Raw genomic sequence first — 288,358 nt, forward strand, 5'->3', positions numbered from 1 at the left:
GCCTAGCACATAGCAGGTGCTTACTAAATACTTGTTTTCTTCCTTCGATTGTGCCCTCCTCCTCCTCAGCCTGTTGCTATCTTCCCTATCCATCCTTCAGGGCCTAGCTTATTCATCCGCAGACTAGTTGTTTAAAATGCATTAGTTGGGGCAGCTAGGTGGCACAGTGGATAGAGTACTGGCCCTGGATTCAGAAGGACCTGAGTTCAAATCCAGCCTCAGACACTTAACACTTACTAGCTGTGTGACCCTGGGCAAGTCACTTAACCCCAATTGCCTCACCAAAAAATAAAAAAAAATAAAATGCATTAGTGATGTCCTTTTTATGCCCCCCAAGGGCTGCCCAATAGCCTCCACAGCCTTCTCTTATTGCAAAAAGCAAAAATAAAACAAAACCAGGGGCAGCTAGGTTGCACAGTGGTTACAGCGCTGGCCCTGGAGTCAAGAGTACCTGAGTTCAAATCTGGCCTCAGACACTTAACACTTACTAGCTGTGTGACCCTGGGCAAGTCACTTAACCCTAATTGCCTTACTAAAAACAAAACAAAACAAACAAACAAAAAAACCAAAACCAGCAATATGGGGACTGCATCTGAAGGGTGTCCCCTCTCTCTGTGACCAAGAAGATTGTCTTGTTACTTACAGTGTGCACCCAGCATACAATCTGATTCCTCTGTCTCTGAGCATGATTCTCCTTTACATTATTAAGTCATGCGATTGTGGTTCTCTCCACTACAGCCTCATCTAAGAGGCAAAGCCTCTCATTAGGATCTTCCAGAGAGCTGATAGGGAGAGGGACAGGCTTCCACCTACCTGCAGGCCCCATGGTATTTATCAGCTGGTTAAAACAGGAGCATCACAGGGTCTTTTGGAGGAGCCCGTGGGAGAGTCCCAAGGGAGCTTGGGGTGAAAGAAGCCTGCTTCCTCTGCTCTCTTCCTGCCTCCTCTACCCTAAGTGAGCTGAGCAGATCATAGGGGGTGGCAGCTGTCCCATGATGGTCTTGGCTGAATTTTCTCTCTGCTCTGTCCCCACTTCCCCATTCTGTCTCCTACCCAACCCACTCTGTCCCCCCACAATGTTTTCCTCCCTGATGTTTGCCCCCTCCTCTAGTTCCTCTAATGAGGTTACCCAGGGAAGCCTTTTTTGACAGCTCCAAGGCAACATGGGAGTTGTCCTTGACTCATCCAACTCTGTAACTCTCCAGTATCTAAAACAGCTGCTAAGCCTTTTGGATGCTACTTGCACAGGGCAGCTCCAGTCTGACCCTTCTTTCAATTCACAGGGTCACCATTCTCATTCCCTCCCTCATAGCCTTTCACCTGAAAGATTTTGACTCTCATCTTTCCAGACTCTCATTTATTCAATCTGTCCTCCATACAGCTGCCGAACTGATATTCCTAAAGCACAGGCCTGACCATGATACTCCCCAGCCCAAGATGCTTCTGAGGCTTCCTATCATCACTAGGATAAAATATAAACTCATAGGGGGCAGCTAGGTGGCGCAGTGGATAAAGTACTGGCCCTGGATTCAGGAGGACCTGAATTCAAATCCAACCTCAGACACTTGACACTTACTAGCTGTGTGACCCTGGGCAAGTCACTTAATCCCCATTGCCCCACCAAAAAAACAACAAAAAAAATATAAACTCATTAGTTTGGCACTTGAAGCCCTCCATCATCTGGCTCCAGCCTACCTTTCCAGGCTTCCTCTATACCTCTTTCCTACACATACATATGTTCCAGCCAAACCTTCCTACTTACTGTTTCATGAACTCATCCCTCCACCTCATTCTCCAGGCCTTTAACATCATCTGCCACAACTGAACAACATGCCCTTCTCACCTTTGACTCTGAGAATCTCTAATGTCCTGCAATGCTCAGCTAAGAGAGGTGAGGAGTTTGGTGTTTCAATCTTTAGAAACCTTGGCTCTTGTTCGGAGCACCCTTACTCCATTTTGGTCGGTGGAAGAGTTTAAACAGTAGAAGGTTGAAGTCAGGGCTGTTTTCCTGTAACCTCTATGTGGAACTTCCAATTTAATCAGCAAGGCACTGGAGATGATTCTGAATATATCACACCTTTCTGATTATGGTGGGGTTTGTGGTGATTTTTCAATAGCCTTATGGCAAATGATTTTGTTGAGCAGCCTTAGTTTTTAATCTTCCAGCATCCTCAGGCCTCTTTTGCTTTTTGCATTATTGAAGTGATGCAGGGATAAAGATTTGGTTAATTAGTAATCCATCCTTGCATGTTCTTACAAACATAATGGATCTGGATGGACAAAAGACTTCCAGAGCCCAAAGACATAAGACATGTAGGAAGAAGGAAGTGGAGTGGGTGATTGGGGTTTCTGCTCTGATTAAGTATTGATTCTTGGAGAGACCAAATCTGGAAATTAATCTGCCTCCAGTTTGATGGGGGCTGTGGTCTCTGACCTTAGTGCACATCCTACCCTGATGAAACTGACACATCCTATCCCGGGGAAGCTGACCCTCAAGCTGGAAGAAGGACCACAGAATTTAGAGTGTCAAGGAATCTTTGAGGTCACCTAGGCCAAACATTTCATTTTACAGAGGGTCGGAACTAAGGCTTATAAAGAAAAAGTGACTAACCCAAGGTGACATAGGTAATAAGTAATAGGGACAGGATTTAAACCCAGGCACTCTCACTTCACATCCAACGCTCCTGAATGACTTAGGCCTAAAGCTTCAGTGCCCCAGGATATTGGAGTTTTTTGCTTTAATTATGGAATTCTGGCCTTACAGGAAATTGTATTGAGACAGTGAGGTGGTACTGTTGATAGGGCACTGGACCTAGAGACAGAATGAGCTAGTTCAAATCTGGTCCCGTGCCCTTGTGTGACCTTGGGCATCATTTAATCTTTGCAGAAATTTCCTTGGATATAAAATGGGGGGTTCATAATGATATCTACCTCCCAGGCTTGTTGTGAGGATTAAAGAGATGGTATTTGTAAAGCACTTGGCACAGAGTAGGCACTATAAAATGCTATTATTGTTGCTGTAGAAAGATCACTGGGTTTGCAGAAAGATCACTGGGTTTTGTGTGATTGGGGGTGGGGCAGGATGGAATAAACATTGGACTATTCAAGATCTTCATTCAAATCCTGACTCTGCCATTTACTAGGTGTACAACCTTAGGCAAATCCCTTTAGTTTCCTCCTCTGTAAAATGAGGGCTTTGGACTAGGGGATTTCCTTCTTTCTTTCTTTTTTTTTTTTTGGTGGGGCAATGAGGGTTAAATGACTTGCCCAAGGTCACATAGCTAGTAAGTGTCAAGTGTCTGAGGCTGGATTTGAACTCAGGTCCTCCTGAATCCAGGACCAGTGCTTTATCTACTGTGCCACCTAGCTGACCCCTGGACTAGGGAATTTCTAAGGGTATTTCTAGCTCACTCTGTGTGTGTGTGTGTGTTCGTGTGTGTTAAATTTAATTCTCCATCTATTTTGTCCTTTTACAAAACACAACATACTATGTGTTTGTGTGTGCATGGATCTCCTTGAGCACTGAATTTTAAGACAAAAGACTGGTTTGAATCCTGGCTCTGCCATTTATTATCTGTGTGATACTGGGAAAAATCACTTAGCTTCTCTGACCCTCAGTATCCTCTTCTGTAAAACAAGGGGCTTGACCCAGATAACCTCTGAGGTACCCTCCCATTCAAAATTGATGATCCTGCAACTCTAAATGTCCTCTATTTACCAGAGAAAAACATGATAACTACAAATGAAAATACAAGTTAGAAATATAAATGAAAAGTAGGATAAATATAAAGAAATATGAATAAAAGCTCTTTGAAAACAATGAAGTACTAGAAAAGTGAATGGTGTAATTATTTTCTTTGGCCTTCGGACCATGGATTTCAAGTGTTGGGATGAGACTCCAAAATTTTAAGATTATAGAATGTCAAAACTCTAAGTAGTTTAGAACACTAAATTTCATAACTGGATAGGACTTCATATCATTGTCTTCCTCCTTTGAGGTCTACTTGACAGTCTACATCCCTGAGCTGTAATGTACATTCTCTTGGGATCATAGACCCAGGGCTGGAAGGGACCCCAGAAGCTGTCCCAATTCCTTTCATTATATAGATTAGGAAACTGAGACCCTAATCGCTAGCACAATTAATTATGATCTGATTGTGATTGCCATTGGCCCATCCTGTCCTGGGTTCCTGTTTGGAGAGAGTTCTCAACATCTAGTGCATACCTAGACCTAGAATGTTGCCCTTCCACCATCTTCAAGTGATACCATCCCAAGTATACCTTTCTCCCAATTCCTCATCTCCCCTTCTACTTCTAGATCTAGGAATTGTAATTAAATCAACATTAGTATTCCTGGGAAGGACATATCAACTGGTTGTCTCCACTAACCATCCCAGGGACTTCCTGGAGCAAATCACCCCTGTTCCAGCTATCACTCCTCTGTATGTATAGTATTCTTTCAGAATGTAAACTCCCTGAGGGACTGTACTTGCATTCCCAATGATTAGCACAGAGTCTAGGTCATATTGAGTATTTTTTAAAATGGTTTTTCATTAATTTATTCACTTGCCCCTCCCCCCAAATGGAGGTGAACAAAATCCACAACTAGTTATGATTTACTGTGTACAGGGCCTTGGGCTAAATGCCCTAAGCTCTTTGGGCTAAATGTATTAATTGTACATTAATAATGTGGAATAGATGACATTAAATATAATAAATGCATTGTGTAATAAGTAAGAAAAAGAATTAATTAGCATGGCTTAAAAAAACGGATGAGCAGGAATGGGTAGTGAGTTCCCCATCATTGGGTATCTACAAGCAGAGGATGGGTGAGTACTCTTCAAAGACTTTGCAGAGGAAATTCCTGCTGAAGTTGGGGAGTAGATGAAGGCTGAGGTCCTCTCTAGCTCTGAGATTATGTGATTCAATTCAATTTGGAAAATTCATGTATTCCCTGAGGAAGACTCTGAAATTCATTTTGCCAGAAAAAAAGCAATCCAGCCCAGCACTAATTTGGGGGTCAGGAGAGGCTGAGTGGGCTGCTTTCCTCTGCCAGCTGGGGCTCATGGTGTGCTTCCCCATCAACACTCCCAGGCCGTGTGAGCCACCCCCACACTCCAGCCCAGCCTCCGCCAAAGGAACCAGCAAAGTCAGACTTTTCTATCAAGGGCGTGAGCTCATTCAGGCTTGTCTGGCAGTTTGATGGATTGTGGTGCAGCTGCCGAGATATTGCCTCCCTAGACTGGGGAGTTAATGATGTGATCAGTGGAGGGGCACACGACACTGGTGGGGTAGGAGGGACGCCCCTCTCAATGGGCCCAGTGAGAGGACATTAGGAAGGGACCTTGGCAGCAGATACTGGCAGTGGCAAATACATGGGATTTGGGAGTCAGAGGACCTGGATTCAAATTCCAGATTTTTACCCACTAAATGTGTGACCTTGGACAAGTCAACTTCCCCTTGCCCCACCTGTTTTCCTGTCTGCAAAATGAAGGGGTTGGATGGGATAATCTTGAAGGTTCCTTCAACCTTTAAATCCTGTGATCTAGGCAAGGCCATCCAATCTTGTAAGGCTGCATCTGAGCTAGGCTAGCTGGGAGCTTGACACTCCTGGCTACCATTCTCATTGCAATTTGGGAGATAAAGTGAGAAAGGTTGTAATATTTAAGTAGGACTAGTATTTAAGTAGGACTAAAAGAAACTGGGCCCGGCAATAATATGCAGGTTCAGTAGATTAAGGTCTAGCCGGACATAGTCAATCAACCATTCAGTCAACAAGTATTTATTAAACCTGTCCAATGGGCCAGGCCCTGGTCTAGGTGCTAGAGATACAAAGAAAGGCATAAGACAGTTCCTGCCCTCAGATAGCACCTACCTCCCAGGGTTGTTGTGTTATGGTGCTATATAAATGCTAGCTACTATTATTATTGCCTTCTTCCCCAAACCTTTCCTGATCCCTGCTCCAGTTATTTGCACACTGTCCCTCTTGAAATTACTTTGTGTTAATTTGGTTTTTCTTTACATTGTACATATTGTACACTCCCAGAGGAACATAAGCTTCTTGAGGACAGGGGCTGTTTTTGTCATCCTCAGATTCTATGTGGGAGATGCTTAATCAGCTTTTATTGAACTGAGCTTGTGCCAACAAGCTGACCTGCTTCTGGAGAAGAGACACAGAATCTGGAGCTGAGAATAGAAAAGACAAGTCAAATAAAATCAGTCAAGAAAACTGAACAAGGGACCTCACCAGGGATGTAAAAATGGGGACACTTTTTATAGCTGAGGGTAGTGAGACTGTAACAGAGACCAATGGTGATGTGTAAGAGGGGCTGGCTTTGAATACCAGCTCTACCATTTACTATCTGGGTGACCTTGGGGAAGTCCCTTCCCTTCTCTGGGCCTGTTTCCTCACCTGAAAAATGAGGGAAGGAGGAGTTAGACTAGATGGCCTCTGAGGTCCCTTCCAATTCTAGAACTATGATCCTAAGAAGCAGGTGGAACTGGGGTGGGGGTGGGGTCTGGGATGGAGAAGGGAAATAACAAAGAAGGGTAAAGAAAGAAGACTTACTTCCTAAGCCTGGATAGGCCCCAAGGAAGCAGGGGGATCAACTGAGGATGCTATGATTGGGGAAAGTCTAGACTATGCATGGATCTAGGTCTACTTGGGTACAGCTGGATCTGGGCCTTAGCCTGAGGTAACCAGGGTTAACTATGGAAGGATCTGTTAATGAGAGCCTGCTATCTGCCTGAGCAGAATTGGAAGGGCAGCTTGTCTTGAAAAGAGCCCTGGATTTGAGACAAAAACCAGAATCTTGGAGACCACTATGGCCAACTGTTTCATTTTACAGGAGAGGAAACTGAGGCCCAGAGAGGTTAAAGTGATTTATTTGTCTACAAGACCCTACAGAACCATAAAAAATTGGAGTTGGGGGACATACCTGGGGTCATGCACTGGTTGACTGTCTTGTGTCTGAGGCCGGGTTTTGGCTGGGATCCCCCTGGGTCCAGAGTGGATGCTTTATCCACTGTGTCACCTAGCTGCCCCATGATGACATCTTTAGGGTTAAATTGAGGGGTTAGGGGAATGCACTGGGGGAGGGGGAAGGACAGAGGTAATATGGGGTGAAATTCCACATGAAAGAAACAGGAAAGGGCTTATGGAATGGGGGAAGAGATGAGGGAGGAGCAGGGCAGTAAATGAATTTTACACTCATCAAAATAGGCTCAAAGACCTCAATCTCATCAGAGTTGGCTCAAGGAGAGATTAACACACACACACACCCAATTGGGTGGAGTAATCTATTTAATCTGGGCAGTAAATGAACCTAACACTCATCAGAATTGGCTCAAGGAGAGAATAACATACACATTCAATTGGGTGGAGTAATCTATCTAACCCTGCAGGAAAATAGATGGGGAAGGGGATAAAGAGAGGGGCAAAAGAAAGGAGGGCAGATTGGGGGAGGGGACAGACAGAAGCAAATCCCTTTTGAAGAGGGATAGGGTGAAAGAAGATAGATAATAAAGTAAATATCATGGAGAAGGGAATAGGATGGAGGGAAACAGTTAACAATAGTAACCATGAAAAAGAGAAAAGGAGGAAAAATTGTACAAAAAATATTTATAGCAACTCTTTGTGGTGGCTAAGAATTGTGAATCAAGGGAATGTCCATCAATTGAGGAATGACTGAAGAAGCTATGGTATATGATTGTAGTGGAATGGCATTGTGCTATAGGAAATGACAAACAGGATGATACCAGAAAAACCTGGAAAGACTCATATGAACTGATGTATAGTGAAGTGAGCAGAACTGGGAGGACATTGTGCATAGTGACAGCAGTATTGTTCTATGAGCAATTATGAATGACTTAACTACTCTCAGCAATACAATGATCCAAGACAATCCCAAGGGGCTAACGATGAAGCATACTATCCACCCCCATAGAAAGAACTGATAAAAAGAGCACTTGTGGATTGTACATATATAAGTTGGTTGATGCCTTGTGAAGGGGGGAGGAAAGGGAGGGAGGGAGAAAAATTTGGAACTCTAAATCTTATGAAAATGAACGTTGAAACCTGCTGGAAAAAATAAAATAAATATTTGTTGCAAAGAAAAAATAAATTTTTTAAAAAAGTGATTTATTTGTCCAAGGTTATGAAGGTAGGGAAGAGGTGAGCCAGGAATCAAAAGCAAGTTTCCTGACTCTGAATCCAGTCCTTGGGTGAGACTGGTTCTGAGTTTTTAGGGCCTTTGAGAAGCAAAGGTGTCTTTCTTTCCCAGCAGAGTAGCCACTGCTGAGAGTGGGTTTTTGGAATTGTGAGAGCTAGGCTGTGAATCAACACTTCCCCACCTGACTTGAAATTCTAGAGGGCAAGGCTTGGGTCTGATTTCATCTTTGGATCCCCAGTGCCTGCTTAATAAAGGTTTGCTGAATTGAATTGAATTGAATGGCTCGAATGAAACCGTGCCTGGGATCCCAGATGACAGATGCTCACCTGGACCGGCAGCAAAGCTGGAGCCAAATGCCAAGTTCACAATAGGCTGTCTCAGAAAAGTCATTAGCTTCTGTTTTTGCTTCTTTGTCATTAAAAAAAGATGTTGGCAAATGGGAAGGCATGGAATGTGCTCTCTGTCTTTTCTGTCGCAGTTATGCTTTGTGGGAGAAATGCCACCAGGTTTTTCAAATCGTGTTTTCAACTGTACACTCAATCAATAAGAATTTATTGAGCACCTACTATGTGCCGGGACTTGTGCTGAACAATACAGACACAAAGACAAAATGAAACAGTCTCTGCTATCAGAGAGTTTGCATTCAACTGGGGAAAGACATATATACATATGAGTAATTTGGTAATTTGGCAGAGGTAATTTGGCAGAAGGGAGGCACTAGCTGCAAACTCAGTAATTCAGTTAGTAAACATTTATTAAACACCAACTATCGTGATGGAGATACAGTGATGGAGATACAAAGACCACAAAAAACAGTCCCTGCCCTCTACGAGCTCACAATCTGATGGGAGAGCCAACATATGAACACCTATGGACAAACAACCTATATATGGGATAAATGGGAAGAATTTCAACAGAAGAATTGGGAAAGGCTTCCTATATAAGGTGGAATTTCAGTTGGGATGTAAAGGAAGCCAGGAAAGGCAGGAGGCTGGGATGAAGAGAGAGAGAGAGCATTCCAGGCATGGGGAACAGCCAGGGAAAACAATTGGAACTGAGAGATGAGGTGTCGGGTTCGAGGAGGTCCAAAGGAGACCAGTGTCAATGGTCAAAGATTATGTGGTGGTAGGTGTGGCATAAAATATAAGAAGACAGAAAAGGGCGGGGGCAGGGAGGGGAGGGGAGAGACAGGTTAAGAAGGGCTTTGGATGCCAAACAGAGGATTTTATCTCAAAGTGGATAAGGAACCACTGGAGTGTATCAAGTAGGGGGCAGATTTAACATGGTCCGAGCTGTCCTTTAGGAAGATCCATTTGATAGCTGAATGGAGGATGGACTGGGGTGAGGAAAGGCTTGTGGCCAGGAGATCAGCCAGCAGGCCACGGCAATATCCCAAGCATGAGATGATGAGGGCCAGTACCCAGGGGGTGGCAGTAAGGAGAGAAGAGGATGCATATGAGACTTCAGGATGCAAAATCAAGAGGTCTTGGCAACATACTGGATACAGAGGTGGGAAAAAGAGTGAAGAGTCAAGGATGACACCTAGGAGATGAGTTACTTTGTCTCACAAAAGATGGATGCTTGAACTGAGTGCTGGAGGGCGCCAAGAATTCTATGAGGTGCAGTTGAGGACAGAGTGCATTGTAAGGCATGAGGGACACAGCCTGTGTGTTACAAAGATGGGAAACGTGTGTGAGGAACATAAAGAAAGCCAGTTTGGTTGGATCAAAAAGTATGTGAACGGGGTGGCTAGGTGGCGCAGTGGATAGAGCACGGGCCCTGGAGTCAGGAGTACCTGAGTTCAAATCTGGCCTCAGACACTTGACACTTAACTAGCTGTGTGACCCTGGGCAAGTCACTTAACCCCCATTGCCCCGCAAAAAAAAAAAAGATTACAGCCAGTCCAGACTTCTCCTCATATACCATTCTCAATTGCGTCCTCCCCAAAGTTTGCCACAGGGGAGCCACCTATTTGCTGGGAGCTCCCCTCCCATCATCTTGACATTGAAGATGCCGAGGGAGCATTTGTTCATGGGCGACTGATGAACCGATGGAATCGTTATTATGATTCATTTCAAGATAGGGAAACTCAAGAGGCTCAGTTTCATCATCTTCAAGCTGGAGACAATATATACACTGCCAACCTCATGGAGCTGTTTTGCATAAAGCTCTTTATAAACTGCATTTGCCTCAAGAAATGTGAGCTGTTTGTTATTCTCTATGGTCTCAATAGTACTCATATTATCTTAGGTGGAATAGAGAAGAGCACTGGGTTCATGGTGCAGTGGGAAGCATGAGTCAGAAGACCTGGGTTCAAATTCTGTCTTGGTCATTTACTCCCTGTGTGATCATTTAACATCTCTAGTTCTCAGTTTCCTCGTCTGTAAAATGAGGGGGTAGGAACAGATGACTTGTAAGGTCCTTTCCAACTCTACATTTATGAACCTATGATCCTTAATCTTGTCTCTGCTCCTTACTGCCTATGGGACCTAGGGCAAGTCACTCCTATTTCTAGGATTCAGTTTCCTCTCCTGTAAACTAAGAATAAAAATCAATCAATCAAGAAACATTTATTAAGCACCTACTGTGTGCTAGGCACTCAGGATACAAATATAAAAGTTGGCTGTCCTTGTCCTCAGGGAGTTTACATTCTACTGTGTGGTGGTAAGGGGATTATTTTTGACCATTCACAAGTTCACATATGAGTTAATATGACATATGCAAAATAATTACAAGGTTACTGGGGGTACTAACAACTGGGAGAAATCAGAAAAGGCCTTTTAAAGGAGGTAACACTTGAGTTTGGTATTGAAAGGTGCTAAGGTTTACAAGAGGCTAATACAGGGTGTCCTAGGTGGCCCAGAACATCAGGCCTGGAGGCAGGAAGACTTGAGTTAAAATCCAGCCTCAGATACTTTCTAGCTGTGTCACCCAGGGCAAGTCACTTAACCCCATGGCAAACCACTCCAGTATCTTTGCCAAGAAAACCTCAAATAGGGTCACAAAGAGTTGACATGATTGAAATGATTGAACAACAACAATCAAAGTGTTAGTATAGTTTTAAGCTGAGATTTTAGATCCTCTTCATGGCCTTATCTACCTCCCCAGAGTTGCTGCCAGGGAAGACCTCTCTGGCTATAAACATACATTTTAATTATTGCCTCTGCTACTACTTCTACTACGAATAATAATGATAGATTGGCAAATGGAGTCCATTCATGGATTTGCTAACTGTTCTTCCCTGTTAGGGCATGGCTAATTTGATACAAGCCTCAAGCATCCCTGCTCTCATTAACACACATGCTCGTCAGACAGCAATTAGAAAACCAGAAATCAGCAGCCTTGAATTCCCTCCATCCCCCTCCCACACACAAGCAAAATTTCAGCCTTGTTCTTCTCCCCTCGAGATTATCACCCACTTCCCTTTCTGTTCCACTGGGTCCTGAACCCCAGTGCCCGCGGAGGCTTTTGCTGGACAATTACAGTACTGTATTTGCATGGAATCTTGGCCTGGTGAGAGTTGGGTGGCCCCTCCTCCCCCCCCACGCACAATTCTATGTTTGGAGCGCCATCTACAGGAGCCCTGAGGAGATGAGGCCCAGACCCAGCAGGGACACAGAGATAGATAGCTAGGGGTAGGTTTTGCTGTCTCCAGGATCTGTCCTAGCGAGGTGGATGTCCGTGCACATGTGTGCCAATGCAGCTTAGTTAAAGCATCACCCCAGGAGAGTTTCCTCACAATGCAAGACCTGATACAGGGAAATGGGGTGGGGAGCAAGGGGGTGGGGGGGGTGGGGAATGTGAAGATGTTACATAAAGTTGACTTGAGCTTCAGTTTCCTCTTCTGTAAAATGAGGGGGTTGGAATAAAGAGTTTTCAATAGCCCTTCCAAATGCTACGTTCCTAGGCCCTTTTCTACTCAAGAAATTCTTTATAGGATCAAAGATTTAGAGCCAGAAGTGACTTTTTGTTGTGGTTGTTCAGTCATTTTTCTGTCATGTCTGACTCTTTGTGACCCCATTTGGGGTTTTCTTTGCAGAGATACTAAAGTGGTTTGCCATGTCGTTCTCCATCTCATTTTACAGATGAGGAACTGAGGAAAACAGGGTTAAGTGACTTGCCCAGGGTCACACAGCTAGCTAGATTTGAATTCAGGAAGATGTCTTCCTGACTTTAGGCCTGTGCCCCCTAGCTGCCCTAATAGTAATAATAGCTAACATTTATATAGCACTTATTGTGACACGCATTGTGTTAAGCACTTGACAATTACTATTTTATTTGATCGTCACAATCCTCTCATTTTACAGATAAGAAACTGAGACCCAAAGATTAAGTTACACTGCCCAAAGTCACATCAAATGGTGGGAACTGAACCCAGGTCCTTTGACTCTACAACCAGTGATGCTCTTCCCATGGGTCTACACTGCTGCCCTTCTGCCTCTCTTATCTGCCTGGAATTCGAGCCCCCGTCTCCTCACCTATCCAAATCCTATTCATCTTTCTAGGCTAGCCTCCACTACACCTTCGAGAACCCTTCCCTGACTATTCTTAGCCCTGATTACTTTCTTTTCTAAACTTTTACGGTATTCATTATATACCACACAAATTTAGCCCTTGATATATGGCAAATGGTGTTTTGTTGTGTCCTATATTTATGTGTTGCTGTAAGTTCCTTTAGGGGCCACTAGGTGGTGCAGTAAATAGAGCACTGGGCCAAGAATCAGGAAGACCCAAGTTCAAATGTAGCCTCAGGCACTTAGAATCTATTATTATTTCTTCACTTTCTGCTTGTCTGCAATCCTCTGAATTTCTCCATCATTCCCCGTCACTGGGACCTTCTTCCCTCCCACCTGTTTGTCTTTTCCCATTAGACTATGAATTTCTTGAGAGCAGAGACATTGTTTGTGTTTAACCTTTTTATCTTCAGTGCTTAGCACAGTGCTTGACACATGGTAAGTGCTTCATAAATGTATATTGATAGACTGACTTTTAGCCAAAGTTTGCCCAAGTAGCATGATCGGGATCTGAACCCTGGCATTCCAGTTCCAATTTCAGTGTTCCGCTAGGCTTAGTTGGGAAACATGTAGTCAGTCTTCAGTCTTATCAGCTTGATTCTCCACTAGTCTCTTTCTCCTACTCTGAGATTCAGCCAAACTGCATAAATCCCCCTGCCCCGCCCCTCCCCCCCCATCTAACTATCTAACTCTATCTCTCTGCATTTCTCTTTTTTCATACCCTGAGGCAGAATTAAAACCCAGGCCCCTAGCTAAATCCTAGTCCAGAGCCCTATCCATCACACCAGGTTCACTCCTCTCCAAATCTATCAAAATACTTCCTTTCTTTTGATATCCAACTCAGATGTTGCCTCCTGCCTCCTCCAGGAAGTCTTCCTGTAAGTTCTAAGTTGGAAGTGAGACCTTCCTTTTCGAGTCTTTCCTTCTTTTCGATTGACCCTTTCTATGTGCTAATATTTTGCTTTATATTAGTTATGTGTATCCATAACTCATTCTCACCTCCACCCACCCACCCCCAATTAGATTATAAGGCCCCTCCCAGGGAGAGCATCATTTTTCATCTTTCATCAGCGCTAAGTACATATTTAAATGTTTGTTGAATCAGAGAATGGATTTTGGGGGGTGAGCGATGAGAGGAAGTGATGCTCTCTTCAAAGGGAAGATGTTTTACATCCAATTCTTCTTAGGTCCCTCTTCCTTCTCAGGGTAAACAGGCCTGCGTTTTGGAGCCGAGGGCCCTCCCTGGCTGACACTCAGGCTGGGAAGGAAGGAGTCCTGTGTTTATACTGTAGCATCCTCTCTGGCTGAAGCTTAAAGCTTGGCTGAGCTGTGACATGGTTACAAGCTGTTACAGCCGGATCAGGCAGCACACACAGGCTCGAGTGGGAATGAGGGGGCGGATTTTGCTCACTCTTTCTTCGCCAAATGCTGCCTAGTAGGAACAAGGCTGCTCTGTGAAAACCACTTGGGCTGAATGACAGGCCCTGTGAACAATGGGATTGCAGGAAGAGGCTCTGCTTGGGAAAGCCTGGGAGGGTGAGGTTTTTGCCCTGTCAGTCTTAAGCCCTGCACTCCAGATGTGAATCATTCTCTTTGGGCTCTCTCAAATCACAGTCCTCCTCCCCTCAGAGGCGCTGTTTCTGAGTAGGCAGCTTAGCAGCACTGGGCACCAGGGGTCCCCAAACCCACAACTCTGACATAGAAGTAGACTGTACATTAAGAAGGGTCATTCCTGAGATTGTGGGACTTAGAACCAGAAAGGATTGTAGAGACCATTTATCAAGTCTAATTTCCTTCTTCAACAGATGAGGCAACTCAGGCCAAGACAGATGAAAGAGAAGTCTGGGGTCCCAGAAAGAGTGAAGAGCAGAACTAGATTTTGAACCCAGGGCCCTGATCTGGATATGGCTGGTCACGGATCCCAAACAACAGATAAGAGGTCTTATGGGAATTTAGGGGAATGTAGCCAGAAGCTACTGCCCTGGAAATGTCAGGAACTCATGTGAAAGATTTCTCTGGCTCTCCCAGCTGGCTTAGGATCAGACCCCCTAATGGCTCTAGCCTTGGAGAACATGATGGCCCCTTTAACCGAGCAGGAGTTTCCTTAGCAGTAGAAGGGGAAGGCAGGTGGGGGTGGGGAAAGGAAATAAGCATTTATAAGCACCTACTATGTGCCAGGCACCGTGCTAAGCATTTTACAAAAATTGTCAAACTTGATAAAACAACTCTGAGCTAGGTGCTATTATCCCTTTTTTATAGTTGAAGAAACTGAGGCAGACAGTGGCTAAATGACTTGCCCAGGGTCACACAGCTAATAAATATGTATCTGAGGTCACATTTGAACTCAGGTCTTCCTGACTCCAGGCCCCAGTGTTCTCTCCACTGTACCGCCTAGCTGCCTCAGTAGAACTTTGAATGCAGGGGACCAAGTGGAGTGGACCCAGTGACCAGTAAGGTCAGGGACTTGAACCAGCCTTCAGAGACAAGTGAGGGTTGGCAAACAGTGAGAGTCCAAAGGAGCAGTGTTCCCCAAGTATATTTTGACAAGTGAGCTGACTCCTCATGAGTCGCAGGATCATATAGATGGGAGGAACCTTAGAGATCATTGTTTGCTCCCCCTCCCCAAATTTTGTAGATGAGATAACCGAGGCCCGCATGCCTCATGTTGGACATAGATGGGCCCTTCCAGCTCTAAGTCTTAGCCTGTGATTGTTAACAGTAAGGAGAGATGTGTCCTTTACCTTTGACAGCACCAACACTGTCATACTTGAGCAGAGGTTGGTTGCCTCTCTGTGTGGTCCCAGGCCATAGTTCTTCCGGATGGAATTCTCCTCTAAACATGCAGAAGTGAAAGCAGGCAGCAGTCTGTGAGTTTGGTCAGTGTTGGCACCCTCTGCACCACATTCCATATATGTACTAAGACAGAGAGCACCCATTCTGACCAGCCACATTTATTCTACCTGTCATTTAATTGATCAATGAGTGGGGCAGCTAGGTAGCACAGTGGTTAAAGCACTGGCCCTGTATTCAGGAGGACCTGAGTTCAAATCCGACCTCAGACACTTGACACTTACTAGCTGTGTGACCCTGGGCAAGTCACTTAACCCCTATTGCCCCACAAAATAAATAAATAAATAAAATTTTAAAAAACTTGATCAATGAGCATTTATCAAGTGCCTGTTATGTGCTGGGCTCCGTACGAGGCACTGGAGTTACAATACAATGAATGAAACAGTTCCTGCCCTCTCGGAGATTACATTCTAATGCAGGAGAAAGCAAAAAGTAGTTTAGGAGGAAAGGGGCTAGCAGTTGGGCTTCATGGAGATGTTTGATCTATGGATGGAAGCAAGAGAGCTGCAGGTGAAAAGGAGGCATGGAGGATGGCCAGTCTGAAGGTAGGGGATGCAGCATCAGGTGTGAGGAAGACTAGACCAATTTGACTGGATTTCAGGGTGTGGGAAGGGAAGAAATGTACGACGAGGCTAAGACTATAGACTGAGGCCAAATGGTGAAAGGCTTTAAAAGCTAAGCAAGCAAGGAAGGTACATTGAGTCCTAGAGGCAATAGGGAGCCACTAGAGATATTGTGGAGGAGAGTGACATGGTCAGATCTGCACTTGAGGAAAGTCACTTTGGCAGCCATGTCAAAGAGACTACAATGAGAAGAGACAAGGTAGGGAGACCACTCTGGAAGCAGTTGCAGGAATCTTGGTGAGACGTGATGAAGGTCCAGAGGTAAATAGATGTATGAGGAGTGAGTCAGATGCAGGAGATGTTGGTAAGAGGTAGAAACAGCAAAATTTGGCAAATTATGTGGAGGGAGGAAGAGTGAGGAGTCCAAGATTACACACCTGAGATACTAGGATAAGTGTAGCACCTTTAACAGAAATAGGGTTTGGGAGAACAGTAGGCTTGGGGCAGCTAGGTGGTAGAGTGGATAGAGTGCTGGGCCTAGAGTCAGAAAAACCTGAATTCAAATCCAGCCTCAGACATTTACTAGCTGTGTGACTGTAGGCAAGTCACTTAACCCTGTTTGTTTCAGTTCCTCATTTGTAAAATGAGATGGAGAAGAAAATGGCAAACCACTCCAATAACCCCAATGGAGTCATGAAGAGTTGAACATGGCTGAACAACTACAACAGGTTTGGGAGGTGAAAGATACTAAGTTTTGTATTAAATACGTTGAGTTTAAGATAAGACACACAGCTGGAAATATCCAATAGGCAAATGGTAATGGGGGACTGGAGCCCAGGGTAGAGACTAGAACCAAAGATCTGAGTTATCCATGTCGAGATGATAGTTAAACCCATAGAAGTGGATGGGGTCACCAAATGATAGAATATAGAAAGGGAAGAAAACCTAGGAAAGAGACTCAGGGAACAACCACAATTAAGGGGGAATCAGTGAATGGTGATGAATTAGTGAAGGACATTGAGAAGTAGTCAGAAAGGTAGGAAGCAAACCAGGAGGGAGCATCTAGGTAGGAAAGGGTGGTCCACAATATCAAATGAAGCAGAGTAGAAGGCTGAGGACTGAAAGACCATCAGATTTGCCAGTTAAGAGATCATCAGTAATTTTGGAAAGGGTGGTTTCAGTTGAGTGATGAGGTGCAAAGTCAGAATGCAACATATTGAGGACTGAGTGACCGAAGATGTGGAGGCAAGTAATTTTTCCCCCTCTAGGCACTTGAAGAATTTGAGGATGGGAGGAGAGAATTAGGATAATAGCTTGAGGGTTTGGCAAACTCTAGTGCAGATTCTTTAAGGATGAGAAAGACTTGAACATGTTTGAGAGATGTAGGGAAAGAACCAGAAGATAGGAAGAGGTTGAAGATTAAAGAGAAAGCAGGGATGATTAAGGGGGCAATCTACCAGATAAGATGGAAGGGAGTGAGATCAGGGGCATAAGCAGAAGGGCTGTAAGACTTGGCAAAGAAGACAATCTTGTTGTCAGAGACTGGGAGAAAGGATTAGAGTGTGAGAGAGGCAATGTGGCATAGTAGATAGAATGCTGGACTTGGAAATCAGAAAGACCTGGGTTCAAATGTTGGCTCTGATGGATAGGGAGTAGCTGCAACAAGCAAATGAGCCTTCATTTTTATTATCTGTAAAATGAGGAGGTTAGACTAGATGGTCTCTGAGGTCCCTTCTAACGCTAAGTCTGTCGTTCTGTGATGTCAAGGAGTTTTGAGATGAAGAGAGGGAGCTCACAAAGCATAGCCTTAATTTTCTTAGTAAAGTTATTGTTATTCATCTTTTGTTTTCAAAGACATCATGGGGCATGTCTTGACTTTCTTGTGAATTGGATATGTGAAGCAGAGCTGCTCAAAGTCATAAGCTTCACCTCTCTCCTCTAGTTGGCAGAGACCAGTGGCAAGACAAAAGTCAAGATGACTGGTGATGGTCAATCAGAGTCACAGGTGAGAGCTGGCTGAAAGATGCTATGGTTAACTGCTCTCAATCAACAAACATTAAGTGCATGTTATGTACCCATCACAGTGATAGATGTTAGAAACAAAGAAAAAAACCCCTTTCCTATGGCTTCTATATTACCAAGAGAGATAATGTATATTTGTACTTATAAGTTAATACAAAATATATATGAAATAAATATACTAATTTGGGCCAGCGAGATCAAGAAAGGCCTCTGGTGGCAAGGAGTCACTGAACAAAATAGTATCTTCTCCTGCTTGTAATTGGTTTCTTGGCACATACAGACACTCCAGGAATCCTATCTTTGTCTGTTCGGTGGAGCTCAGGATGCTGCTTCTTCCTCAGAAGGTCCAAATTTACCATGCTTGGGAAGGATCTTATATCTGCTGAGTAATTTCAGTGATTCAGAATTTCTTTCCTTTTCTGTTCCCCTTCATATGGTGATATTCTGCTCCCCAATGTTTCTTATTGTCCATTTGATCCACCGCTGCCTTCTTGGAAATTTTGACTTCCAGTCTTCCCTCTTGGATCATTTCTTATACATGTCAATCAATCTTTTGACCAACCAGCATTTATTAAGCACTTACTGTGTGTCAACTGAAGTCATATTGACTAACAATTTGATGATGATGATGGGGCATTGAGGTGGTGCAGTGGATAAAGGTGTTATTGAGTCATTTCAGTCATGTCTGATTTTTTTGTGACCCCATTTGGGGTTTTCTTGGCAAAGATACTGGAGTAGTTTGCCATTTCCTTTTCCAGCTCATTTGACAGATGAGGAAACTGAGGCAAACAAGGGTAAATGACTTGCTTGGGGTCACACAACTAGTGTCTGCAGCCAGATTTGAACTCAGGAAGATGAGTCTTCCTGATTCAAAGCCTGGTGCTCTATCTATTGTGCCATCTGCCTTCTGTGGATAGAGTGCTGAGCCTGAAGTCAGGAAGAATCATCTTCTGAGTTCACATTTAGAGCCTCAGACATTTACTAGCTGTATGACTTAACCTTCTCTGCCTTAGTTCCTCATCTGTAAAATGAAGGAAATGACAAACCACACCAGTATCTTTGCCAAGAAAACCCCAAATGGGTTTAATAGAGTCAGACAAAACTGAAACAACTGAACAAAACCAACAACAAAATAATTATTAAACACCTACTGTGTGCAGAACACTGTGCTAGGCTCGGGGAAGATACAAATTTTAGGTAAAATATAATCCCTGTCCTCATGAAACTTACAGTCTAAAAGGGGACATAAGAAACCAACAGACAGAACTATAATACAAGGTAACACATGATGAGCGTGTGCATTAAAAAGGTTGCAGATGGTGTGCTTTGGGAGTTCTAAGGTTCTTATCAGCTGCAGGGATCAGGGAAAGTTTCATGGATCTTTCCCTATTATAGGTAGTCTTTCTCCTCCCCAGTAAGTCAGAATATGGAGAAGCTTCCCCAAATCCTCTCTGATTCTCCAGTAGGAGATCATTTTGCATTCCATACACACAGAGTTGGCAGCTACCTCTGGCAGGAAGACAGCGGTCACCAGGAGGCTTCCTTTGGTTTCCACACTTTCCTATATCGAAAGGGTTGAGGATCCAGTCCTCAGTGGCTTCTGCCAAGTACTGCCACCATGCTGTCTGCAATGCCTGCTCTCCTTGCTTCTGTTTTCCTCCAATGGATCACCTGCTGTTTCCTGTTCACTGGCTTTTGGCATCATCTCGATTGACCTTGGCTAAGTGACCCAGGAGTGGGTGATAAATAATCAGAGGTCTGCTGCTGGATTCTCTTATTGCCCTGGAGGAGAATGAGAGTGCTTTCTTGGAATTCTCAGCTATTGAGCCTGTAAAGAAAGTGAGAGCAGGATCACGGGATCTTTGACTTGTCAGGGATCTTCTCCCCCTCACCCCCTTACTGAACAGAAGAGGAAACTGAGGCAGTGTGGTGCCCAGGGAAGATTTTTAGGGTTCTATTTACATAAGAAGGGCTTTCAGGTCAGCCACTGCTTCATTTCCTACCTGGTTGAACTCCTTCATGCTCCCAGGAACTTCATCATCAGGAAACTCATCGTCTTGTGAGATTGCATCAGCCTTGGTATTCCCACTTCATCAGTACACTCAGTACTGCCCCTCTGACTGGGGGGCTGAGCAAAGAACTCCCCACACCTCTTTTTTTTTTTTTTTTTGGTGAGGCAGTTGGGGTTAAGTGACTTGCCCAGGGTCACACAGCTAGTAAGTGTTAAGTGTCTGAGGCTGGATTTGAATTCAGGTCCTCCTGAATCCAGGGCCAGTGCTCTATCCACTGCGCCATCTAGCTGCCCCTCCCAAACCTCTTTTTAACAAGGGTCCAGCCATTTCTTCATTCCCCACTTAGCTGCCCTCCTTTGCACTGGACTCCATCATGCCCCTGTGGGACTGGATACCTTCCCCCTCCCCTCCCCCATGCTTTTCAGCTTCTTTTTGGGCCATCTTCCCTCATTCACTTATAAGTACCTCCAGGACAGGGAATCTCTCTCTCTCTCTGTCTCTTTGTCTCTCTCTCTCTCCCTCCTTCCCCCTCTCTCTGTGTCTGTCTCCCTCTCTATGTCTCTCTCTCTATGTCTGTCTCTCTCCCTCTCTCGATCTCTCTCTGTCTCTTTGTGTCTCTGTCTCTGATATTTGTAATCCTAGCACTTAGCACAGTGCCTGTGTGAGATTTAAAATAGGATATATGAGCATTAAACTCCCCCTTTTAACTTTTCCCTTATATACCTCCCAGACCACTAAGAAAAAGAAGCCTATGAGCTTTAATCAGTGAGGGATTAGTTTTTATTGTTTGGGAATTAATTAGACAACAAAAGGTGATACCAATTAGGGAAATAGGAAAGTAGAAATACAAATGAATAATCTTAGATCTAAGCTTAGTCTATATTCCTTTATAAAACTCACCGAATCCCAAACTGCCTGCCAGGCCGAGAACCAGCACTGAACACCAAACACATGCGTTGCCACGGCTAAGCTGAAAAGCCAAAAAGACCGAACTTCCGTTCCACCTTCAGTTTTAAACTGGCTGCGGGAAGTTCAGAAGTTCGTTGTGGACTCCACCCCAAAAGGGAGGTCCTTCAAAAGCCACTTCAGTAGCATGCGCTCAACTCTCAAATGGTTCGGCTAAAACTTCCGGTTTTTTACCACACCTGGCACATAGTAGGTGCTTAATAAATGTTTATTGTTTGACTGACCTTCACTTGGAGGTTGCTGGTTAGCATCTGGGCTCTGCCACCTATTGTCTGCATGACCTTGAACAATCATTCCCCCTCTCTGGGCCTCTGCTTCTTCATCTATTAAAGGAAACAATTGGATTAGCTAGATGCAAATGTCCCCAGAGGTTGAATGATACACCCAGGGTCACATAGTGAGCAGACAGGACTAAAATAATAGATTATTAGCTTTAGAGCTGGCAGGGACCTTAGTGGCTATCTAGTCCACCCTCTTAATTTTTTTTTTTAAGTGAGGCAATTGGGATTAAGTGACTTGTCCAGGGTCACACAGCTAGTAAGTGTCAAGTGTCTGAGGCCGGATTTGAACTCAGGTCCTCCTGAATCCAGGGCCGGTGCTCTATCCACTGTGTCACCTAGCTGCCCCCACCCCCTTAATTTTACAGATGAGGAAACTGAGGACCAGATGGACTAGAGACTTGCCCAGGTAGGTTTTGAACACAGGTCTTTCTGACATGTCTCTTGATGACTAATCCAGGCTTCTTTTCATTATGCCAGACTCCTCGCTGAGTGTAAGGGGCAAGAGGGTGAAGAAAATGACATAGGAAGCAGAGCAGCTGCTGAAGTCAGTCCCTTCTTACACTGCTCTCACAAGAAGCAAATGTGTATTTCCTGCAATTCCTTTCTCTCCTTCCCCTCTATAAGACCCTTCAGAAGTGGTTTAGACACTTAAGACTAGGATTTTAGAGCTAGGAGGGAAGTCCGAGGTCACATAGTGTACCCCACTCATTTTACTGGTGAAGAAACCGAGGCCCAGAGAGAGGAAATAACTTATCTAAGGTCACACATGTAATAAGTAGCAGAGTCAGGATTCAAGGCCTGCACACATGGGAGGGAACTGGAAGATACGAGATTTCAGATTGAAAGAAGCAGGTTGGGGCCCATGAGCTGTTGTACACAAAGAAAGCAAATTGTGTGTGTGTGTGTGTGTGTGTGTAGGGGATGGAGGGGTAGGGGGTTGGGGGTAGTGGTGGTGGGGGGGGGGAATGGAGGGGGAGAGACTATCCCTCCTGAAGCTCATGAAAGGACAGAGTCCATCAGTGACTCCTTGACCCCCCTCCTGCTGAAGAATCAGCAAGCTACAGACATGATGGTATTGTGGCGGAAGGAGGCATTTTTTTTTTCATAAATGGTTTATGCTGAAAGCCTTGATGGAAGCAAGGCACTGTTCTTTCTATGAGTCTGCTTTGTACTCTAGGTAAAACTGTCGGAAAAGGTAGAACAGCTCCTAATCTACGAGATGATTCCTGTGGGAAATCAAGCAGCTTTTCAGGCGTAATTTGAAAAGTCACTGCCTCCACGCTCTCCAAACTTCTGCAGTGGGGGTGAGGGAACGGGGGCGTTGTGGGGAGAGGGAGAGAAAGAAGCCATTTATAAAGCAATCAGCCCTTTGACTGATTCCACTATCGTTCAGAATTATTAACTGAAATTTGGCCTTTATTCTGCCCTCCTGAGGGAAGGCAATGCTGGCACTTTGCTTCCAATCAAGCCCAGCACAGAGGACAGGAGGGACACGTGGCATTCAAGAATGGACCCTGCATTGTTTGGCGTAGGCGAGGACCTCAGCAGGAATTGTGGGCATCGGTCTTAAAGCCTCTCGGTTCTCAGCAACGATCCAAAGAAAGGATCATGAGTACCTTTAGCTTGATGTAATGGAAAGGATGATGGACTTAGTGTCACAAGAGACCTGGGTTTGAAGATTAGCCCTTATTCTTACTACCTGTATGTGATCTTGGGCAAGCTGCTTAATTTCTCTGAACCTCAGTCTCTTTATCTGCAAAATTGGGATAATCATATTCATGCCACCTGCTTCAGTGTTGTAAAGAAAGCAGTTTATAAAAAGAAAAGGTAATAGAAATGAGCTATTAAAAATTCTCTTTAACAAGCACGGGGTTTTGCCACTTATTCTAGCTATGTGAGGTCTGCATTGATCTGTATTAAGCACCTACTATGCGCAAGCCCCTCTATTAGCTGCTGGGAATATGAAACCAAAACCAAAACAATCCTTACCCTCCAAAAATTTAACAACATCCTGGGCGGGGAGGAACTGTGTGTACAAAGTCGATATAAAATAGTCATTTTGGGGCTGGGATGGTGGGGAGATCAGGAGAGGTCTCTTGTAAGAGGTAGCCTTTGAGCTGAGTCTTGAAGGAAGCTTGGGATTCCTCAAGGTGAAGGGAAGAGGGGGATCATTCCAGGCACGGGGGACAGGCCATTTTGATTGTTAATTTCAAAGGGTACATTTTGATGCCTCATGAAATATATACTGTGGGGTAACCAAGTTTGGCATGACAAAAAATAGGTCTTTTCTCATTTTGGATCTCTGGGAAATAGTTTCATTGGTGGTCTTCAAGATCAAAGGATCTTGGAACCCCAGAGTCCCTGAGGTCATCTGTGTCTGAAAATGTGAATCCCCTCTATGACACACCCACCAACCTCCAATAACAAAGACCTCCCGAGGCAGCCCATTCTATTCTGGACAATTCTAGATGTTAAGAAGTTTTTTTCCTTATTATCAAACTGGAATCTGATTATATTTGATTCTAGTTTCTATCTATTCCTCTTAGGTAGCTAGGCGATGCAGTGGGTAGTCCTCTGGACTTGGGTTCAAAAAGACAAATTCAAATCTAGCTTCAGACACTTAGAGCTGTATAAGCCTGGGCAAGTCACTTAATTGCTACTTGCCTCAGTTTCCTCATCTGTAAAATGGGGATAATAGCACCTACCTCCCAGGATTGTTGTGAGGATAAAATATGTTTGTAAAGCACTTTACAAACCTTCGAATCCCATATAAATTCTCTTTACTGCATTATTATTATCTTCTATCTGTCTTATGTAGTCAAGAAGAAAAAAAGTCAAATTTCTCTCCCACCAAGCAGTTCTTCAGATATTTGAAGACACTATAACATCTACTAAATCTTCATCAGATAAAGGATCTCGAGGAGTCCGAACGTTCACCTGGTTGAACATTCCAAATCCCTTCCACCGACTGCATTGCAGCTCCTCTCATCATCTTGGTGTCAAGTGTCTGAGGCTGGATTTGAACTCAGGTCCTCCTGAATTGAAGGCCAGTGCTTTATCCACTGCGCCACCTAGCTGCCCCCCCCACAAAGCACTTTTTTTTTTTAAAGTGAGGCAATTGGGGTTAAGTGACTTGCCCAGGGTCACACAGCTAGTAAGTGTTAAGTGTCTAAGGCCGGGTTTGAACTCAGGTACTCCTGACTCCAGGGCCAGTGCTCTATCCACTGCGCCACCTAGCTGCCCCAGCAAAGCACTTTTTAAACCTTAAAGCTCTATGTAATTTCTAATCATTATTTTTATTGTTATTATTCTTTGATTCTCCCAGATCAAAGTGATCTCTTCTCAACTCTTCCCTCCATCCATTAGACTATAAGCCCTCTGGGAACAGTCTCTGCCATGTCATGCTTTTTAAAAGTTTGTTTGTTGTTGTTGTTTTTTTTAACGGGGCTTGGCACAGTGCCTTACACATGGAGAATTCTTAGCAAGGATTTGTTGAATTGAGGTTATAAATGCCATAAAGGCATGCTGACCCTCAAAAGTGTGCACCTCTGCCCATCACTCCCACCCTGATGCAGAGAACATGGCTGTGCATCTCTAAGTACCTAGAACACAACTGAATGAATGGCTAGGGCTTCTGGTACATTTTAAAGTATTGCTGAAACTTGTATCAGAGGAATACTTCAAATCTGCACCAGAGGAAATGATGGATTTGTGAAGCCTCAATTTACAAGAACAGATGAGTTAACTGGACAGGTTCAAAATTAAACCTGCATGAAAACAATAATCAGAGAAGCATTCTGATTAGATTAAAAAAAAATCAACTGCAACAATTTGCTCCAGGGAATCACAGAGCAACTCAGGTTATTTTAACTCTTTAACACCAGGACTGGTTTTTGGTATTAATTATACGTCCAACTAGTTCTTCATTAGGCATGTGGGGCAGGTTGTTCATTTGGGAGTTTACCCAGTGTGAATGTGTGCTGGTTTCCCTTGCTTCCCAGGGAATATCTGGCTCCATTCCCATACCCAGGTACTCTGGGAATGAAAACAAATTTGAACCTCTGGCAATGAAAAAAAAGAGGAATGTCAACCTTTCTCTTCTCTACTCGCCTGTGCCCTTCCCTCTCGCACCCCACTTCCCCAATCAGCACAGAATATTAGAGCTAGAATTCACTTTAAATAATGTCTAGGAGTCCAAGGTCATATAGCTAGTGAGCAGCAGAACTGGGACACAGTCTAAACCCTTAGTTTCTTAGAATCATAATATGGCATTTTCGAGCTAGAAGCCTCTTGAAAGATCTCTCACTTAACCAAGGCAACAATGAAGGCCCTGAGAAAAGTGATTTGAGCAAAGTCACACCCTGGGGGGCACAGCTGGGATGAGAACTAGGTCTACAGTTGCTCAGTCCAGTGCTTCTCCTATTGACACTTCAGAGATAGAGAAGCTAGATCCCTCTTTGCCAGGGGCTGTGGATCTCTGGATATGCTCCCATGGGTGGCCAAGGTGCCGTCATAGAAACCATAGGAAACCTTTCCAGGATCAGAGACTTTGCAGGGCATTCTTGGGGTGACTATATTCTTAGGGTGGGGATTCCTGTGGCCTTGAGAAAGAATGATGCTCAAGTTTTGGGTGGGAGACAAGGGACGCCAAGAGAAAGGAGGAAGAGAATGAGGGAGGTTCTGCCAGGATGACTGAGCAGTTGTGACAGTGAGCTATGAAGTCAACAGCTCCTCTCCCCATTTTCCCCAAACTACAGTGCTGGGAACATTCGCACCCAGAATTTAAATCTCAGTTCCTTTCTTCAGCAGCATCTCTTAGACAAGCTAGAATAGGAGAGGTCACCCTAGCTTCAAATTCTATTACAGCCATCTATATCTTGTTTGAATGTTTATCCTTGTTCCTATGTGACCGGATACTGCTCATAAATTACATGTCCATTAACAGTGATTTTTAAAAGTTTATCATTTTGAGGGTCAAGGTTAAAAGAAGGGAAGCTAGAACATAGGAAATCTCCCCAGTTTTACTCTGGCAAGGGAGGAAGTGGATCAGAGAAGGAATTAACTGAGAGGAATCAGCATCGGAAAGGGATGGGATAACATGTTGTGGTGGTCTTCTAGTGCCTCTGAGAAACGCTGCTCATACATCCTGTCTCCTACTCCCATATCCCACACTTCAAAACCAGACAGGCAGGAGCTGAGGAAAGCAGGACAAAGAGATGGATATACGAGGATGATAATGCAAATGAAAGACAACAAGGCAGCTGGACTCATTTTAATCACAATGGCTGATCCAGATTTAAAGGGACAGATGAAGGATACCTCCCTTTTCTCAGGAGAGGTAGACTATGGGTGCAGGATGTTATATATATTGTCAGACATGGGTGCTTTGCCAGTTTTGCTTAACAATTTTTGTTCAGGGGCAGCTAGATGGTGCAGTGGATAGAGCACCAGCCCTGGAGTCAAGAGGACCTGAGTTCAAATCCGGCCTGACACTTAACACTTACTGGCTGTATGACCCTGGGCAAGTCATTTAACCCCAATTGCCTCACCCCCCCCCAAAAAAAAATTTAGATTAACAATTTTTCTTCATTATAGGGAGGGCTCAATGAATGGAAAAAAACCCAAAACATTTATTAAGTGCTTACTTGTGCCAAGCAGTATGTTAAACACGTGGGCAACTACAAGCAACAAAGATAGTCTTTGCCCTCGAGTTTACATTCTAATATGGAAAGACAACAACTATTGGGGGGGGGGGGGAGAGAGGTAGTGGCCAGAGAGGGAATGTTTTAGTAGTACTAGTTTGATTACTGCTTTCTGAGCTAGGGTTGGAAGTAGGAATGGTGAGAAGGGTACATGTGCATTGACAAGACATGGAGAAAGCTGTGGATCTGGCTCCAGATGTGAATGCTTGCCAATCAGAAGCCTGGGTTTTTAGGGCAGGAGCTTGGCGGGGTCAGAAGGGGGCTAGGACACAGGGCTTATGGCTGCTGCTATTGCTGCAGCTGGGTGGGTAGGGTATGCTGGGAAATGAATGTGCTGTTTTATTTTATTTATTTTTTACTAAAGAGGCAGCAATAAAATATTTTAAAATGTTTCAATCCCAAACCCTCCCGATTTTTTTTTTATGTTTTTCATTGTTAGGGAATTATTTTTTCCTTTGTACCACCTTTCCACCTTGGCAAACTATGTTCAGTCTTCTTCAACCCACTTAACAAGGTGAAAAAGCATTATTTCCAGTCCTCCTAAAACATACCTAAATGTCTGTACTGTGGGGTTTTTTGAGTCACTTGGTTAAAAAGCAGGCTTCAAAGTGTGAATGATTATAACATCTTTATTGTGGATCCAAAGTGCTGAAAAACAAAACCAACAGGTTCAGTGTCACTATTTAGGTGGAAAGAAAAGGAGATGTTTTCCACATCTATGTAATGGAAAGTCAGTATCCTCTGTCACTTTCATGGATTCAATACTTGAACAAAGCATTCAAGAACACAAAAATGCAGGAAGGAGAAAGCAGGTCGTTTTGTCCTTGCCAGATGTTAAACGAACAAACCAAGCCCTCTGAAGTGGGGCAGTCCAGTCTGTGGCGTGCTCCTGGAATGTGGCTCAGCCCAATGACTGAGGTGTATCAAGGAGTTAAATTGTTGAGAGATGCTTGACAATGTCATTTGAAAACACAAGGTGTAAAATATAAATAACAGTCAGCTATTTTGCTTCAATCCAATTTCTGAGCAGTTGTGTGATCGATCAATTTATAAATCGATGGGCCATCTCATCCCCCCCATCTCCCCCCACTTCATGTTCTTCTCTCTGAAGGCTGCCTCTGGGCTGCCACTCTCAGGGTCCAATGGCTCAGGGGCAGAAGAGATGGCTAGCACTGGGAGAGCATGTAGCCTTTCATGCCCCCAAGGGTGCTGGGGAAAGGCAGTCAGTCAGCAGCTGGCACTGATGTGTCATTCGGGAAGCAGGAAGCTTGGCCTCCCAGAGGGAGCCCCTCAGCCCTGCAGCTCAGCCAGCAGGAGGAGCACATTGTCAGTGTATTCTGTCCTGGGCTTGGCCATCCCGCTCAAGCTCACTGGGTGGAGGCTGGGGTGTGGGGGCTCATACAGAAGAGGGCAGTGAAGTTCGTTCAGAATGAACCATGTCGTGTCTGGATCTACCTTCATCAAATGGAGGAAGACGCTGTGGAGACATGCACAATGGAGTGAGGGGGAGAGAAGAATGAAGGGGAAAGGGAGGAGGGGACGTTTGCTTTTTGCCCAAGAGAATATTTACTGGGCTACTCCAAAGGACTCTGATAACAATGTCAAATTGCTTCTGACAGCATAACAAATACACTGAAGTTCATTAAGCGGGGCCATTAAGATGGTTCCTAAGCCCAATGGAGATTCAGCTAAACAGTTTCATGTCTATTGGCAAAGAGGAAAAAAAGTCATTAGTCTAAGCAGAACAATATTGACATCAAACAAGCTCCTGGCAAATAATTGGTCTAGTCCTAGGGTGTAAAGGAGATTTCAAAAAGAAGAAAAATGACAAGGCACACACTTTATTATGGGCAGAGAAAAGGTAGCTGAACAGGGAACCCTTAAGAATAGGCCCAGTCAGCGACAATAAAGGCTTAAAAATAATGTGTGATACAATGCCTCCGATTCTATCAGGGAGAAGGCTGGAATGGCATTAACTCTTTCGGCTCCCTGAGGGCCAGTTAGTAAATATTTCTTCTTAGCTGTTACAGTTTCCTATTTGTCTAGAATGTAGGTTCCCCTCTCCCCAGCTGAAGAATCCCTTCTCTAGGACATCAGACCCACAGCATCCCCCAATCCTTCTCAGGGTCATAAAGGGCTTCTTGATAACCACTGGGTGGGATTATTGGGGCTACTGCTGCAGTGTGCTCAGCTCTGGTTGGAGACATACCACCCCCAGGATCTTCTCAGTCTGGACAGGGACAAGACACCAAGGTCACTTTGATAAGACAACTGCCTGCTTCTAGAAGTCCTTCACACTTCAAAACTACATCAGGTCTTAGGGTTCTTTCTGGACTGCAGACTGTGGGTCAATGCCCCTTTCCCCTCTCTGCTCTGTCTCTTATTTCATGCTACTTACCTCTACATCTAGTCAAAGAGGATGACTTGATGCTCCCCGATCTTGTCTTGTCCTCATCCACCTTTGTTCAATTGTGGCCCCCTCCCCCCATGCTTGGGGAAAATTCTTTCCACTAGCTTTAGCTCAAAATACTTTAAGACTAGGTTCAGGGGGGCAGCTAGGTGGTGCAGTGGATAAAGCACTGGCTCTTGATTCAGGAGGAGGACCTGAGTTCAAATACAGCCTCAGACACTTGACACTTACTAGCTGTGTGACCCTGGGCAAGTCACTTAACCCCAATTGCCCAGCACACACACACAAAAAAACACAAAACAAAAACCCCCCAAACAAACAAACAAAGACTAGGTTCAGGTGCCTTCTCCTCCTTGAGGACTTCCTTGATTTCCCCAACTAGAAATTATTCCTTCCTCTTTGAACTTTTCTACTTGTCATCTCATATGCATTTAAGAATATTCTAGTATATTATTTGTGTATGTGCATATTACCCAGATTACACCATACATGCACAGCCCACTAACCCTGCACACTTGTACATACATTTAGGACAGGTCCAGCAGATGGTCACTGAGCTGGGCCCAGAACTGAATAAGGGACAGAGAGTGAACTAGATTGCATTTGGGAAACTGCATATTCATTTTAATGATTCTAAGTTGCTCCACACTACAAAAGCCCTTTTTGTAACACCAGTCTTTTGCAAGTGGCATTATAGGGCTACAAATCCCAGTCCATTCTGATCTCCGAAAAATCAAACTTACAAGTCACCCAGAGGGTAATGGAGAGATATATGGCAAATGTAAATAAGGTGCAGCAAGTTACCAGTGCTGATGTATGTATGAGAAAGGGCATAAAAGCTACCATCAAGGAAGTGTCCGACAGGAAAAGGAGGTGGAGCAGTCATGCACTGAGAATGAGGAATAACCGACTGACAGCTTGAATGATGCACTAATATCTAGGAAATATTAAAAGGATCAGAGAATGTCTCCAGTGTGGTGGGTAGCTCCTTTATGGAGGCTTTTTCCAAAGACATGGACAAGAAGTGCACAAGAGGAGAAGGCATGGATGACTTGAGATCTGATACATCATGGATTCAATGAAGTACTGAATGAAGTGTACATGCTTCATTTGTAACCTCCTTGAGGGTAAGGACTATGTCATTTTTTCATTCTTCTATCCTCAATGCTTTGTACATAGTTAAGTACTCTGTTCAATAAACATTTATTAAGTATCTACTGTGTTCGGAGCCCTCTCTTCAGTGCTGCACAAAGTTTAGATCAGACATGGCCCCTGACTTTCTAGATTTCAATACACGTCCACTGAATGAACCAATGTTCTCTACCTTATTTGGGAATCACCAGCCATGCCACAGACAAACAAATAGTGGAAAAACTCTGAGGATCCAGGCATTAACTATATAGAAGTGGGCAACCACAGGCAAAGGTGTAGTTGTAGAGTTCGGCTTTGTCCACTAATCACTCAACCAACAAACATTTATTAAATACCTACTATATACCAAGTATTGTGTCAGGTGCTAAAGATACAAATACAAGAACTGAAACAATTCCTACACTCAAGGAGCTTATATACTAGAGGAATAAGAAGTCACTCCTGATGTTAGACAGAAGTCTTAGAGATGGGATTCTCTGCTCAGTTAACTAGGCTCAACCCTAAGCCTCCTAGACCCATTCTGCTGGGCTTCCCAAGAAGTCTGCCCTCTACTTAATTATGCTTTGTTTCTACCCCCCCCCCAGGCTGAAACACTGGTGGGCACAGTTGTCTTAGCTCACCAAGCTGTCAGAGAGGCAAGTCACTGTTGTTTGGGTCTCCAGGATTGGCCTGACCCCCGAGGGCTTCATTCTCTCAGGCCTCTAAGCCCCGGATTTAATAGCTATCGCCAGCCATTTCTTGTAACCTCTCTTAGCCACTCATCTTCAGACTCTTTTACTCTCCTGTTCTCTAGGGCTCCTGCTCTCTCATTCCCCCTCTCAGGTTGTTCATTGTTCTTTACTCCTTTTCCATATACTCTCACCCTCCAAGGCTTGGGGGGGGGGGAAGGGGGAGAGGAGAACAACCAGGTCTGTTTAATCAACCTGCTAAGAAAGAGCTAAGCAATCTTCTAGCTTAAAGGTTTCCCTATCATGAAAGAACATTTACAGCACTTTCATTTACATAAACCAAGGATCAAGTAGAAGTCTTATCTGTGGCATATCCAGGAAGAATAGACCCAATGAAGGCTTTTTATCTTATTGCTCTTTATCCAAAAAGAAAAAGGCCACTTCCTCTATAAAGATTTCACTGATCCCTAAGATGAGTAAACACTGTCCCTTTGGAGGCCACATAGTATTGATTGATAATAACCTGTCCTATACCCCTCTGGGGCAGGTATCTAATAGGACATTATAGTTACCTGGGACTGTGGCCTCCCCCAGTAGACAGTAAGCTCCTTGTGGACAGAGACTAATTCTATCTCCCCATGGCTAGTGCATGTATCTTGAACTGAATATTAGATCAAACTTCTATTAGGCAAGGGTCTATTAACGGAAATAGCATACCATGTTTTAATATAAGTATGCCTTGCTCTACAGGAAAAGAATGCCTATTCCTGAAAAGTTTCACGCACTGTTTAAAAAAACAGAGCTAGCTATTTAAAGAAACCCTGCTGTGGATCTTTTTGCAATGCAAATAGCCTCTCTCTGAATTTAACAGTTTTGTCACTTCAGATGGTCATATCCTAGGCTTTCTACCACAAATGAAGATTCAGAAACCCAAAATTTGGATCCTGGCTTTGCTATTAACTGTGTGACCTTAAGTGAGGCCTTCTACCTTTCTGAGGTAACCATCAAATGAAACAGTTATACTAAGATTCTTTTTAAGGAGACTTCAGTGGATAGAGCACTGGGCCTGGAGTCAGGAAGACTCCTGTTCTTGAGTTCAAATCTGGCCTCAGATACTTACTGGCTATGTGACCCTGGGCAAGTCACTTAACTGCCTCAGTCTTCTCATCTGTAAAGTGAGCTGGAGAAGGAAATGGCAAACCACTCCAGTAACTTTGCCAAGAAAACCCCAAATGGGGCCATGAAGAGTTGGATACAACTGAAAAATGATTCAACAGCAACTCCTCCCCTTCCACCCCATTATTCTGAGGTGACTCAAATCTTGTTCTTAAAAATTTTCTGCAAAGATGTAATTCCTTGCCAAAATTCTTCTATTCTTTATGGTGTTCTTGAGTAACAAACACAATACCTGCATTATAAGGAAAGAAGTCTATCCCCTTATCACTGAGCACATTGGGGCCCTTCATGATTACCTTCTTGAACAAAACCCTTTTAATTTAATGGTTTCTGTGTGTGTGTGTGTTTAGGGTAATGAGGGTTAAGTGACTTGCCCAGGGTCACACAGCTAATAAGTGTCAAGTGTCTGAGGCCAGATTTGAACTCAGGTTCTACTGAATCCAGGGATGGTGCTTCATCCACTGTGCCACCTAGCTGCTCCCTAATTTAATGGTTTCTAAATGAAAATCTTTCTGAAGCATATCCTATACCCTTGGGATTCTTGAACATGGTTTAGCACCTCCTTCCCTTTTCTTTGAGAGGGGAGAGAGGCTAGACCTGTGATCTCACTGGCATAAGCTCTGTGGTGAGCAAATTCTCTCTACTAATGTAGACTGGCAACTTCTAGTCGTAAGAGTTTCCTGTGGCTTTGAGAAGTTAAGCAACTTGCTGAGGATCACAGCCAGTGGGAGTCAGAGGGGGACCCTAAGGCAGGTCATCCTGAATGCAAGGCTGGCTTTCTAACCCATTTCTGTGAACTGCAAAGACAGGGCCAGGGAGCACTACAACCCTCAGGTTCTAATGCTGGTTGTGGGGCTGTGGCACCAGGCATCTAGGATTCCAGTTTCTGGATCTGATTTCTATCCTTCATTTTCAGGCCATCTGTCAGCTGCCACTCTTTGCTGCTCACTGCTACCTCCTTTTTTTCTATTCTGCTGCTTCTAATTTGTCAGCTTAAAAATGAGATAATATGCTCAGAGAACTGTTTGCAAAATGAAAACAGCCTTTGACAAAATTGCAGGGGGCAAGTCTTGCTGCCCCTGCACTCAATTTCCTATTTATTGATTACCTATGTCTATTTAACTCCTTTTGATGGCCCTACTTTTTCTAAAACACGGTGTTCTTATCCTGGCATTTAACATTTATAAATAACACTGTAAGGTTCCCAAAGTACTGTATAAATATTATCTTATTTTCTCCTCACAGCAATCCTGGAAAATAGGTGCTATTATTATCTCCATTTTATAGGTGAGCAAACGGAGGCAGATGGAGGTGAAGTGACTTGCCTAAGGTCACAAAGCTAGTGTCTGAGGTCAGGACTGAATTGAGGTCTCCCTGACTGCAGGTCCAGTATGCTGTCCTCCTGTCAGGGAAGGGCATGCTCTCACAAGTCCTGCATATGATATTCACAGTAACTTGGAGCTAGTGGGGACCTTGCAGATCATTTACTCCAGGCTCCTCTTGCTACAAATAGAAAAATGGAAACTCGAAGAGGGAAACAGGCTTGTCCACGGTCACAGAATCCATTAGAGGTGGAGTCAGGTAGGCTAAAGTAGGCCTGACTCCTAACCCATGCACTAGGTCCACTAGTCGTCTCAGAAATATCTATATTTCAAGAGGACCACAGGGAGAGGGCATTAATTAGCACCAAGGAATGAATCATACATAAAGTGTTGTATACCACAGCATCCTAAGATTTAGGCTGGAAGGGCCCTTAGAGATCCTCTTAGAGAAGCTTCTCATTTTACAGTTAAGAAAACTGAGACCCAGAAAAGAGAAATGACTCGCTCAAATTACTTGCTAGTGAAGTAGCAGAATCAGAGGCAAACACAGGTCTTTTGATTACACATCCCATGTTCTTTTCACAACATCAAATGGGGGATATTTAGGGGACAGAGAGGAGAAGGCCTTCTCAGAAGACTTTAGACTGTATTTTATGCGGGCAACTGTCTAAAAAGCTAATCCTCAAGGCCCACCTGCTTAGAACGCTCTCTTCCACCTTCTTTAAATGCTGTATTTTTCTCAAAGCCCAGTTTAAGAACCATCTGTTCTATGAAGCCTTCTCTAACTAATCCCACCTCACATATGCTACCTCCCCCTTCTCTGAATTCTACAGCATTTATACGCTGTACCAAGCCATAGTGTCTCACAACATTGTTTAATGTGTCAAGTATGTTCACCATTTTCTTCCACAAAGAGAGAATTAAGCTGGGGGGCAGACCATTGTTTACACTTCTTTCTATTGAACTTTAAAGCCCAGGGACAATTTCAGCAGGCACCAATGGGTAGTGAGGGAAGATGGCATTCTAGGAACAGAGAGGCTGTAAACAAGAGCAAAACGATACAGATGATGACAATCGATCCAGTCTGGGTAAAATGTAGGCCATGTGGAAAGGAGGACTGCAAGAAGGGGATGAAGAAGTGGGATGAGGCAGGATTGGGAATGGCCTTGAAAGTCAGACAGAGGACTCAAATGTAGGTAGCAGGAAACCATGAGATGTCTACCAAATGAAGCCAACACAAAGGCAGTGTAAACAGCACTTGGGCACCAGGAGAGTGGGCTTCAGTTGTACAACATACTACATGGTCTGAGGCAAATCACTTCACTTTCTTTACCTTCAGTTTCCTTCTCCATAAAATGGAGGAAAGGGTTTTAGACTTGGTTTCTAAAGTCCTTTCCAACTCAGTCTGTATTCTAAGGTCATTCACAGCTCTGGTATTTTGTATTGTATGTCCCCTCCAGCTCTGACAATCTGTATTCCAAAGTCCTCCCCAGTTCTGATGGTCTTCACTTTAAGGCTCCTTCTAACTTGGACATTCTGTAGTGTGCATATGCCAATGTAGCAGTGGAAAGAGATGGGGCTTCTTTGAGGAAGTCTTGGCCTGTTTTGTGCTTAAACGATTTAAGCTTTCTTTGCTTGGGATAATCCCATGTTTATAACCTTGGCAGTGGTTGCTGGAGAAGTGATTAGGATATTCTAATTCATCGTTTCCACTTCATCGCAGAAAGAAGGCGGCCCGCGTGGGAGACAATTTTTGTTTAAAAACAAAAATATCTTTGATAATTAGAGTGGCAAGGGAAATGAGGAAACACGCACCCAAAATGGGAAACAGATTTCTATTTACACGTGATGCGCTTGACTGTTTTCCCTAGTGCCAAAGACTCTGAGAATGCAAATGGTTTCATCTGATTCTGTTTCCTTAAAGAAGTGGCACAATTTCTCAGGCTGGAGCACAGAGTACTCCCAGCTGCAATGAACATTTTTATTTGGCCAACAGTGACTTGTGCTTGCACCGGATGAAAGCCAATCTGGTCTTGGTCCCAGTTTAGTCAAAGTTTTTTCCTGCATGAAGCTGATCAAATCTAATCCAATCCAACAAGCATTTATTAAGCTTCGACTATGTGCAAAGCAAGGTGCTAGGGATACAAAGACCAAACAGAAATAGTCCCTGCCTTCAAGGAGAGGGGACAAAATATGTACAGAGAAGATGACAGTGTGAGGAAGGAGCACTCCGTCCCTCCATGGGGACCAGGAAAGGCTTTCTGGAGGTGGCATAGAACTGAGTCTTGAAGCTAGGAATTCCTACCCGCCCAAAACAAAAACAACCCCCCCCCCCAATCCAACACCCCCTCAAATCCCAAACAACCTGTACCATCCTATTTTTTTTAAAACTAAGAAAAGTCTGTTTTTTCTTCTTCCCCTCCCCCATCAACAAACCAAACAAAACCCTGGCAACAAATGCATAGTCAAGCAAAACCAATTCCCCCTCTGGCCACATCTCTGTCAATAGGTAAGCAGAATGGGCAACTAGGGATTCCCAGAGGCGTGAGTGAGGTAGGAGGCATTCTGGTTTGGAGGTGGAGATGACATCTTGAACTCAAAGCAAGGCAAAGAGGCTGGTTTGTCTGAAGCACGTGTGAAGAAGGACAGTGATGAGCGATAAGCCTGAATGGTTAGGCTGCAATCAGACTATGAAAGCCTTTAAATGACGTGATGAGAAGTTTGTATTTTAGCCCTTGGGTAAAACAGGGAGCCACCGAAGGCCCTTGAAGAGGGGAGTGGTCCAGTTAGACTTGTGCACTGTGCCCACAGCTGTGGAGGATGGATCAGAGGAGAAAATACCTGGAAGTCAGGTGGCTGTTATGATGAGGGAGGGGGAAGTAAGGAGGGACTGGACTGGGGCAATGACTCTGTGAGCAGAAAGAAAGGGACAAATCGGTATCTTGTGCAGGTGGAACTACCGCTTCTTTAAAATGTCTGCTCCTTGAGTCCCTTCTACCATACTTGATGGGGTACTGCTCCCCAGCTAGAGAGGTAATGATCTTCTGCTCTGACCTCACCTACAGCTTTGATCTTCACCTAGATAATGCATTTAACTTTGATGATCTGTCTGTGGGTTATATTCCCCCATGAGGCTTCAAGCTGCCCAAGAACAAGGAGCGCATCTTATTCGGACTGTTCTTCCATAGGATCTTGAATAGTATTCTGCACCCTGTAGCTGAATCTAGAAATGGCTGCTAGATAACCAAGTGAAAAAGCAACAGAGATCCACATGTGCTCTGCCCTGTAAACCCCCTGCACCTCAAGTCAAAAGTTAGCACAGGGAGAATAAAGTGTTAGTGAAAGGTAACTCTGGCCTGGTGAGCAAAAGCAATGCCGGCGGGCAATACAATTGCCAAGTGCTAGATAAAAATGACTTTTAAATATGTCATCTTTCACAATTAGTAGCAGCATGAAAGTGTTCCAAGCAAGGAAAACGGTGACCTAGATTCTAATTCACTCTGGTCACCAGCTGTGTGGCCTTGGTCATACCACTTAATTTGGCCAAGAGTCCCTCTCCTCCTGTTTCAGAAGTAATAATCCCTGTCCTGTCTGCTTCACAGGGTGGTCAGGAGCATGGTGCTTTACACACAGCAGGAACTTACAATCAAAGCCTGTTGTGTTGTATCTTGTGATAATGTAGGTAAAAGGGATTGGGTTTGTGATTTCATTAGTCTAGGGATCACACACATAAGGAAACTCCTTCTACCAATGCAGACTGGCACTGTCGGCAAGTTGGGAATCTCAGAGAGCTGCCAACAGCGCCAAGAGATTAAATGACTTGCCCACTGTCACAAAACCAATGTATATGTCAGAAGCAGGACTTCATCCTGGGTGTCCCTAACTTCAAGGCCAGTTCCCTAGCCATAGGCTACAATGCCTCTCAAAACATGAGAGGCATTCTGTAAAATATAAAGCACTGTCCTTTTTCTGCTTAAAAAAAAAAAGAGAGAGAGAAAAGAAAGAAATAAGGAATGATTATTACCATCACCCAACATTGGTACTAGTTTACCACAGAAAACTCTTAACTATACAGAAGAGAGCAAACATCTGTCTTCTGTTTTACTTGCAATTTCCATTGTATTGACTTGACCAGAGTACCAATACATGGCCAATGGATATATAATTTCATCTATTGGTAATAAACATATCTACACACACACACACACACACACACTCGTATGTGTATATGTATGTATGTATGTATGTATGTATGTATGTATGTATGTATGTATGTATGTATGTGTATATATACTTGCATCTTCATGGAAATGGAAGCTATTTGTGTGTGTACACATACATATATGCCATGGAGCCCATACATACACACATATGGGCTCCATGACATCTCATTTCTTTTGCTTTTCAGGCATATGGAGGAAAAGGTGGGGCTGGGACAAGGAATATTCAATATTCCCCTCTAGCTCCACATGTCTGAAAGTTTGAGATGGGATGGATCTTGTTTACCATGACAAGTCAGAACATCTGAATGTAAAATACTGTCAAAGTAAACACATATATAGGTGATCCCCAAAAGTCCAAGGGGCAGTATTAAGCATCAATAGTTATAATACAAGGAATATCTTGTATCGTCTCCACACTGACTATAATGTTAAAAATATGGGCTACATTTTTCCCTACCAAAAGCTGGGTTGTATAAACTCTGAGGTCAGCTTTATAATTATTTTTTTCAGTGTCTAGTTACAAATACATTTTGCTTTAAAAGTGATTTCATTTTTTGGTGTGTAGTCTATATTCAGAATAATATGGTGTCCACAAGAGCCATATTTATACTTGGCTATGACTGGCTCCAAACTCAAAGGTTCGGTCTTTGTGAAAAAATGTCCCTGGGCAAAGAGGAGACCAGATCCCCAAACTGAAGTTCTTTTCTTCTTACAACTAGGTTTTGGTTGATCCTTTGACCCAGAAACATTTGATCCCTTTGTTCCTCTTCCTATCTACTCCCTGTCTCTGGGCCTCTGTCTCAAGTACATTAAGGAAAAGAAAAGGGTTGTCCCCACAAAGGGGAGGTGGACTGATGGTAGCAATAGAAAGCTAGAGAGGGCCAGTAAGCCGCTACTTACAGAGGTGCGGCCAGGAAAGCCTGAATAAAGGAGGTACAAGAGTAAGAGAAGGAAGAGCCCTAGGTGGGGCTGGATCAGGGGCAGGGCTGGGACAGTTGGCTCCCCTTTTGTCCGAGTTTGTTCCCTCACAGTCCTACTGGTCTTCCTCACTCTCCCCAACTTTAACCAGGAAGAGTGATTCCCAGTAATGAGACACCATAATGCTCTGCTGAGGCCTGCTTCATCATCAAATGCCTGTTGGTATATCCTGGGTGAGGAGAAGCCCATTCTACATAACTGTAAGCCAGAAGACAAAGAAGAAAAACCTGCTTTGAAGTAATCAGGTTAACGGCCTGGAAAATGTTCCAAATACATCTCTAGAAACAGAGCAGAAATGGCTTGTTGAACATTCCAAATGGCCAGTCCCACCTTTTTTCCAGCACAAAAAGAAACACTTTCAGAAATATATATATACTATTTAACTCCTAAACAAAATTTTTTCTCCTTTCCCCCAAGCCCAAATGGGTGGCTTGAGGGAGCACAGTTATCAAGAGATTATCTGGTCCCTGGAGTATCAGGAAGCACTCAGCTGTGTCTTGTGCTGCGTCATGTCCTGAGGCCAGTGATTATCTCTCAATAACCTGTAGGGCCATGTAGCTTAAATGATAACTTGACTTTAAAAAATTTAGAACTCGTTGTTAGGCAGTTTCTAAGCAACCTCTGTTTCCATGGCAAAGAATCCTGGTGTTTATACTGATTTTTCACTTAAAATGTGGTTTTATTGAATTTCACTTCATGCAGGCGGCCATTTCAGCACCCTTCAGCCCGGCCTGGCAATTGACAGGCATCTGTAAGTGCCCAATAAACTCCAATGGTCAAAGCAACTGGAGCAGCTGATTCCTTTGTAATCAAGCCTGACACTCCCCAAAAGACCAAGTCTCTCTTGTGCATTTGAAGTGAACAAACAAGTTTTTCTTTGCATGGAAGAGAGGGTGTTCCTTTTATCTGTGGGTCCCTTCTCGTGTCTTGGTGAAGCAAACCCAATGAGGGTTTGCCTCATGAATGAGTAAGAGAAAAATTCCCATGAGTTTTGAGTCCTCTGTCTAGACAACATCTGCTCAAAGAGGGCTCTAGAAAAATGTCAGCCAACTGTAGCTTGGCAAAGCTAAATCAACAGTAACTGAAACGCTCAGCTTCCAGTCTTTTGGGGTGACAGGCTACTCTCTCTATAGCAGTTATTTGCTTCAGAGAATCAACACACCCCATCTTTTTCTGGAATTATAAAATGCTCTTCTGAGCTGTCTAGGTGACACCAACAGATAAATGCATGCCACTGTGGTATTCGAGTCATAAGACTGTGAGAGGTGGAAGGGATCTTTAAGATCACCTAGTCCGAAGATTGCAGGCCAAACCCCTCATTTTACAGAGAGAGGAAGGGTCCAAGGTCACAGAGTAGATATCATCGATTGGGAGAATTTCTAGAGCTGGATTAGAGACGTTAGAGGTCTAAATCCAAAAGCTACCTGCCCACTTTCACTTACCCCAGTGGCAGCAGATTGAGGGCTCTAGCCCAAACAATTCCAAGAGCTGCCTACAGTGCTTTATTTTATGTAAACTAGACAGAGAAATTAAAGCCTCCTAGTCACTCGTACTCCAAAGGAACCACCTTACTGTTCTCCTTTTCTCTCTATATGCACAGAAGGTACAAATGAGGCAATGTGCTTCCTTCCAAACAAATGGATGCTTGAAGTGTCAGTGTGTCCTATGCAGCAAGCAGTGGCGTGCTTATACTCAGTTTCTATACCCAGTAATTTACTTTAATGAGCTGCGCTTCACTGGTTAACCAGTATTTAAAGCCTGTCCTCACTCACTATTCAATTGAGCTATCTTCCCCTGCATGAGGACATTTTTTCTTGGTTTCTAAAAATGTTGAAAACGGAGGATGATGAGATGAAGCAAGGATTCATCCTTCAAATATACTACCAATTACTTTCCTATCTATGCTTACTTGTTTAAAAAATATATGAGATGAGAAAAATCTCTTCCCCTTCTTTTGCTGCTCCAAAGACTACAGCTTCCACTATTGCATACTGGGTACTACACTAAGCTGGGATCATCAAATTCATTTCAACCTCCCAGGTTTTCAACAGAGACAAACCACAGACCCCGCAAAAGTGATTAAATTGCTACCCTGTGGCATGCCAGAGCTTTTGATGGATAACTGGAACCTCACTTTGTGCAGTCAGCAGAGCCACTAGGCTCAATCTACCACCACCTCTACCACCACCCTTCCTTCCTCCCTCCCTCTCCCCAATACACACCAACTTGGCTTCTCTATTGGCTAATGAAACATTCGATCCTGACAGGTCATCAATCACATGATGTAGCAGAGAATGCTAGTGAAAGGACTGGTAGCAACAGATTTGGGAAGCCTGTAGTCATTGCTTTCAGATTTTAAACCTGGCTCCCCACTTTTTTTTTTATTATTATTATCGGCACAGCAGATGTCTCTTATCTTTGACATTGAGACCATGCCCAAATTTGCCACAGGGAACAGTTCAGATCTGAGTATGTTTTCAGAACAATTGGCCTTGAAAAAAAAGCAAAAGAGTAATGCCTACTGAATGACAGCTAAAAGGAAAGCTAACTCTTTAGGTTTGGAGTTATTAACTATTAATCAAATGTCAAAGGGGCTGATGTTGGGGGCACTGGGGGAGAGGAGAGAAAGCTCTTATTTCCATGCAGGCTATAATCCCAGGTAGAAAATGGGTACAAATGACAAGTACAGTAAAACTGACCAACCCTGTCATGCTGGTTTCCAGTTTGAAAGCGTGAACTGCTTAATTTCAAGCTCAATTAAATGATTAACTCCCTCCATGACTCCTACTGTCTTTGGACATAACAGAACTCTGTGTGTATGTATAACAGGGCAAAGTTATGACTACAGGTATAAAATGAACACTCTTCAAGGGAGGCAGCTGGGCTAAATGTGTGGTCTTTAGGTGTTTGAAGGCACCTGCCTGGTGTTTGATGGATTATGATGTTACTTTGGTGTCCTACTGCTAGAAGGAAGGAGATCAGGGAGAAAAGTCAGCACACTACAGAACCTAGATCTAGGCTCCCAACACAATAGGAAGAGTAGTGATAGAAATGAATGAGACAGAGATGCACTATGGAGCTGAAACCTACTGTTCAGATTACAATAGAAGGAAGGAAGCTCACAACAAGAATCACAGATAAGCAAGTAAATCCTTAAGCTGTGTGACCACAAGTTAAAGAGGGCTTTTTAAAAGAGGCTAAGAGGGGGCTCATCTGGGATCTATACATTCTGCAGTCATTCTCAGCTCTTGCTTGGGGTTCCTCAGACATATCTTTTAAAGCACTGGTTCTCAGCCTTCAACTGTGATTCACATCAGAGTTGTGAAGAGCCTACAGAAGGGACAAGGTTTGCACTTGACTGTCCCAGACCAACATGGGCAGGAATCAGAGAGGCTTTTCCTGCAGTCACAGCCAGACTGACAAGAGTGGTGGTGGCACTGTAGCCTCAGACACAGCAGTCTATCACCAGCAGCCCCATACAATGGGTTGCTCCCATCAGCTTTGCTTTCTGCCTCCTTTTCTCCAAGGAACTGCTGGACAGGAGGGAAAAAAAAAAAGGGCTGGGATGCCTGGCACTCAAGTCCTACAAGTTAAAGGGCTACTTCTGAATTGTGCTAATCATTGTTACATTTGAATTTCTTGTTCACAAACAGATGCTACCTATTTTATTTCCCTTTTTAGGGTCAGAATGCTTCACTGGTGTCTAATTTATGGTCAGGATGAGAAAAGGTTGGGGGCTACTGTTTTAAAGCATGCTAATGGCTCAGTTTAAAAAATGTTATTTTAACCCAGTTCACTTCCCTGTCTTCATCTGCATACTGGCCTAAAGGTACAGTTTGGAATTAAAAGAAAATTTAGGACTTGCTTTTTTTCTGCCCAATTCCTCTCACCCTCTACCTCTCATGTGCCCTGTAGGAAAAGCTTGTCTGCCAGAAAGGCAAAGAACTGTGGAGGCACGTTGCATGCTGGGAGATGTCTCAAAGGCTTGGAAAGCCGCATGGGGATTCAAATCAGATAAGTTTGGCTCTATAATCTGCGGCAGTGGGCTTGGATGCTATGACCTGTTATTTTCAATCTAATGCTTACCCTGGGGATGCCAGCTTATTTATGGACCCATAGCATGCCAAGCCCTTACTCCCCACCCCCCAAATCATTTTCTTATTTGCTTATAGTTGAAATGATTTAGCTAGATAAACTTTTATGAGCTTCAATTGTCTTTTCTCTCCAGCTAACAGTGACACCTGGTGGCAAAACAAGGCATTACAATTCATTCTTCTCCCACTCCTGGATACCACTCCCAGCCCCTAGCACCAAGATTTATATCTAATCCTTCCCTGGCACATTCAGTAGATAAAAACACTAAACTGGAATGGCAGCCTCATTCTCACCATTTACAATTTCACTTATATCAACGAAGCCTTGATCAATTTCCATTTTCTGAGTTTACAGCTGGGTGTAAAAGATTGCCATGGAGGTTGTGTTTAATACAACAAATTAAAAAAAGGAAAAAAAAAAGCAAACAGTGGCCTGGCCATTCTGTAGAGTTCTAAAAGCAAAACACTAGAAAAGAAAAACACCAGAGGATGTAACTGCAGGCTGCCTAGGCCTTGAAGGCTTCCCTTGACCTTCAGCAGTTCCCTACTGCCTTGAGATGGGGTCAGAAAACTATGGCACACTGGGAACGTTATTTTAAAATTTTTAAAAATATTCTTAGCTTGACGGCCCTGGGCCTTACAAAAAATAGGCAGCTGGGGGCTAGATCTAGCCCTTGCTGTAGTCCCCCATCACAGAGGAAAGAAAAGAAATTTTTAAGCTTGATAGTTAAGGTTATCCACAATCTGATTCTACTTTTACAGTCTTATTTCATATTACTCCCCTCTACATCCTCTGTGTTCCAGGCAAATGAAATTAGCTTCTTCCTTCACATCTCTCCATCTCCCAGTTCCAGGCAGTCACAAACAACACCCTCTGTTCCTGGAAAGCACTCTTCCTAAGTTCTGCCTGTTAACATCTTTCACTTCTTTGAAGACCAAGCTAAAGGGTCACTTTCTTCACAAAACCCCTTCTGACCAGTCCAGACTAAGACATCCTCACCCACAGGCCTTCACATGGACTGTTCTTTGCTCCTATCACATTCTACTCTCCTTGTGTACCTGTTCCTCCTACACCTTTGCTCCCCCAGGAGTCTCTAAGCTCACAAAAGGCAGGAGAGGTGACATCTTGGCATCTCCAGTTCCCAGAACAGTATCTTGAACACAGTGCAAGGTTTTACTAAATGTCTGCCGAGTTGAAATCTGACAGAATTAGGAAGCACACAGCACCCAGAATGCTGTGTCTTACCATTCCATGCCAATATCAAACAGCAGGGTATATCCAGTGATTGGTCTTTGTTCATCTGCCAACCCAACACAGGTGGAGACAGTAACAAGCACCCTGCCAGAGGCTGTTCCTGACTGTTTCAGGCCCCTTTCCCAATTTCAGGTGATTCACTAATTTCCAAATCAACATGGTGGTCCCAGCTTCTGATACAGCGCAACACTACAATTTTTCTGAATTCAAAATTAGTTCACATCATCAGAAGTCTGAATGAAAAGCAATCAACCTTGTGCTCCCAACTACTTCCTAGTACCTCAAAAGCAGGTTCATCTGACTCTACTCTAAATGGAATCCTTGCTGATTAAACAAGGACCAGAATAACAATGCCAGGTGACATTTTTTACAGCACTGGGGGTGGGGGTGGGGTGGGTGGAGAAGAGAAGGCAAAGCAGGACTGTGATCTCCATTTTACAAATGAGGAAACAAGTTCAGGGAATTTCACTCACTTGTGGAAGGTCATGCAGCTCTAAGTGGTAAGAACCAAGGCCAGATCCTGGGCTCTGCTCAGTCCTTGCCAGCCCAAAGCCAAGTGGTTGGAATACATTTTTATACTTGTTTCATTCTTGTTTTCAACATGCCTTGAATACTAACTCATGAATGTAGGAAACTAAAGTCAGAGTTTAATTGCTTTTCAGTGTCAAAAAAGGAAATTGGAAATGAAATAACAAAATGTAAAAATCAACTTCTCTGATGGGTCTAAATGTGTGTTTTGGGGGGTGAAGGGGAAGGAGAATGTGTCTACGCATGCTGGGGAGCATATGTATGGGCTATAACTCTTTCATGTAAAAAGTAGGCAAAATAACATACCAGAGTAATTTATTAAGATCTTAACTTGTGCTTCTAATTAAAGCACAATAGGCTTTAGGGTCTCTTTCTATGGGAGGTTTTCTTTCATTCCTAGGGAAATTCCTACCAAATGAGGATGTCTGAAGAGAATTGAGTTTTCTAGAGAGTTCTCATTCTTGAGAAGCCAAGATTGATTCTAGGCCTAGGGGATGTGACAGGAAAAGGGACCGGGGAAAAAAAAATCTGGGAATACAAGAGAAAAATCACCAAGTGGAATAAACAAATTAAAAAAGATACTTCTTCCAGCTGGTACCTGATCACCCCCAATCGGAACCTAGCTCCTGGTTCCTCTGGGTACCTGGCTGGCTCTTGCCTTTGCTAGGATGTATGTTGCCCAAGAAGCAGCAATCAGGAGCTTTTCTCGCTGCTTTTCACTGCCCTTCGCACTGTGTTCTTGCCCTGTCAGGCTGGAGCTGAAATGCAGGGTCAGATATGCCCCACAGAGGCAGAGACCAGGCAGACCTGGATTTCCCAAGGCCCTAGTAGCCTGCCAAGTGAAGGCAGTTCTGGGGCAAAGGCTACCACTGGCTTTGAAAACAAAACAAAACAAACAAAATAAACCTGTAAAAGGGGGACCCAAGTGCATTTCAGGTAGGCTGTGAGTCCAGATAATTGCTCTGACCATAATTTTACCTCATGAAAAAAACCTGAAGACTGGAGTAACAAGACATTTCTTCATCCTAAGCCCAGTCAGGATGGAAAAAATACATCCGATGAGCATGACTCAAATTCGTGGAAATTGGAACCACAGATGAATTTCTGATATAGGTGGCATCTGAACCAGATAATCTGCAAAGCCAAGCCTCTCCCTGCCAATTCTGAGAGTCTCTGGTTCGATGAATGGAAACACTGGAAATGACCTGAGAACTGATAAACCTCAACACTTTGGGTAGAATGTGAGCTCTCAGATAGCTGGGATTGTTTCTTTGTATTTGTATCCCTAGCACTTAGTGTGGTGCCTGACACATAGTAGGTGCTTAACAAATGCACCTAGAAATTTCTTTTATAGAGAAGGCCAATGAAGTCCAGGAGTGACTCGTCTAGGCCACATCTAGTTATTGGCAAAGACAGCAAAGCCCTGGTCTTTCAACTTTTAAATGCAGTGCTCTTTCTTTGCCTTGCTTTTAGCTGGTTTCTCAGAATTGTCAGTTATTGGAATGAGTAGGCAGGATAGCTTAGTGTCGGACTTGGACTCAGAAAATGGGAGTTTGAACCCTGACTTCCCCATTCCCCAACTGTGGTGCTTTGGGTAAGCCTCCTACCTAAGTTTCCTCAGCTATAAAATGGAGAGGCTGGGCTGGATGGCTTATAATGCCCCTTACAGCTCTAAAATCTCTTGACTCCTTTGAAAAGGTTACCCACAGAGAGAAATATCACTAGGAAAAAAACCTCAACCCTACAAATGGCAGTTAAACAAATATGCCTTAACTTGGCAAGAAGGGAAAGAAGGGAGAAATTATTTTAACCCTGCTTGTCATTACTGAGACATCAATTATTTAGCACAAATAGAAAGATATGTATGTGTAGGCATATGTTGGAGCGGTGTTACCTCCTGGCAGCCTCTTGTAATTTCATGGGCTGTTTAGCACTCAGGTAAATCAAGCAGGCATCTGCCACTTTATTCAGGTCACCCCCACCTGCCGAGAGAAAACAAAGCAGGCATTGGCCTTCAGGATTCATTCGGGACAAGTAGTAACCAAGTGCTGTCTGATGCAATAGGAACAGTGAGAAAAGATGCCCTCTATTCCTTCCTCTTTCCCCAGAGTAATTGAAAAATGAGGCCAAAGCAAGCAATTGAAGGTTAGTCAAATGAAGGGAGATGGTAAAGAGATGAGATGAGCTACACGGAGCAGGGCAGGATCTAAGTGAGAGCGCTGGGATGGGTTGAGGTGGTGTCAATTTTTTTTTTTTATGAGTGGACTAGTTAATTGGGTGGGTACATACCCAGGTCCAGCTCGTGGCAAAGTGAACCCAGACCCTGCAACACAGCCAACTGCAATTTGAAGGCAAGGGTATGGGAGTAGACAGGTCCAGCTCTGGCACTGACAGGAGCCTGGGTGACCAAGGAGCCAGCCAGCTTCGGCAAGATGTCTTTGGAAAACCGGTTCCGAAGGAAATCACCACATTTGTTTCCCAAGGTGCATAACAGCTGTAAAAAAAGACCTCCTTCACTTAAAAAAAAAAAAAAGACCCCCTCCCCAAGTCCTGTCCAAACTCTAGTGTTTACTGAAGTATATGTTCAATATTGTGTTCAGAAATGTTTCCTAAGAAGATAACCAAAGGGTACTTAGTCATTCACTTTGATCTATCTCTTTGCCTCATGAAATAGAACTACTCTTCATTCCCGGCCCATGTTCTGTACTTCTAAAGGCTATGAATCTAGAGGGCTCTGCTCCCAGGGTATGGCTGTTTATATCTGTAAATATACATTACATGGATAATGATTCAAAGAACCAGTTGATTAATCCCTTGCTTTGCGTACAACTTACTACTTTTGTCTAATAATTTGGGTCTGGATTTGTGATTCCATTGATGAAGGGAACTTCCAGTATGGAAAATCCTTCTAGCAGCATAGATTAGAAACTGTTCTTCAAATCACATTCTGAGAGAACCGCTTGGGTTACTCACTGAGAGTTAAAAAACTTGTACTGCCAGCAAGTGTCAGAGGTGAGTTTTGAAGCCAGATCTGCTGACTCTGAAGCCAGCTCTTTATCCACCACGCCACACTGCCTCTCAGATATAATGATGATGTTGATGACATCAACAACTCAACTGTACAGAGGAGGAAACAAAAGGTCAGAGAGCTTAAATTACTTGTCGAGTCACATGGGTAGTAATTACAAAAGTTGGGACTTGAACCCAGATTCCTCTGTCATCATGTCCATAGTTCTTTTCAACATACCACACACTGCCCCCATTAAGAATGAAAGAAACCAGGGCAGCTAGGTGGCACAGTGGATAGAGCACCGGCCCTGGGTTCCAATCTGGCCTCAGACACTCGACACTTACTAGCTGTGTGACCCTGGGCAAGTCCTTTAACCCTCATTGCCCTGAAAAAACAAAAGAAAACAAAAGAAAAAAGAAAGAAACCTTGAGGCAATTTAAATGTATTGGTTCTCCATGATTCCTTGGGGAGGATGGGGGATGAGACAGCCTTTTCTCTATTTCTAGAAATAAGGATTAAAACACTGAGGTGTAGTGAGGTGGGTCATTTGCCCAAAATTAATTAGCTACATCAAGGACAGAGCAAAAGCTGGTCACAATCCACTTTTCTAATGCTCAATTCACTGTTTATTCTCTTCAAATACCTTGACAAAGGAACTCCGGGGGTGGGGAGAAAAGAAGAGGCAGAGAGACAGAGAAGAGAGGGACGGACTGGGAGTCAGAATGCTTGGGTTTGAGCCCAGCATGATGCACCAATGTGAGGTTTAATCATTAGTATTACTCTCCCCTTCATAACATGCAGTTTCTTTGCATGTCGCCTTTTAACCTCTTTAGCAAAACACACAGACACAGACATATAGACGTGAGTGTGTGCAGTGCTCTAGTAAAGGGTTAAATACAAATGAAATTATAAACTTCCTTTTAGTTCTCCTGATTAATAACGAGCACATAGGATGGCAACTTGGGACAGATCTAGGCATATACATGAGGTACCTCAACAGGGAAGCACGAAATGTCTCAGGTCTAGTAGTGTCATTCACATATTTGGGGGAAGGAAGATGAAGCAGTATCAGATACGGAACACAAACTCCCATGTTCCTCTGTTTTCCTGAGAGGCAGTGCTGAGTAGTGGTTAGAGCACTGGTCTTAGAGTCACACGGATGGATGCACACTGGCTCTAAGACCTTGAGTAAGTCACTTAATCTCACCGTGTTCTGGGCAGCTCTCTAACACTATTGAAGAGAAGGTGCCAACTTGCTCTGAGGATGGAGTTTTCTCCTCCAGGAGTTCCCTAAACCAGTGAAATCATAGATCCAGACCTCTACTGCCTATCTTATCCCCTTTTTCTATCCTGTCCTCCATGATTACTCTTGAAAATATGGATACTTTTCATAAAGGAAAAATCATCTGTGAACAACCACCACTCAGCAATACTGCATATATTTCATTCTGAAGTTCTGGCGTTTAGAATAATAGTAATTAAAAAAAAGAATCACATTTGTATTTTGGCTTAGATACTGCAGACCCATAAAAACACTGTTAAAATGCTTCTGCTAGGCAGCTGCTAGCTGGTGGGTAGAGCGTTGGGCCTGGAGTCAGGAGACTGGGAGTTCAAATATGACCTAAGACACTTACTGCTGTGTGACCCTGGGCAAGTTATTTAACAGCTGTCTGCCTCAGTTTTCCCAACTACAAAACAAAGATAATAACAGTATAATTGTAAATTGCTTAGTACAGTGCCTGGCACATAGCAGGCACCTAATATATGCTTGTTGCTTTCCTTCCTTTTGTTTCAACAAAGAGCAAAGAAATCCAGGAAGTTCCCCCAAAGAAATAATAATAATGCCACGTTATACTTCCCTATATAGTTAACTTCTGAAGGTGCTTTCACACCATTTGTTTACTTGTTAACTCATTTGTTCCAATAATCACTCTGTGAGACAGTGACATCAGGAAGTATTATCCTCACTTGACAACTGAGGAAACAGAAACCTAGGCAGGGCAAGTGACTTGCTACAGTTCCCGTGGTGAGCGAATGGCAGAGAAGGCCTTTTCCTTTCCAGGCTGATGCTCTTTCCACTGGACCAGAAGTGTCAAATAGGAGGGAGGACCTCTGACTGCACGTGGCACACAACATTCCCCGGGGTGGTCCGAACCAGATGAAATGTAATTGGGAAAGAGTCAACAAAATAAAAAAATACAACAGAACATAGACAATGTCAACCTGTAGTTTTCTAAGTCAACTTGAAGCTGTTAGGAATCCCCTTGTATGGCTTGGTGGCCCCTGTTTCCATCTGAGGTTGACAACAGTGCAGGAGACCATGCTGCTCTAGATACCAAAGGCTTAATTAACTCTCTATCACTCAAGTAATACTTCAAAGCTAGTGTTGGGAAGGAGGTCAATGCCATACCTTAAAGGCTCTGAGAACAGCCAGTGGGTCATCATTAGTAAGTCGGTGCACAAGTGGCAGCCAGGCCCTGTGTACCATGGGAAGTAGCTGGTTCTCACAGGACTGAAGAACAGTCACACACAGTTCCAACACATCCAGAACCTGAGTAAACAAGAGGAGAATGAATTAATGAACTCTAAAGATGGAAACTGAAGGACAACAAAATTTGATCTTGATGTTGAAAGGGCTTGGGGGAGGGGAAGGTAGAGGTCTCAGAAGGTGGTCATTGTGGCAGTTGGACCTAGGATTCTTCTCTTTTTTCAGTGCATGAGAAAGCACATTGTACTACTTTTCAGCCCAAGTCCAGATTTAAGATAAATTTAGTGTTGTGGCCAATGGCCACCAAAGACATTTTCACTCATATCTAGTCAGTTCTGTCACAGTATCTGCTGCATAGGGAGTTGCTGTGCACTGGCAAAAGGAAACTGAGAGACATGCCAGAATAATGGGTACAATGGCAGAGGGTGTGTGTGTGTGTGGGGGGGAAGGTGCAGCTATTGTAAGTATGCTCATCTTAAGCCTTCGCTATGGAGGCTGTTGAGTGTGCGGGGGGTGGAGAAAGAGCACAGTAACTTTTGGAATCTCTCAAAGGAAGGAAAAGGAAAAGAGAGATTAAGTAGGCACTGTTGGCAGACATGAAAGAAGCCCACTTTTAAAAACTTGAGAATACAAGCAGAACCAAAGCTCGCATCTTGCACTAAAAGGCATTCAGAAAAATAAATGTTTTTTGAAGTCTATTACTTTCTCCTATGGATTCTTTGAACTCCATGCAACTTGGTTGCTTCTTGATTCAGAGGGGATCCGTTCTCTTCTGATAATGAAGCTGGCATGAACAGACCATCAGCTCACAGATAAATTCCTCTAGGGCCTTCTTTTGGCCACCACACCTGGAGCCGAAGATAAGGGGAGGCTGCTCTCTCATCAGCACAGTCCTTCCCAACAAGGCCAACCCTCTTAACATCTTGCCGCCTGTAGATACAGAGCAGACAAGGCACACTGACCTTCAGGCGTGTCTTCAGATCCTTATCAGACAGCAAGTGAATGCATCTCTCCATCACATCCTTGGCTATCTGGGTCTGCACTGGCAGGGAAGCTTCCACATCTGGACAGACATCATTCCTCTCTGCCTCCAGAGGCAGTGGCTGCTCCTCTGGAAAAGAGGGCACAATTGGCAGCTGTGGAAAGACTTGTATGACCAGGCAGGGGAGGAGCTCTCAGAAACCAAATTCAAGACCACTTCTCAAGGTAGTGAGTGGTCTTTTCCCTACTGCCAGCCCCCAAATGACCATTATTTAAATGGTGAAGTTCAAAACTGATCAAACTATCTCTTCAACATTTCTGTACGTTTCCTCTGTTAAAATGAGTGAGCCTAGACATGTCCCTTGTGATGGCTATGACAAACTGGAGACTAGAAACCGAATGATGACGATGATATCTGACATTTATATAATACTTTAAAATGTGCAAAGTGCTTTATATACATTATTTCAGTTGAGGCTCAGGAAAACTTTGTATTCTATTTTATAGATGAAGAAATTGAAATTTTGAGAGATTAAGTGATTTTTCCATAGAAGCACATGGAATAAATGTCAGAGACAGGATTTGAACTGAAGTTTTTCTGACTCCAAGTTTAGCACCCTATAGCTGCATAGTTTATATTCCATCAAACCCTTTCAAATGGTAGTGTTCTGCATATATGGTTTTATTTGATCTTGTAGGATTTAAGATGTCGAGAAGAAGAAACATTAGAAAATATCTAGTCTAAACCTCTTATTTTACAGATCAGTTAACTGAAGGTTTCCTGAGAGGTTCAACAATTGCTCAAGGTAACCTAAGTAGTCTGAGGCAGAGCTAGGATTTGAATCCAGGTCCTCTGACTTCCAAATCAGCTTCAAAACAGCAGTGTGAGGCAAGTAGTATAGAAATCATTTCTATCTGACAAATGAGAAAATGGAGCCCCAGAGAATTTAGGTGACTTGCCCAGAATCCCATAGCTAGTGAGAAGCAGAACCCACACAATAAGCTGGGTCTGACTCTTAATCTGGTGCTCTGCCAATTATACCAGAGATGGCAAATGCGTCTATATACAATTTAGATTTCTCACAGAAAGATACTTTAAATACTACATAGGAATGTGGTATGAACAAAACCCCACCTCTGGTTGGATACACATAATCAACATTTTGTACAATGAATGCCAATGTGTGTGATGAATGAGAACTGGGAGGAAGGCAAGCTTTTTCCAAGAAGGATTTGCTGTTTAAATTCACCTATCAAAACAGTTTGATGGAGGGCTCTTGGTTTTTCTTCCTGGAAGGCTTTATTTATATGGCCTGTTCCTATCCCACATCTTTTCATTTCAATTGATCTACATCAATTGATTCATAACAATGGATTGCCTAAAAAGGTAGCTATTTCAGCAAGGTTGGGCAAATCATGACTATGAGATATCAAGCCATCTTTCTCATTGAAAATGTTGCCAGTGGGGGTGGGAGGTATTCAGGAAAAGGACAAGGAGGATGGAGGCTAGGCCAAGTAACAAATCTGAGAAGAAACAACCCAATAGATTTCCAATAAGGAAGCTTTGCCTTTGGAGGAAACCACAACTGAACTCTGAATAAATCACTCTTTGGGTCCCTAATACTATTTGCAATGCTTTCCTGCTATTCAGGAAAAAAAAAATGTAGTTAGCTTTAATGAGCTACTATTTCCTGTTATCCCTGAATTACAGGATTTGATTCACCCAGAGTTCCAGTATAGAGACTGCCAGAATGTATTTTGCCCAGTTCCCACAGAACAAACTAATCTGAGACTCAGTTTCACTTTAAATGATGCTGAGACCATCACGCCCATCATCATCATGGCATTTTAAACTTGAAGAAGTTCTTCTAATTTATTAACCCTTTAGTGTCTGAAGATATGGACTGAGGTCATGGGGAAGGGAGATCAGTGATAACAGTAAAAAAAAAAAGTCAGCGTCAAGCCACCCTGAATTCCCTTTCCCTTTTTGTTTTGGAAGATCTCTTTTTTAATAATTACCTTCATTATCAGAATCAGAGACATTTCCATCTGCAACATCCTTATTTCTGAGGTAATCCAACAAAAATCGTTCTATTTCTTCAGCAGGGGTGGTAAATGCAAATCCTTTCCCATGAGTTGCTGAGCCTTGGTGTAAATCATATTTCTCTTTCCTGAAATTCTGCTTCTGGAGCTGTTTGTCATCCTTGGCCTCTGGGAACCACCGAGCTAGAGAGAAAGTATCATTGTGATATTTAGCAGCAACATCTACCAAAAAGAGTGCTACATAAGAGACATACCCAGGCCCTCAACACAGTACACCTGATTCATTACTGAAGAGGTAGTGGGAAGGATAGAGTTCTAGAGATCCCCAGGAATAACCAAATACTCAAGGATTTATTTTGATCAAATGCTTCGCCCCCCCCCCCCTTTCAGACAGCTTACATTTCAATAGAATATAAGTTTCTTAAGGGAAGAGGCTATTTTGTTTTTGTCTTTCTATTTCCAGGGACTAGCACATTGCCTGGACATAGCAAGTGCTTAATAAATGCTTGAATTGAATTGTGCTATACTTTTCTGAGATTCTCCCCCTTTTTAATACTTTCTCTCTCTTTTTCCATTTTTTTTTTTTTTTTGCAGGGCAATGAGGGTTAAGTGACCTGCCCAGGGTCACACAGCTAGTAAGTGTTGTGTCTGAGGCCAGATTTGAACTCAGGTCCTCCTGAATCCGGGGCCAGTGCTCTATCCACTGCGCTACCTAGCTGCCCCCCTTTCTCTCTCTTTTAAGGACTATGTATCTTCCTTTTTAATAAGGAGGGAGGGAGCATACACTGGGACCGAGTCAGATCAGGCACAATAATAATTCCAATCTGTCCCTAAATGCACACGTGTCTACAGAGGTCAGACAGACAATGAAGAATTAGTTCACTCTAACCAAACTCACAAGAGACTGACTTCTGAATGAGAATATCCTTTGTTTGTTTACACTGGTAGGTCTATCTGGCAAGAGAATTGGTCATCTGTATGGGGCATTCCCTTCTAGTTGCTAAATGCATTCAGGAAAAGAACTTATTCAATAACCAAAAAGCTTCTTGGTGAACACAGGGAGCTGCATAGTCTCTCTCTCTCTCTCTTTTTTTTTTTTAAAGTGAGGCAATTGGGGTTAAGTGACTTGCCCAGGGTCATACAACTAGAAAGTGTCAAGTACCCGAGGTTGGATTTGAACTCAGGTACTCTTGACTCCAGGGACAGTGCTCTATCTACTGCGCCACCTAGCTGCCCCAACACTGTTGATATTTTAAGAGGTCCTTTCTGTTACCCTATGAACACAACTGCTATTTCCTCTTTGTATTTATGCACATGCACCCTCTACCTAGCAGACTGGGAGCTCTACGGAGGCTGGGATTGTATTGCATTTAGTCTCTGTAAAGATGGATGACATCATATAGCACTTCAAGGTTTTACAAAGTGCCTCCTTTGCACATGATCTCATTTGATCCTCACAACAGCTCTGGGAGAGTGTATTATTATGCCCAGCTGATGAAAATGAAGCCCAGAAATGTTAAATGACTTTCCCAGAGTCACCCAGCTACCAACTGGCATCCCTGGGCTTCCAACGTGGGTCCTTTGATTCCACATACTGCTGTTTCCACTACAGCAGGGCACCCCTGTGCACAGTGGTCTGCATTATTATTAATAGTTAATATTAATGATCTTTAATACATTTCTGTTGAAGTCAAAACAATCATAAAACATGTTACATCCATTCTGCTGACTGACTGATCTTGACAGACTTTATCAGCAGCACCTCATTATACTTCTTATTCAAATCAGTTGTGGTCTGAGCAGCTTAAGAACTTTAACTTGGGATCTTGCTGCTCCCTCTCCCTACCCCAACATATTTGCTTTTTTGAGGTTGTTTCAGCATCATATTTCTTACTTTGTTAGAAAACCTCAGGGCTTTTATTTTTACTAGGAGAAAGGAAAAAAAAACCCAAATTAGTCTTCCTATTTCAGAAGCACAACCAAAGATTCAGTTTAAAACCAGAGGTCTAATTCCAGTTCTGCCATCAACAAACTCAGATTTGGAAAAAGTCACTTAACCATCAATGAGCCTCAGCAAAATGAGAGGGTTGGAATATATTAGCTCTAAGGTTGTGTCAGAGACACACGACTGGAATAGACACCATGGCAACAGACACTGAGACTGAACCAACAACATAGGGCTGGAAATCTGATTTGGGTCTGGCTTCTGACCTTAGTGTTATTGAGGGAAGATCTTTTGTTGGTGGAATCTCATGCAAGGGTTAGGTCTCAGGGAGGAATGGTGGGGACAGCAGAAAGTACTTTGGAGACCAGGGCTTGCATACTGGCATACTAGCCAGTTATTTAACTGTGGCCAAGTTACTTCAGGGCAGCTAGGCAGTGCCTTAGTGTCCAGAGCGCTGGGCCTGGAGTCAGGAAGACATCTTCCTGAGTTCAAATCTGGCCTCTGACACTTATTAGCTGTGTGACCCTGGGCAAGTCACTTACCCCTGTTTGCCTCAGTTTCCTTTCCTGTAAAATGAGCTGGAGAAGAAAATGGCAAATTACTCCAGTATCATTGCCAAGAAATACCCAAGTGGAGTCCTAAAGAGTTGGACGTGACACAACAACAACACTTCCTCACTGTGGGCTTGGTTTCCTTCTTTGCAAAATGAGAGGGTTGGACTACAGAACCTCTAGGGTCCTTTTTATCTCTAAGAGCACATGAACTTGCAGTCCCCTGGAGACATCATTTCTTATTACTTCAGGTGAGAGACTGAGTCTTCCCTGCCTGCCAGTTTGGTCTCATCAAAGTTCCATGTGAGTGTGTATGAGATCAGATTCTTTACAGATCTTACTTGTCTACTGGAAGTGAGAAGAAACAAAGGATATGGAATGAGTCGTTCATACTGCTCAAGGAGCTGATGAACAATGGTCCCAGATGATGCTCTTTAAGCTTATATCTGACGTACCTCTCTGGGATGGTGTACAGGGAACTAGCACTGCACTGAGTCAGGACTTTGCTTCAAACCTTAGCTCTCCTGCCAAATAAACTGCAGGTCTTTTGTCAAATTACTGAATTTCTCTGGGCCTCAGTTTATCTGTAAAATGGATGATCCCTAAAATTTCTTTCAACTCCAAATCTAGGACCTGTGATGAAACTTGCCTTGTCACCAATGCCCAAAATACCTATTCCCAGGAATAGGCCTCACAGGTCCCTTCTGGTTCTCACATTCTCAGGTCTTTGTTTCTTTTTTGGGGGGGAAGGGGAGGAGGTGAGGTGAGGCAATTGGGGTTAAGTGACTTGCCCAGGGTCACACAGCTAGTAAGTGTTAAGGGTCTGAGGCCGGATTTGAACTCAGGTCCTCCTGAATCCAGGGCTGGTGCTCTATCCATCGTGCCACCTAGCTGCCCCTTCCGGTCTTTGTTTCTAATGGTTAAAATGAGATTTCTGAATTATCCATGATACGGCATTCAATTATCATGCTATTCCTATTACACCATTAGCACTGACATAGTCAATTCTCCATTACCATTAAATAAAACAGCTAGTGTTTACATAGCACTTTTAAGGTTTGCAAAGCACATTTTACACATGTTAATGGATTTGATCATTAGAAATTCAAAATAACACAACATAAATATGAGTTAATGCCCTCTATTATTTTATAAAGTTTGATATATTTCTATCCAAATGATGTCCCTTAAATCATAACTACAAACAGTAAAAGCCTGATAAAATGTAGTTAGGCTACCATAGAGATATAGGATTAGTTTCCCAAATTATGTTCCAGAAAAGGTTTCCACTCTACCTAAGGCTGCCAACACTGTGTGTAGAACACTGAGGAATGAAGCAGCTCTCTCATCATGAAGCTGGTCTAGGCTGAACAGTACATCTTGAATCACGTCTTCCACCAAAGGAAGCAAGCTAGCATCTGAGTTCTGGAACATACTTTCCAAGACCACTGGGGTATGAGGGCACAATGCCATCTGATGCAGATTTAAGGAAATTTCATTCACTAAATAGTCAGCATTATGATTGATCAGGTCCCGGGGAGAGTCATAGGCACAGGCTTGACAAATGTCAATCATGGTGCCAGTAGCCACCTGACTAATAAGTAGAGTTTTGTCTCCAGCTTTTTCTAGCACTGGGTAGAGAGCTGACATTAAAAGCAAGCGGAATTCTATTCCTAGTGCATGTGCAAAGCAGCCAATCCCTTCTAACTGGATGCATATTTGCCAGATGTTGCTATTCATAGAACAGACAGTGGGACTAAGCTCTGAAGATGATGGAAGTGGTGTGAGATGGCAGGTGTGAACACCAGATGTGATGGCCTGGAGGTCTGAATGCTTCATAGTTAAATCCTCTCTGTTTCCCTCAGCTTCATTGGAGGTGACCAAATACCAGTTTTTCTGGCTTGTGTATTCCTCAAGGATGGACATTATGATCTCCTTCAGTTCTTCTGGGCTTGCTCTGCTTTTAGTTTCATGAAGAGCCTCCACGTCTATCCCAGCAGCCCCTGCAATGAGCTCATTAAGGATCATGGCAGCTTGCTTTCTGTACATGACAGACTCATTGTACAGCTCTGTGAAGTGATCCACAAGGAGATAGAGATCCCCATAATAGCCAAGCATCCGACATATCTGCCTCAATAACAGGAAAATACGCTCATCTGTGAAGAACCTAAAGTATCTTCTCTGGCTTTTGCTATTGTATAAGGGTGGTTCTGACAATGAACTTGAGGATTCAGCCAATCCATCGGGGCCCCAGCGTCTCTCTTCCACAATTTTCACATCGGCCACATCTAGTTCTAGAACTTGTATGAGTGCTTTGGTCAGGCGATGAAGGTGGGCCACAGAGTGGAGAACAAAGTTAATTTTGGGGCCTAAGAGTTTCAGGTAACCAAGTAACAAGATGAGAGTAGAATATTTGCCCTGATCGTCCTGTGAGCTCATCAGGCGGGGAAGGGCCGTAGCAAGAGAGTGCAGATTTTCTGACAGTATATCAGTAAGTGCCCTGTTCTCAACAACTATCCTTTGATCTGCAAAACTCTTCAGAACGTGATTGCATTTGCTTTGGACATCAGGATTCTCATCATTTACCAAACCCACCAAAACCTTCAAAAGGTGGCTGACAGATTTCAACAAGGACTGTTTACAATTCAAAAGAAGATCCTGGACAAGTTCTACCAGTTCTATCCTTGTCTTCCAGTGTGGGTGAACTGAAACAAATTCAACTATTTTTTCAATAAGGGCAGTCAACTTGTCTCCAGTATTTTTAATCCAATTTGCATCTCTATGGACTATAAGTTCTGCTACCCTGGGTTCAATGGAAGGCTTCTCTTTGTCTTTTGGAATTCTTGCTAACTGTTCATCAGCCATAATGAAGCTAACTGTCTTGTAAAAGACCCTTAAGGCAGATATGATGATCATGTGACCTTGTTTAAAGTCTCCAGTGATAATCCTTGTCAACGTGGTTGAGATCCCAGGTAAAAAAGAAGCAAACAAATCCCCAAGTTGTTTTGTCTCAATGTCATCTAACTTGGGATGGTCTGGGCAGTCACACTGTAGGAGAAGAACTTGTAAACACTTTAAGGCAGAAGCTTTAATTTGCTTTGATTTCTCCTGTTCCACTAGAGTTAACAATAAAGATATAGCAAATCCTAAGTGGGGAAGAGTGCAAGGTTGATACAAGCTGAGGATTATGTCCCCATATGCTGAATGCATTAATGTATGGAGTCCTTGGACCACAGCCAATTTTAATTCTTCTGAAACAGGTGCTGGTTGCTGGGAATTGGGAGAAGACAGGCAAAGGCAGAGCTCTGAAAAAAGTTCTTGAAGGAGGTCCTGTTTCTTTATACATGTTGTAGAAAGGACAAATGTGATGCATTCTACCACACGCTGAACTAGGCTCTCTTTTTTAGTACCTGGAGTCTTAAGGGTGAACCTCAAGGGAAAGAGGACGTATTCTTGAAGGTCTTGAAGAGCAGAATCACTTACAACGTGCAGTTTTGACTGAAGGTGTTCCACATTTTCTGCTGTCTGTGTCTTTGTGAGCTGAACGCAAACTGGGCGTAAAATGCCAAATGCTTCCTGGGGAGAGTCAAAAACCGCCATGTTCAGAAGTCCTCTTCTTGGGAAAGCTTCCTGTAGTCCAAAACAAGGAAACTCTTCTCAGTGAAACAAACCCAAATTACCTTGTCTATGGATAAAGGAGGTGTGGCTATGAAGTGATGAAACTGTTTTTTAAATGGAAATACGCTAGAACTTAAAGAATTACAGTGTTGGAAGGTATCTCCTCAGGAGTCATCTAGTTCAACCCCAAATGCAAAGCATGAATATGTCTACAATATTCCTGACAAGGAATCCAGCTTTCACTGAAGACCTCCAATGATAAGAAACACCTTATCTCCTGAGCCATTTATGGACAAGTCTTGCTGTGAAGAAGTTGTTCCCTATATTGAACTGAAAGCTGTTTCCCTGTAACTTCTTATGTCTTCCTGTGCTCAAGCAGAACAAGCCTAATGTGTCTTCCATATGACAGCCCTTTTGATACTTGAAGAGAGTCATCACATCACCCCAATGCCAACCCCCACCCTCAACATTCCCTAGATTCATATAAGGGTCCGTTTGAACTTAACAAGCAAGAGCTAAGTACCTATGTAAGCCACACTGGAAACATAAAGATAAGAGACAACATAATCCTTGGTTTCAAGAAGCTTAGGATCCAATGTAGGGGTCCCAGAAGGGGGAGTAAAACACAAATAAGTTCTACATAAGGTTTTTTTTTTCTTTTTTTCTTTTTTGGTTAGGCAATTGGGGTTAAGTGACTTGCCCAGGGTCACACAGCTAGTAAGTGTTAAGTGTCTGAGGCCGGATTTGAACTCAGGTCCTCCTGAATCCAGGGCCGGTGCTCTATCCACTGTGCCACCTAGCTGCCCCTCTACATAAGGTTTTAAAAAGTACAAAGAAGAGACCAATACAAAGTGCTTTGAGAAACACGAGGAATTTGAGATCACTTTTAGATGGAAGAAATGGGAAAAGAAGGGGGAGACGTCTTCAAGAAAGAGAAGAATTTCAACTGATGGAGAAATGGAAAATTTCAAGCACAGAGTGACATACACAGGCATGCCTGTGCAAATGGACAGAGTTGGGAGAGAGTAGGATTGGGTCAGGGAAAAATTAGTAGTCCAGCTGGATGGGAATATAGAATGCATGAAGGGGAGTAGTATGAAATTAGGACAGAAAGGCAGGATGGAACCAGACTATGAAGGACCCTAAATGCTAAGTTAAGGGAAGCTCTACCTCTGTGAGATATCCTCCTGCTTTTCTATCCAATATAATCTTTCTAAGATACACATATGTTCACATCAATCTCCTACTCAAAAAGTTTCTATGGCTTCTTATTCCCTACAGCATCAATCTATCAATCAACAATCTCATATGTGCTAGACATTGACAATACAAAGACAAAAACCAAAGAAAGGTGTTCTAGAAGTAGTATAAATACAACAAATATACAAAGCAAATACAAGAAACTACCTGTTGGTATTGGGAGGGATGAATTAGAGAGGAAAGGTTAAAAGCAGGGAGAGCAGTTAGAGGTTGTTATGGTATTGGAGATAAGGTGTAATTAGAACCAACTTCAATTCAATTCAACAAGCACTGATTAAGCATCTTCTTTGTGTTTGACCCAGTGCTGGGCACTAGAGTTGCAAAGACAAAAATACTTCCTGACCTCAAGGAGCTTTATATCAGAGGGAAACAAATATACACAGAGAACTCAATAGAAAACATATGTAAGTTAACTTCAAAGTAATTTTTGAGGGGGAGCTCTAAGCACTAGGGGGAAATCAGTAAAAGTGGGCCTGGTGCGACCCTTGAGTTGGGCCTTGAAGGGAGCCAGGAATTTGGAGAGGTATCAGAGAAGAAGTAGTGCATTCCAGGCATGAGGGACTCTTCCCTCTCCCTTCCATTCCTTGTATTCATGCAGTTGCTATTTTATTTTTGCCTTCACCTTTCTTTCATCAATTTCTTCACTCATGTAGGCACCACCCAGTTCAGGCTCTTAGCACCTCTCACCTATACTATGTCTATAGCCTCTTCCTCAGAGGCTTTCCTTCAATCCCCACCCCACTCCCACCCCACTCCAATCCATCTTATACACAAATCTGACCTTTGAGGATGACTTCAGGGTTCTGAACTTGGGTGACTGGGATGGTGGTACAGAAATAGGGAAATTAGAAAGAAAGATGGATTTTGGACATGATGAGTTTCATATTCCGAATATCCATATGGTGTTATCTAGCAGGCAGCTGGCAATGTGGGACTGGTTCTGAGGAACGGTGAGGATAGATAGATCTGGGAAACATCTGTAAAGAGATGAACTAATGGGAACTTATGAGATCACTGAGAGATTGTAGAGAAGGGGGCAAAGAACAGAGCTCTGGGATATATAGCCTTGGTAGGATATTAAGAATGATTAAGGAGGGGGCAGCTAGTTGGCGCAGTGGATACCTGAGGTCAAATCTGGCCTCAGACACTTGACACTTACTAGCTGTGTGACCCTGGGCAAGTCACTTAACCCCAATTGCCTCACTAAAAAAAAAAAAAGAATGATTAAGGAGACTGAAAAGGAATGGTCAGACAGGTAAGAGGAGGATCAGCAGAGAGCTGTGTCAAGAAAATTCAAGGAGGAATTCAGGAAGAGAGGAGTGGTCAAGGGTGTCGGTATAGGTAGAAAGGAGGAGATGGATGCTAGAGCTGTTGTCTCCAAAGCATTCAACTTAGGGAGGATATACACATATTCCAATGTTGTTGCCATTGCTCAAAACATTTCTGGGCCTCCTTTTCTGGAAGTGCCTTTCAGAAACAGAAGAAAAGCAGTTTTTATAGTGACTAGAATCATAACTTTCATTTGACCACAAATGGAATTCAATGGATCAAAAAGTGATACACAAACATTTGTTAAGTGACTACTGTGGGTAGAGCACTGTGTGAGAGGCAGGGAATATACTGTCAAGTAAGATAACACCACAGATATAATAATGCACAACATCACATGGCAAGTACATCAGAGTTATAAAACCATGGGATGTTATGTGAGGTTCAAGGAGGAAGGTTACCAGGCAGATCGTGGAAAGCTTTCTGGAGTTTAAAGGACAGATAAGATTTCAGCAGAGGAGGTGAAGCAGGGCAGGGCAGGGCAGGGAAGACACTTCAGGTATACTGGAATAGTACTCTAAACCAGAGGGGTCAAACTTGTGGCCCAAAGGACTGCATGGGCCTGCAAAACACCCAGTGAGGCTGAACTAGATTAAAATGTAATTGGGAGGGGCAGCTAGGTGGTGCAGTGGATAAAGCACTGGCCTTGGATTCAGGAGGACCCGAGTTCAAATCCAGCCTCAGATACTTGTCACTTACTAGCTGTGTGACCTTGGGCAAGTCACTTAACCCTCATTGCCCCACAAAAAATTAAAAAAAAAAATGTAATTGCGAACCATTTAACAAAATAAAGATACAACACAACAATGTGAATTTGTGGTTTCTAAGTCAATACGCAGCCCACAGGGATCCAATTATCTCTTAGTTTGACACTACTGCTCTAAATAAAGGAACATTCATTTGCCATACATGGGTTTAAATTATTTTTGGTTATTTTCATAAGGCAAATCCAACTTTAAAAAAGAAAGTTTTTCTCCCTTGTCATCAAGGAGATAAAAAAAAACTGCTTCAGTCTTGTGTGATTAATTCCATTCTGAGAAATGTAAACAAAAGTAACAGGAAGAATAGATTTACAGAGCCCCACTTAGCACCTGCAAGTAACATTTACATTGCTGGTGTATCACTTGTGCTAACCACAATTATTTGGTGATTAGGAGGCTATAATCTGGGGTTCTTGGATTTCTTACTGATTTGGCTCCAAATATTCACTGGAACTGGGATAACAACCATAAAGGTGACCTGAGAAGGCTGATGTTTATGAGAATGGCTACTGACAGCCCCATAGGAGGTGAATGTTCTGGGTTGGGGTTCTGGTCTCAGCAGCAGGGTGAAGGCCAGGCAGTCTCCCAGCTGTGACAGGTCCCTCTGTCAGGGTCACAACAATAAACTCAAGGTCTGCATTCAAAGGAACAAAACAATTCTTGACTAAAAACATCTGCTGAAAGTTAACCCAATGCACCCTGGTCATAAGCTCTCCAGGAAGCTAAAAAAGGCAGGAAGGATTCTGGCTGAGACTGTAATGAGAGATCATGGTCAGAGAATACACTTTTCTATTTCATTATCATCTCTTTCCTCTTCCCCATAGCATGGCACAGACAGGGTGGGGTCCTGGACCCTGATTTACAACACCCTCAAAGGCATATTTTATAATATGTATAGCTGCAAAAAGTTTCATCAAATGCTGCAGCTGGGAGTTCATAGAATCTGATAGGATTTAGAAGGGGCCTTGAATATTTTACACAGAAGAATGAGGCCCAGAGAGAAAGTGAACCGATCTAGGTTACACAGTGATTTAGTGGCAAAGCAAGGACCTGAATACAGGATTCTTATCTAGTACTTTAGTCCCCTTGAACTACAGAATATTGCTTATACCTTAAGAATCTGAGTACTTTTTCTTTTCTTTTTTTTTCCTGAGTACTTTTTCTACACTTGATCTTTTTTTTTTTTTTTTTTGGTGAGGCAATTGGGGTTAAGTGACTTGCCTAGGGTCCCACAGCTAGTAAGTGTAACGTGTCTGGGGCCATATTTGAACTCAGGTCCCCCTGAATCCAGGGCTGGTGCTCTATCCACCGCGCCACCTAGCTGCCCTACACTTTACCTTGTATAACATTTTTTACCCCTTAAGAGGTTTCATTTTAGGGATCTATTCTAATCCATTATCACATTAACTTAGTCTCCAAATGACTGTGGCAAAATGTGGAACTTTATTACATAGTCTTGGTTGTTTCATTTTCATCTCCTGATAATTCTGTCATCAGTGGGGTCTGTGTGGGGCTGAACAGAATTTTTGGACAAACATTTAAATTTTGTAAATTGTGAATGTAAGCTACTTAAAAACTTTTGTAACTAGCTTCCTCCCAACTAGTCTGAATTAGTTGGCATTTATTTATGTTGCAAGAGTACATACTTAGTTCTACGTGCATTCTCTTTCATTTATGTAGTTAATTAGTCAAGAGAGAATCAAAAGGGAACTATCCCAAAGGGAGGGAGCCTCAGGAGACAGCAGACTACCAATCACTGTAGGCTTTCCAGTAGAAGCTGGATGGTCACTTTTCAGGGATTTTTGTTCACATACAAGTTTGACTACATGACCTCCATCAGAGATCCCTTCCAACTTGGAGATTCTTTAAGGAAATGTAATTTGGATTAATCTGATGATTGGGAAAGCCGTGGAGTCAGGAGAGGTAGATTCTAATATCCATCTGCCACAGAAATCACAGCATTTTTAGAGGAGTAAAACACTTTAGTCATGTAGTGTTTGCTAAGTCCCTTAATTTGCCCGACTTTCACTCTTCGCATTTATAAAACAGAGTTGGGCAGGGCTTGATAAATGTTTGTTTAAAGATACATTTTACATAAGCTCCATTCCGAAGAAGCTACCTAATTGGGGGGGATAAGGTCTAGTACATAAAACAATTAATTAACAAGACTTTATGTAACAAAGTGATTCAAGATACTATCCAGACAAGACTGTACCGTTTTGGTATAAATACAGGTTATGCCATATAAATGAGATCCCCTTGAGAAAAAAAAATACTCACTGAAAAATGACTACATAAAATTATTGTATTGAAGACACAATGTAAAAGGTTTTAAAAATGCTTCATTTCAAAAAGATGTCATTGTTTTTCATAATTGTTGTTTTCTTTACCTTTGTCATTTTGTTGTTCTTTTCCTGATGTTTCCATAATATCTTATCTTTCCCACTATTTACTACCACTAATAGTGTAGTTATAGGTCATAAAGAATATTGCTCTGGGGGAGCCAAGATGTCGGAGGAAAGGCAGTGAGCTCTCAAACTCATGACATGATTGCTCCAAAAAACATCCAAATAACGCCATAGGAAAATGCCCAGAGCAGCAAAACTCACAGAAGAATGTGCTGAAATCATCTTCTAACCAAAAACGGCTTGGAAGGTCACCCTGACACAGATTTAGTCCCAGGAAGGCCTTACCAGAGGAGACCCCCAGAGTCTCTGAATCAGCTGAAGCACCAGTGTTGTCTGGAACTAAGCTCACAGTCTGGTGCGAGGGCTGAGCCCTGGGCAGGGGGGAGACTACAGGGGTCTATGCTGGTGCTGAGGCAGAACTTGGATTTTTCACTCCTGCTGAGAACTAGGAGGTAGGCTTGAGTAGCAGTGGTCCAGGTGGGGGAGGAGCACAGGCTCATCAGAGCTGACAACCACAACACACAAAGCTGGTTGATTGGCAGGTTGGCCTGGGGTCATCTACGGACCAGGGAACAGGCCAGGCAAGTGAAGAAACTGATCCTCCTTAAATTATACCACCTGGTAAGCTTGGGATACTGCAGCCTGGAAACAGTGCCCCACTTTAAGGAGCTAAAAGTCTAGTAAAAGAAAGGCAAGATGAACAGACAGAGAAAAGTGAGGACCATAGAAAGTTTCTTCAGTAACAAGGAAGACTGAGGTGCACCCTCAGAGGAAGATGTTAACATCAGGGCCCCTATATCTAAAGCTTCCAAGAAAAATATGAATTGGTCTCAGGACATAGAGGTGCTCAAAAAGGACTTTGAAGATAAAGTTAGAGAGGTAGAGGAAAAAATGGAAAGAGAAATGAGGGTGATGCAGGAAAGACATGAGAAAAAAGTCAACAGTTTGAAAGTCAAATTGGCCAAATGGAAAAGGAGGTACAAAAGCTCTCTGATGAAAATAATTGCCTCAGAATTAGGATTGAACAAATGGAAGCCAGTGACTTTATGAGAAACCAAGACACAATAAAGCAAATCTAAATAAATAAAAAAAATAGAGGGCAATGTGAAATATCTTCTGGGAAAAACTGCTGACCTAGAAAATAGGTCCAGGAGAGATAATTTGAAAATTATTGGTTTACCTGAAAACCATGATCAAGGAAAGACCTTAGACATCATCTTCCAAGATATTCTCAGGGAAAATTGCCCTGAAATTCTAGAAGAAGCAGCTAAAATAGAAACTGAAAGAATCCACCAATCGCCTCCAGAAAGAGATCCCAAAAGGAAAACTCCTAGGAATATTATAGTCAAATTCCAGAGCTCTCAGGTCAAGGAGAAAATATTGTAAGCTGCCAAAAAGAAAGAATTCAAGTACTGTGGAGCCCCAGTCAGGATAGCACAAGATCTAGCAGCTTCTACATTAAAGGACCAGAGGGCATGGAATATGATATTCCAGAGGGCAAAGAAAATGGGATTACAACCAAGAATCACTTACCCATCAAAACTCAGCATAATCTTTCAGCAGAAAAAATGGGATTTTAATGAAAAAGAAGACTTTCAGATATTTGTGATGAAAAGAGCTGAACTGAATGGCAAATTTGACTTTCAAATACAAGATTCTAGAGAACCATAAAAAATTGGAGCTGGGGGACATACCTGGGGTCGTACAGTGGGGGACTGTCTTGTGTCTGAGGCCAGGTTTTGGCTGGAATCCCCCTGGGTCCAGGGGTGATGCTTTGTCCACTGAGTCACTTAGCTAGGTGATGACATCTTTAGGGTTAAATTGAGGGGTGAAGGGAATGCACTGGGGGAGGGGGAAGGGCAGAGGTGAAATCCTACATGAAAGAAACAGGAAAAGGCTTATGGAGTGGGGGAAGAGATGGGAGAGGAGCAAGGCAGTAAATGAATTTTACACTCATCAAAAAGGCTCAAAGACCTTAAACCCATCAGAGTTGCCTCAAGGAGGGACACACACACACACACACACACACACACTCACTCTCTCTCTCTCTCTCTCTCTCTCACACACACACACACACACACACACACACACACACACACACACACACACACAAAACTGGGTGGAGTAATCTATTTAATCTGGGCAGTAAATGAGCCTAACACGCATCAGAATTGGCTCAAAGACCTCAATCTCATCAGAATTGGCTCAAGGAGGGAATAATGTACACACTCAACTGGGTGGAGTAATCTCTCTAACGCTGTAGGAAAATAGGAGGGGAAGGGGATAAAGAGAAAATGGCAAAAGAAGGAAGGGCAGAGTGGAGGAGGGGACAGACAGAAGCAAATCCCTTTTGAAGAGTGATAATTTAAAAAAGAAAGAAGAGGGATAATAGAATAAATATCATGGGGAAGGGAATAGTATGGAAGGGAAACAGTTAACAATAGTAATCATGAATAAGAGAAAAGGGGGAAAAATTGTACAAAAAAAGAATATTGCTCTGGGACTTAAGCCTCACTGAATCTGTTCCAGGACACTGGTACTTCCATTTAGAATCAATTCAGGGGGCATATTGGCTTAGAACCTTTCTATTTCATTATCTTCTCAATCAGGCTGGATCCCCAGTCTTTGGACTAGGTACTGGGATGTATGTATGTATGTATGTATGTATGTATGTATGTGTATTTAGGTTTGTATACATACATACACATATACACATATAAATCTAAATTGTGTGGTCGCCTTAAATTAGAAGCTTTAGCACCAGTCTTTGAATATTAAGCATTTATTAAAGCATACCAGGTATTCACATGGAGTTCAGAAAGTTAAGAAAAGGCCTATCCAGCCTAGAGTTCCAGCCTGGTTGGGTTCTTCCTCAAGTCCTCTGCCATGAGCCTGCTTCAATCACCAAACTCCCTCCAAACTGAGTATGGAAGCTTTTTATAGGTCCAGAGCATAGTCGGTCTTTACACACTGCTTCAAGATGATTGGTAGGCATCATCCAAACCCACTGTTCACTGGACTTTAAGGTGGTCTCGAGTTGAGTTCAAAGTCCTTAGCTTCTGAGAAAAATACCTTCTTAAGGGCCAGCCAGGTGTGGTTACAATCTAGTTAACTTGAAGTAGGCTCATCAGCAGTCAATCACTCTCACTTAATTCAATCAGTTTAGATTAATCTCCAGGTGGGCCTTTGAGTATCTGCTAAATCCCATTATTTTATCACAATACATATGTATTAATATTTATATTTTAGGATCTGTGAAGTTGGATGGGGAAAAAAATTACATTTTTATCTAACTGGTTTCTATTGTAACCTTATTATGTATTTTACTCTAATGCCTTTACAAATGCCTTAGGTTTCATTAGAATACCCATCACTTGTCCCTAACACAAAAATGTTTAAGAAGCCCTGGTCTTAACCTTCAAATGAACTTCTAACACAAGGCTCTGAGCCTCCATCTTCCCTGACTCTGGAGTTCAAAATTCAGCCGCAGTCAAACTGTGATTACCTGTTCCCATTCTTCCTCCCACCATCACCTCTCTCTTTCTTGGTGCTGGTTTCTAACACCTGCTTCCTTTCCCCCTTCTACTTCATTTCTACAAACTCCAGAGTGTGAAAATGTGGTTTCCTGGAGTTATTTATCATGGCAAAGAGAATGCACAAATGAAAAAATAATACACCAGGGTAAGGTAATTAATTAGAAGGAACCATAAAACTCCCTAGACCCAGACTAGTACTTAAGTTCTCCACTATTCTGTTTAGTTGCCATTTCCCAAGCCTGACTTAATTAATTCAGCCACACTCCCTCTGGGAGGATGTATCTATCTAGGGCCTCTCAGAGTAGTTCTCAAGGAGCTTCCATTCTATTAGGAATATATAATAGCTACTATGAAAATGGCATCTTCCTTTCCAGAGCACCTCCAGGGCAAATTTAGGACTTATTTCAAAGAGCTCATTTCCCCTCAGGAAGCCCATTAGTAGGTTTTGGTGTACAAGAATACTCATCTTGGATTAAGAAGACCTGTGCTTCAACACTTAGAATCATACATTTAGAGCTGAAAGGGACCTTAGAAGACACTGAATTTAGATCTCTTATTTTAAAGATGAGAGAACTAAGGCACAGAAAGGTCTCACAGCTAATAAATGTCCAGGTCAGGATTTGATCCCAAGTCTTTTTGAATCCAAGCCTGGTGGTCTATCAGTTATACCATGCTGTCTCTCATAAGCTCTGTGATCTTAAGTAAATCATTTAAGCACTCAGTGTCCCTATTTTCTTATCAATAAAGTGGAAATAATATTTGCAAAGCCTACTTTATAAGGATTTTGTAAAATTTAAAGTGCTACAGAAATGGAGGTTTTAATTGATACTGCTGCTTAATGCACTGCCAGTAATGCTACCCATCACTTGTCTGCCAATTTTTTCCTTCTCTCAACCAAGGGAGTGGGGTACTTAAATCTGGAAATACCATGTTCATCTCATTTCAAAAATCAGAATTCAACTTGTCCCATAGGTCACCGCCAAATTCACAAGACAAACCCTTCCCACACTCAGGTTTCAGAGACCAGGTTTGGGAAGAGGTACAACCTATGCTTCCAGATCAAGGAAGCAAATATTAAGGTGCTGACCCTATAGTTTTTACCAAACTCTGGCCCTCTCCTCAGCACTGTAGCACTCTACCTGCTATCACAGTCATGTCTCCCATTGCCTTTGGTTAAAGCTATAGCCTAGCATTTGTGGCTCTGTACAATCTGGCCCCACCTCCCTTTCCAGATCCAGCAAAGTAGGGCTACCAGCTGTTTCCCAAACTCAGTGCCCAACTCCCACCTGGTGCAGCATTCATGCAAGCCATCCCTTAGGTGTGGAAGGATCTCTTTCTGAATTTTTCTCAGTGTATTTACTCTTCTTCAAGTCTCAGCTCAGAATGGTCACTGCTTCTGGGAAGCCTTTCTAAACTCTATTAGCTGTTACTGCTCTTTGACTCTACAATTTTCCTAGTATTATTCTTATTTATTTCCTCCCAAAGGTATGGAACTTCCTTGAAGGCAGGGGCTTTCCCCTCCCCCACTTCACCCTAGTGCCTATTTTTAGTAGGTACTTAATAGATGTTTCTTGAATTGAACTGCCCAAGTATTAGCATTATCATCATTACTATAATTACCACCTTCAATTCACTGGTAAACCTGAGGGTAGAGATTGTGACTCCTTTCCACTTTCATCACTCCACCCCTTGGCTTAAGGTCTTACTTATATTATATATTAAGTATCTTTCCCAGAGATCTCAGTACCTACCATCTTCCTCTTTACCCTACAATCCTCAGCCCTCATTGTTGAAAACTTTGATATACACACTGATGTTGGTCCCCCCCAACCCCCAATTCATTAATTATCTTAATTCCTAGGACCTACAACTTTGCTCAGGAATCCATGTCTTAGATCTCACTGCCACCTCCATGATCTTAAATTCCCCTCTTATCATAATCTCCATCCTTTTTCTCTCCCTCGGCTTCACTCCTTCCAACCCATTCTTTCACACAATGTTTCCCTTTTACTATTATGAAACTTGAGGAAAACACCAACACTTATGAATATTTCCTTACACAAAGAACAATAAAAAAGGATTGCATATGGAATTATGACTATCCACTATGTAGCTTTTCAGGAGTACATTTTAAATTTAGCATGTAGTCTCAGTACTGCCCTGCTTGTCTGTGTCTCACTTTTGGACTTTCTGCTCTCTTCTGTTTACTTGTTTAGTTTTTAAGGATACATGGATGTTTTTCCCCCTCCATCTCTTACTATCACTATCTACTCCTCCCCCCAACTTATTTTTTCATCTTCAACATGATAATTAGTCCCTCCACAATGCATCTGTTCTTCTGATCAATTACACCTACTCTGGACTCACTTTCTTTTCTCATGACTATACTTGGTACATAGTGGGTGCTTAATAAATGCTTGTTGACTGATGGTCTCGATCAAACCCTTAACTGTCTATGCTCCACCATGGAAATTCTTGATCTTCTGTCTGTAATCTGACCCTGCCAAGGTCTCTGCAGGGATCAAAAACACTTCACCTGACCCTGCCATCCAAGCCCCTCAAGCTATCATTTCTCCTTCCTTTTACCACCAAGTTCCTAGAAGCTGCTAACTATTCACATTGCCTTTACTTTCTTATTCCCCACTCAACCACCTGAATTGGACTTCTGACCCAACCAATCAAATGAAGCTGCTCTTCTCATGGTTACCAATAATCTCAAGTGTTAAATCTAATGTCCTTTTCTCAGTGTTCATTCTTCTTGACCTCTCTCTAGCTTCTGACACTGTTGAATACCCCTTTCCTCCTGAATACTCTCTTCTCTCCTGGCTCCCAGGGCACTATCTAAACTGGGCAAGTCTTTTAACCCTCATTGCCCCACCAAAAAAAAAAAAAAGAGAGAGAGAGAGAGAGAGAGAGAGAATTCTCTCTGGGTTGGACTACAGATGTGCAGTTAGCTATGGAATACTGAAATTCAGGAGGAAGATTAGGATTGGCTACATAGATTTGGGGGCAATCTACAGAAAGGTGTTGGTAAGATCACCAAGGGTGAAAGTATATAGAGAGAAGAGAGTTGGGCCCAGCACAGAGTCCTTGAAGGGATGTCCTTGCTTAGGGGGAGGGAGAAGGATGAAGGATACTGAAAAATAGTCAGGACAGGAGGAGAAGCTGGAAAAAGTAGTGCCCTGGGAGCCAGGGTCACACAGCTAGTAAGTGTCAAGTGTCTGAGGCCGGATTTGAACTCAGGTCCTCCTGAATCCAGGGCCGGTGCGTTATCCACTGAGCTACCTAGCTGCCCTGCTAAATGGATATCTCTAACTTAATGTCCCATTTTAAATGCAACAAGTCCAAAACAGAACTCATCATCTTTGCCCACTAAACTTTTCTCTCTTCCAAATCTCCCAATTTCTATTGAGGGCATTTCCATTGAGTTACATACTTTGGAGTCATCCTCTCACGTTTTCTATGCATTCAGTTGGAAAGTCTTATTGAATACATCTTCACAACATCTCTTGCCTTTACTCCAGTCTTTCTTTCTCCAGTCAACATGATTTTTACCCTAGTTTAGGCCTTCCTTACATGTGGCCTAGACTATTATAGTAATTGGTATCCCCACTTCCAGTCTCCTTCCACTTCATTCCATCTTTCACACAGCTATCAACACAATCATATGAAGCACATTTAGACCATGTCTAGCTATTCTGCTCTCAGGATAATGTACAAATTCGTCAGCCTAGCTCCAGTGTACCTCTTCAGTCTTATTCATGCTACCCTCCTTCACACCCAGCCACATTGAATCTGACATTCCCAGTCCTGTCTCAGTATCCTGGCATAAATTGTCTACACTGAATGTGCCATCTTCCCAATTCAACCTTGTAGAGTTGTAATTTTATGTCAGTGCCACCACCTACTTGAGGCCTTCCCTGATGCAAGCAAGCTCTTTCTTGCTCTCTCCTCAAATTAGCTTATATTTACACCTGTATGTTATAATTTTATGCCCCAATCCTTGAGGTCACATGCTCTTTTTTATTCTTTTCTTTTTATCCCCTTCACCTTGTGCATAATGGGCACTTAATGAATGCTTGTGGATTTTGTCCAATCAACAAGCATTTAAGTGCTCCCTATGAAGATGACTTCTGAGCAGACTTAAATTGAGCAGAGACACATTCATGGCCCAAATTATGTACAAGAAACAAGGCCATGTAAACAATAATATATGTTTGCTGAGCTGAAATGGTTCACAAAAGTCTTTGGCACCAGAGGTAAGACTAATTTGGTAAGCATCCTTTCAGTACCAGGGAAAGAGAGCAAATAATAGTTCTTTCATCTGTATAACAAAATAGTGCCATAGATTTAAAAGGAGAACAGCTATGGAGAAATAGATAAGTTTGATCTGAAAAGTAAAGCACTCTGGTGGGATGGTGGAGTTGGAAGAAGATTCATATCACTCTATGTCAGAGCCACAGGAGAAAGCTTCATGGAAAAGGTAAGTTTGAGATGAACCCCAAAGTCCAGATAATTAGAAAGGAATTAGCTAGTCGAAGGTCACAAGATTTAGAGCTAGAAATGCCCTTAGAAATCATTCAGTGCCAAGTTCTTAATTTTATAGATGAGGAAAAAAAAGACCAGATTAAATGAAAAGGTTAATATAAGCGACTGGGCAGCTAGGTGGCACATGGATAGAGTGCCAGGTCTAGAATAAGGAAGACTCATCTTCCTGAGTTCAAATCTGGCCTCAGATGCTTATTAGCTGTGTCACCCTGGGCAAGCCACTTCATCTCTTTGCCTCAGTTTCCTCATCTGTAAAATGAGCTGGAGAAGAGAATGGCAAAGCACTCCATGATCTTTCCCAAAAAGGGCCATGAAGAGTTGGACAAGACTGGAAAAAGACTAAACAATGTTAAGTGGTAAAGCTGGGATTCAAAACCACAATCCTCTAAATGTTAATCCACTACTCTCTTCACTTGTATAACACCTTCTGTCAAAAGAGTCCCTAGACCTGCAGAGCTGCTGTGGGCGTGTTACCATATGAACAAACGTGCAGAAATGGGAATGATCTTGTTCTATGTGGGGAGACCAGCTTGGGAGAATATAGATAAGGGTTAGGGAAGGCTGAAGTGGTTAGTGCTGAGTGGGATAGAATGCAAACAAGTGTATTACCTGGGAAAGAAGGCTGTATTTGGGGTAAAACAAATGGACTCCTGGGCTCTTCATCTTATTAGCTCTGTGACACTTTCTTTGATGTCCCTGTTTTCCTATCTGTAAATGGGGGGAAATAATACCTGCACAACCTTCCTAACAGGAATGTTGGGAGGATCAAATGAAAAAATAAAGCTGCTGTGAGTAAAGTGTTTTCTAAACTATGAATTGGTATGTAATTCTTAGTTATGATAGGGAAAAGGCTATTGCGGGAAGATTACTTGGGACCGCAAAGATGGTATAGGAATGAGGCTAATACATTTCAATTATGGCATTTGGGGTAGCTTAGAGTTTTGGAGATGGAAAGACCTGAGTTCAAATCCAACTTCCCGACACTAACGAGGTGACATTGGGCACATCACTTAACTCTCTGCCTCGAGTTTCCTCACCTGAAAATGGGGATGATAAAAGTACCTACCTCCCAGGCGTGTGGAGAGGAACAAATGAGATACTTGTAAAGTGCTTTGCAAACCCATTATTACTAAGACTTACTTTCCTTGTAGAAGCACAGTGCAAGTGTTATTACTTCCCATTTCAAATATCTTACTTGTAAGTTGTAGCTTTTTCTTAGATGTAATCTCCTGGAGGATAGGAAGCTTTTGTCTTTTGCCTTCTTTGGTAGCCTCAGTACTTACTTAGCACAGTACAGGGCACACAGCAGGCGCTAAGTACAGGTTTACTTTGTGGTCTTCTGCTCCTAGAGCACGCTTCCTAAACTGTAGGCCTCTGAATGTGAGGTTATGAAAAATCTGTCAACAGTAAAAGGTTATGTATGTATACCTATTTTATATACCTAGGGTCGCATAAAAATTTCTCGGGCGAAAAGGGGTCTCGAGGGGAAAAAGTTTAAGAAGCCTTGTCCTAGAGCAGCATCCTGAGATGAGAACTAGCCCCGACGCAGGGGAGCCAAATCAGTAGTTCAACTAAATCAATCAATAGCTAGGTTCACACTCTATCACCCAATTAAAGGTTCCAGACAAAGGATCGCCTACCCTCAGGTTAGTCAGTGATTAGGGGGCAGGCCAGATTCTCAGTCCTTTACACAAGGAAACTGAGGCTTTAAAAGCAAGTGTTGGGGCTGGAATCCAGGTCTCCGAACTCCCAGAGCAGAGAGAGACGGCCAGGAGAAAAAGCACCTCTAGCCTAGGTCCTCACCTCGCGTTCCCTTTAACCTTTTTTCTCCAGTTAGCCGAACCCTCCTTTTTCCTACCCGGCGAAACTCCTTCCCCCAGCTCCGATCACTTTCCCTTACCTGTTTCTCTTCTAGCTTTTCCTACCACTCGCTCTCCTTCCCGGAAGTGACGTTTAGTCCGGTGCGACGAAGCACGAGAAAGGTCCCAGGACGCCGGGAAAAAGGGACCACCTTAGACGCTGTGAGCTCGCGCGCCAGGAGAGCGGTACCCGCCCCTTCCGGGAACTCCGCAGGGGGGCTCGGCCTCCCCTCCCGCTCCCCCTCCTCCCTCTCTATCTCATCCTTTGGGCTGCTTTCTAGGAGGGTACGTGAAAGTCCACCAAAGGTAAGGCTCAGCAGCCGTTCACCTCCTCCCGCCCCGCTTCCCTCCTGTTTCTGTGCCGGCCCTTGCCCTTTGCCCTCTCTCGCGGCGGGGTGAGAGGTCAGGTGGCCATCTTGTGGCGGCGGCGGAGGCGGCTGTTACTGAGGAGACTCGGCCTCCCCCTCAGGCCTCGGCCCCTCAGGCTCTCGGCCTGGCCTGACAAGTTAGTCGCAGGTCGGTCTCGGACTGGATCTCGCCCTGGGCCTCGAGTCCATCGGCTGCCGCCTCCCGCTCCGCCCCGCCTGGAAGCCCGCCGGTCCTCCCTCCCTCCCGCCACCATGTCCTCTTTCTCGGAGTCCGCGCTTGAGAAGAAACTCTCCGAGCTGAGTAACTCCCAGCAGAGCGTCCAGACGTTGTCTCTGTGGCTGATCCACCACCGCAAGCACGCGGGGCCCATCGTCTCAGTGTGGCATCGCGAGCTCCGCAAAGGTACGTATCCCGCCGGGGCTCCCCGGCCCCCGCCTCCCGGTCTGTATGCCCAGCTCCCCAATGCCCCGTGCCTCGGTGTGTTGCTGTCCCGCCCCCTGCCTCCCCTGCCTCTGCCCGAATCCATTTAGTAAGCACCTACTATGTGTCGGGCACTGTGCTACCTCCCCACCTCAGCCCTCCAGGAACCCCCCAATCCTGCCCAGCTCCTCAATCCTCCACGCATCCTTCTCCATGTGCTTCTTTTCTCCAGCCTTCCTCTACCTCCTTTGGCGCTTGAAGCGGGCGTTTATTAAACGCCTACTATGTGTCAGACATTTTGCTAAGAGGGGTGGGGCAATCTTTCAGGCCCTTCCCCACTTCTCTCCGTCCAGTTCCCCATTGTGCCCCCCCTCCGTGTGCTTCTGTCTGGTCCCTGACTTCCCCTAGCTCTGCCTGACTTGACAGTCGGACATTTATTGATCCACAGCTCTGCCTGCCTCTGGGGACTCCCAGAATGACAAAGGACAGTCCTTATGATCGAGGAGCTCACAGCCCCTCAGTCCCACCTGCCTTCCACCTCCTCTGTCTGGACAGTCAGTAAGCATTTAGTGAACCCCTTTTTTGTGCCAGATACTGTATAGTAAGTTCCCTTCATCCTCCGTGGATGCCTTTCCACCAATGGCCATCCAACTCCCCAATCTGCCATGCATCCTTCTCTGTGAGTGTCAGACCTCCAGCTCACCACCACCTGTCTGTTCTCTGTCCCCACACACTTTCCACTTCCAGCCCTCCATGAACCCCTCCTTGTCTGTCTGAGAAGCCCCAAACCACCAGGTGCCCCTCTTCATCTCTCTCCAGGTGTCCACTACCTCTACCTGTCCCTCCCAACCTACCAGGGCCTTTCTGACTAGTGCCCAACTCTCCATGCACACCCGTTATGACTTTCTAGCTTCCAGCTCTCCATCACTGCCTCTGTCATTTACCATTCCACACACCCCTCCCCATCTGAATCTCCATCCCTTCACATGGGCACTCCTCCCCACAACTTCTTCCATACCCTTTTTGCTTTCAAGTATCTGAACTCCTTGTACCTTTTCCTGCATCTTTTTCCTTTGGGCAGATCTCAGAGTACCCACTCCTTTGTGATTGTTGACTACTCCCAAATGCTTTGTTTGGGAGGGAGGAACCTCATTCTGACACATCTGCCTGTTTACTTTTTTCTCTTTGAATATCCAGCATCTTTTTGTGGGTTGATGAAGGAGCCTGCATGCTGTGTCCTCATTGAGGTACTCAGTGAGGTAGCTAAAGTTAGGTATAAAGTAAGGTGCCAGAGACTTTTTTTGGTTGTAGTTGAGCTAGTTCACATCAGCAAAAATATTAAATGTAAGGTACTGTGCCTTCCCCGAAACTTGAACTGTCATTAGGGGTTCTGTGATAGGTTTTGATGCTGCTTCTCTGTGTTCTTCCCCACCCTTTATCATTGAAAAGTGCATATTTCAGAGGTTTCCAAATTCAATATTTTAAATACCTCTGAAGTCCTTAAAATTACTTTGCCAAAATTATTGCTTTTTCATTACCAGAAATATTTCTGTTTATCTAGTGCATACTCCTGTGTTTCTTTTTCAGCCTTTTTAAAAAATTTAGTGTGAAGTCATTTCTGTACTCTAGTTTAAAATGCTCTTGAAGAAGGAACTTCTTTAAAAAGAAAATATCATGTTGCTTATAAAGTGGATAACTTTAAAGCTGTTCTCAGGACCTCAAAAGAAAGTCAGCAAGTTTTTGTCGCTGTCCAACAATGAAATAAACTGATTGGGAGAGTGGGGTTGAAGGGTGGAAGAGAAGGGAAGGGGAAGGAAGACGGAGAGCTTAAATAATCAATTTTTGCCTTTTGAACAGAGCCTTACTTTTTAACGTCACAAAAGATTAGAGTTTTGTAGTGTGTTTTCCATGTATCTGGGGCTTTAAAAAAAATGACTGTTTCAATAATTCTCAAGGTCCATATTTTCCTCTGACCTGACTTTTCTTTAACACACGTGATTCCTCTCTAGGGATATAGACTGTTGCCTAAGGTAGGCAGGAGTGTTTCATTCTAAGCACATCATAATAGTTTGGCTGGAAGGACGATGAAAATAATTGTCATTGTAGCCAGTGAAACAATTTTATTTCTTGTCCTTAGGCCTCATATGTAACTCATAATTTCAGGTGCTGGAAAAATTTCAGTTCATAGTCATAGGTAAGAAGTTGAAGGGAACTCAGTGTTTACCTGCTTATGACACCCTAATTTTTCAGAGGAGGTTCAGAGAGGTTAAATGACTTTTCCAGTATTGCAAAGGCAGTAAGTAGTAGAGCTGAGATTTGAACCCAGATCTTACTCCAAATACAACACCCTTTCCACTTTATTATGGTGTTGTTCTATGGAGTCCAAATTGTTTTCTTGTTATTTGGATTCTGGATTTTTTAACATAAGGCATGTGAAATATGTAAACCTTTAAGGAGAATTGGCTATCTTTATATTTTATTTTTTAATTCACTGTTGATTAATATCAATGTAGACTTGGTATTTATGGATTTCTCTCAGCTTCCCAAAACAGGTGTACAAAAAAGAAACAACCTTCTATGGTACTCATACCTTTGTCACAGTAATGGGACACTGGAGTAATTATTGAATCCACTTTTGTTTCTAAGTAATTATTAAAACTGTTAAAGTACTTTTAGATGATTAAATTTCTTATATTTTGATTTAACTTGTTACTATATGGTTATTGGAATTGAGAGCAGATATATTTCTGTGAGCATTTTGGGGAAAAGTATAAAACTATTGTGTTTTTTAGAAACCCCAAATTTAAACTTGAGTTATTCTTAATAGCTACATTTGAAAATGTATCGTATAACTGTTGAGTGACACATGCAGTGTGCCTTTCAAAAGAGGAAGAAAAATGGAGCAAAGACTAGTGTATAAGGTCTGTAAAGGTTAAAATATAATACATTTTAGTTCAAGTACTTTAGCATTGAAGAAAACTTAATGTGTTCAGATATCTGATTACACTTTTATTTATTCATTTTAAAAGAAAAACTTCCCCCACAACTGTGGTGATGCAACTTTATGGTTGAGAAGTTATGTGCATGGAAGCCAGGAAATTCAGTAATGTTCCCCAAAGCAACTGTAACTCAGACATACTGCATGAAGTTTTTATGGTTTAATATATGATACCATATAGAGTAATAGGAAATACTGCATCTACTATGTATAAAAAAAAAGAATTATGGTTTTTGTGGGAGCCATGATTTTTATTTTCCTGACTTCATGTGTGTAAATTTTAAGTAATAATGTAGTAATATAACATTAATATATATTTTTAAACATTAATTTATTTTTGCTTATGAAATAAAGAATACATCTCTTAGAGGTTTCATTGTTGGATTACAGAATCAGCTACCCTGGACTGGTAACTAAAAATGTTTAGGAAAATAATTTAGCTGTTGGTTCATGGATAACAAAGAGTGATTTTGAAATAAGAACAGGTTCTGATTTAGTTTCTTTCTTCCAGGGACATATAGTAATTAACAACAACAGTTAGAAATGTTCATCCTTGCAGTATATTCACAGAATTTAAAGTTTTGTTTTGTCATATGCTATCAGATTTTGAATTCTCAACTTTTTAGTCCTTTTCTTAAGATAGCATTTTTAACTTGATGCGTTCAATACAGAGACTAATTTATTGCACAAAGAAATTAAGTCAGTTCTTTCCTTTTAAACTAGTGTTAGGCCAGCTTTAGTAAAAATATTAAGGTCTTAAGTGCATTTGCTGCTATATTCTATGAAGTTTGCTAAATACACAGTCCATGACCTCTAACAAAGATATGTTTGTATTCTGTTATATAGTAAGTAGACTTTGGCAAGAAATTGACCATGAAATGAGAAATAGCATAGTTAGAATGTACGTTAAAGTATTTTCTTTTCTTCTTTCAGCCAAATCAAATAGAAAGCTTACGTTTTTATACTTAGCAAATGATGTCATCCAAAACAGTAAGAGGAAGGGGCCTGAATTCACTAGGGAATTTGAATCTGTCCTCGTGGATGCTTTTTCCCATGTTGCCAGGTATGTTGTCTGCTTTTTCTTTCTGTAATTCTTTTCTTACTTTGTATGAAACCCTTTACCACTTGAGAATGAAGTATTTTTCTTAGGACATTTATAGTTGTAGAAGCCAAATTAATGGTCTTCCCTCAAGCTAAATCCTTAAGAGCTAACTATGCAAACATTTGGCACATTATGAGAATTCAATTAATAACATAAGGGATACTATTACTAAGTATACTCTTTCTCCCAATGATGCAACAACTTATCCTAATAATTTTCTCAGTCATATTTTACTTGGGTTTTATTGAGTGGTTTTTTTAGCTTGTGATCAGTAATATGGTAAATAGCATATTTAGTTTAAATTTCCTTAAAGTACCCTAAGTGATAGTCCTTGACTTTATACCTTTATATTAAGGGGAGTTTTGAGTAATGGTGCCCTAATAAAAAGAAATGTTGTATCTCCATTTTTTCATACTTGGCTTTGTTTCCAAGAAACAAAGTTTAGTGTCTGTTTTTCTTTCAACTAAAGATGTTATTTGTTTCCATAACAGCAAAAGCAATAATTATTAATGCATAAAATAGATATTGGATCTAGTGTTGCCCTGCTTTCCTATTTGTTTTTGCTGAAGAGCCACCATAGCATATTCAATGTAGTGATGTAAATGACAGACTTAATGATTTTAAATGTGTTAAAAAAATTTTTTTGTTACAAGAAACTGACAGGTATTTATTAAGTTCTTGCTATATACCAGGCATTTTGCCAAGCATGGAGTTAAAAAGAAAGGAAAAATAATTCCTGCCCTTTGGGAGCTTATATTCTAATGGGTAAACAATATGTTAAAAAATACTTAGGTGTAAGATAAATATAGAATATATGAAAGGTAAGCTTACAGAGAGAAGGTTCCAGCAGCTGGGCGGTGGGGGGGAATGAGACAGAACTCCTACAGATAGGATTTTTTGAGCTGTTTTATGAAGAAAGCCTGGGAGTCATAAGAGGCAGAGGAAGAGCGTTCTGGGTAGGAAATGGGAAATAGAGTATCATGTAGGAAAAGCAAGTAGGCTGTTATCTCTGGACCTCAGAGTACACAGAAGATAGGAAAATAAAAAGACTAGAAAAACACAGGATCCAGGCTGTGAAGAGCTTTAAATGTTAACAAAGGACTTTATTTGATTCTGAAGATAAAAATACACAGGATACTTTGAATCTCAAAATAATTTCATTGAACTTATAAATGCTAGTCTGTCTTTGTAGAATGTACCTGGAATAATGGAGCCAAGAAATTTGGAACTGAATGAAGGGAATTTGCATAATGAGAAATTGTCACATATATTAAGCATTTTGATGCATACTTTCATATCTAATATTTTAGAATGAAAAACATTGTTTATGTCAATATTTTCTTGTGGCGTGGAACATGTTTAGGAAACATCAATATATATCTTTTTTTTTTTTTTTTTTGGTGGAGCAATGAGGGTTGAGTGACTTGCCCAGGGTCACACGGCTAGTAAGTGTCAAGTGTCTGAGGCCAGATTTGAACTCAGGTACTCCTGACTCCAGGGCCGGGACTCTATCCACTGTGCCATCTAGCTGCCCTTAATATATATCTTTTAGTTAAGTTTCAACTATGTATTGTTTTACATAGAGAAAAACAGGAGAAGAGAGAATCGGGTCATTCTTCAGTGAAATCATTACTTGATATTAACCACCCCCCAAAAAAATACCAAACCACCCCCACTCCCAATTCCCTCCCCTTTGCCAGAAGAATAAAACCAGAAAAAAGTGAGATAAAATTTTTAAAAAACAAAAAAGGAAATAGAAAAATATTTGAGTATATTGTAAAATAACATGTTTTTCCTGCTTTTCCATAGGAAAGCTAAGTTCTGAACTGATAACATTAAAAAAAATGGGGCTTTTATAGGATTAAAAACTGGGTCTTTACAATACAAATTAATTTTTTAACAGACTGCTGTAATATAATACTTGGAATGGTATAGAAGGCCATAAAATAGGGAAAATTGCTTTAGAAGTTGAATGTGCCCCATCTTCAAACATAGAGAATATACTTTAGAAGGTAGTGTGGCATTAGCTAGAGCATTTGCCTATAAGAACTCATTAGAAAAAAGGGAACTAATAAGGATGACCATAATTGGAAAATGTAAAGTAACTCTTTTAGAGAAAAATGTTGGGAATTAAAATTTGATCTATTTAATTCTTATGACTGGAAATTTCATTAAAAAATACAAACATTTAGCACCTACTATGGGCTAGATACTATGCTAGATGTTGGAGATACAAAGACAAAAACTCCCAGCCTTAAATTATAAAAGGGGCAAATATAACACATAAACAGATAAATGACTGCAAGATCATTTGAAGAGGGAAAGAGCATTAACAATGGGTAAGATGGGGAAAGTGAAGAAAGTGCCCTAGAACATATTAGAAAATAAATTTACATTTATCAGAAGGGCCGTGGTTTTAAAATTTTCCAAAAGCTTTGTGGGAAAGTGAATCCCCTAAGTATTTTTTACTCCCCCTTTCTGTCTGCCTTTTTTCAAGGGCTGCCTTTGTATTTAGTACTGTTATTAGTTTCCTTATTCTATTTTTCCATTGTTATTAAAAATTTGAAGATATACAGCTTCTTTTCTGACTTAATAGTTGATTGGGACATACCCATAATCAAGTTTCGATTGTGATTAAAAGGCCACCTTTTTAGAAGACTTGCACCTCTTCAATTGTATGGGTAGCCATACCTCTTTTCTTTTTATAGTTTTACAGTTTTACAGTGATGGCTTTTTATTGAACAAAGAGAATTGATTCTTTAATTCACTTGATATTCCACATTTGATTATCCTTAAAAAAAATACCAGCAATGACAATCACCAAACCAGAATCAGTGTTAGTGATTTGTGAATTGGCATTGTTTAAAAATGTAATTAAGTTCCTATGTCTGAAAGAGTAAAAGACATATTTGTTTTGTACAATATACCTTATTAGATTTTTACATAACTGTAGTATGTATTATTTTTCATTTAGAGTTAGATATAGTTTTTATTTTTAATCAGTATTTATTGTTACTTAGTTCCCTTCTCTGTAAAGTAAGAAAATTTTTTGGATAATCTCTAAATTCCCTTCTTTATTGAACATGCAAGATTCTGGGAATACAAAGAGCCATAAAGAATGGTCCCTGTATTCAAGTAGTTGTAGGGGGTGGGAGGTGGAGAATGTGAAGGAGAAGATGGAGAACAAACCATATATGTAAAGAGATAAATAGAATAATAGAATGTCAGAGGTGGAAGAACATTTAGTCCATTTCCCTCATTTTACAGATGAGGAAACTGACACCCAGATGGGAAGTGGCTTATCCGAGTTTACAAAGATAGGACTCCAGCCCAGGTATTCTTTAAGATTTAGTTCAAGTGCTGCTTCCCGTAAAAGACTTTTTCCAAGTTCCTCAATTTTTAGTGCCTCCCCTTACCCCCCAGTCATTGTGTATTTATTTTGTGTATCTCCTATATTATCTGTGAGCATGTTGTTTTCCCCTTTTAGGATTTAAACTCATTGGATGAGAGGCAACTCACTTTTTTATCACCAGTGTCTACATAGTCACTGGCTCAATAGGCATTTGATAAATACATATTGGTTGCTAGTTGAAGTCTAGTACTTTTGTCCTGTACCTCTTGCCCACTTTACCACTTGTCCATAAAAAAAATAATACCGGGTAGCATATACTAAGTAGTCTAGATAATAAGTACTTTAGGAAGTCAGAGGAGAGAGAACTGGACTGACATGTGTAGGAAAATCTTCAGGTCCATGTCCTCAGTTTTCAATTTATTTATTTATTCATTCATTCATTCATTCATTTATTTTGTGGGGCAGTGAGGGTTAAGTGACTTGCCCAGGGTCACACAGCTAGTAAGTGTCAAATGTCTGAGGCTGTATTTGAACTTAGGTCCTACTGAATCCAGGGCTGGTGCTTTATCCACTGCACTACCTAGCTGCCCCTGCAATTTATTTTTAATGTATTTTTCACATTCACATTTTTACATTGTTTTTTGTATCTATGTTAGGATTCTTTGTAGGGGATTTTGACTATTTATTAGTGTTGAAACCACAACTGAAATAATTATGAAATCATAGTGTACTTAAATGATTTTCATTATTTTGTTGTGCTATGTGAGGACAGCTACCATTTAAAAAACCTAGCAAATTCTTAATTGTTTTAATTTACTAAAACAACAAGCGGGAACAACAAGAGGGAAGGAAGGAAGGAAACAAGCATTTATAAAGCATCTATTATGTGCCAGGCACTGTGCTAGGCGCTTTTCCAAATATCTCATTTGATCCTCACAGCAGCCCTTTGAGGTAAGTGTTATATCATCATTTTATAGTTGAGGGAACTGAGGCAGACAGTTTAAGTGATTTGCCCAGGGTTATATAGCTACTAGATATGTCTGAGGTCAGAATCGAATTCAGGTCTTTCTGACTCCAACCCAACACCCTCTCTCCTTCACTACCTAGCTGCCAATTAGGATTGCATATAAGATGCCAGAGAGGCAACTTGGGGTAGAGTCTTGAAGTCAGGAAGACCTGATTTCAAGATCAGTGTCTGGCACATACTAGCTGTGCAACCATGGACAAGTAAGTCACTTCACTTCTCAGCAATGCAGGCAAGTCTAAGATTTTAAGCTATAGATGAATTGTTTTATTGGTAGTGTTATTTTCCATTTCAAATTTTTCCTAACCCATGAAATCACAGGGTTGTGTGAATATCAAGGAAAAAAATCATTTTGGGTGTTTTTACAAAATTATGGAGTTTTCAGATGTCTTTAAAATACCATCTAACTTTTAAAAAATGAATGTGTGCTTTGTCTTCAAAACAAAACAAAAAAAGGATTAGAGTATATTGGCCAGATCAAATTAGAAGCATATAATATTGGATAATGCAAATATCACATTTTTACCCATTGTTTTATTCAGAGTGGTGAAAAAATTTCACTACTTTAAAAAATTTTTTTACATTTTATAATTAATTAGTTCAGCTTGCAAAGGAAGTTATTGCTGTTCAAAGTTACTTCAGTATATTCTCTAAGTCCAGCTGCTTAAGGATCTTTACCAGCAAATACATTTTTTGAATGTTTCCCCATAACCCTGAAATTTATGACTGAAAACCCAACAATATGATCCAAGTATATGATATCTGAGGCAAAGTATTTTTTAAATCATTTAGGAAATTGAATATTGTAGAGTCATAGGGAAATAAATTGTCTTGAGGTAAATGGACCATTCTGGTTCATTACATTCTCTAGTCAGCTAAGAGTTACAAACTAAAACTCTTCTGGGTTTTTTTGTAGTCTTAAAGTACCATGATGAATTAGAACATGGTAAACACAATAAACATTGTGTAGTGGAAAGAGCATTGTGCTAGAAATCAGGAGGAACTGTGTTTCTGTGCCAGGTTTATTAGAAATTTGAAGAGTGACTATACAAGTCATTTCTTCATTTTGGGCCTTAGTTTCCTCCCTTGTAAAAAGAAAATGAACGGGAGAAATCTTTAAGACCCATTCCAACCTTATGATACCATCTTCCTATAAATTACTTAAAATCTTGCACTGCCTTAGAAACAATATTTTGAATATCAGGCCCCACTGTCAATCAATCAACAAACATTAAGTACCTCTGTGTTCAGGCACTGTTAGGCACTGGGGATACAGATACAAAAAGTGAAACAATCTCTATTCAAAAGAAACTTATGTTCTAATAAGTAAATCAAGTACTTACACATTTTGTGTGTACATACAGAATAAAAATAAAACTAAATATAAGGTAGTTTGGGAGGAAGGGAATGAGCAGTTGATGTAGAAGGTCATGCTTAAGCTAGATCTTTACAGAAGAAAGACTCTTATGAGGTAGAAGTGAAGAGGGAGCATATTCCAGGCATGGTAGATGGCCAGTGCAAAGACATAACATTGATATCGATCCCAGAGTGTGGGAGGAGAGTGGGCTTGGAAAGATGGATTGGAACCAGGTTGAAAAGGGTTTTAAAAGCCAGAGACATTTATATTTATATCCTGGATGCAATAGGGAGCCAGTGGGGTTTATTGATTAGGGGAGTAACATGGTCAGATCTGAGCTTAAGAAAAATCACTTTGGTAGCTCTATCAAGGATGGATTGGAATGGGGAGAGGTTTGTGATCAGAATACCAATTAGGAGACTGTTGCAATAATATTGGGATTGATGAGGGCTTGAACTAAGGTGATAATGATGTGATTAGAGAGAAGGGATGGGATATGAGAATTGTTGTAGAGGTAGAAATAGAAAGGTTTGGAAACTTAATGCATGTGCAGGTTCAGTCAGTAAGCATTAAGTGTCTCCTATATGCTAGGCACTGTGCTAAGTGCTAGGGATACAAAAAAAGACAAAGGAATAGAAGAATGATGGTGCTTTTTTTTGAAGTATTTTTTTGTTTGTTTCTTTTTTTGGTGGGGCAACGAGGGTTAAGTGACTTGTCCAAGGTCACACAGCTAGTATCATGTCTGAGGCTGGATTTGAACTCAGGTCCTCCTGAATCCAGAGCTAGTGCTTTATCCACTGCACCACCTAGCTGCCCCGAATGGTGGTGCTTTTGATAGAAATAGAGAAGCATGGAAGAGGGGAGAGTTTGGGGAGTAAAAAAAAAAATTAGTTCAATTTTGGACCTCGAGAATTTGAGATGCCTATAGGATTATTAGTGACATAGGATTGAAGCTCAGTGGAAAGATTGGAACTGTGAGTCATAGGCATAGAGACCATAATTAAACCTTTGGAAGCTAACATGGTTACCAAGGTAGTATAGATAGAGAAGGGTAAAAGACTCAGAATGGAATCTTGGGAACATCCACATTTAGGGAGACTAGGTGGTCAGATAGGAGAGAGAAAAAACCAAGAGAGGGTTTTTGACATAAAAACAAAGGAAATAATAGTCAGAAGAGGTAGTCAGCAATGTCAAATTCAGGAGGAAGGTCAAGAAGGATGAGGACTGAAGAAAGACCATCAGATTTGACCATTAAAAGATTGTTGGGGGGCAGCTAGGTGGTGCAGTGGATAAAGTACTGGCCTTGGATTCAGGAGGACCTGAGTTCAAATTCAGCCTCAGCCACTTGACACTTAACTGGCTGTGTGACTCTGGGCAAGTCACTTAACCCTCATTGCCCTGAAAAAAAAAAAAAGATTGTTGGTAATCTTGGAGAGAACAGTTCCAGTTAAGTAATGAGATCAGAAGACAAACTGCACCAGATTGTAAAGAGGAAGTGAAGAAACAAATGTGGACACCTTTTTCTTAGGAATTTGACAGAGGAAAGAGAAGTGAACAAGTATTTATTAAGTACTTAGTGTGTTCCAGGCACTGTGCTTTTTTTTTTTCCCTGTATCTCTCATCTAGGTGATACAGTGGATAGAGAAGAGGGCCTGGAGTCAAGAAGACTCATCTTCCTGAATTCAAATCTGGCCTCAGACATTTACTAGTTGTGTAACCACAGGCAAGTCACTTAACCCTGTTGGTCTCACACAAGTAAAACAAATGAATAACAACAAAGATCCGGGGACAGAGGGGAAGAAGAAGTGCATTCCAGAGACAGAAGATGAAATGCCAAGTTTAAGTAACAGGGAATAGACTAGCTTGGTTAGGATATAGAATGTGTGATGGGGGGATAATATGAAATAAATTTGGAAATAAAGGGTAGAGCCCAATTGTGGAGAGCTTTAAATGTTTGACTAGGGAATTTGTGTTTAATCCAAGATGCATTAACTAGCCACTGAAGAATTTTGGACAGGAGAGGAATATGGTCAGACACAGGAAGAAAATCAGGAGGAAGCTGTTTTATAGGAGTGAAGGGAGGAGAGTATCTAGGAGGCAAGTAATTAGTAGTGTCAAAACTTCATAGAAGCTGATGAGGATGAGGACTGAGAAAAGTCTTTAGCAATTAAGAAATCACTGGTAACCCTAGAGAGAGCAGTTCCAGCCTAATGGTGAGATCTGAAGCCAGGTGCAAGGAATTGAGTTAGAAGATGAAAAACTGGAGGCAACATGTATAGGTGCCATTAAAAAAAAAAAAAAGTTTGCCTGGGAAAGAAGATATGTAGAATGATAGTTTGAGGGGATGGTAGGGTTATATGAAGGTTTATTGTTATTTTTTTGTTTGTTTTAAGGCTAAAGGAGATACCTTGACGTTCTTTCTTATAAAGAACAGAGAAAGACTACTGTTTAAGAACAGACTTCAGATAAAACACACACTGCTAGAGACAAAGTCATTTTGGAAGCTATGCAGAGTATATAGGTGTTGAATGAGAAAGAGGAGTTGTAGATGACACCAAGATTGGGAAAATGAGAATTAGAAGTGGATTGATTGAAGGAGAAGGGTATAGGATCAAAGGTACAAGTAGTGAGATTGATTTTGCAAGGTGAAAAACCATGGCTTTCTTAGAAAGGAGAACAAAAGGTGATGTCAGGGATTTTGAGGTGTGAAGAAAGGGAAAAGGAATGAGTTCATTGCAGATTGCCTGTGTTCTCTCAATAAGGTTGAAGTTGTGAACATCACGCTAAGAGGAGAAAATCAGGATGAAGGAGGCATTGAGGGCTTGAGGAAATTAAAGAAAGTTTAGGACAGCCACTTTGCAGGGAATGTGATAATGAGGGAAAACCTCAAGAATTACTATGTAGCAATAAAGGCCAAGGGTAGTTAGGTGTCCCGGTGGATAGAATACTAGGCCTAGAGTCAGGGAGACTTATCTTGGTGAGTTTGAATATAGTCTCACACATTTCCTAGCTGTGTGACCTCAGGAAAGTCCCTTAGCCCTGTTTACCTCAGTTTCCTCATCTGTAAAATTAGCTGGAGAAAGAAATGGCAGACTACTCCAGTATTTACCAAGAAAACCCCAAATGGGGTCATGAAGAGTCAGACAGGACTGAAACAACAACAAGGGCCAAATCACCATTAGGTAGTGTATTTTGTAGTGGACCCAGGCAGCCTGGTACTTCTTCCAGTGCCATTCAGCAACACTTGAATAGGAGGGAAGCAGGGAATGAAGTTAATAACCCAGAGCTGGCCTTTGGCAAGGCATGAATGATTTAAAAAACAAACAAACAAACAAAAACAAAAACAAATTAGCAAGGAATTCAGGGGATTCAGAGGTAGAGAATAATCTGTGGTTGGACTAATCAGCCACAGTGTCCTGACTTTGAGGTAGAGGGGTAAAGAGGCTAGCTCAAGGGTGATGAACTGGGAGAAGGGTATGGGTTGAGAGACAAAAGGTTGTAATGAGAATGAATATTCTAGGAGGAGTTTGGCTAAGGGAGAGGAGGGAAGATGAGAGATTGTCATTAGAGGAATTTCATAATTCAGCAGCATGTAAGTAACAGTGTTTTATGATAGGATGTGTGGGATGGTCATCCTTGTGGGTGACTGAGGTGGAGTGAAGCTATAGGGCCTGGGAGTTAAGATTGAAGAATAGGGAAATCAGGTGTTGAGGATATATATATATATTATATATATATATATATATATATATATATATTTTTTTTTTTTTTCCCGTGTGAGGCAATTGGGGTTAAGTGACGTGCCTAGGGTCACACAGCTAGTAAGTGTCAAGTGTCTGAGGCTAGAATTGAACTCAGGACCTTCTGAATCCAGGGCCGGTCCTCTATGCACTGCGCCACCTAGCTGCCCCTAGATAGATATATTTTATTGTCTGTATTGAAGTCCTCTATGATTGCAGGGATAAATTTCAAGAGAAAAAGTATGAATTAGATATTGGAAGAAAGAGAATGGTCTATAAGCCAATATATGCAGAGGCATAGGATAAAATGATATAAAGTTATCCCTTCCACATGGTGACTTTCCCCATCATGGTTTCCATATATTGTGGGTCAGCATATGAAATTAAATGGGAATTTTGGGGGAGTTTTACAGAAGCCACAGACAACAAGGGAAGACCAGCAGATGACACAGAAAAAGTTTAGGAACTTAGAATGCATAAAATATATGTATAGTATTGTATAATATTGACATAGTTTTCTAGATGACAGGGGTGTCACACTCCTAACCTTCATAATGTGGAAGGGATAACTGAAGACTGGTGTGAATCTAGAAAGAAGAGCAAATTACTGTACTCATGGCAGTGAAACAGTCTTAGAGTAAGTAGTGAAGAATGAGAAATATACTTAATTCTCCTCTTCTCACGATGTAGTAGGTATAAATATATTATAAGAAATATAGGAAGTTTTTACAGGGATTGAGAAAAGGAGTACCTAGTACTGTAGATAGTGATTGCAGATACAGTGGCTTTCAGAGGAAGTCCAGGTGTCTCTGAGTGTAAGAAAATGGAAAGAATGTGAAAGAAAATTATTTAGGATGAAGAGAAAGAGGAGGAAGGAAGGGAACAAGCATTTGGTGACTCCTGTGTGTCAGGGACTGTGCTAAGTGCTTTATAGATATTATCTCATTTGATCTTTAAAACAACCCTTTGAGGTAGATTCTATTATTATCCCCATTTTGCAGTTGGGAAAACTGAGGCAGAGGTTAAAGTGACTTACCTAGGGTCAAGCCACTAGTAAGTGTCCTAGGTCAGGTTTGAACTTAGGTCTTCCTTAACTCAAGGTCTGGCTCTATCCACTGTGCCATTTAGCTGCCTCAGTTAGCGTATATTAGTAAGCTAATAATTAGAAGTATCATGGCATACTGGAATGCAGACTGGTCTTAGGATCATGAAAATTTGGTTTTTAAGTCCTGCTTCTGGCATATAGGCACTGGGCTTGGAAACAAGAAGACTATAGTTCAAATCCAGCCTCAGACACTAGCTGTGTAACCCTGGGCATGTCCCTTAATCCTGTTTGCCTCAGTTTCCTAATCTACAAAATGAGCCGGAGGACATGACAAACTATTTTAGTATCTTTGCCAAAAAAAAACCCAAAACCCAAATGGGATCATGAATAGTCAGACATGACTGAAATGACTGAACAACAACAAATCTGGCGTATAATTACTCTGTTACCATGGACAAAGCATTTAGCTCCTTGGTGGCCCATGAGACAATAATATAGAAGGGTTGGCCATCTGCATTGGTGAGGAGAGTTTCCATACTGGGAGTTCCTCATGAAATCCTGGGTCTGGATCATCCTACTTGACCTTTGGAGAATTTGACACTGTTGACAATTCCTCTCCTCAATCCTTTCCTGGATACTTGATTCATAATGTTGGTCTCTCCTGGTTGTCCTACCTTTTTGGTCACTTCTCATCTCCTTTTTTAGATCATAATCCGAGTCCTGATTGGTATTTCTGTGGATTCAGTTATCATCTTTATGCAAATGATTTTCATACCTACTTTTCTAATCCTCACCTCTTTCTTTGAGTTATGCTCCTACATTACCAACTTCATGGAGGGTATCTGAAACTTAAATCTGAAACAGAACTTATCTCCATTTTCCTACCCAAAAGCATTCTGTATCGTATTTACTTAGCTGTCTTCATTTTTTTTTTCTCCCAATAGCGTGTAAGGCCCTTGAAGGCAGAAATTGTTTTAATTTCTGTTTTTGCATTCCTGGGCCTAGCCCAGTCCCTAGTAGATAGTATATATACTTTTTTTTTGGTGAGGCAATTGGGGTTGTGACCTGCCCAGGGTCACACAGCCAGTAAGTGTCTGAGGCCGGATTTGAACTCAGGTCCTCCTGACTCCAGGGCCGGTGCTCTATCCACTGTGCCACCTAGCTGTCATCTCCCCCCCCCCCCCATATTATATATACTTTACAAACATTTGTAAAATGAATGAATTAATGGGGGAGGAGGCAGGTAATAGTGTGTTAAATGTTAAGAAATTTTATTTTGTGGTCTCCTAATCTGGAACTGTTTCCCTATCTCATTAAATCTTTTGATATGGTGGCAATTTTGGTTTTTGTAGTTGTGAACACAGCTTAACACATTACTAGGCATAAGCACTATAACATTAATCAGAATTCTAGTAAGAGATTTGTCATATTTTTAGCTGTTTCACACTTATTTAAAATCAATAGGTGAAAAAATCAATAGTTGTTATGTGTCAATTCATAGATAAGAAATGTTCCTTCAAAATTCACTGAATTGATTTGACATATCATTTAGACTGTCTCTTAGGCAGCAGCAAAATTCACGTGAAGGAAGAGGGGATAACATTTTTCATTCAGATGTTTCCTCATCTGTAAAATTAAGAGGCTGAACTTGTCTTCTTAGGACTTTTCCAGCTCTAACTCTATGATCCTATGATCTTTGCAGCATAATCATTTTGAAGGGACAAAACAAAGACCCCTACCCTTACTTAACATTTTTTGGATGAAGGAGAATAACTGTATCATACTTGTTAGCAAGTCATTTTACTGGAAAGTACTCTCTTTCAGAGGCTTAAGGAAAGAAGTCCCAAATCCGCTCTTTAGATGTGCAATTACAAAGGACTGTGTTTTTTGCCATGTGCTTTCAGTCTCTCTAGATTCTTTGAACAAGAAAAACAAACTTGAACATTTCAGAAACAGTTTGAAAATTTTTAAAATTTTTAAAATTTTTAAAAAATACATTTTTATCTCTTTAAAGACTTGGGAGATTCTTTTAAAAATAATTGAGAAAGCTTGGTCTTGGATAGGCGAATACACACACACACACACACACACACACACGGGAGTGGAGATGGTGGGTGTGTGTGTGTGTGTGTGTGTGTGTGTGTGTGTGGTGTGTGTTGCATTTGTAGATTTTATTGAATGATGAGTTTTGGCAAATTTTCTCACTTTTAAATGTGTTTATTGTTTTCTTTTACATTTCCAAGCTGAGTTTCCTTTAGAATGTTGAAAACACAAATGATTTTAATTGGTCATATTTTGTTAGAAAATAGTCACAGCACTGAGCACCTGAAATTGTGATATCTCTTTTATAATCCTGAGCTCTTTCTTTACCTCTCCTAGGAGGTAGAGTTCTAATTGCTTGGCTTACATTTATTTCCTAAAGGGAGAAAAAGAAAGAAAAAATAGTCCTTTAGATTGACTTTTGATTCTTTTTTGTTGTCCATTCCTTATAATAAATGATAATCTTTCCTGGATTTAGTTGCTGAGGTATTATGGTAATACACATCTTATTATTTTGTTTTTAAGGTTTTGCTTTTTTTTTTAAATGGGCTTAATATGATTTGAAATGAAAAGTAACATTTTGATGTTTTCTCCTTATCTTTTCTGGATAGAGAGGCAGATGAAGGCTGTAAAAAGCCTTTAGAAAGATTGCTGAACATCTGGCAAGAAAGAAGTGTTTATGGTGGTGAGTTCATTCAGCAGCTGAAGTTATCTATGGAAGACTCCAACAGCCCTCCACCCAAAGGTAGAAGTATGTTTTATTGATTGTCTTTACCTGTGTTAAAAATAGGAGGTGGAAAAAGTACAGTGGGAGTTTCTATGAATAGTCATTAAAGGATGTATCAAAGAGATAATAGTTGGTAATTATAATAGGAACTTATTTATATAAACCTGTAAGGTTTGTGATGCATGACATCCAACAGCCATGTATGGTAGGTAGTATGAGTATAATCTTTATTTTGAAAGATGAAAAAACTTAGATTTTGAGAGTTTAAATGACTTGCCAGTGGTCACATAGCTAGTAATGAGCTGAAGCAACTCTCTATGACTTTAAATTAAAGGTTAGTTGCTGATCTGCACTGATAGGTGTTTCCTCATTGGGACTTCCCTGTAGCAATGAAATGACAGGCACTGTGCTGGTCCAAAAAGAAAAAGAAGAACAATTCCTGACTTAAAGAACTTTATGTTTTACTGGGGAAATCAACTTTACACAGAAAAGAAAGTACAAGATAATTTAATGAGAGAGTACTAATAACCGCCCCCTAGTTGATCAGGAAAGGCTTTTGCAAGAGATGACACTTGAACTGAGCCTTCAAGGAAGTTATGGACTCTAAGTTTGAGATGAACAGGAAATATATTCCAGGAATGGGTGTTAACTTCTGCAAAGGGACCAAATGGGAGATGGAATGCTAAGTGAAGGAAACAATAAGTAAGCAGGAATGTAGAGTATAAAGGAATAATGGGAAATGTCTGGAAAGGTAGTTTGGAACTAGGCTGTAGAGGGCATTTGGTGCCAAAATGAAGAGTTTGTATTTTATCCAAAGATAATAGAGGGCCATTGATGATTCTTGAGCAGAGAGTCACATAGTTAGATCTGTACTTTAGGGACTTGATTGCAGTAGATATGTAGAGGACATATCGAAAACAGGAAGAACTTTTAGGAGGCTTTTGCAGTAGTCAAGGCATAGAAGCAGTGAGAGCTTGGACTAGAGTGCTAGCTGTTTGAGAGGAGAAAATGGGAAGAAAGAGGTGGTGTGGAGGAAGAATTGACAAGATTTATTAACTGATCAGATATGGAGGGAACACTTGAGGATGACTTCATGGTTACCAACTTCTAGTATATTAGGGTTAAGAATGGTGGTACCTTTAACAGAAATAGGGAAGTTTGGAGGAAGGGTGAACTGTCTTGCAGGTAGTTGGTGGTGTGGGATGGGAGTTCAGGAAAGTAATTGGTTTGGGTGTGTACATCTGTGTAGAAATGACAGTCAAATCCATAGAAGATACTGAGATCAATCACTAAAAAGGGTGTAGAGCGAAGGGGATCCAGCAGGGCAGAATGATTGGACTCATGTCTTTCTAGTCTTGAACTCTATGCCACTTCTTAATGCAGCCTTGAATAAGTAGTGGTTTTGGTTACCATATCATACTGTTGACTTGTATTGAGTATGTAGGCCATTAAACCCACGATAGACCCATTTTTAGATTGTTGGCTAGCCATTCTTCCTCATCTTATCTTTGTAGAATTGACTTAGTGAACCCAAATGTAAGACTTTACATTTGTCCCTATTAAATTTTGTCATATTAAGCATAGCTTAATGTTATAGCCTATTAAGATCTTTTTGGATCTTCACCGTTGTCTAGTGTGTTAGCTATCCTTCATAGCTTTGAGCCATCTGCATATTTGATAAGCAGACCTACTATGCCTTTAACCAAGGCCAAACAAAGATCTCTGGCATATTCCATTAGAGGTTTCCTTCCAGGTCTACATTGAACCACAGCTAAGTCTCAATTAATGCAGGCTTAAATAATGTGAAATTTCACTAAGTGTGAATTCTAAAATACCAGGTCACATTTAATGCCAGCCAGAATTCGTTTAATGTGCTGCAAAAGAGGAAGGTAAGGGTTTTTAACATGCTGCTACATAGTCAATCTGTGCTTGATTGTCCTTCTGTGTGGATGTGATATTACCAACAGTTCTGTTAAATTTTCTTTAGAACTTAACAAAATGGATGAAAGGAAGAACTTCAGTTGGAAACACTGCCACTGCAAAGTAAATAAATAAAGAGGCGTGTTACTACATTAGAACAAAAATGTGCTGTAATTGAATAGCATGAAGGTGATTATAGTAACTTTAAAAAAGGATGAGATGTTGTAATGCTTGAATCTATGGAATGGAATATTCTAAAACATTTAGGTAAAATAAAAAGATAAAGTTGCATCAGCTTTGGGTGATTTACATATAACTATTTGGAAAAGAAGTGTTAGATATAGAGCCTCTTTCTGTTTTATGTATTGAAGATTACAATTAAAAACTCATTCCTCTTAGCAGAGCAGCCATTAAGACAAAAGCTTCTAGTTTAAGGCAGTAGAAGGAAAGAGAAATGAAGTGAATAGTTAACAAAGTTTTACTGCAAGCTTTGGCTTGATTGCTCTAAAAATTGAGTTCAACTTCATAATGTTAAAATAACCAGAGAGGTGGCTAGAGCAGATGAAAATAGAACAGCTAAAATATCATGGTGTTTTGAAGGAAATAATTGAAAAGAGTAGATGATATTCTAGTGAATAAATTTTTAATATGGATGAAACAGGCTTATTCTGGAAATGGTGACTTCAAGAACGTGTATTTCTAAGAAAGAAAAAGCTTGACCTGGATTTAAAGTGTCCAAGGATCACCTGATATTTTTATTTGGAGATAATGTATGAAAAGGACTTTAAATTAAAATGATTGTTTTGTTCCTCAGTCTCAAAATTCTTGTGCTCTAAAAGGTTACAACCATCTATCACTTCCAGTTCTTTAGTGTTTAAAGCTAAAGCATGGATGACTAACGCTATTTTTGAAGACTGGTTTTCAAATTATTTTAGCTCAGCTGTCAAAAAATATTCTAAGGACAACAGAATTGTACTTAAAGCATTACTGATTTTAGATAAGGCCCTGGGTCATTGTGTGAAAATGTGAACATGCAAATTTACTGAGATGTGTATAAAGCTCTTAGCATCTGCCAACATATTATGACAGTTTAAAGAAAGAAACTGTGGTTCAGTTCACACTGCCAAAATATTTTAAATAATACTGATGTTTTAGTCTTATCATCAGTGTAGGCTTATCTTTAGGTGTGATATTCAGTCATTTTTTAAAATTTTGCTTTCTATAACTCTCTAATAAACTTGTATTAAAAATACATTTTTATCCTTTGTTATATATGTTAACAGACAGATACAAAAATTAATTTAAAGAATTCCATTACGTATTTCCAATGGACTGGAACCAAATTACCATATCTTACATATAATTATAACTCATAATAATGCATATTCTAATAATGTGACCTGTAATGGGATTTATTCTTTGCACTAATTGAGACAGGAATTAAAAAAAATTTTTTTTCAATGTAAATTTTTGATTTTTTTTTTTGAGACATGGCTGTTTAAATTCCAGATCATTTAATATCACTAATTAATGGTTCTTCTTTGAGTCTAGCTGTTCAACCAATTCCAAAAATACCTAACTACTATTCTCTCACCTATACTTTTATGTCTTGTCCATGAGAATAGCAAGAGAAATTTTGTCAAATGCTTAATTAAAATCTTGATACCCTGGATTCAGGAGCACCTGAGTTCAAATATGACCTCAGACACTTGACACTTACTAGCTGTGTAACCCTCATTGCCCCGCCAAAAAAAAAAAAAAATCTAGATAAATCACGCCTGTAGTGTTTGACTTACCAGTCTGATTGGTTAGTCATCAAGCTTTAAGTGCTTACTAGGTGCCTGGCTTTGTGTTAAGTGCTGAAGATAAAACGAAAAGCAAAACCATAGTCCCTGTCCTTAGGGAGCTCTCATTTTAATGGATGAGACATAAAGACACATATACATACATAGACACACATGCACATGTGTTCGTGTGTGAGAAGAAGCAATCTCAGAAGGGACAGGACCAGGTAGGATCTTCTTCAGAAAATAGGATTTGAATTGATTTTGAAGGAAGCCAGGAGAGGTGAAGAGGACAAAGAACATTCTAGTTATGGGGTAGACAGCCAGGGCATATGCGCTGATGGAATATCATGTGGGAAGAACAGCAAGTAGGTCACAATAGCTAGATTATGGAAAGGAAAGGAGTAAAGTATATAAGAAGATTTGAAAGGCAAGAAGGGGCCAGGTTGCGAAGAGATTTAAATGCTAAACAGGAGGTCCTGGAGGTAATAGAAAAGTACTGGAATTTATTGGGGTGACATGGCCACACCTGCACTTTGGGAAAAGTTTGGACAAAAGATTGGATATGTGGAATGAGTGCTAATGATGAGTCCAAGATTAACAGCTGGGTGACTGGGAAGATAGTGGTGCCTTCAGCTGTGATAGTTAAGTTGAAAAAGAAAGGAGGATTTTGGGGGAAAGATTCTTGTTTTGGGGATGTTGAGTTTGAGGTGCCTATGGGACATCTAATTTGAGGTGTCCAAAAGGTAGTTAATGATGTAGGACTGGAATTCAAGGGAGACATTAGGGCCAGATAAATGGTTCTGGGAAGCAGTTGAACTCATGGAAGCTCATAATATCACTAAGCAAGATAATATACAAGGAAAATAGCATAGGGTCAGCAGCAGAGTCTTGGGGGGCACTCACCCGTAATTAGTGGGCTTGACCTGCATGAAGTCCAACAAAAGAGACTGAGAAGGTATGTTTAGGTAGGTGAAGAACCAGGAGAGAACAATGTTGCAAAAACTTAGTGAGTAGGGAATATCTAGGAGGAGTCACATTGGCTCACAATCTGGGTTGTGACTTCCTTTGATTCTTTGTCTCACTCTTCCAAAGCCAATTAGTTGGTAAGTCCTGCCGCCTTCTAAACATCTGACCATGTCACTCCTGACATAAACTCTAGTGGCTCCCTAATATCTCTAGGATCAAGTATAAAATCATCTGTCTTTTAACCCTTTCCTGTCTTCTTTTGCCTTCTTTTCACATACTCTGATCCAGTGACATTGGTCTTCTTTCTGTTCCTTGAATACTACTTTCTATCTCTCTACTCCATGCATTTTCACTAGCTGTCTTCCATGTCTTTTCTCTTCCTCTTCACCTCCCAATTCCTGACTTTCTTCAAGTCCCACTTAAGATCCCACCTTCTACCAGTAGCTTTTTCCTATTTCCCTTCATGCTAGTGATTATCTCCTATTTATCCTTCCTGTATCTCTTTTGTAGTTGTTTACATGTTTCTGCCATTAAATTGTGAGCTCCTTAAGAGCAGAAAGGTTTTTTTTTTTTTTGGTCTTTTGACATCCCCAGCACTTAGCCCAGTACGTGCTAAATAAATGCTTGTTGACTTGAGGAGATGACAGTGTCAGAGGCTTCATGGAGGTCAAAAGGGATGAGGTTTGAGAAAACACCATTCGATTTGGCACTTAAGAGACCATTGGTAACTTTGAACAGATTGGTTACATTGAATGAATAGGTTGGAAACTAGATGCAAAGGGTTTCAAAGTGAGTTAAAGAAATTTTGTCAGAAAAGGAAATAAAATTAGTCTGCCATAACCAGCTCTTGATAAATCTGTGCTGGCTCTTTGTGATCACTGCTTCTTTTTTCAGGTATTCACTAACCATTTCTTTAGTATATTTTAGGATTTTGCCAGTAATTGAAGTTAAGCTCACTGCCTTATTACTTGTATCCTCTGCTTTTTAAAATTTTTTTTGAAAATTAAATGACAGTAGCCTTTTGCCTCTCCTACAATCTATTTTTTAAAGATCACTGACAGCAATAGCTGAGTCTGAATGTGGAGAGCGTTTTCCACCATTTCTTTTCGCATTGTCTTTGGATCATTGCATTGCTGAGAAGAGTTAAGTTTATCACAGTTGATTATCACACAGTGTTGTTGATACTGTGTACAATGTTCTTTTGGTTCTGCTCATTTCAGTTAGCATCAATTCATGTAAGTCTTTCAGGTTTTTCTGAAATCCATCTGCTTATCATTTCTTACAGCACAATAATATTCCGATATATTCTTTTTTCCCCCCCTTCAGGGCAGTGAGGGTTAAGTAGCTTGCCCAGGGTCAAACAGCTAGTAAGTGTCAAGTGTCTGAGGCTGTTTTTGAACTCAGGTACTCCTGAATCCAGGGCCGATGCTCTATGCACTGTGCCACCTAGCTGCCCCCGATTGCAAAGGTTTTAAGCAAAAGAATATGTAGGATCTCATAAGGTTCTACTGAGGAAAAGTCAGCCCAGGAGAGATGGAAAGCTCTCAAGAATAAAATTTCTGAAGATAGAAACAGTTTCTATGAGGAAGAAAGGATAAGTTGTCTAAAGAAACCAATGTATTTCACAGGAAACTGATAATCTGTTTCCTCCTCTCTTGATTTTTACCTAAATGCTCTCTACCATGCTTCTTCCTTCTGCTTCCTAGATTTCCTCACATAAGTATGTCTTGTTACTATATACTAAATCTCTTCCCCTTTTTGAATAATGTTTACCCTTCCAAAACCATATTCCAGCTGTAGGGTTTTTTTTTTTTAAACCAAATCTCAGTAGTGATATTTATGAAGTCCAATTTTCCATCTTGTTACCTCTACTTTATACATTTGTTATTGATATGTGAAACCATGGGTTTTATTGCTAATTCCTTTTTGGATTTTCTTTCCTTTGAATTTCTGGCTATCTTTGTTTGTATTCTTCCAGTATTTTAACTACTTTCAATGTATCTAGCTTTGACTTATTTAGGAATATTTCTCATTCCTCTTTCCTTTTCTTTTTAAAGTCCTTTTGATTAGATATTCAAGACTCTCAGCATATATATTTTCACTACCCCCTGTTGACTATACTCCTTGCCTGGCCAAGATCCAGGAGTTTGAATATTTTTAAGCCATGGTCCAGAAATTAAGAAACTAATTCCTGTCTCTCCCTATCCCCTGCGTCCCCCCCCCCCCCCCCGTTTATTCTGGTTTGTTGTTTTCTGAGTTCCTCTATATTCATTATAACAAATATTTTTGTTTTCTTTTTACATAACTGTCATTTCTAAATATCCCCCATCCTCTGTAACAAAAAACAAAATGAAGGGAAAAATTAAGTAGCTTAACCAAACTATCGAGCATATTAAACCACTCTTTGATTTTCTTGTCCCCATCCATACAGTGGTTTATTGGTATTGACAATTTTGGAAGTAAAGTAGTTATGTTGATTTTCAGCCAGGTTCTCAAGTAGTAGATCAGAACAAAATCTGGTATCAAGAGGTCTTTGCCTTCAACAACATAGTCTAGCTGGAGAGACAAAATCTAGATCCATAAAATGCTATTAATATTGTTTATATCCATATCTAACCTAAGGCAGTGAAGTGATACAGAGGATCTCTTGCACAGGGCCTGGAGTCAGGAAGACCTAAGTTCAAATTTGGCCTCAGACACTTTCTAGTCTTGTGACCCTGGGCAAGTCACTTGACTTTTGTCTGCCTCAGTTTCTCCAACTCTAAAGTGGGTGTATTATTAGCACCTACTTCACAGGATTGTTGTATCAAAGTACCTGGCACATGGGTGCTTCATAAGTGCTTGTGCCCTTTCTCACTCTCCCTGTGTTTCATAGAATGGAAACTCTAAAAATTCTGCAATAAAGTGACTTATTTTTAAACTTACAAAAATCAGCTTTTTAGTTTTAACTGTACTCCAACCATAAAGTCAACTCAGTTTCTTTTCCAGGGCCATTCTTCAGGCCATTTTTTCTGTATAGAATACCATTTGCTTTCCTCTCTATTCAAATATGTCTCTTCAGTGCTTGTCCTTCAAGGCCTGCCTCCAAATAGTACTTTCTTCATGAAGCTTTACCTGACAGATCTAGTCTACTAGGCTACAGTGGTTCCTTTCCTCCTCTGAACTCTTGTGGCACACATTTGTGCTGTACCACCCATTTTGTGCTTATACTGCCTTGTGGCATCTCTTTCTCTTTAAACAATATTAATTTTATTATTAATTAACAATATTATTAAATTTATTAGTAACTAAAATTGATATTAAATTTATTTTCATTTCTTCTCCCTTCAACATTTTTTTTTCAGTTGAGGACACTGGAGGAGGATACTGTCCATTTAAAAGTGACACCTATGAGAACAGATTCATTTATAAATGATAAGAATTATTAGACAAGAATATTCTTTGCTTGGTTATTGACTAGGGTATAAAAGACCTGGCTTAGGAGAAATGGGGAGAAAATGGATAATGGGTTTCCCAGGAAGTTGGTTAACAGCAGAGAGTAACCAGTAGACTCCCTTATATTGAAAAAAAAAATTCCTGAAAATGGGTGTATCTTATCAACTGAGCCCTCTTCACTTGTCAGGGTGTGCTGGAACAAACTCTGACTGGTTCATATCGTTAAGTTTTCAATATGAACATCAGGATTTGGTTTGTTGTTTTGTTGACTTAAACGTGTAAATGATGTAGATTGAATTTAAAAGTGTGTTACTGGGTATGGTTCTCTTTTCTGGAAAATTGGTTGTTAAACATTTCATTTACTAGCACAACACTCCTCCCTGCTTTTATTCCAGTTCTGACACATAGTGATCCCATCTTAATTTCCATACTTTAGCAGTACTTCAGAGTCCTTATATAATATTTCCTATTTTTTTTTTTAAGACTAGAATTCCCTTTCTACCCTAGCTTGGAGTGCAGAAGGCACTCATGGGCCAATCTCAGTACTTATTGGCACAGAAGCTTAACCAGCTGTGTTTGTCTAATTTGGGCCAGTTCACCTTCTTAGGCACCCCCTTTGGGAGGGAGAGCCACCATTTTGGTGCCAGATTTAGTACAGATTTCTATTCATTTAGAATAGAATTCCCAAGCTCAGGTGATCAACTTCAGCCTCTCTGGTAGCCATGATTTTAAGGATTATTGCAATGTGCTCTCATGTCCTGCATAATAGCTGCTTTTAAAAAAGTTTTATGTATGGACACAGACATTGGGCTGTTTTGCTGTTTGTATATTTATCATTCATAAGCATATAACGAAGGGGTCTATTGAACAAAAAAAGTTTTATTTAAATCTTTTACATAAATATCTGTCATTTCCTATTTGAAAATCTCTCCTTTCCCATTGAAACCCTCTTCTGTAATATCTAGTTACTATCTACATTCTCAGGATGCTGGGAGTAGTACTAGGATAAAAGCTTGGAGACCTGGGTTTTATTACCATCTCTTCTCCCGACTAATTGTTTGACTTATGGTAAGCTACTCTCCCTCTTTAAACCTCAGCCTCCTTATGTATAAAATGAAGGAATTGTGCTGGATGATTTCTGAAGTCTTTTTTAACTATAACATTCGGTGACTTTTAAAGATGTTAATGTTTATCCAGTGGAATTAAATTTTTCCAGGCTTCTTCTTAAAGCTTTTATCCCTTTTGCAAAATAAGAAGTTATTTGGCTTAATAGTTTGAAGCCTTTCTCTCTTGGACAAGATTTCACAGAACTTGCCCTGCTTTGAATTCTGTGTGATGTTGAAAATAATTACTATAGACACAAGTTTTGGGTAAGCATATTACTAATTTATCAATATTATACCAGTAAAGGATTGACCACATGTCTCCCTAACTTCTCATGGTGCCAGGTGGAGGCAGAGAGTTTCAGCGTGCCATTTAGCTCCAGTAGGAGAACACCCCCCTCCCCCAAGAAGATGACCCTGTGTGGCATCATCCAAAGGTTTTTATCCTTTTTTGATAGAGGCGGGTCATTGTACGTTGATCTAAGCTAATTGGTTAGCATTATTCAAATCTATTGGTTGACATGACTTAGGTGGGCTATATTATAATGAACACTAGAGATGACATAAGGGAAAGGAATGCAAAACCCTTCACTCAAGTTGATCAGAGCAAAGTCCATTATCTAGGTATAGTTTATTTAATCCCAACAGTCCTTCCACAATCTAGACAAAAGAATCTTGTCTCCATTCCTTTTGTTCCCTTGGGTTTGTCCCAGATGAGATTTGATGAAATCTCTCAAGGAGAACTCGACTTTCTGGAGTGGGGGGAGAAAGAACTGATCCCTGGGTCCCCCCAAGAAATCGATTATTAATAACTTTTTCTTACATCCCTAAAAATTCAGGATCACTGCCATGGTATAATTAGGCTTTGGAAAAGGACTTTAGTGTTAAAAAGTGGTGGCATCTTTAAGCATTTTTGAAAAGCTTGATGCAGAGGAAATGTGACTTTAAGTGGTAGTGGGATATAGTGAAAAGAATACTGTATTTGATATCGCAGGGACCTGGGTCACAGGGTTTGGATCCCAGATTTATTCCTTATTACCCATGTGACCTTGGACAGGTCACTTAACCTTTCTGGCTCTTGTTTCTTTAAACAAAAAATAAGAGGACCAGACTTGATAATCTTACTTTTAGCTCTTAATCCTGTGATGTCATTTGCAACCATGTTAGACTTGAAAGGGCAATATTGTGTTTGAGACTGAACCAAAGTATCAATATAGGAAATGTCCCTCTTTGTTCAAATGAACTTTTGGGGGGGGGTATAGAAAGTACTTTGATCCTGTTTCCTTTTCAAAAATCTACCCAAATGATAGGGACTTGGTATTTATTGATTGTGTATGTTGATTGTCTAAGGCATAAGAAAAATGTAATGCCTTTTCTATTTTAATATTGAAGATGACAAGCCAGTGGTTATATAGCTTCTTTTCTAAATTTATGAATGTTTCTAAACTGTACTCCACTTGGGCTCTGTTTATCAGAATTCTGAAAAATTTTCTCTTGACTCATTGCTCCCTTAAGGATGTCAACTTGACATAATGCTTTAAATGTTGACAACCTGGTTTTTATCCAGGGTGATGGAAAACAGGATTCATCAAACATGGAGACGGGAGAATCATTTCCTTGCCTGCTTCTTCCTCAGCACTAATTTTCCTGAATCAATAGTGTGGGTAGTAGTTGGGCTTCAAGGTTTTGGAGGGAGTGAAAGAAAAAAATATGCACAATTTTAAGCTAATGTTTTTCTTCCCTCTCCCTTTCTCCCACTAAATAGCCTTAGATTTGAGAGATTAAGGAGATTGCCCTAAAGTAGTTAGCTTGTGTCATGTTAAATATTCTTGTGGTTCATTGGTCATAATTTTCTGGTTAAGGACTTGGTTATAATTTTGAAGTAGTATTTTTCCTGTAAAAAGTTAAGTTATTCAAATCCCATCTGTGACACTTAGTAGCTATCTGACCTCGGGATAAGTCACTTAACCTTACAGAAAATGGCACAGTCTCATAGTTGAAGGGATCCAGTCTGCACAGGAATCTATATTGTAGCAGCCCCAACAAGTTGTCATTCAACCTTCATTTGCAGATCTTCAGTTATAAGGAATCTGCTACTTTCTGTGGCAGCCCATTCCATTTTTGTACTTGTCCATTTATTAGGCAGTTTTCCTTTTATGCAGCCCTAAATCTTGCCTCTCTTGCAACTTTGTTTCTATTTCTCCTAGTTCTGCTCTCCTGTCAAGCACAACAAATGAATTCCTGTTCCACATGACACTCCTTCAAGTACTTGAAGACAACTATTAGAGTTTTCATGACATGGTCCTATTCTTATCCATCCTAAATATCAGCCTAACTTTGCATGTTATTTTTGGTTCCCATCACTATCCTGGTCGCCTTCCTTTGAATGCCGCACAGTTTCAGTGCCCTGGGTTTGAATCCTTGTTTTGGCATTTATCTGCTGATTGAGCATGATCAAGTCATTTTGCCCCCTGAGCCTCAGTTACCTCCTGTGTAAAATGGGAATATTAATAACTGCATTCCCTGCTTCACAGGGTTGGCAGGACAGTATCAGTTAAACAAACTGGGGATGTTGAGCTTTGAGAAAAGACAACTAGAGGGGACATGAGAGCAAATATTTGAGTCTGTCTTGTTTAAGAGAGATTATAAGATAGAACAAAACTTGGAGGAAGGTACAGAAAAGAGAATTTCAGCTTAACATAGGAGAAATCTTCCCAACCACTAGAGCTGTCCACAAGAGGAATGGGTTGCCTCTGAAGAGAGTTAGGTTCTCCTTCATTCGTGGCATCGCAGACTTTAAAGCTCTAAGGGACCTGAGAAGCTATCTGGTCTGGCCCCTTCATTTTTATAGATGAAAGATCTGAGACTTAGAGAGGTTCAGTGCCTTGCCAGAGGTCACACATGTATTCAGTGGCAAAGGCAGATTTAAACCTAGACCCTTTGATTCTAAATCTGTTATTCTTTTCAGTGTACTTTACTGACTCCTCAAATATAAACTGTATGACCATTTTAGGGCACAGCTGTAGAAGAGCTTCTTGGTCAGTTATGAGTTGAACAGGATGACCTTTGTGCTCCCTTCTCACTCTTAAATTTCTGATTAAATCTAATCTTTTTTCTGAGTAAGAGTGGTGTATCAGTTGGTCAGGAAACATTTATTAAATATCTACCATATTCCAGGCACTGTGCTAATTGCCAGAGATATAAAGAAAAAAAAAAATTTCCCTCCTCTGAAGGAGCTTACATTCTGCCAAAGGAAACATGTTGATATAGGAGAGGCTTCATGCAGAAGCAATACTTGAACCTGAGACTTAAAGGAAGTAAGGGTTTTATTTCATGAACTGGAAGTGAAGAGCCAGAGTGCTCCTGGTGTGCAGGGATTAGATTGTAAGCTGTTTAGTGGAAAGAGCTCTGGACCTACAACTAAGAGACCTATGTTTGAATCCCAACTTGACACTTATTAGCTTGGTGTCATTAGGCAAGTCATTTCACCTCCCTGAGCCTCAGTTTCCTCATCTGTAAAATGGGGATACTACTTGCTTCTTGGGGTTGTTGTGATGAAAGAACTCTTTACACTTTAAAGTACTTTATAAATGTGAATTATTATAATATTCCAATAAGATACCCAGGAGCAGGTATTATTGCCATCTTGTGGTTTAAAGAAATTAATGGTTTAACATTGCTTCCAACATTGATAAACACCGGGTATTGGAACCACGTGCTGAGATTATGTAGTTAACAGATTTCCATAGTTTGGATTGATTAGGAATGTCTGTCTTTTGCCATTTTTGTTATTTTAACCTTATTACAAATATGGGTATGCCCCCACTTTAAAAAAATCTGTATATGAAAATGAAAGTGCTGGGGCAGGATGGGTAATAGTTATAATTTTAGAGCTGGAAAAGACCTTGGAGAGCTAATCCACTCTTCTCCATCCACCCCTGTACCCCAACACATTATATGTAGACAGGGAAAATATGAAGCCTGAAGAAATAAAGTTATTTGCTATACAACCAGAACTACAACACAAGTGTCTTGCCTTCTGGTCCATTGTGCTTTCTGGAATCTGGTTATTTGTCCTATCAGAAAAGCAGACTTTTTTGGGAGGAGGGGTGTCAGATTTATGATTTAAATGATATGAGAAATTCCTAATCAGTAGACTTCCTCAACCTGCTTTTGCAACTTAGACTTAGTGAGTTGCTTTAAAAAATATTACTTGTTCTATAAAAGGATTCTGGATAGAGTTCCCCTAGGTGACTGCTTTAGTACTTGTGAGATATTCCATTGCAAAACTTTGGTATATACTCAGCTCTTTAGACATATGTTTATGGTGTAAAGCGAGGTACATCTGCAAATATGTTCTATAAAACAATGGTGTTATTATATCTAGTCTTGATAGAAAGGTTTAAATTGAATGAAGCAGATCTTGACTTTGGGGGGTGTGCAGTGGGGGTTGTGACTTGCTCAGGGTCACACAGCTAGTAAGTGTCACATGTCTGAGGCCAGATTTGAACTCAGGTCCTTCTGAATCCAGGGCCAGTGCTTTATCCACTTCGTCACCTAGCTGCTCCATATTTCTTTAATACTTCAAAAGATTCTTGATTTCATTTGTGTGGGTCCTCCTACCACTGGCATAGATTACAACTCCTTCCAAAAAATCCTTAATCACTTGGTAATGCCTCTGATACTGAGAACTGAGTTGGTCTACAGCTATTATTAGGCCTATACTTGAAACTTTTCCATCTTGGTAGGATTTGGCAGAGCTGGCATTCTGCTGGCTTAGCTTCTAATAGCCCAGGGTGATCACTATGCTGTGTTGAAGCACGGAGGAAATAAGTATAGAGTACTGTCATTGTATTATAGACTTTTAAAAGTTACAGGGATTTTTCAGCTTTAAAAATTTTTTAATGTGACCACTTTTACACCATTGTTAAGTTTCTACACTTACCACAATTTACTTGACTATATTATATACCCAGTTGTTCCAGTTAAGGATGTTTCAGATTATTGTGTAGGTATTTTTTTAATATATATTTTTAAATTAGCCTTCAAACCTCATATAAAGAACAGTCAGTGTCTGAGATAGAAGAATCATGTAGTCCAAGAACACAATGGCTATAATTGGTGTGAGGTTTGTCAAATTGAAGTACTGTAGTGATGATGAGATTTATATACTCATCGTTTATCAGGACTGATAGCTTTGTCCTTTTTTGCATCTTTCTTGGTGTTCCCAGTAACATAAGCTTATAGGTGAACTTGAAAAACCTTTCATTTTAAAAATGAGGAAACTGATACTTATGGAGGATAAGTGACCTATCAAAGATTTTGAACCCGAGTCCTTTGACTTCATATTCGACTTATCTTTCTACTTTACCACACTGCCTCCAAGGTAACAGTTGTGGACAATTTTTTTTTTGTTTTTGTTATATGCTTATGGAGAATCTTCCAAATAAGGAGTCCTATAGGTTTGATAATTTGTGTTTATGACATGTTCAGTATGCTCATGTGAAAGAAGTTTTGTTGCACAGATGTATAAGTGCGATTATTCACAATGGTCCTATTGTCTCCAACTTAACCCTTAGTTGCTCTTTCCTGTAGTAGTTAATAACAACAACTAATTACATTTCTATAAAACTTTTAAGTTTCACAAAACACTTTACCAACCATAAAGCTGTATGGTAGGGAGTATAAGTATCCTCATTTTACACTTGGAAATTGAGGTCTAGAGAAAGATTTGGTGACTTTCCTGAGGTCACATCACAAGTGAGCAGCAGGGTTAAGGCTTTAACCCAGATTCCTTTACTCAGTCAAATTCAGTTCTTTTTTTTTTTTTACACTATATCAAAGAAAAAGAATTTAGTTCTTTAGGTTTATTTTCCATGGCTTTTTTTTTTCTTCTCAAATTTTACATTATTACCCTTCAAGTAGCACATCTTTAGGGTCATAGAAAAAACAAATTGTATCTTCATTCTGTGAATTTGCATCACAGTGTATTTGTTTCTATGTAATAGTTCTGGCTTTTCTGACCAACATAATGTGAAAATAATTATTTGAAAAATAATTGGTGCATCTCTTAAAAACCTAGAACATGTGGAAAAATTAAAATTTTTAATTGTCAACAAAATGGGTTTAATTTCAAATGACTCTTGGGCAATTTATTTCATTTCTGAACCCTTTAGTTTCATTTGCATTTCTCAGTAATTTTTTTTTATTTTAAAGTGAAATTGGACTTATTTTATAAAGACCTAGTAAGAAAGTATATATTTGAAAAAGGCTTATTAACTTGTTGATCATGCATTTTTATATATTGTCTTTAGTAATTTTTAAGAGCCATAGCAATTAAAACCTTTTTTATGTATAAAGAATAATGGTCTCAACTCAGAAGGATTTATGATGAAAAATGCTATCCATCCTCAAAGAAAGAACTCATGGTGTCTGAATACAGATTGAAACATCCTTTTTTTTTTCCCTTTCCTTTATTTTTGAGTGTTTTTTCTCTGTTTGATTCACAACATGACTAATATGGAAATGTATTGCATGAGTACTTCTATATACATGTATATATAGAGATATACACACACATCTGTCTATCTATCTGTCTGTCTGTCTGTCTGTCTATCCAGCCTATATCAAATTGCTTGCCTTCTCATTGGGGAGGGGAAAAAGGAAGGGAGAGAATTTGGAACTCAAGAGTTTTAAAAGCAACTGTTAATTGTTTTTTACATATAATTGGGAAAAATAAAATTTAAAAAATTTCTAGGAAAGAGTAATAGTCTCTCTGAAATCTCAGTTATATTGGATTATTTAAATAAATTGGATTATAAGATTATTGATTTAGAGTTGGGAGAGCCTTAAAAATAATCTAGACCAGTGTCTTCTTTTTATACATGAGGAAACTGAGGCCTAGTGAGATAAAGTACTTAAGTGGTAAAGCCAGGATTTTTAGTTAGGCCCACTTTGCTTGATGTTTCTTGTTTCACTTTTCTGTCTTTTTTTTTTTTTAAATGATGAAGCTTTAGAATTAAATAGGTAACTTTTAGAAAAGTTTCACTTTTTCACTATTGCAGATATTTCTTCACCTTAGTTTAAACTGGCATAGACCAACACTACCTGGTCATGCTGGTTGGTCATGCTTAGTGCTGTGTACCACTGAGACCAGGTGAAAAACCCATGGCATTATTTGTTAAAGTGTTAAACTTTTTCTTTTTCAGAATTTGTAAAGATTCTGCCCTGAGTTTGCATATGAGAAATAATGTAAGGGCAGCTAGGTGGCGCAGTGGATAAAGCACCTGCCCTGGATTCAGGAGGACCTGAGTTCAAAGCCGGCCTCAGACACTTACTAGCTGTGTGACCTTGGTCAAGTCACTTAACCCTCATTGCCCCGAAAATAAATAAATAGTGATAAATAGTGATTATTTAAGGCTATGTGATTCAGCTTGCTTTTTTTTTGTTCGTTGTTTGTTTTTGTCCTGTAGCCACAGAAGAGAAGAAATCTCTCAAGCGAACTTTTCAGCAGATACAAGAAGATGAAGACGATGATTACCCTGGAAGCTATTCTCCCCAAGATCCTACCGCAGGCCCTCTCTTGGTATGTCCATTGAATGGGGGTAAGCTACTTAAGATTTGTCCCTTAGGGAAATTCTTAACCAGTAGAAGCTGTTAAAACAGTTAAAACAGATAATTTTGATTACATGAATCGAAAGCTTTTGTGCAACAAAATTAATGCATTCTTTAAGGAGGGATACAGTCATATGGGGAAAAAACTTTTATATCAAATATCTCTAAGGGTTTGTTATGCAAGATATATGGCTAACAATCCAAAACCAAAAACCTTTTCTTAGTAGATGAGTGGTCCAAAGAATGCGAACAAACAATTCTCAAATTTTATGAAAGAATGCTCCAAATCACTGATGGTAAGAGAAATCCAAATCAAAGTAACCATGAGGTTTCACCTCACACCCAACAAACTGTCAAAAATGACAAAAGATTTCTAGTTGAATAGTGTTGTGTTGGAATTGTATTGGAAAGGTTATGGAAAGGCAGGCAAACCAATGCATGTTGGTGGAGCTTCGAGTCTGTATACCTGTTCTGGAGAGCAAGTTGGAATTGTACAAATAAAGTGACTAAAATGTCACTCAGACACAGAGATTTCATTGTTAGGCATATAACCCAAGGAGACTCCATACACACCAAAATATTTATAATGGCATTTTTTTGTCATAGCAAAGGACTAGAAACAAAGTAAGTGCCTATCAAATGGGATGTGGCTAAACTAATGACAGTACATGAATGTAAAAAGTATTACCTTACTGGAAGAAACAACACATATGGTCAATCCAGAGAAGTGGGGAAAGATTTATATGAATTGCTTCAAAGTGAAATAACTAGAACCAGAAAACAATAAATGCAGTGACTACAACAATGTAAATGGAAAGAACAACTACCACAAAACAGTTGAAAATGTTATGTACTTCCAGGTTTTTTGACAATCAAGATAGGGAACTAGACTTTTTTCCCCTGATTCTCACAACCTATCAACCTTTCTGAAACAAATTAAGCACCAGAAATAAAAATTATTTTAATTATCTTCATTATATAGGACACCAAGAACACACAAAAACCTTAACTTAGCTCATTCAATATCCCTCTTCCACCACTTACCATTCTTCTAACAGCAAGACTGTAATAGCCTGCTGGAACTATGGGCTTGCAAAACAATGTATCCTTCCCCACTTCTTTCCAGTGCCTGAAGATCTAAACTCCAAACTGCTGATATTTGCTGAGGCTGTAATAGCCAGTGATTCTCCTTGGTCTAGTTTATTCCATTGATCTACCTCTATTTTGTAATCAGTACCACATGGTTTTGAGGATGGCTTCTTTATAATATACCTTGAGGTCTGGAAGTGTTGTTTCCCTGATATCCTGACTTCTTTATTTTATCAAGCTCTGTAAAGGATCACCTTGGTGATTTGATTGATATAACATTGAAACTACAGACTTTCAAAGTATTGTCATTTTTATTATACTAATACTGCCCAGCCATGAGCACTGAATATTCCTCCAGCTATTTGTCCTTTATTTCTTTAAGAGCACTTTGTAATTGAATCTTTACAAGTTTTTTTGTGTTTTAGTATTCCTCTGATACCTTATGCATTTTGCAGTTATTTGGAATAGGATTTCCCTTTCTATTATTTTCCTTGGGTTTTTTTGTTATAGAAATGTGGTTGATTTTTGAGAGTTTATTTTTTTTAGTCTGTAACTTTTCTGAAACTATTGTCTTGATTAGTATCTTTGCTAATCCATTTAGGATTTTCCAAGTTTATCATCATATTCTTGCCTGGTTTAGCTATTAGGACTACAATATGTGTCAAAATGATTCTGAGAAGGAATTTGCTTTCTCAGTTTTTGAGACTAATTTGTATAGTGTGGGAATTAATTATTGCAGACAACTTAGGTGGTACAGTATATAGAATGCTGGCCCTAGAGTCAGGAAGACTAATCTTCCTGAGTTCAAATTCAGCCTCGTATACTTACTAGCTGTATGTCCCTGGGCAAATCACTTAACCCTGTTTGCCCCAGTTTCCTCAGATGTAAAATGATTTTGAAAAGGAAATGGCAAACCATTCCAGTATCTTTGCTAAGAAAACCCTAAATGGGATCAAGAAGAGTCAGACACAACTGAAAAATGATTAAACAACAAAATTAATTATTCTTTTAAAATTGGACAGAATTTTCTTGTGAATCCATAAAGAAGAGGAGTCTTGTTTTTTAAGGGGTTTATGATATTCTTTTCTAGGCAGTTCTGTTCCATTTCAGAGATTGGATTATTTATGATTTTTCTGATATGTCAGTTTGGGTATCATATTTCTGAAGGTATTGCACTATTTCTTTTGTGTTCTCAGTTTTATTAGCATATAACTGTGCATAAGAGGTTTTGATTATCCTTTTTAATTTGTTATGATTTAATCATGCTCATTTGATATTTTACTGATTTTCTTTCCTCTTTTTAATCAGATTAGCTGAAAGTCTAACAATTTTATTAGTTTTCTTAAAACACTAGCTTTTAATTTTGCTTATTTCTATGTTTTTTTTGGGGGGGAGGTCCAGTTTAAGTATTGCTCCTGATTTTTTTAATATATAAAGATCAAGCAAGACAGGAAAAAAAAAGGTATGAGAGTACATTCCTAATTTGCCCTGTCTTGGAAGGGGGCGGGGATCTTCAGGTATTTCCTGTTGCACATGTTTTTGGACTTTTAAAGTGTATTGAATATTTGTGCTGATTTTTTTCCCTTTGTTTTTTGTCTTTTAAAAACACTTTGTTATGGGATGAGATGTACTCTCAGGTAGGGAAGAGGATATTGAGAAAAACTATTAAGATTAAAAAAAATACATAAAAGGAAAATTAATTTTGCCAAACTATATAGAAGTTTGGCTCCAAAGAAGAGGTGTAGGAAGAAAGCTCCACCTGTTCCTTTGCAGGGGTGGGAGTCCATGGGTGTGGAACATTGCACATAGTCACATTTTTTTTTTTTTTTTAGGGTATTGATTGGTTTTGATCAATTTTTTTCTCTTAAAAAATTCCTCTTATAAGGATGGCTCTTTGGGAAGAGGGAAAATTAGGATGGAGTGAAAAATGTAAGCAATGTAAAACCAAAAGATATCCATAAAGATAAAAAAAAAAAATTGCAAACCCCCCCCAGTTGAAAATATGACCACAAGGTGGTGCTAATAACCAATTTAAAAAAAAAAATTGAAACTGGTTGCTCCTGTTGAACTTCTCTTGCATTATTGTCATGTCAAATAACTAGATTGGCTTTTCTTCAATACCTTATTTAAAGCAGTGGCTAAGATTTTTTTTTTTCATTTGTATGTGGTTCTTCAGGAATTAGTAGCTAAAAATATTTTTTTGGTAATGGTTTATATTCCACTGTTGTACTCAAGGGTCATCATAATAATCCAGAGTTGGCTATATAATGTATATATGTAGGCCAGATTGCAAGTTTTCTAAGTCATAACCAATTTATTAAAATGCATTAGGAACTTTTATATCCTTATGCCAATATAGTATCTTGCACATTTTATTTAGATGCTTAGTAAATTTTGTTGATGATACTATATATTAATTAAAATGATCCTTAACTTTATCATTGTGAATTCCTTCCACTAATATAGATTTCAAACTGCTTCCCATGCCTCCAAGAGTGTGTGCATATATGGTATCCCTGATTTGTTAGATTCGTTACTGTGGCCCAAAAGTTCATTTAGTGACCAACATTCAGATAACAAGTCTCTTTCAACCTGAGCTGGTTCTAGACTAACAACAGGCATATTAGTCTAGTCCTGTACCCAGATTTATATTGGGACCTGTCAGAGATGAAGGAGGACTTTAGTGGAGTTGTATATGCCTGTTTTTCTAAATAGAAATTTGTATAAAAGTTTCTCTCTGGTGCTTGTCTATTTCTTAAGTGTGTTGGGGGTGAGTTGTTAAATGATTGCATCAGATTTAAATTTTATGTTTATGAATTATAAAGAATTAGAGAATTATCCATTTTGTTTTATTTGACTAATAGCTAAAAGGTCATCTGCTCCTCTGAAGTTATTTTTTTGTGAATCTATCAAAACATTTTGGATTTTTGAAATGATTTTTTTGACTTGTACTTTATATACATAGTCTCATACAGATTTCAAACTTAGGCGTCATCTTCAATTCTTGACTCTTCCATCCTCCACACTTCACCTGCTCTTCTCCCCATGTCCAGGCAGTTGCCAAGGCTTATTGACTCTATTTTCTCTCACATTAGACCCTTTGCTTTATTTTCACAGTTACCACTCTTGTTCAGGTCTTTATTATTTCACTTAGATTATTACCCTTGGCCCTTAATCCATCTCTCTGCCTTGAATCTCTTCCCTCTTCATTAATCTATCTTCCACATAGTTGCCCAATTAATATCTCAAAGCACAGGACTGACCACATCACTTCCCTGCTTGGGAAGCCTCATGGGCTCCCTTGTGATCCCCTAGTTTTGTATTTTAAAAAACTTCACAATTTGGTTGCATTCTGTCTTCCCAGACTAATTTTACATTACTCCCCCTCATGCATTTTATGTTCCAGCCAAACTAACCTACTTGCTGTTCCATGATATTCTGTCTCCTACCACTACATCTTTGCACAAGGCATTCCCCATGCTTGGAATTTTTTGGTTTTTTGTCACCTCTAGTATTCTTGAAAGTATAGCTCTAATGCTACCTACCTTTGACAAAAAGCCTTGGCTCTAATTCTGCTCCCCTCCCACCTCCATTATGCTCCCTTTATCCTGAAATTATTTTGTACTTAATTTGTATAAACTTGTTTCTGTGAGCATGCCCCTCCCCTTTTTCCTACCCCCCAATAGAATGTAAGTTCCTTAAGATGAGGGAATGTTTCTTTTTTCCTTTGCATTACCAGCCCCCTGTACACATAGTAATTTAACAAATAATTTCAAATGATATGGAAATGATATATGTGGGGCCTTAATTTTTTGCAACTAATGAGCTTGGTATACCTTAAAAATGGTGACTCCTTGGCAACTTTCCTAGAAAATGGGAATTCCTGTATTTTGGGGGGCAAACTTATGAAATAATTTGGAACATGCACTGTGCATTTTGTTTCCCATTCAGTAAATATTTGTGTATCTCAACAAATGTGTGCACATTTTTTGTGGCAGCAAAGAACTGGAAACAAAAGAAAATACCCATCAACTGGGGAATGGCGAAACATTTTGTGGTACATTAATTTAATGGCATATTACAGTGCTGTAAAAAATGATAACTGAGGAATACAGAAAGACATGGAAAGACTTACATGAACTGATACAAAATGAAGCAGACCAAGAAAATGTGTAATGATTGCAATAATGTAAATTGGAAAGAACTACCACAAAACAGGAAAAAAGATTACAAAAAATAAGCATATTTTCAAATAAAATATATGAGAAGATACTTCTACTCTTTCAGAGGTGTTTCATGGGTATGGAAAATGGTATATAACATTTTAAAAAACTGTATTAATTAGTTTTACTGTGTTTTTTTCTTCCTTAATTTTTTTTTTTAATGAGAGAGTTTTATGGGTAGAGAAGGAAGAGGGGTATAGAGGACAATTTAGGCAAGGTAAAAGCAGAAAAGCTATCAATAAAAACTTATTTTAAAATATGTACTTTTAGGCACTGTATACAACAGAACAAAATATTACCTTAGGTTCTTTTTGCCACGAATATATTTGGAACGTGATCTTTAAAGTATATTGTAGAATTTTATCTTTGTCTTGCCATTATTAAATTTCAAAAATTAATTTTGTATATTCTCTTACATTATACTGTTGTTAAATGGGAAACTAGCTTGAGTGTAAATTCTCAGGATAGAATCTATAAACTTATCTGGAGTAGCTATTTTTTAAAACTTATCTCCACCTCATTTAACTTAAGCTGATTTCTAAGAAAGATAAAATTCTGTATGTACTAATGGCTTTCATTGGCTTTCTGTCTGATAGACTGAGGAACTGATCAAAGCCCTGCAGGATTTAGAAAATGCTGCATCAGGTGATGCAACTGTGAGGCAGAAAATTGCCTCACTACCACAAGAAGTGCAAGATGTTTCACTTCTAGAGAAGATTACAGGTGAGACCTTTGGGTCTGAGGTAAAAGAAGGGCGGGGGGGGGGGGCGCGGGGAATATCTGCTATGCACTAAATTATATGATCTGCTTGTTGCTGAAGGTTTAAGCTTATGTACTATGTTGGACAGAGGGCACACTTGCTTCTTGTCAGTCATGCAAACATAGCTCATGTAATGAAATCTGAATATTTGTTTGGGTAGTACCAAAATATGGATTGAATTCCTATAATTATACCGCCTTGAGGCATTCTAAAAAATCATCTGTTGAAATCTAAAGTACATGATGACTCCTTTTGGTTTTTAATAATATTGCTTCCTTGCATGTATGTAGTTCTAATGGGAGACAGTGTGGTATGGTGGATAGAAAGCCTTCCTCTAGTCAAGAAAATCTGGATTTAAATCCTGCCTTTGATGCAAACTGTTTGTGACCCAGGGCATCTGAGGTACCCAGACCTCTCTCTAAGACTAGAAATTGCAAAACAGTTGCTAATCTGCCTTAATAGAGGTAATTTCCTCACCAGAAATTTCCTACATCAGACTATTGGGGAGAGATCCTTTGACCATTCCTATCCTCCTTCCATTTGCCCTCTCTCCCAAATCGTGTGTGTGTGTGTGTGTGTGTGTGTGTGTGTGTGTGTGTGTGTGTGTGAGAGAGAGAGAGAGAGAGAGAGAGAGAGAGAGAGAGAGAGAGAGAGAGAGAGAGAGATTTGCACGTTGTCTCAGGTTTTTTTCTGGTTTTCTTTTTTTTTTTTTTTTGGTCACATTTGTGCTTAGACAAAGAGGCAGCTGAACGTCTTTCAAAGACAGTGGATGAAGCATGTTTGTTACTAGCAGAATATAATGGGCGACTGGCAGCAGAACTGGAAGACAGACGCCAGCTGGCACGCATGTTGGTGGAATATACCCAGAACCAGAAAGATGTTTTGACAGAGAAGGAGAAAAAACTAGAAGTAAGTACTATCCAAAGTGAGCAGTATCCCTCAATTCCCCTTCCTGTAGCTCACATCACTCAGTGGGTATGATCCTTGAAACAACCTTTTTCATTTAAAAAAATAAAAATATGAGAACGGAAAATTCTGTTGGGACCTTCTTGTAAATTTTGGTTATATTTCCTTATAGCCAGGAAAGAACAAAAGGCCTTAGATTTCAGGAAAGAAACTTAATGAACTCCCAGTATTGGGATTTTAGAGCCTTATTTTTAACATACTAGTTTCAACTCAGGTAAAATATTTGTTGCGTGTATCTCAGGCAATGAGAATGGAACTAAAGTAGAAGAATGTAATCAGACAGAAGTTGGAGAGTGCTCACAAGTTTCTTTAGTCATTTCCAAAGTTAGTTCTGAGTGTTATATACAGGCTAAAACCAGTAAGCAGTGTACCTCCAAGGACCTGTGTGTTCTTAATTTAAAAATTCCGTAGTTATTATTTTATGAAATTTAACCCTCAGTCTTATATCCCTGGTAGGTTTTCATCAATAGGGAGAGAGATTAAGTATTGTTACCTTCTGACACTTAGGAAGTGCCACATTACATGTAGTCTTTTTACAGAGAAGGACTGGGAGCACTTGTCCTTGGATAGCCTCCGACACAGATAACCTGCTGTTACCTCCACTTCAGCAGTGCACTTGATTGTAAAAAGATAGTCTTTCAACAAATATTTAAGTACCAATGTACTGGGCTATGTGTTAGGCCATAGGAAAGCAAGGTTTTTTTTTGGGGTTTTGTTTTTAATCATATCCATGAATTTGTCTGAAACTTTATAGTTTTGTAAATGTAACCCAAAGAGAAAATAATATAAAGAGAACAGAGGAAACTTCCCTCTGCCTCAACTCAGAAAACATAAATTCTTTGGCATAGAAGGGAAAGAAATTAAGTCTTCATGCTTTCAAAAGTGAGATGATTAAGATTGTGAGTTTGTGTTTCAACACTGTCATCTGACTATGGGGTAGGAAACGAATAATGTGCATGTTGTACATTATCTTTACCTGCAGTGATGATGGGAGTAATTATGAATAGTGGTGGTAAGAACTTCATGCTCATAGCCAGCTTGAACCTGGAAGATGGGAAATGGCTGTAAAAATAGCATCCTTTTGACTAGAAATCAGCAATGACCAGAAGTCCTAGAGGGAGTTGCATAGGCAATACCAGACGGTCATTTATCTGAAATGTTCATCTTTCACTGAGGAAGCATTTTCAGCACTGTGCCCCGGGACTAATAAGGGAATGTAATTAATGATTCTGGTTGTAAGTCACTATGCCATCTGTTGAACTGCCCCATGGCGACACATTAAGGGCTTTCTCTGAACTGTCAGACATTGATTATCATGAGCAGCTGTTGTTGGATGAAATGTGGCAAGCTAGCATAGAGGACAGCATCTTTGAGAAGAGATTGGGTTGGTGGAGCAGGTTAACTCTTTGTTATGTTTTCTCTTTCACCTTGCTACCCACTTACATTTTTCAGGTGATCATTCCATTTTCTGGAGAGTAGTGGCTTGAAAAATACCATCTCTCTGGAGAACTTTTAGGTCCCATTCCAGCACTGACCTTGGGATTAGGATGAAATTGAACAAATAAAGAATACAAAAGGATTCTGTTTAAAATTCCACAAGCTGTCAGCCTCAGGAATCTTGATTCCCCCCAAAATATCCTCTAGCAGCCACTTAATGTTAAACATTTTTCTAGGTTTGTTATAGTACAAACAAATTATTAGCTCTATTAAAAAGTGAAAGGGTAGCTTTTAATCAGATTTATCCTTGTAAAGCACTCTCGTCTCTACAATCTGAGGTTTTAGTTCTACCATAGGACTTTAGGATCTGTTGCATTTATATGGAGATTGTTAGGATTGTAAGGTATGTGTCAGGTTCTCTCATTCTTAGGACATCTCTCTCTTCCAGAAAAAGAAAACCGTCTTTGCCATTAAGTAGGGAAAGAAAAATTATCACACTGAGTGCTTTCCCCTGAGTAGTTTGTACTGTCTAATCTTTGTTACTATCAGAGGTTAGCTGAGCAAAACCCAATGGGGGTCAGCTAGGTGGTGCATCGGATAAAACACCGGCCCTGGATTCAGGAGGACCTGAGTTCAAATGTGACCTCAGACACTTGACACCTACTAGCTGTGTGACCCTGGGCAAGTCATTTAACCCTCATTGCCCCGTCATTCTCCTCCCCCCCCCCCCCCCAAAAAAAAAAGCCCAAAACCTCCTGGCTTTCCTTGTTGCACTAAAGGAGCATCCCTAGATCAGAGATGACTTCTTGTCCATGGTCTGATCCATATTAGAACTTTAGAAATTTTTAATCAAAATGCTGGTTGAAATATATATATATATATATATATATATATATGGGGAGAATCATTTTCTCTCTAAGGAGTTTATTTCTGCTTTCCCAAAGTACCAAAAGAAGAGTTTGAATTTTACAATTTAAAGTTAAGTATTTAATTCTGAATAACACTCCTTTTGCCTCTTGGTGAGTATCTGTGCTATTGACTCAGAAATCACAAATTAACATTATCTCTTTTGTTTTTATTTATTTTGCTAAACATTTTCCATTTCTATTTTAATCTGAAATTTGAAGAGTGTGGGGTAGAAGTGGACACTAGTTTCTTTTTTTAAGGTTAAAGGAAGAAAAATAGAGACTCCAAAGAACAGATGAAACTAATTGATTCTAGAAATGATCAATTCACGTCTAGGAAAAAAAACTTCTATCATCTACAAACAGTGAACTTTTTATTTAGTTAGTCCATATATGTATTCACTTATTGGCTTCCTTTGGCAAATGCTCAAACTAGCCATATTTACTTCAGGTGAATAAATATTTACTTTATAGTTGTAACTCAGCATATATTGAAATAATACTTTTTTCAGAGCACTGAAAGTTTCTATGAATGGCCATATAAAAATGGTTGTTGGAATCATAAAGATGAGAAAAATTAGGATCACAAGCCAGAAATTAGTATTCATGTGCTTAATATTTATCTCTATATCATTAGGAAGATCTGGGAATAATAGAAGGGTATTGCAAACGGAAATCTGTAGTAATAGTGAATGCATTATGTCCTCATTAAATAATTTTTGGGTGACCATAGGAGTCAAAGAATTGCATGCTGTATAAGTAGGGACCATGTTTCCTCAACCAAAGAATAAGAGCCATGGACAAAGAACATTCCTTTTGGAAAACTTCAGTCAAAGTGTACTTTCTTTTTTTGAAATCCAGGACTTGTGTTCTCTTTTAATCATCTGTACCCTGCAGGGAATCAGAGGACATCATTCAGTCCCATCTCTACTACTGTCTTGGTCTGTGGCTTTGGGCAAATTACTTCCTCTCTTAGGTCCTCAGTTTCCCCATCTATAAAATGGGTGTTGGAGGTGGGGAGACCAAATATCTCAGGTCTCTTTCAGGCTATAACATTTTATGAGTTTATTAGTAATCAGATCTACTGGTTGGAGATACTTCCGTGAAGAGTAAGAATTAAGAGATTGTAGAGAAAAATAGATTTCTGTTCTTATGGAACTTGTAGCCTGATTTTAAGCAATTGAGAATAAAGCTAAAGATTACATGATTATACTTGTCACAGAGTGAGCTTAGATAAATTACTTGGATTGTAGTTTTATGTAGAAGACTATGGTACATGAGCTAGACCGAGAATCATAGACTTTTGGAAATCATCTCAATTCCCCCCTTTTTTTCTAAACAGAGGGACAAGCTAAAGTCTACTGAAGAATAACATTCCCAAGCTCATACAAAGAGTTAGGGGCAGAGGTAGGGCTAGAATTAAGGTTCTCCTAATTCTCTCTTTATTGTGGCACATTTTCACATAGGAAGACAAAAGTACACAGAATTATATCCAAAGCTGAAATCACTTAAATAGTCTAAAGAATCTTGTTGTAGAAAAACTATGGCTTATTTAGATGAGTGCATTGGTTAAAGGTGGAAACATGCCAACAGACTGACTTTTCTATTCTCTTTGGTGTGAATCTTACTGTGTTCTCTTGTGCTGTTGGGAGGTGAGAAATTGCTTCATTGAAACTTGAAGCTGTTTCCTTTTCTCCCCAGCATGGCACTCCCCATGACTGTAATGACTATCTAGGGGCATAGCCTTTTGATTCACAAAACACAGCAGGGAAAGGGAAAATGACTTAGAATCTAGCCTTTCTGTGTGACTTTCTGTTTTTAGTTTTGTTATAATAACTTGAGAAATTCTTTGGCCACAGATGAGGGGCACTAAAGTATAGTGATAGCATTCTGTTGTTTTTGGCAGCCTTTTCTGCTTCTCTGCGGGGTGCAGATGGCTAGAAGCTTTCATTAGAATAACTGTACTTAGAGTAGATGAGAGTATAGAGTTCTTTTTTGTTAATTTGGGAGTAGACTATCCCCTTAACAAGAGTAAGCAACCTTCAGACTGAATACAGCCAGTAGGGCTAAGCTGGTGACTGCATAGGCAGGAAAGGCAAAAAGGGGGAGAGGAACAGAAAGATTGAAGTAAAGAATTTAGAAGGGGAGTGAAGAAAGAAAAAAGTACATAACAGTAATATTGCATTCATATGTAGCCTTATACATTTCAGAGTATTTTACATACATTATCTCATTTGATCTCTAAAACAGCAGTAGTATGAGTTAGGCTGGGTAAGTTGTATTGCCAAGGAGGCTGAGATGTAAGTTAGCTGAGGGTCACTATTTGTTTTTTTGTTTGTTTGTTTGGTTTTTGGTTTTGGTGAGGCAATTGGGGTTAAGTGACTTGCCCAGGGCCATACAGCTAGTAAGTGTCAAGGGTCTGAGGCTGTATTTGAACTCAGGTCCTCCTGAATCCAGGGCCTGTGCTCTATTCCACTGCGCCACCTAGCTGCCCCTTGAGGGTCACTATTGAAGTTGAAATTGTTGTCCAGTTGTTTCAGTTGTGTCTGACTTTTTCTGACCCTGTTTAGGGTTTTCTTTGCAAAGATAATGGAGTGATTTGCCATTTCCTTCTCCAGCTCATTTTATAGATGAAGAAACTGAGGCATACAGGGTTACATGACTTGCCCAGGGTCACACATCTAGTAAGTGTCTGAGGTTAGATTTGATTTCAGGAAGGTGAGTCTTCCTGACTTAAGGCCCAGCACTCTATCCACTGTGCCACCTGCCTGCCCTAAACTGGGATTAGAACCCAAATTTTCTTACTCCTAGTCTGCTGCTCTTTCTTGACTAAGACCCACTTCCATACCTTGGGGAGCTTTGGAACATATTAATAAAGATTGCTTGATATGGCTTGAGGGTAAGCAAAAATACATTCTCCCTTTTCATTATGATCTTATCCAAAATGCTGTGCCTGTATCCTCTTTTTAGAAATAAAGAAATATATTGCTGTGATATGGAGAATAAAGAGATACCTGAATTACAAATCTGTAGAAAAAAGTGTTGAACCAGATCATCATCACGGTTAGGTCAGTCTGTTACTACAGCCTAATGATAAGTTAAATGTATTTCTTGAAACCTTTAGCTCTTCATTATATATTCAGCATTGTCATCTCTGTTCTGAGATGGGAACTTTTTTTTAATATAATCTCTTAATCTGCAATCCTTTTTTGATGAAATAATGCAGGGTTCCCTTACATTTCTATTATGGAAACTTATTCTTTTGAAATAATGTGGAGATTTGTGGGAAATCCAAAACTTGTAACAGATTTAGAAGCACCTTGTCTTGCTATTTGAATTTCTTCCATTCCTTTGTGCTATTGACACTCTGAACCTATATGATTTAAATGCTTTGCAGAAATGACTTGATTAGGAATCTTATCTTTGATGTTAGTCTGACAACTGAGCATGCTACTATCACCATATCAAGGTGTTTTGCAAATGAGTAAGGCCATAATTAGACTAATGCTGGGGGTAGAGGTGGGGGTGGGGAAACTCGGGGGCAAAGATTTCTTCATACATTTAGAAATTTTTTTAAGCTTTCTTTTTTAAAGAAAGATGCTACATTTTAATACAGCTATGTTGACCATGATATTTCAAAGGCAAACTGATAGTTTTCATTAGATAAAATTGGCAAAATCTTGAGAGTTCTTTCATATTATGATGCTGAACTTGTAAAAGTAGGTACAGCTCTAAATTGTCCCAATTATAGCCTGACTTCTCCGTCTTTTTGGAATAGCTTTACTGATTCAGTTTTCAGCCAATGTGTGTGTAACATCAGTTGATCATTATTCATAAATACATCTACATGTTAAGACAAGAAACTCAGATACTGCTTTGTGTAAAGTTTGCCTACTTCAATATTTAATCATAGTCATCAGCATCCTTGTGACACAGGAAAGCACTGTAGGTTCCCCACAGCATGCCTCTTTAATTATCAAGGTCTTATAAAGAATCTCTGTCCTTTTTTGTAAGTCACCTTAAGCCATCTAGGAATTCACTGAGCAAACGTGTAAACTATGTAAGTTCCTAAAAGAACTTGTTTCATAAATGGGTAAAAAATGAACAATAATTAGAATTAGACAAATAGGCTTCTTTTCTAGGTTTTAAATGATCTTTGAAAATAACAAATATATCATTAGTATGGCTAGGTGATATGGTGGATAGAGTGCCAGGTCTGGAGTCAGGAAGACCTGATTTCATATCTAGCCTCCAACACTATCTGTGTCCCTGGGCAGGTCACTTAACCCTGTTTGCTCTAATTTACTCATCTATAAAATGAGCTGGAGAAAGAAATGGCCAACCACTCCAGTATCTTTGCTAAGAAAACCCCAAATGGGGTCATGAAGAGTCAGACACAGCTAAAACAGTTCAACAACAACAAAAATATCATAGTACTTAATCAGTTATGACTTAATCATGACTTTCCAAATAGGATTCACTTTGCAGAAACCCAAATGCTTGGCTTAATAGGTTAGGTATTAATTTGAGCAGTAGTATATTTTTAGTTTATGAGAGGCTATATGGTATAGTGGATGGATTTACTAACCCTGAAGTCAGGAAGACCTGGGCTCAAGTTCTGCCTCTGATGCATACTAGCTCTGTGATCATGGGCAAGTAATTTAATTTATTGATGTCTTTAGGCATCTTGCCAAGACTATATGTTATAGGTAAGTTGCAGATCTGAATTGGGAGGACTAGTTTATATATAGACTAGGAATTCCTATATCAAGGAAACCACCTCTCTTCCCATGAATGTATATTATTTTTTCTTAGATTAATATCACTTTGAAGGAACAGAGTTGTTTGTTTTTTTTTTCTTGGAGATAAAAGCTGCTGTGTTGTTTTGCCTCCTTTGAGGTCAGAGCTTGAAATGTAAGCAGTTTAAATTAGATTACAGGACTAGGGTAGATTCTTTAAAATTTTTGGTTGGTACTGAGGGCTAGATTGACACCTTGGAAATGAATTGATAGGTACATTGATACCATACTGTCCTTTATGCAGAAGTGTTTTGAATAAACTATAGCATCTTGTCATAGCCTTAGTATTACTTATTCAGGGTTAGGTGCTTCTTCTGTATGTTATACTATTTTAAGTAAAAGAATAGCTAAATCTTTGGGCATATGAGTTTTTAGAAGAATTCTTGAAAATTCCAAGAGACAGAGCCATTTTAGATGTATTATATTGAGGACTTTTAAGAAGAATGTATAAATGTGGCTTGGCCTGGTTCCTCTTCTTTGTGGCTTCCTTTGCATCATACATACAGTTTTCTTTATGCTTTCATTTTATGCATGTTGTCTCTCCTGGTAGACATATGCCAAGAATCACTCTAGAATGCATTTTTTTTCCATGCAAATGGTTTCCTAATCACATTTCACTTTATGTGTAGTTTTCTCTCTACAGGCCCATTGAAATTGTGTGAGTGGTGTTTTGAGGGTGGAAAGAGAAGAGGGCTATATGGTATAACTTTTTCCTTTTTTGAAAATAACTTCCCAACATTAGCTATCTCTAACATTGACTTTTGATCCCAATAAACTTCAACATCACCATGCCATTTGGGGAAGGGATAATTTATCAATAAATATTAAGTGCCTACTCTATACCGTGCACTGTGGTAAGCTCTAGGGATATAAAAAGAGGTAAAAGACAGTCCCACCCCTCAAGATGCTGATAGTCTAATGGAGGAGACAACATGCAAACAAATATATACAAAGCAGGCTATAAGCATTTATTAAATGTCCACAATGTGCCTTAAGGCACTGTGCTAGATACTTTACAAACATTATTTCATTAGAGAAAATTAGGTTGCAGATAGAATCCTGCTAGCCCTCATCTTAGCCTCAATGATAGTCGTTAGGGTTAGTTTGATTTTTTTTAGTGTTTTTTTCTTTGTTTGGGGGAAGGGAATTGATTGTAGAAAGAACACATACTTGAGAGTTAGGATACTTGAGTTTTAGTGTAATTTAACATAAATCTTTGTAACTTCAGAGGAAAAATTACAACCAGAATGTAGCTGTTAACAGGGAAGAAAGTTAGCAGTGTAATGAAGAAACTACCTAATGGTATCTAGAATTCGGTAGTGCAATAGAGTGTATCTTTAGGTAGTAAGCTTCTAATTCCTAAAGGTCTTCAATTAAAGGCTGGAGGTTCAGTTTTATGAGATGTGTGATCAAGGAGTTTTCTTTACACATGAATATTTATTGAATGTAAGCTTCTTGAGCTCAGAGGTGATTTCACTAATGTTTGTAGTTATGGGCTACTAATATAATGCTTGTAACATAGTAGGATCTTAATAAATCCTTATTAATTTCTTGATCACATGGAGATGTATCTTAGAATCATTAAGCTATAACCTTACATTTCTTATTTCTAAAAACAGTTTTCTTTCTTTACTTGATAAGTTTTAATTCCCAGTAACAAATACAAGCATTCAAATATATGAAAAAGAACCAAAGAACAGTACAGTTAAGAAAACAACAAACCAAAATAAACTTTCAAACAAAGCCAATCAGAGGAAAATCTGAAGATTAACAAAATAAAATCCTCCCAGGCTCCACAAAATCCCCCAAAGATTAAAGCATTATGAATGATTGTACATGCAGCTGTAGTCATCACTTACTGATAAAGGAAATAAAGACCACATTAACAATTTTATCTTCTTTCACATGTATATTGTTCTTTTGGGTCTCTATCACTTCATATACTCTTTCTCATATTTCTTTTTTGGCTTTATATTTTAAGAGGCAGCTAGGTAGTGTAGTAGTTAGAGTGCTGAGCTTGGAGTCAGGAAGACCCAAGTTCAAATATAGCCTCAAATACTTCCTAGCTGTGTGACCCTGAGCCAGTCACTAAAATCTGTTTGCCTCAGTTTCCTCAACTATAAAATGGAGATAATAACACCACCTGCCTCCCAGGATTGTTGTAAGGTTGAAAGAGATAATAGAAAGTGCTTAGCATAGTGCCTGGTATATACATAGTAGGCTCCGGGTAAATATTTATTCCCTTCTCTTCTCCCACTTCTCTTCATATTTGTCATCATCCATTATGATACATCTCAGAACGTATTCTTTTATATTCATATGTCAGAATTTATTTAGCCCTTAATCCCATTATAGGGCACATAGTTTTGAGTTTCTGCTTTTAAAAATAGTACTTCTATGAATTTTCTATGGACCTTGTCTTCTTGTTACTGATGTCCTAGAATATAAACCTAAAAGTGGGGTAAAAAAACAAACAAGTATTTCTTGTTACTTTTGTAGTATAATTCTTTATTATTTCACAGCTCCACCAGCTGAATTAAATTAGTGTGTCTGTTTTCTCTGATCCCTGCTGATATTGAATTTTGACATTTTATACCGTATTTGCTAATTTGGAGTTCAGGTGTGATGTCTCAGAGTTGTTTTAATTTGCATTTATCTTAAAATAAGTGATTTTTGAACATTTTTTTCAAGTGATTGTTGACAGCTTATATTTCTTCTTTTGAGAATTGCTTCTTTATAGCCTTTGATCCCTTGCCCTTTGGAAAATGGATTTTATCCTTATGAATACCTGTCAATTCCTCATAGATTTTAGATGTTAGATTTTTATTTGATGTTTGCAAGCATTTCTCAGAGTCTTCTATATGCAAAGGCACTGTGCTAAATGCTAGGAGTAAAAAGAAAGCTCCCTTAAGGAATTTATATTCTATTGGGGGGAAACAACATATACACATGAGTAAATAAGGGATTTTTTTTTCAGGGCACTAATACCTAGGTGTATCCAGAAAAGCCTCATGTAGGTGTGTGCTTGAACCAAATTTTGAAGGAAGCTAGGGACTATGTTGGGGGAAAAGATGAATAGGTAGCATAGTCTAGATATAAGAGCCAGTGAAAAGGTATGAGGATAGGAGATATGGATTGCCATATGTTATCCATTTTGGCTGAAACATAGTGTAATAAGACTAGAGAGGTTGGATTAAAGACTTAGAGCTAGAAGGGACCTTAGAAGCCATTGAGTCAAACCCCTCCTCATTTTACTGAAGGGGAAACCAAGGCACAGATTAAATGACCTACCCAAGGTCACAGAGCTACTAATTGTCTGTAGGTAGCAGGATTCAAACTCAGATCTTCCAAAATCCCAAATCCAGTGCTCTATTCATTACACTCCACATAGCCACTTTGAGACTAGAGCCATAATGTGGAGAGTTTTAAATGCCAAACAGAAGCTTGCATTTGATCCTAAAGACAGTATGGAGCTATAGGAACTTTTTGAGCCAGAGGAGTGGCATGGTCAGTCCTATGTTTTAGGAATATCACTTTGGCATCTCTGTGAAAGGTGGGTTAGAGAAAGGAGAGAACAAAGGCAGGGAACAGTAAAGAACCTCTTGCCATAGTTCAGTCAAGAGATTGATAGGGACCTGAATTATGCTGATGTCTATGAGAGTGGAAAGACAACAAATTGGATGGTGGGGATTAAAGAAATATTGAAAACCTGAGTGACTAGAAGGAAGACAGAAATGGGGAAGTTAGGAAAATGGGTGGGTTTGGGAGAAAAGGTAATGAATCATATTTTGAACATATTCTGTTTTAGAGATATCTTTGGAATATCTGTGGGAAAAGGTTTATAGGTACTTGGCGATGTGAGTCTGGAGCTCAGGCAAAAGACTAGAACTGTGTAATTTAAGATTCTAAATGTGGATTCTAATCTGTTCCCCCAGTTTTGGGGGAAACTGACTAAAATCACTGATAAAACGAGTTTAGGTTTTTAAGGGTTTATTGGAAAATAGAAAGAAAAAGATTGAGAACAGAATTCCAACAGCCTGGCATTCCTATCTTTCCTTAAATTTCCTGTGAAGTCCTCTGCCGCCACCACCATCAAGTCAGGAACCCAAAAAGCCCAAGAGCTCTCCGCGCGGCTCCCTTTCTTCCTTCCTGTCTCCTCCCAGAAAATAGGAGGCTCCTCAAGTTGCTTGGCTGGTAGCCTTGATAGACAGCACCCATGAGCAAAGGTCATTTCCTGACGCCAAGGAAAAGCCACAATGTCTCTGAGGCATTTTCCTCATGGTGGAGCTTTCCCACAGCAAGTCTCCAGTAGGTGGCATCATTCCAATCATTACAGGGCCAAATAAAAAGATCAGGGAGTCATCTGTGGACCACTGGGAGCTGATAAGATGGTAGAGAGCAAAAAGGGTCCAGGACGGGATATTATGATATGCTCACAATTCGAGAGATGGGCTGTGAATGATGATGATGATGATGATGGTGCAGCCAAAGGAGATTAAGAAGGAGCTGCCAGACAGGTTGGAGGAAAATTAAGAGAACAGTGTTATAAAAACTCAGAAAATTATCAAAGGAGGGAGAGGATAGTTAATATCATCAAATGCAGCAGATTGAGCAATTACTACTTTATCCTGTATGTATTCTGTTTGTACATAGCTGTTTGCATATTGTTTCCCCCTTTAGACTGTGAACTTCTTGAGATCAGGAACTGTCTTTTACCTTCCCCGCTCCCCCCCCCCCCAGCTTAGCATAGTGCCTGACACTTCGAAAGGGCTTTATGAGTGTTTATTGACTGACTAACTGATCTTGGGGTGTCACTTTTAGTTGAATGAAAAGATTAGAACCAGACTTAAAGCATTTAATAAATAAGAGAGGAAAAGGAAGTAGAATAAGCGAAGAGAGCTTTTCTTAATCATAATTAGCATTTGTGTAGCATAACTAGCATTAAGGTGTACAAAGTACTTTACATATATTATGTCGTTTAGTCTTCACAGTATCCCTGTGAAGTAGGTGCCGTTATTATCCCCATCTTACAGATGAGTAAGCTGAGGCTCAGGTTAAGTGGCTTGCTCAGGGTTACACACATAGTGTCTGAGGCAAGATTTTAACTCATTTCGTCTAGCACTCTATCCACTATGCCATCTAGTTGTTCAGGAGTTTGGCTCTAGAAGGAGATGGGGGGATGGTGATGTCAAGTGACTTGGGGATGTTGGTGGATAGTAGGAAAGGATTGAGGGAGATAAGGAGGATAAAGATCAAGGAGATCAGAGTAGATTTTTAAAAAAAAAATTTACATCACAATTATTTCTGAATATTCTCTTTTCGTTCTCCCCCCTCACCCTTTCCTTTATAACAAGATTAATGGAAGAGGGAAAAAAATTAGCAAAACCAACCAATGTATTGACCCCCACATCTGACAATATGTGAAATGTTCTGTACCTGTAGTCCCCCAGCTCTGTAATGGAAGGAAAAAACCACATTTTCTCTAGGGCTAAGCTTAGTCATATAATTACATAGTATTCAGTTTCTTTTTGTTTTTTTTTCTCTTTGTTATTGAAGTCATTGCATATAGTATATCATTAATTCATGTGTCTTCCCATGTTTTTATGGCTAGTAATAGTCTGTTGCATTAATATTTCTCTTCTCTTTTCATTACTACTTTCTTCCATTATATCTTTTAAGATTTCAGACCTTTTCTTTTTCCTAAACGAATTTTGTTATTATTTTTCTTGACTATAAAGTAACCTGTTGGTAATTTGACTTATATACCATTAAATCTGCAAATTAATTTTTTTATTATACTGATATGCCTTAACCATGAAAAAGAGAGTATCTTCAATTATTATTTATTTATTTAGAAAGTATTTTGTGACATTGAAGTTTGGGGGAGAGGGAATATTTGCTGGGTTAATTATCTGGAGAAGATATGGGTATAAGTAGAAGGGTTGGCTTTGTTGAGAAAAAGGGCAGAAATGATCAGAAACTGCAGTAAAGGAGGTCTGAATGTGGGATGAAATCAAGGATTTTGAGATGTAGAAAAAGGGAGAAAAGGAAGTTCACAGCAAATGGCCTTTATTTTCTCAGTAAAGAAAGAAGCAATGTTCTCTGCTGAGAGAGAGAGAGAGAGAGAGGGAGAGAGAGAGAGAGAGAGAGAGAGAGAGAGAGAGAGAGAGAGAGAGAGAGATGATGTGGGAGAACAGTGTTTGAAACAATCTTTGTAGAGAGAGTGATAGGGAAGAATGTAGCAGAATAATGGACTTGGAATTATACATGCAGTCAAAGTCTTGTCACAGACATGTAATTAATTGAGATACCAGTTATGATACAAGTCACTTAACCTCTCACAGGATTGTTGTAAGTCAAATGAATTAATTTCTATAAAGTACTTTATTTAAAGTACTATGTAATTGTTACTTGTTATTATTATTACTTCTATTTTATATCATTTAATGCAACAATTTTTCCCAAGACATTTTTTCTCTTTTTCTGGATACATTGCTTTTATTTGTATGGAACAAAGTTTCTTAAACTGGGTCACAAACCCATATGCGTTGTGTAACTGAATGGGGGGGGGATCGTGAAAAATTTGGCAGTAAATGTTTGATTTGTATACCTATATACCTGGGGTTGTATAAAAATTTCTTGGGCAAAAAGGGGTCATGAGTGGAAAAAGTTTAAAAAGCCTTGGTATAGAAAGTTTTTTTTTAATAATGGAAATTATAAACATTGCCTTTTATAATTGCCTCTATATCATCACCTGATTAAGAATTTTTCTTTTGTAACTTTTTTTTGTTTGTTTTTTTGCGGGGCAGTGGGGGTTAAGTGACTTGCCCAGGGTCACACAGCTAGTAAGTGTCAAGTGTCTGAGGCCAGATTTGAACCCTGGTCCTCCTGAATCCAGGGCCAATGCTTTATCCACTGTGCCACCTAGCCGCCCCCATAACTTTTTTTTTTTTTTAGTGAGGCAATTGGGGCTAAGTGACTTGCCCAGGGTCACACAGCTAGTAAGTGTTAAGTGTCTGAGGCCAGACTTGAATTCAGGTCCTCCTGACTCCAAGGCTGGTCCTCTATCCACTGCATCACCTAGCTGCCCCGCCCCCATAACTTTTTAAAAATATGGCTTTTATATTTGAACTATTGGTTCATTTGGACTTTTGTGGCATATGATATAAGGAGTTGGTCTAATTTTGTTTTCCACCAACTACTTGTTCCTTTTTCATAGTTTTTGTTACAGAATGAATTCCTTCCTCAACAATTTGTGTTACTGGGTTCATCAAACACTAGGCTACCTTATGTATTTGGTTCTAAATCTTGCTTATGTAAACTGTTCCACCAAATACCATCTCTGTTTTTATATAGTACCCAAATTTGGATAATTCATTTTTAATTCCACAAAAAGTTTTGACATTCCTACCTTGTGCCGATGCACATGAATAGACACAAAAACCAAAATAGTCCCTCAGTCCTTTCCCTTAAAGAGCTTCCTTTTTACTGGGCGAGTGGCATGGAACATGAACACAGACAAGTAAATGCAAGACAGTTTCAAGGAAGAAGGGGAATATTAACTACCTTTTTTTTTTTTGCGGGGCAATGAGGGTTAAGTGACTTGCCCAGGGTCACACACCTAGTAAGTGTCAAGTGTCAGGTCCTCCTGAATCCAGAGCCAATGCTTTATCCACTGCAGGGGAGTATTAACTACTATTGAAGAAATGCTCTGTATGGGAGGTTGTATCATTGAAAGAAGCCTGGAATTCTACGAGGCAGAGGTGAGGATGGAGTATATTCCAGATATTGGGAACCATTTGGCAAAGACATGGAGACAGGAGGTGGAATATCTTGTTAGGGATAATTACTGCTTTCAATACATATGCTAGGTCGTATACCCCTTTCTTTCTACCTTGATATTCTTTTAGTTCTTCTGTATGAATTTTAAAATTTTCTCTAATGCTGTCTAATTCTTTAAAATATCTAATTGATATTTCAACTGATAGAGTATTAACTTAATTTTGATATTTTAGTAGATTATTTCTGAAATGTTTAATAAATTCTGTTATTTCAAATGGTATTTATCCATATCCTCTTTTTGATTGTTAGTGAAACAGACTTTCTAACACTTCATTTTACTGTCGTATGCCTGGTTGTCAGAATTGTTTTGTACAGGAACTGTTTTCTTATGGTTTAGTTTTTATTTCTCTGCTTCCTTTTCCTTTCCCACAAATATTGCCTGTTTTCATCATTTTGATTGAAAGCAGAAAGAATTTCAAAAATGGATTATAACTCAGAGCATCACTCTAATATTCCATGCTTGATACAAAGGACCAGACCAACCCAAAATTGATATGAAGGGCACAGATCTTAAAATCATTCAGTATAATGTGTAAGGAACAAACATTTGACTGTTAGAACTTTTAAAAAAATCATTCATTTTCATATTGGAATCAAACATTTTAATTTGCTTGGCACTGTAAAAGATGAGACATTGCAACAATATTAGTACTTTTAAAATATCCCTGTGCTTTTCGGATAAATATTTTTAAAGAATATTTTACCAGACCATCTGAGACAACTTTATGCTTTATGTCAACATTTGGTTTTAGAATCACATTTATATTACTTCAACTTTTTAGTTTGTAGTTTCAATCAAATTTTTTTTTTGTAAACTTACATTGAAACGTACATACTCGTTGAACCTTTATCACCTTTTCTATTGGTTTCCTTCTGTTAAAATATACTGGTTCACCCTTAAGACTGTACTAGTATCGAAAGTAAGATCTTTAATTCAAAATCCCCAGGCTGGTTTCATTAGCAGAAAGATGCTCCATTGATAAGAAAGCCCTGTTAAGGTGCTTTGTTGGCCCCATCCTCAGATCATGACTTCTGTTCCAGTTTTATTCTTCTGGTGGAACAGTTGGCTTGTTTCTAAAGTCTTATTTAGCCAGATGTCAAACATTTCATTTTGATTCTTGTAAAATACCCTATGTAATTTAATTTATTATGATTCTTAGTAATGGAGCAAAGAAACAACAAAAATAGGAACTAGAGAGAACACTTTCTTTTCCTTGTATCTTCCCCAGCGTCTTGCTCAGCAGCTCCAGCTCTGCTGTGACACCCCAGAATGTATCATTTTGAAATGTCGCAGCTGCCACTAGGTCATGTGGGAGAGAGGAGCTGGCTGGTAGAGAAAGACGCAGGTTAGTGATGGTTTTTCATTTTGGCATGAAATTTTGAAAAGTGGCATTCTTATTTTACATCTAAACAGGTTATAAATTTTTTCTAGTGTTTTTTTTTTCTTTTTAGAACACAGAGGGTTAAAAGTTAGTCTGTGCTTTCTGGGCTTAGGTTGTCTCGGATTGCCATAAATTAACTGGTCTGGTGGCACAGTCATAGTATGGGTGTTTGAGGAACATGTTTTGGGGAAGGTGAAGTGATATAGAGGGAATTCCTGTTCAGGAACAAATTGGACTAAATGACCTGGAGAAAGCAGTTTTTCTTTTGGGATATTTAGTAATAGAATGATTTGTTTTTACAAACAAACTTTTGCAGGTTACCTTTAAAGCAAAGTCTTCTTCCCATGATCTGCTTTGTGTATAATCCTTTTTTAATGACTCTTAATTGGGGATATTGGAGCAGTGGGTGATTTTTATATGCCACATGTGCTACATCACAACTGACTGAGATGAAAGGCTTAACTCTGCATAGTGTGTCTTTCGTCAAACTTAACCCCCTGCCTTTCAATGTTCGTTTTTTCTAATATCGTTTGTGTAGATGTTTTCCTGAGAGAAAGAAAACAAGTTTTGCAGTATATGAATCTTGATTATTCTTTCTTTCCACAAGTTTTTTTTTTAAATAGTTTAAATTTTTTTTATTTGGAAATGAAAATCCTTTAGAAAGGATCATTGTAATGGCATACCTTGTCTTTTTTAGGTGTCTTATGCCAAAGCCCATGCACGTACACAAGCTGTCCAGTCAAGCTTATTGTTTTAACCTAAAAAGGCAAGGTGTTCATAAGCACTATTCTCTCCAATAAATATCTTTTGTGCCGTGTGGGTTGGATAGTCAGTATTCACACATAGTATATACCAGACTGCCAGAAAGCAGAAGGATGGTAGGTGGAGGATCATATCTTTCCTTGTAGTTTAAGGGAGTTTTTGAGGTGAAGTTTCAAAGAACTACTAGGAATATAAATTGTAAATATTATCACAAAAATAAGCTGTTGGGCCAAACTCTCCTGCGTTTTAAAAATATCTTGCCCGTAGAATTACCAAGGCAGTTTATCATGACTCCTCTAGAGTCAAGATGAAAGGTGGCAGCAGCAACCACTGATACAACTCTTATCTATTTCATTGCTCCCTGTGGTCACTGGGAAAGCTTGGTGTAAGATAGCAGGTCTGATGTCAGAGTGTGCAAAGTGGAAGCCTGAAGAAAAAGGTTTATGGTTCCCCTCCCTTTCTGTAAAATGTCTTGTATAAGTCACAAGAAAACAGGAGAGAAAAACTAGTGAGGATCACTCTACTTTGACTTGTCTGTTCATTCTTACATTAGGAGATAGACACAAGAAGAAAAGGAAAAGGAAAGAAACCTAAAAAAGCAATATTAACTGCCAAGAGATGCATAAACTGTTAGAGAGATGTGAAAGGAAATTTGTAAGAGAGTTGTAGTGGCTTCATGGTAGTACATAGGAACCTTATATGTATTGAATTTCTGGAGTAGTGAGTATGGCAATGAATATTAACTAAATGTAGAATTGGTTTGCTCTGACATGGATGAGGTAATGTCATTGTGTAAAGCACTTGACTGGGCACTTGATATATATGATGGCATGTGGAAAATCTCCTTTTTTCCCCTCCACCTTCCAAAGAAAAGACTAAAGCTAAGGGGCATCATTGTACAGTGGAAAGAGTTCTGATCTTGGAATCAAAAGATCTGACTTTAAGTGTCAGTTTAGATGCTCACTAGATCTGATCCAAACTCAACCAGCATTTAAATACATTCTGTATGTCCAAGGTGTTATGTTAGTTGGTAGGGATAGAAAGAGAAATTGAAAAACAGTCTTTGCCCTCAAGAAGCTTATTTTCTACTGTGAACACATGTAAATATAAGAGATACATGACAGTTTGAGGAAGGAGAGAACACTAAAGGATCACAGAAGGTAAAACAGCTGATCAAAACCCTTATCAAATCACATCTTTGTGTCTTAATTTCTTCATCTATAAAATGAGTATAATACACAGCCTTCACAGGATTGTTGAGGAAAACACCTTGTAAAGTATATAGAGCTATAGAAACGGAGGGAGCATTCTTATGATTAGAAGTGGTCTTCATGGTGTCAGTTTTTCTTAGTCCAGAAAGAGCACAGGAATAAGTTTTTTGAACCCTGTAGAACAGTGGAGTGTTTTGCACCTCTGTGCAAAGTAAGGTTAAGACTGGATTTTATGCTTTAATTGGTCTCCATTTCTCTTCAGTCTTGCCTTTTAAAAACTGTGTAGAAAGTGATTCTCTCAAGGCAGCCAGGCAAGACCTTCCCATGGTTTAACTGAGAATCAGAACAGGGACTACAGAGAGAGAGTCAAGAACTAGATTTTTATTTGGTTTGCATTTTTGGTTATATTCATTAGGCAGTGTGTGGTATAGAGGAAGGAGAACTGGCTTCTTGCCTTGATTCTACCACTTAAAACCATTTGACCTTGATCAAGTTCATATAAACTTTCTAGGCTTTATTTCCTCCCTTCTAAAACAGACATCATGATAATTGCCACTTTCCTTAAGGGCTGTTGAAAATAATGAATGCCAAAGTGTTTTGTCAATTCCAAAGTGCTATGCACATGATTAGTTCTGTCATTATTTTGCCTTTAATTGTTCAGTGATTTGTTAATAGCATTCTTCTTAAGAAGAAACATATATCTACATTCTTGTGTTCAAGATCAGTAGAAGTCCTGCAGCAAACTACTCTTGAATTTGTTGGGGGAGGGAGGGCGATTATGTCATCATAACATCAATTTGATTTCATGTGTCATTTATTTCTCTTCCCATTTAAGTTCTATCACAAATATGTGCATGCTTTCTAAAGGAAATCTATATTTGCATCTGACTATTAAAATGCAAACCTAATTATTCTCAAAGATCACTATTGTTTTTTATGTAGTTTTTCTAAACTCATGCAGTTTTTAATAGTATAGTTCACAATGACTATTGTTACTTTTCCTCTTTTGCCCATCTAGTAAGTTCATGTTGCCCTTGAAATGAATAAATATTTAACAAGGATGGAAGGGAAAGTGGGGAATTCATCAAGTCTTAGAAATGATCTTATTTGGGAGGATCGCTATTTCCCTAATTTGAATTAGTTATATGACTTTGGGTAAGTCATTAGGTTGCCCTTGTCTCATTTTCCCCATATGTAAAAATAAGTGGGTCAGGCTAATAACTAGAGCTGTCCAAAAGTGGAATAGGCTGCCTCACTTGAGGTAATGGGGTCCCTGTTTCTGTACTATGTCTTTAAGCAAAGACTAGATGGCTACTTCTCAGGGAATGTTGTAAAAGGGCATCTGAGTTCAAGTAGGAGTTAGACTAAAAGAGCTTTTAGGTTTCTTCCAAGTCAGATTTTTGTGACTGTGACAAATTATAAAATGTCTTCCAGCTCCAATACTCAATACAATACATTAATCTTTCTCCCTTTGGTCCTGTCATTTTGCTACTTCATAGGGTTATGTATTTATATCTGAAAAGACCTTAGAGATCAATTAATGCAGCCCTGTTATTTTACAGATGAGAAAATTGATGCCTAGAGAGGTTGAGTAACTTGTGTAAGGGCATACAAGTACTAAGTGGTGAATCTAGACTTTGTGACTCCAAATCTCACTTTCTACTGTGCTGCATTCCAGAGAGCAAAAGGCATTTGAGTTGAGGTAAATGCAGAGAAGTAGCTTTGATGAGTGTTTTGGTGGTGAAAACAAATTATTAAAAGGAGGGTTTAAAATTTTGCCAAAAGATCAGATCTGGCTACGAGGTCCAGGAACAGGAAGTTTGATTTACTGGTTTATACGGTAGATGGAAAATACACAAGTGATTGTCTGTTCTCCATTCAGAGACTTTAGGTGGTAGCATCTCCCTTACCTCCTGAGGATGCTCATTCCATTATTTATAGCTCCTATTCTTAGGAATCTCCTTTTTCTGTTGAGCCTAAATCTATGTGTATTATCCATCCCCCTCCCCCCCCCCCCCCCCCGTTGTTTCCAACACATTAGTCTTAGATGTACCTTTTGGATTAAGGCAAAACCAGTCTATTTCTAATCTCTTGTTCTACATAATAGTCTTCTAAATATTTGAAATTGAGAATTCAGGTTTCCTGACTCCCTAGTCTTGTGGTCTTTCTATTGCATCATATTGAGCCCACCACCCCAATCACACTCCTCAAATCCTTTCCTTATCCATCTCTTTTCCCATCCTTTCCCTTTCCTATTTGTAGTTACCTTGTGGAGAAGAATCTAAGAACAAGTGGGCACATGATATGGGTCCCCAGCTGGGGAGAGGGGGCCTAAGAATTATAGCAGGCTCCATTGCTCTGGTCTTTGCTCACTCAAACAATCAGTAAATATTTGGGCCCCTGTTATGTAGATACAGATATAGATATAGATATAATATTACTTAATCTATCTATCTATCTACACCCAGTGCTGTGCAAAATATAAGTGAAAGGTCCTGTCCCTCAAGAAACTTATCTGGTTGGACAGAGGAGACTAACACATATAAACAGCAGTAACTAGTAGCATATGATCAAGCACTCAGTGGTTCAGTACATAAGTATAGTAGAATTCAAGAAAGGAAAAGATCCTTAGGAATTCAAGTAATTGGAGAATCTTTCTGGAGCAGGTAAGTCTTAATTAGGTTCAGCAACAGCACAGAGTGGGAAGTAATATGACCTGGCAGGGGGAGATGGGAGATGGAAGAACAACCTGATGGGAGCAGAGAGTAGATGCTAAACAGGAGTAAACAATGTAATTGGATTCAAAAGTTAAAACTACTGCTTAGACCCTTGGAATGTAGGCAGATGAATATGGGCTTCTACTTGGCAAACTGTTATAGGTTGTTAAGCCTAAGAATGACAGAATGAAAGAAATACTGAAGATTAGTTTTCTAATTCAGGCTAGATTAAGGAGAGGAAAAAGGAAGAAAAGAAAGACCATCAGGGAAGCTTTGGTAATAATGCAGACATGATAATCCTGAGGGTAGGGACGAGGGTGGTGAAATAAATCAAGGTTCTGCAGTTTGGTTTTATGTGTGTTCGAACATTAAGATTTCTCTGTACTTGACTCTTGAGTGTAGGTGGACAATTGAGAGATGGTGGGGCTTGAGAGTAGGAGAATCATGTATATGGGAATGAATTTTTGAGTGAATTATCAAGCAATCAATCTTGGGATCTATATTAACAGGATTAATCCTTTTTTTCCCCTTAGGAGTATAAGCAGAAGCTTGCTCGGGTAACCCAAGTGCGCAAGGAGCTGAAGTCACACATACAGAGCCTTCCAGACCTGTCGCTGCTTCCTAATGTTACAGGTGGCTTGGCCCCCCTGCCCTCTGCTGGTGACCTGTTTTCAACTGACTAGGACACATGGCCTGCTCTCAGATTCCCATTTGTGCCAGCAGAAGAGGACTCTAGCAGGGACTGGAAATTGTCTTCCAGTGATTGGTTATTTTCCTCCTAGACCACTCCCTCTATTTAGGAAGGAACTATAGACTCCCAAGAGCTCTGTTCACTCTTACTGCTTGTACAGTTTCTCATGTTGAGGGGAAGAGTGAGAGTGTGCATTAAGCAGGAGTGGGCATGGAGGCCAAATTTGATTATAAAATATATAGACATTTTGAAAAAAAAACTTTTTTCTCACATTTTCATGCTCAAATTGTTTTTTCAGTTCTTAGCTCTTGTTTGCCCCAAGAAGTCATGAAAATCATGTACACATCTGGAAGGCTTTTTTAAAAAATTTAAATTCATCACTACATCATATTCTTAGGAAAGTAGCCTTTTGTTTCTGAAATGGTTTTATCCAGGTTAGCTGAAGGTTTTTCACATACTTAAAGAGTAGCTTTATCAGGGCATCATCCCTTCCTGAAGGAAAAACTAGGGATCTGCGGAGCAGCCTGGGGTCTGAGCAGTTTGTCAGATCTATAGTTTCTTTTCTTACACCTGTGAGTATGTATATGCAAATGTTAGGCACATCTTATTGCAAATGAATTAGAGACTGAACATAGCAATGGAATCCATAGCCAATTCAGAAGAATGCTATTGCAGCAGACTAATAAGAATCACAAGTTACATAAGCATGAGTTAAAGTTGTCAGTTTCAACCCTACCCCCTACATATGCCATTTTTATCAATTGCATTTATCTGCACTTTGCCTTTGCATCACATTAATGTAACAGATTCCTGGAAATCTATTTCACACTCATTTTTTTTTTAGCCTGTCAGTATAGGGGAATGCACCAGTGATATTCCAAAGATAAAGACTAGCTGACTTCAGAAGACAAAGTATGCTGAAAATGTGGGCCCTGGGATGTGTATAGCTTTAGTACATTACCTTTTTTTTTTTTGAGGTGAAAATGTTCTGTTTAAGATGAAGGGTTGTCCACTGTATAGGAAATTAGCTTAATCAAAGGGCACACATTTCAGTGTCTAAATTTGAAGTCTCATTCATGTGCTACACACCCACCCTACCCCCACACACACACACATACACACACAAAATTCTCTCTGCGTGTTTGTGAATCCATTGATCCATGCCTCTATGTGTGTGTATCTGTGCGTATGTGAATATATACACAAGAAAGATATGCTAAACTTTGCATCAGATATGACCGAATAGCTGATCTTGAGGGGAAAATGTGAGTTTTTTTTAAACTCAAGTTTTAATTCCATTATCATGCCAGCCAATAGCTATAACTGTCTGATGTGTTTAGATGCAATTTTTATATTGCTTTTAGTAACAAGTAGTCCTGCTGGCAAATTGTAAACCATTCCAATCTGCAGACTTTTTAAAAAACCAAAACAAGCCATCAGAAGTGGCAGAAAACAATTTGTCCTAATAATGTAATAGGAATTGTAGTACTTACACCTAAGTATTATTACAAAAGAGGGATAAGTAATAGGGAACTTCTGCCTCATTGTAGCTTTAAAATGCTGTTTGAGAAACACAACTTAGTAGACACCTTACTGATTTAATAATGGAAAGCTTGTCCTGTGTGTCTCATTCATGGGACGTTTTCATTGGATGAAAATTCTAGCTTCCCATGACTTTTAGAGCAGTAAAAGCATATAAGGCATTTGATTGAACTGTATAACTTGTCATCTGTATTCTTTTAACTTTAAAATTTTGAACAGCAACCATGTGCTTGCTTATTGGTGCTTCCTATGAGACTGTCATTGAGTCTTTTCCTTTTCACTTTTGTTAAACTTGCAACTCTAAATTTCTCTCCCTGTAACTAAGGGGGCAGTTGACCTTAACAGAAATACTATAAGGTAGATTCCTCTGCTGTTGATACTGTATATCGTCCTGTTCATGCAGTGTCAGAGCAAAACAATATCAGATTGCCCCACATGGACATTTGCTGTTAAGCAAACACATCTTGAATATATTCTGCGCTTTTGCCAAAAAGAATCCCCACCAGCCACAAAGCAACCCCAAAGAGGCCTAGTTTCTGCTCTGATCAACTAGATCAGATTAAAATTTAGAGCACAATGGATTTTTTGCCCATGGCCAGATTTTATTTTACCCAAAATTGACTATATGATTATTACAGGAAAAGATAAACACCCAAGACCTTTATTAATTATGTAAACAAATGAGTGTTGGGATAGCCAGACTGTTACTTTGGGCAGACTTTCTGTGAGAAAGTTGGAAGTTTATTTTTTAATTGAAATACTTTCCATTTTTTTCTCATTTTCCTTTCCCTGCTTACCCTCCTTGCACCCTATCCCACCTCTTGTTATTCATTTGTTTTATTAATTTAAATGAAGTCTTCTGTGTGTGTATGTGTGTGTGGTGTTTTTTTTTTTAATAATTGTTTGGGTTTTTTTGTTTTGTTTTGTTTTTTGTTTTGTTTTGGTTTTTTTGGTGGATTTTTCCCCCAAAGGGATTCTATGGACCTTGAAGGAATCTTCTTGAGGTCAGATTTTTCCAAGGTTGTCTTTTTTTTTTTAAAGAATATTTTTAAAGCTTAAATTTGTATATTAATTTAGGACTTTATTTAGAAGTATAGGCTGCCTTTTGTGGCAGCAGTATATTCTGAAATGTCTCTCATAGATATATATTTTTGAATAAAGAGGGTGTTGTTGAATGACCATGTGTTGCCTTTTTTCCACTGCCCTACCTCCCACAGAGGAGTTTGGCTTTTGTTTTTAAGGAATGTGATTAGTAATCACCCATAGAGACTATGCCTATACTGAATTCTGTCTCTGGCGAGCTTTTTATAGCTGTTAGTGGCTCATAAATACTTAGCACTCAGTGTTTTTTGTTATTTTCCAAGGGCTTAATTATCTTTAATTAGTCAGTTCACACAATACCCAAGAGAGGCACCTCCATAGTTTAGCCTCATTGTAAAAAAGTAGAAACTGACAGAGGAAAGTGAAATAATTCCAAACCCCCCACCCACACACCCCAAGTATCTAGAAGCAAGCCTGAGGCCCATTAAAACCCTAATTCCAGCTCTTGTTCCCACAACAAATCTAGGGGTTTTTCAGGATTTCTCATGTAGAGAGCACTCCTTCGTACAGGTATAAGAAATAGGATGCAAAATAATTTGCAAGCCCTATGGTTGTTTCCCCATCTCCCACTCCCCCCAAAATTTTGTTTTTTGTTTTGTTTTGTTTTTGCTCTCTGACCTTGGCTTTTATCTTTAGTGATGTCCTATTTGGTTGGCATCACTAGATGTGACTTTCTAAACCTTAACAGAAAAATACAGGTTCGAAATAGCTAGATTGCTTTGGAAGGGCCCTTCTTAGAATTGCCTCGGCCTTTCTGCTAAGGAATGTGCTCTAGGATGTATATTCTGTGTTTATTATACTTCATCACTATCCAGTATCTTGATGTGTAGTTATCAAGGGTTAGGTGGCTTCTGTGGATGGTGAAGCATAACTCCACATGACTAAGTGACTCAAAGTTTAGTCTAGGAATATAAAGCAGAGAATTTATTGCCTGTAGATCAATGACTATAAGATATGATTTTGTTACATGAATATCTTAGTTGAGACATGAAGTTTTCCTCAAGCCTTAAGCTAAGCATGGTCCCATATTTTATATTAAGTTCATTTCTTCACTGCCTGTAGATGATGAATTTATTATTTTGATAGCTCACTTAGCATTTGAAGTTATAAAAGTTTCAAAAATCTTCATTCCTTAAAATGGAATCCTGTAAGAGACCGTGCATCTGCTAAAATGTAGAGATAGCCTAGTGTGATGTAGACTAGGAAACTAAGGTTCAAATCCTAGCTCTGCCACTAACTCATTGTATGAACATGGAAAGTAAAGAACCCCTTTAGGACATTTGTTTCCTCATCTTTAAAATGAGGGGGTTGGATTAGATGGTCTCTAAGATCCTTTCCAGCTGTAAATATATGGATTTATGACAGATTTGTGGTTTTCTTTGCATAGTAGTACAAGCCACAGTCTCACTGAACAACATTGGGTTAAATCACTGCCCTTCTTTGGGTCTCAGTTTTCCCATCTGTACAATGAGGGTCTTGGACTAGAAATGCTTTGAGGTCCATTTTAGTTCTGACATTTTGATTTATTAGCTTATGAAGTCTTGCATTGATTCTGAGGAGTGTAGGATTATGGTCTTGGAAACTTTGCCATTGTGAGAGTGTGTTGTATGTGTGTGTGTATGTGTGAAATCCCTCCAAAAGAATAAGAAATAAGAGGTTATATATTAAACACTATGGTTCCTTGACTCCATGTAGAATATAGATTTGCCTGGAGAAAATTAATCTGCAGAAAAGGTAAGTTCTAAGTAGGGGGGAGGGGGGACAACCAGGTCCTTCATCCTTTGGTCACTAGAAATTCATATATGGTTTATTGGAATCCTTGAGCCCAAGTTTCTGTTCTCTATCTTGTTCTTTCTTAGTGTAATTCATTAGACTAAATTCATTTCTCACCACCAGTACCACCTCTGTGAGATTCTTCATTTAGAAATCATTCTTCCACTGTAAGGTTCAGATTAAATTAAAAATCCATTATTTACATACCACTTGTTATAACTGACCTCCTGAAATAATAACGTTGGGGGAAACCATACAGCTTTATGTTGAGCTGAAAAACCAACTCATTTCATTCTTTAAACTTCATGTAGCCATTTGGCATTAAAAATATCTTTTCACTCATGGTTTAGCAAACACTGAAATTTCCACTAGGTTAAGAGGGGTTTTTCCCACCCCTTAGAGTCTTGCTACTGACTGTGGTGTAGTGAAAGGGGTGCTGGGTTCTAATCTTAGCAGTGTTCCTCAACCTGGGTGAGCTTAATAAGCAAGTCAGTTCACTTCTCTTGGCCTTATTTTCTTCATCTGTAAAATGAGATGGTTAGACTAGATGATCTCCAAGACCCTTTACAGCTCTAAACCTAATTCTAAAATCACTAGCAGAATGGTCTGCTCATGGGAAATTGTTTTTATTGATCTATTTAAGCTAGCACCCAGTGATAGTTGTATTGAAACTGTTGCCCTTAAATGCTTAACTATGCCCATTTATGTGTTGATTTTATAGATGTAATAATGATCTATTTAGACACAAAAATTTACTTTAGGACAAGTGCTCTGTTGGTTTTCATCCACTGCTCAATTTTTGGCTCCTGAGGGGAAAAAACCCCAAATGTTTTTGGGAGGAAGACTACATTTTGCTGATAGTTTAGTCAATTCCTGAATTGCATTCCAAAAGATGAATGCTAGTTTCTCTCAGAGTATTCCTTGATAATAGGTTCTGGACTTAAGAACAAGTTGCCTGGTCTTTCACATGATTCTCAGGTGTGAAATGTTAAGGCATATGAAATTACAGCATAGTTGTGATCTCCAAACCCAGTTTCATTCCTTAATGATCCCTAATTACTTTTATTCAAGATATAAGCTGTTTTAAGTCCTTCATCCGTGTATGAGATCATCACTCCAGTATTTTGGATATGAAGATCTTTGTTCAGTGCCTTGTTTTAGAAGCAAAAAATAATATAATAGGGCTTTCCCTGCCTGGTTCACATAATTATAAGTGAGAGGAGAATTGAGATGTAGTCCCAGCTCTGCCACTGGTTTGCTTTGGGACACTGATTTCAGAAAGCTGAAATGACTTACCCAGTTTCTTCATCTGTGTAACACAGGGGCTGGATTGTATTAATTTTTTTTTTATCATGATCAGTTTTATTATTCTTGTACTGCTTGACCCCAGAGAAGAGAGCCAGGAGCAGCATGTAGAAGTTAAAGAGAGGAAGATTTCTGTTCCAAGAAACAGCTTCCTCATAAAACTGACCCAAAGTAGAATGGGCTGCCTCAAAAAGCAGTGAGTTTCCCAGCATTAGAAAGTTGTAAGTAGAGACTGGTTGACTGTTTGTCAGAAAGGATGTAGAAAGGATTCCTTCTCAGGTAAGGATTGAATGTAGGCCTTCTGAGTTCCTTTTCTACTCTAAAAGTCTATGAACCTAACCTCACTTGGGATCCTGCCTAATACATGCAAACACACACACACACACACACACACACAGCACATACATGCATATAATAAAAAACCCACCAAGTTATTTACCAGGTACCCCAGGAAATGCAAGATTTTAGTTATCTTTATGAAATGGAAATTTATAAAACCTCATTTGCAAAATCTGTTTGAGTAACTTTTTTCCCTTTTACAAATATTCATGTGACTTAAGGTATTGAGACAGGTGAGGATAAAGATAAGTCTTATGTAGCACAAAGAAAGACAAACTCATTAAAAGTGAGAATAAGGGGCAGCTAGGTGGCGCAGTGGATAGAGCACTGGCTCTGGAGTCAGGAGTACCTGAATTCAAATCCGGCCTCAGACACATAACACTTACTAGCTGTGTGACCTTGGGCAAGTCACTTGACCCCAATTGCCTCACTTAAAAAAAAAAAAAGTGAGAATATATGATGTATGTCCAAACCTTGTGGCATGGTAAATAGAGCTAGCACTCAGGGGTAGGAAAACCCAGCTTCAAGGTCTACTTCTGACAAATACTGTATATGTACCCCTAGCTAAGTCACTTAACCTGTCTCAGGACCTCAAGCAATTCGCCAAGATTATAAATTGCAGAGCATCCACATTGGAAGAGGAAGATCCTTACCAAGATTCTGCATACCAATGAAATCAGTTTTAATGGGGGGGAAATGCAGTAAAGTAAGACTTTGAACCACAAAGATATTTTTCATCAGAACTTAGTAAGGTTTTCAGCCCTAAATGTCAAAATAGATCCCTTCCACTAGTTATAATTTTAGAAGTGGAAAGGACTTTGGAGATCATTTTATTCATTCCCCTCATTTTACAGTGTCCCAAAGTCACATGATAGTTGGCAGCACTAAGACAAGAACTCAGATTCCTTAATTTTCTGATTCCACAAAGAAGATTTATTTTGTAATGAGAACCAGCCATAGAAAGGCCCTTGGTTATGATGCCAGAAGACTTGGGTTTGAGTTCTGAATCTTGTCACTAACTGTGACCCAGATTAACTTAGGCCACATCATCTCTCAGTTTCAGTTTCTTTCCTAAACTATAAAATGATAGAGTTTGATTAGACTTTGATTTCCAAGGTTCCTTTAGTGGTAACAACACCTGTTACTTAAAGCATGCCTGTGTAATAAAACCTTACTGATTTGAACTGAATAAAGGCAGATAAATCTAATTGGAGCCATAGACTATTTACAAACAAATAGAATTTTATGAGTTTCAGGTTTAAAAAGGTAGCCTGGTATATTAGAGGCAGAAGAAAAATTCTGATGCATGACTAAGAGTCATATAAGAGTTTGTTTAATCTCTGAGTTTAGGGTTTCTTTTGTCTATACAGTGGGAATAACAACCACTGCCTAATGACCATCACAGAGGTTGTCTTGTCCAGCCATTTCATTTTAAAAATGAGGAAACCGAGGTCAAGTAAGGCTAAGGATTTTGTCTACAAGTAGTGAGTAATGCTGGGCTTTGACCCCTGGGGTCGATTCCAAATGTAATGCTCAGGTATAATAGAAAGAGTACCCATTTGGTCATAACTTTAGTACCCTAAAATCAGTGACTTCAGATTTGAGAACCAGGTAGAAACTTAAATCACCTTAAATTGAAGCCCCTCATTTTATAGATAAGTGATAGGATCTTGGGCAAATCACTTATCCCTTCAGAGCCTCAGTTTTCTCATCCCCTAAGGGCTAGAGCAGATGATGACAAAATTCCCTTCTAGCTAACTCCTATGAGAGTAATAGTAACAGGTTTTGTTAGAATAGCAGATTTCTCACAGGTTGTGGGGTTCCTTGAAACATATCTGTGAGGTAGTAAAACAAAACAAACCCCACGTATTATCCCCATTTTAGAGATGGAGATGCCCAAACCTAGAGGTTCATAGAAGGGTCACATCTAGAATAGAAGGGTCACATCTAGAAAATGTTAAAAAGTAGCAACCAATTCTAGCTTTCCTGAGCAGAGCTTCATTGTTCTCATGACATGAGTAGGCCCAGACATTTGTGGTAAGAAAGTGCTTTAATAAGTATAAATCTATACATGTGTGAAAGGTTATTCCATAGTAAAGAGAAACTGGGTCACTTTGTTGCCAAATAAAGCTCCTAGAGTACCAGATTTAGTAAGGAAAACAATCCTATTTAACACATTGTCTACTATTATGTTTGAATTTTCTGTACCTCACATACTCCCTGCAGTCTTGCTTATCTACTTGATTAGCTTGACAACACTTTTCTTTCCTTAGATAGCATCACTAAACGTATCAGTAAATGTTCTAGAAAGTAATCTTTTAAAAAATATGGTAGATTTATAGGCCCTTTTTGGTTGGTTTCCCTGTTGCTTATGGGCTTATTCCTTTGACAGTATTATTGCACAAAGCCCTAGATGATGGGTCAAGGCCAGGAGAGAATGAAATTAGAGATTTGGAAAGGCATTTTAAGAACAGATTACCTCCCTGAGGCCTCCTTATCCATTTAGCCCTGGGCTAAGCCACCCCATTGTAGTACTTGTTGAGTTACCTAATAGAATATACACCAAAGTTAATAGGGGTGGTTTATCCTTTAGATGAGAAGATGTGGTGAGTGGTAGGTAGAGGCATGATTACTGTCTTCAAATATTTGAAAGACAGGATAAAGAGGAACTAGGACCAGTTTACAAGTAGGCAGGCAGAGCTTGGTTTAGTCTATTACTAAAATTCACGTGTCTAAGGCAGTTATGAAATAGAACACAAGTCAGGATATGTGTGGCTGAGTCATGACTGCCGCTAATTAGCTAGATCATTTAACCTCTGCACTACAGATTTTCCATTGGTAAGATGAGGGAGTTGAACTAAAACTTTAATATCCCTGAAATTAGTGGTCTTGATCTAGTGCTTTAAAAATCACAAGTTCTCTTTCCTCATAATAGTACCCATGTTGTAGGTTATTATAAGTACACTATCCCCATTTTACAGATAAGAAAGTTGCTCATAGCAATTGAGTGGCTTACATATAGCCACACATTAAGTAGGTAGCAGAGCCTGGATTTGAACCCAGATTTTCTGGTTACACATTCGGTGTCCTTCTTTATTAACGTTGATGGCTCCTGTTTCTTTAGTATTTTAAAATTTAGAAAGTACTTTCCTTACAACTCATTGTTACTGGAAGATAATCAAGCTGCAGCTGGATCACCATCTATAAGCCTTATACTGTAGAGGGGGTTACTGCATTGAGAGGAAGGTTAGTTGAATATCAAAGACAAGGATCCATAAACCATTTTTTTGTGTTGTGGACCTTATAGGCAGTCTGCCTATGGAACTCTTCTCAGAATAGAAATGTTTAATTATAAAATAATGTTCCAAAAGAAATCAGTTATAATGAGATATTTAAAATCAAATTGATGGACTCCAGGTAAAGAACCGCTGCTTTTAGGTTTCTTCCAGCTCAGGTTATATGATCATTCTGCTCCTTATTTCATATTTTCCAGGATGTTGTTAAATGCTCATGTGTCTAGATGTACAAAATATATTTCTTTCAGAAAAAACTTCTTGCCAAGAATATATCAGGATTGAAAAAGTGAAGCAAATATTAATTGGGGGGGTGGGGGATAATGCAGAGCAGTCTGTGAGTGGAGACTTGATGTCATTCTCCTTCCCAAGGAAGTTTTTTCCCCAGCTTTTGTTGCTAAAAGAAAAGGCATTGTCATATAGTATACTAAAAAGCTAAATCAGGAGCCAGGAAGATGGGGTTTCAAGCCCCTCCTCTGACACACTCTCAGCTCTGTGACTCTGGACAAGTCACTTAACCCTCTAATTACAATGGTAGAGGGAGTTTTCCTTAGCCCATGCCAATGAAATCCCAGGTCCAGCCCCTACTCTTAGCCCTTTGGTGCTTAAAAAGGTCCAGAGGAAAAACATGATAGTTGAAAGTTCTATAACTTGACAGTTGAGTTTTAGTGAAACTCCTCTTTGTTCTCTTGTGTAAATTAGATCTCGGTCTCTGTGGTACTGGTAGAAAGAGCCTTGGACTGAGAAACAGAAAGCTTGGTTTCACGGCTGACTTTATTCCTAATTTGCTGTATGACCTTGAATAATTAATTTCCTTTCTTTAGATCTCTGTCAGGGAGAAAAATCCCCTGTTCTGCCTCCTTTATAGGATTTTTTTTTTAAAGGATCAACAACATATCAGGATTATTTTTAACAAAATAAAGTTAAGACAAATTGGTTTTCTTTGGAACATGTTGGGCATAATTATATATTGTTGTTGGGACATTCTGGTTAACTGAAGATTAGCCATAAAACACTTTGTTTTTCCTTCCTGTTGAAAGTCTAAAATACTTGAATCGACTTTCCCACCTTAGAAAGTAGAGTGGATTGGCCAGAAGTGGATCTTTCTCTAGAGGGTAATGATTGCATTGCAAGGCCTTTTGGGGCATCATTCTGAATAAGGTGTAGTAGACTGGATTAAGTTTGAACGAAGCTTGGGCTCCCTTTCAAAATTAATTTTTTAAACTGAATCTTTGCTTTGAGCATGTTTCTTGTTTTCCACTTCCTCATAAATGTAGAGCATAGAACCACCACTGCTATTGGATTCCTGGATATGTTTGATTAGTGGGCTAGTTGGTGGTATGTATGGTTCTCTATTAGAATGTTGGTATTCTCATTTCATTAGATGCCGTTTTAGAAAGAACATTGGAATTGGAAACAGAGAACCTGACTTCAAATCCTGGCTCTGCTACTTACTACACCTATGTAATCTTGGGCAAATCTTTCCCTTTGGGGGTCTTAATGTCTTTATTTGTGACTGAGGGTATTAGACCAGAGAATGGTGTGATATAATGGAAAGAATGCTTCAATAAGGAGAGAACTAAGTTAAAATCTCACCTCTGATACTCAGTACCTGACCATTAGCAGGCCATTTAACTTCTTGGTTTTCTTGTCTTTAAAATGGGGATAGTAGTACTTTTAGTACCTACTTCTTGAGGTTTGGGGTAAGGATCCAGTGAGAGAGAATATATAACCTGATTGTTACATTAATTCTCAATTTCTTTCCATCTGACTCCTGTGATCCTACAGATGAGGAATCTCAGAGACTCAGAAAGGTGATGTGCTTGCCCAGTATTCCACAGTGAATAAAATTATGTAGGAGGGACTAGAGCTTCAGTCTATTGACCTTTGTTCAGGGTGCTCTGCATACTTGGTGATGTCTCTCTTTACAAGGGCTTCATCTAGCCATTTTGTACATGTAACCTTTAATTATTGGGGATGTAGGAATAATAGAAGCCATCTGCAGGTGACTTATGGTAACACTCTGATTAGACTTTAAATGTACAAGTACAGGATGGGAATGATGTGGTTAGACAAGTTCATCTTAAAAAGAGCTGAAGAATTTAGTGGACCACAAGCTCAGTACAAGCCAATCTGATGAGGAAGGAAGAAAAAAAAAAGGAAATAAGGGAAAAGCCAACATAGTCTTGCAGTTAATGGAGAGAGTGTCTAGAACATGAGATAATATATAGTCTCCTTGTCCTCAGACCACATTTGTATTACTGTGTTAACTTGTGGGTGTTGAATTTTAGGGAAGAACAACTGGGATAATAAGGAGACTGGAGACCATGTCATACAAGTATCATTTAAAGGAGCTAGGGAGGTTTAGCCTAGAAAAGAGGTTACATGGGGATGGAGGTGGGATGGCTATGACAGGATCTTCAAGCATATAAAGGGTGAAAAAAGGATTGACCTCAGAGGAAGGAATTAGGAACAGTGAATGGAAATTTCAGAAAAGTCGATCCAAGGTTAGTGCCCGAAAGGGGCTCTTGGCTCCTCTCAAGGCTGAATTCAAGTGCTGTTTCCTACAAGAGGCTTTTCCCAATTTCCTCCAGTTGTCAGAGTCTCCTGCTGAAGTTATACAGGGTGCCCCCAAATACTATGCAGTTTTAGGCTTTAATAGCTTAAAACTGCACTAAGGCTTTTGGGGTACCCTGTAATTATTTTGTATACATTGTATATTTGCTTCTCAGTATACTTATTTCTTCCCAGAAGAATGTAAGCTCCTCGTGGGCAGGGAATGATTTTTTTTTACTCTAGCCCCAGGGCTAGTTCATGGCATATAGTAAGAAGGTGCTTAGTAAATGCTTGATGAATTTAATTGAATTAAGCAATTAGAGCTGTCCAAAAACTAGAATGGGCTGCCCTGGAATATAGTGAAGATAGTGACATTCCCTTCCCTGGAGGTCTCCAAGCAGAAGTTGGATGACTCTTTATCAAGGATGTAGAGGGTTTCCTGTTCAGGTACTGGTTGGACTAGAGGCCCTCTGGGGTTCCTTCCAACCCTAAGATTCTGTGAAAACTTAGGTAGCCTGCTTTACCCAATAATACCCAATATGTTCTTGTTTCAGATCCTGAAACAGATGAAAAATTGGCTACCTTAAAGAAGACCAGCTGGCGAGGGGAGCTGGAGCCCTTTCAACTGTGAGGAGGAAGTTCAATCAGCCTTTGAAATGTACTTAAAGATAGGTCTGATAGAAACAAAATTGTTAATGTTTAAAAGTGAAGAATGCTACACTCAAACCAGTCCTGAAGTGAGGGCTTTAGGAAGACCCTGGATAAGCAGATCCCTTGGCTCCCAGGAGGTGCACTGTAAACCTTTCCTATCTCTCTGGCATAGTTTGTGAAGCCCTTGTGATGATGATCGCTGTCGGGGAGAGGGTCCGGGCCTTTTGGGGAAAATGAACATTCCCAAGGACTGCCAGACCTCAGGGGCCCATCGACCAGTTCCACAATCTCATTTTGGTATTTCCCTTTTCAGCTTCAAAGGGCCTGTCCAGAGCAGGGCCACTCTAGTGGCTAAGAACCCAGAGACATCTGGATATTATTCCGAATGACCTGTAAGTCTGTGAATCTATTCCCAGTAGTTTGTTTCTTATCTCTCCATGCCGGAACAGAGAGAGCTTTGAGAACAGGGTTGGTGAAGTTCATTAAGCAGTTAGGAAAAAAAAATGTGACAACATCCCTTGTTATGGCACAGATTCAGATAGCTCTTGTATCAAATCAAAGATCATTGGATTTTGAAGACTACTGATTAGCCAAGTGACCTTAATCAAGTCACTTTTCCTCCCTGGGCCTCAAGTTTCCTCATCTATTAAATGAAGGGACCTGAGTAGATCTCTCAGGTCCCTTCAAGCTCTAAATCCTACAAAATATTCCAGGTACCTTTCCCCATTCCCTCCTATGCTAGTCTAAGACTGCAGAAAGATATAATGTGCTTAGTGTGTAACAGAATGTCCCAGAGGGTGGATATGATCCACCAGGTCATCTTGAACTGGTATCTGCTTATGCTCCTACTCTCCCCTTTTGCAGGGTCAGGATTCTCAACAGAGAGGGGAACTCAGCCTTCAGTCACTGATCTCCATCCCCAAACCTCATCAACGAATTGCAATCTTAGCCCATTTCCACCCTCCCAAAAAGTGATGAGAGTCATAGAATCTCATATTTTGAGGTAATCCAATCCAAATCTCCTCTATGATATCCCTGATAAGGAGTCATTCCTCCTTCATTTTTGAACACCTTCAATGTTGGGGAAGCTCCTACTAGGGTAGCCTGTTCCATTGCTGGACAAATCTTATTTTTAGAACACTCCTGAAGACATCTGTTCTCCTAGTGCCATCCCAGCATTCATAAACAAGGAATCTGAGGTTCAGAGAGAATAACTTTCCTCAAGATCACACAGCTAGCTAGTTAGTGGTGGACAGATTAGAAAGAAAGGTGTTAGTGATGTATAGGTAAAAATACATTACACTTTTAAGTAAGGAGACCTGGATTCTAGTCCCAGGATTGAGTTCATTGCTGTGACCTTTACATCTGGCCATTATTCAAGCCAAAGCTTGGAGGCTTTGACACTAACGCAACTACTGTTGGGGGGGGGATCAGAGAATGGAATATTCAGTGAATATCCAGAGTGGTAGCCTCATTTTAAAAGCAAACATAACCCACCTAACATCAGGGTGCAAAAAGGAAACTTGCTGCTAATGTTGATGAGGTGGCAGTTTCCCAAAGCCAAAAAGATCTGTTTGGAGGGCAGCAGACTGACCAACAGTTTGATCTCTGCTGTTTACTGGTGGCACAGGGAAACTTGTAATGAGAGAGCTCCAAAATGCAGCCAAGATCAGTTCCTCAGAAAGCTATCATGTGGCCCTAAGCCTTCCCATCCTCAGAGATGCCTGTGAAAATCCTCCTCAAGGAAGCCCTTCTGAATTCTGAGTCTGATGAGGGTGCTCCTTCTCCTTCAGGTTTGTTGCTGTAAAAAGTCAGGCAGAAATTATGAAGAAGGAAGATAATCACTTCTTACTCTACGGATCAGGTATAATTCTCACAAGGTAAGAAAGATAAGGATGTCAGAGCTGGGATGAGAAATTTGCAAGGCCAAGGCAGGTTTCAAAAGTGATGCCACTCTCTCCCCCATTTGAAAATTGTATCCCCTGGGTATGACCACTCTTCCAAGGCTTTAAACTTTCATAGTAATGCTGGTGATTGACCTTATCACAAAGGCAATCCCTGAGTACCCTAGGAAATGGGATTTTCTGGCATTAAACACCTGTATTTTGTTAAAAAAAAAAAAAAGTGCCATTCTTTGTGCCCCTCCCCATGTTGCATCCTAGATGATGTCTCCATTGCTTGGCCCTAGTCTCATCTCTAGAACAAAGATAGTTCATAGGTCTTTAGCACTTTAAGGTTTACAAAGCTCTTGATGCACCACAATCCTGTGAGGTAGGTAGTCTAAGGATCACAATACCCACTTTACAGATGAGAAAACTTGAGGCTCAGTGAGGGGAAGTGGGATAAAGTATATTATGATATTGTATAATATTAAATACAATTTTATGTATTGTTTACTCTGCTTGGTTTCATTGATTTTAATATATGCTTTAGAAAGCTTTATATACCATGCAGGTATAATACTTAAAGTTGATTAAGTATGGTGTTTGTGGTTATTTATATTAAAAATTAAATGTCAAGAGTATAACTGTCTTTTGGACTCTAGTAGCTCACACTGATATAGCCTGTTATAGTTACAAAGCACTTTACATCCATTTCCTCATTAGATTCTTAGAAAAGATCTGTGAGGGAGGTAGTACAGAGATTATTACCCCAACTTTACAGGTGAGAAAACTGAGGCTCAGTTTTTTACTCTCCTTTTATACAATATAAAGATTCCTAAGAGAAGGGAGCCCAATCAGCAGCCACTGACCCCCAATCCCTAACCTTATTTCCTGCTCTAGGGATTAAGGCTCAAAGGTGGACTAGCTTATCCAAAGTCAAATAGCAAGTATGTGACTTAGTCGGCACCAGGTCTTCTTACCTGACATCCATGGCTCTTTCTGTTGTACTACACTGCTTCTAATATCATTCTCCAGAGGAAAACCAATCAACTTAATTGAGAATTTTTTTTTCAGGAATGAAACTAATAGCATTTAGTACTGTAAGTAGGAGTAAGATCTCCCTATAAAGCAGCATGCTTCCAAAAGCTGGTAGGTGTCCATCTCTTTCATGACTCTACTCACCAGTGTATTAGGGTCTCATGATCTCTGACATATGCAAGAACATGGAAGGACTCAGGTGTTGCCACAAATGCAACTGTTGCTGACTTTGTAACATAGCATCTTTGCTGCCTGGGCCTTTGTGTATGTTGTGCCTAAACTCTCCAGTAGTTTACAGTATGTCCCAATGCATGAGTTTTCACCAGAAGAACACACAAAACAGAAAAACATAAATATAAATGCATAGGGAAAGTCACCCAGATAACCTGATTTCTTGGAACCATGCTGTTATTAGAGTGGGATCTTATTTGGCTCACTTGTTCTTTCTCCTATCAACATCCTCAGCTTAAAATCACAATATAAAGCCCACATTAATAAAACACCAGCCCAATACCTCCAATATTTCTGTTTTTCTTAGCTGCCGATAGGCAACTTTGAGAGGCTGGTGCACTTGTTAGGGCTCTTGGTTGCAGCTACTGCCTTCTTCATATTACTTCCCCTGCATTTGTAGTTGGGGCAACAGTGATACAGGACAGGTGGGTTAACTTTTCCAACTATCAAATGGCAATAACAGTTCTTTGTGACCTTTTTTGTAAGGGAGAAATGATAACAGCAATCTTTGGAAAACTGTATCCAGTCTTCATAAAGTCTTTAGATGCTTTTAAACTTAAATATCTGCTTGTCAGAATGATGGAACCTTTTCTTCCTAAAACTTTTGAAGTAGATAGTTTAGGATAAAGAAGGAATAGATGTGTGTGTTATTTCAGATGCTATTACAAATGGAAGTTTGCCCTTTGGTAAGTCCATATCATTTGGAGGAAGAACATTCAATTTGCTTTTTGATGCCAGTAACAGACTTGTTCTTTACTCCTTACAATGAATGATAGCCATGTATTGGAAAATGTATAGGATTGAGAGTCGGCAGACTTGAGCTCAAGTCTCAGAGGCTCTAGTCTCTGCCACTTAATAGTCATGTCATCTGAGGCAAGTCTCTTCATTCTTTCGGGCCTGGGCATTGTCATCTATAAAATGGAGATAGTAAAACTTGCTCTGCCTTAACAGTTATGTTATACATATGGTACGATTGAAAAAGTCCTGGATTTGGAATGAGGACTGGAGTCCTAGCTCTCTGCTCCTTATGAGCTGTGGGACTGAGCAGGTTACTCCTTTAAGCCTCAGTTAGTAGTATCTTGTAGCGAAGACTATATTTGAAGAGGGGGACCTCAGTTTTGGGCTCCATTACTGACTGGGTGGCCTTGGGAAAGTTACCTCACCACCCTGGACCTCTGTTTCCTCCTCTGTGAAATGAGGGTTTGGGAATTAATTAATTTCATTCCAGATCTACAATCCTCTGATACCATGGATGAATACTTGCATTGCCCACCTCACAAGCTAGTGGTAACAAAAGCACTTTGTAAACTGTAGAGTGCTATAGAAAAGTGAGCTGCTATTATTATTATTATTATTACATGATTAAGGTGTGAGATAAAGGAGAGTAAGTATGTAAAATGCTTTGTAGAATGTAAGGTCCTTGATGGTAAGGACTGTGCTACTTTTATCTTTGTCTAGCACAGTATCTTTTAGAAAGTGAATGCTTTATAAATGTTGTTTTTGTTTGTTTGTAAACCTCACAGCACTATATAGATGTCAGCTGCTATTATTATTAATAAATGTGAAAGCACTTTGGAAACCATAAAGCGCTCTACAAATATAAAGTTGTTAAAAGTTTAAAACCTGCCAAAGACTTCAGAGAGCCCCATGTATCCCAGTTAATTTCGCTATTTAAATAATTCTATTTGTGATGTCATTATCTGGTGGAGACTGTTGAGATGAGTCATGTCCTATGTGCTGATATAGATGTGAATCTCAGCAGCGTCAGACCCCTTTCCCATAACTCAGCACCACTTAGATCACATCCAGGCTACCTGACTAGGGGTTAACCACCTACAAAGAACAGTAAACAAGAGCAATGGGCTTGTGGGTTTTGTTTAGCCCACCACTTACAAAAAGCTAATTCTTCCTGATTGATGGACAAGTTATTACAGAGTTATCTGGAGCCTCATCACTGAAGTGCCAACAATTTGGATGGCTTCCCTCAGCTGCTTCAATCCTCCTTCACCTCCTGTCAGCAAAGAACATGATCCAACCAAGCAGTCCTGTGGATTGACGGATTCATTATCAGCACTCCACAGCCCTTTCTCCTGTGATGGACAGGTTTCTCTGGCCTCTGAAAAGGTGCATTCTGGGAAGAGCAGAGTAGCCTTAAGAAATAGCATGGTTGGGCAAAAAGAGTGCCAGGCTGGGAGTCAAAAGACTTGGTTTCTAGTCCTAGTTCTACCACTCATGTGACCCCAAAAGAGTCACTTTCCTATCCTAGACCTCATATCCCACTTGGTAAGATGAGGAGAGTGAAGGGATAAGATCTCTCTCAGCTCCATCATTCTGTGATCTTAAATCCTTTTTCTTCTCTGGGCCTCACTTCATCTAAAATAAAGATATCGACCTAGGTGCCCTTTAAAGGTCCTGTAAATGTACGTCTGTGTTTCCAGATTGTCAGGGCCTTCCTTCTAATTTTTGATTGTTATATCTGTTCTCCTGGGTATGAGAGTTTGAACTTGGGGCTAGAATTTATTCCTGTTCCTATTGCAGAAGTTAAATCCCAGAGAAGGAAAGTTATGCTCACAGTCATATAGGTATTAAGTAGCAGGAATAGAATTCACACAGGTCTTCTGACTTCAGGTCTAGTGTTTGGGTCAAGAATGAGCCCACCGTCCGAAAATTCAATTCAACAAACAAACATAAAGTTTTTTTCAGTGCCTTGGATTTCGGCAGCGAGGACACAAAGATGGAATGAAAAATGGAACTTTCCAACCTCAGAGAGTTTATTGTTTAATATATAGGATAGATCATACATTTAAATCAGTATAAATCAAGATAGAATGTCAGATAAGGTAGATCTAGTCATGTTATTTTGGGAAAATTTGAGGACCAAAGTACAGCTTCATAAAGTTAGTGGTACCTGAGCAGAATCTTGAATCAAGATAATACTTTAAAGGGATGGAAGGTTTGAACTTAATGATTCAATCAGGTTCTGGAGAATTGGGCCCCTTTTCTGACACTGAGTTTATTACCTTGGCTTGGGAACCCATTCTGACCTTTCTATTCCCCACAACCCAAAGGACTCCTGCTTATCCTTGGTAGGGACTGGTCTCAGGATTGATGTAGACTCAAGCCTAACGGAGTGGGTATAGAAAGGGAAAGAAGAGCCTGTTGCCAGAAGAGAAAAACAAAAGGAAGGGATTTATGCTTGTGGGTCAATTCTTACATCTACTTATGGTAAATACTTCACTATTTATAAAATAATTACAGATCTTTCGTGTAGTACTCAAGGTGGGAGCTACTGACTTTTCCCTTTTACACCCTTCCTTTTAGAGTTTTTTTCACAAAGCAACCCAAGGGCAGTTTGAATAACCCAGTTACCCTGAAGAAAGATGGAGAAAGAAGAAGAACCTGGGAGAGAATGAGTATATTCTTCCAGGTTCTGAGGCATATTGAGGGGAAATTTAGTTAATATGAGTAAAACATAACATAATCTAATGAATGAGGGAGAAGCCAATGGTAAAATCTCCCTGTAACTCTGGATAGGGGTTGAAGACAAACTCATTTGAATAGGTTAAAGGGAGGAGGTAGGGGGCAGATGTACATAGTACCCAAAGAAATCCTTAGAGTGGGAGAGCAGCATAGGTAGCAAATGTAAAGTGCATGAGGGCAGCAGAACTCTGAAGCTAAGCCACAGGAAATGGAGCAGAGACAATGAGCTCTGCCTTTGAAGGGCTCACAAAGACCTGACCAATGTAACCCGTGATGCATAGATAGAACTCCAGAGGAAAGAGAAACGTGGTCCAAAGAACCTTCAGAGGGAAGCACCAACAGGAAAGTGCGGAACCTTCTCCTCCCTCTCCAGTGCCACCCAAGAGAGTACTAAAAGACAAGAAAGAATAAAAAGTAGTAAATTCAGTAACCCTATGCTTGCTAAACTTTCCTAGCAAGAACTCCTTGCTAGGAAAACAAGAAAGCAAGTTGAGAGAAATTAATTTTAGATTTCTATCACATTATCATAAACTTAAAATGGATATGATATAAATAGGAAAGGTTACTCCATTAAAAAAAAAATGAAAAAATCACATTACGTTTTTATGTCATAGTGATGTCTAAGAAGAGTTCTTGACCCTACAGGAAATAGAGGTGATCACAACAAAATCGATCATTTCAATTATATAAAATTGAAAAAACCTGTGAACAAACAAAATGCAACCAGGATAAGAAGGGTAGCTGTCAAAAGTGGGTTAAAATCTGCATCAAGCATTTTTAATCTTTTGGTGCCTTTATTTCCTCATCAGTAAAAGGAAGGGGTTGGACTCAGTGGCCTCCAAGGTCTCTTGTAGCTCTAAACCTGTGATATTATGGTCATTCACACAAATAACTCAGAATGAATAAGTGATTAAAGGGTAGGAATACACAGTTCTTAGAATTGTAAACTATTAATAACAAAATGAAAGATCACTCCAAATCACTAACAATAAGAGAAATGCAAATAAAAACAACTGAGATTTTCCTAACTCCAGCCAATTGGCAATGATAAAAGATGGAAATGTATAATTTTGGAGAAGCTCTGGAAACTCTCCACATTAACATCCTGTTGTTGGAGCTATGATTTTGGTCCAGCCGTTCTGGAAAGTAATTGGAATCATGCTAAAAAAAAGTTATAAAATATCCACACCATTTGATCCAGATATCCCACATTAAGTATTTATCCCAGGAAAGTTAGACAAAAAGGAAGGTGCCATTTACACGAAAATATTGATGGCAACACTTTTTATGGTCGCAAAGAATGGGAAATTGTAGTTGCACACTGATTGGAGAATGGCTGAACAAACTATTCCATGAATATCACTTTTAAGAAATGATTATGAAGAACTCACAGGCTCATGCATTTGAGGCTGGAAAGGACCTTAGGCATTATTTAGACTTGCCCCTTCATTTTTTAGATGAACTAAAGCTGAGAAAAGTTAAATGATTTGCCCTGCGTCATACTGCTGGTAATTGTCAGAGGATTTGAACCCAGATCTTTCTAATTCCAAGTGCAGTACTCTGTTCACTACTCTGTTCCCTCTGGCATGGGAAGCCTTATGAACTGGAGTAAAGGAAGCAGAACTTGGGAAATGTACCACAATGGTTACAACAATGAAAAGGGAAGAAAAAGGAAATAGTATGATTATGACCAAGAAGAGTTCAGGAAGTTCACCTTTCTCCCATCTTTGCAGAGGGGGTGGGGGGTTTTGGGTGTGGAATTTTGTGTACACTCTCAAACTTGATGTTGTATAGATTTTGCTGTAGTGCTTTTCTTTCTTTCATTGTACAAGGGGATGATTTATGTAGGAGGGAAAGGGGTATGTATATTTAGAAATAAAGGTGATATAAAAAATTTTTAAAAATATTTTAAAATACAAATAAAGACTTTATTAGGGGGAAGGGTAGCCTGCCTGAAGGGGTAAGTATTTCAGCTCAATATGAATTTGGAAGAGAATCCTTTCTGTGTTCTTTAATTTATAAATAAATGTGTTCAATATTTTGAGCTTTTTGACCCTGAGTACTTTTAAGGGGAATGTATAGTCACCCTTGGGAGAAGTGTCAGCTATGCAGCGCCACCATCAGACCATGCTATCCTATATAGCCATCCTCTCTATCTTGCCATTATTCCTGCTTTTGCTTTAAATCTTATTACTTGGAACAGCATCTCTGGATTGGACTGCCAAAAAACAACCTCCCTCTTCTCCCTGTTTCTGAGGGAGTTAATCCACTCAGGCCAAGCTCCCTAAATTGGTGAGTGAATGAATACAAACTTAACTAGCTCACTATGTCCCACCCCACACTTTGAACCAGACTGTCAGCTCTGTACATCTACAGTAATCCAATTATTACTACTATTGTTCCTGGCAAAGCCATATCGTTTGCCTGCCCTATTTATCAACTTGTCCTTACTATGACACCCTGTGTGCTCCTTTCCTTGGCCATCACCCCCATATACATTTGTCTTTTTGCAGCATTATCCCTAGAACTTAGCCCAGTGTCTAGAACAGAGTATGCCTTTAATTAGTGCTTTTTCATTCATTTCATCATTGACATCCCTAGTTCCCATTTATTTATGAAGGAACAATGAGAATTTCCCAAAGTAGATCTAGGCCTTTTGCGTCAGAAAGGGTCCCTGACATGTAGCTTTTTTAAAGATCATATCTTTACAACATTTTGTAGTTTACAAAGTACATTGTAATCTCTCATCTCACCTGACCTCCAAAACAACCTTGTGAGATAGGTAGTACAAATATTACTCTTCCCATTTAACAAATGACGAACCTGAGGCTTAGGCTTCGTTTCTTTAGGTTTGCCATTTGGTAAGGGTGAGAACTGGTACACCATTCTAGGTCCTCTGACTTGAAATCTAATGTATAAAAATTCCTTCATTTTATAGAGAAATAAACAAGTCTGGAGGAAGGAAGTGACTGTGTGAGACAAGGTTCCAGAGCAGTCAGAAGCCCAGGTTTCAATGATCCCAGCATAGGATTTCTTCTACTGTGCTGCATCTGTTTTCAAAGGAAGGAGGCATAAGTGTACACTGAAGTAGCTAGATTAGGTTTCTTATGGAAAGTAGAACATAAAGGACTGGTAGACTGGCTTGTACTCTCTATGACCCTCTCCAAATTATTTGTTATCATTTATTGTCTTTTAGCCTCTAATATCCAACATGATATGACAAGTTCCCTGCTATAGTTCAGGGGGCAAGATGCTCACAGCTGTCAAAGACCATGTGTCCTTGTCAACTGCCCATTTTGGGAACATTAGTCTGAGGCTTTAACTTGACAGTTTATATAACTGGATGGGAGAGCTCTAACTAGGACATGGTGGCCAAGGCTTTACCTAGAGCATCAAAATGCAAAATTCCCACTGTTACCTTTTGAGGCTACCCCACACCTGCCTGAGTGGCAGTTTCCTCAGCATGTGCCTTTTAGTTCTCTGGGATCTCTGTCTTTCCTTGTAGGATTTTCAAATCTCCCATAATTTCTCCTTTCATAGGGCTGATGTCCTAGGAATCATGGGGTCTTTCCACCCCATGCTTGGAATATGCTTATTACTGCCTGCCTTAGGTGCTAGATTTTCTACTTATGATTCTCCTGGGTTGAAGTTCCCTAGTCTCAGTCTTGTTTTCTTAGATTTAATGAAACGTCATACATTTTTCCATCTATCCATTCTTCCCCTAAACTTTTCAGGGCCCTGCTACATTTTCCATACACATTGTATTGGCTGTCATGTTTCTAAAAGGCAGGGAAAACATTTCAGTCTTGCCTTTGATGATCAAATCCCATTATTTCAATTCCTCATCATTAACATTTCACTTCATCTAACATTAGCATCTTGTGTTCCTGGCCAAAGCCCAGTAACCAAAACTATGTATAAACTGGGAGTGGGGGACTAAACTATTATATCAGGTCAGGCAAGGGAGAGTAAAACAAAAAAACCCACTTTAATCAACAGTTTTTCCTTTTCCAATGACAGCAACATGAAAGACCAAAGCACGAGTTGTTTCCTGAGAGCATGACTTGTCAGCTGCAAAATTATAAAATCTACCCACTGGAATTTCAAAGAAAGCACTAGATTTATAGAACCTGGACTCTGATATTGACTCTGCTAGTTAATACTAGTGTGAATTTGGGTTAATCACTTTTCCTCCATGGGCTTCAGCTTTCCCATCTGTAAATAATTAGGTTTGGGTTAGGCAACCACTTTAAGTACCTTCTGACTTTAAATCTATGACCCTATGACATTTTAGGATGAGATCCACAGGATCTGTAACTCAACAATTTTGAGCTCTGTTACTTTAACCTCTTTTATCACCAGTAAAGTCATTTTGAAAAATCCAGCCTCTAAATCCAGCACTAAGGCAGTTGTTTTTAGGTGCTTTATTTCAGGGCTTTTTAAACCTTTCCCACTTGAGACTCCTTTTTGCCCGAGAAATTTTTTATGAGCCTGGATATAAAGGTATATAAAAGAGGTATACATAACCTTTTACTGTTGCCAAATTTTTGTGACCCCCCCACATTCAGTTGTACAACCCCATATGGGGTCGTGACACACAGTTTAAGAAGCTTTGCTTTATTATAAATGTGACTGATTATTGAGAGGTAGCATCATATAGTGGTTAGAAAGGTGACAGTGGAGTCAAGAAGACCTGAGTTCAAGCCCTTCCTCTAATACAAAATAATACACTTAACTTTTCAGTGCTCCTGGCAATTCTAAATCCGAATCTAAAAGTTGGAGACAGGTTTCCTCATTGGGAGTACCTATGCCCATAAAATCACAAGTACAGTCCAAAATAATATAGAATGTATCCACAGGATCATAGAATTAGATCCTGAAAGAGACCTCAGGAAGCAATAAGTTGGAAGAGATCCAATCCAGCCCCCTCCTTACCCCCCAGTTTATAGGTGAGTAACAAAGGACCATAGAAGTCAAAATCACACAAGTAATAAATAAGTGGCAGAAGTCCCATATACCTGGGGCCTCCCTTTATTAATATGTAAGCTCCTGGAGGGCGGGAACTGTTTCCCTTTTGATATTTGTATCTCCAGCGTTAAGCACACTGCTGGTTCTTTGATCTCTCCTTGGAATTAGAAACCAGCCTACACAAGCACCAGTTGAAGGAACTCTAAATGTTTATCCTGGAGAAGAAAAGAGGGGAAGCATGGTCACTATCTTCAAGTATATGAAGATCTGCCATGGAGACAGCTTTCCTCCTTGTCCTGAGGAAGCAGAAAGATTTAGAACTGGAATGTAGAACTAGACCTGGAATATAGGAGTCCAACCCTAACTTCATCATTTTTCAGAGAAGGAAAAGGAGGACCCCAAAAAGTCCTGTGGTTTAGCAAAAGTCCCATGAGCACCAAGTGGCAAAGCTGGGGTTTTATTTTACATGAGTCTTTTGACTATGATTCTACTGCTCTTTGAACCACATCAATTAGAACAGCAGATTTCAGCTTGATACAAGGAGGTGAAACCTGCTTATAACTAGAACTAACCAAACATTGGAATAAGATGCCTCAGAAGATGGTGAATTCCCTGCCCCTAGAGGTCTTCAAGCAAAGGATCCCTTGCTAGAGACTCAGTGGAGCAGATTCCTTCTTCAGAAGGGATCCTGGGCCTCTGAGGTCCCTTCTACATCTGAAATCTTAAGCTTTCTGCCCACATTGACCTCTCTCTTTGCTATGTTGCATAATTAAACATTCACTATTGTTTTATGGATGTAAGTTTATTTCTCCAACTAGAATGTGCCTTATTTATCTTTGTATGACCCTAAGTCATGGTGGAGTTCAGGACTGGACATTCAGTAAAGATGAGATGGATGTTGAATTTCAACTAATCAAATTCCTCCCTCTCCTTTTAAACCTCTACTCAGTTTCCCTCTATGCCTTCTGTTGATGAGTTATAGAACCTCCACTTTGAAGAAGGACCTAAACCCATCCATTCTTTTTTTTTTTTTTTTCTGTGAGGCAATTGGGGTTAAGTGACTTGCCCAGGGTCACACAGCTAGTAAGTGTTAAGTGTCTGAGGCTGGATTTGAACTCAGGTACTCCTGACTCCAGGGCCGGTGCTCTATCCACTGCGCCACCTAGCTGCTCCCCCTTTTTTTCCATATAAATATTTTATTATTTTCCAGTTACATTTAGAGATAGTTTTTAACATTTGTTTTTATAAGATTTCTAGTTTCAAATTTTTTTCTCTCTCTCCCCCCTCCCCAAGACAGCAAGTAATCTGATATAGGTTATATATGTACAATCACATTAAACATATTTCTGCATTAGTCATATTATGAGAGAAGAATCAGAGCAAAAAGGAAAAACCTCAAAAAAGAAAAACAATAGAAATAGTATGGTTCTATCTGCATCCAGATTCAACAGTTCTTTTTTTTTCCTGGATTTGGAGAGCATTTTCCATCACGAGTCCTTTGGAACTATCTTGCACCATTGTATTGCTGAGAAGAGTCAAGTCTATCATAGTTGATCAACACACAATGTTGTTGATACTGTGTACAACGTTTTCCTGGTTCTGCTCATCTCACTCAGCATCAGTTCATGCAAGTCCTTCCAGGTTTCTTTGAAATCCGCCTGCTCATTGTTTCTTACAGCACAATAGAATTCCATTACATTCATATACCACAACTTGTTCAGCCATTCCCCAATTGATGGGCAACCCCTCAATTTCCCATCCATTCTTTATTCTTTGAACTTTACCTTTCAGACCAGCCATCCTTCATCCTCTGGACTCCACTGCTAATGTGCCCCCTCCCTTCTTGCTTGGCATTTAAAACTTTCATAATCCATCCCCTCCCTACCCTTTCAGTCTCCTTTACTCACCTCATCCTCTACAATCCATTAACTGCATTTTTTTTGTTTTTTGTTTTGTTTTAAATAAACATTTTTATTTAAAGTTTTGAGTTCCAAATTATCTCCTTCCTCCCCATCCCACTCCCTGAGGCTGCAAGTAATCAGGTTATATATGTACAATTATGTAACACATTAATATATTAGTCATTTCATATAATAAAATTCAAATAAAAAAAGAAAGTGAAAAATAGTATGCTGCAGTCTGCATATGATCAGTATCAGTTCTTTCTTTAAAATTGTCTTGGATCATTGTATTGCTGAGAATAGTTAAGTAATTCACAGTTCTTTATCAAACTATTATGACTGCACAACATTCTCTTGGTTCTGCTCACTTCACTATAAATCAGTTCATATAAGTCTTTTCAGGCCTTTCTGAAATGCTGCTTGTCATTTCTTATAGCACAATAATATTCCATCACCATCATATACCACAGCTTGTTTAGCCATTCCCCAATTGATGGGTGTTCCTTTCATTTCCAATTCTTAGTCACTACAAAAAGAGTTGCTATAAATATTTTTGTAGTCTTTTTCTCTTTGGGGGGCACATTCCTTGTTCATCTTTTATCTCTAGACTCCTGTGCCTTTTCACTGTCTTTCCTCTATACCCAAAACGTTTGCCCTCCCTGCTTTCTTATTAGATATAGCTCGAGGTACCTACGTGGCACAGTGAATAGAGCACTGGCCCTGGAGTCAAGAGGATCTGAGTTCAAATCCAGTTTCAGACACTTACTAGCTGTGTGACCCGGGGCAAGTCACTTAACCCCAATTACCTCAAAAAAACCCCCAAAAAGCAAAAACCAAAAATGAACCAAGTAAAAAGATCTAGCTCAAAACCTCACATTCTGTCAGAAGTCTTCTCTACTCCTCCACTCTTTTCTGCTACCCTCCCCCAAGTACCTTTGCTCTGAGATTACCTTCCATATACTCTGTGTCTGTCTGGTATGTACATAGTCATTTACATTTGAATTTGATCCTTTTGAAGATATTGGCCATATTTTTTTGCCTTTGGATTCCCAGCACAGTACCTAACAGTGCCTAATAAATGCTTGGCTGACTGACTGATGTCTTCCTGGATTCCCATGGTGGGTAAAGACTTTCCTCTAACCCTTTGTACCTTTCTAATACATTTATATAATATGATGTGTTAGGGACTAGTCTAATCCCTGGCAATTGTCTGGCATTTATGTCTATCTCATAAATGCAAGACACCCCAATAGATGAAGTACCGAACAAAAAGCCCTAGAAGAGTAGGCACTTTTTAAATGCTTATTGACTGGTTGATTATTTTTTTTTATTTTTCATTTTTTGCAGGGCAATGGGGGTTAAGTCACTTGCACAGGGTCACACAGCTAGTAAGTGTCAAGTGTCTGAGGCTGTATTCGAACCCGGGTACTTCTGAATCCAAGGCCGGTGCTTTATCCACTGCGCCACCGAGCTGCCCCGACTGGTTGATTATTACCTACTTTACATACACCTATAAAATACTTTAGAATCTAGAACACACAGGAGGGTTTAGTTAAATTGGAAATCTAGACCACGAAGATTTAATGGCACCTTTGTTCATTATTTTGCCATGAGACCTGTTTGAGTTAATGGCTACCTGTGCAAGGGATTATCTCCTAGGCTTCTGAATGTTTCCAGCGTCCATCTGAAGCCATAAAGAGAAGGATACTATCTCAATGAGAACAAACCCTAGGGAACTGTACCATAGAGATGAGTCAAATTCTTTCCCTGGTGCCTTCTAACTCATTTGCCCCCTCAACCAATTATTCTAATCCTCAAAGATCCCAAAGTGAAGTTGTGGGAACAAAACACTTTATTCCCCTACCAGTCACTGCCCAAGAATGCCTCAGAAGCAAGGGAAACCAACGTCAGAAACTAGACATTTCCTGTCCAAAAAGGGGAAGCTGGAAAGCCATCTTTGGAGCTGCTGCTGACCACATATGCCTGCACAAAAACCTGTTGATCTGATGCAGATTTGGAGATTTGACAGTTGTTTCCAGCCTCCCCTGGTTTCTGTTGGCTAGAAAGAATATCCTTCGGTAAATTTGTTTTGGATGTATAAGTTTTATGGATAGATTTCCTTTATTTTCTCAGCATAGATTGTGATTTACAGAAAAAAATCATTTGGAAAGATTTACTTCCAAATACAGTAAATAAAATGAGTAGAACTTGATCAGTTCTTTTCATTTTAAGCAAGAATCCTACAAACCTAGAGAAATAGCAAGAATGCAGACATGTCATCTGTATTCATGTATTATTCCTCCATTAGACAGACAATAAGTTCCTTGTGGGTAGGGACCTTGTCTTATCTAAGGTCTGCATCTATCAAAGTGCTGAACACAGAGTTCTCTGCTTGTAGCAGATGTGTTTTTTTTTTTTTACATATAAGGTCTTTTATTTTTTCCGTTACATGTAAAGATAGTTCTCAACTTTTGTTTATACAAGCTTTACAATTTCAGATTTTTCTCCCTCCCTCCCCTCTCCCCTAGACAGCAGGTAATCTGATATAGGGTATATCTATATCTATATCTATATCTATAGAGATATCTATAGAGATATATCTATACACACATATATATATACACATAATAACATTAATCCTATTTCTGCATTAGTCCTGTTATAAGAGAAAAAATCAGAGCAATGATGAAAAACCTCAAAATAGAAAAAAATACAACAGCACCAAAAACAAAAGAAATAGTATGGTTCATTCAGCATCTATACTCCACAGTTCTTTTTTTTTTCCCCTTGGATTTAGAGATCCTCTTCTATTATGAGTTCCCTGGAACTCTTCTGTACCATTGCATTGGTGAGAAGAATATAGTCCATCACAGTAGATCAACACTCAATGTTGATGATACTGTGTACAATGTTCTTCTGGTTCTGCTCATCTCACTCATCATCAGTGTAGCAGATGTGTTTTTAAAATGAAAAGTGGTTGCTGAATGAATGGTGAGAGGTGTGGTGGAAAATCATAGACTTGGAGGCAAGAGACATGGGTTTTACTCCCAACTTCACTATTGACTTTGTGACCTTTTGAAACTCACTTCCCCTGTCTGGTATTCTCTAATTTGAGGGAGTTGAACGGGGTGATCTGTAAAGCTCCCTTCTGACTCAGACAGCCTATGGCACATTTCTTGGGTGATTTGATTTGTATCAGTTGGTATCCAGTTGATAAAGGAAAAAGGGGTTATGACCTTCTTGGGCCAAGGGGGTATGAATGTTCACCTGCTCAGATTTAGAAGAATCCAGTAGTGTTGGACCAAGGTCGACTCCTAACCCATGCCCTTCCTTCTTGCCCAACAAGTGGATCAAGTCCTGTCCTGTGTCTGGGGTGCCCACTGGATATTTTATGATCCATCTCTGATGTATGGAAAATGGGCTAAACTTCATTAACAAGTCAACATTGAGGCCCCCCCTCAAAGTTGGGGAAGTCCTTGTTTCCACCCCCACATAAATGAGTTGCACCTACTGCTGTGTCCAATTTCAATGCAATGTTCAATCCAACTATGATTGCAAAGGACTAATGATGAAACATGGTACCCTCTTCTTGAAGGGGTAATAGAACCAAGGTATAGAATTGAAACAATTTTGGGCATGGCAAATGTGTGGTTTGTTTTCTTTTACTATACTTATTTTCTACAAGGATTGTTTTTTTATTTGGGTGGGGGTCAAGAGAAGGAAGTTCAGATCGAAACAAATTGGACAGCTTTAGCAATGTGTTCAAATCATATACATATACATATACATATACACATACATATATGTATATAAAAGCAAAGTGTAACTAGAGATTTGTAGTTTCATGTATCATCTTTTATGTCCTACTTTGTTTATAACAAGGTTTTCTTGTCTTTTGATCATTAAATTTGGAATAAAAAAGAAGACATTCTAGCATGCTCGTGAAATATTTCTCTAAATGATTCCTAAGGTGCCTTTCTATTCTGAGACCCTTGATCTTCCATTGTTTCTATGTAGCTAACCGTAACCCCTCCTACTTCCCTCCTCTCTTCCTACCCTAAACTGCTGGAGGAAATCATAAATTTATACTCCCTGGATCCACTACTAATTCACAATCCTTATCTAACATTAACTTGGTACACATTGTCATAGGAAAATCATACTCATCTCTTATTTGTTCCCATCACATTCCTCATTCCCAATGTTCTCTCCTCTCTTCCTCACTCCCCCCTCTCCCTCCACTTTACTTCTCAACTGCTATTTCACTGAGAGGATTAGGGTCATCATAGGATCATAGTTTTAGAGCTAAGAGGGACTTCAGAGATCATTTGTTAAGCAACTTGACTAAGGTCACTCATGTGTTATGGTGGATCAGGGATTCATACCCATTTTCTCTAACTAGAGCTAGTGTTCTTTCCACTACACCATGCTGCCACCAGATGTGGGCTCCCTTCACTCCCCTTATCTATTCCTTTCATCTTTTCAGTGTTTTCACATTCCTTACTACTTTCCTCTAATTTCAGAGTAATAGTTTCTCCTTGTTAATGAACACCCCTCCCCCAGGTAGACTTGGTTGGTTCCCTGAAAGATAGCCATGTAACACTGCACATGTAGGATTGGATATGTGACTCCTGATTGGCTGAGAGACCACTTAGCCCATGACCCATATTCCATGATACAATGACACTGACTTCCTTGCTTTTCCTTGAATAAGACACTCTATCTCCTAACTCCATTTTCATTGACTGTTCCCTCATTTTTCTTCCTCATCTCTGACTTTCCTGGTTTCCTTCAAGTCTCAGCTAAAATCCTACCTTCTGTAAAAAGCCTTTCCCAATATGTTGATTACTTCCCATTTATTCAGTTTGTAGATAATAGTTTATATGTTTCCCCCCCATTAGACTATGATCTCCTTGAAAGCAAGGACCTATTTTGCCCTCCCCCCACATTTTTTTGTATCCCCAGGCTTTAATATAGTGATTAAATAACATTTAAAAGATTTTTGTATAAACAAAACCAATATAGCTAAAATTAGAGGGGAAAAAAATCTTCACAACAAATATCTCTGTTAAAGATATTTGAAATTTAGTCAAATTTACAAGAAAAGCAACTATTCCCCAATTGATAAATGGTCACAGGATATGAAGAGGTAATTTCTAGAGGAAGAAATTAAAGCTATCAATAGCCATATGAAAAAATACTCTAAATCACTTCTTTTTTTGAAACATTTTTTATTTAGAATTTTACTTTTTTCCAAATTACATGTAAAAACCAATTTTAATGTCGATTTTTAAAACGTGTTCCAAATTCTCTTTCTCTCTCCCTCTCCACCCCGCCTTAAGAACTCAAGCAATTCAATATAAGTTATACATGTGTAGTCATGCAAAACATTTCTACATTAGGTTGTGAAAGAAAACAGACCAAAAACACTTTAGAAAAAGGAACCAAAAAAAAATGTGCTTCAATTGGTATTCAGAGACCATCAGTTCTTTCTCTGGAGATGGATTGCATTTTTCATAAGTCCTTCAGAGTTGTCTTAGATCATTGTATTGCTTAAAATAGCTGTCATTCACAGCAGATCATCTTACAATATTGCTGTTAATTTGTATACAGTATATTTCACTTTGCATCAGCTCATGTAAGTCTTTACACGTTTTTCTGATAGCATCCTGCTCATCATTTCTTATAGCACAATAGTGTTCCATCATAATCATCCAACAATTTGTTCAGCTATGTCCCAATTGATGGCTATCTCCTCAATTTCGAATTCAACTTTTTAAAAAAATCTTTTTGGATACCAACCTAGTAGTGGTATTATTAGGTCAAAGAGTATGCATGGTTTTATAGCCCTTTGGCCTTAGTTCCAAATTGCTCACCTGAAAATTTCATATCTTTTGATAATCTATCAATTGGGAAATGACTTAACAAATTTGACTCAGTTCTCTATGTGTTTGAGAACTGAGGCCTGTCAGACAAACTTGTTTCAAATTTTTTTCGGTTACTATTGCTAACTCTATTCCCCCCCCATCCTATTCCCTCTCCATGACGTTTACTCTATTTTCTATCTTCTTTCACCCTATCCCTCCTCAAAAGTGTTTTGCTTCTGACTGCAACCTCCCCCAATCTATCCTCTCTTCTTTCACTCCCTCACCCCTTATCCTCTTCCCCTCCTACTTTCCTGCAGGGTAAGATATATTAATATACCCAGTTGAGTGTGTATGTTATTTCCTCTTTGAGCCAATTCTGATAAAAGTAAGGTTGACTCACTTCCCAGCACCTCCCCCATCTTCCCCTCCGCTGTATAAGCTTTTTTGGGGTTTCTTTTATGTGAGATACTTTACCTCATTTCATCTCTCCCTTTCCCTTTCTCCCAGTGCATTCCTCTAACCCCTTAATTTTATTTTTTTAAAGATATCATCCCTTCATGTTCAACTCACATCTGTGCCCTTTGTCTGAATATACTCCACCCAGATGCCCTAATAATGAGAGTTCTTATGACTTAAAAGTATAATCTTCCCATATGGGAATGTAAATAGTTTAACCTTTTAATATCCCTTATGATTTCTTTTTCCTGTTTACCTTTTTATGCTTCTCTAGGTTCTTGTATTTGAAAGTCAAATTTTCAGTTCAACTCAGGTCTTTTCATCAAAAATACCTGAAAGTCCTCTCTTTCATTGAATTTCCATTTTCCCCCTGAAAGATTATGCTCAGTTTTGCTGGGTAGGTGATTCTTGGTTATAATTCCAGTTCCTTTGCCTTATGGAAAATCATATTCCAAGCTCTCTGATCCTTTTTACTTTTTTGGTGGGGCAATGAGGGTTAAGTGACTTGCCCAGGGTCACACAGCTAGTAAGTTTCAAGCATTTGAGGCTGGATTTGAACTCAGGTCCTCCTGAATTCAGCGCTGGTGCTTTATCCACTGTACCACCTAGCTGCCCCCCTCTGATCCTTTAATGTAGGAGCTGCTAGATCTTGTGTTATATTGACCATGGCTCCACAATACTTGAATTGCTTCTTTCTGGCTGCTTGCAATATTTTCTCCTTGACCTGGGAACTCTGGAATTTGGCTATGATATTCCTGGAAGTTTTGATTTGGGGATTTCTTTAAGGAGATGATGGGTGGATTCTTTCCATTTCTATTTTACCTTTTGCTTCTAGAATATCAGGGCAATTTTCCCTGACAATTTCTTGGAAGATGATGTCTAGGCTCTTTTTTTGATTATTGCTTTCAGGTAGTCCAATTATTTTCAAATTATCTCTCCTGGATCTATTTTCCAGGTCACTTGTTTTTTCAATGATAAGTTTTACATTGCCTTCTATTTTTTCATTCTTTTGATTTTGCTTTATTATTTCTTGATTTCTCATAAAGTCATTAGCTTCCACTTGCTCAATCCTAATTTTTAAGGAGTTATTTTCTTCAGAGAGCTTTTGTACTTCCTTTTCCATTTGGTCAATTTTGGCTTTTCAAGCTGTTGACTTTTTCCCATGATTTTCTTGTATCACTCTCATTTCTCTTTCCATTTTTTCCTCTATCTCTCTTACTTTATTTTCAAAGTCCTTTTTGAGCCCTTTTATGACCTTAGATCAATTCATATTTTTCTTGGAAGCTTTGGATGGAGGAGCTTTGACTTTGTTATCTTCTTCTGAAGGTGTATTTTGATCTTCCTTGTCACCATAGAAACTTTCTAGGGTCAGCATTTTTTTCTGTTTGCTAATTTTCCCAGCCTATTTCTTGACTTCTAACTCTTGGTTAAAGTGGGACACTGCTTCCAGGATGGAGGGTGCACTGTCCCAAGCTTCAGGGGGGTTGTGCAGCTGTTTTCAGAGATACTTCTAGTAATGTTTAAGTTTTTAGTTCTTCCAAGGTGGTATGATTTAAGGAGAGATATGTTCACCACTCTCCTGGCCTGTGCTCTGGTCAGCAAGCAACCACAGGCCTACTTCATGGCCTTGGACTCAGAACAGAATCCTGCTTCACTGTGGCTGCAAGCTCTGATATGCTTGTGCTCCTCCCCCACTTGGGACCTCCACCCAATACTGTGACCCAGATCTGAGCATGGGCAAAACAACAGAGTCCCGCCTCAGTGCCAGTAAACAGAGCCCTGTAATCTCCCCATGATCAACTGCTTGACTCCCTCACCATCTGTGAGCTGAGTTTCAGAAACAGCTGCTGCTGCAGCTGATTCAGAGGCTCCCAAGGCCTAGTTCACTGGGGCTGGGTCTGTGCTGGGGTTTAATCTGTGCTGGTGCAGCCTGGGTTGGGCTGCACTCCACTCTCACCCAGTACCACAAACCTTTTCTGCTGACCTTCTAAGTTATTTTTGACTAGAAAATGATTTCACCCTGTCCTTTTGTGGGTTCTTCTGCTTCCAGGAATTGTCTTAAGGCATTATTTGAAGGCATTTGGAGGGGTCTTGGGGAGAACTCAGGCAAGTCACTGCCTTTTCTCTACCATCTTGGCTCCACCCCTCTAAATCACTTCTAATTAGAGAAATGCAAATTAAAACAACTGAAGTACCACCTTACATCCATCAGATTGGACAAAATTTAAAAAAAAGGAAAATGACAAATGCTGGAGGGGAAGTGGGAAAACAGGTATACTAATGTGCTACTGGAAGCACTATGAACTAATCCATTCTAGAAAGCAGTTTAGAACTATGCCCCAAAAGCTATTAAACTATGTATACTTTTCGATTCAGCAATATTACTACTGGGTCTGTATCCCAAAGAGATAAAAGAAAATGGAAATGGACCCTATGTACAATATTATAGCAGCTCTTTTTGTTGTAGCAAAGAATTGGAAACTGAGGGAATGCCCATTAATTGGGGAATGACTGAACAAGTTATGTAATTGTGATGGAATACTATTGTGCTATAAGAAATGGTGAAGGTTTCAGAGAAACCTGGGAAGACTTTTATAAACTGATATGAAGTGAATTGAAAAAAAGCAGGGGAACAATTAATACAGTAATGGGAATATTTTAAAGATAATCAACTTTAAGAGAAATTTTGATCAACACAGTGACACTACAATTCCAATGGGCTCATAATAAAACATGCTCTTCACCTCCAGGTAGAGAAATGATTGATGCAAAGTGCAAGTTAAAGCATATGTTCGTTTTCTCTCTCGCTCGCTCGCTCTGGCTAACAGGAATTTATTTTGTATGACTCTACAGATTTATAATGGAATTTGTTTTTCTTGCCTTCTTAATGGACAAGGAAAGAGGAGGAGGAAGGGAATTGATTTAGAACTGAAAATAAAATGAAACCAACAGCCAAAAATTTTTGAATTATAGTTTTATTGAACTTTAAAAAAAAGAAAGTAAAAAAAAGGAAACCTATGGACTCCTCAGAGTGCTTTTAAATGCATAAAATAAAATACACAGGATTACAAAGAAAGCCAATTATATTGAAATAAAATTATCTAATATATAAAGTTAATATATTAGATTAAGAATGCCTGTCTAATCCATCCTTGCTCTAATGCATCCTCCAAACCACTGATTTTTAAAGATGCCATTATGATCATGACCACTCTTACTGGAAAAAAACAACACTTTGTTGGCTTCCCTCTGTCATTCAATACCTTCTAAAGTCTAGCTTCAATCAAACTATCTAGAGTTATTTTAAAGTATTCTCCTTGTCCTTTTCTATTATCCAGACAAACTGAAAAATTGTCCATCCCTTTCCTCATATTGACCTCTTCTCATGCTGTCCCCATACCTAGAATGAATTCTGCTACTTCCTCTGTTGTTTGAAATCCCTCCCTTTAAGGGCCATCTCAGATGCCCCCTCATCCATGAAGCCTTTCCTTATTCTCCCCCAGCCACCCTTCAAAAGGTTCTCAAATTTGTCACCATATTTTGCCTGGCTTTCTCCTTTGTACTTATCTCATTTTCCCATGTGTAAGAGTTATTTGTGTAATTGTCCTTCCTTGCTTTAGATACTTAATTTCCTTAAAGGCAGAGCTTGTGTTGTACCTATTTTTATATCTTCAGTCTCAATGCAAGACCTTGCATAGATAGCAGCAGACACTTAATAAATAGTAGTTGAATTAGAAATTTGGCGGTTTAAGCATTCTTTAGCTACAAGGTCTATCTTTTTTATGAACCTCCTGTTGTAATAGAAATAGTACGGGGCTAAAAGTAGGGTAGGACTGCTTCTACTCCCAGCTCTTCTACTCTACAAAGCTAGTCAATACTCACTGTGTAACTTTGGATAAATCCTTTACTCTCTTTAGGCTTCAGGTTCTTCCTCCAGTAAATGATAGTGTTAGTCTAAATGGTCTTTGACATTCTATACTTCTAAGAACAAAAAGGGAAATGATAGATGGAGGGGAGGGATGGAAACAGTAGAATGTGCCATAGAACAGTGGTTCCCTAAATGTTATCTGGGAACTACTGGCAGTTTAAAGGTAATCTAATAAGGGCTCCATGTTCATTTCTTTATTTTTTTCTTTTTATTATTATTATTATTATTATTTTGGTGTGAGGCATTTGGGGTTAAGTGACTTGCCCAGGGTCACACAGCTAGTAAGTGTTAAGTGTCTGAGGCCAGTTTTGAACTCAGGTCCTCCTGAATCCAGGGCTGGTGCTCTATCCACTGTGCCACCTAGCTGCCCCACACGTTCATTTCTTATGGGAATTATTGATTACCTGAATGTTGCCTTTCACTAGTACTTTGAATTGATTTGTTTGTGGAATTAACATGTTTCCATCAAATTATTAGGAAAAATGATGCTAGACCTAGAAGGTACTTTTGAAATAATTCTAAGATTAGATGACACTGATAATATAGGAAAAAAAGGTGCTAGTCAATGAAAGAGGAAGGAATTCTGGGTCATGATGAAAGATAGAGTCCTAAACTTGCTCAGAGTTCTAGTAAGAGACAAGTTTCTGGCAAAATAGTAAGGAAGCAAGGGTTATTCTGGAGCCCCTGTCCCCCTCTCTCCAGCACCCAATATCCTTCTACCTAGGAGGAATACCTGCGACACAGTTCATATAAATATGTGTGTATATATACACACATTTATATATGTCCTTTAATGTTGCACACCCTATAAAGGCCTCAGAGTAAAAAGCCGGTCACACAGTACCTATGCCCCTTCACAAGAAGCCCAAAACAGGGACCCTGGTGCACCCAGAGCAGACCTCAACTTAAAAAATAAATAAATAAGCTGCAATAATGAATAAGAAGCAAAAAAGAGCCCTCTCCATTGAGAGCTTCTGTATCAATAGGGAAGAAGCCAACGCAAACTCAGATGAGGACAATACCCTCAAACTGCCTACATGTGAAGCCTCCCGAGGGAAGGTGAATTGGTCTCAAGAACAAAAAGTCTTCATGGAAGAGCTCAAAAAGGATTTCAAAAATCAATTGAGAGAGGTAGAAGAAAAAATGGGGAGAGAAATGAAAGCAAAACAAGAAAACTACAAAAAAAGAATCAGCAGCTTGGAAAATGAAGCACAAAGATTGACTGCAGAAAACAATTCCTTAAAAAATTCATTTGGCCAAATGGAAAAAAAAAAGGTGCATAATCTCATTAAAGAAATCAATGCCTTAAAAAATTCATTTGGCCAAATAGAAAAAAAGGTGCATAATCTCACTGAAGAAAACAATGCCTTAAAAATTAAAATCGGTCAGTTGGAAGATAAGGAATCCATGAGACACTGGGAATCAGTCAAGCAGAATCAAAAGAATGAAAAAATAGAAGAAAATGTGAAATGCCTCATTGGAAAGACAACTGATCTGGAAAACAGATCAAGGAGAGACAATTTGAGAATCATTGGACTGCCTGAAAGCCATGACGAGAAAAAGAATCTAGACACCATATTCCAGGAAATTATTAAGGAGAACTGCCCTGATATCATAGAATCAGAGGATAAAATCATCATCGAAAGAGCCCACTGATCACCTCCTGAAAGAGACCTCAAAAGGATAACTCCAAGGAATATTGTAGCCAAATTCCAGAATTATCAGGGGAAGGAGAAAATACTCCAAGCAGCCAGAAAGAAGCAATTTAAATATCATGGAGCCACAGTCAGGATTGCTCAGGACCTGGCAGCTTCAACGTTAAAGGACCGCAAGGTTTGGAATATGATATTCCAGAAGGCAAAGGAGCTTGGATTGCAGCCAAGAATCTATTACCCAGCAAAAATGTGCATTCTCTTTCAGGGGAAAAGATGGACATTTAATGACATTGGGGACTTTCAGTCTTTCCTGGTGAAAAGACCAGAACTGAATAGAAAATTCGATCTTAACATACAAGACTCAAGAGAAGTTTAAAAAGGTAAACAGAGGGGGGAAAAAGGTTACTCAATTATGTTAAACTGTTTATATCCCTACAAGGGAAGATAATACTCATAACTCTTAAGAACTGTAAATGTATTTGGGCAGAGAGAAGGACTTTACACAGAGGGTATAAATATAAATCGTCTTTGATGTGATGATACAAAGAAAACTAAGGGGTTAAAAAGGGAGTCTATGGGGAGGAGAGGAAAGGGGAGGTGGAATGGGGTGAATTATATCATATGAAGAGGTGAAAAAAAAACTATTACAATAGAGGGAAAGAAAGGAGGGGTGAACATTGTTTCAACCCTACTCTCATTAGATTTGATTCAAAGAGGGAATAACATATGTTCATTGGGATAAAGAAACTTAGCTCATTCTTTAGGGAAGCAAAAGGGGAAGAGAAAGGGGGGGGAACTGATAGAAGGGAGGACAAAAGCAAGGGAGAAAAGGGTAAAGAAAAGAGAGGGGGTGATAAAAAGGGAGGGCAGATTGGGGGGGCAGGGGTAAGAAGTAAAACATCGGTGAGGAGGAATAGGGTGAAAGAAGGGGGGAAAAGTACAAAGGGGGTAAATATAATGGAGGGGAATAGTCAGTAATAATAACTGTGAATGTGAATGGTGTGAGATTTAAAATTGGATATTAGATCATAAATCTCCCCTCTTTAACCTTTCCACGGAAGCGAATTGCAGAGTGGATTAAAAACCAGAATCCTACAATATGCTGTTTACAAGAAACACATTTGAAGCAGAGAGATACACACAGAGTAAAGGTAAAAGGCTGGAGCAGAATATATTATGCTTCAGCTAAAGTACAAAAAGCAGGGGTAGCAATCCTTATCTCAGACAAAGTACAGGCAAAAATAGATCCCATTAAACGAGATAAGGTGGGGCAGCTAGATGGCGAAGTAGATAGAGCACTGGCCCTGGATTCAGGAGTACTTGAGGTCAAATCCGGCCTCAGACACTTAATACTTACTAGCTGTGTGACCCTGGGCAAGTCGCTTAACCCCAATTGCCTCACTTAAAAAAAAAAAAAAGAGAGAGAAGGAAGGAAATTACATCTTGCTAAAAGGTACTATAGATAATGAAGTAATATCAATATTAAATATGTATGTGCCAAGTGGTATAGCATCCAAATTTTTAGAGGAGAAGTTAAATGAGTTACAAGAGGAATTAGACAGTAATACTATACTAGTGGGGGATCTGAATCTCCCCCTCTCAGAATTAGATAAATCTAGCCAAAAAATAAATAAGAAAGAAGTGAAAGAGGTGAATAGATTACTAGAAAAGTTAGACATGATAGATGTCTGGAGAAAATTGAATGGGGATATAAAGGAATATACCTTTTTCTCAGCAGTACATGGCACATTTTCAAAAATGGACCATATATTAGGGCACAAAAACATCATAGTCAAATTTAGAAATGCAGAAATAGTAAATGCATCCTTCTCAGATCATGATGCAATAAAAATGACATGTAAGAAAGAGCCAGGGAAAAGTAGAATGAAAATCAATTGGAAACTAAATAATTTCATTTTAAAGAATGAATGGGCCAAACAACAAATCATAGAAACAATCAATAACTATATCCAAGAGAATGACAATAATGAGACAACACACCAAAATCTATGGGATGCAGCCAAAGCAGTGCTTAGGGGAAAATTTATAGCTCTAAATGCTTACATGAATAAAAAAGAGAAAGAGGAGATTAATGAATTGGGCATGCAACTTAAAAAGCTAGAAAAAGAACAAATCAGAAATCCCCAATTAGATACTAAACTAGAGATCCTGAAAATTAAAGGAGAAATTAATAAGATTGAAAGCAAAAAAACCATAGAATTAATCAATAAAACTAAGAGCTGGTTTTATGAAAAAAACCAATAAAATAGTTAAAATATTGGTTAATTTGATTAAAAAAAAAGAAGAAAACCAAATTACCAGTATCAAAAATGAAAAGGGTGATGTTACCACCAATGAAGTGAAAATTAAATCAATAATTAGGAATTATTTTTCCCAATTGTATGCCAATAAATTTGACAATCTAAATGAAATGGATGAATATTTACAAAAATACAAACTGCCCAGGTTAACTGAAGAGGAAATAAAATCCTTAAATAAACCCATATTAGAAAAAGAAATTGAACAAGCCATTAATGAACTCCCTAAGAAAAAATCCCCAGGGCTACATGGGGCTAGTGAATTTTATCAAACATTTAAAGAACAATTAATTCTAATATTATACAAATTATTTGGAAAAATAGGTGAAGAAGGAGTTCTACCAAATTCGTTTTATGACACAAATATGGTCGTGATACCAAAACCAGGCAAAGCAAAAACAGAGAAAGAAAATTATAGACCAAGTTCCCTAATGAATATTGATGCTAAAATCTTAAATAAGATATTATCAAGGAGAGTACAGCAAGTGATCACCAGGATAATACACTATGACCAGGTGGGATTTATACCAGCAATGCAGGGCTGGTTCAACATTAGGAAAACTATTAACATAATTAACCACATTAATAAGAAAACCAACCAAAATCATATGATTATCTCAATAGATGTAGAGAAAGCTTTTGACAAAATACAGCACCCATTCCTAATAAAAACACTAGAGAGTTTAGGAATAGGTGCTTTCCTTAAAGTAATAAACAGTATCTACCTAAAACCATCAGCAAGTATGATATGCAATGGAGATAAATTAGAGGCCTTCCCAATAAGATCAGGGGTGAAACAGGGATGTCCATTATCACCCCTGTTATTTAATATTGTCCTAGAAATGTTAGCTTTAGCAATCAGAGAAGAGAAAGGAATTAAAGGAATTAGAATAGGCAAGGAGGAAACAAAACTATCACTCTTTGCAGATGATATGATAGTATACTTAAAGAATCCTAGAGAATCAACTCAAAAATTCCTTGAAACAATTAACAACTTTAGCAAAGTAGCAGGATATAAAATAAATCCACATAAATCATCAACATTTCTATACATGACCAACAAAGTCCAGCAGCAAGAGATAGAAAGAGAAATTTCATTTAAAGTAACGGTAGATAATATAAAATACTTGGGAGTCTACTTGCCAAGACAAACCCAGGAATTCTATGAACACAACTACCAAACACTCTTCACACAAATCAAATCAGATCTAAATAATGGGAAAGATATCAATTGCTCATAGATAGGCAGAGCTAATATAGTAAAAATGACAATACTGCCTAAATTAATTTACTTATTCAGTGCCATACCAATCAGACTACCTAAAAATTATTTTATAGAGCTAGAAAAAATAATAACAAAATTCATCTGGAAAAACAAAAAATCAAGAATATCCAGGGAAATAATGAAAAAAAATTCACAGGAAGGTGGGTTAGCGGTACCAAACCTGGAGCTTTACTATAAAGCGGCAGTCATAAAAACTATCTGGTACTGGCTAAAAAATAGAGTGGTAGATCAATGGAATAGGCTAGGCTCAGGAAATGCAGTAGTAAATGACACTAGTAATATAGTGTTTGATAAACCCAAAGACTCCAGCTTCTGGGATAGGAACTCAGTATTTGACAAAAACTGCTGGGAAAACTGGCAAATAGTATGGCAGAAATTAGGCATAGACCAACATCTTACACCTTATACTAAAATAAGGTCAAAATGGATACACGATTTAGACATAAGAGGTGATACTATAGGTAAATTAGGAGAGAAAGGAACAGTCTGCCTATCAGATCTTTGGAAAGGAAAACAGTTTATGACCAAACAAGAGATAGAGTATATTATAAAATGCAAAATGGATGATTTTGATTACATTAAATTATAAAATTTTTGTACAAACTGAAGCAATGCATCCAAAATTAGAAGGGAGGCAGAAAGCTGGGAAACAATTTTTGTGGCCAATACTTTTGATAAAGGCCTCATCTCTAAAATATATAGGGAACTAAATCAAATTTATAAGAATCCAAGTCATTCCCCAATTGAGAAATGGTCAAAGGATATGAACAGGCAGTTTTCTGACGAAGAAACCAAAGCTATCTATTCCCATATGAAAAAATGCTCTAAATCTCTAATGATTAGAGAGATGGAAATTAAAACAACTCTGAGGTACCACCTGACACGTATCAGATTGGCTAAAATGACAAAAAAGGAAAGAAAATAATAAAATGTTGGAGAAGCTGTGGGAAAATTGGAACACTAGTGCATTGTTGGTGGAGCTGTGAACTGATCCAAGCATTCTGGAGAGCAATTTGGAATTATGCCCAAAGGGCGATAAAGCTGTCCATACCCTTTGACCCAGCAATTCCACTTTTAGGTCTTTTTCCCAAAGAAATCATGGAAAGGGGAAAGGGACCCACATGTACAAAAATATTTATAGCTGCTCTTTACGTGGTGGCAAGGAATTGGAAGTTGAGGGGATGCCCATCAATTGGGGAATGGCTGGACAAGTTGTGGTATATGAATACAATGGAATACCATTGTGCTGTAAGAAACGATGAGCAGGAGGAGTTCAGAGAAACCTGGAGGGTCTTGCGTGGGCTGATGATGAGTGAGATGAGCAGAACCAGTAGAACATTGTACACAGTTTCATCAACATTGAGTGTTGATCTACTGTGATGGACTATATTCTTCTTACCAATGCAATGGTACAGAAGAGTTCCAGGGAACTCATGATAGAAGAGGATCTCCAAATCCAAGAAAAAAAAAAAAGAACTGTGGAGTACAGATGCTGATTGAACCATACTATTTCTTTTGTTTTCGGTGCTGTTGTTTTTTTCTATTTTGAGGTTTTTCATCATTGCTCTGATTTTTTCTCTTATAACATGACTAATGCAGAAATAGGATTAATGTTATTATGTGTGTGTGTGTGTATATATACAACCTACATCAGATTACCTGCTGTCTAGGGGAGGGGGGAGGGAGGGGAGGGAGGGAGAAAAATCTGAAATTGTAAAGCTTCTATAAACAAAAGTTGAGAACTATCTTTACGTGTAATGGGAAAAAAATAAAATACTTTATTAATTTAAAAACAATAACGAGCTCCACATATATTCAGGACTCATTTGAGTTTGATTTTTTTAAACTAACATGTTTATCCTATTGTAAGATTGGGTTGGACCACTTTATTTAATTCCTTATGGTTTTACAGGGATCCACCAAACAAGTTTGGGATCATCTATGTGTTTTATGAGCCCTGGAGGTATTTTGTCTGGATTTATGTTTGGGTTTTCTCATGTGGAAGAAGGTTCAATGGAAAAATTTTCACCCAAGACATTTTGATTTCTCACCTAAAGGTGAGAAAATTAGTCAACTGCAGATCATGAGTCCCTGTTGTAAGAGCCCCATGTCCTCATGAAGCTCATTTGGTACTAGACTCTCCCTCCAAGAAAGAAAGCTTATTTATTCTTTTCTTTTTATGCCTTTTTGGGTTTATTTCAAATTTTGGTTTTTTCTTAGTTGATTTGAGTTGGAACAAACTCTTATAAGTATTAGGTTGGTTGTATCCTATTTGTATTTGGCGGGTAATTGTAATCTTCAGGTGTACATGGTAGACCTGGTTCCTCCCAAAACAAAAACAACAACCCAAACTATTACTTTTGTGCTGAGTGTACTGCTTTGGACTCAGCATGGCCTACAAATGCCATTAAGATCTGTGAATTATGGATTTTGTTAAGACTCTTTTTTTTTTTTTAGTGAGGCAGTTGGGGTTAAGTGACTTGCCCAGGGTCACACAGCTAGTAAGTGTTAAGTGTCTGAGGCCGGATCCAAACTCAGGTCCTCCTGAATCCAGGGCCGGTGCTCTATCCACTGTGCCACCTAGCTGCCCCAAGACTCTTTATTGTAAGGGGTTAGGGAATATGCTTGAAAGGTTGTTATTTGAGTCTCTTCATATTCCCAGAGTACTTTAATGAATTAGGGATATGGACAAATGTACCCAAAGCATTCCAGTTGAGTTGCTGAGGACAGCAAATATTTAATTGAAAGGAGAGTATAGTAGGGTGTTGGATTCCCATGAAGCTAGGCCCCTTCCAGAGGGACATGTGCTCCAGGTCTTTGCTAAATACGTGTGCAGTCAAAGGCTTCTGATTGGTTCCTTCATCCCCATAACAGGAGGGAGGTCAAAGCTGATTGGTGACTGAGCCAACAAGAACCACCCTCTTTGTAGGGTAGGTTTTAAAAGGATAGGACAGTCTTCATCTTTCTTTTCCTGTCTTTTGAGCATGTCACTTAGGACTCTGCTAGTTATCCCTTAGGTTTCCAGCAAAGAGAGAGAGGGGATTTATTTTCCCTTGTCTTCCCCAGTAACAGATATGGTGGTTGCAAGAAAATTACAGTGAGAACACATGCTTGTTTAGAAGATCCTGATCCTAGACTTCAAGTCCCCAGATGCCTCTTCTACTTTGTGTTTCTCTGAATACATAAAACTGAACAACAATCCTGAGAGATGGATGTTTCCAGCCTCGGCAGTTACCTCATGAATTTGAGAGCTCTGGAGTCCTTGAATTAGGAGCTCATTGCTTGGTGGGAGATATTTTGTGCAATTACATCCTTCTCATAGAAAGAGGTAAACACAACCATGAAGATGATCCATACCTTGGCTATCCAGAAGACCTTAACCTTGGGACTGAGGTAAAAATGAAATCTGCATAACAGTCCCACAACTTTCTTGAGCATCTTTACTATAATGGTGGTGACAAATTGTAGTTTATTTAGAATATGTGTTAGTCCATACTTATGAGTCTTGTGTTTTAAGCATTTCTTTTGTGGTAGAGAAAATATACAACCATCTCAAACCTGCTATCTGCTAATTTGTACATTGAAGAACTTTTCCAGAAGGGGACCCTATTAACTCATTTTAGAGGAAACTCTAGACATCAGTCTCTCATAACATAGCCAGACCTCAACTTTTACTTGGTACTACAGTATATAATAAGCCAAAGAAAAAGCCTGAATCTCCTCTTTTAGGGGTTGGGCTCTCCTAGGAATTCACTCAGATCCTCATAAGTCCAGAGTAGGGGTCCCTTGTCAGAACAGGGGTTTCTGGATTCTGAGTGACATTGGCTTTTATAAAACCTGTCTTCTTGCCTCAGAGGCATTGACTCTCCCATAAGTACTTCAGTGGAGAAAACAGTGCCATGCAATAGAAACTGAATTCTACCAACTGAATTCTCCCCAGAGTCAGGAGACTTAGGTTCAAGTCCCAAACTAGCTAACCAACTCACTGTGTGACCTTAGTCAAGTCCTTAGTTTCTCTGGGACTCAGTTTTCTTCCCTGTATAAGGGAAGTAGATGAGGTGGTATCTGGAGTCCTTTCCAGCTTTATGAATTTGTGACTCTCTAGACTGACTTGGCTGTGGCCCTCTCCTAGAGGGAACTGGTCTTTTGAAAGCTGAGCCAAAAGAAGATGATGTTTAATCCAAAGAACTGAATGGCTAATGGTAGAATATTGGGCATCAGCCCCTGGGATTTTATATTAGCTCCTCATATGCAGCTCACAGAGAAGGTGCCACCTACAAGAACTATTCTGAAAGAGAGGCTACAATTAAGATAAAAGAATGAGAGCTTACTCATGTCCACTGCTAAGACCATACTGCAGGGCCCTTTGTCTAACAGCTTGGAGTGCTCTGGGATGCCAGATAATCTTCCCCAAGCCTATAGGAGCTCACAGTGATAAAGATTAGTCTGGAACTGGCTGAGAAGGGGAATGGTGTCTGGTTATGTGGGCAAAGAACTTCAATTTCATCCCATTCTTCCTAGAACCATAGTGTGTCAGCTAGAAAGGCCCTCAGGACACACACTTAATTAGCACTTCCTATGTTGCAGGCACAGTACTAAGCACTTTATACTTATTATCTCATTTGATCCTCACAATATCCCTGAGAAGAAGATTTTTTATCTCCATTTGACAGGTAAGGAAACTGAGGAACTCTGAATATGGAATGTCAAAGCTAGGTGGGACCTTAGAATATGGAATGTTAAAGCTGGAAGGAAGCCCAGAATATAGAATCTCAGGACTGAAAGTGACCTCTGAGACCATCTAATCCAACATCTTCATTTTAAAGATGACCCAGAGAGAAATTTACTACCTGTATGACATTGGGAAAGTCACTGAAACTTCTCTGGGTGATTGTTTTCAATTCTGTAAATCAGTGTTGGACCGACCCAACCTCTAAGGTCTCTTCTAGATCTAACTCTTATGACTAAAAATGACTTGACCAAGGTCACACAATACACAGAGTCACACTAGACTCAAGTCTAGGGACTGAGCTAGAACTGAAACCCAGGTATCAGGATTCCTTCTACCCCATGGTGATACCTCTTATTTGGTCACTTTCCTTTTTTTTTTTTTGTTTTTGTTTTTTTATGTATAAGGTATTTTATTTTTTCCGTTACATGTAAAGATAGTTCTCAGGTCACTTTCCTTTTGTCCCATTAGACTGTTGCACTGGGGTAGGACACACAGAGGGGGTTGAGTTATGTGGTTGAACAACTACATCTCCTGCCCCTGCCCATCAAACCACTAGGCAATGCTGGAGCCCTACATGAAAGAGGATGTTGAAAGACTTTCCAGGACAAACCAGGAGCTGGTGTTTGAAGGTGAAAAATAAAATCTTTATTTTGGTTACTTCAGCATATGCACTACACAAGCATGCCCAGGTGGCTGGCAAGTGCCAACAAATGGGGATGGGCACAAACGGCTCAAAAGCAAGTTTCCCTGCCCGCTCTGCTATAAAAAGCTTTATTTAACTATGGACCGAATCAATTCCATTTTTGCTCACATTTTAAAATCTTGTTTGAAAAAAACCAACAGAATATTTCCCTAGTAATAGTAATAGCAAGTATGAGTGAAGCTTCTAAAACCCTCATATCCCGTTTTCCAGATAGACACCATTTCACATTGATATAGTGCTTTACAGTGTTTTTGCAGCAACCTTATGGAGGATTCTTATTTTCCTTTTACACACCGAGTAAAGCCAGGGAAATGACCTGCCTAAGATGACCATTTTTGACAGAAACGATTAGAATATGAGTCCTCTGACTTCTAGTCCAGGAAGGATTCCTATGCATGAAGCTCTCTCCCCAGATGCCTAGACATATTTCGCATTCTCCCTACAGATTCTACTTTCCTGAGACTTGATATCCTGGAGCTAACTGGAGACTGGAAGATGGTAGTGAAGCAAGGAATGCTGCTTTTATCTTTCAGGTATTTCCCCTAAACGTGGGGATTTTCTGGTCTGGGACAGGAATTTTCTAATCCAATCTCATTTACTGGACAGCCTCAGAGGTTGTCCAATACAACTCAAAACTGAAGCAGTACACCTCTCCATGTCATCCCCAAATGGTCATTCATTAGTAGATGTATGCTTTTTGAGGGCAGGGACTGGCTTCTTAAAATTTCTATCTGGCATAGATTGGGCACTTAACAGATGCTTGTTGATTGATTGATTGATTACTGAAGAACTCCAGTGCTTCTAAGGCAGTCCGTTCCTATTTTTACAGCTCTACTGTCTTTCTAAAAAAAGTTCATATCAAAATCTGCTTCTTTGTGACTTCCCTCCATTATGCATAGTTCTGTCCTTTGGAACCAAGCAGAAGTCTAATATTTCTTGTGATAACCCTTCAAGGATTTGAAGGCAACTGTCACCCCATCTTCCCCAAGTCTTCACTAGGCTAAAATTCACTAGCTCTTTGAACTTATATTCACATATTTAGGTGGTTTCAGGACTCCTCACCTTCTTGGTCCCTTTTCTCTGGCATGTTGCTTCTCATGAAGATGACCCTACATTTTTAAGGCTACATCAATAGCACACAAGCTTGGGCAGATCTATTGCAGAATCTCTGAATCAGTTTTATAAGGAATCTTCAAGTCCCTCTAGTCCAACCCATTCCTGAATAAGAATTCTATCTTCAGCATCCTCAAGCTTGCTAGACCTTGATAGAAGATATACAAGTTCTGCTGAAAGCTATAGCTTTGGAGACCTCTCTCCCTGCTTCCCTGTAAGTCTCCAGACCTGTGCTTAAGAGGCTTAGCAATGAGTAGGGCCTGGAGTTAGGCCTTGGGTTAGCATTAGTACAAGCTAGTAAAGAAGGTTAGGTCCTAAGAATCTTGGCTTTCTCCCTTGGTGGGAGAAAGAAAGGAGGAAGATGTAGGAAAGTCAGGCTGACCTTAAGACATTTGTCATTACAAAGGTGGAGAGAGGAGAAGTGTGAAGGCAAATTGAATATTACAGTCACAGGATAGTTCTTGGGAACCTAATAAGCAGGTAGCCTAATGCCTGTAAGAACAAGGCACATAAAGTGGTGAAGTGGATAGACCACTGGCCCTGGATTCAGGAGGACCCGAGTTCAAATCCGGCCTCAGACGGTTGACACTTCTTACTAGCTGGGCAAGTCACTTAACCCTCACTGCCCCACAAAAAAAAAGAAAAAAGCACATAGACTCCTATGGCCTCCTGCCTCTGATATGGAATGAATAACTTGATTCTGGGGGACAGGACTATAGGCATTAGTTCAGTCTTTCTGCTCGGAGTCTCAGAGCTTGGTGGGAAGGGCAGGGTAAAGGGACAGGAGGATTAAGAGACTAACTAATCCAGTCACTTTAACAGAGGAGGCAACTGAGACCCAGAGATGAGAAATATCTTGGCTAAGGTCACACAGTCAAGGCAGAGATTGAATTAAAATCATAGAAACCCTAAATTGGAAGGAGTCTCCATTCTAGTCCAGTTCCCTTTTCAGTGCAGCAGCCCACTTGTAACATGGGAGTTCATTACCTTTTAAGGCAGTTCCATTCCTTTGTGGATTAGCTCTGATTTTTAAAGAGGTCTTTTTTTTTTTTTTTTGAGCTGAAGTCTACTTCCCTGTAATTTCTATCAATTTCTCCCAGTTCTGCTCTCGGGCCAAACAGAAAAAGACCACCTTCCATTAACATCCTTGCAGATATTTTGTGACAGCAATGTTGCCTCCTTACTTCCCAGCCCAGGTTTGAACCACATCTTACTTCTTTCTTTAAATATGATGCAGATTCATCCTCTGGTCCCTCATTTCAAGCTCCTTGATTCTTCCTCCTCACTCTAGGAGCCATCTTTTTGCTTGTCTAAACCTCCCACTATATCCTGTATCTCTGGGTGGGGCTAGCTTGGGGGATAAGTGGGAGAGTATAAATTGAAATTGACAATCCTGTCCTAGACCCATGACTTGATGGTGCAAGAAGGGGACCCCTGATTGGTGCACAGGGGGTGTTCTGTCTCTGCAGAAAAATGGTGGCAGGCCAGGGGACAGGGTATTATGTCTCTGACAGTTGCCAGCCACTGTCAGAACTACCCTGTCATGTTCATAGTACTGGTGCATCATGGGAAAAGGACCCTCCCTATGGCTGAGGGAGCATCAAAAACTTTCCCTTCTCAGGGAGCTTTAACTTTTAGGAAGGGTAATAGGCTGGAGAGACGCAACTCCCAAAGATGGCTGTTGACCATCTTTGATCCTGTGGACCTGGAGTGTTTCTGATGCAGAGAACCCTCATGGGGCCTGGGACACTGGGGAAAGGGAAAGTCTCTTGATTGAATTTTCTTGGTTTGTGGGGTACAGCTTGGGAGTTGTCTGATAGTGTGTGATTAGGCTCAGTTGTGTGGGTTGGGATGGGCGTGGGGAGATTGGGGTTTGCTCCCCATCCCTCTAGGATCAGTGAGTGACTTCTCAGTTGAACTAATCTCCAATAATTACATTCCAGTAGCCCTTCACTGCTTTCATCTTGTCACTTTCGAAATTCACCACCAGCTTATGAAGTCCACGCCACTGGGGCATCAGGTCCACTCGGGTTGTGAGAGTGCTTCCAGGCTCAACTGGTTCATTGCTGGAAGAAAAAAATAGAGAGATGGTGGAGACCTGGTCCTGAGATGCTCTCATGATCCCTTATCAGGTCTCTCAGGGCAATGCTGATAGGCTAGGGGTAAGGGTTTTGAGGGGGAGGCATAGACAGTTTGACCCAAGCTTTTTTACTTGAATTGAGCCACCACTTTCTGGGTTGCTAAAGATTCAAAGTCTGTAAAAACCAGAAGGGTCCTTAGGCATCCTCTAGTCCCATTCCACCCCCTCACTCCTAATGTATACATTCTCCTATATGTAGGCATATGCATGTGTATGGCATGGTTACAAGTTTGTACATGGATAGAATCCTAAAACCTCTTAGAGAGCTAGAAGGGACCTCAGAGATCAGCTAGTTCAACCCCTTAATTTTAAAGGGAGGAACTTGAGACCAAAAGAGAGGTAGTTAACTTGCCCAAGGTGCCATGAGTGGCAGAGTTGAGACTTGAACCCAAGTCTCCTGACTCCTAAGATAGGGCTTAGGATATAATCCTGTATATATGTGGATAGATTCATGTGTAGACATAGAATATAAGTAGTTACATATAATTGTATGATGTGTGGATGCCTACAGATGGATGTGCTATAGGTATATGTTCATTTATACACATAGATATAGATGCATGGATTATGGCCATATATCACTGTCAACAAACATATATACTTAAGGGTCTTGGGATAGATTTGAAAAAAAAATCCTCGATCAATCAACAAGTGTTTATTAATTATCTACTAGGTACCAAGCAAAGCAAAAGAAAACCAATCCCTTCCCCGAAGAAGTATACATTTTATGAAGGGCAATAACATTATATATAAATATACATATATATGCATATGTATGTGATTTTTACATATCTGTATTATGCAAATATCTATGTCCACACATATGTAAATATATCATTATAAAATATTATTTGGGGAGTGATACTAATAGATGGGAGAAAGAGTCAAGGAAGCTTTCATAAAGAAAGGGACAGTTGAGATGAGCTGATTTCAGAGATATTAGTGAAGAGAAATAGTAAGTAAATCCAAAGAGTAAGGGATGATAAATACAAAACTATGTTGTTTAAAAGTTGTAAATTTCCTTCTCTGAGGTTTTTTCCCCCACACTACAACTATGCTTAGTCATTTAAAAATATATATATATATATATATATATATATATATATATATATATATTTTAAATTTATGGACTAAGTCAAGCTTTTCCATAACAAATTATAATAAAAAAGATGATTACAAATTATATGCAACTTGCTATTCCTTTTAAATATATAATAAAATTATCATGTAAGTTAAAAAAAAAACCAAACAACATAGGACCATAGAGGTGAGACTAGTTCTTCATCTGTTATAATTAAACCAAAGGGAAGGTCAGGCATCTGTCCCTGCCTGAGTTGGGGATAGATATAGAGGTGGCTTTGAAAAGTTGAGCCTGACCTATCTAAGAGGAATCTGAAAGCTCTATCTGTATCCCTTTGGTATCCTAAGTTCCTGCATTCTCAGAGGTCAGCAGGATTCCTATCCCAACCATATGAAAATCCTTTCTTGCCTAGCTGGGCAGGGAGCAACAGTGACCCAAACGGACATGATCCTGAGCTTGCTCTGAGCAAGCATCAGAGGGATGGGCCTGGCTGTCTTTGGGGAGGGTGTATGCCAGTAAGGCCTAGGCTCACTATAGTAATCCATTTTTGAAGGGTTAATGACTCTCTTTCAAGGCTCAGCTGAAATGTCACCTCCTCTTTATAGCTTCTTCCTTTTTCAGCCCATAATGAATTCTTTCTTTTCACAGCTCCCACAACCATGACAAATCAGTCTCATGCAATTTGGCCCTTGATAGTGGTTTTCAAACTACTTTATGTGTAAAGCCTCAGCCAGATGGGTAGCTCCTAGAAGGCAGGATCTTGATCTCCTCTTTACCCATAAGGCAGATGAGCAGTTATGCCCAAATTGGAGGTGAGATTGCTCAATTGTTGGGCTGGCTGATGTATAGTGGAATAGTATACCCTCTGCCAGTCATTACAGAAAAGGAATCTTTTCTGTGGTAGGGGAGCTTCAGTCTGCAACCATAGGGGAAGCCAGCTTTAAACCTCCAACATCCCTGGACAGGATAACTTTACTGGGGAGAGATGGATCACAGAATCTGAGATATCCACACCAAGCTATTACTTGACCAGGAATACTTTCTATAACATTCCTAATGAACAGGCATCAAGTCTGCTTGAAAGCCTTCAGTGATGAAGAATCCTTACCTTCTGAGGCAGTTTATTCTACTCTGAGACAACTCTGATTGTTAAGAAGTCTTTCCTTACATCAAGCTGAAATCTATCATTTAATTATGTTCCATTACTCCTATTTATAAGAATTGCAGATTCTCAGACTTAGAAGACACCTCACAATTGGTCTAATCCAACTCACCTCTAGACAATAAATGTTCTTGACCACATCTCTGACAAGTGGTCATCTATCTGGGGACAACAGAACTGCTCTAATACTGTTTCCCCATAACCCTTTGTAACCTGGCCCCTCTCTACATTTCCAGTGTTCTTACACCCCACATCCCTCCATGTACTTCTCTATCCAGTGACACTGGCCTCCTGGCTATTCCTTATGCATGACATTCTGTCTCCTGATTGAAAGTTCTCACTGGCTGTCCCTCATGTCTAGGACTCCCCCACTCTTCACATCTACCCTTTAGCTTCTCTGGCTTCTTTCAAGTCTCAGTTAACTTCTCACCTTCTATGCAAAGTCTTTCTTAATCCCAGACCTCAGAGACTACCCTCAGTTTATCTTCTACGTATTCTGCTCGTTCGTAGTTGTTTGCATGTTGTCTCCCCTATTAGACTGTGAGCTATTTGAGAGCAGAAACTGTGTTTTTGTTTATTTTGTTTTTGGTTTTTTGCCTCTCTTTGTATCCCTCTTAGCATGGTGCCTGGAACAGAGTGGGTGCTTAATAAATGCCAGTTAACTGAGTTAACTAAACATCCTCCACTACTTGGAGATTCCTGTTATGTTTCGCCTTACCCCTTTAAGGCGTCTCTTCTCCTGCGTAAATCTGGGTTCCAATCCTGACTCTGTCACTTACTCTTCAACCTTGGACAAGTAGTCACTTAACCGCAGCTGGGTCCCCATAAAGGGAGGGAGTGGAAGCTTAGACTAAATAGCCTCTCAGGTTCCTTCCAACTCTAAACCAATGATCCCATGATCTTATAATCTCAAAGATTTCTTTTCATTTCTAAATCCACACTCTCGGTTCCTTTGACAGATCCTTATCTGGAATAGTCTCCAGTTCCTTTACTGTCCTGGTTACTCTCCTAGAAACTCTACAATTTGTCAGTGACTTCTTACAAAGGGACTCTCTCCTCCCCCTGAAGCCCCTCTCTACTTGTATGAAGAGGACACTTACATTTCAATTATCTTCTGCCCCTGAGTCAGCCCAGCTCCTTCCACAGTGAAGACAGCGCCAAGCAAGGGAATTTGGAGGGGGTTTTTAACGGACAATTCGGCCACCAGCTTCCGAAACTTCTTGGGTTCTCCTAGGATCTGCAATGGACAGAAGAACAATATGAACCTTTGGGGAAAGAGCAAGAAGGTAGGGGTATAGAGGTGGGGGATGCACTGACCGGGGGGCTTGGAGACCTGAATTCTATTCCCACTTCTCCTGTGAAGTATTGGGCAAGTCCCTTATCAATCTAGGTCTCAGTTTCCTTGTGTGTAAAGTGAGGATAATAATCCCTGATCTAGCTCCATTCATAGGGCCATTGAAAGGATTGTCAATAGTGATGAGTAAAGAGTAAAAGTTCTTAATTACTAATAAACTCACCTCCTGGACTTCTGCCCTTGGGGACTTTTGCTACAGGTAAAGAGCTTTCTAAGAACTGGGGTCTGTGGTTCAGTCAAGAGCATGGTCTTAAAAGGATCCATGTTATGGGTTTGATCTTCATGGGGGCCAGTTAATTTTGTTTTGTTCCAGGGCCACATGGGTCTCCATGATTCTGATTGCCCACTGCTATTAGTCTCAAGGGGAAATGATCCAAAGAAAAAGTAGCTGGCTCAGTGGGATGCATATACAATTTGTAAAGTACTTTATAAATATCTCATTTGATCCTCAAAACAAACCCAAGAGGTGGGTGCTATTATCACCATTTGCATTTTACAGATGAAGAAACTGAGGTAGAGGTTGAATGACTTGGTCAGCATCACTGATACAGTGTCTGAAGGCAAATGTAAATGAAGATCTTCTTGACTCCAAGCTAAATATTTTATCTACTGTATCACCCAGCTGCTGCCAACACTCATTTCATAGACAAAGAAGCTAAGGCAGAGAGAGAGAGAGGGAGAGAGAGAAACACAGACACAGAGACGGAGAGACATAGAGACAGAGACAGAGACAGAGAGAGACAAAGTTGCTATCAGCTATGCTGTGGTTCTGCCTCTGTGGGGAAGGGAAGAGAGGTGACTGGGCTTCCTCTGCCCCTCACCCTGTCGTCTCTGGGAGCCCCCTTGAGCACTGCAATGAGGGCATCTGCCTCCCATTGCTTCCCCTCATTTTGCCTCTGGCCTGGTCTTTGGGACTGGCTGGGCACTTCTTACCCTGATCTTGATCTCTGGATTCTGCAGGTAGATATCTCGCTCAGCCAACAGGAAAGTACGGGATTCATGAAGTTGGAGGAGCATCTTCACCTTGATAAGGTTGCTCTCATTCAGGTGGTCACGATAATTTGAGTACTGGATCCTCAAGGGTATTTTCTTCTCTGATAGAAAAATAAGGAAAAGTTCATCTTTGGCATTTGGCCAAAAAAAGTATAATTTTCATGTGTGTATATGCATATATATGTATGTGTATATGTATGTATCTATATATGTGTACACATGTGTGTATGTTTATATATACATAATATACATATTTATGTGTGTATATATACACAGAAATACACATATTTCCTGTTAACATGGATGGTGAGAACAGCCTATCTTCAGCTGCCTTCCTCCCAGGGGACCCTCCCTAGGAGAGTAGTAGGCAGGCCATAGCTGAGGTCTGTCTGAGAATCATTTCCTGTGTCTAGTTTCTGTACATCTCCACTTATTGACTAGGGTCCTTTTCATCTTTAACCACTCACTTTCTCTAAACTCCCAGGGTCACTGTTAAACTTTTATCACTTCTTGCCAAGGATGACTGAAACGGCCTCCTAACCTATCTTCCCACCTCCAGGAGGAGATTTCCTGACCTTCCTCTTACCCCCTACAATTTACATTGACCTGATGCCAGAGTCACATTCTTTCTGCCCAGCTCTGATCATTTGTCACTGAAAGAACAAATGAATAGACAGTAAACACTTACTAAATACCTACCATACATGACCCTTTGATTGGTGTTAGGGAAAGATGGGAAATGGAGTATACAGCAGCCTTGGCTCGAGGTGCTAGAGTCAGGGAGGCCAAGAGAATGAGAGTGGCCATATTAGTGCTGGAGGGATGGGATATGGGCAGGGACTGAAGGGCCCATGCCTGTGAGGGAGGGGGACAGTCCTGGAGCTAATCTGTACAGGAGCTAGAAAAGCTTGTGCCTCAAGGCCTATAGGGGAGGATATTGTGCTCCTATAGTTGACCTGAAACCATTAAACCATTCTGGGCTTGGCTTGCTCCCAGTTCATGGAAATGGCTTAGATCTTGTCATCAAAAGAATAACAACTTCAGGTAGTGCAGCCTGGCAAGGCCTCAAGATTCCTTCTTAGCAAGAGCCGTGTGTAGGTTCTGGGAGAATTCTTGCTCTGCTGGTGGGGCCTGCTGAAAGGCAGCTGCAGGGAGGGGAAGAAACCTTGGACCAGAAGTTGCAGGACCCATGTTCAAGCACTGGATCTGCTACATCCTAGATGATGTGGATAACTCCCCTCCCTTCTTCCACTTTCATGGTGGGGCTTTAGTTTTTGTAACTAGCTAAGTGGCATAGTGGAAGAGGGCACTGGACTTGGAATCAAGAAGACCTGAATTTAAATCCTCCCTCAGACTCTTACTGGCTGAGTAACTCTAGGCAAATCACTTAATCTCTCAGCCTCAGTTTCTTCATCTATAAAATTGGGACAATAATAGCACCTCTTTCCCAGGGTAGTTGCAAGGATCAAATGAAATCATATATGTAGAATGCTTTCCAAATCTTAAAGCACTCTATTTTGTTGTTCAGTAGTTTTTTTTAGTCATGCCCAACTCTTTGTGACTCCATTTGTGGTTTTCTTAGCAAAGATACTGAAGGGGTTTGCCATTTCCTTCTCCAGTTTATTTTACAGATGAGGAAACTGAGGCAAACAGGGTTAAGCTAGTAAGTGTCTGAGGCCAGATTTAAACTGAGGAAGATGAGCCCTTCACTCTATGCACTGTGCCACCTAGCTGCCCAAAGCACTCTATAAATGCTATTATTAAACATAAATATAAATGCTATGATTAACAGAGGGAAAGGGGTATATATCCTTCTCTGCCTCTCCTCTACCTATGTTTTCAACTACAATGGAATTCAGTGTGTCAGGAACATATTCACAGGAACTTGTGAACACTTACAAAAGAGTTTCCCTTGGACAGGCTTAATGAAGGGCCTAGATAAACATGGGTAAAGAGCAAACAGATCTTATCTGGGAGACAAATGGTGATTAAATAGCCTTGGGAAGAATAGGTTTGGAGGAAGCTTTGACCTGCTAATTTAATGGGCTATCAATTTAATTCACTCTGTACCTGGCAGTTTTGGAGAGAGGTCTCCCTCCTACCACCCTCCCTTTTGGAACCTTACAAGCCTGCCTAAGATTACTGCTGGGGAGCCTAGATGGACTGAGATACAAAAGAGCTGAACCCAGACTTCTCAAGCCTCTCTCCTCTCCCTCCAGTCCATGCTACTGCCCCCTGCTCACACTGCTCTGGGATCAAATTCAGACTCTTCTGTGTGGCATTTGAAGGCCTTCTATGTCCATAATAGAGGAATGGTCCAAAGCATACAGACACACAGATCTCGAAAAAGGAATCACAGTTAATGACCATATGGAAGGATGTTCCAGATCACTAAGAACAAATCCCTCTCAGCAAATTGGCAAATAGGACAAAAGTTGGGAATAGTCGATGTTGAATGTTTGTAGTGTATAACCTATATCAAATTGCTTGCTGGCCTCGGGAGCAGGGAGGAAAGGGAGGGTGGGAGAAAAATTTGGAACTCAAAAAAATATCTTTACATGTAATTGAGAAAAAAATTTAATTAAAATTAAATTGAAAAAATAGTCAATGTTGAAGAGGTTTTAAAAAGGCAAGGACCGGTTGTTGGTGGAGCAATTTGGAATCATACAATTAAAATATTTAAAATGTCCTTATCCTCTGACCCAGAGATTTCACTCCTAGGCACATACCCTGGGGAAGTCACTGACAAAATGAAGGGCTCCATACACAGCAACATATTTATAATGGAATTTCTTGTGGTAGCAAAGAATAGGCAACAAAGTAGATGCACATCAAATGGGATGTGGCATGGGTAGCTAAATACATTGTGGTACCTGACTGTTAGGGAATATTATAGTGCTATTAGAAATAAAGAACATGAAGAATTTAGAAAAGCATGGGAAATTTTACAACACGAACTGATGAAAATTGAATTAAACAGAGTCAGGAAAATAATCTATACAATGACAAAACAATAGGGTGGGGGAACACCAACCATGAAACAATCAAAACTGAATCTGACAAAGCCAGTACTAAAATCTCTGTCTCCTGATTCCCACAGTTCTTTCTCCTACTCCATGCATCCATAAACAAGATTCTCCTCTGGCTTATTGGTCAAAAAGGTTAAGATTTAGGCCAATAACACCAATGCATTGTTGGTGGAGCTGTGAACTGATCCAACCATTCTGGAGAGCAATTTGGAATTATGCCCAAAGGGCGATAAAGCTGTCCATACCCTTTGACCCAGCAATTCCACTTTTAGGTCTTTTTCCCAAAGAAATCATGGAAGGGGGAAAGGGACCCACGTGTACAAAAATATTTATAGCTGCTCTTTACGTAGTAGCAAGGAATTGGAAGTTGAGGGGGTGCCCATCAGTTGGGGAATGGCTGGACAAGTTGTGGTATATGAATACAATGGAATACTATTGTGCTATAAGAAATGATGAGCAGGAGGAGTTCAGAGAAACCTGGAGGGTCTTACGTGAGCTGATGATGAGTGAGATGAGCAGAACCAGAAGAACATTGTACACAGTATCATCAACATTGAGTGTTGACCTACTGTGATGGACTGTATTCTTCTCACTAATGCAGTGGTACAGAAGAGTTCCAGGGAACTCATGATAGAAGAGGATCTCCAAATCCAAGAAAAAAAAAAAAAAGAACTGTGGAGTATAGATGCTGATTGAACCATACTATTTCTTTTGTTTTGGGTGCTGTTGTTTTTTTTTTCTATTTTGAGGTTTTGCATCACTGCTCTGATTTTTTCTCTTGTAACAGGATTAATGCAGAAATAGGATTAATGTTATTGTGTGTATATATATCTATATGTATATGTATATGTATATAGATATATAAATATATAGATATAACCTATATCAGATTACCTGCTGTCTAGGGGAGGGGGGAGGGAGGGGAGGAAGGGAGAAAAATCTGAAATTGTAAAGCTTGTATAAACAAAAGTTGAGAACTATCTTTACATGTAATGGAAAAAATAAAATACCTAATATGTAAAAAAAAAAAAAAAAGATTTAGGCCAATAAGGTTGACCACAACACTTCTTGGGTTTGTTGCTAGTTTGTTGTGTGACCTTAGACGTGCCACTTCCCTTTGAACTTATTCAGCTTCCTCCTCTGTAAAATGAGGTAGTTAGACAAGGTAGTCTTTAAGCTTTTTTTTTTTTTAATATCCTGACATTCCATGTTCCAAGGGCCTTGCTAGAACTGATATTCTATGATGCTCTTTTCTAAGAGTCTTTCCACATTTGACATTTGACATTTGACATTTTAAGGTACCCTCCAGCTCTAAATGTTTTTTAAAAATAATTTTATTGATATCTTTTATTTTCACACCACCTAAGTTTCCTCTGTATCCTTCCCTATCTTCCCTCCCAGAGAGCCATCTCTTATAACAAGGGTGTTGTTTGTTTTTTAGAAAAAAGAAAAATAAGAGAAAACATTCAGCAAAATTGATCAACACATAGAAAAAACTCTGATATTATATGCAATGTACCATACCCATGAACACCCTTCCCACCTCTTCAAAGGGATTAGAGAGAAGGTATCTTCTCAGATCTCTTTTTGGGACCAAGGTTGCTCTTTGTAATTTTGCAATCTTCATTTTCCCTTGTTTTGTGGTTATTGTTTTTCCATCTATGTTGTTTTAGTCATCGTATATATTGTTTTCTCAACTCTGCTTAGTTTTTTTGTATCTGCTCATGTCAGTTTTCCCATATTTCTCTGTATTTATCATATTCACCACTTCTTTATAGCACAATAATATTCCATTACATTGAAGAACCACTATTTGTCCATTCTCCAATGGATGGACATAAAATTTGTTTCCAGGTCTTTGTTACTATAAAAAGTTTCAGGTCTAGTTTTGACATTCTGTGTTCTAGCATTCTAACAGGCTTGATGGATGTTCATTGGCCTCTGCCTCTGGGCATTTCTGATGACAAAGAATTCCATGGTTTAAGCAAGGTAGGAAGATGACCTGCCTGGGTTAGAAATCTTGCCCCAAATTAGTGGGATTTTGAAAGGTTGGAAAAGAATAGAAAGATCGATGTTTGACAATCCTGAAGTCAATTCTGATGTTGAACCCAGGTTTCTCTGGCAATAAAGAGCTATTTTAGAGATTAGGAGTGTAATGATTGGAATGACGCCACCTGCTGGAGACTTACTGTAGAAGAGTTCTGCCCATGAAGCAAAGGTCTTTGAGGACAAGACCAGGAGTCTTTTCTTTGGCGTCAGGAAGTGACGCAGGCTAGTGGGAGGAAGAAGGAAGAGACTGGCGGCTCGGTCTCACGCTTTTTCTTTTGGACTCTGGTGGAGAGCGGAGCTAGAAATGTGCTCTCCCTTTAATAGATAGGAATCTAGGCCTTTCTCTCTCTCTTTACCAAATTCTTGTTCTCCTTAATAAATGCTTAAAAGTCTAACTCTTGCTAAAGCTTATAATTTATTGGCGACCACTCATTGGATATTTTAGACAGACTAGCTAGAATTTTAGCCCTTAACAGGAGGAACTCCTTGTCTACATGTAACAGTTGGGAGTGTGTAGAAAGCATTAGCATAAGGGAGGCTAGGGAGAATTTTTGCTCTTGATGTGGAATGATTAGAATGAAGTTATATGGGGCCTTTCTGATGTTTGATTCCAGGCTAAGCATAGGCTATTTGCCCTTGGAACAGGGTTAGGTAGCCATTCTTTTCATCAGGCATTTATTCAGGCAATCTCATTTCTCTTGTGTTTGTTGCTTCACACTAAGGGTAATGGCACCCCTTTCTGTAGGAGATAGAAGAGAGGAGGTAAATCTGTGGAATCTATGGGTTCTACTTCAATTATGAGTGAAACCTCATTTTCTGAAAATGAAAATGAGCCCTACCCCCATCCATAGGACTGGGCTCTGCTAGCGAGGGATCAGGAGACCAGACCAGAAGGATGGACAGATATGTTTCAGGCAGGATTACCAATGAAATTCAATTTATTGCCACTCTCAAAAAAGATCATATGATGTAGTCAATAGAGAGCTAACCTCAGAATCAGGAAGACCTAGGTCCAAGTCCCACTGGCTGGGTAACAAGGTAACTAAACTCAGTTTCTCAAGGCACATTTTTAAGAAGCTAAGTTGTTGAACAGTCGATGATCTGTGTATTGTTGGAAGGAAATTGCCTCACCTAGGACTTCCTATGCTGATGAAATTGGTAGTCTGGGCAAAAATAATAAGGAGTCCATAGAATAAATACCAGGAAACAGAAAGCTAAAATCCCTGAAATTGGAGATAAAACAAAAAGGAGGCAGGACGGGTTTCCTGGAATTTTGAGTGCATCAGTCATCAGTGAAACAGCACCCAGCCATGTGTTGAAGCAGAGATAATAAACAAGTCAAAATATGGCCAGTTTTGATTGGAGAGAGAAAGCTATTCTGGTTGGCAGTCAGCAAACACCTTTGCAGGAAGACAGTGTGGGGTAGGTGAGGTAACTTTTTTTTTTTTCTCAGTGAGGCAGTGAGGTTTAAGTGACTTGCCCTGAGTCACACAGCTATTAAGTTGTCAAGTATCTGAGGTTGCATTTGAATTCAAGCCTTCCTGAATCCAGGGCTGGTGCTTTATCCACTGCACTGAGGGCTTGCTTTGAGCACTGAATGTTAGCAAAAGTAAAGCACAGACCATTGGAGTTGGATGGTACCTGAGAGATTATCTTCACTAACCACCTCATTTTATAGGAAGGAATACTGAAGTGCAACAAGGGAAAAGGATTTGCCTAAGTGTTGAGCAAGTAGAAGAACTAAGACTTGAACCCAGGTCTTCTGACTCCTTGGACATGTCACTTCACCTCTCCAAGCCTCCATTTCAAGGTCAACAAGATAACTCCCTTATCAGGATATAGTCTTTTAGGACTAACCATCATTCCCTATAGCCTACAAACTCCTTCATTTTTGTCTTTATGTCTCCATCATTCAGTATGGTACCTGGCACACAGTAAATGCATAAGAATGCTTGTTGATTGCTTAATTGATCCATCCTCATGGCAACCCTGTGGGGTAGGTAATGCCAGGATTATCATTTCCATTATACCTATGTGGAAATTGATGTTCAAGGAAGGTAAATGCCTTGTCTGTGGTCACACAGGTAATAAGAAGACTCAATCTCCGGCCTCCTGGCTACAAGAGTGGTGTTCCTTCCATAATGACTGATTGTTGAGAACTAGGTAGTAAAGGATAAATGCCCACTTCCCCACTTTCTCTGGTGAAGGTGTGGCATCACCACCACTTATGGTTGTCAGAAGAAGAAAACGGTCTGAGCCTGGCTGAGAGAGGAAAAAAGGAAAGGAAATGGTCTCTGTGTGACTGCTAGAAGGAAATTCGGCAGGAATTAAGGTGGAAGAAGGCATATGCCTTTCAGGAGTCACCCCTGCCCTTCTACATTTTTTCCTGTTGAAGCCTGGAGGGCTTCACTTTCCTGAGTTGCCTAGGGCCAAAGGCCTCAGTGCTGGGACCTGTAACTAAGAGGGCAAATTGGTGGTGGTGTGGGGTGACAATTCTGGAAGCTACAGCCTGACTGTGTTAGACATGCAGACTAAAAGAGAAGTCCTGGATTTGAATGCAGTGTGAGCTTGGAGCAAGCATTTAGCTTCTGTGCCCTTCACTTTCATCATCTGTAAAATGGGAGGGGGTAAAGGGAGGTTAATCTCCTAGGTCTCTTCCCAGTTTTCATCTTCTTGTCTGGAGACCCAGTTTCCCTACCCCCAGTGCTGAGTGCAGTAATACTTAACGAGAACACAAAATGTGACAACACACTTGGGACCTTACCAGATACGGGTTCTATGTTCAGAAAGGGCATCTCTTTCCTGGAACACTCAGGCCCAAGTTGGCCATTGTAGCTGACTGTCCGGGCAACTATCATTAGCTGGCATTTTTGCTCCATCGTTGAAATATTGTTGATCACACCGAAGACATCAAAGTCATTACCCTTGTTCATGTCTGGGGACACCTTGATCTTCAACTTTAGCATATTGTCTAGAGGATACTCATCTCTTGGATACAGCTTGTTTGTGTGATTTGCTTTTTTAAATGCCTCTCGTTCCTCGTGGGACCCTGAGATATGAAAGAATGTTTCAGTGAGCAGCATGTGTGTGCATGAGTGTATGTAGAAACAACAACTAAAATTTACAGAGCACTTTAACGTTGACAAAGTTCTTGCCATATTTAATCTTTGACCCTCACAAGACTACTATGAGAGGTGGGTGCTATTATTATCCTCATGTTACTCTGAGAGGTAAGTGACTTGCCTAGGGTCACACAGCTAGCAAGTATCTGAAGCAGGATTCAAATTTCCTGAGTCCAACTCTAACACTCTTTCCACACCATCTCCCAAGTGTTATTCTTCTCAGGTGAAAAGAGGCTAGTCAGACTCTCAGAAAGATAGGATCTTAAATCATGGAATCACAACAGTTGACACTACAGAATGTTATAAATATTTGCAAATATTTATAGAACATTTTAAGGCTTGCAAAGTGCATTATAGACATTATCTCCTTTGAACCTTCCAACTAGATTGTGAAGGAAGTATTATCCCCTTTATATAAAGAAACTGAAGCTCAGAGCATGGAAGGGACTTGCCTGTGGTCCCTTAGTAAATAACATAGATGGGATTCATATCTGGGCCTCTCTCAATTCCAAGTCCAACATGCTCTCCACTAAGTCATTCTGCTCAGAGAACTAGTGGAAGGAGCACTAATTTTTTGGTATCAAGATACCCAGAGTCTACTCCCAACTCTGTTGTTAACTTTATCTGACCAAGTCATTTGCTCTTTCCCAACCTCGGTTTCTCCCTCTATAAAATGAGGAAATGCCTACTCATACCAACATGACCATGTCTCCCAGTCCAAACAATCAAGCAAAACCCTTCACTTGATCTGTACATCTCTGCCAGCTATTGTTACTATAGATCTCTCCTCCCTTCAGTAGCTAAACAACTTGAGAAGGCTGTATAGAATTCACTGATAACACCACCAACTCTCTCACTCTTTTTAACTCTAAAGTCTATCTTCCAACCTCATCATTCAAATGACGCAGAATCGAATGGTCTTTTCCCCATTTTTATCCTCTTCTCCTATATACTTTCTTCTTTCTAGGTTCTGTGACACTGCTCTATCCTGGTTCTCCTCCCTGTCTGACTGCTCCCTCTCAGCCTCCTTTGCTGGATCTTCACTGAGGCCTCAGTGGAGGTGAGTATGTACCAGGGCTCTGTCCTGTGCCCTCTTCCCTCCTCCCTCTTTGCTGCTTCATTTGATGATATCAGCTCCCATGAACTCAATGATCATGTTTATGCAGTATAATGTTTCTCAGACTTACTTGTCCAGCCCTAATCTCTTTCTTAACCTCCAGACTCACATCTTGAACTGTCTACATAACTGTCCAAAACCGAATCTGTTATCTTTTCCCCTCAATTCCCATTTTCAAACATCCCTATTACTGTTGAGGGCACCACCATCTTCCTAGTCAACTAGATCCAAAACCTAGTTATTCTCAACTCCTAACTCTCTCTCACACTCCGTATCTAATCTTTTGTCAAATCCTGTCAATTTTACCTTTATTTACATAGTTTACAACTCCTTTTCTCCTCTGAGACTGCCAAATGCAGATTCTTTTCACCTCACACTAGGACAATTGCAATAGCTTGCTGGTTTGTCTCCTGGCCTCAAGTCTCTTCCTACTCCAGTCTATTCTTTTTTTTTTTGTGGGGCAATTGGGGTTAAGTGACTTGCCCAGGTCACACAGCTAGTAAGTGTTAAGTGTCTGAGGTCAGATTTGAACTCAGATCCTCCTGAATCCAGGGTCAGTGCTCTATCCACTGTGCCACCTAACTGCCCCCCAGTCTATTCTTAACTTGGCTGTCAAGTTAACTTTCTTAGAGCCTAGGTCTGACCATATTACCTTCGCCCCCATCCCCAATCTCTGCCACCTTCAATCAACTTCTATGATGCTCTATCACCTCTAGAATCAAATATCAAATCCTTTGTTAGGCATTCAGAGCCCTTCATAAGCTTGCCCTCTCCTCCCTTTCCAGTCTTCTCACACCTCATTCCATACCTCCTCACCCCCTCCCACAAACCGAATGATCTAGTGATCCCAGTCTCTTGGCTATTCCTTGAATAAGATATTTCACGTCCTAATTCTGATCATTCTGACTGGCTGTTCACTGTGCCTGGAATTCCCCCCTCACACCCCCAAGTACGCTCCTAATCTCCTTCTCTTGCCTTGTCTGATTTCTGTCAACTTCAGATATAATTCTAACTTCCACAGGAACCCTTTCCCTATCTATCCCTCTTACTACGAATGCCTTATTTCTGTTGATTGTCTTATATTTATCCTGACTGACTGATGAGTACAGACTGGGAAAGGTCCAAAATATTCATTTGGGCACTTTGAAAACCAAATAAACCAAACACCAAGAAAAGAAAGAATATTACCCAGGCTACTAAGGGCAGCTAAGTGGTGCAGTGAATAGAGGACCTGGCAGACAGTCAGGGAGACCTGAGTTCAAATATGGCTTCAGATACTTATTAGCAGTGTGACCCTGGGCAAGTCACTTAACCTTATTTTCCTTAGTTTCTTCATCTATAAAATGAACTAAAGAAGGAAATGGAAACCACTCCAGTATCTTTTTCCAAGAAGAACCCAAATGAGGTGATGAAGAGTGGGACATGACTGAAACAATTCAACAACAACAACACCCAGGCTACTAAAAAAAGAGCAAGAGCTAGTAGTTTTTGATATTTATTTTTATACTTTTTTTTAGTGAGGCAATTGGGGTTAAGTGACTTGCCCAGGGTCACACAGCTAGTAAGTGTTAAGTGTCTGAGGCCAGTTTTGAACTCAGGTCCTCCTGAATCCAGGGCTGGTGCTCTATCCACTGCGCCACCTAGCTGCCCCTATTTTTATACTTTTTTAAAAGATTGAGCCAAAAGATAGATCAGAGAAGCAAAGATTATTAGAATCATAGAATCTTAGATCCTTAGATCATAGCACTTCAGTGTCTTGGACTCAAACTCTTAGATTTATCGAATCTCAGAGCTGGCAGGGACCTGAAGGATCATGGAGTCCAATTCTCTATGTACTGGAGATAAATACCATCCCCCAATGTCTTACCTTCTGGATGCTTATAGTTGTGAGTGATGTCTTCTCTCTCATCCTTGCCTACAGCCTTTGTACTGATCATTAAGCCTACTTTTGCAGTTTTGGTATACAGTTTTTCAGTGCTGCCATCACCTTTCCTGATCCAGTTCACCACATCCGCATTGACTTCGGCAAAGACGAAGGGAGCATCATACTTGGTATTCACATCACCATTCTTAATGGCTTTGACTGAAGATGGACCACAACAGTATGTCCCTAAAGAGTGAGAAAAACCAAGAGTGCTAAAGAAGAGGTTTCTACAAAGTGGGACTCTTCTTTCATAAAAGAACTACCTAAAATGCATGGTTTCCAGAACTCCTTTCCCTTCTGATCCAACTTGCTGATGCCTAAAGTTCCCCCAGTAGAGTTTCATTCTTACACCTTAAAGCCTTGATTCCTCCGCAAATATAAAGCTCTTGGCATTTTCCCCAAATTAATCATTCAGCTTGAGAAAGGGGGAAAATTCTATCTGTTATCAAGGGAGTCAGTGGGTCTTTTGGAATGATATTAGGATAACTGAGTTCTAGTTACAGTTCTGTCATAAGCTTGCTGTATGCCCCTGGGCAGGTCACTTCCTTTCTCTGGACTTCAGTTTCCCTATTTGTAAAATCAGCATAATAGGCTAGATGGTTCTTAAAGTACCTTATCTTTCTAACAACCTGTCCAGTTCTCCATATGGATTCTTTTCTGATTTGGAAAGAGCAGAGACTCTCAGAGTTTGGACCAGACTCTCAGAATAGAACCATCTGCCTAGAGGCACACTGGCCCAGATGTAACCAGTGCATGGGGAAGTCAGTGCATGGGTAATATGATCATAAGATTTAGAGCTGATAGGGAATTTAGAGATTATCTGCACCCCTATGCAGCCCACAAAACTTCCAAGTGGGATCCAAATCAGATTAAAATGCAATTGTGAAACACTAAAAAAAAAAACAAAAACAAAATACACCACATCACAGATAATGTTAGTTTGTGGTTTTCTAAGTCAATATGTTGACCAAAGGGATCTGTTTCTATTTCCGTTTGATACCACTTATCTAATCTACTGCCACATCCAACAACCACGTCACACATAAGAGAGATGAAATAATCTGCCCAGACTCAGACAGCTAGTAAGTTATAGAGCCAGGATTTTGAACTCAGATCATCTTACTCTAAATCTTGTTCTTTTTTAACTACCAAATGTCATTTCTGGTACTGGTTCTGGACCTACTCTAGACCTGCAATGAACCTATCCTCAGCTCAGTGACTTTAGAGGAGGCATTGTTGGCATAGGTGATATGAAAGGCTCCCAATCTATTAGGGTCCACAATTGGCTGATGAGATGGATCAGAGGATCATATATTTAGATCCCAAAGGGATCTTTGTCTAATCTAAAGCTTCTTAAACTGTGGGTCATGACCCTATATAGAGTCATGTAACTGACTATGGGGGTCGTGAAAAATTTGGCCACAGCAAAAGGTTATATTTACCTATTTTATATACCCATATACCCAAGGTTGCATAAAAATTTACCAGGTGAAAAGGGGTCACAAGTTGAAAAAGTTTAAGAAGTCTATTCCAAGCTAAGTCAACAGATGAGGAGAAGGAAGACCAGTAAATTAAAAGGACTTGCCCAAGGCCACACAGGTGTCAGGGCTGGGATTAGAATCCAAGTCCTCTGAATCCAAACCCATTGCTTTCCCCAATGTACCACACTGGGAGCACTTCATGCAGATGCAACATTTGAGAATTGCCAAGCCCCAAGATATAGAGGGCCCTAGAGGGAGAGTCCAAAGATTGTATGCCCTAACATTGTATGCTTGGGCCTGACACAGAATCAATGGTGGTAATGGCCCATAGGATCATAGTATTTAGAACCAGAAGGGCTCTAAGGGATTATATGATCCAATCTCCTCATTTTACAGATGATGAGGTAACTGAAGCCCAGAGAGAGGTTAGGTGACTTGCTCAAGGTCATGGACTCTGTTGTATCTTTTGCCAGAGGAACCTGTGATTCAGTGGGGAAGGGACAGGGGGATCAGTTCAAGGGATCTGACCCACCTACCTTCACTCTTTTCCTGGGGAGTTGGATCAATAGCTTGCCAACCATTATACCCTGGCTGCAGATCAGGACGGGCCATCCAGGCTTCAAGCCAACAGTGGTAGTTCCTGAGAGAGAGAGAGAGAGAGAGAGAGAGAGAGAGAGAGAGAGAGAGAGAGAGAGAGAGAGAGAGAGAGAAAGAATGAGAATGAGTTGACCAAATTCCAGGAAAAGGTACTAACATCTAGGGGCTTATAGAATCACACAATTTGAGTTGGAAGGAACCTCAGAAGTCATCTAATCCACCCCCCTCCCCCACCCCAAGGGAAATTCACCCAGTTGAGTCATCCAACTTCCATCAGGCTTCTAGTGATAAGGAACTCACTGTCTTCCAAGAGAGAGAGCTCTTCAAAAGTAGAATAAACTAATTGTTAGGAAACTTTTTCTTACATTGCACCAAAATCTGCCTCCTTGTAACTTCTACCCATTGGCCCTAGTTCTTCTCTTAGGTGCCAAGCAAAATTATTCACTATGTGAGAGCTAACAATTCACTATATGAGAGTATCTCTTCTCTGCATCCCTGTGGAAAAGAGGTAACCCCAAGTCCTCACAATCTAAGGTAGCACAACATAATCTCTGACACGTTATATTGAGCTGGGAATGCTTAGATGAAGGGCCCAGGGCATATAGAACTGTCTATGTGTCTATCCCCTGAGGACTCACCTAGCTAAGAGAAGAGAGGTTCATCACTACAAAACTATCAGGGGATGGTATTTTTCTTGCCACAGCATTTCAGGAAGACTGAGGTTTACAGGATCATAGAATTAGTCCTGGAAGGTAGTTTAGAGATTATCTAGTCTAACACCCTCATTTTCTAGATGAAAGACACTGAAGTCCAGAGAAGTGAAATTATTTGTTCAGCATCACACAGCTAGGAAGACAGAGCCAGAATTTGAATCCAGGTCCTCTGACTCCAAATCCAGTACTCTGGCATGTAGGGGTTGTGATTTGTATTGGTAGAGGGAAGGATTTATCAAGATAAAGCATACTACAATCCAATTGCTCCTTAGGTCTAGTGTTATCAAGGCCTGGGTTGAAAGGTTTCCCTATAGAGAACAGTTAATGGCAATCTAGTTCCCCATAATGAACCCCCAACCTTAGGGAGACAGTTCCCAAAGTGTGCCACTGGTCTTAAATGGAAGTAGGAGAGAGTGTGCATGACTCCCTGAAACCATCCTCTACTATTGGAGATAAAACTTTTTTTTTTTTTGCAGGGCAATGAGGGTTAAGTGACTTGCCCAGAGTCACACAGTTAGTAAGTGTCAAGTGAATGAGGTCAAATTTGAACTCAGGTTCTCCCGAATCCAGGGCCGGTGCTCTATCCACTGCGCCACTTAGCTGCCCCTGGAGATAAAACTTTACATGAATGTCATGTTGAGGGTGGCAAAATAGTGAATGAACGAATGATGGAGTCAGGAGTCTAGAATATAGATACATGGCTGAAAGATGATCAGGACTGATTGACAAATTTGACCCTGGGCAAGTTGGTACTGGCAAATTAGCTCTTTTTCAAGCCTTAATTACCCTTTCCCAATTATTTAGGACAAAGTACCATAGAATTTAGAGCTGAAAGGGACCTAAAATAATTTATTCCAACCCTCTCTTTTACAAAGGAAGAAACTGAGGCTGAGAGGTGTTAAGTGACTTGCCCAAGGTAACAAAGGAGATCTTGTATTCCAAACCAGGCCCTCTGATTCCAAATTCAGTGTTCTACACTGTCTTTTATTCTTGCTATCCTTTCTCCTATCTGGGAAGTTCTGGTAAAGAGATTCACTCTACTTTATTAGGTACTTAAAGCTCTTGCCCCTTCTAGCAGAATTTTTATTTTGAAATAGGAACCTGCAGAGGAAAAGACTGACTCCAAAGGAATAAAATGCTTATGGTGGAATGTGAGATTTGGGTGGGATACTTTCTGAGCATTCTCTCAGATTACAACCTGGAGGCAGTTTCTTACTCAGCTGGCTCTGAAAAAGGCCCCAGAGTCCAGAAAAGGGAAGGTGTCTGCCTCCAAAGCGCACTGATCTGAGAACATATGGCCCTTCTAGCTCTGACACTCCATGACTCTAAGGCTTCCAATTAATTTCCTTATCCTTGTGACTCCCCATCCCCAATAGCCAGTGGGTATTTTCTGTTTTCTAGAGAAGAAGAAAACCTCAGGATGAAGCCTGTTAGAACCCTTATCCACCCCTCCCCTCCCCTGGCAACCCTGACTCACCATATCATTTCACTGTCTTTCTTTAATATCTTGCCTGCCTCGTCTGTGATCACCTCAATGATCAGGTTAGCATTGGAATCATGGGCTGAGTTGTAATTGGTTATGACCCTGGCTGGTATTCCTAGGCACCGCAAGACTGAAGGAAAAACCAGAAAGAGATGAGTATAAAAGGGTTCTTTCTTCTAATTCAAAATGAGAGCTTGGGCAAATTATTTCCCCTCTCAGTTTAAGTTTCATCATCTGTAATCAAACAAGCATTCAACAAGTATTTATAAAGTGCCTACTATGTGTCAAGCACTGTGCTACTCAGTGGACATACAAATCCAATGAATGAACCCTACCCCTAATGGGGTAACAACAAGGTGGTTGGGTTGTATGACTTCTAAGGTCTCTTCTAGCTGTCATTCTCTGTCCTAGGGTCCTTTCCAGCTCTGACACATCACATTCTATTGTAAAGTCCCTTCTAGACACAACATTTGTAAAAGCCTTCAAGTTCTCCTTAAATAAATAAAACCAAGACTTTCTCACATTTCACCTAACTCAGGACTTGTGACACTCCATCCAGCCCTGTCTTGGGCTCCATGAGGATGCAAGGCTAGAATAAATCAGTTAATAAACATTTATTAAGCACTAGGCACTGTGCCAAAGGCTGGACCCAGAGGGTGTATTAGTATTGCTTCTTAGCTGTGCCCAGCTAGGAGGCCCGGGACTATTCCTTTTGACCTATCTTCCATTCTCTAGGGAAATATGGAGTAAGGGTGAGGGGGGAGTATTGGGAAGTGTTAGGAGAAGAGTAGATCCATGCAAAAATAATGCAACATGGGTGACTAGTCAGTTAATTGATACACAGTTATTAAGCACCTGTTATATGTCAAGTACTGTGCTCAGGGAACAGGGACCCAAAGGAAGGCAAATGACAGAACTTGCCTTGGAGGAGCTCACAATCTAACAGGGGAGGCAATGAGCAAACAAATACGTACAAACAAGCTATATAATGGATCAATAGGAAATAATTGATGGAAGGAAGCCTTTAGTTGTGTAAAGGGAGAGCTTTAAAGGTTTAAAAAAATGTTGAAAATCACCACTCCTCAGGTATGACAGATTTTTTTAAATGGGGCTATAAGGTTTCTGTTCAGATGCAGAAGTAATGTCATAACCAAAGAGTGAGTCCAAACAGAAGGTTGTAGAATAAAAGAATGTACTATACATAAGCATAACCCAGTGAGAGCTGCTACCTCTGAAATCCACATTATATCTAGAGAGTTATCTGTCATTGAAGAGTAGTGAAAGTCAACTTTTAGACTAGGAAGGGTTCTTTGAATCCAGAATTCGTGTTTTCCCCACCCTCCTTAGGTTATGGAAGACCACTGCATATTAAAGCACATCGGGGCTCATCACCTGTGCAAGCCACAGCGGCAAAGACCCAGCATTGGCCATACTTCACTTGTTGACACCCGCTCTTTTTCCACTTCCTCAGGATGTCCACACTCCCTATCCAGGCCATGGGGTTGATTCCATCATTGTAGATGTTATCCCAGCGCCCATATAAGATTCCCTTGTCATCATTACAGTTGACCTAAAACAGCACCAGATGTCAATGACCCAGAAAAGAGAACATGCAAACTAGACTTGCCATCTCCCACCCACCAAATCTGAAAATGAATTCTAGAGAGCTTAGTACAGAGCTTAGAAAAGGCATGGCACAGCAAAGAGAATGCTGGCCTTAGAATCAGGCAGCCTTGGGCTAGAATCCTGCTTTATATTTACTACTTTTATCACTTCTCTGAATTTCAGTCCCCTTATCTGTAAATGGAAATAATAATAACACCTACCTCAGAGAGGAAGATCAGATGAGCTCATATCTAGAAAGTATTTTGCAGATACTTTATGCAAAGCATTCTAAAAATGTCAGAGCTAGAAGGGACCTTAGATTCTAAAATATCAGAATTGCTAGGAACCTTAGAGGTCATCTTGATCATCCCCTTCATTTTACAGAGTAGGAAACTGAGGCCCAGATAAAAGAAGGGACTTGCCCAAAGTCACCCAGAGTTAAAATACTGACCCTCTTCATCTATTCCATTTCTGGCTCCTCCTACAGTCCTGTGCTACTTGGGTGGTGGCCAATTACTAAAAGACTCACAGTGAAAACAACCTAGTAACTGACTATCAAGTGCAAGGAGAATGAGTTGCATAGGAACAAGAGCAAAATAATATTGTGAGAAGGGCCTCACAGGTTGGGAAGGGCAATGGGTAGATTGTCCAATAGTTCTACCTAATTCCATCCAGAAGTATCCTCTAAAATGCTTAAGGAAGAGGGAATACTCCTGAGACCTGTCTCACCTATAACAGGTGAGAGCAGCACAGAGCTCCATATGTGATTGGGGTAAGTGTTTGAAAAATGGATAAATGAGAGATACTGATGGTGCTTGAGGATACTCTATCCTCAAGGACTTGGAATGGGAAGGGGAAGAGAAGAGGGGACTACTTGGGATATCTTTTCTCCTCACCATGGCACTCATGACCCGACTAACATAGACAGGATTGTTGCGCTGGGAACAGTCATGACTGGGATCCTTAATGAATTTGGGGCTCATGTCCAGGAGCTCAATGCAGGTGTCTAAGATGCCATCTTCAAACTGTAGTCAAGGAGAGAGAAAATGAGACATGAGTGAGTAGGTGTGACTGGGCTAGGTTTTGTTGTCTGGAGAGAAGCAAGACTTAGATGACCTAGAATTTTTTAACCATAGTAATGTCTTAGGGAAGAGGGAAATTCACTCTTTAGCTCTGTCCATGAGGGTCGAGAATGCCTCAGTCCCTCATGGTCCTCCATGTCCTCCATGTCCTCCATGTTTAACCTGCCCCCGCCCCAGGAGCTCAAGCTTCACAATATGGCTCCTGACTTTCTCCATGCTTCCCCATCTTTCCCCTCTGCTGACCCCAATTCTGCATTTTCTTCAGGGTTCACCTGTGCAGACAAACTTTCCTGGATCACTTGGCCTGATCATCTGAATTCCCATAGCACACAGCTGAGTGCTTAGAATCATAGACTGTCATCGTTTGAAAGGACAGATGCTTCAGAGGGTATGTGGTTCAGTCCTTATATGAAGCAGAAATCCTCTCTATGACATCCATGGCGAGCAGTTACCTGCTCTTTACTGGAAGATCTCTAAGCGCTCACCACCTCTCAAAAGGGCACATTCCACTTTGGGATAGCCCTCATTGTTTGGAAATGTTAACGTGTATACTGAACCAAATCTGCCTGTTTATACTTGCTGAAAATTGCTCCTTATTCTTTTTTTTTTTTTTGGTTGGGCAATGAGGGTTAAGTGACTTGCCCAAGGTCACACAACTAGTAAGTGCCAAGTGTCTGAGGCCAGATTTGAACTCAGGTCCTCCTGAATCCAGGGCCTGTGGTCTATCCACTGTGCCACCCAGCTGCCCCTCTCCTTATTCTTTTGAAATAAGCTAAGAAGAAATCTTCCTCCCAAGGGCCCTTCCAGTATAGCTAGGTCCCAATGAATGTGAATCATGAATCTCCTGAAGTGGTTGCATTATTCAAATTTGTACTCTATGTTTCCACTGGACTGGAGTCAATGACCATATTTTATGTAATTATAACTTCAAGTAATGTGAATCCAAATACATGTGACCACTTCAGAGGATTCACTAAGTCACAGTAATCAGGATCTAGATGTACCTGAAAGACATCTCTCATATTCTTTTTATAGTCCCTTCCAACTTCTTTGTGTATATATTGTCCCAATATTATTATACTGGCTGGCATAGCTTTCTAAATATCTCATATGCATAAACTTTGGCAGCTTAACAAAACTAATTTCTACAAAGTCTTATTGTGTCCTGCCTGCTCTCACTCCCCAGCGTTTAGCAAATAAAGCTAGGCAAGTGGTGTCCCAGTGTTCATGGAACAGCTGAACTCTAACTTGCTGAGTGAACTTGGACAGGTTACTTTATGTCTCTGGGTCTCAACTTTCTCATTTATAAAATCTAGAGCTATGAGTCAACAAATAGCTGCCCATTGGACTCAGAGCAGCTGTGATCCATGCTGAGACAGAAGACACAAGTTCCTGCCTTCATGGAGGTTACAGACTGGGAGAGCTGGACTAGATCATGGAATCAGTGGATGTTAGAACCTTAGAAACCCCTATTCTATCTTTTTCATTTAAGAAAAAGAAAGCTGAGGCCCCCAGAAAGGGGAAGATTATATTGAAAGACAGTAACAGATCTAGAAATCAAGTTTCCTGACTCCTAGTACTGACCTAGGGGCAGTTAGGTGGCACCGTGGATAGAGCATGGGGCCTGGAGTCAGGAAGGATCATCTTCTTGAGTTCAAATCAGGCCTCAGATACTTATTAGCTGTGTGACCCTGAGCAAGTCATTTAGCCCTGTTGGCCTCATCCATAAAATGACTTGGAGAAGGAAATGGCAAACCACTCTAGTATCTTTGCCAAGAAAAGCCCAGATGGGGTCACACAGAATTGTGAACAACTGAAAAAATGACTGAATAACAACAAATTTATCAATAGAAATTTCCCTACGTGGTTAAGGTCAGAGAGAAACCAACGGAAGCTTCTATTCCTTTGGTACTTATCTCCTCCAGTTCTCTTCCCCTGGCTACTCTTAGGCCTCGACTTCTTCTCAGTGATTTATGGCAATTTTTATGGCTTAATCTAATGAGTGGAAGCAGAACCAAGTTATAAATATTTATAAACCTCCTGCTGCTACCCTATGAATATTAATGTCCACAGGCTAACAGGGGGTCTTCTGAACAGTGGCCACTGGTGATTCAAGCTCCTTCCCTTCCCGTTTCCTCCCCCAAAAGGAAGCCAATGAAAGGAACTCTTGGGGCTGGTGTCTCCTCCCATAGCACTGCAGTCCCTCACCAGCCAATGAGTCTCCCTTGTTGTGAGAGAGCTGCCACCACTGGCCAGCCTCAACACCTACAATGCCTGAGAATGGCAAAAGAATCCTAGGATGTCAGAGCTAGAAGGGATCAAATGTTCTCACCCCATCATCCTACAGTTGGGGAAACAGGCTCAGAGGGGGTTCATAGACAGTACTACAGGATTTGGAATTGCAAAGAACCTTGGGGGATGGGGGGTGTCATCCAGTCTAACCCCAGCTTTTTTTTGGAGATGGAAACCAAGGCCCACAGAGGACAGAGGACTTGCTCAAGGTGTCTAAGTGGTAAAACTAAGAAAAGAACCTAGGCCTCCTGATTCCCCAGTGCAGGGCTCTTGCCAGAATCATTCCTACTATGCCTTCAGAGGTTTCCGAGGAGTGGCCCTGATCCTAGGGCTAATAAGTGACTTGCACTCCCTACCTTGTGGGTCTGGGGTGACAAAAGCACTTTGGAAGCCTTAAAGCTTTAAGGGAAGCTGTTATTTTTGCTGTGATCCCAGTTAGCATTCTTAAGATGCTCCAGCAGCATCGTCACCCAGGAGGAAAAGAGGAAGGGAAGCTCTAAGCATGCCCTGAGCTCTAGGACCAGAATCGATGTCAGCCTACCCATTCCTGGTCTATACCACTGCTTAGAGAGGCTAGATCCTGCTGTGACTCAGTCATTTCTCCATCAGCCCAGACTTGCTCTATCCTGTCTGTGAGACTCCAGGTAAGCCTCCAATCATTCAGTCTAATCCCATAAACATATTTTTTGCGTGGGGCAATGAGGGTTAAGTGATGTGCCCAGGGTCACACAGCTAGTAAGTGTCAAGCGTCTGAGGCCAAATTTGAACTCAGGTCATCCTGAATCCAGGGCCAGTGCTTTATCCACTGTGCCACCTAGCTGCCCCCAATCCTATTAACATTCTTTTTTTTTTTTTTTTTTTTGGTGAGGCAATTGGGGTTAAGTGACTTGCCCAGGGTCACACAGCTAGTAAGTGTGAAGCGTCTGAGGCCAAATTTGAACTCAGGTCATCCTGAATCCAGGGCCAGTGCTTTATCCACTGTGCCACCTAGCTGCCTCCAATCCCATAAACATTCTTTTTTTTTTTTGGTGAGGCAATTAGGGTTAAGTGACTTTCCCAGGGTCACACAGCTAGTATGTGTCAAGTGTCTGAGGCCAAATTTGAACTCAGGTCATCCTGAGTCCAGGGCCAGTGCTTTACCCACTGTGCCACCTAGCTGCAACCAACATTCTTAATTAAGTGCCTGCTAGATGAGAGGTATATTGGGTAAGAGGGCTGGCCTTGGGATCAGGGAGACCTGGATTTCAGACTCAGACTATCTGTGATACCCTTGGCAAATCACTTTGCTTTCTCCCCAGCAATTCTCTAAGACCATAAGATGTAGAGCATTTGTGACCTGAATGGCTGCAGGGAATTTCTGTACCAAGAGCTCCCACAAACCGATGGAATCATCACAAACAAAGGTCCCCTCCAGCTCCCTAGTTCTATGTTCTGTGGTTCCAGTCCCCTTCTAGACTCTTCTAACTGACATTCTGTGTTCTAGATCATAAAGTCCCTTCCAGGTCTAACAGCCCACCCTGTCCCTTAGCTTTTCTTGGAGTAAAAATGACTTTCCCTAGGGGGCAGCTAGGTGGCGCAGTGGATAAGCACCGGCCCTGGATTCAGGAAGACCTGAGTTCAAAGCCGACCTCAGACACTTGATACTAACTAGCTGTGTGACCCTGGGAAAGTCACTTAACCCTCACTGCCCAGCAAAAACAAACAAACAAAAAAATGACTTTCCCAGTTCAGCTAATTCAGTCCTCTAAACCCTCCAGCTTCTATTAATTCTCAGACCCGACCTCAGTCTGTCAGAGGGGCAGAGCCAGGACTAGAGAACACTAAGCACTGTTGGGGTGCCAAGATAAAAGACAGGCTTGCCTCAAGACATGTTATATCTCTCCTTCAAGGACTCTGCCCCTTCTCATCTTAAACAAACAAAAATAACCCAGCAATTTTTCAACAAAAATCTAAATTGCTTTGCATCTCTGTTATGTACTTATTATGAAATATAGTATAGTACACTTCTCTGTATTTCATATTCCCAAACTAGACTACATTTCCCAAAGGCAGTAATTCTGTCTTCTTGAAACTTTGTGTCTTCCCTTAAGCACTGAGCATAAGTCTCTACATATAGTGGGTTCCTGATAAATGTTCTTATAAATGAATGAATGAATGAATTATGAAGGTTAATGGCTTTTCCCCCCAGTTGGTTGTTTTTTGTTGATGCACTGGGGCACTGGGAAAAGCCATGACCTGGGAATTAGGAGACCTGGGTTCCTAGTCCCTGCTCAGCCACCAGCCAACCAACTCCTGGCCTCAGGCCCAGGACTTTCACTTGCTAGGCCTTGGTTTCCTTATCTCTAACTGTGTAACAATAATCCTTACACAGCCTTCTTCCTCCCTTTATTTCCACCCCCACCCCAGGACAATTAAATGGATCCAAGGATAAAGTGCAGGGGAATTCCAGAAGGAAGCTGGTTTGTTTCTCAGTCTTCCTTTGTAATCTGAACATTAAATAGTCTGTTTTTACCATGGTTATGGCTCCATTCACCCCTTGCCCCTTCTGCACTATGGTAACGAGAGAGCAAAGAGGATTTTAGGAGTATCACAATTCAGTGGTTCTGATAGGGAAAGGATAGTGGCTGGGAAACAAGCTATCAGTGTGCGGATAGAGGACTGGCTCTGGGTAGGAGGGTCAAGAAGAGGGATACAAGAGAAAAAAGGGAAGAACCATGGGGAAGGTAGCCACGGATTCTGAGATATCTGTTAATGCTGACAACCTGAGACCCAGGGTCTTGTACTGTATTTATTTTATTTGATGCTATTTGTTGCCCTGATTTAAGGGCCTCAACAACCTTAAAAAGAGGTCATTTGACACAACTGCACTGCATCGTAGGGAGATTAAGGGAGGGGCAGCTAGGTGGCACAGTGGATAGAGCACTGGCGCTGGAGTCAAGAGGACCTGAGTTCAAATGTCACCTCAGACATTGACTAGCTGTGTGAGTGCTGGGTTAGTCACTTAACCTGGATTGCCTTAAATATCCAGAGCCATCTCCAGTCAACCTGATACACACACACACACACACACACACACACACACACACACACACACACACACACACACACACGGGTTCACTGGACCCAGATGGCTCTGGAGTAGAGAGCGAGGTTAGTGACCTTGCACAGCCCTCCCTCACTTAAATCGAATTCAGTGCAAGTCATGACATCACCCCAATGTCATGGTCCTCTTTGAGAAGGACAAACAACAACAACAACAAGATCAAAGGACCTCTCCTGGACTCATCTCAATGGAAGTCTTTGGTTTAAGAAACTCAAAGTTCAGACAATCCCAGGAAGAGATTTTTGCAAGCAGAGGGTTATTCTCTGACTGCTGTCAGAGAAGGAGAAGAAAGCAGCACTTGAAAATCACGAATATGAGGAATTATTAATAGCTTGGTACTTCCCTAACACCATCAGCCTGTGACCCTGGCCATGTATAGAGCTCCAATGGCAATCACAGACTGAACTTCATCCCTAGACACACGCTGGATCCCGACCCTGACCCCAGACAGAGTCCTGCCCCCTCTTCCCTTTCACGAACCCTCCCTTGGCCATAGCTGTGCTTTGGGGCTCCGACAAAGATTGGGGTGGAAGGATATTGAATAAAAGCTGTGGAGATGGCTCAGTGTACCGACTATCTCCACTGCTCAAAACCAAGCCAAAAGAAAGATTCCTGGCTTACCCACAGTGGGTCAGTCTCATTTTCTTCCTATGGGGAGGAGGATAGAATGCATGTTGCTGTTATGTTTGCTTTCTCCCCATCTGACAGCATCTTGCCTGCCTGCCTGTCAACTCCAAGGGATTCTGGTGTGCATTTTATCTGACTGAGAACCTCTCCCTGGCAGGATGGTTATGGGAAGACTATGGAACTCTTTTTTTTTGTTTTTTGCAGGGCAATGGGGGTTAAGTGACTTGCCCAGGGTCACACAGCTAGTAAGTGTCAAGTGTCTGAGGCCGGATTTGAACTCAGGTACTCCTGAATCCAGGGCCAGTGCTTATCCACTGCGCCACCTGGCTGCCCCTATGGAACTCTTCTTAATCCCATCCTTGGCCCACAGCTATATGAGCTCGGGTCTGCTGCCTTCTCTTCTGGTACAAGTGGCTCGCTTGTTTATAGCCCTTGACTGCTCAGATCCCAAGGGTTTCTTGAGGCCCAGAGGGGTTAAATAGCTCACATAAGGTCATGCAGATTTCTGCAATTCCTTAAAAGTCCTGTTCCTTCACTCCTTTTAGCATCACATAAGGGAGAATATATTTCAGTTATTGACTGAAGTCAGGAGACTTTGTTTTGAGTCCTGTCTCTGCTTTCACTCTCTGTGTAACCTTGGAAGATCCCTCCCTGTTCTGGGCCTTGTATTCCTCATCTTCAGAACAGAGATTAAACACATGAGCTCTGCTGACATCTCAGGGCCAGAGGATAAAATAAGATTTTTAGCTAAAAAAGGGCAAAAACTCTATAGGAACATAGGTCTTTAGATAAGTAGAGCAAAGATCATAGGAGCTACTATCAGGGGACCTGGGTTTGGGAATTAACTCTACCACTTTCTGGATTACTGGCCTCAGACAAACCACTTCTCTTTAAGTCTTAGTTTACTAATATGTAATGATATGAATACTTTGGCAATACTTACTACGTTCTTAGCCTTGTGAGGAAAGCACTTTCCCAGCTGGGAGCTATTATTAAAAGGTTGGCCAACCTTGGACTCTGGAGAAATGGGGTACAAAGGGATGGACTTTCCAATACTTATTTGATACTTCCAGAAATCAGGATTAGTTTATTGGCATAGCTGTGACCCACCACCACCCTAGCCTCTGAAAAGGCTTTTTTAAAAATCCAGATTGATCCCAAGGTAATGCCCAATGACCTCATAACAGCTCATCCACTTGCTTGCTGTGCTTTTTAGAGCCATTCTGTGAGAGATGTGGATGTCTCCGTATAAGCCTATCCCTGCCACTAGGGGAACAGACTCCTAGCTGGGCACATCTGAGTGTCCCTGGGCAGCTCACTTTGCCTTTCCAGGAGTCACTTTCCGTATCTGAAAAGCAGAGATTAACAACTGCCTTTCCTATCGTATTATATAGCATCGGAAACCTGGAAGACCTCTGAGGCTGGAATGTAGCCTGGAATGTTGGCATTTCAGTCATTTTCCATTTATTAGCTACTCACTAAATATGTATGCTCACTATATATGTATGTATATATATACATATATAAAATCCACATATATACATATATAAATATATGTACATATACATACACATATACAGAGATAGATAGCCCTTTGCCAAAGGCCTCTTGGCATGGCAATGGCCCTCAGCAATCAAAGGTTTTGCTAGTAGGACACAAACCTTGATGGGCCCTACTATGTCCAAAAAGGCTTTCTGTATGGGCCTAGTGTTGTACTCTGACTTCCTGAAGACCAATTCCATGAAGTGTGGCAAGGCTCATGCCCAGAAGCCTAATTACCAGTGGACACGGATTTGGGGCAATGGCAACCCATTAAAATGTTTCTGAGGGGCAGCTAGATGGCGCAGTGGATAGAGCACCGGCCCTGGATTCAGGAGTACCTGAGTTCAAATCCGGCCTCAGACATTTAACACTTACTAGCTGTGTGACCCTGGGCAAGTCACCTAACCCCAATTGCCTCACCAAAAAAAAAAAGTTTCTGAAATGATGGAGGGGTCATGAGGGAATAGCCACATTGATGAAGTCTTAGCTCTTTGAATGACATATTGAAAACAGCCCTGGAGGCTGGAGGCTTGGTTTAAAATCCTGCCTTTAATATTTATTAGCTGTTTGATTTAGGCCAAGTCTCTTGTGGCTTTTTGCACCCCCCCCCCCTCCCAAGGCCTGCTCTTTGGGGTAAGAAAGGCTTACCTCTCTGAGCCTCAGTTTTCTGAGCCTCTTATAGTTGAAATGTGGGTAACAATATTACTCCCACCTATTATATAGAGCTGTTTATGGTGAGAGCAATTAAGAAGCCTAAAAGGACCATAGAAATGTAAGATTTCATGGAAATACTGCCAGGCACAGGTCTCCTTTTTTTGCCCTTCTTTCCTCTACTTTTTCCCATTCTTCCTGGGTGATTTCAAGACCCCTTCCTCTAGAATGCCTTCTGTTTGTCTCCGTTCACACTGGCCTTCCCCTGGCCCCGTATTCTATTGCCTTCAGGACTGAGAATATACAATTTGGAACTCAGCCATCTTTAGCTTATTTCATGTATGTCAGTTTGCTTTCTGAAGTTAGCCTGAAGGCCCATGCCCCAGCCATCTTTGCCTCCTCTATAACATAGCTGATTGAGGCCTGACCACCCTTTGGGTTCTTGGAAGTAGACAAAGGGCAACCAGGGCAGCATCTGGTTTCTGGAAACTGAGGGTTGGTGGGAGGGGGAAAGGGGGGGGGAGACACCCACCTGTCCAAAGTTCCATGGGATCTTGTTGACATATTTATAGGACCCCTGAAAAATGATACCATGTTGATTCATGACATATTCCTTCCGAAACTCATCATTCTCCATATAGACCAAATCCGCTGAAGAGGAAAGCAAACAGTTACTTTTGGTCTAAGACTTGCATAATTTAACTCTGACTCTTTGTGTTTGACATTGGTCATGGTGGCTGGTATCTAAGAAATATCACTGTTGTATCAGAAAAGTGAGCTTGATAATAATCACACAGTCTTGGAGTCCAGAAGTTCTGCCTTCAGATGGGTACTGGACATGTGACCTTGGGCAAGTCACTAGTCCTCTCAGTGCTCCCTACATATAGATGTAGATCTTACAGATAAGGTGCCATGGGGAGTTCCTTATACACCAGTTAAATCACAGGTTTGATAAAACAAACAAGCAAAAAAAATCCATACAGATGTAACACATTTGGAGGTACTTTAGAGGGAGGCAATGTGGGATAGTAAAAATTGTGCTGGACCTGAGCTCTAATCCTGGTCCTGTCACTTAAGACTTGTGTTATTCTGAGTAATTAAATTAACTTCTCTGGGCCTCTTTTTCTTTCTATGTAAAATAGGGATAATCATACTTTCTTCAGAGAGCTGCTGAGAGGAAAGTATCTCCCTTTCTCCTGGCTCAGTAAGATAGAGTGCCCTGTGGTACTGGAGGATGGTTCGGCTCATCCAGGGAGGAGCAAAAAGGCAAGTGCTCTGGGACCAATTCAATAAATGAGAAGGGGGCAGAAGGTCTGATACTAGCTGTGTGACCTTGGGAAAGTCACTTTAGTTCTCTAGTTTTCATCTGTAAAATGAAGGGGTTGGACAATCACTAAGGTTTCTTCTTGTGACTTCTAAGTATAGAGTAGTAGTGGTTACAGTCTATTTCTCATGGACTGCAAGCTCTGGTTGTGCCACAATGGATAGAGCTTTGGTCTAGAGTCAGGAAAACTGGCGTTCAAATTCTTTTTTTTTTTGGGGGGGGTGTATTGTTAAGGATAATGTTTGGATTTGCTCCTACAAAAATGACACTCCAACACCAGGTGAAGAAAATTAGATTTAATTAATATTATAGTACAGGAAAAGAGATATTAGTTTTGCAGCAGTAATAAAGTAAGCAGCCTAACAATATAACTATTAAAGCAAAGGCGTCCACTATGTAGAGATTTAAAGGCAAAATACATAGCCAAATCGGGGAAGCACCAACTCCTGGGTCCATTGGCTGGGGGTCCTGGTACAGTCTCCCAGAGTCTCAATTGGGAATAATCCGGGCACAGCGTCCTCTCCACGGGTGAGACTCCAAAGAGGCTGGAGGTTTACTCTGACTTACACAGGACTTTAAATAAAAGTGGCTTGAAGCCACCAATAGTGGCTTGTATGATGGGCTAATTTTATGACTGACACCAAGTGAGTTCTCGCAGGATCACTGCCAGAAAAGTTGGAATAAACATTAGTTTCTCAGGACATACTCCTGAGGGGGAGCCAACCCTCCAGGACTACTCCTGGAATTGTTTATAGTCCCTAGGAATGGCTAATTCCTGGGACCCTTAGGCAGTTAATCAGTGAGATATGTCTAGGAGGGATCTGGCCAGGATCCCAGCACGGTATCCTCCTTGACATTCCCACTCTCGGTCAGAACAGGGGCAACTTCCCACATTAAGCTATAGCTAGAGATAGCAGAAAACATTTTGGAGTTCATAGAGGGGGCAAACACAGGCTTGTGAGCTAGGCCTATACCTGGATGATCTTCTAATATTCATTTACCTTTCAGGGGGGCAGGGCAATGAGGGTTAAGTGATTTGCCCAGGGTCAGACAGCTAGTAAGTGTCAAGTGTCTGAGGTTGGATTTGAACTCAGGTCCTCCTGAATGCAGGGCCGGTAATTTATCCACTTCGCCACCTAAACTGCCCCCTGGAGGTCAAATTCGTATTAGTGGTGTGACCTTGAGCAAGTTACTTAACCTTTGTTTGTCTCAGTTTCCTCAACTGTAAAATGGGGGTAATAATAGCACCTACCTTCCACAGTTGTGAGGCTCAAATGAGATCGTATTTGTAAAGCATTTAGCACTAGGCCTGCCTCAGGGTAGATTCCATATAAATGCTAGCTCTTACTATTTTTATTGTTATTACTCACCACAGGATCTTTCTAACATTTCTAAGACCTCTGCCATCAGCAGAGGTGTCATGTTTAAGATTATCTGTGGGACTTGGGGTACAGCAGAGGAAGAATGGAAGTGTGCAGCAGCAGAAGGCTATTTTTCGAGTTTGAATCAAAGTTTTAGGTTTTGACTTTTTATTCCTCCTCTCCCCTATTGGGAATATGAGAACCCTGGCCCAGGAGTCAACATATCTGGGTCCCATCTCTGCAAATCGATGAGTGACCTTTTCCCTCCCCTGGGCTTCAGTTTCCTAATCTATAACATATTAATAATAACCCTCCTATCTACTAATCTCCAAGGGGTTTGCATGCAGCACCCATGAGAAAATAGATGAGAAAATGCTTAGAGACAAATAAAGCACTGACTTCTCAGAAGGCATCTATTATTAGTAATATCTGACCAGTGAGGCTGTCAACAGATCTTGAGCAGGCCTCTCCCCACCCTCCCCCAAACCTGAAGTACAAAGAGAGAGGTGCCTGTGCCCCAGCCCTCCCTACAAATGAGTCTCAGTTTCTTCATCCGTAAAATGGGAATAAGACTTGCATTACTTACCTCATCACATTCTTGTGAGCAAAATGCTTTGTAATCCCCAAAGTGCTGCAGAAATGTGAGTAGTTATTTTTCTGCTGCTGTTGTTATTGTCATTCTTACCTTGGCACCAGGGATTGAAGAGGAGGGTAAAGCTGGCGGCGGAGAAAGTATTGCTTTGGGATTCTGTGATGGCCTCCACCGAGAGCTTGTAGTAGCCAATGGGAGCATTGGGTGGGGAGGAGATTGTCAGGCGCAGCATATTGCCTTCTTGGCCAACCACAGAGGCTGCCCAGGCCCCCTCATAGACAGAGTCAGAGAGGGCGAATTTGGCCTTGGTGCCTGCAGCTTCAATGGGATAGGGCCCTGCAAAGCAAAAAGTCTCTGCTAAGTTGCTGCCCCCTGAGTATACTTCTTCCCTCCTCTTCCATAGATGCTCTGAATCAAGGCTATGTGGCCATCAGCTCAAGGTACCTCCTCAGCTGTGCTCCCCCACCCCCACCAGGGATCCAAGATAACTGTGGCCCAATACGAGTTCCTGCATGAATGGTGAACAATGTTTGTATGAAGAAGAAAAAATAGAATAAAGACTAGAAAAATAATAGAATAAAGAAAGCAGAACCAAGAGAAGAATATATACCATGACCATGCTAATGTGAAGGAAAAGAACACTAAAGACACCAGAATTCAGATCAAGATTGGTCTTCATCCCAGAGGACTGAGGATGAAACCTACTTCTCTCCTTTCAACAGAAAGGTGGTGGGCTATGGAGATAGAAATGGACGTACACTGTCATAGATGGCAGAAGGTCCATTTGGTTTACTTTGCTGCTTCCCTCGATTATGAGGGAGAACTCCATTGGGAATTGAGTTTATCCCAGTTCAGGTGCCCATGTAAACCTTTGCAGAGGAGCCCCACTCTCATACATGTACTTCAGCAGTGGTCCAATATCTAGTACAAAGGACTACTCAGAGTCTGCGGGTTCAAATAATCAATCCTTTTGGTAAAAAAGATATTCTCAAGTAAAAACAGTTTTCAAGGTTCTTATAAAGCAGTTTGCAGAAAGGTAAAAACCACAAGCAAGAAGGGAAAAAGTATTTGGTAACACAGTTCTTGAGGACTCAAGAATCTCTAGAATCGGTGTCTCTGGGATGAATTTCCAGTCTTCTTTTCTAAAAGGCACTCCTTCCTGGGTCCCAAATCAATCCACCAAGGGCAAAGTTAACTCAAACTACCCCAAAGACGCTCCCTAACTTCTTTGCTCACAACAATCCCTGTTGGTATTGTAGGAGACAGTAGGGGTTACGGAAAGAGACCTTAGCCCATAGTGAGATTGAATAAATAATTAAGAAGGGCAAAGCCACAAAGTGAAAGTGACAGTTCTGGAAAAAAAGAAAAAGAAAAGGCTATAATAGTGTAGCTTTCTTTGTTTTTCTCTCTTTTTCTTTCTCTTTCTTTCACTCTGTCTCTGTCTCTCTGTCTCTGTCTTTCTGCCTCTTTGTCTCTGTCTCCATCTCTGTCTCCATCTCTCTGTCTGTCTCTGTCTCCATCTCTCTGTCTCTGTCTCTCTCTGTCTCTCTCTCTTTCAGAAAGAGCCCTAAACTAACTGACGATGAGGAGGATTGAAGGTTCAGTCCAGGCTATTCCACTAGCTGACTCTGTGATCCTGTGCAAACCATTCCCCTTCTCTGGGCCCAGTTTCCATGTTTGCAAAATGAGCGGATTAGATTAGGTGTCTAAAGTGAGGATTAAATAATATAATGATTGTAAGGCATTTAGCACAGTTCCTGGCACATAGTAAGCTCTATATAAATTTCAGCTATAATATTATTGTTATTATTATTAATAGAAACATCACTGGTTATGGAGTCAGAAGCCCAGGTTCAAGTCCTGGCTCTGACAATGATAAGCTAGTTGACAGGAACAAGTCCCTTTGCCTGAGTTTCAGTTTCCCTTTCTTTAACTCAAGGATCTTAATGTCTTCTATATTTACCAAAAGAAAGTATGATGAAATGGACAAGGGGTGAGCCTTGGGAGTCAGGAAGAAGTGGCTCCCTGGTCTCCTGCCTCTGATACAAACTAGTAGTGTGACCTTGGGTAAGTCCCTCTCAGTGCTCCAAGAACCTCTTCAAGACAAACTTAGAAAACGTTCTAAGTTTGTAGTGTGAACTACAGACAAGTGTTGAGTCTGTATCAGAGGAGAAAATGCAAACCCCCGGGAATCACCACCCCCCTTATTGATGAAATCACAGCCCCAGACCCAGCGTTCCCCCCAAAAAGGATTTCCTTCATCGAGCTTAAGTGAGATAATATAGAAAGAGATAAATATAGATATAGATGAGCTACACCCCGTTTCTTTTGTTCTTGTTGAATCACTTCAGTCATGTCCGACTCTTTGGGACCCCCCATTTGGGGTCTTCTTGGCAAAGACACTGGAGTGATTGTGGCCATTTCCTTGTACAGCTTATTTTTCAGATGAGGAAATGGAGACAAATAGAGCATAGTGTCTTTCCCAGGGTCACATAGATAGTAAGTGCTTTGGGTCAGACTTAAACTCATGAAGATAAGTCTTCCTGACTCCAGGCCTGGCACTCTATCCACTGCAACACCCAGCTGCCCACAGATATAGACATAGATAGATATAAAGAGTTGTAAATATATAGATTAGATATAGACATAGCCAGTGCTGTATAAATATCAGATATTATTATCACCCCTGCTTGTTCTACGAGCAAGACACTCCATCTCTGGCTGTACCATCTTCGTTCTCCGCTCTGAATATTGACCTCCCTGCCTTCCCTTAAGTTCCAACTAAAATCCCACCTTCTACAGGAAGCCTTCCCCAGCCTCTCTCAATTCCAGTGCCTTCACTGTTACTTTTTTTTGGGGGGGGGGCAATGAGGGTTAAGTGACTTGCCCAGGGTCACACAGCTAGTAAGTGTCAAGTGTCTGAGGCTGTATTTGAACTCAGGTCCTTCTGAATCCAGAGCTGGTGCTTTATTCACTGCGCCTCCTAGCTGCCCCCCTTCACTGTTACTTATTTCCTATATATCCTGTATAGAGCTTCCTTTGTATATATTTGTTTGCATGTTGTTTCCCTAGTTAGACTGTAAGCTCCTGGAGGGCAGGGACTATCTTTTGCTTTTTTGTATCCCTGGCGTTTAGCACAGTGCCTGGCACATAGTAGGAACTTAATAGACATTGATTGAATATAACCTACCTCCTAGGGTTGTTGTGAGGAAATGACTTTTTTTGTGAACTTTAAAGCAGTGGTTTTTAAACTGTGGTCCAGGGAGCTGTGGGGCTTTTATCCTTCAGGGAGTCCACGAGGTCAAAACTATTTTCATAATAATACTAAGAAGTTTTAAATTGCTAATGTGGCAAATATCAATAGCTATAGCCACATAAACAAAAACTCTTAAGAGGTTCCTCAATTGATGATGATAGCTTATGTTTATAGTGCCAAGTACTGTGCTAAGTGTTGTTACTGTGGGGCAGCTAGGTTGCATAGTAGATGGAATGCTGGGCCTTGAGTCAGGAAGACTTATTCCCCTGAGTTCAAATCCAGTCTCAGATACCTACTAGCTGTGTGACCCTGGGCAAGTCACTTCACCCTGTTTGCCTCAGTTTTCTCATCTATAAAATGAGCTAGAGAAGGAAATAGGAAACCACTGCAGTATCTCTGCCAAGAAAACCCTAAGTGGGGGTCACAAAGAGTCATACACAACTGTGCTAAGTGCTTTATAATTTTTATCTTATTTAATCCTCACCACGACTCTGTGAGGTAGGTGCTATTGTGATTCCCATTTTACAGATGAGGAAACTGAGGCAGACAGAGGTTAACTGACTTGCCTGGGGTTGTGCAAATAGTGTTTGAAATTGTCATATTTGAACTCAATCTTTCTGACTCCAGACCCAGTGCTCTATCCCCTGTGCCACTTAACTGAATGTAAAACAGTAAGAAAACCCCAAAGTTTGAGAACTGCTGCCTTAAAGCATTACACAAAGGGGAGTTATAACTATGTTAACTCTGGACTGTTTGCTTCACCCCTACTTTTTTGTGTGTGAGGCAATTGGGGTTAAGTGACTTGCCCAGGGTCACACAGCTAGTAAGTGTTAAGTGTCTGAGGTTGGATTTGAACTCAGCTCCTTCTGAATCCAGGGCCAGTGCTCTAACCGCTACGCCACCTAGCTGCCTTTTCACCCTTACTTTTGAACAAAGTGTGGTCCTTACCCCTTCTTGCCAACCTATGCTTTGGACAAGTGGCCTTGCTGTGCTCTGGGATCCCTATTCCATTTCTATTTCCAGGCTCCCGCTTGCCTTGAATCCTGTGGTCTGTGTGCCACCCCTACACATCCTTGCTTTGTTTCTCTCAGGCTTCACAATTGGCTCCTTCCCAAGCTCCACCAGTGGTCATGGCCCTGGCTACGTGGAAAAGGGAGAGGCCAAGCCTTCTCCATCCTAGCTGGGCTGGAGCAGCAGCGTCACACAAAATCAAGCTGAGATTGCCCTCCAGGTGACTCTGATTTTCCCTAATAAATCTGTCCCTTGCCTTCCTGCCCATCTTCCAAAGGATTGCTTCCCACTCTTTCTCTCATGCTCCTTTTCAACTTTTTGCCTCCTCTGCCCTTCCCTTCTTTCCTCACCACTTCCCATCTCCACCCTTATGACTTAGAGTTTGTCTCCTGCCAGGTGGAGTTCTCCTCCCCTCGCCCACTAAGCTCCCTCCTCCTCTTTCTCCCCTTTCAGCCAAGTCCAAGAAAGGCCTGAACTCAGTCATTCAATTCTCACTCTGCAGATGAATTTGACTTCAGCTTATACGAATTCACATTTCCTATAAAACGTTAGGGTTTGCAAATATTTGTCCTACTAACCTCAGAGAGTTTCTGGGATGACGAATGAGATAATTGGGTGTAAAGTTCTATATCTAGGTACATAAAAGCTTTAGAAATGTACCAGTTATTATTATTATTTGTAGTGATGATGTCAAGAGATAAGGGCTTAAGGTGCTGCCCCTCCCACTGGTAGTAGCATTTAAAAACAGGGGTTTGTAGAAGCCTGCAAAACCTTCAGTGCCCCAAAGGACAAATCACTGAACATCAGAATTGGAAGGGACCTTAGAATATAGGACATAGACCATCAGGATTGTCTATTCCGTACGGTTCTTAAACTTTTTGGTCTCTACCCCTTTTCACTCCTAAAAATGAAGACCCCAAAAGGGTGTGCTGTTAGGGAAAGCCAATCCTTGAATGTTCAGTGTGATCTTTTACACTTTAGAAATGGATTAATTAGTTTGTTGATTGGCTAGACTTAATCAAGTATTAATAATGCAGATTAAACTTAAAAGTGTGTGTGCCTCATTGTTAAACATTTACCGGCACACTCCAGTATTGCTTTATAAACATTACTTGAGCTCATCAGGAGTGCTGCAGAAGACTCAGAGAATGATGTCATCACCAGACTAGTCGCCTAGTGACTATGGGAGCACACAATGATGATGGTGACGATGCTGCTGCTGCTAATAATAACTGGCATTTATATGGTACTTTAAGACTTGTAAAATGTTTTACATCTATTATCTCATTTGAAATTCGAAATACCCCTGGGATCTTCCTCAAAGGACTTTTGCTTATGTGGATTGTAGCTATAGATGTTTACTTCATTTGAAATTAAAATTCCCCAAGGTCACACCATTAATAAGAATTTGAACTCCAGGAGGCAGCTAGGTGGGCGAAGTGGATAAAGCATCAGCCCTGGATTCAGGAAGACCTGAGTTCAAAGCCAGCCTCAGACACTTGACACTTACTAGCTGTGTGACCCTGGGCAAGTCACTTAACTCTCATTGCCCTGCCCTGCCCCCCCCCAAGAAATTAAAATGTCTTGGTATTGTAATAAAAATGTCTTGGGGTCTCCCCAGAGGGAATCCCTTCTCTGAGAACCCCTGATCTAGTTCAGTTCCCTCAAGTCCAGAGACTAGAAGTGCTTTCCCCAAGTGAGTTAAAGTCAGTCAAGCATTCATTAAGCACCTACTATGTGCCAGCCTCTAGCCTAATCACTGGAGATATAAGAAGAGACAAAAGACTGTCTCTCTCCTCAAGGAGGTGACAATCTAGTGTGTGGGGGGAGGGGTGGGGGTGGGGGTGACAACATGCTCGACAGCTATTTACAAACAAGCTATATCCAGAGGGAAGACGCTAGAATTAAGGGGAAATTGGGAAAGACTTCTAGAGAAAATCAGATTTTAGCTGGAACTTGAGGGAAGCCAGGAGGTCAAGGTGAGAAGGGAAAGTGTTCTAAGCCAGAGAAAACATGTGGGGTTGGGAGATGGAATAGCGTGTTTGAGGAACATCCAGGAGCCAGTTAAGACTGGATCCAGTACTACATGGAAGGGCATGGGGAGACTAGAAAGGTTAAAGAGAGAGGTGGAGAAAGGGTCTAAGTTATGAAGGACTTTGGACACCAAACAGAGGATTTTATATTTGATCCTGGAGCCACTGAAGGTTATTGACCAGGGGGTTAACACAGTTATATCAGGAAGATCACTTTGGCAGTTGAATGGAGGGCGGACTAGAGCGGGTGGGGCCAGTGGTGAGAAAGTGAGGAGCGGAGGATGGATGTCATCTAGGTTGCAAACCTGTGTGACTGGGAGGATGATGGTACCCTCCACTCTAGTAAGGAAATTTGGAAGGGGTGAGGGTTTGGGGGAAAGATAATGAGTTCAGTTTGGGACATGTTAGAGAGGTGAGTCTGGAGGTCAAGCAGAGAGGTTAAGGCTGCATAAGTCGATTTGAAAATGATTGGCATAGAGGTGATCATTGAATGCATGGGAGTAGAGGAGATCACCATGCAAAATAAAATGGAGGAGAAGAGAAGGGGGCTCAACACAGATGCCTAAGCAGAGACAGGGTTTAATATACCCTTGAGAACTGTGGGCCCACTCCTGGGAAGGATATGGGAAAATGATGAGGGGCAATCCTTGTCTTTGAGTTTTTGACCAAGGCCTTCAAGAAGATGCCCACATGCTATTGATGGTACCAGAAGTACAGAGTAGATGCCTACTAATTGGGGAACAAATTGTAGCAAATGAATGAATAGTGTAAAAATGATGACTATGAGGAGTACAGAGGAGCATGGGGAAACTTGACAATATATCCTCCCACCCTGGGACAGAGAGGAGAGTCTGTCAGCATAGCTTGGGCCCCCTCTGTGGGCAGTTCATTTTTATCACACTCTACCCCTCTACACTCAGTTTTTCGAAAAGAGAAGAATTCAAAACTTTTCTTTCTAATATTAGAGGGTAACGTGGATTTTTCATATTTCTGCTCCTAAGGGTTTCTTACTTCACTTTTCCTCTTCCACAAAACAGGCACAAAGCTACCTGCACTATCAATCTCATAGAGTTGTGAGAAAAGTGATCTTGAAATCTTTTGTTTGTTTTTTTTAGTGAGGCAATTGGGGTTAAGTGACTTGCCCAGGGTCACACAGCTAGTAAGTGTTAAGTGTCTGAGGCCGAATTTGAACTCAGGTACTTCTGACTCCAGGGCCGGTGCTCTATCCACTGCGCCACCCAGCTGCCCCGATCTTGAAATCAATGAAGATTGCAAGTGGGGATTTTTATTAGACACTGAAGGGACTCTTAAAGATCATCTAGGACTAGGCCAAACCTCTCATTCTACAGATTAGGAAACTGGGGGCCAGAGAGAAAAAGGGATATATATTTCACACAAATGGGACTCTGGTCTCCTATTGTGGGTCTGAATGGGGTCAGCCCTGGGGAGAATTGTGAAGGAAGGAAAGGATGGCATGGTGCCTCTCTAAGTGTGCATTTAAAGGCCTCTCTATAAAGCTTTGTCAGCTGTGTCCTCTCAGGCCACTGGCATTCAGACAAGACACAGAGAAAGTCTGTATTACTCCTGTTAGTTCATGTTTATTTTTGGCATGGGGGCCCCCTTGGCGGGACTAGGGAGGGTGGCCTGGGGTGCCCAGTGTGGTAAAGTTCCTTTAAATGAAAAGTACCCATCGTTTTAACAGGGAAGGCTTTCCTTAGGGGGGAAAGTTGGGCCTTGGAAGGGCTTAAAATAAATAAATAAAAACAAGCTTCACTTCAAGAAAGCACTTAAGCCTTCCCTATAACTACTTGGGCCTGTTTTTGTCCATGACTTAGATCTTCCTCACTTCCTTGGGAACTTGGGCAAGGACAGTCTACTGGTGTCAGAGGACAACCCTATCAGGAGACATAGCTGTTGGTGACCTCTGGGGAGTGATGGGGATAGCAGGAAGGCCCACAAGCCTCCTGGGTACCCCCACCATCGGGGGCAGTACACTGTTCCGAATGCTGCCGTAATGGGGACATCGTGGCAGAGAAGAGAGAGCTTTCCTCCGAGTACTGGTGAATCAAGCTTCCAGGCCCAGCTCTATCACACAAACACTTTCTTTTTACTGATTGTCTTGAGCTTTATATAATCTTCATTTCCAAATATAGCTCTCTGCCCTCTCCCCTCCCCAGAGGGACAGTCTGAATCTGACAGGATAGGTGTTGCTCCACACCCATAATCCCCCATCTAATTTTTTAAAAATGTCTTCAGTGCCTGCCATCTCTAAGCTCTATGATTGTCAGCAGACTGCATGACATTCAGGGTGTAAGAAACCCTTAGGGGTAGAAAGAGGAAAAATCCACTTTGCCCTCTCTTTAATCTTAGGAGGAACAGTTCTGGATTTTCCCTTTTCAAAGAGCCGAGTGTCGAGGGGTGGCAGGGGATGAAAATGAACCGCCCACAGAGAGGTCCCAAGCTATGTTGACATACTCTTCTCTCTGTCCCAGAGTAGGAGTGTAGGGTCAGTCCTAAACCACCCCTGGTGGAGTGGGAGTAGGCAGGACAGGGAGGAGGTATTGGCTTCTGTCCTAGACCAACAGCATTAGAGGGTGCTGGGAAGGAGGAGAGCCCATCCAAGAGATGGGAAGAAAATGTTTATGCCTGAAACCCAGTGCAATTCTGTTAGACTGAGGAGGCCTTGTCACTAGCTCAGGCTGACTTCACTCCTTCCCATGCCTCGCCCTACCCAGTCAGTCCCACATCTTAGCTCTATTTGTCAGTTTGTATGTTTCTGTTGTGTGAAATCTGAAGCTGGGAAGGCTCTCAGAGTCTAGTCTGACTCTACATTTTGTAGAGGAAGGAACTAAGGCTCGTAGAGGAGGAATGACTTGCCCCAGGTTAGATTGTGGCAGAGCTGAATCTAGAGTCCAAACCTCTTGATTCCCAAGATTCAGTGCTCTGCCAATTGCCCCGTTTCTCCCTTTCTGATCTGGCAGGAGGACTCTGGTTCTAGAAAATCCTCTTTTCTGTTTTCTTTCCAGAGGTAGGTAGGTGTCACAATAGATAGAGTGCTGGATAGAAGTCAGAGAGAATGGATAGAAGTCAGAAAGACCTGACTTCATACCTGACCTGAGCTACTTCTTAGCTGTATGACCCTAGGCAAATTTCCTTGTCTGTCAGATGGAGAATAGAATCTCTGCCCTACCTCCCTCACTAGAGCTTTGTGATAACCAAATGTGACCAAAGTTAGGGAAGCATTTTTTTTAAAAGTAAAGCACTGTGTGCAATGAAGGCATTATCCCTTCTCCCCTTCTGGACCTCAGTTACCATGTCTCTAAAATAAGGGGACTGGGCATCTGTAAAATAAGGGGATAGTTTCCAAGGATCCTTCCAATTCTGATACTCAATGAGCTAAAGTCTCTCCTAGTTCTGACACTCCATGGTCCATGTTCTCCAGGACTTCCATCTCAAAAAGCCAGTATCCTAATGTCCCTTTCCCCTCTGGCATTCAATGTTCCATATATGCATCTCCAAGAGTCCATATTCTAAGGTCTCTTCCAGCTCTGACATTCTATGTTCTGTTTCTCACAGCATCACCTCCACCTGGACATTGAGACATTCAGCCTCCATGGGTTTTATAAACTCATTTCCCAATATCGGCTTCAGAGAACCGGGCTCCTCTTTTGCTCCCATGACTTGCTTTGTGTGGCCCTAGGTAAAGAAGTGGTTAAAGGAATAGGACCTTGGACCAGAAAGATGCTTGTCTTTCCAGAAAGCCCAACATGCTTTCGTAACCACATGTAAAGCTACCTTTCTTCTAATATCATCGCTTGATTTGTGCCAAAGGACATTTGTACCTTTGTCCGGTGGCTGATGGGCGGGCTCACACGCATGCACCTTGCCCTTCTGCGGTTGTTGGGTGGCAGGGCAGGAAGAGGCCTTCCAGACTCTAGAAGCTGCCTAGAATACTGGACTTTGCTCTAATCATTAACATGAGGAAAAGGAAGGGAGATATCAGTGAGGGTGAGAAGGGTTAAACGGCTTGATTGGGGTGAGAACTGAGAGACCTGGGATGAACCTGGAGTTACCTTTCATGTCCTTGTTAATTCACTGGGAACAAGATTCATAGACCTGGTCAAGGGACCAAATACAGAATGCTCATCTCTTCCTTCAGAATTCACAAAGGCACCAAATCTAAGCTGGAAGAGACTCCAGAAGGCATCTAGTCTAACTTTCATCTGAAAAAGAATCTCCTCTATAATGATCTTAATAAACAGTTATCCAACCACTGGAATAAAACCTCCCCTGATAGGGATCTCATTACCTTCCAAAATAGTCCATTTTACTTTTTTTGTTTTTGTTTTTTTTTGTGGGGCAGTGGGGGTTAAGTGACTTGCCCATGGTCACACAGCTAGTAAGTGTCAAGTGTCTGAGGCCGGATTTGAACTCAGGAACTCCTGAATCCAGGGCCGGTGCTTTATCCACTGCGCCACCTAGCCGCCCCCATTTTACTTTTTTGAAAGATATTTTTTCCTGATATTAACCCCAAGTCAGAATCTTTGAAGCTTCCACTTGTTGCTCCTGGTCCTTCCCTCTTAGGCCTAGTGTAAGAGACCTTCAGATATAAAGACAACAAACATGTCTTCAAGTCTGTTTTCTAACATCTCCAGTTCCTTAAATGAGTGTTTGTATGCCACAGTGTCCCATTCCTCCCAAAGCATCTTTGCTGATTGCCCTTCTCAGGATATGTTCCAGTTTGCCAATGTCCTCAGATTGATTGTTTCTTGGAGACACTAGTAGAGAGGAGATTTTGGGGGTAGACCCAAAGAACCAATGGATCTAGCAATACTGACCTTGGGGAAACATGGGTGCTCTGTGAGCCCTTTAGGGTGTTTATGGGGGAGAGGGTAGCTACAATATTTTCATAATGTTCTCATTACCTGAACCCTCAAAGAGGAGGGTGGTACCCGACATCCTAAGATTGCTTCAGGTTTGAATTGCTGGGGTTGGGAAGTAGGAAGACAACTTGGAACCCAAAATGCAACCCAGGTTTGGGATCTGGGAAGATGTAAGAGAACTAGGAAAGGTGATAGGATTGGAAACTTCTGGGGTTTATTTGAGAGTCTGGGTGAATCTACAGGGCATCCAGGTGATGTGGACACAGATCAGCTGCTGCTGGGTTGGCTTACCAGGGCCTGAGGTGAGAAGAAAGGAACTAGCCTTAACCATGAAGCTCTCTCCACAGTGTACTTCAATCTTTGGGATATACTGGGGGAAGAGAGGAAAAGGACAGAAAAGGAGAGGTGGAGAAATAGCCTGGGAGGTAGGAAGGGAAGGGGGCAGGAGGGTTTCCAGTGTGAGGGAGTGCTAGTCTCTGACTCCCTCTAGCCCCAAATCACTGCTTTTAAGGGACTTAAAGAACAAAGGATTGAGCTGCATAACCTCTGGTTAGGGGTGAGGTGGCATCGCCAGACCAGCTAGGCTTGGCTGGGGCTGATCCTAGGAAGCCAATGCCTTATCCAGAGTAATGTTTGTTGGTTTTAATAGATGCTAGGGCACTCAGCAGAGTCCTGGGACTTAGGTCTCATTGTTCCCTATCTAGGAAAGAACATGGGGATATGGTAAAAAGAGTCAGGAGACCTTTGACACTAAGTCATTGTGGGACCTTTGACTCTGCACATCAGTTTCCTCATCTGTAAAATATGTGGCCTATTTTCTTCACAGGATTGTAATCAGGAAGGGTCAGATGAAAGAAAGAACCATATGAAAGTCCTATAAAAAACACTCTTCTGCTCAAAAACCTTCAGTGGCTCCGTATTACCTATAAGGTAAAATACAAATTCCTAAGCCTGGCATTGAAGACAGTTCACAGTCTAACTCTACAACCTTCCTAGACTTATTTCACATTATTCCCCTTCACACACTACATCCAGGGCCCTTCCAATGGAGCTCCCTATTCTGTCCTCCATTCTCTCTTCTTTGGGCATTTGCATATGTTGTCCCTGTGCCTTACATGTACTCCCCTCCACATCTCTACCTGGTAAAATCCTACTTCAAGACCCAGTGTATGACCTGCCTTCCCCAATAATAATAAACAATAATAATAGCTAACATTCCTATAATACTTGAAAGTCTATATATCATCTTACATATGTCATAACAATCCTGTGAGGTAGTTGCCGTGGGAGTCAGGAAGACATGAGTTCAAATCCTACTTCAAACACTTATGAGCTGTATCACCCTGTGCAAGTCACTTAACTACTCTTAGTCTCAGTTTCCTCATTTGCAAAATGGAGATAATAGCACTTAACTCAGTGGATTGCTGTAAAGATCAAATGAAATAAGAAATGGAAAGAGTCTTGGAAACCTTAAACTGTCGGTTATTATTATCCCCCTTTTACAACTGGGATCACTGAAAGTCAGAGGAGTTTAAGTGACTAACTCACTCACACATCGAATAAATGTAGGAGGTAGAATTCAGACCCCGGTCTTTGTCACTCCAAGTCTGCTGTTCTCTTCACTGTGGCCCACTAGCTGTGCGGAGCTCTTCCTTAGAGGAAAGGGTCTTCTTCCTTTTCAGATTTTTACAGGATTTGCCTAGACCTTTCCTTTGGCCCATCACACTCAACCTTAAGGACGGGGACAGGAACCAGACCTATTATTTCCCTGGCATGAGGCAATTTCTTCTACCAATGTGGTTGAGCACCTTCCCTGAAACTGAGCTTTGGAGAATTGCCTGAACCACAGGGAGATTGGGTTGACATGCCCAGGCTCACACAGCTGATTTGTATTAGGGAGGGGCCTGCAACCTTAGGGGTCTTGTCCTTCTATCCCTCATACTGTGTTGCTGCTTTATCTGGGGACACAACCTCCTCTCCACTGTTAAATTTTAAGGTTTTTGAGTATCATTTCCCCCTATGTATATCTCTTCTATACATAGGACCCCACACTTAATACTTTATAAATGGAGAATTGAAATGGAAAACTAAAATATTGATGTACCTGAGAACACACTGAAGGCATTGTTATTGGAAGAGAAAACTGGCTGGTTCCCCTGCCAGCATCTAGGTGTTTCTGTGTACTAGATATACCTAATATTTTACTAGAAACATGGGGTCCTGTTGGAGGAGAAGGAATAGAAACTATATCTAATCTGATAACTCTTATTTAACTCAAATACCCAGCCAGGCAAACTCAGACTTACACAATGAAAGTGAGTTTGGCCATCAGGGTGAACCTCATTCCACTCTAGCCCTGTGGAAGTGATGTATTGATTAGATGGGGAAAAGGCCCTCCTGGGTCGTCCCTTTGCTGTCTCTCTCAGTGGTGGTTCTGAGGGCAGAGGCAGCATTCTAAGCCTGGGAACTGAGTCTGTCTTCCTTGTCATACCAAGAGGGTACAGGTCATGTTAAGCAAAGATGGACTGCTTCCAGCATCTCTGAGGCCTGGTAGAAATTGGAGGTGACTGTAACGCTGGATCAATATGGGCTGGGAGATTGGTGCTCTGGCATTTAGCCTCTCCATGCTCTGTTTGTTCAAATCCTCAACAAGCAGGGCAGAGAAAGTCTATTTGCCAGGCAAGTTGCTCAGATGCCCCTGATATGCCTCTCCATACCCCCACCAACCTCTCCAGAGTGAGGCCTACCCCAATCACTGCCTGTAACCAACGGGGTGGGGTGGGGGGGCTTCCCTCGCTTACTTATCTTCCATTAGCAATCACCCTCTGCCTTACAGCAGAGAAGGAAGGAGAGGCTTAACCATGTGGAACCTTTTGGGGAGGACATGCCTGCAGACATGCTGCACCTCCTAGGAGCTTGGAGCCCTTTTAAACAGTCAGTGACCACAATGGCAAGAGGACCGGAGGTCATGCCATGGAAGGATAGATGGAAGGAACTAGGGATGTTCAGCCTGGAGAAGAGAAGGCTTAGGGGAAGAGAAATATGATTGCAGCCTCCTGCAAGGAGTAGGCTTTGACTTGTTTCCTTGTTTTCCTTAGCCACAGAGATCAGAACTAGGAGCAAGATGGGGAGGCAGATTTCTGCTGTGTGTAAGGAAAAAAAATTTCCTAACTATCAGAGCTGACCAATAGTCACATGAGCTGCCTTTGGAGGTGGTAAATTGCCTGTCACTGGAGATTTTCAAAAGAAGGCTGGCTGACCACTTGTCAGGGATGTTGTAGGTGGAATTCATGATTTGGGTATGGGTTGGCTTGGATGATCATTCCTCTGAAATCTCTTCTATCTCTGAAGGTCTAGTATTCTACATAGGGAAATTCTACTCTCTCCTTCTCCCCCCACCCCCTCCCCCCCTCAAAATGCTCTACATGCTCTTCAGCTATGCAAATCCTGATCCTTTGGGACTCTAGTCAAAGTGCACTTCCTCCAGGAAGCCTTCCATGACCATTCTAGCCCATGGTCAGCTTCTCCTTATTTGAATCCTACAGGCCTGCTGCCTGTGGCACACAATTGAGTACTTAATTATACCCTACTTCTTTCCAGCATGTCTTGTTTCCCTCCCTTAGGGACAAGATCTGTGTAGCATTTTTGTTTCCTTGTCAAGTTAGCCTGGTCCTGGGCCCTACTTTAATTCAGATCAACACTGATTAATTACCTACTCTGTGCAAGGCCATGCATGTACTCAGAACTGGGGTTGAAGATGAAAAACAACCCAGCGCCTGCCCTCCAGGAGGGGGGTTGTCCTTTAGTATGGGGGATATGCCTCCCATCCCTGCACAGAAGTAGGGTGTGATTTAAGATGGGTGAAGTAGAGGCCCCTACAAAGTGCTCTAAGAAAATTTGGGAAGGACAGCAAGGATCAGAGAATGCTTTGGGGACAAAGTAGCACCTGCACTGCACCTTAAAGGGAGGATTTGTGATTAAGTAGAGATAATGAAGGAATGCCTCCCAAGTACAGGGAGCCTGGGTAAATATACCCAGTAAAAGCATAAGAAAGACTAGGTCCAGCTAAGGATGCAGAGGACATTCAGTGGGGAAGGAGGATGGAGAGTGTGTGTGATTGGGGGGGGGGGTGAGGATAGAATGTTCTCAAGCTGCTAGAATATGACCTTTGGACCTCTCTGGACAAAACCTTCTCTAGAATTAAGTAGTTTACAGTATTCAGTAGCCCTGTGCTTGGAGAGTTAAGCCTACCATTTCAAGGATAGAAGGCTGAGCAATAACTGAAGGAGTCAGCTAAGAGATACCTTTTCAGGCTTAATGAGGGAGGTGAAGAGCCAAAGCTCCCGCTCTAAGAACCAAGGCCATTCTCTATGATGTGGTCCAAACAAAATCACAATTGTCCTGGAAACCTCCTTTTTCTCATACTCTTCAAAGTGAACAACCAGTTAAACATATACTAATAGACACTAGAAAAGAGAACAGAGACTGTTAGAACTAGAAGGGACCTTATAATAAAGATTGTGAGAGCTGTGAGGAACATTGGAACACAGAATGTGAGACGTGCACAGAACATCAGAACACAGAATGTGAGAAGTGCAAGGAACATCAGAACATAGAATGTGAGAACTGCAAAGAACATCAGAACACAGAATGTGAGAACTGCAAAGAACATTAGAACAAGATTTCAGAGCTGGAAGGGACTCTAAGGAACAGCTGTTCTGACCAAGGGCTTCTTAAACTTTTTCTACTCACAATCCCTTTTCACCCGAGAAATTTTTACACGATCCTGGGTATATAGGTATATATAATAGGTATATGTAATCTTTGAGTGTTGCCAGATTTTTCATGACCCCCACATTCAGTTAAAGAAGCTAACCAATTCACTAACTTTACATATAGAAACAGTAAGGCTTGGGGTGGGAAAGTAACTCATGACACCAGGCGGGAATCAAACCTAGGAAACCTCCTACTGAACTGAAAACTAAATTTTTAGAGACAGACTCTTCTCCCCTTTTCATCAGGCTTAATCTTTTTTTTGGTTTTGGATGGGCTGTTCTATCATTTCCCTTTCCGTGTTTACTTTGTAACATATTAACTTGTTGCCAAAGAGGAATTTGGGGGAAGGAGCAGGTAGGGCAGAGCTTGGTGTTAGGAACATTTTTCTGATGTGGGAAACAGCAGGCAGGAAGTCTTCCACCTGCATCTGAAGATAAGGGATGACCATCATTAGAAGGAGGATCAGATGAAAGATTCCTCACAACATAAAAGGCCAAGTATGTGAGGAGAGAGTCTGGGGTTGGTGGTCCTTGACTAAAGGGTGCAAAGTGGACACTACCTGACAAGACCCACACAACAAATATGCTGCCCACATCTCCACCTCCGGGCAGGACTGGCTTGGAGTGAGCCTTGTTGGCCAAGATGGCCTGAGGAGGAGAAAACGAAGTGGGTGGGACTTACCTGTCTCTACAATGAAGTAAAGTTTGTCCACAGATGCCTCAAAGCCCCTGCCCTGGAAAAACATATTGATGCTGAATGGCTGACCCCTTCTGACTACCAGTCTGTCCCGGCACAGGCCAGAAGTCCAGTGACTTTTGCCATTCTTCTTATACTCCAGGTCACATTTTTCTAATGTCAGTTCTGCAGAAACAACAAAAGGGCAAGAAGTTAGTGGCGCATCAGTGCAGACTAGGAGTACAGTAGCTGGATGAACTATGAGCCAAGAGCCAGAATCATGGAAGTTCACACTTCTTCAGTACTATAAGGTTCACAGAGCACCTTCCTCACTGCAGTCCTGTCAGGGAAGTAGCATGAGGATGGGGAGGATTTCTATTTTTCTCAAATGGGAAACTAATACTTCAAGACATACTGAAATAACAACAACAAAAACAACAACACCATTTATATAGTACTTACTATGCGTCAGTCACCGTGCTAAGCTCTTTTAAAAAAATATCTTATTTGATCCTCACGACAACCCACCAAGGTAGCTGCTATTATCACCCCCATTTTATAGACGCTTTGTGAACCAGGAAACTGAGGCAAACAGATGTTAAGTGACTTGCTCAGGGTCACACAGCTAATCAAGTGTCAGAACCAGGCTTTGAACCTAGATCTGCAGTCTTAAGATTCAGTTTCTCTGTCTCTGTCTCTGTCTCTGTCTCTGTCTCTGTTTCTGTCTCTTTCTGTCTCTCTGTCTCTATCTCTCTGTCTCTGTGTCTCTGTCTCTGTCTCTGTCTCTCTCTGTGTGTCTCTTGTCTGTCTGTCTCTTTTCCCTTTGGGTTTTAGTTTCAACCACTGAGCCCAAATTTCCTCAGGAGAATAAAAAGGAGATAAATAACATTTACCAAGTAGACCTCTTGGGCCTTCAGTTTCCCTATCTGTCAGGTTGTTGCCCTCCTTGTTTCACAGAACTTTGTGTGAAGGAAATGCTTTGTAAACTTTAAAATACTATATAAATGGGAGATATGATAGTCATCAATCATGACTAAGTCCTGTCTGAGGTAGGAATTGCTACAAAGTAGCAGATAAGTTATATATCATGAAAAAAGGGGAGGGGAATACACATTTATTAAATACCTAATACGTTCAAGCATTGTGCTAAGTGCTTTACAAATATTTAACTTGATCCTTACAACAACCCTGTGAGGTTAGGCTGCATTCTCCATTTTACAGTTGAGGGAACTGAGGCAGATGGAGGCTAAGTGACTTGTCCAGGGTCATATGGTATTTGAGGCTATATTTGAACTCAGGTTTTCCTGACTCCAGGCCTAGCATTGTATTCACTTCACAATTGCCTCCATAATTAAGAGGAAAAGACTCAGAGGAAACAATTTACAAGTAGTATAAGCCAGGTTATAACCAAGTACTGAACTGAGTGCTATGAGGATGTGAAAGAATCACAAAATCTTAGTCTCTGGGGGGAAAATCAGAATGATTTCAACTTAATTGGATGAGTTCAACCTAATTCTTTGAATCAGAATGCCCTCTGTAACATCCTCAGCAAGGCATTGTACACTTGAAGACCCTCAATGATGAGGAGCTCACTACTTCCCAAGACAGGTCAAGTCTATTTTTAATTGTTAGGAAACTTTTTTGTTGTTGTTGGGTCATTTTAGTCATGTCTGATTCTTTGTGACCCATTTGGGGTTTTCTTGGCAGAGATACTGGAATAGTTTGCCATTTCCTTCTCCGGCTCATTTTATATATAAGGAAACTGAGGCAAAGAGGGGTAAGTGACTTTCCCAGAGTCACACAGCTAGTAAGTATCTGAGTCCAGATTTGAACTCAGGTCTTCTTGACTCCAGCCCCCCCCCCCCACTGTACTGCTTAGCTGCTTCTCTTCTCACTCTACCAAGCTCCCTACAAGATATGGATGTTTCTTTAACTTCTCACTCCCAGGGGTTTTGTGGAGAGAGTGTTAAGTAAACGAAAAAGTGCTGGAGAGTTCTGAGCCCTCATTGTTATGAATACCATATACACAAGAAACTTGGCAGCTGGAGCAGAGAGCCAGGGCTGGGAGAGGACTTAGCTGGCTCTCTGCATGGATGCTGCTTTTACTAACCAAGGCGGCCATTCCCCATTTCCAGAGTTTGGTCTGAGGAGACCACACCTGTGTGGGCAATTGATTGCAACCTGGCCATGAGAGAAGGCCTAGGGAGGACCAGAGAAGAGAGGTTTGGAGCAGCTGGGGCTGAATGGTCCAAACCACACCCTGCTGAGTTTCTCTCCTTGGAAACAAGCTGTGAGGGCGTTTGGGGGCTGTGACTGCCTCCAGGGGCTATTTTTGGCCCCCCTGATGAAAGACTTATTGCTGCTTTGGCTGGGAGGCAGATAATGGGGCCACTTGTTTCCTTTGGGTGGGGAGAGAGATTCTGAATCTGGAGGGCTATTGCTGACCTATGAAGACCTCTGAGGTTGAAGGATGCAATAGAAAGAATCCTCAACCAGCAGCCAAAGGGGCTCTGTTCTGATCTTAACTCCACTGCTGGCTTGGGCTGTCATTCATGGGCCAGTTTCTTAATCTCTCTGGTTATTTCCTTTATGGCAACAATGGTCATGCAGGAATAGGATAAGGAATGAAATAACATAGATATGGTGCTCAGGAAAAAGCTACTAGCGAGATCCACATCATTAAGTAGTAGGAAAAAGGACACTTGAATTTAGAGCCAGAGGGTCTGGGTGTGAATTCTGAATTTTCTGGTTGAAATCTGTATGACTAGGGGCAGCTAGGTGGCGAAGTGGATAGAGCATTGGCCCTGGATTCAGGAGTACCTGAGTTCAAATCTGGCCTCAGACACTTTACACACTTACTAGCTGTGTGAACCTGGGCAAGTCACTTAACCCCAATTGCCTCACAAAAAAACCAAAAAATAACCAAAAAAAAGAAATCTGTATAACTTTGGGAAAATCGCTTTATTTCTTGGTCTCAAGTTCCTTATGTGTAAAATGAAGGAGTTGGTCCATATGACCCCTAATGCCTTTCAGTTCTACATTGGTGACCTTACGCTCATTAGTCCTACTCACATTTAGATGGAGCTTTTCTATATACAAAATGCTTTTCTCACAGTGACCCTGTGAGAGAAGTACAAATGTAGTTATTCTACCAGATGGGGAAACAGACTCTGAGTCCAAGGTAACTCAGACAGCAAATGTCACAGCTAGGATTCAAGTCTCCTGACTCCCATTCTAGTGCTCTTCCCATTATTCCAACAAGTTAGCAGGCGTTTATTAAACATCTACTATATGCCAGGCACTGCGTTAAACATAGGGGATACAAAGAAAGGCAAACCAAGTCCCTATTCTCAAGGAGCTCACAGTCTAACCATTATTGACATATGCCCAATAATTAGTGGTGTTAGTTACTATGGTAACATTATTATTATTATTTTATTATTTTTTTTTAGTGAGGCAATTGGGGTTAAGTGACTTGTCCAGGGTCACATAGCTAGTAAGTGTTAAGTGTCTGAAGCTGGATTTGAACTCAGGTCCTCCTGAATCCAGGGCTGGTGCTCTATGCACTGTGCCACCTAGCTGCCCCACTATGGTAACATTATTAAGAGAAGGAGATAAGCATTTATATATCACCTATTATATGCCAGGCATTGTGCTAAGGGCTTTTTACAAATATTTCATTTTGATCTTCACAGCCACTCTTTTAAGTGGGTCCTATTATTATTTCCATTTTGCAGTTGAGGAAACTGAGGCAAACAAATTAAGTTGCTTGCCCAAAGTTACATAGCTAATATCTGAGGTTGGATTTGAACTCTGGTCTTCCTGACTCCAGACCCAGTATTTGATCCATTGTGCCAACAGCTGCCTCTAATTAATATACACATTTCTCCATGTCTGGGGAGGTCCATTGGTTTAGAGCTAGAAGGGACCTTAGAGATCACCTAGTATAACCCCTCCATTTGCATCTGAGGAAATTGAGGTCCAGAGAAATTAAGAGATTTTTCCAAAGCCTGCAAATAAAAGCAGATTGAACTCAGACCCCCTGATTCCAAATCCAGGGATCTTTCCACTGGATCACAAAGCAGTGTGGTAGAGGCTAGAGTATGGGACTAGGAGTCAGGAGCCTTAGGTTCTAGTTCCAACTGGGTTACAACCTTGCTGTGTGACTTTGGGTAAGTTACTTTCCCTCTCTGCCTTTCCCCATCTGTTATAATGGAGGCTCTGTGTCGATCATGGGTTTCTCGTGGGGATAGAACAGCAGTCTAATGACTGTAAGCTCCTTGAGGATACAAGTGTATTTTGCTTCCTTTTGTATCCCCAATACTTAGTACAGTGATTGGTATATAGTAGGTTCTTAACAAATGTTTACTGATTAATTGATGTACAATGCAAAAACCCTTGGGGAATAAAAGTCACTGCAGAAATGCATGTTATTTATTCAGGGACTGATATTATTGTTCTTTCTGGCCTGAAATACCTCTGAGCCTCAGTTTCCTCATCTTCAAAATAAGGGGGTTGGACTTAATTGTCTCTCAAATCCCTTCCAGTTCTAAATCTACGATTCTATGTCTTCATGTCTCTTGATTACTCCAGTACTTCTTCCTCTCAAAGCCCTACATAGAGCAGAGTGCTCCTCAGCCCCATCCTTCTCTCTGAAGGACTCAGCTCGACTGGGAATTCCCCTCTCATTCTGTCTAGCTCTGTTTAGGTGACTAACAGGACGGAACTGAAACCCAGGAGAAGTCTTGGGTCCCTAGCTCTCACCCCATGACCATTCCCACTACTGGAGTGGATGACAGATGCCCTGGGAAAGCTATTTTTAGCCCCAGATCGGCAATAAGTCAGGGCTGGGAGGGATCTAAGAGGATGCTGCCTCTTGGGCAGAGGGGATGGCTGAGAGCACTCTGACATCACTAGCCCTCAACTGATTGTTTCATAGTGTTCAAAGCTGAAAGATAGTTTAAAGAACGAACATCTAGTCCAATCTCCTAATTTTATGGATAAGAAAACTGAGACCCAGGTGAGAGAAGGTATTTGCTGAGGATCACACAGGTAGAAAAAGTAGGATTTGAATCCAGTTCTTCTTACCACAAATCCAGGACTCCTTCCATTGGATCCTAGCGCACTAGCTGGAGTGGGGCAGGACACAGAGGAAGTGATGAGAAGATACTGGTTCCACCAGTAAGGTCCCTTTTACATTCCACCTCTACACTCTTACTGTGTGACCACAGGCAACTCACCTAACCTCCCAGGGCCTGGGCCTCATTTTCCTCATTTATAAAACAAGGGGAAAGGGTTATTCCAATTGCTTTCTCAGGTCCCTCAGGTCAAAAGCTAATAACCTGTGCTCCTATTTCCTCATTTATCGTCACAGCACTCCTAGGAGGCAGCAGGGCAGATATTATTCCCATCTTATTAACTGGAAAACTGAAGCTCAGAAAAGGGTATAGAACTTACCTGGCATTACACAGTAAAGCCAGGGACAAAACCCAGACCTACTGACACCGAGCAGGGCTCCCCTCCCCCTTCTGTTAGTGCAGTTGTATTCTCCATCTGGTCACTTGGTACCAAGGAGTGAGTGGAAATGGCATTGGACTAGGAATCAGAAGACCTTGGATCAGCCTGGCCCTATCAAATCCTACTTTTTCTACCTGTGTGATCCTCAGCAAATAACTTCTATCATGTTCCTGCTCCGCACCTCAGTTTCCTCATCTGTAAAAGGGGCATAACATAACTACCTCACAGGTTTTTGTGGAGGAATGGAAACCAGAGGAATTCTCCGAGTGTAGTGAAATAATAGTAGCTGACATTATTTTTATAATCTTGAAAGCTTGCAAAACACTTTATACCTTGTTACGGTGTGGTCCTCACAACCCTGAGAGCACTGGTTCGGAGCTGGAGTACCTGGGAATCTTTGCTCTAACATTTACAATAAATAGATGTGATCGTACCCTTTTCATCTTCCCCAGGAGAATGAAGGAGCTGAACTAGAAAGGAGTTGAAGCTTGGTTAGAATAGGAGGAAGAGTTTAAAAGCCTGAGCCCACACACGGCTAGGCACTGACTGCCTAGGTCTCCAGCGTCCTGAGTCTCTGCTACTGTCCTGGAGTGGGGCAGAGGCGAGATAAGCAGGGGCAGGAGCTAGGGGGAGCCCAGCTGTTGGGAGGACTGGAACTGTCCAGCTCCCCTGGGGCTCACACCCTCTCGGATATGCAGGGACACTTACGCTTGGCCATGTTCTTGGTTCTTCGGAGCTCCTCGGGGAGTCGTCTGGGAGCGGGCTAACACGCGCTTCGGGATGCACCCACGGGCGGCGGCGGCGGCAGCGGCAGCGGGCAAAAGAAGCCAGCGGCTGTCTGAGCTGTCCCGGACAGCACATTTATACCCCTGGCGGGCTGGCGGGAGACCGAGCCTCCCTCCCCCAACACCCTCCAGAGGTGGGACGTAAGGCTGTCTGGGAAAGGCCCAAGTCCGAGAGGGAGGGGGACAGAGTAGAAACCACACCCACCTCTCCAAGGCCAAGTGGAGGCCGAGGGCTTCCAGGAAAGTTTCCCAATCTAGGAAGCCCCCTCCTCCCGCCCTTTCCGGGCGCTCTTACTCCCGCCACTTCCCCGGTCGGACCCCAAAGAATGGTCTCAGACCGACCCCCGCCCCGGTCCCCTCTCTGGGTCCCTGGAGCACGCTGTAGTGTCAAAAGCCTGAGATTCAGGTCCATAGACCTGAATTTGAATCTCGATTATGCCGTTCGCTGTGCAACCTTAGGCAAGGGACTTCATCTCCCTAAACCTCAGTTTCCCCATCTGTAGAACGAAGGGCTTGAACTAGGTTGCCTCTAAGGCTCCTTTTAGCTGTGACCTATGATTCAATAAAATGGCCAAACACTCCCGCAAAATGTGGGTGCTCTCCGTGCGGTGCTGGCTCTGGATGACTCCTACGGCTTGGGGATGGGGAGAATGGATTAGGGAAAGGATGAACTCGGAGGGAGGGAATAAGGAAAGGACGCTTGACCTCTCCGGAGGACTCTTCTTCCTCCTGCCGTCAGAGAGTTGGGGCTCAGACCTCAATTATCGCCTTGTTAGGAAGCTGTGCAAGGCAGAATGCTGTGGGCGGCTCAGCAAGACGTGAAACTTGCGCCTCCCTGCGTTTACAAATAGAGCCCCCACAATGTGATTGTACCCCTAGCTCCAGGCTTTGAGCTATTCCGAGAAGTCAGCTGGTTTAGCGACAGGTCAGTTCTTATTTTCTGACTTAAAAAAAAAAAAGTCCTTCGGTCGAATGCTGGTCTTGCCTACTCCTGTGGACTGAATGTATTTGAAGTCAGAGGGGTGGTGTGTGGGTCCAGGTCCGTGCTGCTCACTTGGGGCTGTAGAGTGAGTGGAGATGCTACTGGACCAGGCATCAGGAGACCTAGGATCAGCCTGGCTTTGTCACCAACTGACTGTGACTTTGGGCAAGTCATGTCCCTGTTCTGCACCTCAGTTTTACCATCTGTAAAATGGGCATAACGTAGCTACCTCAGGTTTTGTGAGGAGGAATGAAAACTGGAGAACCCTCTGAAATAATAGTAGCTGACAGTTTTCTAGTGCTTGAAAGCTTGCAAAAATGCTTTCTCAAGGGGGGGTAAACTGAGCAATACACTCTGCCAAGTTGCAGCATACCCTCCAGGGCCAGCTACAAGCACATTGTGAAGTCAGCCTACAATGCCCCAGCTGCCTTTGATAAAAGGAATAATTTCATTATTATTATTATTTTTTTTTTTAGTGAGGCAATTGGGGTTAAGTGACTTGCCCAGGGTCACACAGCTAGTAAGTGTCAAATGTTTGAGGCCAGATTTGAACTCAGGTACTCCTGACTCCAGGGCCGGTGCTTTATCCACTGCGCCACCTAGCTGCCCCTAATTTCATTTTTACAGAGAAGGAAACTGAGACTCAGTATGCTCGAGGCCATACAGCTAGTAAGTAGCATAGCCAGGATTCAAACTCCTCCTCATCCACCATAGGAATTTTCACTGTCTCAGAACTCTCAAAGCTCTTTACTCATATCCCTCAGCCAACCCTTAACCTACTTTAATTTGTATTATTTTATTATGGGACTCTATTTTGGGTCATGAGATTTAGAGCAGGAAATGATCATAATTTGTCTTGTTTTTTTATTTAGCATTTTTTTTAGTGCTGTGGGAAAAGCTCTGGATTTAGAGGTAGAGGATTTGGGCTCCAATTTTGCCTCTGGCATTAATTACATTGGGCATTTACTCTCTGAGCCTCAGTTTCCTTTATTTGTAAAATGGAGGGGTTGGAGGATTCATGTCCCATTTCCACCACCCAAATTTTCATGAGTCTGTAAATTCATGAGGACAGGGATTGTTTCTTATTCATCATTTGCATCCTCAAAGCAATGTACTCCAAAGAGCTTTCCCTGATGTTCTCCCCCTATTTCAAGCAGGAAAGAATCTCTTCTTCTTGGAACCCTTTTTAGCACTTCATCCATGTGGATGCTCCTTCCAATGAAGCAGACTATAACCCTTCTACAACTTAATAGATGATACTTTCTGTGGCTCAAAGTATTGCTCACCCAGCAAACAACCTGACGATGAGCCTTGCAACACTTAGCTCTACCTGTATACTAATGACAGACACAGTTTATTGAGGTTCTGTACTCCATGCCTTTACAGCTTTACACCTTTGAGAATTCTCATTTTCCTGGATTAGCCTTGGAGAGTCCAGCATCACCCCTACCTCTTAACTGAGGCTTCAGAGAAGTTACACGAGTGGAGGATGCTTCTTGTCTAATTTGTATTATAACTACTTGTTGTGCTCATGTCTCATTCTCCCTTCTGGACTCCCTTGAGTTCTCTGAGACTAGGGACTGTTTCTAGTTTCATCTCGGTCTCTTCCTCTTCATCTAACCCAGGTTTGTGTACACATTAAGTGCTTAATAAATGTTTTCTAAATGAATGAATTCTATTTTTTACTTCACCTCATCATCAGTGGGAATAGGTCAGAGCAAGAAAGTCAAAGCCCAAGCATTTACCCAAGATTCTGGAGAAACTCTCTCTACAAAACCGAAGGAATTCATCCAGGTCATCAGAATCATTTCCCTACCCCAGCCTATTTCCCTGTGATTAGAATGTTTGCAAATGAGTTTTCCATCTGTGGGTCTTACAAATCACTTTGAAACCTCTTGTAATCTTATCACATTTTATTTCGAATTGTAGAAAAAGGCAGCGACCTTGGTGTGATCATAGCAATTATTCTACCAGGAGTCAGAGTCCTTCACCTCCTCTCTCCTTTGTCGTCCTTCACTCCAAATCAGAGAAGAGGATGCTGGAATGCAGACCCTGGGCAAGGGAAACACATTCCCACTTCCACTGAGGATAGGCTGTGATGGGGTAAAGAGAGGAGAGTTCAGAGGGAACTGGGTAAAAATTGAGGGTGGTGGTATTCATGAAGTACTAAGGTCACAGTATCTTGGATCTGACCTGAAATGGACCATCTAGTCCAACCCGTTCATTTTACAGAGGAGGAAACCGAGGCCTAAGGTCATACAGGCTCTAAGTATCAGAGACTGGATCAGGAACTGAGAAGCTCTGACTCCAGAATCAGTACCCTTTCCAATGTACCCTAATGCCTCCTTCCCAAATGATAAAATGTGCTTAGGGCTGATCCTTCTCCCAAAGGCCCAGCTGGAAGTAAAAGGATCCCAGAATGGACTTTAGAGATCATTTAATCAAGCAATCCTCAGCCTGGGTTCTGTGGACTTGTTTTATTTTAACATAATCAGTTTCTTTTGTAAAGGCATGTTTTTTTAAATTTCAATCATTTAAAAAACATCATTCTGAGAAGGGGTCCATAGTTTTTGCCAGACTCCCAAAAAGGTCTGTGATACAGATGACTGGCTCCTTATTTTATGGAGGAGGGAAGTGAGGCCCATACAAGGGAAGGAATTTGGTCAAGGTCCCAGGGGGAGTGGGTAGCAGAGTTGGTATTTGAACCTACGTCCTCTGACTCCAAATTTTGTGTTCTTCTTATTCCACATCATTAGGTTTTCAAGATGCTGGGCCACTTAGCTCCCAGCAACACTGGAGGTGGGGGAAATGGGGCTAAATAATTTTGAGGCAGCCTTTGTATGGAGTTTAGCATAGGGTGGGGCACATAGTAGGTACTCAAGACTTATGTAGTCTAATATCTGTGCAGACTGCATGTCAGTCTGCAACCTGCATAAGAGTGCCCAATCTTTGGGGTGACTCAAGGGAGTAAATTTATCTTTTCACTGTCCAGTGGTTTGGTATAGGGCAGGGACAAAACCAGCATAAGGAGTTAAAGTGCCTGCTTCCTTTTGCTTCCAAACAACAGCCTGTTGACTGTGGTTACCTGTTACTCCACCATTGTTTCCAGTTTAGAAGAGTTTTTTGACCAGGATGAGGGTGGGGATGTGGTGCCTTGAGAAGCTGTGTGGTATAGTTGTAATCACGGCTTTGCTATGTACTGCTTATATGAACTGGACTTTGTTTCCTCGTCTGTAGAATGGGGGGTTGGAGTAGACGATCTCCAATGTTCTTTCCAGCGGTACATCTCATCATGTTAAGATAGAGTCCCATAATAAAATATACATGGGGGAGAAACAGGGGAGGGACAGTTGTCATGCATGACACGTTGGCATTTCAGCTTAGGTAACCATGGTACTTTTCTGTTATCACCTAACATCCTAGATATTTACTGACAAAATCATATTGATGCCTTATATTTCTTCCTTGATTTTTCATCCATCCATCCATATTTCTATAGAAGAGGAAACTGAGTCTTATAAAGCTGAAGTGACTACCAGGGCTACATAGGTAGTAAGTGTCAGAGCTGGGGATCTGAACTCAGATTGCTTAGTTTTCGATTAATGCTAAGACAGGAATAAAAAGAGTAGAGAGTTACCTGGAATGGGGAGAACGATGAGAATGGGGAGGAAGGGGGAGAGGGACACAGAGAGGTGAGATGATACCTTTTTTTGCATTTATAACTTAATAAAAGAGCAGAACTGCAATGCCTCAGAACAAAAATGAGACAACAGAGTCAGGATTAGAAGAGTCCTTGCAACATGGAATGTCAGAGGTAGAAGGGCCTTAGACTTTCAGAACTGGAAGGAACATTAGAACATAGAATATTTGTGCTAAAAGGGATATGGATAATAGAACATAGATCACAGAAAGTTAGAGACGGAAGGAGCTTTCATGATCCAACCCCTTCATTTTACATGTGAGAAAACTGAGGCCCAGAAAGGTCCTGACTTGCAAGGTCTCATAGTTTATGGATTAGACACTGGAGACTCAAACCCAGAGCTACTGATTTTGCCAAGGACTAGCTCTGCTTTGGGCACCTGGATGTCTGCTTGTCTCCAGCCGGGGGATGTCCTATCAGTCCCTTCTCAGTGACTTACCACTCCTGAGACCTTAGGCAGGGCGAGAGCAGAAGGTAAGCATCTATAGGAACCATTTATTCAGTTGTTTCAGTCATATGTGACTCTTTGTGACTCCATTTGGGTTTTCTGGGCAAAGAGACTGGAATGGCTTGCCATTTTCTTCTCCATCTCATTTGGCAGATAAGGAAACTGAGGCAAAGAGGTTCAAGTGACTTCCCCAGGGTCACCCAACTAGTAAGTGTCTGAGGCCAGATTTGAACTCAGGAAGATGAGTCTTTCAGATTCACACAGGCAGCAAGCAAAAGGACCCACGTCCTTTGACTTCAGACTCAGTTCTTCCTTGGGCAAAAGCTTTGTAAACTTTCGTTTTCTTTTTTTGCAATTAGTAAATGTCACTGGATAGGTATACCACAAAGTCACTCACCCCACCCCGGGAAATTTTTGGCCTACGTCCCTGGAATTCATTTAAAAATAATTGTTCCAGGTTTTGCCACAAATAAACTGTAGTTCCCGGATATGACATAATATAAGATCCGTCTCAGGCGGACCCCACATGTATGAATCTGGATCCTGGCCAGTGGCTTTACTTCCAGAGTGAGAGAGCCAAACCACATCCCTCCCCCAGCACATTCTGGATTTCTCATAAAGTAACCACAGCATTTGTGGGCTCAGAATAGAGGGGGCTCATAAAACCCCAGAACGTTAGTGTTTGCCTGAGACAAGTGTATTCAGCTGTGTTCCATGATTGCTTAGAGGCCTGCCTCCCTCTCCCATCATGAGGTCACCTGTTTGTTGAGGGGATAAGGATAGGGGTGGGAGCAAACCATGGACCTGGAAGACAGGAGGCCTGGATTGTCCTCTGGCTTTGGCCGCTGCCTTCCCGTGAGATTTTGAGCAAGTGGTACATGAACACAGACAAAGCCTAGGTGGAAGTCCCTTCCCTAATGTCACCTCACTGATGTCAGGAGATCTGGGTTCTAGATTTGGCTACGACAGTTACTATCTGATATGTGACAATGACGAAGTCATTGTAGCTCCCTGGAACTTACTCAATTTCCTTTTCTGTAAAATAAGGTTATGATAATTACCTTCTTCACGTATTTGAAAAGCTGTTATGCTGGAAAGGGGCCATGGAATTGTAGATTTAGGAGAAGCTTAAAGTACAGGTAGGTAACACAGTGCACAGAATGCTGGGCTTTGAGAGAGGAGATACATTTTTCTGAGTTCAAATCTGGCCTCAGACACTTATTAGCTGTGTGACCCTTGGCAAGTCACCTAACCCACTTTTGTCATCTGTAAAATAAACCGGGGAAGGAAATGACAAACCACTCCTGTGTCTTTGCCAAGAAACCCCAAATGGGGTCATGAAGAGTCATATGTGACTAAAAAACGATAATGACAAAGAGACTTTAAAGATCATTGAGTTCTACTATCATATCATTTTATAGATGAAGAAACTGAGGTTCATAGAGAGAAAAAGATTTGCCCATGGTCACAGAGGTCCTAACTAGCAATGCAGGGATTAAAACCCACATCCTCTGACTTCAAATCTAGTGCTTTTTTCATTATTAATAATAATAATAATACCTAGTATACAGTGCTTTAAAGTTTGCAAAGATCTCTATAAATCTTATCTCACTTAGTCCTTGCAATAGGCCCTGCAGGTAGATGCTGATGAAGAAACTGAGGCAGAAAGAAGTTAACTTGCCAAGGTCACACAGCTAATAAGTAGCTGAGGTTGGATTTGAACTCAGATCTTTTGGACTTTAGGTCCAGCACTTTATCCACCTAGCTGCTTCTCATAACAGTCAGTAATCAAACATTTAAGAATAACTTTTTCCCCCAGTGCAATCGGGGTTAAGTACTTGCCCAGGGTCACACAGCTAGTAAGTGTCAAGTGTCTGAGGCCAGATTTGAACTCAGGTCCTCCTGAATCCAGGGCAGGTGCTCTATCCACTGTACCACCTCACTGCCCCCATCAAACATTTATATACCCTTTGACCTAGCCAACTCACTTTCTTCTCTGAGCTTCAGTTTCTTCCTCTGTCAAATGGAGATAAAATGCCCCGACTCCCTTACAGGTGCAGTTGTGAAGATTAAATGAGATAATGGAGAGGAAAAAATTTTATCTAAATGACCTTTCCAGCCTTATTATATGTTACTCCTCTTTTAAGCTAGACATACTGGCCTTCTTGCTTTTCCTCACACACACCTCATGTCATCTCCCTCCTCGTCTGTGCCCAGTCTGACCCACGTGCTTCTTTCCTTACCTCTGCCCCTTAGAACACCTAGTTTTCTTCAAAGCTTAGCTCAAAACTCAGCACCTATGTGAGATCTTTTCTGTTCCCACCTACGAGGGTTTCCCTCCCCACAATTGTGTTATTTTGTATATATTTATAGATGTACATGAGCAGTTAGGTGGTGCTGTGGAAAGAGCACTGGACTTAGAGTCAACCAACCTCAAATACTAGCTGTGTGACCCTGGGCAAGTCACTTTACTCTATTGCCTTAGTTTCTACATCTGCAAAATGAGCTGGAGAAGGAAATGGCAAACCATTCCAGTGTCTTCCAAGAAAACCCCAAAGAGGGTCAAAAAGAGTTGGACACGACTGAAATGACTAAAACCCAACAAAATAGGTGTACATGTTGTCTCTTCTTACGGAATATTAGCTCTTTGAAGGCAGGGTCCATTTCATTTTTGTCTTGGGATTCCCAGTGCCCAACAGTTTATGACATTTAGTAGGTGCTTAATAAATACTTGTTAATTCATTCTTATTTCTTAGTGCCCCCACTAGAGAAGTAGGGCCTGAAGAAGGGAAGACAGAGAAATATATTGTAATAATGTTCTTAACCTTAGAAAATGTTAGGTTCATGGAAGAGACTGAGGCTAATGGCTTCCATTTCCTGAATGAGTCACTTCCCTGTTATCTGTACCCCTAGCCTCAGACTGCAGTTTGGAGGTGGCAAAATTAAGAAAACACAGTATTTACAATGAATTTGCTAAATTCCACAGAAGAGTCAATATCTGTATGTTTAGGATTAAGTCAGACCTGGGTAATAGGATTCAAAGAAGACACAAAGCAAATTGTTTTATGCAATTTCTTAAAAACTTAAAGGGCATGTACACCAGTTTGTCAAGGTCTTTTCTAAAATACATCATCCAGAATGAAACACACAGCCCCAGATGTCATGTGCCCCATTTTCCTCATCTCCAAAATGCATATAAGGATTCCTGTCTTGCCTCCCTCACTCAGGAATCATGAGGTTTTTGTGTGGTTTTAGTTAGACTAGCATTTTGAAGAGTGTGGCTTGGGAGGAGGCAATCTTTCTATTCTGTCCAACCTGAGTTATGAGTTTCTTCTTGTTTTCATCTTTGGCCAAGGCTGCACTCTGTGGAGTAGATGAACCCCTCAGTTCTGTGCCATGTTCCTCACTTATTAGGACCTACCAGTCTGTCTTGAGCAGCCTAGAGTAGTGACACATACAACTCCTTCACCTGGCATTTAAGGCTCTCCACACACTACTTCTGCTTTCTGATTTCAACCTCATGGCCCTTCATACCACCTATAGTTGGGCCAAACTGAATTCATCACTCTTTTCTTAAGTCCTTTTCTACTTTTCCATCCTGATCTACTTTTGATTATGTTGATATTTTTGCCTGGAATACTCTATAGCTACTGGTTAAAATCCTCTCTGTCCTCCAAAGCACAATTTGAGGGTCACCTTTTCCAGGAAGCCTTCCTGATTTCCCCCAGCTGGAATGAAGTATTCTTTCTCCTAACTCTTGGAATGATTTATTCTCCTATCCACATGTCACAGTGTTCCTTGGGCTATAGTTGTTTGTGTACATGTCTCATATCCCCTGTTAGATTATTAGAAATGGAAAGGCAGAGCGGTACAGTGGGAAGTGCCCCTGCAAAGAGCATTGGTCTCTGAGGCAGGAAACCTATGTTTGAATTCTAGCTCTTCAATTGACTAGCTCGGGAAACTACTTAACTCAAGCCTCAGTTTCCTTATCTGTAAAATGAGATAATCGGACTAGATCAAAAGTTCTTTTAGCTGCTTTCTTTTTATTTTAAATTTACTTTTTTTCCAATGATTTTCTTTCCCTCTTGCCTTCCCCTGTTGGACAAAAGAAAAAGAAATCATCATTCCTTGTAACAAATATGCATAGTCAAGCAAAACTAATTCCTCTATTGGCCATGTCCCCCCAAAATGTTTTAATATGTACCTCGAGTCCATCTCTTTTCTGCCAGGAGGTAGGTAGTCTGTTTTATCACGGGTTCTCTGGAATCGTGATTAGTTGTTGCCTTCATCAGTGTCTTTACAATGATACTGTATAAATTGTTCTCCTGATTCTTCACATTTCATTCTACATCAGTTCATAAAAGTCTTCCCAGGTTTCCCCCAAACCATCCCTTCATTATTTTCTACAGAACAATAATATTCCATCCCATTTATTTACCATAATTTATTCAGCCATTCTCCAGTCAATGGGTACTCCTTTAGCCTCCAGTTCTTTGCTACCACATAAAAGCTGGTAAAACTATTTTAAGTACATTTGTATCTGTTTTCTCTTTCTTTGTTAATCAGGATCTAGATTATGGAAGGCTTTGAATGCCAGGGTAAGTAGTTAGGGATTCTACAATAGGTAATGGGGAGCCACTGAAGATTTCTGAACTGGGGAAAATAGGATCATTGGATTTAGAGCTGGCAGGGACCAAACAGATTATCTAGCCTGACTTTTACAGATGTAGAAGCTAAATTCCGGAGATGTAAAAGGTATTGTTCACCCTCCTAGAGTGAAAGTTGTACCTTGTATAGTGGAGCAGGTATCTTTCCCAAGGCCACAATTATGGGAAAAGCCAGGATACAACCCCCCCCAATTTTTTTTTTTTTTAGTGAGGCAGTTGGGGTTAAGTGACTTGCCCAGGGTCACACAGCTAGTAAGTGTGTGTTAAGTGAGGCCGGATTTGAACTCAGGTACTCCTGACTCCAAGGCCGGTGCTCCATCCACTGCGCCACCTAGCTGCTCCCCCAAAGTCTTTTGATTCCAAAATCAGTCCTCTTTTAAATGTACCCCAGAGAGGAAGGAAATAAGTATTTATCAAGTACCTACTATGTGCTAGGCACTGTGGTAAGCACTTTACAAATAACTTATTTGAACCTCCCAACAATCCTGTGAAGTTGGTGCTATTATTATGATTTCTATTCTATGGTTAAATGACTTCAAAGAAGTGTCTGAGGCTAGATTTGAATTCAGATCTTCCTGACCCCTGGCTTACGTAGCTGCCCTGAAATACCACAAGTGATCCAAGTTCAGTTCCAGGAAGATGACTGGGGAAGCATTTGCAAGATGACTTGGACAGATGAACTTCTGGAAGCAGGGAGGCCAGGAAGAAGGCCATTTATAAACAGAGTTAAGGGAGAGGTGATGTTAGGGAGCTTCTATGGGACCAGAGAACATGTGTTCAGTAGCATATAGATAAAATTAACCAAACTTTGATGTGCAGAATGAGAAAGAGGATGAGAAAGGAGTCAAAACACCCTAACATTACCCTACGTTTATGAATATATTTTACAACTACAAAACCCTGTTGATAGAAATAGGGAAGTCAGGAAGATGAGCTGGTTTCAGGAAAGGAAATGATAAACCGAATTTTAGTAATTCTTTCTGGAAAAGAGGTAAGCCATCTCCCTGTTGAACTTTACAGGGAGGAAAAAAGTCTGGCCAAGTCTGTATTTGAAGGAAGTGACAGAGGAAGAAAAAGGGAAGGATAATTACACGTGTCATTTCTACAATACTTTAAAGTTTACAAGGCATTTTCTTCATCATGACCCTGAGAGATGGGAAAGGCAAGGGTTATTATGCCCATTTTACTGATAGGAAGACTGAGGCTCAGGTCACACACTAAGCAAGGGTCAGAGCCAAAAATTTCTAAGGGAACTTCCAGTTAAAATAATTATAACAATCCCTTATACATAAAATATAAATAAATATATAAATCTTTCTAAAGCATACCCACACATTATTCCCATGATCTTCCTGATAGCCATATGAAGAAGATTGGGCAGGGATTATTATCTGCATTTAACAGGTAGGGAAACTGAGTCAAAGAGAAATGGAGGGGCTTGTTTCTTGATTTGATCTGTCTATCAGGTCCCTTGTTCTTGACCCTCCAGTCTTCTTGAATGACCTTCTAGACTGCTCCTAAAGTCCAAGTAGACATTCCCCCCGCTTATGGGTTTGTCCTCTTCCAGAGAACATTAAAAGTCTGAGGAAATAGTAGACTTTGGTTGTATTTGCTATTTTATTTACTGCCTATATTACCTTGGGCAAATGGCTTAACCTCTCTGGACCTCATTTCCTAATCTATAAAATGAGGGGATTAGTTTAAATTACTTCAAAGGTCCCTTTCAGTCCTAAATCTATGGTCCTATGATCCTGGTTTTGATTCTAGTCTTATAAATAGGCCAGAGTAGATGGGTATGGTATGGTTTGAAGGAAGCCTTCCTTCTCCAGAAAATGCCTACCACTGACGTTCCTCAACTCCTGAAAGAACCACATTCACACATCATAAAATATTGATGTCTCATTTGGTAACTGATCCTGCTCTGGTAAGCACATGGTGAATGAAGAAAGGGACTTTTGATTGGCTTCTGAGTTGGAATTGGATTGCATTCAAAAGATACCCACCAAAATGAGCCTCTCCTTCTAACGTGCTTGGTTGCATTGGAGGGGGGTGGGGAAGGACTGCTATAAGTCTCCCAGTGGAGAGAGAGGGACTCTCTCCTGGAACTTCATTTCCCCATCAAGACTGTTGTTATGTGGCATTAACACCCTGCTGTTGCTTCTGTCTATGTTGTTGCCTTAGGTAAAAGAGTTTTGGAGATGGCTGTGAGCTTGTGAGCTTTGAAAGGTTGTAATGGTGAGCCACCAGAAATTTCTGAGCCGGAGCCAGTGTCCGTACTGGAGTGTGTGGCTAGCCAAACCCACCAACACAGCCATGAGAGATCCAGCCCAGCAGTGGATTGACCCTACCCTTCTCTGGCCAAAGGATTGGACCCTACAAGCAAGGGAGTGTCTCTCTCCATTGGCCATACCAAAGGGGACATGTTCTCTAAATTCTCTTCTTATACCTTCTCTCCTACATTTTTATAGTAAATATGACTTCATTTTTCCTTTTTCTTAAGATTGATGTCTCCAAGTTCCCCTCCTATCTGCCAAATCCTTCAAGAGAGGGGCCCTCTCAGCTGAATGGGTCCTTAGAATATTGGATATCAGTATGGAACTTTAAAGACTATCTAGGGGGCAGCTAGATGGCGCAGTGGATAGAGCACCGGCCCTGGAGTCAGGAGTACCTGAGTTCAAATCCGGCCTCAGACACTTAACACTTACTAGCTGTGTGACCCTGGGCAAGTCACTTAACCCCCATTGCCTCACTAAAAAAAAAAAAAGACTATCTAGGCAAACCCTCTCTATTTACAAAGGAGGACCATGAGGCTCTGAGAGAGGAAGAGACTTCCCCAAGGCTCAATAGCAGAGTTGGGACTTGAAATCAGGATTGCTGACTCCAAGCCCAATAGACTTTTCATTCTATCCCCCTACCTTCTCTGTGACCCTATGCTATGAAGGGGCTAGAGGCAGGCTGTCTGGACCTCTGAGCAAGAGGGAAGAAGTCATATCAAAGACCACTTGAGGTCCCTTTTCTGTGTGGCTCCTGAGCCCCTCAGCAGTGCCTGACACCTGGATTTCACATTTGAAATCTGCCTGACAAAATATGGTATAAACACAAAGGGCTGATCCAGCTTTCCTGCTCTCTTCTGCCCTGTCTCTCTATGTGCCCTGGCACCAGGGTAGGGTTGAGGCCTCCCACAGGAGGAAAGTGCTCAGGGTCTGTGGGTCCTAACCCTTTGACTCATCATATTACTTGAATTCAAATCCCATCTCAGATATTCACTAGCTGAATATTTGGGGGAAGCCCTGTAAGCTCTCTGGGTTTCAGTTTTCTTATCAGTGAGATGAAAGGGGTGGATATGATGACCTCTAAGGTCCCTTCCAGCTCTCATCACTGAACTTGTTTGAAGCCCATGATGTGACTCCTTACCTCCTGGCAGGGAAATCCAGGCAAATCTTCCTTCTGGAGAGCCCCACCTTCCCAAGGACCTGTACTCTGTTTCACACTTACAGTACCTGCTTGGCTCACCAGAAGGGAAAAGAATTGAAGATCAATTGAAATCTTTCTTCTGGGAAACCTGCATAGTCCACACAATTCACAGGACCAATAAAAGGCAAGGTCTGCGGACCAAAATTCTCCTTGATCTAAACCCTTTCTATCATTCAAACACAAAAATGTATACACCAAAGGTGCTCAATAGGTGATGTCATTGCTCTGGTTTGCAATTCTGGTCATCTTCCCTCAGGATTCTAGTCCCCAGGGTTGTTAATGTGGGTCTATCTGCCCACCATACCTACATAGCTGCCTGAAAACAGTGTTTGATGTCCTGTCCCTATCCAAGGTGGTTTCATGCCGTATAGACTGAGGGCCACTCTTTCTTGTTCTTTGACTGTGAGCAAGTCACTTCTTCTCTCTTGGGTGTGTGCAGAACAACTGGGTTTGATTTCCATCTTGGCTATTTATTGACTGTATGATCTTTCCCTCTAGGAGTCTTAGTGTACCTACCTGTAAAATGGGGACTCTCCCTCCCAGAACTGTTATGTAGAGTCAGTGAGATAACAGATGGGAAGCAGATTGAGAAGAGCCAGCCTCCCAAGGCAGTTTTTGTGCCTAGCTAAGTTAGAGGTATTATTGTCATTACCATTATGGTAAATGATGGAGTTAGGGGAGAGATTTTGATGATTTTCTAAAAATTTCCCCATCTTACATTGAGTCATGGGCACAACAGAAATGCCACATTTGGTCAGAGCCCGTCTGGAGACTCCCAGGTCCCAGGGATGCAGCATGAAGTCACAGGGCATGTGGGGGAGTCCAGGACTGGAGATGCTACTAGAAGGAGGGGCACTGAAGAAAGAGGAGGCAGAGGGTGGCACACAAACTCTTCTTTTGGCGCTGGTTTGCATCTGGACCTGATGAGGGAACCAGTGGACCCCAAGCCATTTGTAGACTGAGGGTGCATGTGATTGCTGTCTTCAAGTCTTTGAAGTTCCATCATGCAGAGGAGGAATTAAGTGGTCTGATTTAGCCCCAGAGGACAGAATTAGCAACAGTGCGTGGTACTTGCTGAGGCAGATTTTTGTATGATGTCAGGAACAATTCAGGGCTGTTCATAAAAGGAATGGGCTGCCTCGGAAGATGGTAGTTTCCCCTTTACTGAAAACCTTCAGTGGGAGCCTACACACATCTCTATAGGTCCCCATCTAGCTCTGAGATGCTGTGATTGTGAAATAGACTCTTGTGAAACAGTGCAGATCCCTGGCCATTGGGAGTTTCCATCTGAACCAGAATAGGAAATGAATGAATGAAAAAGTACCAAGGATACAAATATAAAAAAGAGTCCCTGTCCTCAAGGAGGTTATATCTAATAATAAAGAGCCAACATTTATATAGCTCTTAACAGGCATTGTGCTAAGTACTTCATGGTTATCATCTCATTTGATCCTTTCAATAACCCTGGAGGTTGGATTCTATTATTGTCTCCATTTTACAGATGAGAAGACTGAGACAAACAGGAGTTAAGTGACCAGAGTCACACAGCTAGTAAATGTCTGAGGCCAGATTTGAATGTCTTCCTGATTCTCAGCCCAGTGGTCTATCCATGGAGCCACCTACCTGCCTGAGTATCTGATAGGGAAAAACCATACATATAGGGAGATGGTGCCCAGGGAAGGGACTTTTGATCTTAGAAGTCACAGAGATGGTAATTTGATGTATGTGACATACCAGGAAAGATGTTCATTCTGTTGTCTTTTTCATTCACACAGTATGGTGGAAGGAGTTACCAGCCTTACTGTAGTCAGTATCAATTCCCCCAGCTTCAGCCTGGAGATCTGCCATCCACTCAGTGTATAAACTCAAGGCAAGTGATTTCCTTCTTCTGACATTAATTTAATCTTTTGTAAAATGAGAGTTTGGGACTAAATAAAATTTCCCCTAAGAACTGCTTTGGCTGCATCCCATAAATTTTGGTAAGTTGTCTCATTGTTGTCATTTTCTTTAGTGAAATTATTGATTATTTCTATGATTTATTCTTTGACCCACTAATTCTTTAGGATTAGAATATTTTGTTTCCAATTATATTTTAATCAATCTTTCCACTGTCCTTTATTGAATGTAATTTTATTACATTCTGATCTGAAAAGAATGCATTTAATATTTCTGCCTTTCTACATTTGATTTTGAGGTTTTTGTGCCCTAATGCATGGGCAGTTTTTGTATAGGTGTCACTGCTGAGAAAAAGGTATATTTTTTCCTATCTCCATTCAGTTTTCTTCTGTCTGTCTGTCTGTCATATCTAGCTTTTCTAAAATTCTATCCATCCCCTTAACTTCTTTCTTGTTTATTTTGTGGTTAGATTTATCTAGTTCTGAGAGGGGAAAGTTGAGATCTCACACTAGTATAGTTTGCTTTCTAGTTCCTCCTGTAACTCACTTAACTTCTTTAAGAATTTGGATGATGGGGGCAGCTAGGTGGTGCAGTGGATAGAACACCAGCCCTGGATTCAGGAGGACCTGAGTTTAAATCTGGCCTCAGAGACACTTTACACTCACTAGCTGTGTGACCCTGGGCAAGTCACTTAACCCTAATTGTCTAACCAAAAAAAAAAAAAAGAATTTGGATGATGTACCACTTGGTGCATATTAATATTAATATTACTTCACTGTCTATGGTACTTTTTAGTAAGGTGTATTTTCCTTCCTATTTCTTTTAATTGGACGTATTTTAACTTTTGCTTTGTCTGATATCAAGATTACTACCCCTGATTTTTTTTTTACTTCAGCTGAAGCATAATAGATTCTGTTCCAGCCCCTTACCTTTACTCTGTGTGTGTCTCTCTGCTTAAAGTGTGTTTCTTGTAAACAACTTACTGTAGGATTCTGGTTTTTAATCCATCTCACTGTCTGCTTCTGCCTTATAGGAGAGCTCATCTTATCACATTCACAGTCATGATTACTTACTGTGTATTTTCCCTCCATCCTATTTTTCCTCCTGTTTATCCTTCTCTCTCTCTCCTTTCAATTTTTTCCTCCTCACCAGTGTTTTGCTTCTGAACACTGCCTACCCAGTTTGTTCTCCCTTCTTTTAATTCCTGTCCCCTTACTCCCTACTTACCTTGCAGGGTAAGGTATATTTCTATGCTCAACTGATTTGTATATTATTCCTGCTTTGATTCAATTCTTATGAGAGTAATGTTCAAGCAATGCCCATCCTTCTATTTCCCTTCCACTGTAATAGGTTTTTTGCATTTCTTCATGTGAGGTAATTTATCTCATTCTACCTCTCTCTCCTTTCTGCTCCCAATGTAATCCTTAGTTTTTTACATCATTTCTTTGAAGTCACCTTACACCCTCACCCTTTGTCTATGTATACTTCTTCTATTTGCACGAATTATCCTATGGTTCTTAAGAATTACAAGTATCACTTTCCTGTGTAGGAATGCCTTATTGATTCCCTTATGTTTCCTCTTTCCATTTTACCCCATGCTTCTCTTGAGTCTTGAAATTTGAGATCAGTTTTTTTCTTGTTGTTGTTAAGCTCTGGTCTTTTCATCAGAAAAACTTGAAAGTCTTTTTTCTTGAAAGCCTGACCATTCCCCCCCTTAAAGAACTATGCTCAATTTCACCAGGTAGATTATTCTTAGTTGTAGTCCCAGATTCTTTGCCTGCTGGAATATCACATTCCATGTCCTTCAATCCTTTAACGTTGAAGCTGCCAAATCCTTTGCAATCTTGATTGTTATCTCCCCAGAATTTGAATTGTTTTTTTCTGGCTGTTTGCAATATTTTCTCCTTGACCTGGCAGTTCTAGAATTTGGCTATAATGTTCTTGGGAGTTTTCATTTTTGGGGATCTCTTTCCAGAGGTGATCAGTGGATTCTTTCAATCTCTATTTCCCCCTCTGGTTCAAGGATATCAGGACAGTTTTCTTTGATAATTTCTTGAAGTATTGTGTCTAGTCCTTTTTTAATTCATGGTTTTCAGTAGCCAATAATTCTTAAATTATCTCTCCTGGATCTATTTTCCAGGTTTTTCTAATTTGATACTTCACATGTTCTTCTATTTTTCATTCTTTTGATTTTTTTGATTGATTGTTGATGTCTCATAGAGTCATTAGCTTCCATTTGCCCAATTCTGCTTTTTAAGGAATTGCTTTCTTTTTCTAAGCTATTGACTCTTTTTTCATGATCTCTTTCATTACTCTCATTTTTTTCTATTTTTATTCTACTTCTCTTATTTGATTTTTAAACTCCTTTTTGAGTTTTTCCAGGAAGTCTTTCTGAGATTGAGAGCAATTAACATTTTTCTTTCAGGTTTTACATATAGGTGTCTTGACATTGTTGTTATCTTCTGAGTTTGTGTTTTGATCTTCCCTGTCTCCATAATAACTTTCTGTAGCCAGGTTCTGTTTTTGTTTGCTTTTTGCGCATCTTTTCCAGCCTATTTCATGACTTTTAAAGTTGAAACTCTGCTCCTAGAGTGGAAAAGGTACTGTCCTAAGCTTCTTATGAAAGAGTTAAAGGCCCTGGCTGTTTGTTTGATGCTGTGCTGGTGCTACCCTGAAGTCTGAGGAGGACCCTTGTGCTATGCTGGGGCCTTGTGGATTTGGTGGCTGTCTTGGTGCTGCTCTGAGAGGAGGGGGTGAGGTGGGGGAGTGCAGTACTGGGATGACTGATGTTGTGTGTTTCTGAGGGTGTCTGACAGCCCACCTGATGTTGTGCTGAGGCCTGCAGGGAATAGCAGGAGTGTGGGGAGGGAAAGCCTAGTGTTGGCATCTGGTTGTTCTCCCAGTGCTATGCTGAGGCACATGGGGGACCATCCTTCTGTGCAGGGGTTTTCATGATGTTGAAATGAGGTGGGGATGACTGGTACTGCAAAGAGCCACAGGGGTCTGGCTTGGTGGCTCCCTTAGTGTTGGCTGAATGGGGGAGGGGTAGGAATGATTCCCCACAGGGGCTTTGGGAGGCTGTTGTAAAGGAGTCACCAACCTTCACTGGGGCTCAGGGCCTCCTACTGGCTTATTAAAAGTAGGGCCTTCTGCTGGCTGGCCAAGATGCTGTCAGTCCTGGGCTGCACTTTCCCTTTACCTGATTGAGATAGACCTTTCCTGTGGACCTTCCAAGTTGTCTTGGTTAGAAAATGATTTCACCCTGTCTTTTTTTGTTGGTTCTGCTGTTCCAGAATTCATCTTAGGACACTATTTTATAGTTGTTTGGAGGTAAATATGGGAGAGTTTAGGAGATTTCCTGCTTACTCCACCATCTTGATTCCCAGAAGAGTCTCAATGTAGATTTTTCTTTTTGAGCCGGGCAATGAGGGTTAAGTGACTTGCCCAGGGTCACACAGCTAGTAAGTGTCAAGTGTCTGAGGCTGGATTTGAACTCAGGTCCTCCTGAAACCAGGACAGGTGCTTTATCCACTCTGCCACCTAGCTGCCCCCTCAATGTAGATTTTTAGATGATTTCATTGTTCAGGAAGAATCTCAATGTAGATTTTGAGATGATTTCATCGTGTCAGAAACCTTCATGGTTGGAGGCCTGTTCTAGAGAGTGAGCACACCCAATGATAATAACTCACATTTAGATAGCGATTTAGGTTTGTGACATTCTTTAACTATATATTTCATTTGATATGACAGCTCTGTGAGGATTATTGTTAAGTGCCATTATTATCTTTATTTTGTAGATGAGAAAAGAACAAGTCCAAGAAAGTTTAAAGGACAGCTAGGTGGCATAGTGGATAAAGCACCAGCCCTGGATTCAGGAAGACCTGAGTTCAAATCCGGCCTCAGTCACTTGACACTTACTAGCTGTGTGACCCTGAGCAAGTCACTTAACCCTCATTGCCTCACAAAAAAACAAAACAAAAACAAAATAAAATCAAAGTCTAGCATGCTTGTCTCTGCACCACTTAGTCATCTCATTAAGAAAAAAAGTGCCTGCATCTTAGCTGGAGGTGATCATCTAGGGAAGAGGTTAAACTCATGGGATAGGAATTCAGTATTTGAAAAAAATTGCTGGGAAAACTGGAAGATAGTATGGCAGAAATTAGGCATAGACCAACATCTGACAACTTATACTAAAATAAGGTCAAAATGGGTACATGATTTAGAAATAAGAAGCAATACCATAGGTAAATTAGGAGAAAAAAGAATAGTCTTTCAAATCTTTGGAAAGGAGAGCAGTTTGTGACCAAGCAAGAGATAGAGAAAATTATGAAATGAAAAATGGATGACTTTGATTACATTAAATTAAAAAGGCTTTGTACAAATAGAAGCAATGCATCCAAAATTAGAAGGGATGCAGAAAGCTGGGAAACAATTTTTATAGCCAGTACCTCTTATAAAGGCCTCATTTCTAAAATATATAGGGAACTAAATCAAATTTATATGAATCCAAGTCATTCCCCAATTGAGAAATGGCCAAAGGATATGAACAGGCAGGTTTTTTTTGTTGTTTTGTGTTTTTTTGGTTTTTTTTTGTGGGGCAATGGGGGTTAAGTGACTTGCCCAGGGTCACACAGCTAGTAAGTGTCAGGTGTCTGAGACTGGATTTGAACTCAGGTACTCCTGAATCCAGGGCCGGCGCTTTATCCACTGTGCCACCTAGCTGCCCCCGAACAGGCAGTTTTCTGATGAAGAAATCAAAGCTATCTATTCCCATATGAAAAAATGCTTTAAATCACTATTGATTAGAAAGATGCAAATTAAAACAACTCTAAGGTACCACCTGACACTGATCAGATTGGCTAATATGACAAAAAAGGAAAATAATAAATGTTGGAGAAGCTGTGGAACTTGTCCACAGCTTCCACTGTCGGTGGAGCTGTGAACTGATCCAACCATTCTGGAGAGCAATTTGGAATTATGCCCAAAGGACTATAAAGCTGTGCATACCCTTCGACCCAGCAATACCATTCTTGGGTCTTTTTCCCAAAAAGATTATAAAAAAGGGAAAAGGACCTGCATGTACAAAATATTTATAGCTGCTCTTTTTGTGGTGGCAAGGAATTGTAAACTGAGGTGATGTCCATCAACTGGGGAATGGCTGAATGTGGTATATGAATATAATGGAATTCTATTGTGCTGTAAGAAATGATGAGCAGGTGGAGTTCAGAGAAACCTGGAAGGACTTGCATGAAATGATGATGAGTGAGATGAGCAGAACCAGGAGAACATTGTGCACAGTATTATCAACATTGTGTGTTGATCAACTGTGATAGACTAGATTCTTCTCACCAATCCAACGGTACAAGATAGTTCCAAAGGACTCATGATGGAAAAGGCTCTCCAAATCCAGAAAAAAAAAAGGAATTGTGGAATATGGATGCTGATCAGACCATACTATTTCTTTTGTTTTTGGTGCTGTTGGTTTTCTGATTTGAGGTTTTTCCTTTGTGCTCTGATTCTTCTCATATAACATGACTAATGCAGAAATATGTTTTAATTTTATTATGTATATATAACCTATATCAGATTACCTGTTGTCTAGGGGAGGGGGTAGGGAGAAAAAATTTGAAATTAGAAATCTTATATAAACAAATGTTGAAATTATTTCTACATGTAACTGGAAAATAATAAAATAATTGTATTTAAAAAAAAAAGTTTAGCATGCTGTCTCTGCACCACTTAGTCATCTCATTAAGAAAAAAAATGCCTGCATCTTAGCTGGAGGTGATCATCTAGGGAATAAGTTAAAACTCATGGCCCTGGTTATTCCCAGTTTTAGAAGACAGTACTACTGAGGCTAGGCTCACCAATTCCTTCCTCACTGAAGTCTCCTGATACCAGGTTGATCTCAGGTCAGACACCCTATTCAAACTGGGCTCATGAGGAAGATCAGATAGGAGTGTGGATGGTTCTGTACAGCCCATCCCCATCCCCAGAGAAACCATTCAAATCATACATACCATCATTACTTACTCTACACCATAGCTATGAGGAAAATGTTTTGTTTGTTTGTTTGTTTGTTTTGTGAGACAATTGGGGTTAAGTGACTTGCCCAGGGTCACACAGCCAGTAAGTGTTAAGTGTCTGAGGTCGGATTTAAACTCAGGTACTCCTGACTCCTGGGCCGGTGTTCTATCCACTGCGACATCTAGCTGCCCCGGGGAAATGGTTTGTAAACCATAAAGTAGTATTCCAATGTGGGTGGGGGAAGGAAGAATCCTAGGCTCCTGAAGTCTATGTCAACAGAGAATAGGAAGGCAGTACAGTTGAGTAGAATGAGTAGTAACTTTGGAGTTAGAAGATTTGAGTTCAAAGCCCACCTTCATCTATTGCCATGTGTAAGATCTTTGGCAAATTATTTAACATCTCTAGGCATCAGTTTTCTTATCTGTAAAATGAGCAGTTTGGACTAGCTCCCTTCTGAAGTCACTTTCCATTTCATATTTATGATCCTAAGTTTTCTTTAGGTTCTATGAATCTTGGAAAGACCTTGAGACTAGGCCTGGTGATGGACAATGTGTGTGTTATATGAGAAGAGGCTCACCACCAGGTTGACCAATGGGTGGTGGACTTTCCAGCTATGGTAAATCTAGCAAACCATTTACTGAGTCAGAAAAGAGAGGCATAGACAGTGATGAAATTATAGATCTTTGGTGTATTATCCTGATTACTACGATATTTATGTAGAATTTTGAGACTCAGTATCAAAAATTCTGTAATCTCATCTAGGTAGGTATGAACCACATCCCATCAATGTAGTTCTTTGCCCCTCCTCCATACCTTAAAAGGCACTCTTCATGAAGTACTGTAGCTAAAACAAAACAAAACATTCATTTGCTGGGTCCTAACATTCTGGAAATGAGCCTTCTTAGGTATAGCTAGGGAAGTGTAGGCTCACATAACCTTCAGTTTTGAGTGGGAAAAGACCCTATATGTCATCCAGTCCAACACTGCCATTTTAGAGATGAAGAAACTGAGACCCAGGAAGGTTTGCCCAAAGTCCATAGATATAGTACATGGTAAAGCCAGAAGAGGATAACTAAGAAGTTATAGTCAGAGAGTGGGATTTTCATGTTTAGAGCACTGAAAATGAGACACACAGTTTGAAAAAGTGATGAGATATAGTCAAACTCTGGTATGAAATCCAGAGTTCTTTTGACTTCATCACATTGCCCCTCTGGTCCTCAGATTACAGACACACAGATCACTACTGGTCTATATTTTATGCTTACAGAATTCACTCACTCATTAATTCATTTGGATTCACTGTTGCTTAACCTGATTCGAGTATTGATTCACTAAAGAGCAGAATGTAGGGTCATATAATATATGTTTTCATTTCTACCCCAAACAGCAGAGCTTTGGGTTCTCCCCACCGTCCTGTCTTTCTCATGATCTAGAGGGATCCAAGTCCTAAGGCAGCTGAGCTGTCTGTGGTCCATTTATTGCTATGTGACTTGTAACATTTTTTACTACCTTTGATCACCAAAGTTTATCGTCATCTTCATTTACAGATGAGGAAACTGAGGTTCAGAAAAGGGAAGTGACTGGCCCAAGATCACTTGGTATAAGCAGGATTACATTGATAGAAGGTGTTTTTTAAAATAGGGAAGCCATTTATTTCTTGAACTCCTTAGCACAGTGCCATGACCAGTCTGTGCAGTATTGCTTCTCTTTCCAATTACAGAAAAGTATGAGGTATTAAGAATAGAAGAGGAAGAAAAAATAAAATCAGAAAGACAAGACATCATAGAATCAGTATATTTTATGAAGCAAACCATCAGTAATGCCTGTGGAATAATTGGGCTGATCCACTCCATTAATAACAACAAAGACTAAATGAATTTTGAATCTGGAACAATATTGAAAAAGTTCTTAGAAGAATCTTTAAGTATGAATCTTTTTTAAAATGCCTTTTTCTTTTTAATTTTTCTCAATTACATGTGAAGATATTTTTGAGTTCCACATTTTTCTCCCACCACCTCCCCCTTCCTTCTCCCCTCCCAAAGCCAGCAAGGAATTTGATATAGGTTATACATTTCAATCATGTTAAACATATTTCCACATTAATCAGAACAAAAGGAAAAAACACAAGAAAGAATAAACAAGAACAATAGCAAAAGAGCAACAACAAAAGTGAAAATAGTATGCTTCAGTCTGCATTCAGACTCCATAGTTTTTTTCTGAATCTGGAGAGCATTTTCCACCATAAATCTTTTGGCATTGTCTTGGATCATTGCATTGCTGAGAAGAGTTAAGTCTATCAAAGTTGATCATCATAAAATGTTGTTGATACTGGCTGTGTAGAGTGTTCTCTTGGTTCTGCTCATTTCACTCAGCATTAATTCATGTAAGTCTTTCCAGGTTTTCTGAAATCCTTCTGCTCATCGTTTCTTACAGCACAATAATATTCCATTATATTCATATATCACAACTTGTTCAGCCATTCCCCAATTGATGGGCATTCCCTCAATTCCCAATTCTTTGCCACCACAAAGAGAGCTGCTATAAATATTTTTGTACATGTGGATTCTTTTCCCTTTTCTATGATCTCTTTGGGATACAGACCTAGCAGTGGTAGCACTAGGTCAAAGGGTATGAACAGTCTCATAGCCCTTTGAGCATAGTTCCAAATTGCTCTCCAGAATGATTGGATCAGTTCACAGCTCCACCAACAATGCATTAGTGTTTCCACAGCTTCTCCAACATTTATCGTTTTCCCTTTTTGTCATATTAGCCAATCTTATAGGTGTTAGGTGGCACCTCAGAGTTGTTTTAATGAGCAGCTATAAATATTTTTATACATGTGGGTCCTTTTCCTTTTTTATGGTCTCTTTGGGATACAGACCTAGTAGTGCTATTTCTGGGTCAAAGGTAAGTATGAATCTTGAAGAAAGAGCCAGATGACCAGAAAAATATGAAGTTATTCAGGTTACTTATGAATAGAGTGCCCACAAGGTCAGACTGAGGCACCAAGTATAGATGAAAAAGTAGATCTGCATTTCATTGCATTCCTTCATGTAGATGGGCATCTTTATTAATTAGATGGGTACAAGCCTTTTTTAATTAACCATGGGAAAACTACTGATGATGCTTGATTAGAGAATGACATAGAAGTTTGCAAAAAGTTCATGGAATATGACCCAGAAGAATTAATATTTAATGCAATTGCTTTTTATGCAGCATAGCTTATGCATAGTAAAAACACCAGTGCTGTATTATTTGTAACAAAAAATTAAATTCCTCCTGCCATATGTCAGTACTCACAAATTTTGAAATTTTCATGATGATATTGCCCATAATAGTTTACGTGGGTTAAACTTGGAATTAATCTGAAAACAAAGGTCAGCCATTTATTTCCACCACCTCAGAAGATACTGAAGAAATTCAAGACTCCTAAGTGCTCACTATCAAATACAGACCCTTCTTGCTTTATGTAGAAGTATGCAAATTTGACTATGCAAAAAAATCTGAAAGAAATCTGCATCCCCTCTCAAATCCCCCACCTGTTAACTTTACTGAACAGTACTGTGTTCTCTCTCTACTTCTGCCTCTCTGGGCTCTGCGGCCTCTCACCTTCCCACATAAAACAAAACAAAACCCTAAAAATAAATTTTAAAAAATCCCTTCATGTGAAAACAGAAGTTGGATGGGGGCTTGGCTTGAGACCTCCAGAGCCTAAAGAGGAGATCTCTGTCCTGCTCTGCCCACCCACAATCTTGTCAAGCCTGTGTCTGACTTCAGAGCACTCAGGTACCAATTATCTATGCCACCACCCCCTTCTTCCTCTCCTTCCAGTCAGGGGTCCATGTGGCTGGCTCTAGCCTGGAGTGTTCCTCCTCTTGCTCTTACTTCTCTGTCTCTGGCCCCTGAACTGTGTGCTGGTCCCCTTCTTCCACAAAAGAGGGCCTCCTTCCTGCCTCCCCTGCTCCCTTCTTCTCTTCTCCTTGACCAGTCCTGGGCAATTCATGTTAAGTAAAAATTGCATTAGGCGGAGATTTGAAGAACTTAAGTACTGTATGTACTTAAGGAATGATACAGATTTCTGTTCTGTTATAACATATCCCGTCATGTCACATTACAGCACATCATGTCATGTTACAGCACATCACATCATGTCATGTCATATGTCATATCATACCGTGTCATGTCATACCATGTCACATTAAATCATATTATATTATTTTTTGAGGATATGGATTTTCATTTTTATCTTTCTATCCCAAGCATTTAACAGTATCTGACATATAGAGGGCATTTAAGAAAGAGCTTATTGATTTCTTTTTCTTCCTTCCTTCCTTCCTTCCTTCCTTTCTTTTGTTCTTTCTTTCTAAAATGCAGGTCTCCTGTACCTAAATCTGGAATACTTTCCACTCCATTATTCTGTCTCCATTAATGGTGAGCTGAGAAGGGGCAGGGTGGGGTGGTGGAAAGAATATAGGATGTGAAGTCAAGAAAACCTGAGTTTGAACCTCAGTTGTATACCTACTATATGTTCTCCTTTCTCTGGGAAGGCCTATTCCCTCCTGTAAAAAAGAGGGGGTTGGGTTAGTTCAATTTAAAGGTTCATTCTAACTCTAAATCCTAAGGCAGTAATTTTGAAAGCTGCCTTGCTGTTGTTTTACCCAGTCTTCTTTAGAGAGGTGCAGGAGAAAACCACAGCCAATTAAAAAACCTCCCACAACTTTTCTGCCTGCAATCTATTACTATGGTTCCTCCATGGGTATCAGAGTGAGATCAGCTCTAAAGAAAGTATATCTTTCCTTGGGCATCAGAGGAGTTGCACAAACTAAGCTCAGCACCCCTAGTGTTCTCTCCCCCCTTTCCAATGCCTCCCTCCCCCTCCATTTTGTCTGCTCACAGACAGGCCATTCATTACTCTCCTTATGGGAGACTGGGATGAAGAAGGTAGACTTTGGCTTGGTCATAAATCCTCAGTCTCACAAGAGCTCAACTCCAGCAGGAGACCAGATGGACCTGTCTGCTAGCTACCAGCCTTCATTAATCCTACAGGCTGGTAGACAGCCTGGAGGCTTAGGGGTCCCAAAGGGGGAGTTCAAACACCCAGGCAAGGACAGGTGAAGACTAAAAATGACCCTGACATCTTAAGCACACCTTGGTGGCCACTCTGACCCATCACTCCCATTACGATGCTATTTAATGGCTGGGCCCACCCTCCCTTCCTATTCCTACCAATCAAAAATCTATTGTCCTGAGTGCTTATTGGCTCTTTTCTCTGATGTCTGCTCTCCAATGGTACTAGGAGTCCCTTTTGAGGCTATCCTTTCCCTTGCCCCTTTCCTTCCTTTTTGGCCAGTAGGTAGGACTTTGGGATTTGTCAGTGTCTGGACCATCCCATGGCACTTACAGACAGAAATGAAGGACACAGAAACCTACTTTTATCACTATCTGTGAAGCTTTCAGCAGAGGAAAGCCGACAAATACCACATAACAATCTGTCCTTAAAATAAGTAGATAGATAAAGGTTAAGCCCTTCCCACTGACTTTTCTGACTTTTAACTGAATTGCCTGTGGCAAATTCTGTCTTCTGGAGCTTCCCACTTCTACCATTTATAAGCATGAGCAATGCACATTTACAGTTGATAGACTATTTTCTTACTGTGGCTTTTTTTTCCAAAATTGTCCTTGCTCCATTATTCCCATCTGGCCTTTGTCTATTCTTGACTATCTGGTAATCCCTGCCCAGGTGTTAACTGATAATTAAGGTGTTAGCTGCTAACTAAGGAGTTTTCTGGTCAGTCAGTGACCTCTCCCAAGGATAGCTGCATTTTAATAGGGAGCCCTCAAAGACTGACTTCAAGACTCAATGGGAAGGGGTTCTACTGATGGGATGAGAGACGGCCACTAACCCTGGATCTCTCTCCTGAGCTGCTTTGTGCCTTTCACTTTCTCAGCTTTAAAATGCCCATAGTACTTGGCTTACCATCTTCCTCTTCACCTGATCCCCTGCCATCATTCCTAGGGACATCAATATCCATATTAAAGATTCACCAACTATATAATTTCTCCAGCCTTCCTCTCCATCACATTTTAGCTACATCCTGACATGGTCACATTTTAGTCCTTGCCATCTTTTGAAATTATGCTGTCTCCAAAATCCTGACGGCCTTCAATAAATGCTCACTGATGTTTTGATCATTTGAATAAATTAATGAATGGCTAGACACTTTACTATCTGATTAATTACTATCCTAGAATTTCTTGTACCTGTGATCTTCTGCCATTCTTTTTTGTTTTGTTTGCAGGGCAATGAGGGTTAGGTGACTTGCCCAGGGTCACACAGATAGTAAGTGTCAAGTGTCTGAGGTCAGATTTGAACTCAGGTCTTCCTGAATCCAGGGCCAGTGCTTTATCCACTGTGCCACCTAGCTGACTCCCTCTTTTGCCATTCTTGACTTGCATATCTTCTCCCTGGGTAACCTCCACAATGAAATTTTTCAATACCTCCTCTGGGGCCCCTGATGATCGCTGGAGAAAGTCATGAAGTTTTTAACTGAATTCATACAAGATAAATATTTCATGGCTATTCCCAGCTCAATACTCCCTTTTTGAAGCTCCCCATTTGACTCCCTATCCCATTCCCCATACCAACTTTTCTAAAACGTTTCCCTCTCCCCTAAACTTCCTCCTGTATTAACATCTTCTACACTTATAACAGACACCTTAGATTCCTGTGTTACTGAGAAAATTGAAGTCATATGACTTAAACTTCCTCAGGTCCTCTCTAGCACTCAATGTTTCTCTGCATCATCACCCATTTTTCTCTCTTCCAGTCAAAGAATAAGAGCTAGTCCTAATTTTCACAATGGGAAAAACCCTTCCTAGCTGTTCTTCCAGGATCTGGCTCCAGCAGTCATCTTCTCTATGTTGGGGCATACAGTTCTTCCTGTCTCCTGTCTCTTCCTTTCCTTACTATCTACCTGCAAACAGGTTTATCACTTCAAATTCATAAAAGCTTTTTCTTGGTCCTTCCATCCCATTCATTTACTGACCTTATCTTTTTATTCCCCTTCACTTCCAACAATTCTTTTTTTTTAAAAGTTGTTTAATCGGGGCAGCTAGGTGGCGCAGTGGATAGAGCACCGGCCCTGGAGTCAGGAGTACCTGAGTTCAAATTCGGCCTCAGACACTTAACACTTTCTAGCTGTGTGACCCTGGGCAAGTCACTTAACCCCAATTGCCTCACTAAAAAAAAAAAAAAAAAAAAAAAGTTGTTTAATCTGAAGGCTTTGATTTACCTACTGACCACTCTTTGCAATCTAATGTCTGTCCCACTGTTCTACTGAGTCCTTTTCTGATCTGCTCAATTGTCAATGCTCTCACCTTCCCTGAAATTATTTTGGGTTTCTATGTGTATGGTTTACAGTTACTTATCTTTGTACATGTTGCAATGATTCCCAGTATGACATAAACTCCTTAAGAGCTGGGACTGGTATAAACCTTGTGACAAGTACAGCACCTTGTGCATAGCAGATTTTTACAAGTGTTTGTGAAATTAGAAGGTTACTTTCTAGCTGCCAAATCTAATGGCTTTTTTTCTAGTTCTGATCTTTCTTGACCTTTACACAGATTTGATGCTGTTGACCATGCCCATTTACTAGATACTCAATTCTCCCTTGGCTTCAGAACTTTCCTGTTGCTCCTCTTGTTTCTCTTACTGTTCCTCCTTTGTCTTCTTTCTTGGCATCCACTCCACCTCCCTTAATATAGCTACTCCCTACTCCTCTTCACCCCATCCTTCCTCTCCTACCTCCTCCTTTCTTTCCTCTTTCTTTTCCCTTCCCTTCCTTTTCTTCTTTAGCAATCTCCTTTTATTTTCTCAACTGCAGCCACTAGTCCTTACAGATAATTCACAGATCCATATTCCTGCCTCTATCTTCTTTTCTGAACATCTTTCCGTCTAACTCCAAACAGCTACAGATTTATTGGAATAGTTCATAGTTCCGCCAACAATGCATTAGTGTACTTGTTTTGCCATACCCCTTCCAGCATTTGTCATTTTCCTTTTTGACTTTTGTCATCTTAAATAGGTGTGAGGTGGTACCTCAGAGTTGTTTTAATGTGCATTTCTCTAATTGTTACTGATTTAGAGCATTTAAAAATATGGTTCTTGATAGCTTGGATATCTTTTCCTTAAAACTGCCATATTCTTTGACCATTTTATCAATTGGGAAATGACTCTCATTCTTGTAAATATTACTCAGTTCCCTATATATTTTAGAAACAAGACCTTTATCAGAGAAACTTGCTGTAAAGATTGCCCTTCCCACCAAGGTTCTTGCTTTTCTTCTAATCTGTTGTATTGGTTTTGTTACTGGAAAAAAACCACATTTAAATTATATATAGTTACTAAGAATCTATTTGAATTGAAATGGATATTGGATAATATAGAAATATAATTTACAAATGAAAGATCAAGAGCTGTTGTTTACATAGCCTTTCTTCCTGAAAAGTCCTAGTTGCCTAATTCTCAAACTGTTAAGATGGTATATTCCTTTAGGACTAATTCAAAGATGACCTAGAAGTTAGTCATATATTTGACTGACTGCTTCAGTATTGTCTTAGGTCAGTTTTTTCTCCCTTGTGTATAGTTTTAAAAAACTGAAATATGTTCAAGTAACATGGGTGCAGACCAATAAAATCAAGGGAAATATTGAAATTCCATTCTGTTACTTGTGTAACTGCTTGCTATATAAAAAGGTTATGGAGGCTATATTGCCCCACTAATCTGAACACTTTTCCTTGGTGGGAATAATGTGTGAAGAGTGTAAATTCAATTACCAATAATGTTCACATGTCTGCCCTTTCTGCCTTGTTCCTCAATCTGGCTAAGTACTAACTTTTGTACTGGTGAATGGTGTTGTGGGAAAGTGTCATACTGAATTTAACAATTTGTTGATCACAAAATAACAATACATTTCTAGCTTTTGAAAAAATATATATAGTTAAAATTATCCATGTTAACTCCTGTGAACCTTTCTATTTCTTGTATGGCCATAGACTCCATATTTATAGACCTGGTAGGTAATTTCTTCTCTGTTTCACTAATTTGCTTATGATATCACTTACTATGTCTAAATTATGTGTCTATTTTGAACTTATCTTGTTACATGGTGTGAGCTGTTGGTCTAAGCCATATTTCTGCCAGACTACTTTATGGTTTTTCTTTCCTTCCCTTCCCTTTCCTTTCCTTTTTTTTTTTTTTTTTTACGGGGCAATGAAGGTTAAATGACTTGCCATGGGTCACACAGTTAGTAAGTGTCAAGTGTCTGAGGCTAGATTTGAACTCAGGTCGTCCTGAATCCAGGGCTGGTGCTTTATCTACTGCACGACCTAGCTGCCCCCAACTTTATGCTTATTCTGATGGTTTTTGTCAAATAGTGAGTTCTTGCCCCAGTAGCTAGGATCTTTGGGTTTATCAGACACTAAGTTATTTATCCATTTGCTTCTGTTTATTGTGTGCCTAATCTGTTCCATTGAGTAGCTTCTCTATTTCTTACCCAGTCCCAAATTGTTTTTATGATTACAGCTTTGTAATATGGCTTGAGATTTAGTACTACTAAATTTAATACTTCCTTTCCATTTTAAAAATTGATTCCTTTGTTATTCTTGACCTATTTTCCTTTTAGATGAATTTTGTTATTGTATTTTCTAGTTCCAAAAAGTAATTCTTTGGTAGTTTGATTGATATGGCACTGAATAAGTAAATTCATTTAGATAGTATTGTCATTTTTATGACATTGGCTTGGCCTACCCATGAAAAAATTAATATTTCTTCATTTAAATCAAAGGTATGACCATCAATTTGGGAATGGCTAAACAAGCTGTGGTATATATGATGGTGATAGAATATTATTGTGCTATAATAAATGACAAGAAGGATGATTTCAGAAAGGCCTGGAAAGACTTATATGAACTGATGTGTGGTGAAGTGATAAGAACCAAGAAAATGTTGTGCACAGAGACAGCAATATTTTTTGATGAAGAACTGTGAATGACTTAACTATTCTCCGTAATACATACAATGATCCAAGATAATCCCAAAGGACTAATGATGAAGCATAGTATCCACCTCCAAGGAAAGAACTGATATTGATTAAACACAGACTGAAGCATGCTATTTTTCGCTTTCTCTCATTTTTTTCTTTTCTTCAAATTTTCTTATACAAAATTACTAATACGGTAATGTTTTACATAATTGTACATGTATAACCTATATCTGATTGCTTACAGCCTCAGGGATGTGGGAGGAGAGGGAGGGAAGGAAGGAGGGATAAAATTTGGAGCTCAAAACTGTAAATAAAATGTTTATTATTTTAAAAAAGTAAAAAATAATTCTTCATTTATTTATATCTGTTTTTTTGTGTAAAGAGTGTTTTGTAATTGTGTTCATATAGTTCTCATGTGTGTTTTGGAAGGTATTTTATATTTGTGGGAGTTATTTTAAATGAAATTTCTCTTTGGTAATATACAGAAATGCAGGTGATTTGCGTGTGTTTATTTTTTTTTTCCTGCAATTTTGCTGAAGTTGTTAATTGTTTTGATTAGTTCTCTAAGGTTCTTTGAATAAACTATCGTGCCATTTGCAAAAAGTGATAGTTTTGTTTCCTCTTTACCTATGTTTATTCCTTTAATTTCTATAGCTAGCATTTCTATTACAATATGGAAAAGTAATAGTGATAATACACATCCTTGCTTCACTTCTGATCTTATTGGAAATATTTTTGCTTATCCTCATCATAAATAGTGCCTGCTCTTGGTTTTAGAGAGATACTACTTGTCATTTTAAGGAAAGCTTCATTTATTCCTGTGTTTTTAATGTTTTTTTAAAAATAGGAATGGCAAAAAAAATAGGAATGGCTATTGTATTTTATAGAAAGTTTTTTCTACATTTGTTGAAATAATCATGATTTTTATTGTTTTTATTATTGATGTGGTCAGTTATGCTTATAGTTTTCCTAAAATTGAACCAGCTCTGCGGATTATAGTGAATGATCTTTGTGATATATTGCTGTAGTCTCCTTGCAAGTGTCTGTCTATCTATCTATCTATCTATCTATCTATCTATCTATCTATCTATCTATCTATCTATCTATCTATCTATCTTTTTGTCTATCTGTCCATCCATCCATCCATCCATCCATCCATCCATCCATCCATCCATCCATCCATCCATCCATCTATCCATCCATGCATCCATCCATCATCTATCTATCTATCTATCCATCTGTTTGCTTATTTAGTTGTTTGTTTGTTTATTTTTGCATCAATATTCATTAGAGAAACTGGTCTATAGTTGTTTTTTATTCTGTTTTGACTCTCCTTGGTTTAGGTATCAAGACAATATTTGTGGAAAAGGAAGAATTGGGTAGGATTCTTTACCTACATGCCTTTCCTTATGTAGTATTGAAAGGAATTGTTCTTTAAATATTTGGTAGAATTCACTTGTAAATCCTTCTAGTCCTGGGATTTTTTCCTTAGGGAGATTAGTTATGTCTGGTTCAATTAATTTTTTAAAGATATGATTATTTAAATATTCTATTTCTTGTTCTATTAATCTAGAGAGTTCATATTTTTATAAATAGCAAATTTCATTTAGAGTATCAGTTTTATTAGCATATAATTGGGCAAAATAGCTACTAATAACTGCTTTTATTTCTTCTTCATAAGTTCTGAATTTACCTTTTACATTTTTGATACTGACAACTTGATTTTCTTCTTTCTTTTTAAAAAAACCAGAATACGGCTCATCAATTATATTACTTTTTATTTTTTTAAAGATCCTTTATTGGTTTAATTTTTTATTTATTGCTTTCAATGTTTTTTTCTTAAACTTTCAGTTTTCTTTTTTATTCCTTTGATTTTCTGGATTTCTATTTCTGTGTTTAATTCAACGCTTCTAATTTGTTGGTTTTTGTTTTTTATTTTTAGTTACATGCCTAATTTATCGATCTGATCTTTCTTTCTTTTATCTATGTAAGCATTTAAAGATATAATTTCTACCTTAAATACTATTTTGGCTGCAATCCTTGAATTTTGTCATGTTGTCTCATTGTTGTCACTATCTTTAATGAAATTATTGGTTATTTCTATGGGTTGTTCTTTGACCCTGTCATGTTTTAGGATTTGTTTATTTAGTTCCTAATTAATTTTTGATCTTTGCCTCAAAGACCCTGGACTAAATGTATTTTTATTGAATTATAGTCAGAAAAAGGTGCATTTAACATTTCTACTTTTCTGCATTTGTGAGGTTTCTAATGCCCTAATTACATGGTCAATTTTTGTGAAGGAGACATGCATAGCTGAGAAATAGGAGATCTATCATATCTAACTTTTTACAAATTCCATTCATCTCCTTAACTTCTTTCTTGTTTATTTTATGGTTAGATTTATTTAGGCCTGAGAGGAGGGAAATTGAGGTCCCAACTAGTATATTTTTACTATTGTGATGTTTAAAATTAAATGTGTTTGCCTTATTCCTGTCACCCTATAACTCACTTAAATTTTCCTTTAAGGATCTAGTGGAATTGGGAATCCTTTAGAAGTTCAATATTTCTATTAATTCATTGTCTATGGTACCTTTTAGCAAAATGTAGTTTTCCTATTTGTCTCTTTTAATTAAATCTACTTTTGCTTTTGTTTTGTCTGAGATCATGATTGCCACTCCTGCCTCTTTTTTTTTTTTTTAAACCTCTATGTGTATCTTTCTGTTTCAAGTATCTTTCTTGTAAACAACATATTGTTGGATTCTGGTTTCTAATCCATCCTGCTATCCTCATGTTTTATGAGTGAATCTTTCCCATTCAAATTCACAGGTAGGATTATTAACTATTTATTTCCTTCTACCCTATTTTCCCATACTTTTTTTGTGCAGAAATTTGGTCATGTCACTCCTCTGCTAAAAATTTTTCAGTAAATCTGAAAGTATTGACTTTCAAGTAAAGTGCAAACTTTTTTGCCTTCAAGGCCTTCCTCAATCTAGTGCCATTTTATCTTTCTAGTCATATCTCATATTACTCCTCTTCATTAATACTATGCTCTAGCCAAACTTTATTATTCTTTTCCCTCCAAACATGATGTTTTCCTACCTTTATACCTTTGATCATACTGTTCTCTATACATAGAATGTCTTCCTTTCTCCTTTCTCATACTGAATTCTTATTCACTTTTTTAGGTTTTTTTTTTTTTTTAGCGTGGCAATTGGGGTTAAGTGACTTGCCCAGGGTCACACAGCTAGTAAGTGTTAAGTGTCTGAGGCTGGATTTGAACTCAGGTACTCTTGACTCCAGGGCCGGTGCTCTATCCACTGCGCCACCTAGCTGCCCTCTTATTCACTTTTAAAAGTCCGGTTCAAATGCCATATCCTTTAGGAAGCTTTCTTTCTTTCTTTTTAAAAAAAAAAAAATAAACATTTTTATTTAAAGTTTTAAGTTCCAAATTCTATACCTCTCTCCCTTCCCTTCCCCCCCCAGCCCCCTCCCTGAGGCAGCAAGCAGATACACGATATACATATGCAATAATGCAAAACATTTCCACTTTAGTCATTTTGTATAAGAAGACACAAACAAAAGAAAAAAATTTAAAAGTGAAAAATGGTATGCTTTAGTCTCTGTTCAGTCAATATCAGTTCTTTTGTGGGAGGTGGATAGTATACTTCATCATTAGTCCTTTGGGAATTGTCTTGGATCATTGTATTACTTAGAAACAGGTAAGTCATTCATGATTCTTCATTGAACAATATTGCTGTCATTGTACACAGCATTCTCCTGGTTCTGCTCACTTCATGATACGTCGGTTCATAGAAGTCTTTAATGAAATTTTAAGGAAGCTTTCTTTGATTACCCCATCAGGAAACTTAAATCCCCCTTCAGACCTAATACACTATAGCTATGAAATATTGTGTATAATGTCTATCTGTGTTTGTATCTTATCCCTCAAATAAACTATGAACTAATTAAGGGAAGGGACTGCGTCTTAGCTGACAATAGGTACAATACTTAATATTTGTTGAAGATGTTATGGGTGATATACCCTCTGAGTTCATGTGGTAGGTAACTCCCTGCCACAATGTATTTACAACAACACAGAAATTTAGAGGTAAAGGCTAGGTTTTATTATTATGCTCAAGCATAGGTTCAGACCTCACGGAAAACCTGAATCCCACTGAGGACTCTAACAAAGCTTTTTTAAAAAAGTATTTTATTATTTTCCAGTTACATATAAGGATAGTTTTCAACATTTGTTTTTACAGGATTTTTAGTTCCAAATTTTTTTCTCCCACCCTCCCTTCCCTCCCTCCTCCACAAGATGGAAAGCAGTCTGATATAGGTTGTATATGTACAATCACATTAAACATATTTCTATGTTAGTCATCTTCTAATGTATGAGGTATTTTTTTTTCCGTTACATGTAAAGATAGTTCTCAACTTTTGTTTATACAAGCTTTACAATTTCAGATTTTTCTCCCTCCCTCCCCTCCCTTCCCCCTCCCCTAGACAGCAGGTAATCTGATATAGGTATATCTATATATCTCTATACATATAGATATAGATATATATATATACACACACATATATATACACATAATAACATTAATCCTATTTCTGCATTAATCCTGTTACAAGAGAAAGAATCAGAACTCATCTTCTAACAAGCCTTCTTCTAGGCAAAATTATGTCAGAGTGATATATTTATTTATATATTGCTATCTTGTACACTCCTCTTAGGCCATAAATATTAAAGATAGATTCATCATCCTATGCTTTCTTCAGTATCATAAAAGTTGAATAAATTTAGTTAAACAGAGGCATAATCTCATACATCCCCTAAGGACACAGACTTTGCCAAACTACAGTTAAGCTAAATCAGTTTACAGATGAAATTAAACTTAGAGGGTTCACAAATAGGCTAAGTGAGGAGGAAGACTTACATGTTGCCAAGGATTCAGGCTTCTTATCTAAAGAATATTTAAGGCTTTAAGTAAATTTTCACATACCATGGGACAGGTTTTGCTCAATAACCTTTAACTAGGAGAAATGGCCCAGACCTTCTCTTAACATTATTATTCAGTGAGTCAGGTTTTAGTCAGGTGAGGTTAATATCAACAGAAGATGGGCTTTTAATTAACCAAAATTTACAGGAGGAATAACCCCGAGTCCTGAATAATAAAAGGAAATTAAAAACTCCCATAACAAAATAATGAAGGAATGGATAGATGGGTGAAACAATGAAAACTTGGGGAAAGGGGAATTAATCTGATATCCCTCAAATTGCATGATGTAGTCTATAATTTAATCCTATCAGTCTAACCTTATGACACTAAGGCTATAGTCCAAATCAAGATCAGTCAGTAAGCATTTATTAAGTATATACTATGCATCAAGAACTGTGCGAAGGGTTGCTAAGTGGAATAATCTCTGTCTGACCCAGATATAGGAAACAGAATCCCTTGCTGAGTGACTGTGCTGATCTCTGAGATTCAAGTCTTTCCATCTATGAAAGGGGGATTATAATGCAGTAATGAGCAGAGTAAGAGTGTGTATCATACCAAACCCAGCTGGGAAGGGATGGCAGAGTTCTATAGCAGAAAGACCTATGGATTCAGCTTTACAAGACCTGGATTTGAAAACTTGACTTTGCCATTTACTAGCTATGAGATCTTCAGCCAGTGACTTCCTTTCTTTGGGTCTCAGTTTCTTTCTCTCCAAAATAAGAGTATTCAATCAGGTGATCTCTAAGATTCTTTCTTGCTCTGTGATCCTATAAATCCTAAGAAAAATCCTCCTATGATTTAGTGAGCCTATAAGGCTGGGACTAACCCTCTTCCCTATAATGCCTGCTTTACAAACGGCTCCCCCACACCTCTGCTTCACTCAACTGCATTTAGAAAGGGTTTATGGAGAGACAGGCCAAAATACAGTCACTTCTCAATTATCTGCCCAACTGCAGAGGAATAAAGACAATTCCCAAATTAAGTTTCAAAATGTCTATGATTGGTCTAGCATTGAGACCTTATATATAATAAGTATTCAATCAATGTTTGTTGAATGAATGAGGATTTTCCTTCCTAATATTATTTGGCTTCCATTATTATAAAAATGAATTTGTCCAAAGAGCCAAGATGTCAGATTAGGGACAGTCACTCAGTTGAACTTTCTCAACATTTCCCTCCAAACAACTTTAAAATAATGTCTCAAATAAAATTTTGGAGCAGCAGAGCCAACAAAACATCAGAGTAAGACATTTTTTCAGTCTAAGAAAACTTAAGGGGTCAGCAGGAGATAGATGTCTGTGACACTGAGATGAAGGCCTGCCCAGAGCTCACACACACAGTGATAGCAACAGGGACCACAGCAGCAGCAGCAGCAGCTTTGGGATATGTCAGCTTAGAGACAGTAAGGGAGTCAGACAACTGGTCAGAAAGAGATTATAAGGGACTTTTGCTGGCACTGGGTACAGCTAGTGCTGATTGGCAACTCTATTGCTCATACACAGTTGTGGGGTTTCAGTTCAGGGACAAAGAGGAACACAGGTGGTCAGTCACAAGGGAGCAGGGATCAAAGCAAATAGGAGTACTAATGTTTGCAGTTGCAAGGGACTAGAAGCCCTTCTTGGTGTAGGGGCCAAATTTTAATTGGGGAGTGTTAGCTAGGCAGCTCGCCGCAACATTGGGGCAAGGAAGGAGACCAACAGCCTCTCTCAAAAACAGAACAGGGTTTAGTAACAAGAATGAACTTAAAAACACAAGCAAGATCAGCAGAATTAAGGGAAAGGAAAAACAAAATGGGGGAAGAGAAATGATACAACTGACTAACACACCACCCAGGCAGGGATCAGCTGAGAACACACAACTGCATCCTGTTGCTTTCCAGCTTCAAGCTAGAATGGCAAAACTCCTCCCTTCTCCTTCCCAGCAGACCCCAGGCTGACCACACATAGTCCCAAGCCAATTGGCTGGCAGCCCTGACTGACAGTCACATGACTGCCCTCACTGGGCTTCCAGTCATTATAATTTTGCTAGGCCCTTGTAGGCGTCAGCAAGTTGTGATGATGTGAGGTGCCAGTACCATGGTGATGGCTACAACCAGTGTGTGGAGCACCATGCTGTTGCAGAGGTGCGGTGCCTGAGGCCCAGGCCAGGGCATGTGCTGGGGTTTTTAAAATTCTAGCCAAAAGATAGGGTCATAAAAACCTCAAATAACAATTCTTTACATTGGTAAAGACCAGATCACAGAACAGGACAGCAGTGACCACACCTTTCCCAGGATCACACCACCTTGGAAGTACCCAAAACTTTCAAACTCCTACAACTAGCTCTGAAAACAGCAGCACAAAAAAGTCTGAAGCTTGGGTCATTGCCTCCCCACTACCAGGTGAATAGAATGCAACTTTAGCATAAAGCTCAAAGTTAAAACATAGGCTGGAAAAACAAGCAAGCCACAAAAAAGAATCTGATCATTAAAAGCTACTATAGTGTCAGGGAAGATCAAGATATAAACTCTTTTTTTTTTTGAATAGAATTTTATTTTCCAAAATATATGTAAAAACAAATTTTAACATCAATTTTTAAAAAAAAATTGTTCCAACTTCTCTTCCCACCCCCACCCACTAGAACTCAAGCATTTCAAAATAAATTATACATGAGTAGTCATGGAAAACATTCCCACATTAGCTAGGTTGTGAGAAAAAAACAGTCAAAAAACTCCCAAAACTTCAGACTGAGGAATTGTCAAAGGGAAAAAACATTTTTTTAAAAAATGTGTTTCCAGGGGCAGCTAGGTGGTGCAGCGGACGGAGCTCCAGCCCTGGAACCAGGAGCACCCGAGCCCAAATCTGGCCCCAGACACCCAACACCCACCAGCCGCATGACCCCAGGCAAGCCACCCAACCCCAATTGCCTCACCAAAAAAGAAAAAAGAAAAGAAAAAAATGTGTTTCCATCTATTTTCAGATACTATCACTTCTTTCTCTGTAGATGGGTTGCCATTTTCATAAGTCCTTCAGGGTTATATTGGACCATTGCCTTGCTGAAAATAACCACATGCTTCCCAGCAGATCATTTTACACTATTGCTGTTATTTTGTATACAGTGCATTTCACTCTGCTTCAGTTCATGTAGGTCTTTCCAGGTTTTTCTAATAGTATCCTGTTCATCATAACCTAAATAATGTACCTTAAACTTGACAAAGAATTTTCTTCATATTAGCCCAGCAAAGTCATCGTAACTATTTCCCTCCATCCTATTCCCTTCCCATGATATTTACTCTATTTTCTATCTTCTTTTAAACTATTCCTCCTCAAAAGTATTTTACTTCTGACTATCCCCTCCCCTACTCTGTACTCCCTTTTTTTTCACCCTTCCTTCCTTATCCTCTTCCCCTCATACTTTCCTATAAGGTTAAATAGATTACTCCTCCCAACTGGGTGTGAATGTTATTCCCTCCATGAGCCAACTCTGATGAGTTTAAGGTCTTTGAGCTAATTCTATGTTCCAAATTTTCTTCCTCCCTCTCTCCTCAACCCTCCCTGTGAAATCAAGCAATTCAATATTTCATACTTGTGCTGTTATGCAGAACATCTTCACCTTCCTTGAAAGTATTTTGCTTTTTACTACTCTCTCCCAGAATCTGCCCTTCCCTCCTTCCCCTCTTCCCCGCCCCCCCACCTTGTCTCCCTCCCCTCCCTCAGGGCAAAATATATTACTATACCCACTTGAGTATGTATGTTAGTCCTTCTTTGAGTCAATTCTGATGATATTAAGGTTCAATCACTCCCCAATTCCTTCCCCCTCTTCCCCTCCCCTCCATAAGCTTTTTTCTTGTTTCCTTCATGTGAACAACCTCTCCCCAGACCATCTCTCCCCTTCCCCCTCCCCCAGTCTATTTCTCCTACACCTCAACCCTATTTTAAGGATGTCATTATGGGTTAGTTAGGTGGTACAGTGGACAATGCACCAGCCCTGGACCCAGGAGGCCCCAAGCCCAAATCTGGCCCCATACATAAGACACCCCACAAAGAACAAAACATAACATCCCTTCGTATTCAGTTCAGACCTGTGTCCTCTGTATTATCTTCCCATATAGGAATGTTAACAGTTTGATCTTTTAATATCCCTCATGAAGTCTTTTTCCTGTTTATCTTTTTATGCTTCTCCAGGGTCTTGTATTCCAAAGTCAAATTTTCTATTCAGTTCAGGTCTTTTCATAACAAATGCCTGAAAGTCTTCTTTCTCCTTGAAGTTCCATGTTTGCCTCTGAAAGATGATGCTTAGTTTTGCTGGGTATGTGATTTTTGGCTGTAGTCCCAGTTCCTTTGCCCTCTGGAATATCATATTCCATGCCCTCCAGTCCTTTAATGTAGAAGCTGCTAGATCTTGCTTTATCCTTATTGGAGCTCCACAGTATTTAAATTCCTTTTTTCTAGCTGCTTGCAATATTTTCTCCTTGACCTGGGAGTTCTGGAATTTGGCTATAATATTCCTGGAGGTTTTCCTTTTGGGATCTCTTTCAGGAGGTGATCGGTGGATTCTTTCAATTTCTATTTTAGCTTCTGCTTCTGGAATATCAGGGCAATTTTCCCTCACAATCTCTTGGAGGATGGTGTCTAAACTCTTGTTTTGGTTATGGTTTTCAGGTAGTCCAATGATTTTCAAATTATCTCTCCTAGATTTATTTTCTAGGTCAGCTGTTTTTCCAAGGAGATATTTCACATTGCCCTCTATTTTTTCATTCAATTGGATTTGCTTTACTGTGTCTTGGTTTCTCATAAGGTCACTAGCTTCCATTTGTTCAATCTTAATTCTTAGGCAATTATTTTCAGCAGACAGTTTTTTAATCTCCTTTTCCATTTGGCTTTTCAAACTATTGACTTTTTTCTCATGACTCTCCTGCATTGCTCTCATTTCTCTTTCCATTCCTTCCTCTCTTTCTCTACATCTTCGTTCTATCTCTCCTACTTTCTCTTCAAAGTCCCTTTTGAGAGCTTCCATGGCCTGAGACCAGTTTATATTTTTTTAGGAAGCTTTGGATGTTGGAGCTTTGACCCTATTATTATCTTCTTCTTCTGAAGATGTATTGTGGTCTACCTTTCCCCCAAAGAAGTTTTCGATGGTCTTCTGCTTTCTCTGCCTACTCATGCTGGCTTACTGTTTCTTGGCTTTTTACTCCTTAAAGTGTAGCGCTGCTTCCCAGACACACCATTCGTGCTACAGCGTGGCCTAGGGGATGATTGGGCTTCTTCTCAGCCTGCCTGGCTTGTGAGTAATCACAGCCACTTTCTCTTTGACCCAGAAACAGAAGTCTGATTGAGCTCTGATTCTCTATGGTCGGAAGCTTGGCGTGCTTTTACCCCTCCCCCACTGGGCCACCACCACTCTATTCAGCCCACTGGTTCAGACGCAGGGCGCTTTGCCCCAACTCCAGTAGATACTGCCTCCACTTCACCGCGGCCTACCTCCGAACCCCCTCACCAGTCCATGATCGGAGCCTCAGAAGCTGCTGGTGCTGAAGACTCTGACATGTGCTGGAAGCACTGTCCCTGGCTGGGTCTAGACCGCGCGCTGAGCTGTTCAGCCTGATCACTAGGTGATCAGAATTGCCCTCTTTTGCGGAGAAACAGTCTCACTCT

General features: G+C 40.6%; 3 protein-coding genes and 1 pseudogene across 8 annotated transcripts; 2 read left to right on the forward strand and 2 right to left on the reverse strand.

Moving 5' to 3' along the window:
* Positions 1–27,711: 27,711 nt before the first annotated feature.
* TTI1 (TELO2 interacting protein 1) lies at positions 27,712–75,379 on the reverse strand. 2 transcript variants are annotated; one of them, XM_043989817.1, is made up of 8 exons: positions 75,266–75,377; positions 57,201–59,535; positions 53,386–53,592; positions 51,348–51,496; positions 50,308–50,448; positions 47,177–47,381; positions 46,782–46,869; positions 27,712–28,558 (listed from the first exon to the last, which is right to left on the reverse strand). In XM_043989817.1, the coding sequence occupies exons 2-8, from the start codon at positions 59,503–59,505 to the stop codon at positions 28,372–28,374; spliced, it is 3,282 nt and encodes a 1,093-aa protein (XP_043845752.1). In that variant the 5' UTR covers positions 59,506–59,535; positions 75,266–75,377; the 3' UTR covers positions 27,712–28,371. The 2 variants fall into 2 exon arrangements, with proteins under 2 accessions (XP_043845752.1, XP_043845753.1); XM_043989818.1 differs by lacking the exon at positions 27,712–28,558 and adding an exon at positions 28,578–28,785 and having other exon boundaries at positions 75,266–75,379.
* A 58-nt stretch (positions 75,380–75,437) lies between these two features.
* RPRD1B (regulation of nuclear pre-mRNA domain containing 1B) lies at positions 75,438–160,185 on the forward strand. 5 transcript variants are annotated; one of them, XM_043989819.1, is made up of 9 exons: positions 75,438–75,995; positions 79,945–80,074; positions 93,283–93,416; positions 110,082–110,194; positions 116,132–116,258; positions 117,029–117,204; positions 138,850–138,949; positions 151,471–151,543; positions 152,432–160,185. In XM_043989819.1, the coding sequence occupies exons 1-9, from the start codon at positions 75,845–75,847 to the stop codon at positions 152,475–152,477; spliced, it is 1,050 nt and encodes a 349-aa protein (XP_043845754.1). In that variant the 5' UTR covers positions 75,438–75,844; the 3' UTR covers positions 152,478–160,185. The 5 variants fall into 5 exon arrangements, 3 of the variants coding, with proteins under 3 accessions (XP_043845754.1, XP_043845755.1, XP_043845757.1); XR_006355069.1 differs by having other exon boundaries at positions 75,441–75,995; positions 151,471–151,959; XR_006355070.1 differs by having other exon boundaries at positions 75,441–75,995; positions 151,471–151,959; positions 153,361–160,185.
* A 25,270-nt stretch (positions 160,186–185,455) lies between these two features.
* Positions 185,456–246,585, reverse strand: TGM2 (transglutaminase 2). Its single transcript, XM_043989790.1, has 13 exons — positions 246,409–246,585; positions 240,190–240,369; positions 223,643–223,885; positions 220,805–220,923; positions 211,872–212,000; positions 210,763–210,940; positions 209,365–209,500; positions 207,114–207,217; positions 205,040–205,282; positions 201,698–201,982; positions 193,796–193,956; positions 192,609–192,745; positions 185,456–189,191 (listed from the first exon to the last, which is right to left on the reverse strand). The coding sequence occupies exons 1-13, from the start codon at positions 246,416–246,418 to the stop codon at positions 189,044–189,046; spliced, it is 2,073 nt and encodes a 690-aa protein (XP_043845725.1). The 5' UTR covers positions 246,419–246,585; the 3' UTR covers positions 185,456–189,043.
* Positions 246,481–270,900, forward strand: LOC122738906 (annotated as a pseudogene).
* Positions 270,901–288,358: the final 17,458 nt, after the last annotated feature.

This window comes from Dromiciops gliroides, chromosome 2, assembly GCF_019393635.1.
Source record: "Dromiciops gliroides isolate mDroGli1 chromosome 2, mDroGli1.pri, whole genome shotgun sequence".
Taxonomy (NCBI): Eukaryota; Metazoa; Chordata; class Mammalia; order Microbiotheria; family Microbiotheriidae; genus Dromiciops; species Dromiciops gliroides.

Bases quoted from the DNA above. Each gene is read 5' to 3' on its own strand.
- TGM2 (XM_043989790.1), bottom strand. The intron at 210,941-211,871 runs GTGAGGAGAAAA...GTGCTGTTTTAG, and splicing joins GTCGGGTCATGAGTGCCATG to GTCAACTGTAATGATGACAA. The intron at 201,983-205,039 runs GTAAGACATTGG...TTCATATCTCAG, and splicing joins CAACTATAAGCATCCAGAAG to GGTCCCACGAGGAACGAGAG.
- RPRD1B (XM_043989819.1), top strand. From the start codon at position 75,845: ATGTCCTCTTTCTCGGAGTCCGCGCTTGAGAAGAAACTCTCCGAGCTG. The intron at 80,075-93,282 runs GTATGTTGTCTG...TTTTCTGGATAG, and splicing joins GCTTTTTCCCATGTTGCCAG to AGAGGCAGATGAAGGCTGTA. The intron at 151,544-152,431 runs GTGAGGAGGAAG...CCCCTTTTGCAG, and splicing joins GAGCTGGAGCCCTTTCAACT to GGTCAGGATTCTCAACAGAG.
- TTI1 (XM_043989817.1), bottom strand. From the start codon at position 59,505: ATGGCGGTTTTTGACTCTCCCCAGGAAGCATTTGGCATTTTACGCCCA. The intron at 53,593-57,200 runs GTAGAGTGGAAA...CTTTCTCTCTAG, and splicing joins CACAGTGTTGGCAGCCTTAG to CTCGGTGGTTCCCAGAGGCC. The intron at 28,559-46,781 runs GTAACACCGCTC...ATGTCTCCACAG, and splicing joins TTACAAGAGGCTGCCAGGAG to CGTCTTCCTCCATTTGATGA.